Source organism: Nyctereutes procyonoides, unplaced genomic scaffold, assembly GCF_905146905.1.
Source record: "Nyctereutes procyonoides isolate TBG_1078 unplaced genomic scaffold, NYPRO_anot_genome, whole genome shotgun sequence".
In the NCBI taxonomy this organism is placed as follows: domain Eukaryota; kingdom Metazoa; phylum Chordata; class Mammalia; order Carnivora; family Canidae; genus Nyctereutes; species Nyctereutes procyonoides.
The window spans coordinates 864,619-1,152,976 of NW_026575142.1; the positions used below are offsets into that span (position 1 = coordinate 864,619).

Below are 288,358 nucleotides of genomic sequence, written 5' to 3' on the forward strand. Positions count from 1 at the left end.
AAACCACTGCAGAAAATATTCTGCTAAGTTTAATTTCTGGGGAAAAAAAATCTTTGCACATAGTAAGCTATGCTTTAACTTTTTTAAGTAATAAAAGGTATATATTATAAATAAATTAGAAATATATTAAATATATAAATAAAATATATTATAAATAAAAGGTAATAAAAGGTATATATTATAAATAAAAAATATATTAAATATATAAATTAAAAATATATTATTAATAAAAGGTATATATAATCTAGCTTTTCTTCTTACAGTTATTCAGAAACTTGAGACCTTTTTTTAAAGGCCATCATAGGTATCAATTCTGAAAGAAATAACAAATATAATTGAATCTTATTGCTTCCTTTCATTTCTATGGTTTTATATTCCTAAGACTCTTATTTTGCCTTACACTTAACCATGTAAGTGTCTCCAAATAGCTCAGGAGGTAATTGGGAAAATAAGAAACGAGAAAATAATAAAACAAAGAGGGAGAGGGGATTTGGAGGAAGGGAAGAGAAAAGAGAGAAGAAAGGAGGGGAGAGAGGAAGGAAGCAGTTAGTTTTTGACTTTAGAGAATGAGGGACAAGTTTTGTTCTCTTTTCTCTTCCCTTCCTTCCCTCTCTCCCTTCCTTCCTTCCTTCCTTCCTTCCTTCCTTCCTTCCTTCCTTCCTTCCTTCCTTCCTTCCTTCCTCTTCCTATGCACGTCTTATTGCTCCGGTGCCGTTGTGTGAAAAGGCTCTTATCTCCACTGGACGCTCTTGCATGTGTGCCCAGAACAGTTGTGCATGTGAATGTGGGTCTCCCGCTCGGCTCTCTCTTCTACTGCACGGTCTCTCCCTCTGCCGATACTGATGGTTTATTTATTTTATTTTTTAAAAATTATTTATTTATTTATTCATGATAGACATGGGGGGGGGCAGAGACACAGGCAGAGGGAGAAGCAGGTTCCCTGGGGGGACCCCCATGCGGGACTTGATCCCGGGACCCTGGGGCCACACCCTGAGCCCAAGGCAGACGCTCAACCGCTGAGGCCCTGGGTGTCCCTCTGTATTTTCAAACACATTTTAGAATAATCTTGTCTATACCTCTAGAAAAGAAGTTTTCCTGGAATTTTCCCCCATATTGAGTGAACACTGTATATATCTTTTTGGGAGAATTGGTATCTTTACTATGTCGAGTCTTCCAATCAATAAACAGAGTGTGTCTTTCCATTCATTTACATTTTCTTTGTTTGCCTTCTAGGTTTCAGTCTATATGGCATGTAAGTTTTGTTAGGTCTACACCTCAGCATTTCATTTTGGGGGGCAATTGCAAACGGTATTGGGATTTTAATTTGGATATCCACTTGTTCGTTGAAAGCACATCGAAATACCATTGATTTTTGCATGTTCACCTTGTGTCTTGTGAATATGCTACACTCACACGTTGTAGGTATATTTTTCTGCCTTCCTTCATGTTCTCTGCGTAGACAATCATGTCAGAGGCAAATACGGCCAGCTGTATTCTTTTCCGATATGTATATTTTTAAAATTTTATTTCTCTTATATTTATCATTTTCTTCTTTCTACCTACATTGGGTTCGTTTTGCTGTTTTTTGGGTTCTTGAGGCGGGGGCTGAGACTACTGATTTGAGACCTTTTCTTCCTTTCTAACATATGAGTTAGTGTTTTGCTGTGTCTCACAAGTTTTGATGTATGGTGTTTTCATTTCCATTCAACGTATTTTGTTATTTCTTGATGTTATTAGGTTGTGTCTGTAGTGAAAGGATTATCTAGAAGTGTGTTATTCAGTTTCCGAGTGTTTAGAGTTTTTCCTCTTATCCATGTATTACTGTTTTCTGGTTTTATCCCATTGTAGTTGTTGAGAAATTTGTGCAGTATTAATTCTTTTGAATTTTTCAAGGATTATTTTATGGCCGTGGATGCGGTCTACCTCGGAATATCTTTGCAGCACTAGAAAATATTTTCTGCTGTTGCTGGAGAGGGTGTTCTGTAAAAGTTCTATTTGTGTGCTGTAACTTTCTAAATTTTGTGTCTTTCAAGTGTGTTTGTTGTAGGCCACGGAAGCATCCTTATGATGGCTTTTTTAGAATGCCAGATAATCTTACTATCTCTGTCGTCCCAGTAGTCTTTTTCTTTAGGTTAGGATCTTCCTGGTTCTTAGTATGACAAGTGATTTTTGGTTGAAAGCTGGGAAGCTTGGGTATTATGTCCTGAGACTCTAGACCTTCTGTTCTAGCTGCTTCTGACATTGGTCCACAGGAGAAAGGATGGTGCTGTCTTGTTGCCGCATGTGGAAGTCCAGCTTCTCCACTCCAGCTCTGTTGACACATTTTGAAGATGTTCCTCACTATTGCTGACCAAGGGTGGGAGCTCTGGGTCCCAAGGAGGCCTCGACTGATACCTCCTAGGCTTAAGAGAAAGGGGTCCCTCATTATTGCTCTTCATGGGGCCTCCACTGACACCAGAGAGGAGTGTGGCCTCATTACCAGTGGGCAGTGGTGAAAGTCCTGCCTCTCCCCCTGGCCTCCTCTGACATCATCTTAGTGGGGAGAGCCAGGGCCCTCATCACGGCTAGTGGAGGTCAAATCCAGGTTCCCACGGTGGCTGGCCTCCACCGACACCGTGGTGACATCAGGGACTCTTTACATCCTGTGTCCCTCCTAGGCCTCTGATACCAACAGGGGGGTTGGGATGCTTCCGTGCAACAGGTGGCAGGTGGAAGGTTCAGGCTCACCTGGCAACGGTGAAGTTGAGGCGCCCCTTCCAACATTTGTTGTTTTGAGAAAGGCCAGACCACAGGTTCTTCTGTGATGTTTGCTTGGGGCAGAGTGGCTATTTGGCCAGGCTACACCTTCCCTGGCACGTTGGCTCGAGACAGCAGGCTTTCGCTGGAGCTTTTTGGGCCGTGTGCGTTTGGTTTCTGGGTTGCCAGCCTCTTCAGCTCGGAGTCTGGGAAGTATTCGTCAAAAGGAAAACCAAAGAATTCACCACCGTGTCCTTCCCTGGGTGGGGACCACCTTCTCCTTTCAACTTTTCAATCATATGTTGGTTTTATATATAATACCCAGTGTTTGGTTGTATTTAGAGAGACAGATTTGGTAAAATATGTCTATCCTAACTTCCCGGAAGCAGAAACTATTCTCTCAATGTAGTTTTAATTTGCCTTCCTCTTATGATGTTTAAGAGCCTTTATTTAATCTTTTTTGTGCATTTTTTTGCCCTCTTTGTTAATTATGTCTTATTGTCTTCTTGGCTCCTATCTCCTGCCCACTTTTATAACGGGGCGTTTGTATTGTCCGCAGCTTGTAAGAGTTCATTATGTATAAAGGATCTTGACCCCTTATGTCTGATGCGTATTAAAATATTTTCTTCTAGTTCTTTATGTGTTTATTGAATTTGGTGGTCACGTGAGGCAAACTTATTTTTTAAAGTTCTTATGCGGTCCAATGTGTCAATCTTTCATTTCATCAGGATTGTGAGCTGTATAGGTTTTGTGTTGCTGCCGTAACAGATTTGCCGTAACACAAATTTACTACTTACAGTTCTGCAAGTCAGGAGTCAAACGTAGATACTCCTGTCGCAGGAGTAAAAGCAAGGCGTCAGCGGACAGCCTCACTTTCCGGAGGCCCTGTTCCATTCCGGCTCCCGTAGGTTGCTCATATTCCTTGGCAATCGCCCCTTTCTCCATCTGCAAAGTGAGTGTCGGGTGAAAGTCCTGTCACACCTTCTTCCATCGTCATATCTCCTTCTGATCTAACTGGGAAAGGTTCTCTGCTTTTAAGACTCCTAACTCCGGGAAACGAACTAGGGGTGGTGGAAGGGGAGGAGGGCGGGGGGTGGGGGTGACTGGGTGACGGGCACTGAGGGGGGCACTGACGGGATGAGCACGGGGTGTTATTCTGTATGTTGGCAAATTGAACAACAATAAAAAATAAATTTATTTTTTTAAAAAGTGGAAAATCTCTCCACTTCAAAGTCTTTACCCTAATGACATCTGCAAATGCCCCCTTGCCATGTGAGGTAGCATATTCAAAACTTTCAGGAGTTAAAAGCAGACGTTCTCGGAAGCCATTCTTTGCCTCGCATGTGGTTCACAGGTAAAAAGCCCTTCTCTATAGTCTGGTTATAGAGCAATTCACCCTTTTTCTCTAATTCTTGTGTTAATTTCCTATTGCGATTATAACAAATTTAGTGACTTAAAACAATATACACTTTTCTCCTGCAGTTTTTGAGGGTGAATATTCAGAATGAGTGTTAGTGGGCTAACCAAGGTAATCACTAAGTTTACTCCTGAGGATTTTACATTTTTGCATTTTCATTCACCGCTTGCACGGTTATCTCCTAGAATGAAAAACGCTTACGTTACAGGAAATAAGTTCCAGTGACATGGATGTTTCAGGGAAGACAGTAATAAATCAAAATGCTTGATTTAAAACTGAACCTTTGTTTTTTAAAAATATTGGAAAGAATTTTTGTATCAATTTGCAAATTATCCCAAGCATGTTTTAGGCAAAATTAAGAAATAAATTAGCCAATGTAAACATTGTAAACATAAGAATGTTTTAAGTGTCCAGAAATTTCAATTTCATGTAAAATAACCTTTTTTGCTATGTAGATATAAGATACAAATGTACAGTGCTTACAGTAAAAATTCATTTCTACTTCTTAGTTACACTGCCCATGCAGTCTCTAAAGAAGTCATCTAAATGTGTGTAATTTCATTAAAAATAATCCTCCAAAATAATAGGCATTATGTTATCCCATTTTCTAAAGCATATTATATTTGGTTACTGAAAACCTTCTGTGAGAAACGTTGGCTGGGACTACAGCATTCATACGAGCTCTCGGAGGTGGAAGTGAAGGCAGGTAGGCCGAGAAGCACCGCCTGAGCCACAGCCGCCTGGCGGCCCCGCACCCACACGGTAGCTGGTAGGAGGGCACCCTGAGCTCGGGTCTGGAAAATGCAACTACCGACGCTGGGGACCCATCAGCTGGAGGTGACCTGTGACGTTCCCACCCACGGGTGCACTTGGAGATGCAGCTCATGCTCTGCGAACCTCACCCCCTCGTCCCGCAGTGAAACCACCACATCTCCAGCCTGATCCCAGAAATCCCAAAGGATGCTCACTATTTTTTTTTTTAAACCAAATCCTTAATAGGTCTTAAGAGCTGTGTTCTTGAGGAGCTTCGTGAAGGTTATGCACTCAAAGTCCCTCGAGGGTGAACCGTGACAAAGAACTCCAACCCCTGTGCTGAAGGCCCAGGTGGCTGGTGCACAGGGATGCGGGAGAACACGGGGGAGAGGCTGGCTTGGCTCTGCGCTCCCAGGGAGCTCAGACCGCAGGGCGGCCGGGAGGCTTCGAACGAGGGGATACATTCTGCGAAGGACAGAAGAGCAAACTTTCGGATTCAGAGACAAATTCAAAGGCAGCCTCAAAGTAAAATTTAGAATATAGAGGGGTGAAGCGTCAAAATGATTCGTTTTATTGAGTGAAAAGAGAAGGAACAGAACCCGAGAGACGTTGTATTTTATTTCAAAATAACACAGCCCACAGGGACAGTTTTGGAACAAAGAATGTAAAGATCAAAAAAAGAAATCGGGGTGCATGGCCTCTAGGTATTTTTAAAATTGGGGCTAACCTGAAGAATTACTGTATGGCTATAGACAAAGTATTTCTAATTTTTCTGAAGAAAATAAACACCTGGGGAAAAATACATTCATGACATTATGAATCCATTGTAATCCAAAATCCATTATAATTTTACCTAGGAGACCATAAGCCCTTGTTAATAAGAAGAAATATAATTTATAGGGACGCCTGGGTAGCTCAGTGGTTGAGCAACTGCCTTCAGCTCTGGGCTTGAACCCAGGTCTGGGGATCAAGTCCCACATCAGGCTCCCAATGGGGAGCCTGCTTCTCCCTCTCTCTGTGTCTCTCCTGAATAAGTAAATAAAATCTTTTTTTTTAAAAAAAAGAAATATAACTTATAAAATTGCAAAAGTTGTGCAGAGTAGCTAACTTTTTTCCTATAAATTCACGTACCACTTTACAGTTCTTAACTGTTGTGCAATTATAGGATTTTTTTTTTTTAAGTAGGCTCCCCACCCGGTGTCCTGAGCTCATATCAACAGTCTGACACTCAGCTGACCGAGCCACCCCAGTACCCACAGGAATTTTTTTTTTAATCAAAGAGAAAAATATTCACATTTCAAATACAAAGGAAAATTTTACGTGATTTTTGGTCAGTCTCTAAGTCTCAACCACTCAGCACTGGTTTTCCAAAACACACGAGACTTTTCAGTGGACAATTCAGTTAGCTTTAAGAGGATCCCCATCAAAGTAAACCCACCACAGGAAAGGCAAGCAGAACAGAGGCTTAGCAAGCAGCTAACCTTTTTACATGGAACGTTCGATTATTCTCTACACTTACTTTATAAAAAGAAAGAAACTTAATTTAACATTTGTGTTCTTAAACTTGCCTACTGAAAAAAATGTATATTTTATTATTTTCCTTCCAGGGAGGAAGATTCAAATAATGATCTATGAAGAGACAGAAATTCAAGTTATGGGGCTGTCACTTGAAGACTCTACTGCTTGGCTTCTTAGCCCGCGTATTGGTTTTTTAGCAGTACGTTTGGTTCTGTGCATCAGAAACTTGAATATGCTGCTTGGTTTTTTCTTCTCTAACAGGAAATTCGGAGGTAGGTAGCCCAGGATTGGTACGAGGGGAGCACCAGGTCACGGAGGAGGGTCTGAGCGGTGCTCCCTCTTCCCCTTATATCTTCTTTACTTTGTGAAGCAGCTCCTGCGTGTCTGGATCCCCGCCTGTGCTCCAAGGTGGAGATGGGGAAGGCAGGGAGGCTGCCCAGCTGCCTCCTCTTCACCTCAGGGTGTAGGTTTGACCCGAAATGCCCTCTCCAGTTGCAGGGAGCGTGAGTTGGGCGTGTTCCCCCAGCAAAGCTCAGAGCTTCTCAGTAAGGGAGAGTCGGGGAAATAAATAGGTCGCAAGACGTGTTTTCCACAACACTTAATATATTCCGTCTTAATACTCTCATTGCTTAGGACTTTTGTGGAGCTTTAGCTTTTGCTGAAAGCTTAAGGGGCTGTTACAGGCGCTGTTAACAAGGACCCTGCATGTCCGTGTTCATCCGTCGCTGAGCTGCAAGGACATAAGGTGGGCCTGTCCCAGCACCTGGCCCTGGACGCGTGGTGTGCACTAGGCTGGCGGCAGACAGGATGGACAAAGGGCAAACGTGTCATAGAAATGATCCATGAGAACCAGTTACCAGGTATCGCTAACCAGTCACGGGGTGTCATTAACCAGTTACGAGGTATTGCTAACCAGCTAGTAGGTATTACTAACCAGCTACTGGGTATTACTAACCAGCTACTGGTTATTGTTTACCAGTTAGTGGGTATTGCTAACTAGTTACTAGATATTGCTAACCAGCTACTGGGTACTGTTTACCAGTTATTGGGTATCGCTAACCAGTTACTGGGTATTTCTAACCAGTTAGTAGGTATTACTAACCAGCTACTAGGTATACTAACCAGTTATTGGGTATTACTCACCAGTTACTAGGTGTAGCTAACCAGCTACTGGGTATTGCTAACCAGTTACTAGGTGTTGCTAAGCAGCTACTGGGTATTGCTAACCTGTTACTGGGTATTGCTAACCAGTTATTAGGTCTTGCTAACCAGTTACTGGGTATTGCTAACCAGGTACTAGGTGTTGCTAAGCAGCTACTGGGTATTGCTAACCAGTTACTAGGTCTTGCTAACCAGTTACTGGGTATTGCTAACCAGTTGAACCAAGTCGAAGCATTTCTTTGGTTTTACTTTTTTTTTTTAAGATTTTATTTATTCATGAGACACACACAGAGAGAGAGAAGCAGAGGCACAGGCGGAGGGAAGAAGCAGGCTCCCTGCGGGGACTCGATCCCAAGACCCTGAGGTCACGCCCCAGGCCGAGGGCAGTGGCTCAACCGCTGGGCCCCCCAGGGATCCCCCATGGAGACATTTCTGCAAAGCTAGTCCAGCTGCAGAGTTCCCTGTGCGATTATCCAGGGTCTTGGCTGCAACTACACCCCCCCCCCCCGGCCTACCCCACCTGCTCCTTCCTTCGCCAAAGCGGGGTTGCCAGTCTCTCCCACACAGTCTGCTTCCTCACGAGCGGCCCATGGCGGTTCCTCCAAGGCCTGGGCCTGGGAGGCACACTCTTACACAATAGTCTGAGCAAGGCCGCCTCTGGCCAGGTGGCAGGCCCGACGGCCGCCGTGGGGAAGCTGAGGCGGCCTTGAGCGCAGCGGCCGAACCAAGGGGGAAGTGATGCAGTGGAAGGGGCGCACCCTTAGTGGGGAGGGCCCGGGGAGGGCATGCTCGTGAGGGCTGCGGCCCCTGGTCGGCCCTGGGTAGATGAGGAGGAAAGGAGGAAAAGTTGGCTGGCGGTGACTGGAGGGCCATTAGGGACAAAGTCTGAAGGCCACGATGTGTCAGCACTGGGTGGAGAGACTCGCCGCCCTCTGGAGGGAAGAAAAACACTGAGGATGAGATTCCGGATGGAGAGGAAAGGCTGCCTCCAGAAGAGGCTGGGTTCGGGGAGCCCAGTACCCCAAGTCAGGGTTCCGACCGGGAAGAAATGGGAATCTGACACATGGAGCGGGGCACGTGGACAAATGCATTCCCAAACCTGAGTGATCGGATCCCCCCGGGGCCCTCTGAGCCTCCAGGAAGGTCCCCAACTTCCCTATGGAAGGTCTGTCCTCTCCACTCGCTTTTAGAGGCCGGAGGAGTCCTGAACCGGCAAGACAGGACACAGCCCTCCTCGGGATCGACACCGTGTGTCCCCTGGGCCACCAGACCCAAGACTAGAGTAAAATCACAACATAATTTGATTATGTCGGCGCATCTCACTGCATGGCCCGCACAATGCATCGTCACTAAACCCCACCTAGAGCCTGGGTGTGGTCTTGGCTTCCTGCCCACGTAGGTCAGACCTTGGGGGGGGGGGGTTGCGCTGTTGACAAAGACTGCCTGCGTCACAGCAGGTCGCACCAAGGTCACACCTATTTCACGGTGCAGGAGCTAGAGCGGTGCGTGGCCCCTTGGAGCCCCGGTGCCACCTCGGGGCATCAGGGCAAAGCTTGGGTCCCGGATAGCACGACGTCTTCTTGGAAAGGCACCTCGGCATCCCCTTGGAGGTGACTCCCTGGGAGCACGGAGAGTCATCCTTCAGTCGATGGCCGCTGATGGGAAGACTGCATGGCCCTGTCACCCAGGGTGATCCTCTCAGCTACCCCCGAGACCCACAAGAGGAATTCATGCAATGGTTGGCTCCATGGCTTCGCACGTCTGGGCTCCTGAAGCAGAAATGCTTCTATGGGAACGTAGCAGGAGTCGCACTAAACTTTGCTGGGCCTGCCCCATGGGCCTCGCTCTTCCCCCCACGGGGGTCCATGTGGGAAGAGTCGCCAGACATGGCAGGAATCCGGAAGGGCTGCTAGCCCAGGACGCTGCAGAGCATCCTCTGCCTCCCCCGTAGCAGCTGTGCAGGACGAGCCCCGGCGTCTGCTTCCCTAATCTTCCTAGTGTCCGTTTCTTCACTAGCGAAGACCCGTCAAGACGAGGGAGGACTATTCCACACTGGAGGAGCTTCGCTGCCCGTTGTCGGGTAGGACTTCCCGGGCCCTGCTGTTCCGGCCGCCAGAACACTGCTTTCCAGGGGCCCGTGTGTCCCCACCGGGCACTGGCTCAGGCAGAAGGGGTGCCTCACCCAAAGGGGCCGCCGCTCCCTGCAGGACGGTGCATGTGGCCCCGTATCTGCAAGGGGTGCGGTGCCCTCTTCTCCATCCCAAGCTTCTCTGGAGGGTCCTGCAGCCCCAGGGCTCCCGCTGGCTGGGTGCGCCCAGCCGCCTCCCAGTTGGGCCCCGTCAGGCCTCCAGGGACAAGGGCCGGGGACTGCAGACTCCCGTCCCCCGTGAGCCTCCAGGGAGCTGAGGGCACTGTCGCCTCTCAGCCACTTTGATGCATGTGCAGGATGCACGGCAGCCCCATGGGGCCTCCTCATCAAGGCAGGTCTGGCCGCCTCCTCTGGGCCCAGGCCTCTGCGAGGTGACGGCTCCCCGCGGCCCAGTCTGGCAGGCTCCCCTCTATCCCACCTCTCAGTTCTCCGACCTGCAGCCCAGCTTAGGACTTTTTACCCCACATCTTTCATTCTGCTCATCCCCTCCAGTTTCCCCTTTTATCCAAGTTTCACATTTTTGCTTTCTGAGTGCTCTTCGACTTCGTGCAAGGACAGCAGCTGAGAATATCTCAGCCGCGCATCTTTAGCAACACATCGACCGACCTTAAAATGTTTTGCAGTGTGGCTTTACTTCCTCAATCACGATTGATCAACTCTTTCTGAGTCAACTCTCAGGCCATGATGTCCTTCGAGAACAAGTATGATTCTGGAGATATGAGCAGTACAAGCAAGGAAGATGACAAGCAGGCGGATGAGAGTTCGTAAGCGAGATGCCTACTTAGGATACGGTGTATTCACCATGGTCGGTCATCAAGCAGTGCATCACAGAGGCTGTCAGCAGGCAGACGGGGCGGCGGACGGGACCCCATAAGCTGATACTAAATTCATGGACTCAGCAACGTCCGAGTGGAGGTGAAACTGTAAAAATGTGAGATTTAGTAGTGAAGGAGCCAGGATCTGTACTTGTGAAGGAAGAGACGGAAGGGCGTAGACTGATGGGAGGGTCCCCGGGGAGGCACGGAGGGACGGAGCAGATAGGCAGGAGACGGTGGCTCTCAGTCCCCACGCACCTGCTGCAGGTGCGCCCACAGCCCCCACAGTGGGTCGTGTTTCCCGAGCGTTTCATCCAGTTTGGGTTTGGGTTTGAGTCCCTCCTTGGGATACATTTCAAGCGATAGAAAAAGCATGGAAGGACGCAAGCTGGTGGTACCTTGTGGGCCTCCCGGTCCTGCAGCCGCACTGGCACCAGAGCTCCCAGCAGGGGCCCCGCCGAGGGCCGCGGGCACCAGGTGAGGCCAGGTGAGGCCTCCGCAGCCCCAGCCCCTGCCCCCCGTTGCCTCAGCCCAGCTGCGCGGGGTGCAGCTCTGCACAGCCAGTCCCGGGAGGCCGCGCCTCACTTTCACTAAAGGTGTCGCATGGAGCACAAGGCAGCCCAGGCATGCGCCCCTTCGGGAGGCAGGCCCAGGGAGACTGTTCTGGAGCAACAGACCAAGCTTTGTTGTTGAGTCACTTGGTGATGTACAGGAGAGCGGCCGCAGTCTCCCCGCCTCACAGAGCCGGTTACTGACCCCAGGACTAAACCACCGCATCTTAGGCAGGAAGGCTGAGGCTCGGGGACCTTAATCCTTGTTTTCCGAGCTCACAGCGTCACGAGGTGCTGCAGGTACTGGCCATGCCCCCCACCCCAGCAGGTGCACCTGGCTCTGGCTGCCCCTGGGGCCAAGCGCTGTGTGCAGGCCCCGGACCCCTGCCCCGGCGGGCAACGACCTGGGCACCCGGCCCCGGGGTCACCGCTGACCCAGCAGGCCTCGGCCGGGGGTGGCCTTGCTCAGGACACCTGCACTCGGTCGCCGTGACCCGACTTGACACCTAACATGTCCAGCTCGACTAGAACCGTTGGAAAGGCTGGTAGGATGTGCTCTGTTTACACGTTCATATCCGTCTTCACCAGAAGCATCGCTCCACTCAAAGTATTTACGTGCTATGTGCTGTGAATGAGATTACCCTCATTTATTTTCATTGTTTTGTGGGGCTTCTATTTTTTCAATCATTTCAATCTATGACCGTACAACCCTGTACAGGGCTTTCCTTCTGCATGAACTTAAGCACGTTAAATCCTTTACTATGCCTTCGGGCCCCCGAGGCTCTTTATCTACCTTTGGTAGGTAAATGCTAACCCTTAAAATGAAGTAAACAGGGTCTCTGAAGTGCATTGGAAGATGTCATTTGTGACATTTCTACAATTTAAAAAAAAGTCTACAGGGCTCCTGGAGGCTCAGGGGTCGAGCGTCTGCCTTCAGCTCAGGGTGTGACCCTGGGGTCCTGGGATCGAGTCCCGCATCGGACTCCTGCAGGGAGCTTGCTTCTCCCTCTGCCCGTGTCTCTCACGAGTAAATAAAATCTTTTAAAAAAATCTACTGTTTTGTTTTTATTGAGTTCCTATAAAATTAATGCCCTCTTAGTGCTGGTTTGATTGTCACCACTTCTATATTTCTGATGCATTCTGGTCTTTTTTTTTTTTTAACAGGCCTTTCTTCTAGGGCCTAAGTCTAGAGAAAACTGGCACTTCTACAGTTCACTTCTTTTTATATCTATATTTTGCTTTTTTGACATTTTGAGTGTTACGTTGATAAAAATTTAGCCAGCAAACATGTAGGTTAGTTACCACATATCTCAAGGAGCTGTTAGTATTTTTTTTAAAATAAACTTTTGTATAAACCACATCTTCTTTATGTATACAATGGAATATTCCTCAGCCATTAGAAACGACAAATAACCACCATTTGCTTCAACGTGGATGGAACTGGAGGGTATTATGCTGAGTGAAGTAAGTCAATCGGAGAAGGACAAACAGTGTATGTTCTCATTCATTTGGGGAATATGAATAATAGTGAAAGGGAATATAAGGGAAGGGAGAAGAAATGTGTGGGAAATATCAGAAAGGGACACAGAACATGAAGACTCTTAACTCTGGGAAACGAACTAGGGGTGGTGGAAGGGGAGGAGGGTGGGGGGTGGGGGTGAATGGGTGATGGGCACTGAGGGGGGCACTTGACGGGATGAGCACTGGGTGTTATTCTGTATGTTGGTAAATTGAACACCAATAAAAAATAAATTTATTAAAAAAACAAATTTTTGAAAATAAATAAATAAACTTTTGAATTCAGAACACTTTTAGAATTACAGAAAAATCACAAAGATAGAACAGGGGATTCCCATGTATTGCACACCGACATCCCCATAATTGACATGTTTTGGATTTGTTACAGTTAAGGTATTAAAACTGATGTGTTATTATTAACTAAAGTCCACAAATTATTAATATTTTCCTAAATTTTAGCCAGTGTCCTTTTTTCTGTTTCAGGATCCCATTAAAGGATATCTTGGTTCCCTCCAGTTCTCAGCAATAGTGAATAAAGTCGCAATGAACGTAAACATACAGGATTTTGTGTAGACGTAAGTTTTCAAATCAGTTGGGTAGAGACCTACGGGAGTAGTTGCTGACTTCAATGGTAAGACTAGATTTAGTTTTGCAAACTACTGCCAGACTGTCTTCCAAAGTTGCTGCCCCGTTTTATGTTCTCACTGGCAGTGGATGAGAGTTCCTGCCGTGCATGCTACATCCTTGCCTGCAATTGGTAGTTTCAGTATTTTGGATTTTAGCTATTATTATTTAATATGGAAATTCTAGATAGGAAGAGGCAGCTATTATCAAGAATAGCCAAATCTCTAGCTTTTTTTTTTAATCTCTAGCTTTTTTACACTGATTTTTTCCCCCTGAGAATCATTAGCCCAAGTAAGATGTTTCGAAGTCGGTTTCACAATACTTCAACATCAGTTACTTCGCGAAACTCAACACACCATTAAGTCAGCTTTGTGCCTGAATGTAGCTTTTCCTATAAAAAGAAGCTAGAACCAAAATCACAACTAGCAACTAGAGGAACATTCTTTAAGACGTGGTACCAACAAGTAAAAAAAAAAAAAAAAAAAAAAATTAAAAATCTAACACTACACAATCCAAAGTGTATCATGTGCTTTGATGTTTGAACTGTTTTTTTTTTTTTCAATAGAGTATCTAGAACTTGTGGATTTTACAGTATTCATTACGGAAACCCACTTTCACAAGTTTCTGTCACATTGTCCGACTGTCTCACGTGCACTGTGAAAACCCAAAGCTAGAACAGTCGACGGTGAATGATCCTTTTCTTACAGAACCGATAGGTGGTCTCTGCTCTACAGAATTAACTCAGTGGAAGGCTGGATAAAGTTTTCCCTCAATAGTACCATACGTAGAGCAAAACCATAGAGGTCAAAAGAGCAGCGTTGACATGAGTAAGCAAGTTAAAAAAAATACTATGTAGAACAAATTGGCATTACGTAGCATTAAGAGACCCAGATTAAGAATTAGGAAATAGAAACTCATTTTGTGAATTTGTTTTACAAAATCTTGATATAAAAACAAACATGTTTTACGAATGCATACATCATCACTGTCTTATTTTGTTGTCTTTTTTTTTTCTTAATTGGAAATTTTTACAAAAGCTTAACCAGAGTGAGCCTGTCTACCTCTCATCCTGAGTCTGTCTGGAATATTGGAATATTAATGGAAATCACATTGCTTTGTAATTGCCTTGGCTCTAATTCATATTGATTCACAACTATTATGAGGTGTCAGGTAATAAAGTCAAGAAAAACATGAAAAAACATCTGAGTAGTTGGTTATGCACTTTAAACGAGAAGAAATGTTTACATGGTGCCCAATACTCATCAGGAAAAAGACATATCTTGTGCAGAATAGAGCTATGGAGAGGCAAGCGCCTGCTTAGCGGAAAGCACCACTGACAGGGGTAGCAGATGCTCCTTGTTTAAGACCCTTTGTCTAAGGAAAATAAAAGTCCGTATGAAATTGCTATTCCACAGTACTTTAGGACCACATTTCTGTAGTTTGCCAATAGCAGCTCTATATTATGCTGGTCTACAATTTTTGAAACCATATTTTTAACTCCAGTAGTTGGCACAAGGCCTAAAGCATCTGCCTTATTCTGGGAAATCTGGCTGCCACGATTAGTGGTCTGACTACAGTATTTCCCTACGAGTAAGTTCCCACTGATACACTTGTGGTTTCACATATACCAAAAAATATTCTATGATGAGTGTTGGATGGAAAAGATCGTGCATCTCGCAACGATCTTTCTGGCCACATGGACATACCACAGTTTGTATCAGTGATCTTGAAATGCTGGCAGTCCGAGGCATACATTACTCCTGCCAATATATATTCATTACTTATAATACCATTTTCTTTTGATGTGTCAGCCTTAAGGAAATGAAAGGAAAAGAAATGTCTGTAGAACATCTCCGAAATTTTCATCGAATATCCCAAACTGCCTTAATAACTGCCTTAAGCCAAATTCAGGATTACATTTCTAGAAACTTCAGTCCTGTATGTCTGCGTGGATGTCTCTCTCTCTCGCTGGAAAGGAAGCAGAGACTGAAGAAAAAAACCTGGGTGCAGAAAGTTCAATTGTCCCTTCAGAATATGTGCAGTTACGGCCATAAAAGGATCAGTGAAGGACAAGAACTTGTTGTTTTTTTCCTTCCAATCCGTATCCACTCAGGAGAATAGACTCCAGTCAGCACAACAGGACCTCATCAGAGAGGCCTTTTAACATAAGGCATCTGTCTTAAGTATTAAAAATGTGACTTCAGTTTTCCTCTTAAATACCATCACAGCTGACCTTTTGAAACAGAACTGAAGTTTCTCTCTGCTTGAAATTCCTCATTCTCCATAAGAACAATAATCAATTAATGCATTTATTTTAATCTTGCTTGGCCTTTCTCAAGAGCAAGCACATTCCAAAATAGTTCTCTGTGTCCTTTAAGCTCTAGTTACATTGTCACATTTTACATCCTAAAGATGCACTAACCATAGCAGATCTCCTCATAGTCGTTAAAGAGAAAGATAAGTCGTATCATATGCAAGTTAATATTAAATATTATGTGAGATGAAAACACTTGAACATGTAAAATTCAAAATGATGAAACGTGGGCTTCCTTTTATTTTTCCCTTATATTTTGCTTTGTTAGTTGTTAGGCAATTTTCAGGCGTCACTTTTGGGGACATTTTTGGTCTAATTTTGCTCTGACCTTCTAATTTTTAGTTGGCGAACAGTGCGGGAAACAATCTGGTTTTGATGGAATCCCAAAGTTGTGTAAGTGTGTGTGTGTTCTAAATAAGCTCAACTAGGTCATATGACTCATGCGCTTTCCATGGTCTCATTGACTTTATGTCTACAAGCTTTCTAATTAATTTTATTTTATCAGATAGACATTCTTGATTGCCTCTTTTTGAAAAAGAAAAATCGACTGCTAAGCAGGAGGTACTGCTGTAGAGTTTTCAGTAAAATATCTTCCAAAGGTTTGTACAGATTTGATCAATTTGCATAGCAGAAATAAATACTCGAGCCCCTTGTGGTTTTCCAGGACAGCTGTTTTCTCCGGTTTCAGCTCTATGATTAAGGCTTAAGGAAGGATACAGAGTGATGAGAAATACAATTGCTACCTTTGGAAGATTTAGCAGGCATGCTGGGGATTTTTGCATTTTCTTTTCTTTATACGTACAGAAAAACAACAACAAAAAACCCCACCAGACAACCTCCACGTAAAAGAGTATAGCTCATATGTCAGTGGCAAGGGTACTTCACTATAAAACCTAAGCACATACAAGCAGGTTCCTATACAATCCAGAAATATGGGGACACGGGGTGGCTCAGCGTTGAGTGCTCAGCCCAGGGTGTGACCCTGGGGTCCCGGGATTGAGTCCCACTCGGGCTCCCTGCATGGAGCCTGCTTCTCCCTCTGCCTGTGTCTCTGCCTCTCTCTCTTCTCTCTTTCTCATGAATAAACAAAATATTAAAAAAAACCAGAAATCTGAAAAATTCCCTGTGAATTTAAGTGTTTCTCTTCATGTCAACATCTTTAAGAATATGTGTGCTTTGATATTTCAACATAGTAGTATCTTATACATTTCAGCATTTCTTTGGTGGCATTTTCAAAGTTTAATGTTTATTTGGAAAGAGGAGAGTCCCTGAATTCCTTTGGGTCATGCATCATTGATCTTGAGGTTATCCTGAGAATTTGGCAAGACATTACTACTTTGAAGAGAACCATAGGCCCCACTTCTCCAGTGTAACTGAGCTCTGAGATCCTTCCTTCAGTGTGTCCCTAGGAGTAGGAAAGGTTGAGAAAGGAGAGAATCTTAGAATCATGCTTTTGCCCTGCATCCAACTTTATTAAAAGGACAGAATTCTGAGATTATACAAATTTTGAGATCATAAACAGATACAAAGGCTGGGACAGTTCTGTGGCTCTGCTGTCCCCTTTTATGAGACTGTTGACAGCCAGATGCACAATTTACCTAGGAGACATTGATTCAATATTTATTTAAACTAGTATATAAATAAAAGATGAAATATGGAGTTTCTGTGACATTTTTTGGTTAGTTTGGAGAACTTTGTTCCTTTTTTTATGCCAAGAATAGCTAATGTTCATGAACTTCATGAACCCCATTACATGACTTTCCCAAAGTCAAAGCTCCGATCAGAGCTATAGCTGTAAGATCCAAGTATGAAGTTTAAAATCCTAGTTCAGTGGTTCTCTATAGATCAGACTGAGATGTTCTAGAGCAAAGAGTTTAAGTAATCTTATTTAAATTACTCAGAAATTCAAATAAGCTATGGCTTAGAAATTTTCGAACTGAAGTGATTCTAGGTTTTTCTGATCGCCATAGATAGCAGGAGGTGGTGGAACACGTGGCCGGCTTATTTTCAGGTATTTTCCTGTTTAATTCCTTTTATTTTGAAAAGATGAAAACTGCAGGCATTACCAGAGAACTAAGGGAAATGAAAGAGGAATCACTATAGAAACAGCTTGTTGCATAATTGCAGCATACTTACTACTCTCTAGTCTACGAATGGTCCAAATTGCCTAAAAAATGAACAGGTCAAGCACATTCACTCGGCCAAGTGGGGGTTAGTTGATATCTCTGAATATTTATGACTGTCCCTTCATTACCTGTCTCCCCCGTTCCCTGTACTGTCTAGCACAACCTAACTTTTTTTTTTCAATTAAAGCAGATGCCAAGAATAAAATAAATGAAGAACTGAATTGAAAAATGACGCATGAGTGTGTGTATTTGGGCTTGTCTGTGAGAGAAATCAGTATATGCTGAATCCTTGCCAAACTTTTTCTGCACACACTTCTTACATATACTTAGCTACCTAATACCGATCATTTAATGATTTTGATACTAAACAACTGATTTTTAAAATTATGTAAAAAAGCAAAATGACACAAAGCATGGAAAAAAATAATTTTAAATTTGTCCCAGAGTTATATTAATTTTTTTCAGCCATTAGTAGACTTAGTCATAAAATTCTTTTATTTTTCCTTTCAAAATGTAGCCAAGAAACAAACATCTTTCTTTGCTTTCTTTGCAGGAAAGAACCAGTCTCTGGATTATTTCCAGGCCATCCAGACAGCTATTTCAACTGGAACAAGTGACCTTTGGAACAGACTAGAACTTAGCAGCCTGGCCAGACAGAGAGGAGGGAGTAGTCAACTGGGAAGGGCCCCAACATGTTCTTGTGAAATGCCATTTGAAGTAAGAGGACAATAAAAATTAAGGACAAGTAAATGAGCTTAAAAATATCTAAAACCAATGAAAACTGTGTGACCACAATATGGGATTCAAGGAAAGATACAGTAGGAGTCTTTAGCTATCATTCTTTAATACACATGCTCAACCAATATGGTTCTCCATTCCCTTCAGTACAAGGAATGTCTCTTAATTATATAATATTCACCTTTGAATCTTCATAGTCTTGGAAAACTCAGTAATCATGTTTTCCCTCCCTCATTGGCACCAAATTTCCTCAGTCTGTGATTCTACAGTGGTCGTTAGACGCTCTTAGAGAATGGTCAAGACCTTTATTTAGCAAGTTATTGCTGCAGGGAGATAAAAGTTAAAATAATAGTAAAGAGTTCATGTGAGAGAACAAAGTGATTATCTTCTAACATTGAGTTGGAAGGCATGCTCTTCTTTTCTTTCACAGAGAGCACAGGAAGTTTTAGCTCAGGTCATTAGCAAGAAGTATGCTAAAGAAGCACGCAGCCTTTACTGAATGCTCATGGACAGGATGTTGCGCTTGGCACCCCAGGATATAAAAATGTCAAAGTAATCCTCTCTTCAAAGTTTTTGGAGAATAAATAGAAAAGTCAAAAAAAGAACTTTATTAAAAAATTAAATTTTTTTCCAAGACAGCTTTTTATTTATTTTTGCAAAATATATCAATGATAATACAGTACAAATTACCAAGAAAATACTATGGGATATCAGAATGTCCTCTCATAACTTAACGAGGTCCATTGTGTACTGGAGAATCTATTTAAGAAGGTAATTCCTACAGCTTCTAGCCAGGTTTTCTTTAAAAGCCTTAATGCATATTACAAACTGCCCATAGACTCGCATGCAAACCAGAAAAGTCTGACTTGATGAATTTTGAGTATGCATCTGAATTAATGCCAAAAACGTGGCTAAGGGAAATAAATTTTTTCCAAATTTTTAGTTCTATAGTTATGATAGTACTATGAAGTGGCGCAAAACCCAATGTTAGTGATAGAGAAGTTCCATTATTTCAATTTACCATGTAATAACAGAAAAATTTGAGACTTTAAACTCAACTCCCTAAGCATTCCATATTTTGCATATTACTTATGATTTAGGAAATGCTGTATCTTAAATTCATGAACCTAAGTGGAAGGAAATGAATCCAGAGAAAATAAGTTTTATAGGAGGTGTTTCTAGAAGTGGGTTGTGTTTGGTTCTTCACAACAGAAGATCAAGACGTGGAACAAGTATATAAGAATTAAGGTTTTGTCCCATTTATAAGATGGACGTTGAAAGAGGACATTCTTGAGAAATGTGCCTGAGTTTATCTAGGAAGGAGAGGACACAAGTTAGGCCCTTCCTGCAGGAGACATGGGGATCCGAGGGCAACACCAGCCACACCCATCTCTGCAGTGGGCCAGCCACCTATAACGGGTGTAGTTTAGGTGGAGTCTGAGATTTAGCTGTCAAAATTGAGTCCAAGAGTCTCCAGCTAATTTAACAGAGGTTGAAATCCAAAATCATGAGTAAATATTGAATTTGGAACTACATATGGAAACACTGGAACTGAAAAATATTAGCAGCTAGTTTTTTTTCATAGTTATGTTAACTAACATCAAAAAAAGTAAAAAAGAAAAAGAATCAGAAAGGCAACAATGCAACATCTATCAGAAATTTTATCTGAAAATAAGTCTTCATAATGTGACCAAACGTTTTTGAAAAAGTTCAAATCCAAAAAAAGAGAAATAAGAGAAAATTATTGCTATTGGACTCTCTTGATGGTCTCACAGTGGATATCTAACACTAGACACTAGCCAGTGCTAGATATGCACATTTAAACAGAATTAAATAGAAATGTCTTCTGGGAGGTTTTTGGTTCACCTGGTACTTTCGTACATATTGGTTTTTACTTAGTAATTCATATATCACCTTACCTTTCCTTTATGTCAATAAACTAACTGAGGGCAGAAATCCGGTCATCTTCAATTTAACAACGTTAAGCAAGCAAACTTAAATTCAGTAAGCAAACTTACTAGATGTTTTCTTACCCACATAACATAGGTTATCACACAAAGTGAGTAATAAATGAGTTTTATTGAATGGGTTGATGGATTGTTCATTGGTGTGCAAACACTGGGCATGGGAGTCCTGTGAATCTTTAAAACACTTAATACTTTGTTTTCAGAAGGTTCAGAACTTCATGATATTCCAATAAGCCACAGCTCAAATCTTATTATCAAGTCTACCTTTTAAAGACTCTCCACCAAGAAACCCTTTATATACTATTACTAGTCTAAAAAGGCTCTCAATTTTTAAAGGAGATATTTACATAATACAGTTATTGCACCAGATGCTTCTAGTGAAAGGGACCCAGTTACGACCTCTCTCACCACCAGGATCGAGGCCACTGTTTTCACAACTGAATGATATTTGCTTACAAAGCTAAAATGTGTGTGGGCTGTAAGAAATGAAGTTAAAGTTCATTAATTCTTTTTCCTTTCTCTTCCTCTCTTCCTTCTACTCTTAGGCCTCATTTTATGACCTGGAAACACTGTCATATAATCACCTTCAGAATGTTTCTAACTTAACCAGGGATTATTTAATGAGTAAATATACAATTATTTATTTAAAATCATTTATTCTCAGCAAAATCAAACATATTGAGTTTACATAGAAATACAATTTTCAACTGGGATCTTCATAAAAATGCACTGGTGAAATAAATGTTCATAATTAATGACCAATTATGTACTATTTAGTCATGCCAGTAGCAGAATTGATTACCATTAAAAATTGGTAAAGTAACATATCTTAAGTGTGCAAATACCATCTTAGTACTCTATTGTGTTACCATTGATAATAAATGGCCACTAAATATATACCTATTACATAAAGCTTTTAAAGTACAATAAAAATACAAATTCTATCTGTTAAAAAAAAGCCATTCATATGGCCCCTAAACATCCTCATTATACAAATTCCAAAATACTATATGACAAACAAAATTATAAAGGTTCTTCTTTATGAAACATATACTAACTTCTAATTAAGGTACAACTTAGCAGAAAACAGAAAACAAGAAGGCTTATATATACCATAGAACATTACGAAGATACATACAAATATAAGATTGCATAAGCGTATTTGATTTCTTTTCCTAGTGAATATATGTACCTTTAGCACTTGACAGAAATTTCCATGAGTAAAAGAAAAATCTATTTTTGAGATCTACCTCTAATCTAAGCTCACATTTTCATTAATTTAATCTATTTTTCTTATGATGCAATGTACCAAATTATAAATTTTAACCATAAATTCTTGCACTGAGTACAAATTAAAGTCTTTTACATAATGGGCAAAGGTGTAGGAAATAAACACTTAAAGGTCGGAGTTCATCAGCACATTATCAATTAAGTAAAAGAAAATTCTATCATTCATGTTAGCTTAAACTGAGAAGTCGTTTGATTTTTGTAAAAAAAATGAGATTCTGACTTCAACAAAAACAATTACAAATTAAAATTGCTAAATGATACTGATGATTCATAAGGAATAATTGTTATAGATTTTAAAGTATCAAAACTAATGGGGCATCACAAAATAAATTGGGTGAGAAAATATCATTATCAAAGGAGAAAATATGAGAATAATATTATTCAGTTAGAAAAGATATATTTGGTAAAGTAAATGTGGATAATAGACATTGCAACCATAGACAGCATATATTCCAAATGTATTTTTAGAAAATATCAGATCACATTATGTTTAGATGTTTAGCATAACTTATCTCATTAGAAATTAAATTTTAAGTGTTTTGTAATGAGCAAATTTTAATTTTTTCCATTATCTTCACTTATGAAATAAATAAAAGATTTAGAGTATAAGTGATAATAATAGCTAACATTAATACTTTGCTTTTACTAATAAACTCTAATTATTTGGTTTAATTATTATTGGAAATTATATTTTTGCTACTTTACTTGCTAAAAATGACCTGGTGGGATTATATTCAAGGTTTACATTTTGCCAATGATATGAACAACATTTAATACATAAAATAACATCTGTCTAATGGATGGTAACATGCTTATTGGTTTGAATATGGAATATATTTAGTTTGGCATTGGTATATCTCCTCAAGACTTTGAAAGGTGTCATCAAGGTATGGCTTTTGGGAATCAAAAATAAACTAGCAGCCTGGAAAATGAACACATGTGTCAAGATACTAATTATTCAGAACTCTGACACAAGACAGATATTTGGGTAATTTGTTTTTTGATTATAAACTTATCTACAGGAGAAACGGAAAAGAACATAAAAGTATGATTTACTTTACAGTCAGTTGTTTTTAAAATAAACATTATAGATCAATAGCAAAGGACGTTTTACTAAAATAACTTGCAAAAAGTGAAGGTCTTCAAAAATATATTGGCACACGTATACCACCGGTCAGAAAGTAATAAGGAATGACGTATACGCATAACAAACAAACTGAACACAAATCTGGATCTCTTGTTCTTGACATCAGCACCTGCTGTCTAATGGGTCGAGACAAAATACTGTGCCTTCAAGAGTTAGTCCCATTTTGAACCCCTCCTGCAAAACAGAGCAAAATCATTAAGATAAGAAATGCTCATGGCAATACTAATACCGGTGATAATGATGATAGCCACAAAACAAAGAGACTGAACAAAAGTTGAAATCCTCATGCTTTGATCGGCTGAGGAGTAATGGCCCGTGCTGGCTTGTCAAGTGTTCCTATCGGTGTGTGTCACCCCTCAGCGTTTTAAAGGTTTAAGTACGTGTGACGTTGGCATGCGTGAAAGACCAAGGGAAACAGAAGCAAGTGGCATCCCGTAGGGGTTTCAAGACTTGAATGGTCACGGGTGGCCTCGTGTGCCAGTCTACTGGGGGCTTAGATCTCCTCTGTTGGCTTTGGAGGCCAACATGATTTAAACAGAAGTAAGAGAGCTGGAGCTGCTCCATGACCAGAGACAGCTGGAGAGTCTTCACGTCCTCCTCCCGGTTACCACTGTCCAGGGCTCAGGCTGGCAAACGCAACGCCAGGGCCTGCGTGGGACACGGAGCTGCAGACCACTTGGCCACGGAGAAAGCCTCCCTTGCCCATCCCGCCGTGGCTCACACTTGTAAGTCTTGCTTTGGGTCCCACTCTCCCTAGCATGTTTGGGATGTTTCTGGAAATGAAGGTGCCCTCCATCTACTGGGAGCAAGTACACATTTTTTTTTCCTCCGAAGATTTGTTTTTTTCCCCCAACTTTTTTACTCAAAGTCCAGTTAGTTAACAGAGAGTGGACTACTAGTCTCACACGTAGGATTCCGTGATTCGTCACTTCCATGCAACACCAGGGCTCATCACAACACGGGCCCTCGATTTTGAGTTAAAAGTCAGTGGCCGAAGAGTTTGTCCTCTACCCCCAGCTCTCTCCAGTTTACCACCTCGCCCCTCCCCACCGTGGCCTGTGATCCATGCGCTGGGGCCTGCAAGGAAGAGATGGAAAGCACAGCCTCCCATTAATCAGGGGCCCGGGGCCGTATTCTAGGTTTCCTTGTAGAAGCACTGGGGCAGCTTCTACACATATACCCCACGTCTCTCTCCTCCTGACAACTGAGATTTTGTTCAGGGAGGTAGTTCGCAGTAGGGGCTGGCAGGCGACACGGGCCGCCGAGCGGGGACAGGCCTCCTAGAGAAGGTTTGGCCTCCGTCCTCCCTGAGTTTATTTCGTGAGACTGAGACTGAGCCTATGGGCAGGTGAGCCACTCTGACCCCAGTCACCTCCATCCACAGCAGGGGTCTAATGTCCTCCTTCCAGATGCAGCGTGACCGTGACCCCGGGAAGGGAGAAAGCCAGCTCGAAACTGCGAGCCTCACCTCACCTGCTCTGAACGTTCAAGGCTCCTCATCCTCTACAGCGGACGGGCCCCAGGGCAGTGCCACCGCTGCCAGGCGCCCGGGGCTCTTTCCCGGCACTGGCCAGACAAGCCATGGGGCCGAGCGAGTCACGGCACTCACCGTTATTGTTTTAAAGCCTGTTCCTATCACAAGAAGAGCTATTTTGCTGTATCGGGGCGTGGTATCTTAAACAGCTGCCAAATGCTTAGAGAAGTCAAGACTTTAAGCTAAGAATAGTGTAAGTTAACTGTTCTGTACAAATATTTTATTTGGATATGGGAGGCTCTGTGTACTCTGTCCTCTTCTGGCACGACAGACATACAGACAGACAGATAGACAAACAGAAAGACAGACAGATAGAAATATACACAGACAGAGTGGATATATATTAACTTGAGAAGGTTTGATACTAGACAGTGTTTTAATCTTTTTCTCAGTTTATTCTGAAATGAAACCACTATCACTTCAAATACCCTGAAAATACTATTTATCATTGCGTTTGTGTTTGAACGGCAGAACAGCAATCAGTAAAATACGGATCGGTCACTATTTCAATAATAAGAAAAGTAGATCATTTATAAGAATATCTCCATAGTGATTTTATAAGGATCCCTTTGGAGTCACCTAAATTAATTAGGGATTAATTTAATCATCCCTATTAACAGACACATTATTGACTCTCTCCTTCATTTTCTTTACTTCTAAGATAAAATTTCTCATACAGCTTCTGACTTTTCCTCCTAGGTCTCATTTAGTAAGTCACGATTTAATGATTACTGAATCTTTCTCAGGTTTCCATATCCTCTTGAATTTGAAAACTCTGGATGAAAATGAGGATTTAATTTATGTTGTGATGGAGATTATTGTAAACAAGTATCATGCAAAAGATAACTTTATTATTAACATATTATTAATAATATGCCTTTTGTATGAAATATTTTGCTCAGTTCTACTTTATTTTGAAATAGGGAGAAAAGCATGTTAAGGAAGGAAAAACCACTCATACGAAAGAATTGTTAACACGTTGAGGTATGTCCTTTGAGGGTCTTTATCGATCTCTAGATTTTAAAAATAATTTCAATAATAATATAAAAACTATAATATATAAAAATATATATAACTTTATTTATTTTAATGTAGCACACATATATAATTTTCTATATTCTTTTTAGAATTTAGTGGAACAAATTTTCCCTATTGGGTCCCCATAAAACTAATTTAATGATTATATAATATTCTATTCATTCTTTTAAAAATCTGAGTGTAGTTGATATACAATATTATAATAATTTCAAGTGTGTAACATAGTGACTGAAAATTTATATACATTAGGAAATGTCACCATGATAAGTATAGTTTCCATCTGTCGCCATAAAAAGTTATTATAATATTATTGACTATATTCCCTATACTTTTCATCTCTGTGACTTATTTACTTTATAACTGAAAGTTTGTATTTTTTAATCCCCTCATTCCACCTGTCTCTTCACTCTTCTTCCTGCAGGCAACTACCAATCTATTATTTTTAATGTGATTTAATTATTTCCAGTATTTTGTAATTATGAATAAAGTTAACTAGAAGCATTTGCTCATAGAAATTTTCCATATTTATAGTCATTTTCTTCTCAGAATAGATTGCATTACAATTTTTGATATCGAATAGAAATATAAGTATTACCAACAAATTACTCTCCAAATGGATGCTTTGAACTGACCCTGTCCCACCAATGAGTTTGTCTCACCACACTCTCACTTGCATGGATTATAAGTAAGGAAATAAAATGTTTAATTTGCTTGATTAAAATAGCACTTTTAGTTCTTTCTTTAATTTGTATATTTTCTTTGGTTAGATTGAACATGTCTACATGCATGTTAGCCACTTGTGGTCTTTTGTGAACTGCTGTTTTTTTTTTTTTATTTATCTGATTTAGTTTTCTAAGTATTTGTCTACTTACCTTAATTATGTATATGTGATATATTTATATATTTTTAAAGAGAAAAGAAAAAATTACAAAAAACTATAGAAACTATAGAACTACATATTTTTCTTTTCCTTATAAAAATTTCTTTCCAATTCAAAAGTCTGATAAATATTCAATTGTATACCAAACATTTTAAGCTGACTAATCTTTCTGAAATTTACTTGGATATCTATTGTATGTTACAGCTGTTCATTGGTCTTCCACTAAATTATTGACCAGCTGACTTAACACCTCTTAATGCAAAGTTCATATTTCACTGACTTGCCATGATCCTTTTTTCATGTATTAAATTATTATAGCTTAGAATATACACTTCTGAGCTATCAATACTATTTTACTAATTTGTCTGTCAGTGACATGTACCAGGAAGCTTAAGTTATGTCAAATTAAATAACTACATTACTGGTTTCAAATAAATATTCTATTTTCTAACGATTTAAAATAAAATATGACCTCACATTTCTGCTTAAATTTGATACACACAAGATATTTTTGTGATTTCCTCTGTAAATGAAAGAGAAAACCTAAGTATCTCACTAGTTTTATTAACTCAATATTATTTATACAACCCACTGTACTATACTGTTTTTACATTATATGCAAATATAAAAATAATAGCCAAATGTGTACATTAGCTTAATTAGGCTAACAAGATTAATAGCAAAAGTTGTCATAGACTTTAGATGAAGAAAATATTATTTTACTTTAGTTGAAGTGACCTTGCAAGTAAATCTTGAACCAAAGCAAAACAAAACAAAACAAAACAAAAACACACAAGCAATGAGGTGGACAATGGAATAGTGAAGACATCATTGAAAAAATAACTTTAAAATATGGGTTATAAAACCTCTTTAAACACAACTAACAATCAGAGACATCCATGTGAAACTGCTGTTTGAAGATTTATTAAGTAAAGCATGCAAATATTAAGGTTTTAGCTTTAAGAAGTTGTAAGTTGTTTAAAATTATTATGAAAATAATATACCAACCATCTCTGGCGCTACCCACCATGAAAGCAGAAAAGAATAAAAAAGACAGTAAGAAAATATTAGAAATGGCAAAAACAGAAACAGAAGCAAAAATACCATAGCTTAACATTATTTAACTAACACATCACTAAATCATTTCAATACAGTGTCTTTTGGGGTTAGTTCCTACAAAAATCTGGGGCTATAGGTTTGTTTTTAAAAAGCTATAGAATTTTTTTCAGTCTTGTGAAAATTTAAAAACATTAACAGAAAAGTACTCTTTGTGATTTGCATAATGTTTAACAACAAACACCACCGCACCGTCGTGCCCATGTTTGTGTTTGTTCTTACAAAAGCATTAGTCCTAAGTAGCACAAACCTAGGTGGTAAAACTAATGAAAAAGGGAAAAGATTGATTACATATAAAATAAATGAAGTATTCCTGCTAAATAATCATGTACTATTTGAGTGAAAGTGTCATATTTGAACTCTAGAAAAGAGGGAGGGAAATTGCACCACAAAACAGGATATATCCTGAAATCAATGGAAGTTTGACATCGGTGGTTTTAGTTTCAGCCACATAATATCACCATCCTGTTGAAGTTCTTAATTTGAATTTTATTAGGTGTTGCAATTGTGCTTTTATTTAACTTGTAATTTTTAAATTAATAGTTGTATAGGAGCTATATAATTGTATAATTGTACAGTTGTATAATAATACAACTGTATAGTTGTATAATCTTGAATTAATAGTTGTATAGGAGCAAATAATTGTAAATATTTGAGAAATGTTACAATTTAAGTCAATAGAAAGGATTTAAAATAATTTTTCATGTAAAATAAGATTATGAATCACCCAACTTGAGAAATGCTGTTTTAACATATTCTTTGAAAATCTCAAGGCATATGTTACTATATCTAGAGCAATAAGGAAATTCACATAATGCCTAGAAAAGAAGATGACTGCTTCATAGCTGTAGTCCAAAATGAGTGGAAGGATATTTATATTATCTTTCTAGGAAGGAGTGTTTCATCAGTGTTAGAAGATCAGAACCCACCGTTAATAGTTTTGTCCAGGAAATGAAACATAGGGAATGAATCACCTAATAAGTAGGAGTGACTCCTTCACTACATCTTCTCAATCAGCTTCATATAATTGGTCTTTGCCTACGTTTTACCATATAAACAATCTTTTCAATAAAATATAGGCTATAATAACTTCACCAAAATGTAAAGGGCAAATATAAAGAGAAGATTTTTTTTCCCAGTGCTTTCAAGACTATTTATTAATCATGGCCCACTGTAAAAAGCTTTTAAAACCAGCATCTTCAAATTTCCAGTACAACTGAGAATTGAAAAATAAAAGAGGGAGAGAGAAATGAAAAACCCAACTGGACTATATTACTAAAGAAGTTGTCACTGGGTGCCTGCTTTCCCCAAAAGAGTCCAGAAGTTATGAACCATAGCGACGATGCTTCTTGTAAAAGAGATTGATTTCACTCTCACAAAGATTTTCCTTCATCTACCCATTTACAATTTGAACTGCATAATTGGTAAAACTGAGATGAAATCTTATAAACCTAGTACAATTACCTTGTAATTTTTGGATTTGAAAGTAATGAACCATTAGAATCCATGTAATTTCATATAAAAAAAGAACTATCTTATTGCCATTGTAAATTGCACTCTTAAAAAGAAAACAGAACAAAATAAAACTTAGCATGTGTAGGAATATTTTTAGGACTAAATGCATATGAGTATTTCCAAGTAATTGTTTCAAATAAGTTTCCATAGTAATACTAATTTAAGGAAAGGGTAGTTTTGGTATATAACATTCTCTGTGTCCCATAAACAAAAAGAAATAAACCATGTGTAGGTCAATCTGTTAAAATAGTCACCTGCATCTCATCTAATTTTGATTGAATATCTGGAGGAAAATCCCCTGCTCCACAGTTAAATGGGTCAAAAGGTTCTGCTCCAAACAGGTCTCGTTCTAAAAGGAGGAAAATAATTTAGTAAATTAAATGACAAGAAGAACTAACTAACTAACTAACTAACTAACTAACTAACTAACTAACTAACAAGAAGTGATTGGGGTGAGTTGGGTCTCAGAGGCAGGATTATATAAAGAACTGCTCACAAGGCCAATGGAGCTCCTATCCACACTCACTTTACGCTGGGCTTTTCTGAGCTTAGAGGTAAACACCAACAAAGAAGCAAAGATCCATTTTATGACAATATTAAAAACTGTTTGGTTACAAAGAATTATTATCCAGAGAGGCTTCTGTGTCTTTAATTAAGATTTCTCAATATCAAATTCATCAAATTTTTAAAGCAATTAAATTTATTACAACTAATGTATTACTTATTGAGACTTCCCTTTTCCATCTACTGATGCCTTTGTAACACAACAGTGAAGCAATCCGAGGGACCGGGGCTGGTTGGTAAGTCGTGTTACTCATAGCTCATTACACCTTAATCTCACATATATTTAGAAAAAATTTAAGGCACATTGTCTCATGTATGAAACTATATCACCTTCCCAAATAAACACAACGGGGCGGGTTCTTTAAAAATACCTCCTAGCCCCAACACAAATTTCTTTTAAATACAACAGAAATGGAATATCAAAAACCTCTCTGTAACATACACTCTAAAGTATTCATTTTTTAACCACTAAAGAAGTATCAAAGTTAAAATTGATATTTGTAATTGATAAAAACCAAGGCCTATTATTTAAAAATTATCAAATTTCTTTCTTGACACAATTTTTAAAAATTATATAGGTGCATGTGAATTTGTAATATATTAAGAAAAACTATATTATCAAAATTCAATGCTATGTAAGAAATAATAGTTATGTTCCTTGAGTTCTATTCTATCCTCTAAATTAATCTGTGACCCTCATTATGAAAGACTCTGGCTTTTATAGTTAGAACTTTTTTTTTTCAAATTCATGTATTAAATAAGTAAAAAATTTTTGTAAGTGCCTGGTGCTGCTAAGTATTATATACATAAGAGGGACATACACTTTTATCATCCAAATAAAGACACTTTTAAGAGTAAAAGGAATGCAACCAACAGTCACACCAAGACAGAAGATATAAACCAGAACTGTCCTAAACAAATGGGAATTTATGCCCATTTTATATATGAATATTATATATATTTTATATATATTACATAATATATGTAGACATTATACATGGGCATGGGTGTTATTATTATTGTTGTTATTTTCCTCAGTCTGATGTTGTTCAGTTAATAAACCAGAGCTTGGGGAACAAGAGAACTTCTCTTTGGAGGAGTGCCTTGGTTACCACCATACCACAAGCACGTCCAACACTGCTTTGCACAGGATAGATGTTTGTGAAAAGAAATGAATTAACAAGAAGGAAGAAGAGCTGATCAAGAGGAATAGAGATTTTCATTACAGGCTATCTCATTTTATCGCTTTGCTTTAGAGTGCTTCACAGATATATATATTTTTTGACAAATTAAAAATGTTTGTGGCAACTCAAGTATCAAGTAAGTACCATTTTTCCAACAGCATTTGCTATAAAGATAGATATGGTATGGGGTTATCTAGAATGCTATATTTATCTACTATCTATCTATCTACCTACCTACCTACCTACCTACCTACCTACCTATCATCTATCCTTTATTGTATTTACTAAACTTTGGCACTCAGGATCATTAGATATTTAAAAATGTAGCAGGGTGTTACTTCAGTTTCTCATTAAAAAATTCCTTAACACAATTTGAACATCTCTGCCTAGATATTCCAAAGGCATGTCAAATTTATTGATATGTAAAACTGAATGCATTTTTCACCTTACCTATCTCTAGTTTTCCCTGTTAACAACATTTGGTCTAATATCCTGAATCATAGTTGATTCTGAACTCTCAGCCACCATCCTGATAAATTATCCCTTCTAAATATTTTCAAGGCTATTCACTCTTCTCAGTTTATAATTTGACTTGGATTAAAATCCTCCTTTGCAGATACCACACTAATTTATATTTCAGATTTTAGCTTGTAATGCAAGTCTAGCATATATGCTAAACAAATGCTTATTGGGCTAAATAAGAGAATGAGTAAACCAGTCGTTAAGTTCAAGGAATTAAAAAACAGTAAAGGAAGAGATGTGAGACCCTCAGAAGGACAAAAAAATACCCCATTATGACATGAGGATACTGGCAACATTTGCTAAAAACATACTATGACATATATATTATGGATTATTTCCCGAAAAAATATTTTGCAAGCACAAAATATATTCAGAGGAATTAAAAAATATATATTTCAATTTATGTAAAAGTATTTTTGTACACTGATGTTCAAAGTTTCTGATGTTATTACTTTTCATTTACAACTAATTCTCTAAAATTTACTGAATATCTAACATGTGTAATATATTTTGGTAAGTTCCACAAGGGGAAAAAATAAATTAAGGGCCCTGACACAGTTTAAGCCCAAGCTAAAACTTCGGAGTTATATGGGAAAACCTCTTAATGTGAACCAGAGAGGATGCAGTAAAGCATAACATGTAAAAGTGTCTTTTCTTGAGTTTCCCTCTGGACATGATGACTGATCATGGCCATTGAGAACTAACTATTCTTTAAGTTCCTGTGATAGGGCACAGATCAAAATATAATCAAGACATTGAAAGTGAGCATCTGTTGGATGGTTCCTAATTCATCGGTAAGAGACTCTTACATTCCTTCCAAATGTATAGAAGATAAATCAGAAAAGTGATTCATGTATAGTATTTTAGATATCAAGAAAAAACACTTATGTAGGGTTAATAAACAAATCATGGAATTCAATATGTACATGTTTCTTTAAGAATATTCATATACTCTTTGATAAAAAATTTACACTGAGTTCTACTAAATGTCAAAATATTAAAATAGTTACCACCAAGTTGTTATTAATCATTAAAACATTAAAAGTATAACCCCAAACACAATAAAATATAAATAAATGCTTTGTATGATGATATAGATAACCCTATACCCTATATCATTTTTCATAAAATAGTTTCAAATGCAACAGTGACTCTGTATACTCTGAATTATAAAGTATTATAAAGTAAAATCTGATTAGCTGATTTGGCACATATAAACATAGTTCTTTGGTAATTAACACTTTTAGTGAGCTCAATATATATAATTTTCCCTAAAGTATTAATTCCATAAAATATTAAATATTTAAGATGTATACAAATATAGAAAAGAATATTGATTTGTTTAGAAAGCTTACTAATCTCAGTCGATCTACTAGGTATTGGAGGTGGCTGTGTGCCATTGCGAGTAGGTGTTGAAGTTGGGTGTGACACTGGAGAAAATGGTATCATATCAAAGATGTCTGTGGAGGGTGACTTTGGTGTCACACTGCCCGCCTGCAATGAAAATAATGTGAATTAAGCAGTATTTCAGGTAGACACATTTTAATGTTAAATATTTCATATGCATATAAAACACATATAAACAACAAATAATTCAGTTGAATTATATGCACTTGCCATTTTGTAGATCAAATGTTGGCAGTTCTATATGATTTAACTAGTCATGCCAAATGCTCATTAGTAAGAATGCAACAGAAAATTTCTGCAACAGTGGCCTTAAAGATGATGACAAAAATGCTGACAATACTACTCTAGATATATTTTATACTTTTTTTTTTGTATACCTAGAAATAATTGCCATGTGTTCAGAGAATTGAAAATATTAGAAACTATACAGGGAGCCTGTGTGGCTCAGTCTGTTAAGCCTCTGCTTTAGGCTCAGGTCATGATCCCAGGGTCCTGGGGTGGAGCCCCAGGTAAGGCTCCCTGCTCAGTGAGGAGTCTGCTTCTCCCTCTCCCTTTACCTCTCCTCCCCCTGCTCGTGCTCTCCCTCCAAAATAAATAAGTCTTTTTTTAAAATTTTTTTTTATTTTTATTTTTATTTTTTATTTTTTATTTTTTTTATTGGAGTTCAATTTGCCAACAAGGTCTTTTTTTTTTTTTTAAAGAAACTATATAAAAACATGATTTCAGTAATATATTTTGCTTAAGTTATAAATAGAAATAATTAAACATAAGTAATGCACCTTCTTAAATATGACCCATTCATTCAAACGCAATTGATAGCAACTTTAAAAAGTTATGAAGATTATATATTAATTTGTATTTATTACTACAATGACAGCCAACTATTATATTCACTGCAGCACCTTTTATTCCCAGGTAAGAGTTCTTAGGTTTTCTTTTTTTGTTGTTTTTTAAGAAATAAATGTTTTATTTATTTTAAGATTTTATTTATTTATTCATGACATACAGAGAGAGAGAAAGAGAAAGAGGCAGAGACACAGGCAGAGAAAGAAGCAGGCCCCGTCCAGGGAGCCTGATGTGGGACTCGATCCCGGGTCTCCAGGATCTGAAGGGCTGAAGGCAGCACTAAACTGCTGAGCCACCTGGGCCCAGGTTTTCTATGGTAAATAGCTACCTTGCAAAATAAATTATCACTAAATGTACCACCAAAAGTGTTATCTGGGTCGGTCTGGGTCAGGCATGACCCAGGAATGAGGCAACCAGCACTTTGATTGCCATTCTGGGGGGCAAAATACACTCACACGTACATACACACAATCTAGAGAAGAAAGAGAACTCTTATTTTGGAGAAGAATAGAAGGAAAAACTTGCTTTTCCTCAAATAACATGAACAGAGATTACTTGGCATGTTTCACAGTAAAATTAGACTTTTTGGAATATATTTATTTTTCTCATTCATAGATAATGAAGGTAATGGAAGAAAAATAAGGCTGATTGTGTGTAAAGAGTCACACATTTGCTATAATGATATTCAAATCTTGACTGTTCTTGAAAACAAAATAAACCAACCAAAACATCTTTAGCCTGTCCATCTTTACTCTTCTAGCCTCATATTTTTTGCTTTTTCCCTTAAGACTAACTTCCTTGGGAGAGGTACTAACTCCTATCAATCTAGACTTTGCTCTTTTTGTACCAAACACCACTGAAACTGCTTTTACCAATATCAGCAATGACCTACTTTCCCAGTCGCCATATCTGAGGGTTCTTTGAAGTTACTTGTCCTAACTTGCCTTTCTGTGGACATACCTGAAATTTTTTCACTTTGATATCAATAGCACATTTTAGCAGAGTTTAAAAAAATATGTGGGATAATAAGAATTTTCTGCTTAGCAAATTACATGAGGTCTTGGGATGCTGCTCTCACTGATTGGCTTGGGAAGGCCACATTTAGAAGGTGGTGGTATTAACAGTCCCAGTGACAGTCTGGAATCAGGCGAGTTGACAGGAGTGACAGTAACGGAAGAAATATTTAGACAGGAAGATGAATCATCACTACTACGCCAGAAAGAGGATGAGCATCTCTGAAACCCATGTTGCTCATGATCAGACATTTTGTGCAGCAGCTGTAAAGGAATGACAGAAAAATACACTAAGGACAAGAAAGAAGACATGGAGGAAAAAGGAAAAAGTATATATGAAAATCTATTTGTAAAATGATATATTGTGAAAAGAATAGTTTCAACATAACTACTGTTTAAAAAATTATTTGAATATATTTTCCTATTGCAACGTTCCTTAGATTCCAGAATGTTTAATTTGACCATTTTTCACTGAAATCTTAAATTTTTAGATAAATAAAATGTTGCATCAGTAGGACTTGAGAGGACAACAATTAAGAGTAAAGCTTACTGATTCATTTCAGTAAGAGCTTCTGTGTAATGACACAGGAAAAGGAATCAAAATAATAAAAAAAACACTCATTGATGTAGGAGTAAAGTCTAGTAAAAAGTAATGACTTTGTAGAATTTTCAAAAAGGTTTACAACAATCATTTTAAATTTAATCCTCAAAACGTTCTTTTGAGATATTTGTATGAGTAATGTTATGTCCTTATTATAATAAAGATATGGGAAGTAAGGCCCATAGATTCTTTGTGATTTATTCCTTTATGAGGTAAGAAGCAGAGCCTAAATCTAAAACAATCTAACTCCAATCATCACGACCTTTCTGTAAATTGTGAGTTCCAAATGGTCTAAAACTTTCCAGGGACAGGCAAAGGGGGCCATCCAGCATTTCGAATAAGTGAGATAATAAATAATCAGATGGTCAGTAAGTGGTACACTGCGCTGGGTCTGCACAGCAGTTTTCGAATGACTTTTATAAGGTATTTGCATTACAGTCTGGAAAGTTACTGTCAAAAGCTGAGCTGGTAAGAACTGAGCTGTCAGAGTGGTCAATGAAAACAACAAGCCAAAATGAAAGTAATAATCCAGTCTTTATTCACGTCCTGCTCTAGTATAAGCAAGAGGCCAGAGAGAAGGTGCTGGCTTCATCAGTGTCCCCGTTTACCCCAGGAAATGGCACTGGGCTAGGATCAGAAGTATCCGTGCAGAAGCATGGCTTCGTCTCTCTGCTGAAGGAGCCCTGAACCAAGGTCCTGCTGGGTTGTGTGGTGTGGTGTCTGGAGGGAGGGAGCAAGCCATGGGGAGAGAAAGGAGAAAGAGCGAGGAGCAGCAATGTCCTGAATACTGACTCACAGTGGAGAAAGGAGTCTTCGAGGCCCTCAGAAGATGGTCTTGACAGAAGCATTTTAAAAAGGCCATGGCCAAGGGGCTCCAAAAAGGAAGCCTCTGAACATGGGCACCAGGCTGGGAACGTAGATGTGCCACGTGGAAAAGCGCAGTGGGCCTAGGGGTCCTAGGGGTGGAGGAGCTGAGTCCGACTGCCTCGCCTGCACTCTGGGCCCTCTACCTGGGGAGGGGACTGCAGCCTATCCCAAGGCCAGCCAGCGGAAGCTTTGGTAATGGTCTAGGACAGAGCCCAATGGGCTTGGCCCTGAGGTGGGACTTCCCAACTACAGGGCATACCTCAGAGATTTCTTAACACTAATAGGAACACGAATACGCCTTTTGACAACTTCACAGTGAAAAGTTATAACAAAAAGGATGGTTTGGAGAACTCACAAATCTGAAGGAAGTGTTTAGGCTAAGAGTCACCTCTCCACACATTTCTCAAATTTGAGGGGAAAATAAGGCAGTGGAACCTGAGAGGTTTAAGTTGAGGGAAGGGTTTAGTGTGGAAGCACAATTTCTGATGGTCTGGGTTATATAACTTATCACTCTATCAATATGGATATAGTTATATGATTACCATTTTCCCTATTGCTTTCCATAATGAGCTCTCTGTAGAGATGTGTGCACGCATATACACAATTTTAAAGTCTATTTTACAGTCTATGCAGCTTACTCTATAATTTTGTGATTGGTGGTCATTTTTTTAATGATTTACTTAATTTTAAGTGACAACTGTAAATTCCCTGTGGACAAAACTTTTCTAAATTTCATCTAAAAGAAATACTTTCTAAAAGCTATATAACACATCAAAGTAAAAGACATAGTATAAACTGTTTATGTATATTTACTGTCTAATTTATACTAGAGCAACTTTTAAACTCAAACTATGAATTGATAAGAATGTTTATATGGAGTGAAACATATTATGATATTAAGTGGAAGTTGTCCTTCGTATCATCTGGTTTATAACATAAATGATAGTACGCAAACGATTATATGACTTATATTAGTCAAAATATCTTACCAGATGCCTCAAAACAAACTGAAGGCCAAAATAACCTAACTTATAAATGCTCTAGTATTTTATGATAGTGTTAATATTATGCCTTCTACTTGCTTACGTAGGTGAAGAAGGTTTGTAACATGAAAATGATCAAGGTTTTAAATAACCCACTTAGGTATTTTCATTTTCAAATTGGTAAAACTTGGATATCTATAAATAGTTGTGCTATCCAAAGTTTAAGATTCCATCACAGGTTTCCTTTTGGGTCATCAGTAAAGTAGACTTGGTCAACTGGCATTTGTTGCTCTGGTCACACAGATCTCTCAATATGTTGAATCAGTTCCTTGCAGGTAATATTAAGAGACCACACATTAATAGCTGGAGCTTTTCCTGAGAAGTTACAAAATGTAGAAAGCAGGCCCACAGACTCGCATGAAAATAATTGATTGGTTATTAAAAGGCTGTGCCTTTTCAGTTGGGTATAAGCTCTCCACTTCACCACAACCACCACATGCTCATTATTAATGTCACAGCCCGGGCTCTGTGGACGTCGAGTTTGTGATTCCTAACTTAGAAATAATTCAAGTCAAGGAATTAAATATTATATCTATTAAATATTTTGAGTGGTGTTTCTAAATTTAGGGGGTCAGGAGCTAGTCATTTTTTTTTTAACTGCCATTTTTAACTGGTTGAGGATATTTTTTAAAGAAATAAATGCAGGGGGATTCCTGGGTGGCTCAGCAGTTTGGTGCCTGCCTTCAACCTGGGGCGTGATTCTGGAGTCCCGGGATCGAGTCCCACATCGGGCTCCCTGCATGGAGCCTGCTTCTCCCTCTGCCTGTGTCTCTGCCTCTCTCTCTGTGTGTCTCTCATGAATAAATAAATAAAATCTTTTTAAAAAAAGAAATTAAATGCATAGTTTAGATGGATACAGCCTGATATTTTTATTTCATGTCTCATCAGTATATTGACAGATGGCTAGAAACCAAGATTTTTGGACTCTCCTACAGAAATTCATGGTACCACTGTTTAGTATTTATGTTCATAATTCCAGCTGCTTTGGTCTTTGAAGGTGCACAGGATCTGATCCCATTCTAAGAGAAGGAGGAGCTCTATGCTCAACCATTCCATGTTAATTATGCAGACATTGTTAAGTTCTTAAGGCCTATTAGTAATGAGTGCCCAGGGGTACCTGGGTTGCTGAGTCATTAAGCATCCAACTCTTAATTTCAACTCAGGTCATGACCAAAGGGATGTGAGATTGAGCCCCACATCGGGCTCCACGCTGGACATGGAGCCTTCTTGGAATTTTCTCTCTTCCTTTGCCCCTTCTCTCTCTTTCAAAAAAAAAAAAAAAAAAAGGGAGTGCCCATAGTTGAGATTCGTTGTAGTTTTCTAGTTTGCTCTTTCAAGAAGCAGTGGCTTCATATATTTAGGCCCAGGTGAATATTTCAACCCTCTTAGCCTCGTCTAAATATGACAGCAATGATGAAGAATCATAAAAGGGTTTGAACTCTCAGTAAATGTTGAATACATTTAAACAACAAAGAAATTGCATCAAATAGTTCTTTGGTAACATCCACAGAAATATTAGAATGATATCAAAATTTTATCTTATGGTGTTAATTGTTTTGGTGATATAAATATTCAAACGCCTTTTTGAAAGGTAAAACACAACTCAGATTAAAATACGATTTATCATAATGATTAAAATAATTCTATTTAGAATCAGATTTAAGCAAATTACTTGAATTTTTAAAATTAATTTAATATTTATAAATATTTATTAATTTAATGTTTAATTATTTGTGTTTGAAATACGATGTCTAAATTTTTCTAGTTGAAAAACTGGTAGGTCATAAATAAAACTAAAGACGATGAAATACAACAGTGATGCAAAATGTTCTAGCCAACCCATGGATGCTCCCATGCTGATTCACACTCTCAAAGTTCACTATCATGTCACATTTGCAACAACCCTTTTTAAGTAGTTTTTAAAAGGAATAACTTCTAGAGTTTAGAATTTATAGCATCATGAATGGATTTTTTTTTTCCAGATTTCTAGATTCACAGTTTGGTTATTCTGGTCTCTTACTTGGAAGACCTGTTATCTTTTTTTTTTTTTCTTATTTATTTTTTTTGGAAGACCTGTTATTTGTTCTTACAAGAGTGTCACGGGTCAAGTGGATAGGATTGTCTGCAATTCCCAAAGAGAAAAACTGCAGCGAGAAACTAAATTCATTGATCAGATAGATGTTCATGGTTGGAACTGGAACGGAATATATTTTTCTCCCCGTTAGATAGAGCTTACTTCTTTAGAAGTGTCTTTTTTGCAAGTAACAATTGGGGAAGTGAAGCCGTGAACCGTGATCATTTTTGTGTGGGCAGCAAATGTTCTTGAATCAATGTCATGTTTAGAATTTATGCCTTTGTTTAAAGATTCACATTTGGCTTGTTGTGCAACGGAGTTTTCACAATCTGCTCTTGCCCATCTTGACTTCAGTAACAGTTGAGAGAACACTAGAGGAAGATAAATAGGCACTTTTGTTTACCCACAATGAAATACACATTTTAGGTTATAATTGTCCTATCAAGTCTAATCAGTGGCCACATGGTTGATTATGTAAAGGTAGAACTTTATCCAGTAACAAACACTTGGTTTAATTGAAAGGGAGACATTTATTTTACTCAGCAACAGAAAGTCCAGAACTTGTAAGGACTACAATTTTATTCATTTAACTTCTTGGCAATAGTCTGATTTGGTTAAAAGCATCTATAGCCAGAAAAGTTAAATGTAAGCATCCAGACACAGAATCAAGAGGAACGGTCTGATTTAACTTGCTGTGCCCACATCTTATAACGGAACAATCTTCTGGGGGCATTCATGGGGCCAGGAGGGCAGAATGAACCCTTTTTTCTGATATAAATACAGGCAGCGCTGCCATGTGAATGTAATAAATGGAAATCAGATTGTTCCTAGATAATTAGTACCAAATGGTGGAAACCCAACCTCTAATCTATTGCCAAACCACCAGAACACAGCAAAAAAGCAAACAGCCTAGTCAAGTAACGGAAATTTCTCAGTGTATCTAAATGTATAAAACAAGGACCCAATTTCTGAAACCAATGAAAAGATTTGCACAATGTCAGTGCGACACAGTGACATGCAGTACGGGCGCTATTGGAGGCTATTTCATCTGCCTTAGAAAAGGACCCTAGGACTGAACAGCAGGGTGATCAGGGGACGTGTCGGCATTCTGTTTGTTACGAGCAAGTTAAAAAATGGTTCGTCGATTATACATGAGAAAATTAAAAATAGGTGTGGTCCTTCATTCGTTGTGCATATGAGGAACTTGCTTCAGTGAAAACAAGTTTGGATAAATGGAACACATACACTGGCTTGTAGTTAGAAATGTCTTTTAATTTGGATAATGAGCAAAAAAAAAAAATAAGGCCCTCGTTCTGTTCTCCTTAGCTAGAACCTCACGCTGGGCACACTTATGCGGGGGGCATTGACTGAAACAATGAACAGTAGCCCAAATGGTGACAGAAAAAGCAAACTTCTCTCATTCGAGTACTATAATCACGAGCCCGACCTCCTCCTTCCATTCCAGATTTCTGGATCCGACCCCCTAGTGAGCACCCGGCGTCCAGTCGGCAGAGCTCACATGGGCAAAAGTGAAATCGTGACTCTCCGTCATGCCCCTTCCCCAAGTCATGGCTACCCTGCAAAATGGCACCACCACCCAGAGGCTAAAGACAAAACCCTAAGGGCCAATCCCGACTCCTCTTTTATCCTCCAGCCCCCAACCATCAGTAAATCATGCAAGCTCAAGTTAGGGGTGCCTGGGTGGCCCCATCGGTTAAGCATCTGACTTCGGCTCGGGGCGTGAGCTTAGGGTCCCGGGTGGGAGCCCGGTGTCTGGCTCTGTGCTCACCTGGGGGCGTCTCTCCTCCCACTCATGCTCGCATGCGTGCTCTCTCTTGAAGATACATAAATAAAATCTTAAAAAAAAATCTATCGGGTTATATGTGCCATCTGAAATGATGGAATTCTAGGCCAATTTACTCTTCTGCTTCTCCTACACAGTTTTTGGGATCTCATTTGGGCCTCTTTACAGACCAGGTGCATGTGTCAGCCAGATGATCCCCAAGTCCCCTACTTAATACTGTGAACAACTTCTCAGTGCAATTAAAAAAAGAAAAAAGTAACAAAAAAACCTCTACAGGGCCCTATAATATCTAGCCTCTGACCATCTCTCCAATGTCATCTCCAACTTTTTTGGGTCTTGGTCACTATGCTGTGGGCACAAAGATCTCATCACTGTTTCCAGCCCTTTGCACAGACAGCCTCCAGGTCTCAATTCAAATGCTACCTCCACAGAAAGGGCTTCCCTGATCACTGCTTCTAAGAGTCCCCACCCGGGCTCTCCTCTTCTGCTATATTTTGTTTTACTCATAGCATATATCAGATCTGGATTTTTACATTTATTTATTCATTTATCTATGGGTTGATTACCCATCTCCCTCCGTGTCCCATAACCACTGAAATCCATAGACGGCTAAAACCCAACAGCCTAGCATATCCTACGACTGCGTTAGACAGTCGACAGGTATCTCACAAGCTGCCGTAACAGACCACAACTGTATCTAATGTGTGCCGTTGACAAATGTGAGAAAATAAAGATCCAAAAGTGATGTGCATTGTACTACAACATAAGACACGTCACTAAGATACTACTTCAGAAAAGGAGTGATGACCTTGTACGACTAGGAAAAATGGAAACAAAACGAGTTTACACTGTGAAACCTTGAAAGGACTTTTTAGAATTGCCGAAGAATTTCGTTAGAAGTTTGAACCAAAATTACTAAGTTTGTATCCGCAAGACAAATCAGAATGACCAATTCTGTGGATGGCAGCCCCCATCCAAGAAATAGCAGCCTTTCCTCAGGTGCCTTGGGCAGTGCGGAGACGCGTACCTATCAGCTCACCCGCACAGGGACTCCTTGAAGGACAAAGGTTCTCAGTCTGAAACATCCCACTCAACACGGCCTCACTTTTTTTTTCATTTATGACTTTATATAGAATAAAATCAAATTTTCTAAAACTGAAATTTCTTATGAGAAGATCTGACTCCTCTGAACCATTGTTCTGTGTTACAGAAACTCAGCTATCACTTTGGACCTCTTGCTAGGAAAAATAGCTTGCGATCTTTTTGTTATCTAACCAAAAAATGTTTCTTAGTTTTCCGATGCTTCCCATAACTGACCTTATCTGCTATGTCATCACACACTGATAAGAACAGCATCCAAACCAGTGATTTGAATTATTTTCATTTTCTACATTACTTTTAATTTCACAATCCCTCCGTAATTCCATTCCTACTTTTGTTCTCCTCTCTCTCTCTCTTCCCAAAGAGACTATCTTAAAACTAAGATGAGAGATAAATCTTTTATTTTACTTTAATACTCACGTGATATGGACTTTATTGTTTGGGCAGCAAACCCGGATTCAGGAAATTATTGTTTTATATACTTATATTTTGGAACCGAATTACAGTGTTAAATCATTTGCAGAGAACCATTCCTGAATTATAAGAACCATTTCTTACATGGCAAAAGAGTCACTTCAGCGTGACTTCAGAAAATCTGGCTCCCAATAGGATCAAGAGCCATGTTGGGCTGGTCATTTGAGGAGAGTCTTTTGTCATTTGGGGCTTCTTCTCACAATATCGTACTGAAAGCTGAGAACCTGATGCCAAATTAATTTTTTATACCAAACCCACCTATATTGTAATTTTGATGTGTGTAATGGGATTCATAATTCACTCCAGAGCTTCTTCAATTCATGCATCAATTGCTGCCTCTAATCTTTTAAACAAACCGCTGAGAACTTCAGCAATTTTGAACCATTCTATCCTTTAGTCCTCCAAGAGCAAAGGAAACAAGGAAGGAAAAGCTACAGAGTCTCATTTTCAGAGTTACAAGCCCAACAAGCATGAACTGTGCATTAACCTTGCTACACGCGGTGGCCCGCTATGAGGTGCTGGTGTCCTGGCAGTCTCCTATAAAACTGATGGTCAAATTTCATAAGAAAGCTCTAACTTAACAGAAATTTGCTTTACTATAGGCCCACTGCAAGCTATTAAACAAGTTTATATATACTTACTTATATATACTTACTATACTTTAAAATTATTTTAATTTTTCATAATTTTCATTGTTTTCCTAGTTCAATTTTAATAGTTTGAATCATTAACAAACCTTCAACAGAGTGGATATTTGTAAGCACGACAATATTTCATCCTAAATAATGTAGATAGTTTAATTTAGTTCATTTTTAATATCAGAAAATTGGGACATAATTTTTGGAAATGTGAAATATAGTACTTAATGTTGTATTAATTAATTCCACATTACATAACCAAATTTCAAAATGAAAGGCAAAAACATTTGTTCATAATCTCTTCAAAAACTTTTAAAACATCAGATATCTTTAGCAACATAAAAACGTTGAGTCTCCTTCCTTTAAAAATCAAATAATTTCTATTTTTTATCTTAAAGATGTACATCCCCCAGTATGTCAGCAATTTAAAAAATCACATAAGCCTTTAGAAACTGAAAAATTGTGACAGTAATTTTTGAAGTTAAAATAAAGAAAAATACAAAGATCTTACTATGACAAAAGAATATAATTGCAAAGTTATAAGCTGAGTTCTTATAATAAATAATATAACACTTACTTATAATACTTATTATTACTTATAATAATAAAGCAATAAATTTTCTACACACATGGATTAGGTGCAAAAAAGTGATTTAGAGAAAATAGTTTCTCTTTTTTAAATTCAGCCTTTTAGTTAAAGTCTCTGAAGCATTCTATTGAGACACATTCAATACTGAGCTGAACGCAATGCTCATAACCATTAAATGACAACTTCCAGAGAGCTCATCATTCCTAAAAACTATTTGAGTAATTTTGTTGTTTTTCACATAACTAGCTCGACCAATGAGAACTGCTGAGTAAACTGACACACAGACTCTTTCGTTTCCATGCCGACGGTCAGGCGCATTGCTGGGGGGTGGGGGGCCCTCAGCCAGAGGCCCATGGGACTCAGGGAAGTGTCATCCCTACACTCCTCCCGATCTCCTGGCCCTCAACACTTCTAAAGTCGACCTGGTGACCAGTTAGGTCCCCAATGCGCATGCTCACCCCCAGCCTGGCCCACCTCTTCTTGGTGACCCCAGTGCTACTCCAGGGCAGCACCTGCTTTCAGGAGAGAAAGAGGGGAGGGCTGCTTCATCATTCATCAACATGCCCCCAACCCGTCGGCGCCTCCCCAATCTGCCTTGTCCCTCAACGTGATACTTAGTTCTCCATCCAGGGACAGAGTGTGCTCAGTGAATGAGCTTTGGGTTTGCATCCAAACCAAATGGATGGATCTTACTTTGTTCCGCTGCAAATATGAAGACTAAAGTAAAGCTACTATTCATATGCAATGAGTGTCAGGAAGGGCATTTTACTAAGGCTGCCTGACAAAGTAACTTCCCTTCGTCACGTTCATACTTCTAGTTTGTTTCCAGGACGGCTTATAGGAAGGGTTTCAACAAGACCCAGAAGGACGTTACTCCATTTTGGGACCACAGTTTAAAGGAATTTGAGCTGATGCTCTCTGCTCCCTGGGATGAGGGAGGAAAGAAAAAAATATCACAATCTTTTTTTTTTTAATCTTTTTTTAAAATTTATATTTATTTATGATAGTCACAGAGAGAGAGAGAGAGAGAGAGAGAGAGAGAGAGAGAGAGGGGCAGAGACACAGGCAGAGGGAGAAGCAGGCTCCATGCACCGGGAGCCCGATGTGGGATTCGATCCCGGGTCTCCAGGATCGCGCATGGGCCAAAGGCAGGCGCCAAACCGCTGTGCCACCCAGGGATCCCAAAATATCACAATCTTGATGAGAAGCCAACAGTGATGGTAGAGAAGAGGGAAAACAGGAAGGCTATAATAATAAAGCAAGTCTCACTGTCCATAACAAAGGTACGTGGGAACATATGAACCTACTCCCCACCTCTCTTATCTTGGCCACGGCAGCCCCACTGTCATACGCTATATGCCAAGCAATGGAAATGCCAACAGCATCCGCGAGAAAGATGGAAAAATGTTGAGTTTAAAAGAAAGTTTTTTGACCCATTTCCAGGGAGGGCAGACCAAATTTGAAACCCTAAATGCAATTTTCTATAGGAGCATTCTTTCTAGTGATGAACTGGTGAAATATTCTAGAACTAGATAGTCATACACACACACACACACACACACACACACACACACACACACACACGTATTTATGTATTCTATAGAGTTTTCATTGAGTCAGCCTAGAGGTTGAACCAAGATGGACTTACAAATAAAAATCAGTATATGGTTGAGCACACGGACTCCCATGTCATAGGCTGCCTTCTTGCCCTGCTAATATTTGCTCTACAAGCTTTGATGTAGCCCCACTCATCTGCTTCTTTTTTTTTTGCCTCTGATATTCCTTTTATATCAAATAAATCACAGCCAAGCAAATGTCATAATGTTTTCCCCTAAGTTTTCATCTACGAGATCTAGGGTTGAAACTTCTGTTTGTTTCTTTTATCCATTTTGGGATTTTATGTGTCCACGTATCTGCATAATGTAAGATAAGGATCAAGTGTCATTATTTTGCATGTGGCTATACAACACCATTTTTTATAGACACTGTCCTTTCCCCATTGTGTATGAAACAAAATCTTAGAAACAAAAATTCTTTTTCTATAAGTCTGCAAGTGCCATAATTGTGTTCCAGTTTATAGCATCGTGCTATAAGTTATACAGTAAACATTTTTAATGCAAAATAAAATATATACTTTATTGGAAATATCAGTAGCACAGATGATTCAAGAAGAAAAAAAGTCTTCTAAATATATTTTGTCAGAAAAAATATTGTCTTAAATTCCATCTTCCTCTTCCAAAAGATTCCCTTAGCCAAAATCATGAAAGAATGGCATCATACATGGTATTGGGGGAAAGATTTCAAATCTATGATAAACCAAAAGTAAATAATTTAAATATTTGAGAGTTGTCTGCAGAGACAGCCATTCATTTTAGTGTCTGAAATTCAGCTGTGCCCCTCCCAGTGGAAACCCTTGCGATGCAACATAAAAAACCAAAGCCAGTCTCGTTAACAGTCCAGGATCTATAATGAAGTGGATTGGCTTAGGTCATGAAATCTAACCTCAGTAAATAGTGATCAATAAGGATGAAAGAAATATGATGTCACAACGAGAAAAAGAACAAACGGAGGGATGGCTTATTCTACAAAACACCAGGGAAAAGAGCAACATGGCAAAACAGCTCTTTTCTGAGCCACCTACATGATTTTGATTTTTTTTAATTAGCATCTTTTATCTGTATCATGTTTTAAAATATTGATGGAGGATATTACAAACATCCCAGAGCTGATGACCCGAGATGCTTTATTACCATGAAGTCTCGTTTCTAAGGAAAATATGCACATGATCTATATACTTACTGGAGACGTTGATACTTGGGTTACTCTTAGCTGGCTTTCCAAATCTTGTACTTTGTTTTTAAGTTCCATATTTTCGGCTTCTAAGTCTTGAATCTAAAAAGCAATGATTATTGAATAATCTTCAAATTTATTCTTGGGAAATATTGGCTATTATATCGGCTACATTAATGAATAGGACTTTATATTATTTGAAATTTTAATGTACTCTTATGCACAAGGGAGAACATTACTTGATAATGACTGGGACATATCAGGAGATTCTAGATCACGGGAATTTTATTAAATTTAAAATGTTCTTACATGTGTGTAAATCCCATGTTTCTAATACCTCATCTGTGTGTTTTCTCGTTGCACTGTGCAGTCTGTTACCCATAATCCTGGAGTATAACCGCAAGACAGTGAAACTTGCTTATGATGATTTTGAAGACAGTGGAGAAAGGGTGTAATTTAATTACAAAGGAATCTGATCTGCATGGGAAACCACTTACCCAGCATCTGCTGCTTCTGCTGCTCTGATCCCCATGAGAAGCATCAGGAAGTGAAGCAAAGTCACATGAGAACACTAAGTTCTTGTGGGAATTCAATATAAAATGGTTAAAAACTGTGCAGGGGATCAGGAATGAAAAATTATAGGAACACAGTAAAGCAGTTCCAATCGGTGTGGGGGGGGAATTTAATGGCAGGCCTTCTAAATGTGTTTGATGATATGCAAGTTTCCCTGTAGTTACATGACATAAACGTTAGAGTTTAGTTTACTCACTCTTTTCTGTAATCCCGCAATCTGTTTTCTGGTTTCAACATCTTTTCCTCCAGATTCTAGAAACTTCCTGTATGCCAGGTCAAATGCTTGGCCAATTGTTAAAGTTATTTCTTCAGCCTTTGTAAAAATCAAAGATTTCATATGTCAGACTGTTCTTTGAATCAAGGAAAACATTCACATGAGGTACTTCAAAGGGGCAACGGCTGTAGGTAGAGATGTGGTAAATGAATCAGGTCGTCTGTGTTAACGTAATTCAATGTTTATTCATGCACAAAACTAAAAAAAAAATTCTAATTAAATGAGTAGCTGTTGAAGTTGGAAGGGAGAGTTCTATCCACCTTCTCATCTTTTGTCTTAGTATTTTTTTCCTAGTTTGTTTTCCTTCTTTCCTGAATATTTTTTTGGTGCCTATTAAATGAAAGCACAGTGCCAACTGCAGTTTCTCTTGTTGCTTTGCTACTTATTTCCTCTTCCTAATGAAGAGGGCTGGCTAACCCTGGCAGGTAACTCGAATGAGGCTGACGGGGTGGTGTTGTGGAAAACCTGAGGTGTGCCCTCTCCAAGTGGAATACTCAGTTCCAGTTAGTTGTTGGCTTGTGGAAATGAACAATTCCAACCCACAGTTGTCAGATTGTAAATATGTGAGATGAGGTCAGAAACCTGAATTTTTATATGAAAGTTCTCCATTGTAAATGATAGTAAACCTTATAATGTAAAACACAGCACCTGCTGAACGAAATACAACTGTCCTCTGAATTTGGCCTCATAAACAACTGACGGTTTGGTCGGTTAATCAGAAACCGTTCTCAATGCCCCCAAGTCCACCAGTTCATTCCTTCCTCATTCATATCTTGACTGGAATATGTCTTGCATGATGTAAACACTAAATAAAAATCTATTTACCTTATTGATATTTAAAAAGATTAGTAAAGGCATCAATTGACTTCATGCATCATGAATATATATTTAATTATAAGATTTCCAGACGACATAAAAACTGGTGGTAATAATCAATCTTGAATAGACCATGCTTTAATTTACTGTGAATCCTAAAACTTTGTGATATGCTATGAATAATCTTTTTTTTTTTAATTTTATTTATTTATTTATTTATTTATTTATTTATTTATTTATTTATTTTAATTTATGATAGAGAGAGAGAGAAGCAGAGACATAGGCAGAGGGAGAAGCAGGCTCCATGCACCAGGAGCCCGACGTGGGATTCGATCCCGGGTCTCCAGGATCGCGCCCTGGGCCAAAGGCAGGCGCCAAACCGCTGCGCCACCCAGGGATCCCTGCTATGAATAATCTAAATTGAAAATAGACTTCATTTATTTGGGGAATATAAATAATAGTAAAAGGGAATAGAAGGGAAGGGAGAAGAAATGGGTAGGAAATATCAGAAAGGGAGACAGAACATGAGAGACTCCTAACTCCGGGAAACGAACTAGGGGTGGTGGAAGGGGAGGTGGGAGAGGGGTGGGGGTGACTGGGTGACGGGCACTGAAGGGGGCACTTGACAGGATGAGCACTGGGTGTTATTCTGTACATTGGCAAATTGAACACCAATAAAAAATAAATTATTAAAAAAACCCAAACAAATAAATAAATAAGAAAAATAAAAATAAAAATAAAAAATAAAAAAATGAAAATAGACTTCATTAATAACACCGATTTTTTTTCTTAATGTTTCAAGTTTTTATTTAAATTCTACTTAGTTCACATATAGTGAAATATTGGTTTTGGGAGTGGAACCTAGTGATTCACCACTATAACAGCCACTGCTCATCCCAACAAGTGTCCTTAATGCCCATCACTCATTTAGCGCACTCCCCCACCCACCTCCCCGCCAGTGACCGTCCATTTGTTTTCTATAGTTAAGAGTCTCTTTTATGAATAACATGGATTTAATTAAGACATTGTCATTTATGTAGTGCACTACTTGTTTAAGAAAGGCTTTTAGTCATAAAAAAATCATAGTCTAACCCAGTTAACTGAACGATACAAAATATATGCCTAAGATTATACATAAGAACTATCTGTCTTACAAACAAGTAGAAGGGGGAAAAAAAAAGAAGCTACATTAAGGAATATTAAAGAGATGAAAATGCCAGATACCAAACTATGTGTACTCAGTGGTTCAAACTAACAAAAAAGTGTACACATAAAAAAATTAGTTGCATTGAATGTTGGGATCACATATAATATCAGAACATGGTAAATGTGATTATAATAGGTTATGGGACTATCAGTTTTTTTTTAGTATCTCTAACTTCAAAACTTTAGGTAATGTATTGGTATTTGTTTTATGATAATAAGACATATGTGTAAACTATGTTTGTTTTGCTACCTTCTTAATTATGGGTTCAGTGTCTTCTTACTAAGATAGTAATATGTTACCCTCAACTACTCCAGGTGTACATTACAGAGAATCATTTCAGTGGTAGTAAGGCTGATCTATCATTAATAGATTTGACTTCATTATTTGTTCACAATAACTTTTAAAAATCACATTCTCTTTTTATAATAAGCCATATCTTTTGTAATAAGATATCTTTTTTATTAAAATGGCATTTAGCGGGCAGCCCGGGTGGCCCAGCGGTTTAGCGCCACCTTCAGCCCAGGGCGTGATCCTGGAGACCTGGGATCGAGTCCCGTGACAGGCTCCCTCTGCCTGTGTCTCTGCCTCCTTCTCTATCATGAAAAAATGAATAAAATCTTTTTAAAAAATGGCATTTAGCTCCCTAGAAAATATTTTGCATATATCACCTCACTTGATTCTCATAGTGAATCTATGAAGTGGGAATTATTATTATCCCCAAAATATATACGCAACCTCAGTTCTGTGAGGTCTCAGTTTGCGAGTGGAGAAACTGGATTCAAATCTAAAATATTTCACTCTACAAGCCCTGATTTTTTAATAAACAATAAAACATCAGAGATCATATCTGCACAATCAGTTGTGTTTTTGATAAACGTACGTACCTATGTAACCACTGTATCGTTAAAGGTATGGAGTATTTCTATCTACCACCCCCGAAAGCTCTCTCCTACGTACTTCTAGTCAATCACGGTTCTTATGCGTAACCATTGCTAGACTTCCCTCACCATAAATCAGTTTTCTCTGTCCTTGTATCCATAAAAATGAGCCATATAATACACATTCTTTTCTGTCTGGCTTCTTGCGGAGTTTCTCAGACGTTGTGTGTATCGTTTGCTTTATTGATGACTCGTGCTCCATCCAATGAATATACCACATTGATTTATCTACTTGGCCTGTAAGGAACACTTGCATTGTTTTCGACTCTTAGTTATAAATAAAACTGCTACAAACACTCTTCTAAAATCTTTTCATGGACATCTGTTTTCAAAAATCTGGATAAATATCTAAAATGGAAATGCTAAATCATGGAACGGCTCTGTTTTAACATTACAGGAAATTGCCAAACTGTTTTTGCAAAGTAACTGCACCATTTTATGTTCCCACCAGCAGAAAAAGAGCTCTAGTTGCTCCTCATTCTGACCAGTATCATATGTCGACAGTCTTCCTAGTTGGTCACCTTACTGGATGAAGTGGTGCTATCTCAATGTGCTTTTAACTTGAATTTCCCTGTTGAATAATTACATTAGCCCAGGTCCATGAATCACTAAGCTAAGAATATTAATTTTCCCTCCTTGATCATTTAATGAAATATAAAGAGCAAGAACATTTTTTTAAAAATTCTAAAACATTTAATTCAAAAAATTATTACAAGGTAAACATGAAATATAGCAAGAATATATAATAAGTACCTTACAAAAAAATAAAGCTTGTGAAAAGACTGGATGCAAAAATTCCTTCTAGGGATAAATGTATGATTTTTATGACACGTGAACCTTTTTTTTTTTTTTTACAATTTGTTAACAAGTAAGAGAGGTTTTAAGCTTTGCCTTATGTACATCTCACATAATTAAAAATATGCCCGTGGGGGGGAGGCTCATTAAGGCTACTAGTTAAAGTTTATCAAGTGTACGCGCACCTGAGGGTGCAGTCAGGTGAGCAGCTGACTCTTGACTCTTGGTTTTGGCTCAGATCATGATCTCAGGGTCGTGACCTCAACCCCTGCATCAGGCTCCATGCTTAGCACAGAGTCGGTTTCAGAATCTCTCTCCCCCTCCCTCTGCCCCTCTCCACGTGTGCTCACTCTCTCTTTTTCTCAAAAATAAATAAATAAATAAATAAATAAATAAATCTTTTAAAAAATTATCAAGTGTGATATCCAGTGAATAAAGTATAATATATTAATATCTGGAAACAAAACTTTGAAAAAAATGATGGCTAAGCAGTTGGTATTCGCCATACATGGAATCAATGAGGGCAATCACATCATAATGATTATCTACATTCTAATTTTAACTTTTAAATTTCATGGGATGAGTACGGCAGTTGTACAGATGTTCAGTCTTAATGACACGACGTGACCCTAGTAAGGTGAGCTGCGGTTTTGTTGCATTCGAGGACAGGCCTTCACGTCGAACAAGCTCTGAGAGCCTCACAGAAGTACTGAGGGCACAAGACGCCAGGAGTCAAGAGGGCGAAGACCCCGCTGGGCGCAGGGGATCCGGGGGTCACGGTCGCCGCAGCAAGAGGCCCTGCTGGCAGGACGGGGAGTGGGAATCCAGGGCCTCGGCCTGCAGCCCGATTCCCTCACTGCCCAGCTTTCCTGATGCTGACGGAGCCACTGACTCTCTGCCCAGATTTCCTTGAAGGGAGACGACAGGCTTGGATCAAAGAGGACACAGCTTATGGCCCAGGGGTTTCCCTCCAGACTGATAATGTGGTTGTAGGACAGGACGCCGAGGGGTGGTGAGTCCGTCACCTGCTCTCCCTGGTGCAAACGCACCATCTGCCTCTGGTACACATCTCACTGACCAACCCTGATGTGGACGCCATCCAGGCACAGAGTAGGCCCCGGCCATAGGCCTGTGGCACCCTGCTGCTCCACGGCCTCCCCTGAGGAACCCCGGTCTGCCCTCATGGCTTTCCCACTGTCACCTCAAGGCCATGGAGGGGAGTCACGCCGCACGTGGGCCTCTGACACGGACTCTCTTCACTCCACGGTCAGCAGGCTGGCCACCGGGTCATTGCAGGCACCACTGCCTCCTCCTGCCACCCGCTGCCCCACGGTCGGGCCAGGGCCCGCAGCTGACGGGTGTGTAGGTGGGGCTGCTGTGAAACAGCTGCCATGAACACCCCCGTGTGGGGTTCTGTGTGGACACGAGCTTCCATCGCCCCTGGAGATACGCCCCAACGGGTCACATCACAGCTGCCTGTTGGTGTTTCATGCAATGGCCCAGTGCTGGGCCCGGCCTCTGGGCCCCTTGATAGCCCGGCTACCCACACGGACCCCCGCCCCCAGACCCCCCAGCATCTGGCAGGGCCCCCTTTTAAATTTTGTTTTTTATTTATTTTTTAAAGAGGCTATTTATTTGAGAGAGAGCATGCACAAGTGCAGGGAGGTCAGAGGGAGACGCAGGACAGGTGTGAGCAAGGTGCCCCACGGGCCGCAGCCCAGGACCCTGGGGCCACGACCCGAGCCCACGGCAGGAGCTTCCCTGACCAGGCCCCCTTGCACTGATGTCCTCCTGGGCAGATGGGCTGTGCCTCATCTGATCTCACCTGCGTCCCCGAGTGGGCACCGCCGCCCTGCGTTTCACCCTCGCCCTCTGACCACCGTCCTCAGGAAGGCGAGCCTTCCTATCTTTTGCCCAACTTTCCAATTTGATGAATGATTTCTAGGCTATTGAGTCTTTTTTTTTTTTTTTGTCTTTCTCCCTTTTTTTTTTATGAATTTATATTTTATTGGTGTTCAACTTGCCAACATATAGAATAACACCCAGTGCTCATCCCATCAAGTAGGCTATTGAGTCTTGAAGGGATTTTTTTTGCCTGAAATAAGTTTGCAAAGACCTTCTCTCCATTCTGGATAGTCTTCTCGTCTCCTCCATAAGGGCCTTTCACAGAAAAAAAGTTCATTTTTGATGAAGAGTTCGCCCCTCTTCCTAGGTGCGGGTCCTGCCTTGGGGTCGAGCGTAGAAGGCCGCCCATCTTTCTGCCCTGGATGTTCGTCCTCTTTCTCTAAACGTTTCATACTTGTGCATTTCCCATTTAAGTCCACGATGCATTTTCACATAATTTTTTTGTATAAGGTGTGAGACGTAAGTCGACGCGCATTTTATTCGTGCTGAAGGTCCAATTTTACAAGCACCATCTATTGGAAAGGGCATCTTTTGCATTTGGCATGTGCTGCGTTGCTTTTGTGCAGTGGGCTAGATTTAGGATTGACTTCTCTGTCCTCCGCTCTGTTACAGTAATCTGTTTATCCATCCCGTCACCAAAAGGACAGTCTCAACTTGAAATAGGATAAACCAGTCTCTTTTACTTTATTGGTCTTTTTCAAAACTGTTGTAACGATTCCAGTTCCTGCGTCTTTTCATATGAATTTTAGAATCTTCTTGTTTGTTATCTGCAAAAACAAGACCTCTTGCTATGGTTTTGACAGGAATTGTGCTAAACCAGCACATTAATGTGGGAATTAATTAATTAATTAATGTGGGAGGGAATCGACATCTATACTAGACTGAATCTTCCGATCCATGAACATGGCATCTCCCTCCCTTTATCTACATCTGTTTTTCCTTCCTTCATCAGCAATTTGTAATTCTCAGCTTACCAGTCCTGTACATGTTTTACATCTTAGGTTACACTTACACCTATGTATTTTGGTTTTTTAAGTAATTGTGGATTTTTGTGCCCATGTGTTCATTGCTAGTATGTAGCAATATAATTGATATTTGCCTGTTTATCATGTCTTGCCAGCTTGCTGGGCTCTTTTATTAGATTTTTTGCGGAATCCTTTGAGTTTTCTGCATAGACAATCATGATATCTGCGAATAATATTTCTTCTTTTACAATCTGCATGCTTTTCATTCTCTTATTTTGCCTCATTGCAATGTCTAGAACTTCCAGGATTGTGTTTAATAAGAGCGATTAGAACAGAAACCCTTGGTACAAGTCATGGTCTGACCCAAAGGCAGATGCTGAACCGACTGAGTCATCCAGGTGCCCCATATTTGTGGTTTTATTTATTTTTATTTTTATTTTTTTTATCTGTGGTTTTAAATGTTCTTTATCTAATTGAACAAGTTTCTTTATATTCCTATTTTTCTGGGATTTTCTAGCCGTGAGTGGGTGTTGATTTTTTTCAAATAACTTTTAAGCATTGACTGATACGGTCATATGTCTTTTTTTCTTCTATAGCCTGTTAATATGGTTGATGACAGGGCTGGATTTTTGAATGTTGAACAAGATTCGTATCCTTGGAGCAAATTCCACTTGGTCTTGGTGTATGATTCCTCTGCAGATATTGCAGAATTATATCTGCTAATAATTTGTTAGAAATTTTTGAATCTATATTCCTGGGGGATATAATTTGGTCTGTACTTTGTTTTTCACTGACTTTGTCTGGTTTGGAATTAAGGAAACTCTGGTTTCATAAAATGAATTGAGGGGTGCTCTCACTTCTGTCTTTTGGAATAGGCTGTGCAGGATAATGTTAATTCTTCTTAAGCATTTTATAGATGAAACCATCTATGCATTAAGAGTTCTCTTTTAGTAAGTTTTAAATTATAAATTCAATTTCCTTTATACTTACAGTGCTATTCACATTATTTTTTAATATTGGGTTATTTATGTTTTCTAGGTACTTGACGTAGGAGCTTAGATCATGGATCGGGGACTTCCCGTTGCTCTAATGTGTGAATTTGGTGGTCATAAATTTCTCTCTCCGCACTGTTTTAGTTCTATCAGTTTGTTCTCTATTGTTAAGAGTCTGGTTTTTGGTTTGCTATTCTCTCTCTCTTTTTTTCCCTTTGCTCATTTAGTTTCTTAAATCCCACATATGACTGAAATCATATGGTATTTTTCTTTTTCTTTCTTTCTTTCTTTCTTTCTTTTTCTTTCTTTCTTTCTTTCTTTCTTTCTTTCTTTCTTTCTTTCTTTCTTTCTTTCTTTCTTTCTCTAACTGACTTATTTCACTTGGCATAATACTCTGTAGCTCCATCCATGTCATTGCAAATGGCAATATTTCACTCTTTTTGAGGCTAAGTAATATTCATATATATTCATATAACATACAGCACTTCCTCCTTATCATCAGTCAGTGGGCACTTGGGCTGTTCCCATAATTTGGCTACTGTAGGTAATGCTGCTATAAACATTAAGGCACGTGCACCCCTTTGAATTAGTAGTTTTGTATTCTTTGGGTAAATACCTGGTAGTGCAACTGCTGGATCATAGGGTAGCTCTATTTTCAATTTTTTGAGGAAACTCCACATTGTTTTTTTTCCACAGTGTCTGCACCAGTTTGCATTCCCACCGACAGTGCAAGAGGGTTCCCCTTGCTTTACAATCTCACCAGCACCTATTGTTTCCTGTTTTGTTGATTTTAACCATTCTGACAGGTGTGATGTGCTATCTCATTATGGTTTTGATCTGTATTTCCTTCATTCATCCCAGATGAAAAGATGCTGAGCATCTCTTCATGTGTCTATTGGCTGTCTCGATGTCTTCTTTGGAAAAATGTCTATTCGTGTTTTCTGCCCATGTTTTAATTGGATTATTCATTTTTGGGGTGTTTAGTTTTATAAATTCTTTATATATTTTGGATCCTAACCCTTTATTAGATACATCATTTGCACATGTCTTCTCCCATTCTGTAGGTTGCCTTTTAGTTTTGTTGACTGTTTCCTTTGTTATGCAGATCTTTTGTGTTTTAATGTAGTCCCAATAGTTTATTTTTGCTCATTTACCTTGCTTCTGGAGACATAGCTAGTAAGAAGTTGCTATGGCCAAGGTCAAAGAGGTTATGCCTGTGTTCTCCTCTAGGATTTTGATGTTTTGTTTTGTTTTGTTTTTTTGACCCACATTTAGGTCTTTAATCTATTTTGAATTGATTTTTGTGTATGGTGTGAGAAAGTGATCCAGTTTCATCTTCTATATTTTGCCATCCAGTTTTCCCAACACCATTTGTTGAAGAGTCAGTCTCTTTCCCATTGGATATCTTTCCTGCTTTGTCAAAGATGAACTGACCATATAATTGTCAGCTCGTTTCTAGGTTTTCTCTTCTGTTCCATTGATCTATGGTCTATTGTTGTGTCAGCTCCATACTGTTATGATCACTACAGCTCTGTAATATAACTTGAAAAGTCCAGAATTGTGATGCCTTCAGCTTTGCTTTCCTTCTTCAAGATTGCTTTGGCTATTCGGGGACTTTTGTGGTTCCATATAAATCTTAGGACTGTTGGAAAATTCTAGCTCTGTGAAAAATATGTTGGTATTTTCTACTTTCAATGATAATTTAGAAAAGCAAAGATTTACCCATGTTTGCTCATCCTGTTCTTTTTTCCTTCCTCCTGGTTCCAAGGTTCCTTCTTTTATGGTCTCCTTTCTGTTCAGAGAACTTCCTTTAGCCATTCATTTAGGGTAGGTCTGATAGAATCAAATTATCTTAGTCTTCCCTCATCTGATAATTTTTCAATTTCTCCTTAAATACTGAAGTATATATTTTTTCTGGATATAGAATTCTGGACAGTTCTTTTTTTTTTTTTTTTACCCCCGACACTCAAAACACATTGTGCTATCTCCTTCTTGCCTTCATGGTTTCTAATGAGACACTGTCTTTCAAATTGATTTTCTGCTACAGGACTCGTTTATGTCTTGCTATCCTCAAGATTTGTCTTTGTATTTAGTTTTCAGAAGTTTAACTATATGATGTATCTTGGTGTGGAACTGTTTGGGTTTATCCTATTTGGAGTTTACTCAATTTCTTGACTCTATGGGTTTGTCAAAATCGGGAAGTTTGCAACTATTATTTCTTCAAGTGTTTCTTCAAGGCTGTCTTCTTTTTCTTTTTTTTCTATATTTCCAGGGCTCTGATGACACATGAATGTTAAATATTTTGTTCTAGACTCAGGGATCCCTGAAGCCCTGTTTTGTGTTTATATTATTTTGTGTGTGTGTCTCCGTGGTCTGTGTTGTGCATGTGTTTACATGTACGTGCATGCATATGCCTATTATGTTTGTGTTGTTTAAATTGGCATTTTGTAGTCTCTCCTTTTTCCAGGTCACTGATTCTTTCCTCAGTCTTCTTCATTCTGCCACTGAGCCCAGGTACTGAGTTTTTCAGTTGGATATTGAAGTTTTTCAGTTCTAATATTCCCAGCAGGGTCTTCCTATATCTTCTATTTCTTTGTTTAGATTTTCTAGTTCTTTGATAAATTTCATACTTTTTGTCTCAAGAGTGCTAGTAATTGTTTACCATTTTTATGACGGTTGTTTAAAAATATTTGGTAATTCTAGTATCTCTCTCATCTCAGTGTCGGAATCTACTTTTTTCTTTTCTCATTGAGTTTGACATCTTCCTGTTTCTTGATATGAGAGATTTTCAACTGAATCTTGGATATCTTAGATATTATAAGACTCTAGAAAGTATTTAAACTCTGTGTTTGAGTGGCTTACTCAGACACCATTCCAGTAGGGAAATGGGAATGGAGAGCACTACCTCATTACTACCTGGTGGGGTAGAGGTTCAACTTCCTCATTTGGCCGCTCTTCATTACTGCTCAGCAGGGCTGGGTACTCTAGCTCCCCAGGTGATCTTCATTGTCACCATGTAGGGGGGGAGACTCATTAATACAACAGGAAACTCTTATAAAGTATTGAATTCCAATTCTATCTATGTGTCAGCAATTTCACAGAAGTACTAAAAAAACAATGAATAGAGGAGACAAAGACCCCAGTAAAAGTGGACCTCTGAAACAGATCACAATTATGGAAGTAATACAGCAGGATGGAACAAATGCTACAATGGTAATCTAAGGTCTTAATTTTAATCCCAATTCTATTACTACCTAGCTTTGTAAATTGGTAAAGCCACTCAACTTTGTAAAGTAAGAAGAAAGAGTTTGCCAATTGGGCCATGATTTATTCTCCTGTTTTAATCCTCCATGATTAGCTATTTAAAATGAGAATTAAATAGGATAGCATGTCAAAAGTTCTACATACATATCCAATCAATTTTATTAATATAGTCCTTATTATAACTAGAGCAAATAAAGCCTTGAGGTGAAAATGATATAATGAAATTTTAAGGAAACATAGCCTCTTTGAGCTCATGAGAAGTCATGCACACTTATAGATGAAGAAGTAACTTGGACCTCTTTTCAAAGTCCAGACTTCCCTCTACCTGCAGCAGAATCACTTGGTGAATTTGTTAGAAATAGACTTCCTGAGCTCAAGCCCCAACCATTATGAATTTATTTTTTGAAGTGAAAGCCAAAGAACCTAGGGTATTTTACACCCTAATAGTTGTGAACCACTGCTTTAGGCTTCAAAAAATTATTTTCAACACTCAAGAAAAAAAGCTAATATGCTATATCCAAAGAGAATAATGGGTCAAGGAATTTAAACTCTTGAAATCAATTACAAATAATTATGTTAGGGTGAATTAGAGTTTATACTTTTGAAATAATATTAACTATGCAGGGACTCTGGCAAGCTTGTTTTAAGTAATCCAATAAATTTGGATGGGGATCAAATAAAAACACATGACACAAAACTATAAGAAGGCTAATATTTATAATAAATCCTAATTATGAGTATTTCAAAGGACCCCAAGGCCATCTATGTCTATGTGTAAGCCAAAAAAGGACAACTGAGCTTACTGCCTGGCGCAAGTGGCAAAAGGTTATTATATCTTACAGATAGAATATATTCAACAAATATCAGCTTTCATCTTCTCAATCACAGAGAAAAACAGCTGCAAATGATTATGGTCAAGACACACTTGGAATATTAAAGATAATGCATTCACTCAAGAGGATAAGTTTCAAGAAATTTATACAAAGTGCCTTATGGGGCACCTGGGTGACTCAGTCAGTTAAGCATCTGCCTTTGGCTCAGGTCATAATCCCAGAGTCCTTGGATTGAGCCCCACATCCAAGCTTTCTGCTCTGTGTGGAGTCAGCTTCTCCATCTCCTTTTGCCTTACCCCAACTCCTACTCTCTCTCTCTTGCTCGCTCACTCATTCTTTCTCTCTCAAATAAATCAATAAAATCTTCTAAAAATAAATAAATAGAATGCCTAATTGTACATATAATATTGTCATCTGGGTGAGCATATTTTTCTGATGAGATGTTCCATAACATTCATCAAATCCTCAAAAAAGTACTATGATGCCAAGAAGCTTAGCATGTTAGTTTGCATTTTTAGAGCATTATAGTTCAAAAGATACATATAATAAATTACTCTCCTTTTTGTAAATTTTTCTGTATGATTATTTTTTCTATAAGAAAAAATTCATTGAGCATCTATTGTCTACCTAATTATAGGAGTTACATGGACAAATAAAAAAGGTATTTTCTTTCAAGAAGCTCACATACTGGGGCGCCGCCTTGGTGCCTCAGTCAGCTAACTGTCCAACTGTTGGTTTTGGCTCAGGTCATGAGCTTGGGGTCGTGAGATCAAGCCCTGCATCATACGGCATGCTTGGTGTGGAGTCTGCTTCTCTCCCTCTCTCTCTGCCCCTCCCCCTGCTCCTACACACATACTCTCTCTCTCTCTCTCTCTCTCTCTCTCTCTCTCTCTATATATATATATATATATATATATATATATATAATAAATCTTTATTTTAAAAAAGAAAAGCAGCTCACATACTGGAACCAAAGAAATAAATTACATAAGAGTGATAATAATATTAATCCTTTGCTATTTTTAACACAGAAAAAACAAGCAAATAAATGAATTAAGTTCTTTTTCTTGTCTAAGCCAATAATTTTGTTGAGGTTAGATGTTCTCCCTTCATTAAAGCCATTAATGGCTGCAATGTATGCTTGGAATTCATATCTCATGTTTTATAAGAGGACGTCAGACTAGATTATGATTAGCATTAGCTTATGTTTATAATCAAGACGTAGGTTTTTCTGAAGATTCCAGTTGGTTAGAAGAGCTATCACTGGTCTTAACTTTAGAATTCCCGGATTGGGATCCCTGGGTGGCGCAGCAGTTTGGCGCCTGCCTTTGGCCCAGGGCGCGATCCTGGAGACCCGGGATCGAATCCCACGTCGGGCTCCTGGTGCATGGAGCCTGCTTCTCCCTCTGCCTGTGTCTCTGCCCCTCTCTCTCTCTCTGTAACTATCATAAATAAATTAAAATTAAAAAAAAAAAAAGAATTCCCGGATTGATCTTACTTGCTGAGAACTTTAGATTGCCTCTGCGAGCTAACACACATGCATGCAGGCACATGCTCCTGCCTGTAGGATTCTATTACCTTTCATTATATTAAGTTTTCTGAATAATGAGAATCAAGAATGAGCTTTTCAAAATATTGGAGATTTTTTAAAGGAGCCATACAGATTTTATTTCCTGGAGTTTAAAATATGTCTTTTTATCATATCCATTGCATTCTAGAAAAAAAGAAATACTCTGCTCACCATTACTCTTTGCATTATGTGCCAATGGCTAAGTCATATTTGAGATTAAAATTGCAAATAGATGATTATAAAATAAATAAATGCATAACATAAGCAGGCATGACGTTCTAAGGAAAGAAATCTGCATGCAAGGATGTGCCCTTGAACATAAGAATTCAGTTAGGGATGAAGTCCTGAAGCACATCTCATGACAGGATGAATCTATTAGTGTACTTAAGTATTTGCAGACCTTATTCGTTTCCAAATACTTTGCTAATGCCGGAAACAAGACAACTCCTGGCTTGTAAAACAGAACAAACCACCCTAAAACATCTGGCATACTTACACACTTCTCGCTGTCAAATACATAGCACAAATGTTTATTTGACTCAGAATCTTTGCATATGAAAGTGAATATCCTCTTGTCAGTTTTATCATCTGCACAAAATGATATTCTATGAAGCTGGCAATTGTGTTGGACTTCCTGCGAACACAAATGGAAATAAATAGTTGAAGTGATTTTTGTCCATTTTCTGACATACCAGCCTGTGTCAGTAACATGCAACTTATGACTTTAAAGGTGACACGATCACCTGTCAAACTTGGGTTTATAATTACATGCACCCAAACTTAAACAAGTACGTAATGGAGATGGACCTCCTGACTCAGATTAAAACTAAGGTAGTCATCTCAACAGGACTTAGGAAAACACAAACAAAGCACAAGAGGATCAGAGGTGCCTGGACCTTGAGTTACAAGGGGTTTTAAAAGACAATAACTTTAAACCCTGAAATTTTACTGAGAAGAACAACGAGGCCCCAAGAATGAAGATACTCCCAGAAGGATATAGAACTAGCAGAACCGTTTTTAACCAGAACATTTTCATTTTCTCTTATTGCTACTCACTAGCATCACAGTTTTAGAGAGTAACTTCATCTGCACAAGATTTCCTATGAAACACGCTTCCATTTCAGCCTGAGGTTTCATATTCAATTGTATTTTATGAGTCTTCATGAGGAAGGTGTGCATTTCAAGCATCTAAATGACTGAATCAACCTAACTCATCAGAAAGATAACTACTGAACTATATATATATATATATGTATTTACACTGTTACAGTTCTATATTTTTCATATATGGACATATACACATATGCGTATATATCGCATGTCGATATGCAGATCACAGCATACATACTCTGTAGCTATACCAACTCTCACTACATCTTTCCAGGTTCAGGGTTTTGAGGCATCAGCTTGATGAGATGTGATCTATCGCTCTGATGCGCATTATTGCTCATCAGACTGAAAACATGTAAGTTACACTGATACACGTTAAGAGATTCTGTTTATAGCCTGGTCTCCTTTCCCTGCACACAAACCAAATGGTACATTGTCAACAGCAAGCACAGATGTTAGAACAAGGACGTATACTCCATGACTGCAGCGTCCGTGCCATTACCAGATACCTGGATGCGTCCGTTTCAGCAGGAAGGAACGATGCCATAGAGCGGCTCCACCTGCTGAGGCATCCGAGGGGGGCATTTCCCCTCCTTGCTTAGTGCTAAGATGCACCATCTCCACCTCCTATACTTCGTCCCACTGACCAGTCTCTTCTTGCTGACATATTTTTGGTTTTAATGTCCATACAGTCAAACAATATCCTTCAGCCACATGGTAGCTCCTAAACTCTAATGGCAGGTTCATTAATGGCACAATCGTGTTCATGATACAGGGAGAAAATATCATTACTCTATAACATAGAAAAATGATTCATTTTTTTTTACCCATTTGTAGGAAAGACTACAGGGAGTATGAAAACACATCATTTCCACAGGCCGGTGGAGAAGGAACACAGACCCTTGTTCACTCACCAACCGCCCGGGTCACAGCCTCTGGAAATGGCAGTGGGGAAGCTTCTTTATTTTTGTCTACATTAGCAGAGGTATCTCCCTACAAAACAAGACTAGGACACTAAAACCTACAAAACTTATAATCTTATTATTTTCATGAAATTTCTATTGTTGTGATAGATCTTTATGAATTTTAAATGTAGCACTGATTTTTGGCGAGACAGGACAGACGTGGAAACACAATTAAGCACAGTGAGAGCACAATTCTGCCTCAACTGACAATATTTTATTGGAGTTGGCACAAAAAATTAGTAAGTCCCTAAATCATCTATACCACCTCTCTCCAGCACTGCATAGTCTTCATTTGAAGGACAAGTGAGAAAAACAGAAAGGGAAAAAGGCACAGAAAGAAAGACACTGGAGCTGAGATTGCTTCTCCTGTTTTCATCCCTCTAAATGGCATAGAAAATAGTCCATCTTCTATGAAGTCCATGTTGGATTCATAATGAATATTTAAATCCTGCCTCATACACGTACACTTTAGTATAAGTGAATTTATTTTAGGAGTATAAAATTTTTTAAATTATGACTAAATAAAAGAAATAAACCAAAATAAAATGAGTGACAGATTTTGTCCGGCCTCACTTAGGTCTCCTCAAGCAGTGGTTCCTACACGTGTATCTGCCAACAGGCTGCATCGGAGTCGCGTGCGGAGGTGCTTTGGGGTGTATTTTTTACAATATAAATGCTTAGTCTTCTGCTGCAGATTCTGAATCTGAAAGTCCTGAGGGGACTCCAGCAACCAGCACTCCCAGGACTCTCTTAGGGGCACTGGTGCTACGCAGAGCTTGTGAAACGTTTATTAGGTTATTTCATTTTTTTAGTGGATTCAAAAAATGGTACATTCTATATATGGGTAAAGAGTTCAGACTCTCTGTGTTCATACTCAATACATGGGTCAAGAGTCAGTCACTCTCTATTTAAATGTAATATAATTGAATTTATAAGACATTTCAAAGATTTTAAAGCTCCAAGATTGCTCGTTGACTTGGTAGGGATGAAAAAAGAGATTTTTTTTCCTATTAAAAGTTAGGAAAACTTTTTTTTTTTTAAAGATTTTATTTATTTAGTCATGAGAGACACAAAGAGAGAGAGAGAGGCAGAGACACAGGCAGAGGGAGAAGCAGGTTCCATGCAGGGAGCCCGATGCGGGACTCGATCCAGGGGCTCCAGGATCAGGCCCTGGGCCGAAGGCAGCACCAAACTGCTGAGCCACCCGGGCTGCCCAAAACTTATGGTTAAGGGAAAAATTCAATTGGGCTTCTTGAAAATCTGCTATTAAGTATAGGAAATTGAGACCGTGGGACAGAGAAGAAAAGCTCCCGTGCTACTGATTGCGTAAAAGGTGAACTATAATGCCCAAAGTCAACCGGCTGATCAGACTGAGGTGGGTCTCACTTGTCCCCTCACTAAGGTCTTGTAAATGGGATTTAGGTCGGGAAGGAAGGTACCTCTGACAGGCAGGGTTTAGAGAACAGAGTGACACGACTGGCAGCTGCCAACGGGCAACTCCCCATCGTAGAGGGCTGGTCAAGGGCCTTCAGAGTCACGCACTGGTAACACTGGGCCGCGTGTTAGCATTCCCACGGTCCGTTTCCATCTCTCCTGCACATGCACACGCACGCACACACACACGTGGGCCATCCTGCAGAATTTCTGTCTATTTTGTGCTCTTCCAAGGCTCCGGCACTGTTAAACCATCAACTGCAAACACCAAAGACGTCCTCTCCAGGGGCCTTCGTCCCGTCTCCACGTGGGCTGCAGGTGGCTGCCTCTCCCCGCGGCCTCACGGGGCCCCCCTCTGCACCTGCACATCCCTGATGCCTCTTGTTTTACCGGGACACCAGTTCTGGTAGATGAAGGCCTCGTCAAGGCCTTGTGCAACTGGTTACCTTAAAAGCTCTTTCTCCGAGTTCAGTCTCTCTGAGGCTTAGGGTTCTGACACAGGAATTCTGGGTAAAAACAGGTCCCTAAATCCACATGCAGAAGAATGAAACTGGACCACTCTCTTGCACCATACACAAAGATAAACTCAAAATGGATGAAAGATCTAAATGTGAGACAAGATTCCATCAAAATCCCAGAGGAGAACTCAGGCAACACCCTTTTTGAACTTGGCCACAGTAACCGGAGAAGGACAAACAGTGTATGTTCTCATTCATTTGGGGAATATGAATAATAGTGAAAGGGAATATAAGGGAAGGGAGAAGAAATGTGTGAGAAATATCAGAAAGGGAGACAGAACATAAAGACTTCTAACTCTGGGAAATGAACTAGGGGTGGTGGAGGGGGAGGAGGGCGGGGGGTGGGGGTGAATGGGTGACGGGCACTGAGGGGGACACTTGACGGGATGAGCACTGGGTGTTATTCTGTATGTTGGTAAATTGAACACCAATAAAAATTAATTTATAAAATAAAAAAAAAAAAGGTTATCCAATGCTCAAAAAAAAAAAAAACAAAACAGGTCCCTAAGAAGCCATCGTAATGAATCTGAAACCCCAATGAGTTGTATTTAAGTTGTTTTCTTTGGATTTGCAGGGGAAAGGACTCTTAAATACAAGGACTTGAGGTGCTCACTATTTTGTGAGGCCCCAGAACGCAGATGCGGAAGCCCTGCCTCCCTGTACCTCTGGATGTGCAGCACATTGCCCACATGGTCCCACAGAGCAAGCCCGCTGGGATGGCCCCTCGCCCAGTCTGCCTGGGGTCCCCTTACGGGAAGGAACCCGGGCACACGCAGAGCCCCCGGGGTGTCCATGTGCGCAGAGGTGGCAAGAGGGCGGCCGTCTGCAGGCCGAGGAGAGGGGCTCAGAGGGGACCAACCCCACGGTCAGCACGGTCTGCCGTTTCCAGCCTCCAGGACCCTGAGGACAGACCTCCTGTGCCTTGAGCCACCACGTCGGGGGCGTTGTATCAGGGCAGCCCTGGGGAAGGAGCGCACGCTGATCACGTCTGCAGGCAGCAGGGGCAGTCGGGCACCTTCATAACAGGGCTTTGGCCTCCCCTGTCACGCTTGGGGATTGCACTTCACACATCTCTCGCATTGCACACACAGAAAAGGTCCTCAACGCAAGGCCAAAGCCCGAGGACTTCCATCCCGAGCACACACTGGAGAACAGGCCACGTTGGAAGCTCTCCCAAAAGTCGGTTTTCCTCCTAAAGATCCTACAGAATTTTACATTAATTGCCATTAACCGAGAACTAGCCAGTTCCAGTAGTTACCCCATCTCAGACACGCACTGAAATAGGAACACGCCCTCAGTTAACGAAAGGTCACAAGTGCCCCTGACGTTCCAAAAGAAGCCTTACCTTTGTCTTCGGTTCTAGAATTTTTACTCCATATATTGATATTTGCAGCTCGACTTTAGGGATTTTCTGGCCTTCAGATTTCTTGATATGTCTTGCGAACTACAAGTGAAGAATTATTCAGAAAACTGTAATTCCGCTTCTACGGAAAATGAACACAAACATACATGTAATATATGTGCTGGGCTTTCATTAAGTAGATTATTACCCATTTTAAAGTGTCTTATAAGCCTCACATAGCTTCAACATATGTAGTGATCACACTAATGCTCCATTACTGCCGCTAAATTGAGACGGATATTCAGTAACGGTTAAAAAGGCATTTAATACTCCTTTCATAAACATAAGTTTATGTTTTAAACATAAGTTTAAGGGATTCATACCAATTAGTTAAAGAAGATAAGTAAAGATCGATGTATTCTTCTGTGGATCTTTTGCTTTGAATCCCTTCGGAGAGCCGGAGTTCGTGGTCGTTGCCGCTCCTGGATCTTCCCTCCCTGGCGCGGCGCCCTGTCCCATCAAGTCCATGAAGGGCAGGACCCACCCACCCCATGTAAGCTGAAGCTAAGACTGAGCTAAGAGGCTGGGAACCAGGCCCACAACTACAGGGACCTCAAGAACCAAAGTTCCCCCACACTTTCCGAGCAGCCTTTGTCGCACCTTCTTACTGAACTGGAAAGTGCACGCAAATGCACGTTAGGTTTTGTCATAAAATCAAAAAGAAAATCCCGACACGCACGCACTTTGTAAATGGAGTTTCTCTCCCTTTCCCATCGCTGCCGGACCCCGTCGTGGAAGACCTCGCGGGAGCCCAGTTAAACTTCAAGACGCCTCTTCCATGCGGGTACACACCTACCCCCCACGTGTACACATGCACGTGAGCGATGCATGGAGCTGCTTGGGGCGTGCGTGCCCCACGTGACATTCGGGACACACTTACACTACACATCACTCCCTGTCTGGTGAGCATCCTGATTTGGGCAACGCTACCAGCGATGCTGCTCTGTCCCCACCTCACTTCCTTCTACCCACCCCCGCCACCTTTCTTTCTATAAAAATGGAAGGAAGGGGAGAAAAACTATGGGAAAAAATAGACTTTTTTACTCCTAGAGCCTCAAAATGTTATTCTCTACTATTATAACATGTTTTCTGCACATGGATCATATGCAAGGCAGGGTGGGTTCCAGGCGTCTTCTGTGTGTCCTATTTCTTTGCATTGTTCACCTCCTTGTACTCGCCGGCAGACGTGAGCACACAGGGTGCAGCTCGGTGCTGAGGCGCCGAGAGGTCCCGGCCTCTTCCCTCCCCGCGGCTTTGCAGCCATTGGGGCGTACGGGGTGCACGCGCGGATGCCTCCAAGTGTCGCCTTGATGCCGCGGGAAGGGTAGCACCTGTCTTGGGTCGCTGGGGAGGGATGATTATGAGCCGCGATCTGTCCTGTTCTGACGGCAGGCGGCAGGCGGCTCTTGTTCCGTATCTGTGCTCGAATCTGACACATCTGTGCCCGAGAATTCTGGTGTGTCTTTAAGAAACACAGTTTGTTTCAGATCTTCAAAAATTACTCCAGCTCTCTCCCAAAGAAAAGATTCACTTTGTTTATTTTCCCTTCATAATCTCCTTCCTGTATTGGCATAATGAAAACCATTTGGGGGTTTTCACTTATGAAGGCTTGCAAAATAAATCAGCTGCTTCTATCTAAGGGAGCGCCTCTGCACGAAGCCACTCCCATCCTGGGCTGCAGCACGGGCTGAGCCGGGCCCCGGGTGCCACTCTTTTCCAGAAGCAGGGGCTCTTGTGGCCTTTTCCACATCTGGGCACGACCATTCCTGGGATCTCTGTTAGCTCCCCAAAGTCGATCACAGAACAACCACTATGTTAAATCTTATCGAGTGACTCCTTTTCTTCCAGGAAAAGGAAAAGAAAAAATAATGGAAGAAATGAAGACAGGAAAAAAAAGAGGGGACTCTGGGGTGGAGAAAAAAAATAGAAGAGTTAGGAAGGAAAAGAAAACAATAGAATGAGATAAAGAAAAAGGAACAAAATATCCAGTCTAAGCCTTCCGAGACCTTTTTTTTCTTGCTTCCAATCAAGATGAAAAAAACTGTGCTCAAAAAAGGATTTATAGGTCATCCACTGCAATACGTCGGTCATAAAATGGGGCTTGTCGCAGTCAGACCGAGAATCTTACAGCAACCCACTAAATGACTTCTTTTGCACAACATATTTTCTACAAAAAAAAAAAAAAACAACAACTTCCCAGTTCTACTTTCATGTGTGTCAAGGCTAATAAGGGGTATTGGCTTTGACTGTTGCACAGATGTTTCAAACAATTATGCTTGAGGTTGTATTTGCTCAATCTGTATTTTAAACAGAATATAATATCCTCATTCCTGTCCATCCCCCCCCCCCCGAAATCTAAGATTACTGCGTCATAGTTTGGAGGCCCCTCTAACTCAAAGCCTGATAGGCCTCTTAACCAAGTTCCAAAATCCTTCTAATTACGTGCTGAAGACTGCTCCTCGTTCTTACTTCCATCGTGATCTCTCATCTCCCTATTTACTCCTTGAGTTGTTAAGGCTTGAAGGGCCTTTTTACGAATTGCTTTCCATTTTTGCTTCAGTGGATTCATTTCTTGGTCATCTAGATAGCTAGCAATCGACCATCAACATTTATATATAATAATCCAATAAAAAATACTCAAAGGGGAGTGGGGGTAAAGCCTCAGCATCCTGAAAGATATCTGGATACAACAAACAGACAGACAGAAACAAGCCTTGAGCACCATAAAAAGGTGTGTGTGTGGGGGGGGAATGAAGTATTACTTGAAATTCATAGTTAAGTATATGTCACCAGTGAGTAAAAGAGCGAATTTCAGCAAATTTCTTACAGGAAGCACTCCTGGGTTTCAATGGCATAATCACACAATTTCTATTTCTTTCTCGGAGGACTTTAAAAAAAAATGAAATCTAACTATACTGCCGAGGGAATATACGTGACTAGGAAAGAGAACCAACGGATTTATCACCGTGAGCCAAGCACTCAGAGCCACTCTTCTTCTCCGTGGCTCTTATTAATCGTTAATTTACTTAAGCATATCCCTAGTGGCCCTATAGGGAATCAGCTGCGTAGGTACATAATTAAAGTAAGCGCTAAACACTTGATTGATGAAATAACTGGTTACCAAGACCAAAGCAGTGTGGTGCTACGTCGGGCACCTGAGGTCGAGGGAAATGACCAAGAGGCACAAGGGCAGCAACAAGTCCCAGGGCCTCCTTGGCTGCGGGGCCTTCTCGTGACTGCAGTTTAGCTGGACGGGGCTGAGGGGTGTCCCCTCTGACAACGGGGTCCCGGAGGGCTGCCCTCTGCTGATCTCCCAAAACTAAGAGGACTGGGGTCCCTGTATCGACATTCATCCATGTGTAAACCCCACGAGCAGATCATTTATAAAATATATCGAATCCTCTGACATCCGTACTAGTTGTATGAATAAAAATAAGTAAAACACTATTAAAAATGAGATTTATTACTATAACAATACTGTTAAACATATAGACGTTTGAAAGGGCTTATAAATTATTACATTTTGGAAAATTTGGTATTTTCTTAGACCTTAGGATAAGACACATTAAGAAATAGAAATGTCCGGATATGACTGAGAAAATGTTATGGCGAATACGAAATCTGAAAATAAAACTTTTAACACCTATAAAAACTACTTTATTTAAGAAAAATTTATAAAGTATAAATTTTCTACAAAGTGACAGGAAAATTGTACGTAATAAAATCAAGATTCTAAGTTTTTTTCTTGAAAAATTAATCGGACATCATTAATTAGATGTCATTAATTAATGATAATTAATTAATCAGATGTCATTAATTAGACACGGGAGCATGAAAAAATACATCATTGAAAACATTCTAAGTATTCCATTATTTTATATTAATCCCGAATTTTAAATTCTTGTCAAAAAAACCAGTATATAAAATACTGAAAAGTTTTCAAAAATGAGGAAGTAAAATATTAACTCATGTGGCAAATAAAATCCAACACTGAACTAGAATAGATAGAAAGGCAGTCAGAATCCATATGTTTAAGAAAAATAAGCAGGAAATTGAAATGGGGGAGGTGCACACAAAATAGAGTGAAGGAGGAAAAAAAGTGGTTTTTTTTGGTGGAACCATGGCACCACCTTCTGGCCATTTCTACACCAGATTTAAAAAGGAAACCGGGTCTACTTTTCTTTAAATATTTTTTTTTTAATTTTTATTTATTTTATGATAGTCAGAGAGAGAGAGAGAGAGAGAGAGAGAGAGAGAGAGAGAGAGGAAGAGACACAGGCAGAGGGAGAAGCAGGCTCCATGCACCGGGAGCCCGACGTGGGATCCGATCCGGGGTCTCCAGAATCGCGCCCTGGGCCAAAGGCAGGCGCCAAACCGCTGCGCCACCCAGGGATCCCTGGGTCTACTTTTCTAACATAAATGTAGATACTCTTGAAGGCTTTGAAGTGTAGCCTCTGACCTCTGACACCAAGAAATGTGTATATATAAAATAAAATCAGGTTAAAGAAAACAGCATTGCTTTATTTATTTCAATTTGTTTACAGATCATTACCCTGAAATACACTTTCCAGATGTACAAAAATTTTGCAATCAGCAGCCTAAGGATTACTCATTAGAGAAACATTTATTCTGGAAGACACTCGGAAAGCAAAAATTATCAAGTGAACATGCATTTTTAGACTATGCTGCATTCTTACTGCAAATCACATTCCTTTATTAACGGAGTGCATTTCCAAATGGGAAATGACACAGGAACGGCAAAGACAGACTCACAAAAATGCCTGAAAACTAGCCACTGTTTAAAAGCATTTCATCTCGAATATTCTACGTTATATGTGGTCGCAATGTGACCTAATCCTTTTGGTTCAGGCTCTGAGGCGACTGAATAAAGAACCTCCTGGATACAAAGACGTATTTTAAGTATAAATACCATTATTCTTCTCTAAAAATTCTGATTGCAGTTAAGCTGGACTCAGGCCGAGTTTGCAGGATCTTAAACATCTAAAGGGGAACCTCAAGTGTCGTTCATAAGCTTCGAGGCCTTTCCAACCCTCCTCAGCGCGTTCAAGTCCTGACCCAACAAGGGCAGGTCGGGGCCACCACCTGATGAGGGCTGCAGAGAAACGGTGGCCTCGCCCGCTTTTTTCCCAAATGGGACAGGTAGCATCTTGGAGACTTTTGGCGTATTTACTTGAAAGCATTGTAAATCATGTAAATCGTGTAAAACGGGCAGGTGAACATATTATCCACTTCACTGTCTTCCCCTAGAGTACACGCCACCCCACTTCTACTTTTGTTCAATTTACACACTCCGTGGACTCCGTCTGATGCGACATTCTCAAAGCAAGAAGGTATTTTTTCATGTCTACAGTTCTGCCAGACACAAGCAACGGCCTGACCCTCTCGTAAAATAACTGGACGGTCTTTAAACCAAATACAGTTAGAGGAGGGTTGTTTCTGGAAAAAAAAAAAAGCTGTGGGAATAACTACAGAGAGTAACAATGAGTTGTGTAAAAAGAAAAAAAAAGTAGTGGTGTGTTGGGTTTTCTTAATGGGATAAAGAGGAGACTTCGGCTGCGGGAGTGTTTCGCATCCGAGTGCCTCGGAGAACAGCGTCTCGGGACGGGCCGCGGCTTCTAGGGAACTGTCTCGGGAAACGTGACTGTGAGCGCGCGGTCGGTCGCGTCTCTTGTGCTGTCTGGGTGTCCCGGTCCCCCCATCCGCGCGGGGACAAAGCCACGGCTCCTGGGCGCCCTAACCTAGGGTGCAGACCCCCGCCGGGCCCCACGGCCAAAGGCACACCTGCACAGGTGTGCTGCCCGGGAGCTGGCCGGATGCCACCGCCAGCTGGACGCCGGGGCCCAGCCGTCGGGTGCGGGCCAGCTCCTCAATGTCCCGCAGGCCCCCCGCGTCGCGGCCCATGGGCGTGGAGGTCACGGGCAGACATGAACTGAACGCTACCCCTCCGGAGCCATCCCTGTGGGTGCACACTCATCGCTGACTCTGGCCCCCTGGCCTGCGACGGTCCTGCACTCTTACGGGGACAAAGCCACTCCTGGCTGACGGGACGGGCCCAGGGGCCGCGTGGGCCGGGAGTGTCCTACCTTGAGCTTCCTCACGGCGTCCCGCACGACTTCTGTTCCTTTGGGCTGCTCCACCTCGGTGCTGCCGAGAAACTGAAAATGGCCAGACGTCAGATAAGGCGTCCCCGGGTCAGTGGGACCGTGAGACAGCCTAGCGGGGCCCACGGGCAGGTGGTGGCGCAGACCCGAAGCCCAGCCCGCGGAGGGCATGCAGCTGACATCATTTGATGTTACGTGAAAACGCAAGGACGCTACCAGACGACTCCTATCATTCAAAGACTTTTTTTAAGACATACTTTTCCTAAATATGCGATTGACTGATTTTGTTTGAGATTTTATTTACTCGTGAGAGAGAGAGAGAGAGACAGTGCTGAGCGGGTGGGAGGAGCAGAGGGAGCGGGAGAAGCGACTCTGAGCACAGAACCTGGTGCGGGACTCGATCCCAGGACCCCAGGGTCATGACCTGAGCTGAAGGCAGACGCTCAACCGCTGGCTCACCTAGGGGCCCCCTAAATAGTTTGCTTGAAGATTTTTATGGGAAAGAGAACTAAAGCTACTTTCACTACCTTCGGAGGAAAGGAGTAAAGTTGACCTCAAAATTTAAAATTTAAAACACGTTTACTAATTTGTAAATTATTTATTTATCTGTAAATTCAAAGCATATAAATGCTTTTTTTTGGTTACTTGGTTTAAATGTCATAGTATATTTTAAAATATCAATATTTTAAGATAATCTATGATTCAATACAGTTCACAATTCCAAATAAGCATTTTCCTTGTTTTTCCAACTATGACACTAACACAGTGTGAAAGCTTTTAAAACGCAAATTTCTTTTAGACAAATTATTCCATCCATCAGGGCTATAAGCTAAACTGCATTAAAAAAACAAACTTGATGATCTATGATTTCACTAAATCTTAGAATATCCCTGAAGGCTGTTGGCTCATATTTGAATCTTTTTTTTTTTTTTATTTATGATAGTCACACACAGAGAGAGAGAGAAAGAGAGGCAGGGACACAGGCAGAAAGAGAGCAGGCTCCATGCACCGGGAGCCCGACGTGGGATTCGATCCCGGGTCTCCAGGATGGCGCCCTGGGCCAAAGGCAGGCGCCAAACCGCTGCGCCACCCAGGGATCCCTGTTGGCTCATATTTGTTGGCTCATACCTGATCCATACCCCCGACCCCCACCCCGACCAGTCAGAGAACAAGGTCCCTAATAGTGACCACATGGTAACAGGATCTCTATCACGAAGAGATAAAAGACCTCCTAAACACAAGTCCAATCTCATGAAATATGTAAGAATCATCAGAAATGAAATTTGGTATTTTATCCTATAAAATATTTCTACATAAACAGCAAACACTTAAATGCAGTAAGCGCCACACAGTACCAGTTGCAACACCTGAGTGCGTTCTGCATTCGCTTCTTGTACGAATACGCGTGTGTGCGAGCGTGCACTTTATATCAGGTAAAGCTGTAGGATTTTTTTCTAAGGATATTACTCATCTATTCATTTATTCATGAGAGACACAGAGGTCCAGGCAAAGAGAGCAGTAGGCTCCACCCAGGGAGCCCGATGTGGGACTCGATCCCAGGACCCCGGGGTCACGGCCTGGGCTGAAGGCAGGTGCTCAAGCGATGGGCCCCCTGAGCTGCCCGCTGTAGGATCTTGTAATGTCCACCCCCAGCGTGAAAAGGAGCAAAATAGTAAAGCCGGGGTGTCCTCTTACATCACGCGGTGCTCCTTCCCTCATTCTTGGAAAAGTGATAGTGAGCACAGAAATCCGCGTCTGTTTTCCAGGGGCCTGCTGTGGTTCCCTGAGCGCATTCACACCGCACAGCGGACACTGCATCCTTGGGGCAGGTTAGGGGACCCACCTGGAAGAGCCGCGGATGACGCCTCGGCGGGGCCTTGGGAACCGGGACAGCAGTGACAGGCCAGGCCTGCAGGAGGCAGACACACTCAGGCCACAAAATACGGGGGCAGGTGCTCCGTGCGGCGGGCCCACCACCCGGGCAGGTGCAGGTCCCCATCCTTGGGGGGAGGCAGGTGCTCGGGTCCTTCCTCCCCTACAGCCCAGCCCCATGGCCCACTTGTGGTGCCACAGGCCCTGGGGACCCAGGTCGTGCCCCCGGGGGACCCGGGTCCCTGTGCCCGGCGGGGTTCACCAGGAAGGAGGGCCTGTGTCCTGATGTGGGCGGGCACCTGCCCCCCGGCCTCGTCGGGGTCCCTGGGCCACCGGCCGGGCTGCCCTGGGGCGGGGGGGGGTGACCTCCCTGGACCCCGGAATGGGAACGGCTGCCCTGGACCCTGCTCGGCGGGAGGCAGCATCGCGGGCCCAGGACGGTCCTTGCAGGAGGAGCGTGGGGCACCCAGGGGACCCAGGCAGGTGCGGTCCCCTAGCTCCGCTCATCCCAGCCCTGGCCCGGACCGCTGAGCACGGCAGTGCTCCCAGAAACAGGGAAGGAGCACCTGTGGGTGGCTCCTGCATGGGAGGAGGCCCTGGGTTGGGGAGGGTGGCAGGAGCACTGCGAGTACTTGGAGGAGGAGCACCCATCCCGGGAGGATGCCCCCGGGGTTGGCGAGGGGCGGGAGGAGCACTGTGAGTACCCGGGGGGAGCACCCACCCTGGGAGGACGGCCCCAGGTTGGCGAGGGGCAGCAGAAGCACTGCCAGTACTTGGAGGAGCACCCACCCTGGGAGGACGCCCCCGGGGTTGGCGAGGGCAGCAGGAGCACTGCGAGTACTGAGAGAGGAGCACCCATCCCAGGAGGAGCACCCAGCCCGGGAGGAGCACCCATCCCGCGGAGGAGCACCCATCCCGCGGAGGAGCACTCATTCCGCAGAGGAGCACCCAGGCCGGAGGAGCACCCAGCCCGCGGAGGAGCACCCATCCCGCGGAGGAGCACCATCCCGTGGAGGAGCGCCCATCCCGGGAGGAGTACCCAGCCCGCGGAGGAGCACCCATCCCAGGAGGAGCATCCAGCCCGGGAGGAGCATCCACGACGCCCCACACGGCCCGATCAGGGTGCCCGGAGCCACGCAGCCCCAGGGCCCTTCATGCCCCCGAGGATTGGCCGGGCCGGGCTCCCCTGCAGGACCGTGTCCACGTCGCAGGGCTGGTTTGCTGGAAGCGCAGGGACGAGGCCGGGCTGGGCGCGAGGCTCGTGTGGGTCGGGGGGGTGCAGGCCGGGGCCCCCGGGTGTCCCGGCGCACAGGTGTCAGGGTCACGGGTCCCGGGGCGGCCCCTGGCGCGGGGCTTGGATGCCTGGAGGCTCAGCAGCACCCGGGCACCTCCACCTGTGCGTGGGCGCCGGCCCCGAGGCCCCCACCGGGGGCACCCAGCGCACCCACCTTCCCGGCGGCTGGACCCAGACGCAGGCTCGTGCACGGGGTGGGGGGGGTGCTCACCCCGGAGGCCCCCTACCCGCAACCCTGACCCGGGCACCTGCACCACGCTGGGGGGGGATGCTCACCCCGGAGCCCCCCCACCCCCCCGGAGCGCACTCAGCGGCCCGCGGAGCATCACTGAGGCAGGTGCACCTTGAGGACCCGGGCTCCTTAGGTCACCCCACGAGGAAATCCATCCCAGCGCCCTCTGCTAGGCATGGACCTCAGTGAAAAACAAGAGTTTCCTTTTTCCTTTTTCATTTTTTTTAGCATTCTCTTAAAAGAAATGGGACATCGGCATGTTTAACATTTTAAACAGAGTAAAAAAGTCACGGCTTTTATGATTTAGCAACTTTATGTCTTAGCTCCTCCGTGTGGCAGAAAGACAACGGGAGGATGAGGAGAGAGAGCAAGATGCGGGGGGTCCTGCTCTGGGGCAGGGAGCGCAGGCCTCAGGCTCGGGGCCCAGGCAGGCCTCGCGGCCCCTGGCACTTCCTCCCACTGTAAAAGTCTCAAATTTTATCAATTATTTTACTTCAAAGTCATAAATAGGCAACACTCATCTCGGGACTTTTTTTTTTTTTTTTTTTAAATCAGGAATTAGGGACGCCTGGGGGGCCCAGTGGTTGAGCACCTGCCTGCAGCCCAGGTCGTGACCCCGGGGTCCCGGGATCGAGTCCCACGTCGGGCTCCCTGCGTGGAGCCTGCTTCTCCCTCTGCCTGGGTCTCTCATGAACAAATAAATAAAATCTTAAAAAAATAAGATGAGGAATTAGATCTTACAAAAGTACAAGTACCTGTGTTTCACAATCGGGCGCCCGTGTTTTGAGACGCTACAACAGAATGTTTCCACTTTATTACGAAAAAACCCTGATTATCTTCAAAGTGATGCACAGTCACTGCAGGGAATTTAGAACTAGAGAAAAACGTATCCGTGAAAATAAGCGTCAGCATTGACCTCTGAGCCAAGAGGGAACCACCGTGATCTTTTAAATTCATGTTACGATAAAAGTAATCAGCCAGTGACAATATTGGATAAACTTATGAAAACAAACAAGAACAACTTAAATTACCACATATAACTGATTTATTTATTTATTGAGCATTATCGTGTGTGCACATGTATTTAGACTTTCACTACCAGCTAAATAATTAAGAGTTGAGATTAAAGTATCAACGATGACTCCGAAGCAGAACGGACGGAGAAGGGAGACGGAAGGAACAAAAGGGGCTTTTAGAATGTATGAGACTGCAGACCGTCAGATGATCTAAAAACGTGCGGCGTGTCGCTCGTGTCTACGCTGGGATGCCCACACGGTGTGTATTTCCCACACACTGGATCTTTACAGAATCTTCTACAAATACTTTGGCAAATACCAAGAGCAGTTCTGAGAGGACACGGCTTGCTGCTGTGCCCCCTCACAACCCACGCGTCCCTCTGCTCAAGGCCCGAGGACCCGGCAGACGCGCCCTCGACAGGTATCTCAGAGGCTACGGTCTGTTGAAATGAGAAACGGAGCGTCATCAGGCTACGTAGACTTCCTAAGCTAAAATGCTATTGATATTTCTCACATTTGGCTTCATATTTTCCAAAACCTCCACAATTATGTTTTTATTTAATTAAGATGATACCAACTTCTCTTTTAAGCTCATGTCATGGGGCGGCCTGGGTGGCTCCGTGGTTGAGCGCCTGCCTTCAGCCCAGGGTGGGATCCTGGGGTCCTGGGGTCCCGGGATCGAGTCCCGCGTGGGCTCCCTGCATGGAGCCTGCTTCTCCCTCTGCCTGCGTGTCTGCCTCTCTTTCTCTCTGTATCTATGAATAAATAAATAAAATCTTTAAAAAAAAAAAAGTTCATCTCATGTAATGTCCATATTCGTTTCTTCCAGGTCAATCACTGTCTTCCATCGTACCACAATGAGCATTTTGCAAGGACGTGTTTTTGAGTTTGAGGATTCCATCTTCATTTTCAAATATCACTTGAGATTGACTTTTTTCATTGACATGAAAAGCCACATAGTTTAGGACTTGCTGCTTTGCCAGTAGAGAGCAGCATTGCACACCACATGGACTCATGTATGCTCTGCTTTACTTGCTTCCTCAAATGTTCTTAAGATCACTCTATGAAGAATGTGGGTTTTTAAAAAAAAAGTCAGATAAATAATTAGAATAATTAACTAAAGAGTCATTAAGTCTAATTGCTATGAAATTTGACACTATTTAACATATGAAAGGGCTAGTTGGTAACAAATATACGGAACACATGCTTGTATCAAATTTGAAATATGCCAATTTTATGTAGATATGCTCTTCTTATAATTATTTAAAAATATTAAAGGAAAGTAATTTCCACTTTTTACAAGATTAAAGATTCATCTAAAATTAAAGTTAATAAATAATTGGTAGATAATGACCAATAGATATTCTAAATATAGAATAAAATAAGTGAGCATGTCTCTATCCTTATAACCAAGGTTGCAGGGCCTCAAATAGGATTGGGCTAATTTTCTTGGCATTAACTTGACTGCATATGTGTTTTAAAAAAAAAGGTTTTAAACCTTCTAGCTACTCAACTGCACCCAGGAGATAAGCCATACAGGAGTAAGCCAATTTAATTTTATAGTCTTTATTTGGCTGACTTACCATGCCACTACGCCAAGCAATGCAGGAAAAAAATAGTTTTAAAAGGCACATCATAACATTCAATTGCTAACAAAGGGTCAGAATTCATCAGATTCCAACCCATTACTTAATCACCAAAACCATAATCTTGAAAAAAAAAATAAATTAAAATAGATCCACCAAAAAGAAAGGTCATACTTTAAATACTCTGAAGGTTATTCTTTAAAGGAGGGCCAGGAAATTTTGATGGAGAATTAAAAAAGAGATTGGGCTCAGCATTAAAAAAAAAAAATTTACCTTTCACATTTGATTTGATATGAGGTTCCTTATTCTATTACAGACACTTTCCACTAAGCTATTTCTGTTCTTTCACACGGATGTTGAATGTGTGGTTTTCATAGGCTCCTGCTTTTAAAATAAGAGTTGTGAGTTGAAGGCCAAGCAAACGTCCTGGCTACAACGGGGGAGCCCAGTGTTCAGGGGTCTCCTGGGAGCTGGGCCTCCCACGGGCAGACACGCAGCCTCGGGTGTCGTCCGGTCCCAGACACAACTCTGAGGCCGACCCACCTGAGAAGGGACCCAGGGAAGAGGAGGGCGGGCCTTCAGCGGCCTGTTGCTCCTCAGGAATAACCCAGTCTACACCGCGAACCAACAGTGGGGCTCTGAAGCCAGACAGGTGGCCCCCTGCGTGTTGTTGGGAGAGGACCAGTCCTGACCAGGGCCGTGCACCTGCACGGCTGTGCCTTGGGGGGGGGGGGCTGCATCTGCACAGCTGTGCCTGGGGGGGCCCTGCACCTGCACGGCTGTGCCGGGGGGGGGGCTGCACCTGCATGGCTGTGCCCATGGGGGGGCTGAACCTGCACAGCTGTGCCTGGGGGGGCCCTGCACCTGCACGGCTGTGCCGGGGGGGGGGGGCTGCACCTGCATGGCTGTGCCTGGGGGGAGGGGCTGCACCTGCACAGCTGTGCCTGGGGCGGGGGGCATCCAACTCCCATTAGTAAGAGGCCTGAAGCCCAGGCCAGGACGCTCAGGTCAGGCCGCGTTCCCAGCCCTCCAGGTGTCCCACCGTGGTCTTCCCTCGGCCCAGACAGAACAGGTCAGGACGGAGGGGAACAGAACACCTGTGTGTGTCACTCAACCACATCCTGCGGCTAATTAGCATCATGCCGCCGGTTCTTTCTACTGTGAACTACGCTTACACCCTGAAGGGGCCAAGAGGCTCCTTGGCTGGCTTCCCAGGGGTAACCTGAATGTCCAAATCCTGTTTACGGAGACTCTCAGACACTCCACTCCATCCCTCACGAGACAGGGATAAATTCCTAGCGCTTGTGTGAGAATTAAATGAGAAAATGCAACCAGTCCCGGGCGCGGAGTGAACGCTCACCAGATTTAGGCTCAGAGAGTAAAATAAAATAACAAAACGGCAACAGCAAGCAAATAAAAGGAGTCAACTCAACCAGGGCAGCTGTGAAGCAAGCAGGAAAAAACCCTATTTTTAAGCTGCTCGTGTCTGCAGTTGGGCTCTGGAGGCTGCTGCAATTCTCACCAGCACATACACGGGTGTAGTTTTGTTTTCTCAAAATTTCATTGGTTATTTTCAGACATTTATTCTTCTTAATTCTCGATGTAATTGTAATTTCACAGCAATTCCACTATATGAGACTTGAGACAAGTGAGGCTTCCAGGACACAAGATATGCCTGTTGGTGGGCGCTTTGTCTGTTTTCAGGAAGGCCGAGTATTTTTCTTCCTAAATATATGCCCTGTTGCTTTATAGTTTGGGGTTTAATTACGGCTTTTAAAATTCTATTTAGGGCAGCTGGGTGGCTCAGTGGTTTGGCGCCGCCTTTAGCCCAGGGCGTGACCCCAGGGTCCCGGGATCGAGTCCTGAGTCTCCCAGGCTTCCTGCATGGAGCCTGCTTCTCCCTCTGCCTGTGCCTCTGCCTCTCTCTCTGTGTCTCTCATGAATAAATAAATAAAATCTTTAAAATAAAATAAATAAAATAAAATAAAATAAAATAAAATTCTATTTATAGCAAGTTAATTGCAACTATAGGAAATGCCCTAGATCCAGGCAGCTTATCAAGGTATCTTCTCAAGCACAGCAGTTTTATTTATTGTCTAAAATTGGAGTCTCCTGGAATATAACTATCAATAAAGCGAAACACATTTCCTTTTCTTTCTCAATATTGTTACCGATGACATCGTTTTTCTTTGCTTATCAAACCCTAGGGAATAACCGAAGGTGGTTAAGTACTCATTTCGTGTTCTTCATCTTCACAGAACCTCCTGGAGCTTCGGGAAGTGATGGTCATTCCGCCCGCTGTTCTGGTGTCCACGCCGACGAAGCCAGGGTCCCACCTCTGCACACAGTGTCCCTGGACTCTTTCCGAAAAGAATATATTTGCGGGGAGAAGCCCCTGCTATTCCAAGAATCCTCACGTCTTTCCTGAGCTAAATGTCTCTCTCTCTCCCTTTTGGGAAAATCATTCTTTAAATGTTCTAGTCCTACTTCGGGTGAGGGTGTCTCCAGTGCCACAGGGCCGGGTGGCTCCAAGTGGCCCATCCCCGGCGACCCCATGCCCAGCCGCGGCGGCCTGGACGGTCACGGCGACGGCTGCCCGCACCAGGCCCACGGCCCACCGCTGTCCTCCCTGCTCCAAAATGGGACGGGAGCCCGGGCAGCCCCCAGCGGGCTCGGCCCCCTTGCACCCCAGGTCTCCCCGGCTCCCTGCCCGGCGTCGCCACACCTGCTGGGTGTCGGGCCGGAGCCCAGGCCGCAGGCCCACGCCGGGCCCCGGACACCCCCCGAAGGGCTCGGACCACGACCCGCCTGGCTTCGTGCTGAGCCTGCGGAGCCCGAAACCTGAGCCGCCCAGACCTGACGAGGGGCGTGAGCGAGGGGCCACGGCACCACACGGGTGCCAGGGATCGTGCCTCGCGCAGCAGGGCCCGGGCGGGGCGGGCGCCCTCGGCTAGACCCAGAACGGCCCGCGACAGCATGACGGGGGACCCTGCGTCCTTTCAACAAGATCAGGAGGGGGTTCCTTCTGGTCTTACAGACCCAACGTGATTCTACCAATAGGGCCTGGCCAGGGCGGCCGGGAGTGGGGTGCAGCTGAGGAGGGAGGCCAAAGAGTGCGGAGGCGCAAGCAGGTGCCACGGTGGGCAGCCCCGGCGGGTCCCACGCTGCCGCCCGCCCCCCGTTGGCTGCTGATGGGCACAGGCGCCTGGTCAGGTCGCGTGCTGAGGGCCAACTCCGTCCCGAGGATCCTAAGAGCAACAGCCACCTGCCTCCCCACCGCCACCCACGCGTCCTGCTGCTGTGACAAGCAGCCACCTCCCTGTACTTCTAACTTCAATTGGATAATTTCTTTTATTTTTTTAAGTCCATGTTTTTTTTTTCCTTTCTAAAAACAACTCTATTTATTTATTTTCTTGATACTTGAAATCAATGATCACTAATTAGCACCACTTAGTCTTCACCACTTAACGCTTAATTGGCTTTGTCTGAACTCTGCCCTATGTTGATTTTTTTTATTTTCTTGGCCTTTTAAAAAAAGTCAATCGTTGCATGTTCCTGGGGAGCTATACTTAAATTCGCTATTTTTAGACGACAGAACTGGCATTTCAGATGAACCTCTGCCCATATGCATTTCACTATTAATATGACTAAAGTTCAAAGTAACCTACTTATTTTTAACAGATTTTTAAGCATTTTGTGCCAAGCCGATTCACTTCCTTGCCCATCAGGCTCAATATAAAATACATATATGGACCCGGGCCTCTGCCTGTTTTCCTTTTAAAAGTGACACATGCTATTAAAATGCACAAATAAGTGAAGCATGAGCAAGGACACGATATCACTGGAGTCATGGCACTTACTCGCTTCTCCTTTCAGGGCCAATCAAGTATAAATTTGAATATTATACACGTCCACAGAATTCGTGGATGCTGCTACGAGCAAGAATCAGCACACACTCCTTTCTCCCTTTGCTCCAAAAATTTACATCCTGTTGCCGAACGTTCAAGCTGAAACAGCTGTACGAACCCAGGGGCCTCAGTCTATAAAGCCCCAGCAAAGTCCATGATGGGATTTTACTAAAGATTCTGAGAATTACTGCCATTTTAACATGGCTAATTCTTTTTTTTTTAAGATTTCATTTATTTATTCATGAGAGACACAGAGAGAGAGGCAGAGGGAGAAGCAGGCTCCATACAGGGAGCCCGATGCAGGACTCGATCCCGGGACCCCAGGGTCACATCGTGGGCCGAAGGCAGACGCTCAACCCCTGAGCCACCCAGGCGTCCCCCTAATGAAGTGTTAATGCAATGTTTCCTACAAATTTTAATCTCTAACATTTGATAAATAGTACCCTGTGTATCCATGCCTTTCCTTTTGTCTTTTTTGAAAACTATAGTGTTATGGGTATAATTGCTAATATGTGTATACATTTCATAATCCATTTTAAATTTCAGATTTCCACTTGTCAAATTCCCAGAATGGTAATGGAACCTTAAAATCATCGGAGGGACTGACATGATAAATACCATTTCCTTTTCACTTGTATTTACATAATTCCAAAGTAGGAGGAAAAGCCAAAAACTAATTAATTACTATTATTTTCTATGATTTTCTTGGATCATCTGGAACAATGTGATTTCAAGGAGACTCTTTGGCTTTTCTTATAAAACAGTTTTAGCTCTCCTACTTGGTAAATGAGACAAACCTACTGGATTCTAACCTATTAAGTAACAGGCACCAGGCCAGCCGGGACTGTCTCAGGGTCTTGAGCATCCTCAGCATGACTCTATATAAAGAGGGACAGACCAGGGATGGAGAGCCCGTGGGCTGCAAGCACTCAGTAATAAACTCATCATGTCCCCGAGTGCATGGACCCCTGTTGGGTGCGTCCCCCTATGCAGGCCGCGGCGGCCTCGTCTCATGAGGGAGCAGCGGGTCTCGAGGACAGTGTGACAGCGGAGGCAGGGCCTCAGGTCTGCGCGGGGACTTCCCGGGCGTGTCTGCTCAGGCGCCAAGGTTGCTCGCCTCATAACCAACTGGACGTCCCCTCCAAGGGGGGAACCATCCGGAGCCTGAACCTCTTGCTCCTTCCAGGAAGCGCTTTTATGGCAGCAAAGCCACAGGGGCTCCGGCGGAGGGGCGGACAGGCTGCTGCCCCTGCCCTGACGCTCCTCCTCCCATCCGCCCGCTGTGGCTGAGCAGTCCTCCTAGGCTGCGGGCAGGGTCCCCGGGGCACAGCTGACAGGTGTGGGGTCCTCCCAGGCTGCGGGCAGGGTCCCCGGGGCACAGTTGACAGGTGTGGGGTCCTCCCAGGCTGCGGGCAGGGTCCCCGGGGCACAGCTGACAGGTGGGGCTCTGGTGACTGAATCCCCCAGCTCCGGGACATGCCACCAAAGGCTTCAAAAAGGCCCTTCCCCAAGCTGTCTGTTGCATCAAACGCCACCTGCCTTCAAAGAAAGATTTAACCATGTTGGACGCCTGGGGGCACCTGGGTTGAGCATCTGCCTTCAGCCCAGGGCATGACCCCAAGGTCCCGGGATCGAGTCCCGCATTGGGCTCCCTGCATGGAGCCTGCTTCTCCCTCTGCCTGGTCTCTGCCTCTCTCTGTCACTCTCGCTCTCGCTCTCGCTCTCACTGTGTCTCATGAGTGAATGAATAAAATCTTTAAAAACAAGACAAAAAACTAAAAAAAAAAAAAAAAACCCACCTCATTAGGAGCTAAGTATATTGCATACGACCTTTTCCCAGAAACTTCTTTTCTAAATTTAATAAAGTAAAAAAAATCTTACAGGTTACTATAATTGTATTTGCTGTTAAATTAAGAACTCTGTGTGTACTACGTAGGTGTGTGCCGATCTCATTAACGAGGTCATGCAGCAGGACAACCATATGGTACAAAAAAAAGTTAGTCCGAGGTCACCACAGAAGCATTCTGGTTCAGAATTGGTTAGTCTGAATCCTAGGGATCCCTGGGTAGCTCAGTGGTTTGGCGCCTGCCTTTGGCCCAGGGCAGGATCCTGGAGTCCTGGGATCTAGTCCCATGTCAGGCTCCTGGCATGGAACCTGCTTCTGCCTTTCTCTCTCTCTCTCTCTCTCTCTCTCTCTCTCTCTCTCCGTCTATCATAAATAAATCTTTAAAAAAATAAAAAAAAGTCTAAATCCTACCCAGTTAAATGACCCAGTTTGTGAAGGTCAAGATCCAGCATTCAGGACATGCATCATAGAAATGATTCCAATGTCTATAATTTATCAGTTCTAAGTTCAATATATAAATAGATGTATTGATTTGGGGCCGAATACTTAGCCTACTGGTTATGATTTTCTGTATGAAGAGAATTACCCGCCGCTAATTCCACTGCCAGTCTAGACTAGCACACCTGCATGCCCTGGGTGAGTCAGGTAAGGGCCAGACCCAGTGATCGGCACGCTGTGTCCCTCTGTTTGAGAGTACTGACTGACAAGGACATCACTACCTCACCAGAGCATCTGCTCCTACAGTGACCACCCTCTAAATTATAACATGCTTCCTCTTAGGGAGTTATTTTGGGGACAATGACAAGGAAGCGGGAGCTAGAATCCTGAAGGAGTGGAGGAGCACCCCCGGGACTGTAGGTGACTTTGATCAGGAGAAGATAAGTGGCACAGTTTGATAATGGGACTCAAAGCTGGGAGATTATAGGGAGAAAGAAAAGAGAAGGCCAACCCATTCATCTGCCAGGCCAGGTGTCCTGGGGAGAGTTGTGTGGAGAAAACATCCACCATCTGCAGAAAGTGTTCAAGGATGGGAAGGGCAACTAGATTCAGTGTCTTCAGAAAAGAACGGGTTTTCCTCGGAGAAAGAAACAGCAAGGTTCAGAAGAAAGGTGGAAGACCAAGAGGATTATGGGAGATGATTGATCTTGGGTTCCTGGGGACCCAGGCGTAGTTCCTTCTTCAAAAACAAAATAAAACAACAACAATAAAAACCACCATTTTTTTTTCATCTCACCAATTTAAAAAATAATTCTATGTCCCCAGGTGTATTTAAAGTGGCTTGTGAAGAGTCATAAAACAGAGGAAGATAAAATAGAAAAATGAAGCAGGGATGCCTGGGTGGCTCAGCGGTTGAGCATCTGCCTTCAGCTCAGGGCATGACCCCGGGGTCCCGGGATTGAGTCCCCCATCGGGCTCCCTGTGTGGAGCCTGTTTCTCCCTCTGCCTGAGTCTCTGCCTCTCTCTGTGTCTCATGAATAAATAAATAAAATCTTAAAAAAAAAAAAAAGAAAAATGAAGCAAACAGAAAACAAAGAATATGGAGTAGAAGTTGGAAGTCAAAAGCCATATAACCCTGTGAGCTTGCTAGGGGTGGATCATAAACGAGGCTACGAGCTCTTCAGCAGCAGCACAGAGAAACACAACCCGTCAACCGTGTGACTCCGGGTTGACAAGGTAAGATGAACGTGCTTCGTGTATATGATGGGACTTTGATGTGCAACTGGATTAATATGGGATTTCACTGGCTGAAGTGCTGGATGGCTCATTCAATTTGAATTAGCCCACTGGACATTTGCTTTATTTTTACAGAAACCATAAATATAAAAAGCTTCACAGTTATTATTGACTTTATTTCAACCCATCGTATACTTACTCTTGTCAAGTACTTGGGGAAATACCCATCACTCTCCATCAACATGGGGTAAAACATGAACTATGTTTGCCTCTACGTTCTGTCCCACAGAGCCGCCCGTCCCAGCGACTTTCTTTATAATTGTTGCACTGACACTTAATTTGCTGAACCGTGAAACACCTGCTGGATGTGAAATATGCTTCAAGGCGCCAGGGGGTGAACAGGACATACAGGCAACTCCAACTGTGCTCTAAAAATGATCCTCCTTCGTACAGCTCCCATCTCCAGTAGATCCAACAACGCTTTTAAACGTCCCAATGAGTTTCTAGAGTCTAGTTTTCAAATTGAGAATGTACAAATCGTGACATCTTATCCATTTTCCTTTTCCGCGCATTCTTTTGAGAGTGTCCCTTATCGCCACGTTGTTAACGTTGGAAGTTAAACGTCGTGACACTCCTTTCTACGGTCACCGCGGGGGAGTGACAGCTGAATTATGTCTGCTACGTAACTCCGGATACAGGTAAATATGGATTTCTGAGAATCAATGTACATGCATATACGTATTTAGACTTTACACAGTATCGTCAAAATAAACATGCTGGTGACATTAATAATTCGGGGATACTCAGGCATAAGCTGCGGAACTGTGTTCCCAGTCGCACGTCGAAAGGATTCTGTGAGCGGTATTATATTCAAACCCCTGGCAGCTGTGTCCATGTCTAGTCGTAGTTATGTGAAAAGGAGACTTTCTAGGAAAACTCCATTAGACGCTTTAGAAGCTTCCTCAAGTCACGCTCTACCGGTATTCTGAAACACTCGGAGATTAAGTGACGGCTAGAAATCACAGAGGAAGGGACAGTTTCTATCACGTATCATCAGCCTCCTACCACGGGTCATGCGCTGTGGAAATTATTGTGAATAAATCTCATTTAAGAGTCACAGAAATGAGAGATGTTTGATAAATTTGCAGATTAAGGGCAGACAATTTTTAGCAGCTTTAGTGACATAATTAATATCCATTTCCATATAAATTAAAATCACAGACACTACCTTACAGACGTCATAATTTACCCTAACATATTCACACGCGCCGATAACAAATATGCAATAGTATCTTCATTAAAACTGAGCCCACGGGGGTCCCTGGGTGGCTCAGTGGTTTAGCACCTGCCTTTAAAGGCCCAGGGCGTGATCCTGGAGACCTGGGATTGAGTCCCACGTCGGGCTCCCAGCATGGAGCCTGCTTCTCCCTCTGCCTGTGTCTCTGCCTCTCTGTCTCTCTCTCTGTCTCTCATGAATAAATAAATAAAATTTTTTAAAAAAGAAAGAAAATAGAAACTGTGGCTCTGGGAAACCTGGCATACCAGGGGTGGAGACACAGAGCGAGTTCTAGATGGGAAATGGCAGCCTGGGCGAGGAGTAGAAGCAGCCTACTGGCACATACGTTCTGGAAGAAGGCAGTGACCATGGGACACTCGTCCTTTTCTGTTCTGGGAGTTTCCCAGAAAGAAATTGCTAGAAGCAACTTAGCAGAAGAGCAGGAGACTATTAAGTGAAAAGACACAGGACCATCCTTTTCTCTAACAACAAAACAAGACACATAAAGGCCTTTAACATCCATTTTGAGTTTATCTTTGTGTATGGTGCAAGAGAGTGGTCCAGTTTCATTCTTCTGCATGTGGATGTCCAATTTTCCCAGCACCACTTATTGAAGAGACTGTCTTTCTTCCAGTGGATCGTCTTTCCTCCTTTATCGAATATTAGTTGACCATAAAGTTCAGGGTCCACTTTAGGGTCCTCTATTCTGTTCCATTGATCTATGTGTCTGTTTTTGTGCCAGTACCACACTGTCTTGATGACCACAGCTTTGTAGTACAACCTGAAATCTGGCATTGTGAGGCCCCCAGATATGGTTTTCTTTTTTAATATTCCCCTGGCTATTTGGGGTATTTTCTGATTCCACACAAATCTTAAAATAATTTGTTCCAACTCTCTGAAGAAAGAAGCTGTGGTCTGTGTGTACAGTGGAATATTCCTCAACCATTAGAAATGACAAATACCCACCATTTGCTTCGACGTGGATGGACCTGGAGGGTATGATGCTGAGTGAAGTAAGTCAATCGGAGAAGGACAAACATTGTATGGTCTCATTCATTTGGGGAATATAAAAAATAGTGACAGGGAATAAAGGGGAAAGGAGAAAAAATGAGTGGGAAATATCAGAAAGGGAGACAGAACACAAGAGACTCCTAACTCTGGGGAACGAACTAGGGGTGGTGGAAGGGGAGGTGGGCAGGGGATGGGGGGACTGGGTGATGGGCACTGAGGGGGGCACTTGACGGGATGAGCACTGGGTGTTATGCTATATGTTGGCAAATTGAACATCAATAAAAAATAAATTTATATGTAAATATATATATATAAAAGAAAGGTCTTTGACAGGACACGTTCCCTACTTAGAAAGACAATGAGCTTACAGTCCTAATACCTGGTGGCGTGCTAGGGTGAGCAGAAGCTCGGGCTCTAATCATGCTGTCTGAACTCAAGAGCTCCACTGATGATTAACTGCGTAACACAGGCAAGGCATTAAATTGCTCTAAACCTTAATCTTCTTACGTGTAAAATAAGGGCCCTAGGGACGCCTGGGTGGTGCAGCAGTTTGGCGCCTGCCTTTGGCCCAGGGCATGATCTTGGAGTCCCAGGATCAAGTCCCATGTCGGGCTCCCTGCATGGAGCCTGCTTCTCCCTTTGCCTGTGTCTCTCATGAATAAATAAAAAATATATATAAAAAAATAAGGGCCATGATAATAACCAAAGTAGGGAGGTATACGAAAGGTCGCTCAACCACACTGCCTACCTCAGGGGAATGCTACGGGGTCGAGGACAGAGCACGTGCCCATCGAGCAGTGAGCAGCACTAGTAGGGTTACTCTGATGCTGGGTGTGATGACCTGAGGGTCAGCGTACAGCAATGACCAGTCACCAACACATACCCAATATGATGGAAAATAGCGGGTAAAGGAGGTGAATTTAAGAAAAGGGAAGTTGGGAAACACAGATGACCCCCCCCCCTTGAGGGAGTGTGGAAAAAAGGGAAGAAAACAAGCAATCACTAAGGCAAACTACTTATAATTTTGACTCCATCAAATCCTGCTAATCAGATGGTCGTTCGGAAAATCTTGCCGCTACTATGTCCACGCTATGCAAACACCCAAGGGCAGCTCAAGGGAACTATTTCCGTTGCACTGGAAAGTTACCCTTACGGCAGCACAGTCCATTTTATTTCAAGATCTTTCTCCCCCAAAGATTTATTTATTCAGGCATCCCCACTATAAGAGATTACTCAGATGCCGCAATTTTCTTTTTCCGTCTCCTAAATCATCACCTTTGGATAATTTTGATGCTTATTAACACTGTCACAGCTGGCGTCCAAGAGCAGAGAGACCTGAAGCTAAACCCACTTGATTCTGCTCCTTATTATTAGCTTCCTATAAAGACGAGTAGGGAGCATGGTGGACATTATTGATTAAAATAGACTTTCTCTGTGTATTTTGCTTGTTTTGCTACTTATCCCAAGACAAAGAAGATACCGCTATCTTTCCCACGCTTCTCAAGTGCAAATGCAGGTTTCTGGGCTCATTCTGGATTAGCTAAATCAGAATAAGTGGACAGGGAATCTGCATTTTTAACAAACACACCAGTTTTAAGAAAAGCTGACCCATTCCTTTTTTTTTTTTAAGATTTTATTTATTTATTATAGACATAGAGAGAGAGGTAGAGACACAGGCAGAGGGAGAAGCAGGCTCCATGCCAGGAGCCCAACGTGGGACTCGATCCCGGGACCCCAGGATCACGCCCTGGGCCAAAGGCAGGCGCTAAACCGCTGAGCCACCCAGGGATCCCCAAGCTGACCCATTCTAATTAAGCCCAAATAAGATTAATTCTCCATATTCATATTCAGTGAGGATGTTTCTTTGTGCCACAAATCATTGTGGTGGCTCTTAATCTGACCAAGGACCTGCAGATGCCCAATTTACTAAAATGTCTGTTTGCATTAGGATCATGCAGAAAGGAAGTGGACACGTTTAAGGGGGGGGAAAAAAAGAAAGGAGCAATACGGTCCCGAGGAGCAGCACTTGCGTGGATCAGCCCATCACCCTCGGAAGCAGCTTGATCTATTTTATTTACTTCTACGCAGAAGGCCGCTTTGATGGAAGATTCAAAATAAAAGTTATATGTGTAATAAAATATCTTTATCAGTGTAGACATAACATGAGTAACTGGAAAATATATTCCCCTACTCTTACTTTTCTGAAAATAGAGAAAGCAGCTCAGAGAAGAAAAGAAATACAACTCAAATAGGTTGGAGCCCAACTGGACACTGCACAGAAGACCGGGTTGCACCTTTTACAGAGTGGGACCTCAGACGAGTCAGTGAAGCAAGCACTCTGAGGCTGGGCTTATTCCTATTTCTAAAACACGACATGAAAAAATAATAAAATAATAAAATAATAAAATAAAATAAATAAAATAAATAAAATAAAATAAAAAAATAAAATAAGTAAAATAAATAAAATATTAATAAAATAAAAAATAAAATAAAATAATAAAATAAAATAATAAAAAAATAAAATAAAATAAAATAAAATAAAATAAAATAAAATAAAATAAAACAAAATAAAATAAATTAAAATAAAATAACGGCATGAGCTCTGGCTACGGCCCCGGAATGTTAGGGCAGAGCCACGGCGTCTGCGAAGACCCAGGAGCCCCTACTCCAAAGGACGCGTGGAACCGGCTCTGTCTGTGAGTCCTTCACGGGCGTCCTGGCACGAGACGGGGTGAGGTGCACACCCAGAAGGACGCTGATGGTCCTCGCTGCTTAGTGCTCCGAGGGACTGACTCATCACTCACTCAAACGCGAAAAAAACCACAGTGCTGTGCTTTCTCAGGTCTCAAGAAATCGTTTATTTTCAGGCCGCGATGCCGACCCGGAGACAGCCGGATTGCTGAGCCCGAGCCATGTGCCGTTTGACGCGGGGGACGAGACAAACTCCGTCTTCTATGTGTCTGCCTTTACGTGTGCTTCACAGACGCCTGTAAACCATGTACGCTTGCACGCACGCACGCACACGCACCGACTTAACCCCAGCTCACTGTTATTTCAGAAGTCAATTAATCCCTGGGTAAGAGAGAAAACGGAACAGAAAGAGAGGAATGTGTCGTTTCAGGCTGTATGGTGGGAAGAAGCCACAATGACTGCCGCGAGGCCACCTCCTCCGGGCACTGACCTTCACCTGGCCTCCTCCCAGTGCCCTGGGTGACTGAGAGACGCTTTCCTTTGAGGGTGTCACCACCTGAAGACAGCAGTTTGCCCTGACCTAAGTTCACAGCGTGAGACAAGTTCCAAAATGATTATTTTTGTTTGTTGGCCTATTTATAAGAGGTTTCTGAAAGGAATTACCAGGACTCTTAAAATGCAAGACCAAGCATTAGTCTTCTGGTTGTTTAGTGCTTACTGGGTGGTCGCAAACACTGTGCTCTGTATTCTGTTTTTTTTTTTTTAAGATTTTATTTATCTATTCATGAGAGACACAGAGAGAGAGGCAGAGACACAGGCAGAGGGAGAAGCAAGCTCCACGCAGGGAGCCCAATGTGGGACTTGATCCTGTGACTCCAGGGTCATACCCTGGGTTGAAGGCAGATGCTCAACCGCTGAGCCACCCAGGGATCCTCACGTATTCTGGGCTTTTAACGATTTCTTGGCTATCTCCAGACTTCATGTCCCCAACTTGGCACCTCATTATCCCCTACCTCAAATTCAGGCCCATCGCTACTCACCTGTCACCCAGGAATGCCAATGAGGAACCATCCTCATGACTCTATGTCTACTTTATTACATACACTCTACACTCCAGCCATATTGAACCCTTAGACTTTGTCAAACGTGCCATTTTCTGGGATGTCTCTGGTAGGTCGTGCATGCACGACTGCCACGGCCACCTCATCGTCATCACAAAATCATTTCCCCCGGTCCTTGATCTCCACCAGGAGATCTTTCTTCCCTGTCCCCATGGATGACCCTTGGGGAGTGTCAGCTTGAGCCAGCTCTATGCGTATCTCCGGAAGTGAGGACATCTGGTATTTATTTCTGGCCAAGATAAGAACGAGGTCTTTGGAAGTCCAAATTCCTTCCACGTATGTTGGTGATTCATAGTCTGGAGATGAGTTCTGGGTGGTTAACCAAGGGCCCCATAGAGCTGTGTTGGAAGCTTCTTGGGCTCCTGATGCTTTTGTGTATATTCTTTCTCGTGCTCTGGCATTTTCACTCCCTTTATTAAAGCCTTTTAGAGACGGGCATGAGATCATGGGGTCTCGCATGTCTTTCCAATCACCCAGTGTTGTGTCATCCTTGGAGACTCTTCCATACGACTGTGGGGGAGGCATTTTAAGCACCTGGAGTCTGGCACCTCATACATGCAAAAAAGAAGGAGGCTGAACCAGTCCATGAACAATTGTAAAGCAAACATTCATGTCTTTGGGCTGATCAGTTTTCTGAAATTACAGACTTGCTTCTTGGAACTAGGTTAAAAGATGGCTATTTTATGCCCTCAAATCAAAGTCACTATGTATACAGTTCTATCCGTCACCTCATCATCGGGTGATTCATGGTCAACTGATGATGAAATCATTTAAATTGGTAACAGCTCATTATTATTTTTTAAACTATGATGATTTCCATTTTAGGTTGGTGGCCATCGGAGGAGCTAGTGTACTCACTTGGTTAATTAATGCCCTGCTGTTTGGATCATTTACTATTACGTCATGTGTGTTTCCATTTTTTCCAAGTTTTACTGCTCTGGAAGACATATAGAAAGATATTACTGGGCAGCCCAGGTGGCTCAGTGGCTTAGCACCACCTTCGGCTCAGGTCATGATCCTGGAGACCCAGGATCGAGTCCCATGTTGGGCTCCCTGCATGGAGCCTGTTTCTTTTTATTTATTTTCATTTATTTCTATTTTTTATTTTTATTTATTTATTTATTTTGGAGCCTGCTTCTCCCTCTGCCTGTGTCTCTGCCTCTCTCTCTCTCTCTCTGTGTCTCTCATGAATAAATAAATATTAAAAAAGATATTACTTATGAAATTTTCTAAATAAATGTGAAAAGTAACATTCATTCATTCATTATTAAAGTCTGAGCTAAAGTTATGCAAGTATCACTCACACAATGTTCGTAGATCTGTGCTCTGTACATCTCTATTGTAAAATCTTTCTTATTTTTCCAAAAAGAACAAGTGCTTCATTGATTATAATACCTGACTTCCTACGTCAACCTGCTGTTGCCATGCTCACATGCAAGCATACAAAGCCATCTGTAGAATTCTAGTTTCTTAAATCACTTACTGCTGTTTACTCCCTCTTTCTAAATACGTCTCAAAAATTAAATTGACATGTTTCTCCTGACGATGCCTGAGCACATTCCGTCTGGCTCATTGTCCCCCAGCAGTCCCTGCAGCACACTATGGAGTCTGAATATTTACAAATGGAAGCAGCCCTCTGTCTGCAAGACTTGCTTTGTGTTCATTCCGTCATCTCGTCGCCCGGCAAATGCCTGCGCGAGCAAGTCTGTAGCAACACGTTCCAATGAGCAATAAGACCAGCCATGTGGCCAGGTACGTGGTGCGGTGTGGCTGGCAAGCCTCGGGAAGAAATGCAAAACCTGATGGAGCTGGAGACCCACCTCTGATTGTCCAGGATTACGTCTGGGGATCAGGTGAAGGCAGATCAAGGCCCCTCAGTGCTTGCTCGATGCCCGGTACCCCACAGAGCCTGCTGGAGTGGTTCGTGCTCCCGCCCCCAGACCTCCCGGGACATGATGAGCCAGGGCTGCCCTGTCTGGCCCCGTCCCTGAGTTATTCAATCACAGATAAAATCTGCCTGAGAGACAGGGCACCGGTCGAGGGGAAGGTCGTGCAACGCGGCGTCGGAGAGGCGTGTTACCCAGACGTGCAAGGGATCCGCGACAACCTGCTAATGCCCGGCTGCATTCTACAGACCCCAGTCCGTCAGCTGGTTGTGTGACACTGCGGCCGCTGTTTTCCGTAATGACGGTGTTATAGCGAATCTTCCTTAATCCCCGTGGGATGGAAAGGGAGACGCAGGAGTGGGGCCACTTCGCGAGCACCCTTGTTCAACGGGCGTGAAAGCGGTACAAGCAGCGTATCGTTGACATCTCACAGATGGGAAAGCCGGTAGGCACCGGGCTTGCCACGTAGCTGTGGGGTCTGCTCTGCACCCAGTTCTGAGACTCCAGTCCGTGCGCTTCTGGCGACAGCGCAGCCCCCGGCCCCGGACTGCTGGCCCTGCTGCGTGGGTGACAGCCCCAGGCCCGCGGTGTCTGTTTCTTCGGGGCAGCGAGTGTGTTGCACTGGGAGGAACAGAGGCTTCTCTTTCTGTTCTCTTCTCCTCCTGTGCGGCCTTTGCCAAGGCCGAGGACGTCACTCTCCGGTCACGAGGCGTTAGAGATGTTCGCCGAGACCTCAGCCCGGCCCACCTGCTGGTTATTACAATGTACTGATAAAGAACGAAGTCTCGGGCATCTATGCACAAGGGCAAAAAAAAAAAAAAAAAAAAAGGAAGACAACTTCAAGGGGGTAAGGGAGGTGGATTCGGATATTAACCCAACAGGAGGGTAAATGGAGACGGTGCGCCAGGGACCAGTGTTCAGGGAAGGGAGGACTCAAGGTGACAGGCGGGCGTCCTCAAATAGGACACCTCCCACAGAACCCCGACTGAGGCTTTTCTGAAAAGCTTTTAGAAGAGGAAACCCAAAATCCATTCCACATCAAGAGCTCAGGAATAGGAAAGAAATGGTAAAGGAGTGCTGGTGCCCTGAGCCCACTTCAATGCATAAATAGGACTAACCGACTAGGGCAGTTATAGGTTCAGAACAAGGCGTAGACGCTGCAAGTCCTGGCAGGCGGGCGGCGGCGGCGGCGGCGGCGGGCGGGCCCGAGGGGCAGTGCCGGGCCCGGGGCCACTGATGCAGGCCAACTGCCCGGCGACTCACCTGAACGCCTTCCCTTACCGCCCGGGCAACCCTACGGGAATTAATATCCCTTGCGGCGAAGGTACCCTTCTGGGAGATGCCCCAGCTCCTTTAATTCACTGCAATTTCGTCTTTTGTTGAATCCAAGTAAAGTTCAAGCCTTTTTATTGTAAAACAGCTCGCAGATTAGAGCCTCCTCCTTACAAAATTGACTCCTCCCAACGGTCTATTTGTTCCCAGCCTTGTTCTCCCTAACTATTCCACTATTTGGAGTTTAATGTCACAATTTCGCTGTGTAATGGGGGATATTAGTAGACCTAATCTCATCGGGCGTTTGTGAAGATTAAATGAGACGACAGACCGGAAACGCACAGAAAGTTACTGGCACAGGGTGGTTACATCCTGTGCAGACATTTTTCGAAATCTATGTGTCTATTCTTGAGTTTATTCAGAGAGAATCCGGCGTCCCTGGACTTCTGGTAACCACAAGTTACCCCCGGATTATTTCTGCCTGAGATGATCGGAGCGTTGTGTTGATTTATACACTTTAGTGGTTTTCTATACTGCTTAACTTTTAATGATTAGCACGTATCATGTTTACAAAGTAATAAAGTTATTTCTTAGCAAATAATAGAATAATAGCTAATAATATATAATAGCTTAGCTAATAATATATATTATATACTATAGCTATTATAAATTATAATATAATTATTATATTAATATATTATGTAATATATACATATATTAATTATATATGTAATATATTATGTAATACACATAATTAACATATATTACTGTGTAATATATTACATTAATATAAACATTAATATAATATATATTTATATATATGTAACATTACATTAATATAAACATTACTATAATATATTGATAATAGCTAATAACAGCTATTATTAATATATTATATGTTAATATTACCTATTATTAATATATTATGCATTATGATTATATATTATATGTTGATTATATTTAATTATATATTATATATTATAATTGTGTATTATATATTAATATTGTATATTATATATATTATATAATATATTAATTATATATGTAATATATTATGTAATGCACATAATATATATATTATATATTATTACATTAGCATAAACATTAATATAATATATAATGATAGCTATTATTAGCTAATAATAGCTATAATATATATAATGTATATTAGCTAAGCTATTATATATTATATCTAATAATATATATCATTATAATATATATTATATATGTTATATATAATAGCTTAGCTAATAATAGAGCACAGGCCTAAAATGTGAAGAAGCGCTTCTTCCATATTTTATCCGTGTTCCCTGTACTTTGAGATACACCTTCTCTCGGGCCATGGTCCCATAAACTGGGTCATGGGTCAGATCGTTGGCTCCCCGTGGCCCTTCTCTTTACCGCTTTGCCATCACAACCGGGCAGGTTACAGAGAAGGAGTGCTCCAATCCCGGCTGCGACTGAGACTGAGACCGGACTCATACTTTTTTTGAACACGATCTTTAAAGAAAAAGGAACTGCGCATTCCAGCAGGAAGGAAAAAGAGAAGATAATAAACACGTTCTTGGAAACTGAAGAAACAGGCACACAACAGGAGACCATTCTTAAGTGTAAAAATATGCATAATTGCTATGGAGATGAAGCTTCCCATAGTCCGTAAGATCAGAAAAAAGACAAAAATGACTTGTTGATTTAAATATATGTATGTACATATTTCTTTTTTTTAATTTTTAATTTTTATTTTTATTTATTTATTTATGATAGTCACAGAGAGAGAGAGAGAGAGAGAGAGAGAGAGAGAGGCAGAGACACAGGCAGAGGGAGAAGCAGGCTCCATGCACCGGGAGCCCGACGTGGGATTCGATCCCGGGTCGCCAGGATCGCGCCCTGGGCCAAAGGCAGGTGCCAAACCGCTGCGCCACCCAGGGATCCCCTGTATGTACATATTTCTTAAGAGATGAAAGATTCCTTCTTCCAAACCTCTCCTAAAATGTAAGCACGCAGTCGGCTGCAGCCCTGGTTTTGTTAGCAGAGGCTCCTCTCTGAAGCGAACCGCCTGCTTCTCCATCTTGCAGGCCCCGGATCAAAGGACAAAGAATTCTGGAGGCAACTTCCTTCTACCTAACATCTTTCCAGTCAATATTTGAAATGTAACCATATACCCACTCATAGGGCTGACTCGGTGTTTAAATCTGAATAATTTGAAAACCCTGGTATTTCCTGCTGTATTTCATCTCCCATAACAATCCCTCCTTCGTTCCCATTTCGCATTTCTCATAGGTCCTTTGTCCAAAAATGTTCACCTCTTTCCTAATTTACTTATATTCAGCTTATGTTTAGTTTAGTTACCAAAACTGCTGTTGAAATCAACTTGATAAAAACACTAATTTTCTTTTTTTTTTTTTTTTTACATTTTCAAACATTTTCTTTTCCCCCCAAACTACAATACTCCTCCCTAGCTGTGCTGTTGGCCCACATCCCTAATTTTCATATTCCAGGCTTCGGAATGCTACTACTTGACCCCTTTGAGACCAGATCAGCCTTTTCCTTTTTCACAAACATTCTTCAGCCATGAACAAACTCTCTTGTTATTGGACATCGGGCCGAACATCTCCATGTAGGAATGTGAAATGACAAATGTATCTAACTTGCAGAGAATTCCCCATTTCCAGCTCAGTGCTCTCCCGTTGAAGAAGCCTATGAGGATAAGCAACACCATAGGCATTTTTCATCCTGGGATTATATTAATACTAATATTATTAAGCAAAGCAGAATAAGAAAAGAGATTTTTTTTTTTTTTTTTTTTTTTTGGCCTCTCTGTTGGGGAGGTAAATACACAGTCTCCTTTACCTCCCTGTCTCTGCCAAGCTCCTGGCCGGTTGTCAATGAGGACATCCAAGAGATCAACAGACAGGGCTATGGGGACAAACCGGTTTCACAATTAACATATATAAAGGGAGGACGTGCATACATATTCTATTCTGTCTTTGGATTCATTCATCTGCTTGCTAAGTAGGTTTTCTCTTTAAATTTTCTCTAAAAAATAAAAAAATTAAAAAAAATTTTCTCTAAAAAATGGAAAGAAAATTGGCCATAGAATAAAAGACTTGATTTCTAGACTGAATTTTGCTACTGTCTTGTGTGTGATCCTCAATTTATTTTATCAAGAAAATGATGGAATTGGAAGATTCTCGAGGCCCTTTTTAACACTAAAAGTCTATGAATCCATAACAGATAGAATGTCTTTTTTTTTTTCAGAAAAAAAACACTGTAGTCCATACTGAAATGTTGTAAGGAATAATTAATAGGGAGTTTTTAGTGTCTATTCAGTAGTTTCTAACAGCTACATGACACTTTTTAAAAGAATTCTCATATGTAAAGTAAGTTTACAATGATGATCGCTTTCAAAATTATGTTAACTAGACTTATTGTGGTGACCATGTTACAATAAACACAAATGTCTAATCATTTTGTTGTGTACCTGAAACTAATATAATGCTGTATATGTCCTCATACCTCAATAAAAAAGTAGTAACAAATAAATAAAAATATTAAAAAATTACTATTTCAGTTACCTGGGGGGAAAAAAAACACAGCTAAGCATCTTTTCCAACAACCATACGCTTTTCAGAAATTAGTTTTATAAGTTCATCTCCAGAACTGAGAAACGAGGTGATGGTAGGTGCGTACTGTCCTTTCTGGTTTTCCATTTATTCTTGTATTTCATAAGCACATACCCAACTATAAAATCATAATTCAACAAATTTCCCAGTTACTATCTTCTTTGTTTTCACATTGTTTAGCATGAAAAATCTGTAGCTTCCCAATCCTAAAGAAAACAATGGAAAAATAACATACTACAGCGTCCTAATTTCCTTTTTAAACCACGTGCCGGTGTTGCTGTGATACACAAAGGGCCATTTCCAGACAGTACAGATGCAGAGTTCTTACCCATATATCTGATGTAGCATATACCACTTTTTTAATTGGAAAGACGTCTCGAAACTACTTATGGGTGGATCTTTTTGCCCAAGTTTCGATGATTCCCACCGGGTTCGAGGCGAAGGCCTTCTTGGCTAATTTCCTTTAATTTGGGCCCCGTGGCAGGTGCTTGTGCTTCTGTTGAGTCCTAAGCTGACGGGGACGGTTCACTGAGGGGCCACGCATCACGCAGGCACCAGAACCATTTGAGAAGTCATTAGCAAAATGGTTTAGTCGCATTAAACCCTTCCCTCACCACAACTCATTAGGCCTCATAATGTCGCAATTTTCTCTCTTCATTAACGTTTTGCTTAGAAGACAACATCGCAGTTTTGTAGGGTTGGGACGGGCTTCCTTATCGGCTCTATTCAACTTTAAGGCCAAGGTGATCTTTGGGTTAACATCCGGCTCCAGGACGCAGCCGCTGAAAACTCGAGGTAAAAGGAAAGTAGGGCAACAAGGGCACCTTCCTCTGACGACGGATCGCCTCCTATGTGCACACCTGGCGGCTGGCCCAATGGAAGGTGTCACCGGCCACGGGGGACACCGGCTCGCGTCCGGGGGCCGCTTGTGTGGCGACGGGACAAGACAGGCCCGACAGGTGTTCTAGGAGCGTTGTCCGTGGGCTGGACCCGGGGCGAAGGCCGGTACTCTCCAGGTCACGGGGGGCCAGCCCAGGGTCACCGGGGGAGCCCAAGGTGCGGCCTGCGAGGCCAGGACAGTTGCTCCCTGGGCCCCGGCTGCCGAGCAGGTGGCTCCAACCACTGGCCCCACTGCCCAGATGCCAAGCCCGGGGTGGAAGTCTCCCGGTGTGGGGGGGCGGGCAGAGCCTGGCCCCGAGGGCGGCCCCGGTGACCATGTCACGCAGGGGCCTTGTCGTGGCTCTCGGCTGCTTTCTGTGGTTCCTAGAAGCCAAGTACGAGCCTCCGGGCTATGGAGGAGCGCGGGAGGTTGGGGAGGCCTGGCACCTGCTGCTCGGTCACCTGCGAGACTGGGCGCCTTGAGACGTCACCGCAATGGCACAGCATCTGTCTCGACCTCTCCTCGACACACTTACTTTATCTCGTTGCTCATGACGTGCTTCCTGTCCTTCCAGAACCCTTTGCTCGTGGTTCTCCATCCCCAAGGGGAGTCCGGAGGCCTCAGGCCAAGCGGGGCCCGCGGTCCCATCTGCTCTTGACCCACTTGCCCCCCAGGTGTGGCCCGCGGGTCCCTCACTGCACAGGCGGCCTGAACGTGTGACGCCTCCTCAGGACCGTGTCCCCGATGCTGCAGCAAGCTGCGCAGTTCAGACAGGAAGTACGCTGGGATGATGGAGCGCTTGACAGCAGGACATTTACAAGTAAGTGGCTTTTTTTTTTTTTTTTTCATGAAACATCATGATTCTTCATTGTGAAAATGACCACTTCACACCGACGGAATGGTGAGTTTGCTAGAGGTTTTCCAACGTCTCACATTTATAGAAAAGATGGCTCAGCAGGCTCTTCAACAGTTGGAACGAACAGAAAATTCTATGTCCTTCCTTGAGGGTGATCAATTTTTGTTTTCGTTTCTGCTTAGTGTCCTAGATACAGCAGAGACAGGAAGCTGCCTACCGCCCGGCCCACCTCCAGGCCTGTCCACAGGCCTGTCCACACCAGCTCCCTTCGGGCCCCAGGCCCATCCCTGCCCCAGGCCCACCCTTGCCCCAGGCCTACCTTTGCAAATTCAGGCCACCCCCCTCCTGGCCTGGCGGGGTTTCTGCATCATAGAGCTGGAGCCTGTAAGGACCGCAAGGCCCCCCTGCAGTCCCACTTGTTCTGCTCTGTGCTCAGGACCCTCCCTGCATTGGGGTACTTTCCGCGTCACCCCAGCCACGGTCTCCCCCAGGCACCTGAAGCCCTCCATGCTCGTGCTCATGCAGCTGGACCCTCCTCCTGTTGTGCAGCCACAGGTGTCCCCTCCCCTCCTCCAGCATGGGCCTCCTGGGGATCGTAGCCCAGGGCCGCTCCTCCCAGCCCCGCACCCGCGTCCGTGCGGGCAACTCCTCTGGGCTCACACTTGCTCCTGGCTTGAGACCCACGTAGCCACATGACACACAAGCCAGATGGACGCTGCACCTCGGCCACATACAAATAAAAACCAGACTGTCATGCGTGTGTTAACAGATCAAAATACAATGTTCTTCTCAGGTATTTCTCAGAAAGGGTGATGCTACCTTGCTTCTCACAGGTCAAGGCCAGGAGGGCAGGGTTTGACCTGTGGGGTTCACTAACCGCGTCCTATTCTCCTGGGTCGGGGTCCTCCACGGACACGGCCCAGCGCCTGGGACAATGAATGAGAGCACGGGTGAACCTGTATTCATACTCCGCCCCAGCCTTCTCTTGTGCGCCCATCATGCTTACGTGCAAACTGCAGAAAGGATTTTAGGATGCCGTATTCAATGACGACGCGTGGCTACACTTACACGTGCATCACCTCTTCTATTAAAGGTTTGATGCCTCTTTTAAGCAGCCCCTCCCCCCATTATGATTTTACGATTTAAACTGGTTAAATTGGGCGAAGTCTTTGGTCCTGTTTCAAGGCAGGTTGCCGTTTAAAGGCAGCGGCTCTCATACTCATGACCAGGAACTACAATTTTATGGAACAAACGGGTGTTTACCATATGCCTTCTAGAAACATCTTTCCTTTTTTCTCTTCTGTTCTATTTCATTTTCAAATGCTCGCCTCCCGTGACCGGCTGCATTAATTTCATGACCCAGTTTTTCTCATGGAGCCTAACCTGCGGTTTGGAAACCTCAGTACAGGCCACACAGGATAACATGCAGAATGCCTGGTGAATCAGTACTAAAGCGGTCGCTGTTCATCTAGAAAAACCCAAAACTAATGAACCCTACACAGAATAATACTCTTGAAAACAACTTATTTTACATTCCCATAAGACGCTCTGAAATAAACATACTATACTAAATGTGAATTTTTTAAATGGAATTTTATATAAAATGAAAGAATGTGGAACTAACATATGTTCTTTAAAAATTAAAGAAATCTTAACACGAAAGCGGATAACTATTACTCTAAAACTAAGAACACCTAAGTGTAAATGTTATTACATATTTCCCTAGTGAGAATTATGATTCTTGAACTGATCTGGTAAATTTATCAGATGAATCTGTTACCAGTGGTCCCAAAAAGTGAACAAAGTGATGGAAGTCTTAATGGGATGCTCAGTCCTCCTTTTAGCCAGGATGGACGTAGATATATTTCTTTTTCCCCCACATATAAAATATTCCTCTGTTGCATCAGTTCCTTCCCTGCAAGAGTTAGCACATCTTTATTTCCTACGATGATAGGTTTATCTCTTATCCTATAAAAACTTAGGACCACAGTCTTGGCCCATTAAAGTAACTTCCTAAGAAGCTGGATATCATCTCCTCTCTCTCGATCCAGATCAACTCTCAGACATGTCGGATTTATCTTCATCATCCCACTTAATTGGGATTACTAACTGACCCCTCAAACTGCTTCTCCTGCCAGGCAACGCCTTCCCAATTTGTCCTGTTAGCCTCGCACATCACTAGCACCGCAATGGCCCGCACTTCGTGTCGGTGTGGCAACTTATGCCACCCGGTAACTCGACCAGATACTAAGCCAGGCGCTGCCATAAAGCCGATTTATGGGTATGACTGATGTCTATCACCAGCTGAGTGTGTGTGTAAGAGGATAGCCAGGATGGTATGAGTGGGCCTGATGCCATTGGGTAAGGGCCTTGGGAAGAGGACTGCGGCGGCCCTGAGGAAGAAGTGCCACGTGTGGCTAGTCCCTGCCAGGCCCCCGCCCACCCTCCCTGATGGCCCGTGCCATGCTCCCCGGTCTGGCTGCACCAGCCACAGCTGCGACCTGCTCCTCGAAAGACGGAGGATCCGTGTGTGTGGACGCCTCACATCCCTGGCGGCTCTGCTATCATGCGGCCCCTTTGCTCATGAAATACTGTAGCATTACGAGTGCTTTATGCCCCAGCCTGCCTCTTGTCATACCCAGTCCACACCTCGACCTTAGGGATCCTACTCACAGTCACTCACCCCTTGTTTGACCCTAGGAAATTCGACCTCGGTCCCATTTTCCATAAATCAGGAGTCACTCCATTCTCTGAATCTCCATAACTTTCATTTGAATGACACAGAACATGACCTGACTTTTATGTTGGTTATTTTTCCTAAATATTTCATTTATTTATTTGAGAGAGACAGAGAGAGGGGGGGAGAATGAGCAGGGGTAGGGGCAGGGGAAGAGGGAGAAGCAGACTCTGTGCTGGGCAGGGGGCCTGACATGGGGCTCCTTCCCAGCCCCCCAAGGTCATGATCCGAGCTGAGCCCCCAGGTGCCCCTACATTGGTTATTTTTGTGTATTTCCTTAAGACAATAAGGCCCGTGAGAATATAAGACGTGTCATAGGGCACTGAGGCTTCCCCAATATTCTGACATTTCCATAATGGCGCCTTCTACATCTCAGCAATGTAATAGATGAAGGAATAACTGAGTGTTACTATGTACATAAAAAACAGCAGATCTTTGAAATCATGTAGACTTCAGTTTATTACTCTGGCTCCGTCTCGCAAATTCTGTGACAATAGATGGACTACTTAAATTTTCAGCCTTAGTTTTCTCTCCCTTAAAGTATAATGTTTTCTCTCATGTAAAGATTAATAATCACCATACTGGATCACGGCAAATAATAAATGAGACCATGTACCCGGCACATATGAGGGCCCACTGAAATGTAAGTACTTTGTAATTATTTTGGAAATGTTATTATGCATTAATTTGTCAAATATATAGAGTCTGTATTTTTTTAAGCACTTATGTGATCATAAGTGGAGGATCTTTTCTGTATATTTATTAACCTTCCGTGTTTGTTTATTTTTTTTTACCCTTTTGTTCTGTTAATATTTTTATTGTGTTTTTTAAAATAAATGTTATACCTAACATGGGGCTTGAACTCATGACCCTGAGATCAATCACATGCTGTATGGGGAGCCAGCCAGGTGCCCCAAGACTCAATATCTTTGGTGGCTGTACTGAGGCACATCCTGTGGACATGGATTTGGTCTTCAAGTGTCATGTACTCTAAAGAGACAAACAAAATTTTCAAAAAAACTATGAAATTTTCAAAAATAACTACTAATAATGAGTTTATAACATCCCACACAAAAAGAAGGGATTCAGAAAAAAATAATGTTCCTCAGATAGTTTCAATGCCACTTAGCATACAGGACATGTGTTACCAGTCGGGAGGCCATATCAGAATGGACAAAACCAACCTGCTCTTCCATAATTTACTGACCCCTGTCTGGGAAGAGGTTTTGTGCACTCTACTTCACGTGGGATGTCTTATAGTTGTCTGCACTGTGGACTAGCCCAGGCAACTTTTCTTTTCTTTTTTTTTTTCTTCCAGGCAACTTTTCTATGTAGACAAGCAGATCCCCATTGTTCACATTAACCCACAGAGTTAAGGACAGTTCTACTCAGAATCTCCCAATCCTTTACAAACGAGTTTTTCAAAATAAGACACTTCAATCATATGTAAAAATAAATAATATGTGGTGGTTTCCCTTAAAAGATATGATTCTAGTACGACCAATATTATCAAAAACTGAACATGCCCTTTAAAATAACAGTCTTCAAGATGAAATTTTTTTCTAAATAGTTTTCATAAAGTTTCTCAATAGCTAATAGGAAGAATATCTGTGGAAGATATTGATAATATTAACTCAATTTTTCTCATTCAGCTAACCAAATTTTTCATGCTAAATCATGGCAATCAAACCTTATGTTAACATTATGGGAGAGTTCTAAGCATTGCCGTGATTTCGAGTATATGAGCTTTATACTGGAAATATTTTAGAGTATTTCTTTGCTAACGGAGCCAGCAAGAAAAATGGGACTTGCGATACTCTACAAAGTTCATGGCTGAGCCACAGCGCTGGATGAACCACTAGGTGGTCTTTTAAATGCTTCTTTCTACTGATTCAGACTCAGAACAGCCCTCAAGAGGTTCTTTATTAAACAGCACTGACTTTCTGTTCAAATTATGTTTTTTTTTTTTCCCCTTTTTCCGGACATCATTCCTTGCACCTCATCTCATTATATCCCAGTATAGAGTTTGCTAATTAAGTTCTCTCATAAAAATAATTTTATCGTTTTGTTTTCCCCCACGCTTTGTCCAAAGCTCAGTTAAACAGAAGGCCAGTTAAATCTGACCCACTCGCTTGTTCCCCAACACAACTTTCTCTTCTGTGTCTTCCAAGTTTAGACTCAAAATCTATTTCAGGTTTTGTGCTCCCTCATTATACAATAACACTTTTCTTTAAAAACTTGTTTGTGAAGTGCATTCGTTCATTCATCCACTTTTCCAATGTCAACAATGAATCAAATCTTTAAGGATATGGAGCACAGATTGTTTCTATTTCTTTATGAAAATGAATAAAACTGAACCAAAGAGTCAAAAACTGTGCTTTTTTCTATGTTTTCTTAATAGTTTAAGTTTTGTCTCTCTTTTTGAATGAAAATTGCATTAATTACAATTGCAGCTTATTTCTCTCATGATCAGGTTAGTTTTAACAGTTGTCTATGTAATGCAACATTAAAATGCTTTTAAAGGAAGTTAATTTGTTGATTGTTTTCTTTCCTACAGGCCATGATACTGCAAATAATTTCAAAGATAGCCAAAATCATTTGAAGAAAATACATGCACGACAGACAGAAATTATAAAGAATACTCTTTATAACTAAATAAAATAACTGCTTATTTGAAGTGATGGAGGAAGAAAAGACTTATTTGGAGAGGAAAACCACTTCCCACACTATAGATTACAAAATTACTTATGCAAACATTTTTATAGGGATCATTTACGAGGAAATGCCATCAATAGGACTGCATAAGGAATCTCTTAGATCAACCACAAATTTAATAATAATACTATAACAAAATAAATTAAATATCGTATAAACCATTTTACCTTTGCATTATAGGGAATGTAATGTTTTGATAAAGCTTCAGGCGTATGCATCCATGTTTTGTCTGCAATGAAGAATACACAAGGTTAAATTAAATTACACGTTCTCGGGGTGTCATACTCATTCATTAACATAAGGAGTCTGATATGGGTGGGAGCATTTCTAAATCACTATTCTTTTGCTAAATGGAGAAAGATTAACTATTCAGATAGCAGAACAGCATAGCTGGAAAGTGCTTCTAAGAGTCTTTCTTGGCATAAAAGTCTCTAGCTTTTCCTTTAAAAAGTATTCACATAATAAAATGATACTAAGGTTTTAAAGAATATAAAAAAACCCCAGTGGACTACAATTATATCAATTATGTAATTATGTAACACATTTCTTCTTTCCTTTTATACTCTCATGATTTACAGTTTTTTTAATTCCCTGATCAATATATAAATCCTAAATCTATAAAATATTCCTTAGATAGCATAAGAGAATATTAAAAATAAAAGTAACTAAAATAATAGAAGATACTGAAAGTAATTTATATTGCATATCATTAGAAAAAACATTTTTCATTCATATTTGAATTTTATTTATACATTCTACACATCTTCCAAAATATTTTGTGGAATGTATAAGTGGAGAAAAAGCAAAAAACATTAAACTAATCAAACTTGACCATTTTTTGGAAATTCTATTTGTAGTAAAATTTCACAGTCTTCAGAAACTGTTGTCTCCTTCAGCAGAGTTTTGTGAATATTTTATTCCTCATGCAATTTAAAAGTTTAGAATCAATATAACCATCAGAATAGAATCAAAGACACATTTTACCATGAAAAGTAGTAAATAAATACGTACTGAAAGGAAACAGATTACTAACAAAGTATTTTCAACATTCAATTCAGAACATTTGAAAATGATGTTAACAGGAACTGGTTTGATATCATTAACATGTTCCCAAACTGGAAGAATGTAAGACAGAGAAAAGGGCCTCTATTTCTGGAATGTCAATTATTTTACACCATTTGGAAAATAATGCACTATTTTTATATTAAATATCTTTATGGGGTACAATGCAATATTCATAAGAATTTTCAAGACAAAAATGAGGGATCAATAAACATCCCAAGCTTATGGTGCATTTCAGGGCTATTTCTGGCTGCTCGAGTGGATAAGTGCTAGTTGTACTTGGGGCCAGTGTTCTGAGAAGCAATACATTCTAAACTGCAAAAAGCAATACTGACATATTGCCATTGACGTTGATGTGCGAAATTTTTATTTCCTGTAAGGATTTTTATTTTAATTACAATTTTCTTCTTATGACTGCCACTGACAAGTGATATGATTAATTCAAGAATAATTTGTACTTAGATTTACGGTATAGTCTTGCCCTTCCATATTGAAAGAAACAAATTGCAATGCTATACACCAGAACAATAAAAACATCAAAACAATAAAGACAAAGATCTGCCTCTAAGAAACCTAAAAAGAAAAAAAAATCCAATTTCTTTTTTTTTAACCCCTGTAACTCATTTCTTCTCATGTCTCCTCTTCCAAGATACACAACACTTCTTGGAAGGATCTAACTGTGGGACCCAGGAAATTTAACAAAAATCCCCTACCCCTGGCCAAGCAGAGCAGGACTGACTCCATTTTGTGCTGCACCCGCCTTGTGCCAACCTGCTTAGGGCGCTGCCCCATCCTAGTCGCCAGGGCACACCCTAATCTGAAATCGGCTCAGTGACAGGCCAGTTCAAATGGATACTTTAGGGTAAAATGTAACTCAATTTGGCCACCTGCGAGTGTCCGGACCAGCATGGCTGTGCAACTTTCTGCGTATCCCATTGGCCACTGGCCCCTATAAAGTTGCTATGCCTCTTAGTCTCGGGGTCCAAGTCCCTGCTCCACTGTGTTGGGTGCACTTGGACCCAAGCTCGAGCCTGTAAATAAACCCTCGTGCGCTTGCATCGGTGTCGGCTCCTCGGTGGTTTCTTGGATTCCCAATCTTGGCACAACAGTAACGTCTACCTCTGAATATGACGGTCCATCCCAACCCTGGGGCAGAGGGACAATTCCTTTCTCCTGTAAGATACTCTGAGTTGAAAGCTGATGATACTTCGTCTGTTAGAGTCTCATACCGCAGTGACCCAGAAAGATGGCAGGTGTATCCAGGGGGCACCGATGACAGATTAAGGTAATCACAGTCCTAAGCGAGCAGTGGATAAGCCGCAGTTGCTACAATGACAAAATACCTACATCCACATCATGGAGCCAGGACAGCTTCACCACCCACCTCGAGGACGGCAGTTCGCTTACGAGACCTGAGGGATTTCCACAACTCCTCCCTACTGGCATCCTAATGTATACTTCGGCAGAAGAAAAGAATTGACAGAATTAAACTATCTTGGTCCTATAGCTGTGCCCGACCTTGAGGACAGAGTATGGACAACAGTCCCTGGTCGCTACCTGTGCCCACAAACGCAATCAGATAATGGAGCACGGATACTCTGGAATACGTCCTTTTCCTTGAAATTAAACTGCCATCACTAACTCAAGAGCAAACAGTCATGTGAAGAGGAATGCCAACATTTCAAAATACTGGGCAAGCGTTAAGCCATTCTGACGGCTGGGTCAACACATCCAAGTGCTCAAAATGCACTTAGATGAAGAGCTCATCAAGAACGACGCAGTCACGTCATCATTACTGTATTGCCAGAGCTTAAAGCATCTACTTTGAGTACATAAAGTTCAAAACGAGATACTGTTGGGTGAACAGATGCATATGAATGGGTTATAAAAAAGGGAAATAATATTGAAATACCGAATTGCACGTGCTACTCACTCTGGTTATGTCTACTCATCAGCGTGTCAACTGATAGGTTAAAAAAAAGGAAGTGTAATAAGTTGAATTATTTAATCACATTTACTCACATTCAATATTTTCTGCTTTTCTACTAAACTATTAAGTTTTATCCTCCAGTTCCATCCACGTCGAAGCAAATGGGTATTTGTTGTTTCTAACTGGAGGGTATGATGCTGAGTGAAATAAGTCAATCGGAGAAGGACAAACATTATATGGTCTCATTCATTTGGGGAATATAAAAAATAGTGAAAGGGAATAAAGGGGAAAGGAGAAAAAATAAGTGGGAAATATCAGAGAGGGAGACAGACCATGAGAAACTCCTAACTCTGGGAAATGAGCTAGGGGTGGTGGAAGGGGAGGAGGGTGGGGGGTGGGGGTGACGGGGTGACGGGCACTGAGGTGGGCACTTGACGGGATGAGCACTGGGTGTTATTCTGTATGTTGGCAAATTGAACACCAATAAAAAATAAATTTATAAAAAAAATTCCACATATAAATGAAATAAAAAAATAAAAAAAAAACTATTCAGTTTTGACGTAACGAATAGAAGATAGGATTTTCAAAATTCAAAGACAAAGCTAACATAAGAAAAGGAGCTACAGAACAAATACGTTCATTAAAATGTAACTGTGATTATGAGGTCAGGCTAACTTTTACAGATGTCTTCAAAATAGTTCAAATAAAGCAATTCTAATAGGTGCAGTCTTATTTTTTTAGAATTTGTAGCATTAAAGCATTTGCAAAGAAAATCAGTGGGGTCACCAGCCAATTCAATCAAAGACTACCAGACAAAACACTAATTGGAAGGGTTGATGAAAGGGGGAAAAAAAATACACACACACACACACACACACACACACACATATATATATATATATAAATATATATGTTTGAGTTTAAGATAAGTTTCAAGTTCTACCTTGAAATTAGAATAAAATATTGATCAATAATTTCCCCCTGAGGATATTTAATCATTAGATTTGGGGGGAAGAAAAGAAATCACAAGAAATTTTTTTAAAGAGAAGGAGGCAAAGCAGAACAAGTGCTTCTGTTTCCTGATTCTCTAAATCACCCCAACCTTCCCCATGGCCGCACTCCCGCCGTCATCTAATGAAACAAATGTACAATTGCTGGTTACTTGGGATTTCTACGTGAAAAACTCCAACATCCTCTTCAACTAAAGGAAAATTAGAAATTGGGAGTTTTAACTTTAAAACCATGGGGAAAGGAATTGTAAGCAAATGGAAAGAGACAGTCTAGACGTGTTTCTTAGGGGCACCTGGGGGCTCAAGGCTTGAGCATCTGCCTTCGGCCCAGGGCGTGACCCTGGGTCCCGGGATCGAGTCCCGCATTGGGCTCCCTGCATGGAGCCTGCTTCTCCCTCTGCCTGTGTCTCTGCCTCTCCCTGTGGGTCTCTCATGAATGAATAAATAAAATTAAAATGAGTGTTAAAAAATAAAAAATAAGACAGTGGAGTGTCTGGGTGGCTCAGCCAGCTGAGCGACCAACTCTTGTTTCGGCCCAGGTCCTGACCTCACGGTCACCAGACTGAGCCCTGCGTCGGGCTCCGCGCTCAGTGCGGGGTCGGCCTGTCCCTCTCCCTCTCCCTCTGCTCCTCTCTCAAATAAATCAATAACATCCTTAAAAAACATAAAAATAATATGATTAAAGTGATGAGTTGTTGATGTAAGATTTTTATCACTTTGTTAAAAAACTTCCACGTAAAAAAAAAAAAAAAGAAATACTTCCACGTATCAGAGAATCACTTCTGGATTCTTTTCCTACTAGTAAAGGAGATTTTTCAAAGAAACATTATGTCTACGTTCAGTAGGTGTTTTAAATCTGAACCAAGCTATAGATGGCAATAAATGTCATTTTTGCATTCTCCTTATTCAGAAAAAAAAAAAAACCTAAAATAATAGAGTGCTAGTTTCCAGGAGCTGCCAGGAGCCTGATAGTCCACATTAGGGCCACCCGTCGGGCCCCACAGCCGAGCACGTGTGGGTGTCTCACTCCGTAACAAGAACGTCTGAGCTTCGGGGAATCCTGCTGCGTGTCTGCTCGGCTTTGTGGGGATCGTGTCGCGCTTACGCGGATGCCCCTGTAGTTACCCCGACTGGACCTTTCCTGAAGTCAGCCCCGTGACGGCAGCTCGGCAGGTGCACAGTGGGGAGGCCCCAAGGCCCAAAGCCGCCCCCCACCCCCCAGCCTGTCTGCTGAGTCCTCAGGGTCCACACAGAGCGTCGGGCTTCGTGGAACCAACACAGCAGACGACCTTGTGGCTCTGGACTGTCCGTTATGCGGACATGAGGAGGCAACGGAGGCCTCTGATCATCACGCGTGGACCCACGTCCTCCCTGCCCATCACGGAGGGGCGTCCCCCAAATATCAGGGGTGTATGAACGAGAACGGACGTGCAGGTCTCAGACCCACGCCTGTCAGCCTCCAGCATGATCACGGTGTGGGATGCAGCCTGGCCTCTGCCCCGTGGTCCCTGCTGCTGCTCGCTATGAACCCGAAGAGCTTTGCTCACCCCCTTCGCTGATGGCACATCACACAGGACAAGCCCTGGCTCCCTCACCAAGTAACCACTCCCAAACACACACGCACTGAAGCACGTAAATCTACCAGAGGCCTCCATCTGTGCTGAGTGTACCCCGAAATACCTGCTGAATGCCACGTCTCATTGCTCCTTAAAAAAATAAATAAATAAATAAATAAATAAATAAATAAATAAATAAATAAATAATAAAAAAAAAAGACATTTAACCAGCGGTGTCTTCTATTCGTATGCGGGCCTACTTGGATGCCTTTCCCATCACTTACTTATTTATTTATTTATTTATTTATTTAGCCATTTCACGCCATAGAGTAAAATGATCCAGGAAATGTAGCATCATCAACGTATCCTGAAACACGCGCATCAAACGGCTGCCGTCCCGTTAGGGTGACAACCAAAGGTCAAGCAGCAGGTGTGCTTGCGTGTGTTGCTCTATCCGGACTTCATCCCTGAGCCACGAGGTTTCCCAAGAGGAAAGGCTGATTCCCCGGCTCCGCCTGATTTTCAGCGGCGCGGACTTCACCCTCGGGTCCTTAAACGGGCGCACTTACCTTTCTTCCTGCTGAAAGCCCGGTTCATGATGACCAGCCGCGCAGGCGTCCGGTTCAGTCACACTTTATGTCCTAAAAAGAATAACAACGTGCCAAAGCGTCAGTAAAGACATTTGGGCCCACCTCTTTCATGCACATGCATTTTAATTGCGAAGCCTTTTTAATTTTTTTTTCTTTTAATATTTATAAAGAATATTCTGAAATGCCCCAAGAGACTCTGGGTAAGAACACACTGGGGTACTCGAGACTCCAGCGGCACAGCGGGCAAGAACAAAGAAATTTTCCGCAAAGTTCATCCATCTTCTTGTCTCCCTCCTTCATACGTGTATCGTTCACTATATTTATCTGCAAATTTCAGGAGAAAGAGGAGGGCCCCCCTTAGCTGATGGCTAAGGGATATGGCACAGCTTGGGGTCACTGTCAGCAGAGGTCTGTGACCCCGACGGCAGCCGTGTGCGTCCCCGGGAGGTGCCGGGCCCCGGGGCTGGGGAGCCGCTGGTCCGCCCACTGGAGCCCACTGGAGCCCACGCGAGCCCGGAGCTCGGGGTTTGCCTCGGGGGCCGTTTGTCCCTCGTCCTGGCGAACAATGTGCGCTCCCAGCACAGCCACCAGGCTGCAGGCCTCCTGGTCTCCGTGCCGAAGCCTTGCCGCCTGCGTCCGCGGCCTCCCCCGGGGAAGCTGGCAAAGGGCCACCGGCCATGTGCTTGGTGTTCCCTGCCACATGCCAGGCTGACGCTTCGCCAGATCTTGAAGTACCATGTGTCTTTGGTCTAACGATTCCTTTTCCTTAAATTCATTTTTTTCTTCTCACATTTTACTAGAATCAGTAGGAAGGAACCGAGCCACTCTTCCGACACGCTGCTTCGAGATGTTCTCCACTGAGTATCCAACGTCCTTCGCTGCCGGTTCTGCCGTCCACGAACCGCTGGAACACAAGCACCACGCTGCCCGCAATCCGTGTCTCACCTGGGGCCTCCTCCGAGTGACCATGCCAGCCAGCCCGCCACCACGCTCCATTCTCCATCGTTTCTGTGTCCTCCAGAAGCCGCCCGCCTCTCCCTCCGAGCCGTTGCCTGAGTGGGCTGGAGCAGCCCTCATGGCCATCTGCGCCCTTGTGGCACGCACCCCAAGACGCTGCCAGCTTCCACCCACAGCCCACTGCCTGGGTCGCCTCCACATTTTTGGGTTCTGGCTGCTGCGGCCCCCGGCTTCTTGGTATCAGCCTCTGTGTTGCTCAGCGTGGCCTGCGTAGGGACGCCGTGACTGCACGACCAGGGTGTGAGGGGCTGCTGAGGGCCTTGCTCCGGGCCTCCAGGGCACAACTCTGGCCGTGTCCTCACATGGCAGAGAGAGGAGGCTCTTATTTTTCCTCTTTTTATAAAGACACGGCCTCCCCCTGATGACCTCATCTAAACCTCATTACCTTACAAAGGCCCAGCTCAAAACGCCACTTTGGGGGATTTCAACGCATGAACTTCGGGGCTCTATCAATCGTCAGACCGTAACACTCTCCATAAATCTACACAGCAATAAGACACAGCAGAGAGATCGATCTTTATCATAAAGTCATTTTTACAGTGAAATTACTGGGATCTCTGTTCCGGCATTTCTACTCCCAATGAAACGGAATTATGAAATATTATTACTAGGTATTGTTTTGTACACTTACATAAGGACACAGTAATATCAGGTTCTTACTGACCTCATACTTTACTTACCTGCTCATGATATGCCATTAATAACGGCAGGTAGAGAATGTATTTTAAAAATTAAAACACCAGGGTGGGGGTGACTGCGTGACAGGCACTGAGGGGGGCACTTGATGGGATGAGCACTGGGTGTTATCCTATATGTTGGCAAATTGAACACCAATAAAAAATAAATTTACAAAAAATAAAATAAAATAAAATAAAATAAAATAAAATAAAATAAAATAAAATAAAATAAAATAGGCTTTTAAATATAAAAAAAATTAAAACACCAAAGCGATCATGCCATTTATACTAATGATATAATATGGTTTCTTTTCTATGATATAGAAAATACTATTCTGGAAGTAATGATTGAAATGACTTTATTTATTACAAATAATTAACTTATTCATTCAGAAACCCCTTATCAATCACGAGGACCAGTCACTCTGCAAGGTAAGCAAGGGAGTACAATTCGGACGAAATATACACTGTCTTCTCCCAAAAGCTGCTTTTCACCTAGAACCTAACAGAGATGGTTATTGATTGGTTGTATCCTGGAAGAAGAAGTGAAGATAAAAAAAACTAGCAGAAAAGAAACAAAACCAAAAAAATAAAGAAATAAAAAATAAAAAAAATAATTAAAAAAAAGAAAAGAAAAAAATGCATCTGAACGTGAGGTACAATTTCTCTGGAAAAATAAACAAAATTACCATGAAGTCTATTAATCGGCAGCTCAAATGCAGTAGGTCTCAGGTGGACACTTCCAATGGTAGCAGGTTGTGAAATATAAGGATGCAGTTTAACACCCTGAAATCTTAAATTTCATAAAATTGGGTGTATTTTATTTTTTTAATTTATTTTTTAAATTAGGTGTATTTTAAATAAAGAATATAATATAAACTCTTTCAGGGCATATAAGACAGAAAGAAAAAAAAATAAAACAACCCTGACATGATCATATAAAGACCAGGAGGCCAGATAGGGAGAGTATGAAATGTGGCTACAATCCTATGGCTCTAAAACAGCAGGAGCAAAAAAAAAAATAATAATAATAAAAATAAAAATAAATAAACAAAACAAAATAAAACAGCAGGAGCATTTTCACCTGCTCACAATACATGTAGATACAAATGTCAGGAGATATCAGATAAGCCATTCTTATCATATAAATAAACACCAAATTTCCACCTTCCAAACAATTGTTTTTAGCATATGTATTTGACCCTATGACATTTTACTCTTTCTTTGCAAAACAGATCTTAACGCCCCCCCCCCCCACCTAGAAAATAAGCAGATGCCGGTTTTGCTCGCTATCCCCAGCTCAGACTGTAGCACTAAGGCTAAGTTGGCATCAATATACTGTTTAATGTATTAATAATGTATGTTTTAATGTACTTTAGAGCTGAGGTAGTAAGATCTATGTTGGTACCAACTTACTACGTGTGAAGTTTAAGAAATCTAAGTTCTGAATAAACTTTATTTCAATTTACGGTACTACATAAATCTTTCTTTTCAAATAAACTTTTGATAAACATTGTTTCGGTGGCCTCTTGTACGTGGATGCATAATTTCCTTATCGGTAAAAAATTATCTCTAAAAAAAAATTATCTCTAAATCCTAGCTACGTAATATACAGAGAGAATAATCCACATAAATGTCTTTTACTGATTTTTTTCCATAAAATTGCATTCCAGAGTAAAAATTATATGAGGTCTAAAGTATGACTACTTGGGTTTTCTATTTTTTTTTAATTAAACATAAAAGAGTATACCAAAGGCTGAAACAATTTGTAGGGCCATCAGTTCTGTGTGAGATTCCTCATTTAACTTTACTCTTCAAGGCTGACCCCTGAAGTGTGTGTCCCCGCGTGTGTCTGTCCGTGCTCTCCTGGTTTGACATGCCTGAGTGCTCCGGGGTTGATAGCGCTGTGTGGTGCGCTCTCAGCGCTCACACGGATTCCATCCCTATCACCGCTCGGCCAAACTTCAGAAGCCCTCCCATATTACACAGAGCCCTGAAGGTCTGTGCAGACAATTCCACTCCTTTTTTTTTCCCTTTTAGATGTTATGTATTTACTTGACAGGGAGCGAGCACAAGCAGGGGGAGCAGGTGCGGCAGGTGCGAGGCCTGGACCCCAGGGCCCCGGGGTCACGACCTGAGCCAAAGGCAGATGCTCAACCGTGGAGCCACCTGGGCATCCCAGGCTGAAGTCTTTTTTAAAAAAGTCTGGGGCCAACGATCATCTCTTTAAGTGAATACAGTACAGACCCAGGTTTGAAGGCCGGCCACCGAGGTAAATCCGTGGATATTCACACACCACTGGTTCAGGGGAAGTCGAGAGCGGCTTCTTAATGAACGACAGTTTCCTGCTTTGCAACCCGCTGCCCAGGCTCTTCTTAAATAAATAAATAACATTGTTATGACTAAAGAAACTATATGTGGTGTAATACCGAGGCCCATAAAATGGCTACTTCTGAATTTCATTTTACCCTTATGAGTATATTTAAAATTAAATTTTCCTGGGAATTCTTTTAAGGTTAAAATTTTAAAGAACTTGGAAATTGATTAAAACAGAGTTCACATTAAATGAATCCTAAATCAGTAATATCCTGTTGTTCATTATTTTAGATTATTTCTGATCTCACGATGGAGTCTAATCATGCGGCTTAGTTCTAGGAAGGGAAATCAGGTAAAGTCAAAAAAACAACAAACAACCACAGTTGCTTCTCCTGTAAATGTGTTTTTTTAATTCTCAAACATTTTGTGGACTTTTTAAAAACACATAATTCAAGGAGGTAATCATGAGGGACGCCTGGGGGGGCTCAGCGGTGGAGCGTTTGCCTTTGGCTCAGGTCGCGACCCCAGGGTCCCAGGATCGAGTCCCGCATCGGGCTCCCCGCATGGAGCCTGCTTCTCCCTCTGCCTGTGTCTCTGCCTCTGTCTCTGTATCTCTCATGAATAGATAAATAAAATATTTTTAAAAAAAGAAGAAGAAGGTAACCATAAGGGAACATCAGGCAATTTTAGTGCCACAGTAGCTGCTCCCAGTTGCTGAGTCCTCTAGAGTGGCTAAGTCCTGGAACTTCATTACTTCCAATAGTTCGTGTAGCTTCCAAAATCCTACTCAGAGCACTCAGCTCCATTTTTGGCTCTTCTTGATCTAATGAGTATCTATTATAAAGATTCTCTGTTTAAATCTCCAAATTAAAAAAAAATTAAAAAAATAAATAAATCTCCAAATTTTAAGGCACCTTACAATATTCTTCTTCATTGTATTTTGTGGCCGTCATCTGCAAAGACTCGGTGTCTGTGCGTCAATACTACCTAAGGGTAGGCAGGAAAACTGACGGGTACACTAACTGAGATCCACATCACTAGGAGGAGGGACCACACGATATGCTAAAGAGCACTTTAATATATTAATATTTATATATTAATAATTTACTAAGAAATAGCAACATGAATGTTCTCTGAAGTTTCTTGACGTGGGATATAAATGCTTATCATTATTTTTTCCTTATTTTATGAGACTGACCCACGTCTCATACTCTCATTAAACATCCTTTGTTCTTCCAATAGATACACGATGAGAGCGTGTATCACTTTGGTGACAAGCGTCAGAGAAGCGAATTAAAAGGGGAAATAAATAGGACTCAGTCACTGCCTTCAAGGTGCTTACGTCTTGGAGAGATGGGGATAACGGGCGCGGGCTCGGCAGGTAGGGAGTAGTCCGTCAAAGAGGCAGATGCACTGAGAGCTAGAGGGTGAAGCACAGATGACCGAGTCGTTCAGGTGAGGATCTCAGGGAGGCCATGGGTAGGCGTCTCCCAGATGATCAAAGGTCAAAGGTGAGACAGGAAAGGAGGTTTGGGCAGAACAGGTGCAGCGGAGCTCGGCTGGGCACAGGGCTCCCTGCCAGGCGCTGCAGGCCTCAGAGCGGCCACTGGCCCTCCTGCGCTTCTCGTGGAGACTTCGGCCAGGAGCCGGGAAGGCCAAGGGCACGTCCAGGCACCCTGCAACGTGGCCAGCCCTTCACGGCAGTCTACGTGCAAGAAAACCCTAATGTATAAGGTCCCGCATACGGGTCTGCGGAGCAGAACGAAGTCTGAGTTTCCTCTGATGCCAGGAGTGAAGTCAAAGGAAGGGCTACAATTGTCAAAGAGATGGGCACATACAACCTATGCTTTCTGGGCACGGAGGCTACCAAGTTCCAACCGCTGGATTCTGATAGTACTTTGTGCTGTAAGGGGACCAGCATATGCGACAGGCACCTGCCGGCACCGGGGCCTCTGACTGCCGTGCAGTGAGCATCGGGCAATAGTGACGGCCTCATTACATGTTGGCCCCGCTGCGCGGCTCCGCACACCATAGGGCCTGCAGAGACCTGCACGTGGGGTGGGGGTGGCGTCAGCACCCAGCCTCTGCAATCAGGGCCGCCCTGGGCACTCCCAAGGTCAAAGGACGGCCCCGCGGCCCCAGTGGCCCCATGGCCCCCACACAGTCAGGGCCTGCGCCCCGCGCCCCCAGCAGGCATCGAGCTCAGCTTTGAGAGTTAGAACCTGAGAGGGTCCCCTACACCTTCCTTCAGGGATCAAGTCTCTCTCTCTCCGGGTTTCTTCATCACCTTCTGTCCTTCAGAGGAGCTCGGCTGCTCTCTGCGGGGCGGGGTCATCCCCCGGGAGGAGACTGTGCCAGCAGAAGCATCTTTTCAGACCCCGAAAGTTCTGCATCGTGAAGCAGACGTGGGAACGACACACTTGCCATCCTGCATGGAGACGTGCCGCGCCCGGGGTCCGCTCCCCTTGGGAGATCAGAGTTTGAAGTGAATGCGGAAGTCCTGCTCAATTTTTCTCCAATTTTTTTTTTTTTTTAAGTCACGACAAGACTTTCTTTCTCCTTTTTATTTTGGTTCTACACGTAAGGACCACGTCCTTGCAGAGCCGCCGCTGTGGCCACCTGGCCGCGCGCCCTCGTGCCGCTGCCCCAACCGCCCGGGACTGTGAGCGGGGCCAGGTGCTGAGGTGACATTATCCTTGGCCAACCCATCCGAGGGCCTTTGAAAGATGAGAATAAAGCGGCTTGACTGCTCAACCAACGCTCTCAGAGGCTGAGACTCCAGGCTTCATGGACTTTAGGACTAGAACTTGCAAGTGCCTCTCTCTGTGTGACTCTCATATATAAATAAATAAAATCTTAAAAAAAAAAACTAACTAAAAGACTAGAATTTGCAAGATGGACACTGAAGAGTCAGCTGATCTCCAAAAACTAAGCAACAATGTAAAAACTTTTAGTTCTGGTTGAAACTGTCTACCTCTTATTAGGGTTTCACTTTGTTGAAAAGAAACAGGCTCCAAATGGAGTCACTTCTGCTAAAGCCCAAACAAGACTTAATACCTCAACTAATTTGCAATTTCAGCCTCTCCGAGGAGTGGAATTTTAAGGCGATCCGTCTGGAATTTCCTGATCAGCATTAGTGAGGTCGTCTGCCTGGTGGGACCCCTGGCCCTCCCGGGGTTGGTGACCTGCCAGAAACAATGCTTTCTTCTGCGTTGCTGCAGAGCCCCTGCCCGGCCTCCCCCTCGGGCCCACACGTCTCCCCTTCCTGCGGCTCTGCAGAGCTCCCTTCCCTGGCTGCGGGGAGGGCCCGGCTCGCCAGCCTGCTTCATCTTAACATCTACCCCATAAGAGTTCTTCTTTTGACCACCTGAAAGGATCTCTCTCTTTTTTTTTTTTTTTCATTTTAGTCTTTTGCTTTGACGTCAGAGGTTTTGGGGTCGGTGTTTTTACAGTGAGCACAGTCTCTGTCTTTACCTTCTCACAAACAGTAATTATAAATGTGCCCGGACTCCCAGTTTTCATCATTCTATAGGGTTTGGTTTGAAGGAAGTGTTGTAAGAAAGTCAGAGCCAGACACCATTTCTTTTGCTGGCTTTTCAAGCCGTCCTCACAAGAAGCCTGGAATGTTCTCCCTTGGTATGGGGAGCGTCTCGCGTGCCAGGGGGCTCCGGGACAGAGCTGGTGGACAGGAAATCTGGTCCTTGAAAACACAGCTTCCGAATATTTACCCTGGGAAACCAGCTTTCCTTATGGGGGAGCCTGGGCTGGATCCCGCCCCCAGCGCTGCTGGGCCACAGCTAAAAATAGCCCCAAGCCCATCACCTCACTGACACCACAACCACAACCACAACCACACAGGGCCTACTCTCAGATCCCTCCCCGTGGGTGTCCTTGAGCCTCGCTGGCCAAGCCCAAGCCGCCCTCCAGAGGCCGCTTTATCTTCACCACCATCCTGACCAGGTTGACCTTTGCTCCGGCCTGATCCCAGAAAACAACAAAGGGCAAGGAAATCCCCCACCCCTCAGTGTTTTGGAAAAGGGCTCAGGGCAGAGACCCACCCTTCCCCAGTTGATGTAGATAAGATCCAGGGCTCTCCCCACGTTTACTCATGACAAAGCCAGACAAACACCCTCCAAATTCCCATTCTTTGCTTCATGAAGGATTAGCTGAACTGTTTGTGCCACCGACCCGTCTGGACAAAATCTCTGCTACTCGATTAGGGCCGTGTCTTTAGCAAAACCTGTCTCTTTCCTCCAGGATCCTTAACTTTGACCTGCCCTGAGTTTAACCGATGCAGCCTTTCCTTCATAATCTTTCCTAAAACTCGGCTGACCCCAGGGTAAAGCGTTCTCTGGTCACCCGCCCCTAATCACAACCCCCCACTCATCTTTGTTTACTCTTCCCCATAAAAGAAAAGCCCTTTTGGGCCTCGCCTTTGAGATGCCTCCAAATGCAAGGTTGGCAAACTCTCCCCATTACAACCTCCCTCCCTCCCTCCCCTGATTGCAGTAATCTTTTCAAACAAGCGCTCCTTACATAAGCACAGATTTGCTTTTTATTTGACGCCCCATTTGATCAGATTAGAGAGATTTCTGGCAACTAACCTCAACCTGGTTCCCTGAACTAATTGAACTAATTTGAAAATTTTCCCTTTCAATATATCTACTCAGATGGAGCTAGAGCTCTCATTTTCTTGCATTAATGAATGCTCTCACGTCAGCATAAAATGAATGGCAAGAATATCCTAGAAAAGTAAATGAATCTGAGTTTTAAGAATTTTATCCTTGTATCCATACGTAGCATCTAGTTCCTACGTATAGTATCTGCTGACCTACAAAGCAAATTAACAAGCTCGGTCTTCTAAAACAATTTACATCTTATTCTAATACAAACATGTCTTAGCTCCCAATATCTTGTTCAACCGTACAACAATATAAAAAACCTTAAAGATATTTTCAGAATCAGGAAACTCTCTAAAGTTGCTCAGTAATCGATGAACAAAACCATACTCTTATCTTGCTACACATACTGTACACAATTACAATAAATCGTACAAATGAAGGCCATGCACCTTTTCATCAAAGAAAACATTACAAACAAGCCAATAATGATAAAGGCCGTGATGACTTTCCGAAATAGGAAATATTTCTTTTGTTGGACAGGAAAACGTCTATTGAAACAACGTTATGGGTTGAAACAATATAAATTAATGAACAATTTGATAAAGTCACGCATATTTTCAGACAAAAGTTCCGCCGAACTTAAGTAAACACAGTAACTGTACCAATGCCAAAAAGAAAAAATTTACTCCAATACAGAACAGGCAATATTCTTTGGGTTAAATTTGTCAAAGCAACAAAAGTCTAAGAATAGAAGGGAATGAAGATAGTATTTGGATGAGGACAGGGGAAGTAATATCTGTAAATGAGAAAAGAGTAAGAAATCAGTGCTTGGGGAACCGGAAGGAAAACATCAGTCTTGTCCTTGTGCTTCTTACTCAACTACAGGTCCCAACACTTAGAACGAGGAGTCACCAAGGCCACTCAACTCGGACTCTAAGATGCACTGCGCTGCTTTCTTGGTGCCCTTTCTGAAGGCCCTGAGGGAGATACTTTGCTGAGACCGGAACATTCCAACCAACAAACCAGAAAAGCCTCAATAGCAATGGGGGGTCCAGGGCACAACACCCCACGGCCTGTCCTGCCTCATGAAGGGCTGAGTGACACAGATGCCCGTGCTCCTTGCACATGCTCCTTGTGCGTGCTCACCTGCCAACCACTCCCTGTAAAACAGCAGGTGTCCACTGTTGGGGGGTCACCAGTTGAGGCTCCCCGCTGCTGCCTTCTGAAGTGGATTTCTCCCTTTCTCCTCTCCAAACCTTCATTTCCTGTGTTATTGGCCCCTCTTCCCACGAGTTTGTCCCCGTCTGTTCAGCCAGGAGCCCCATGTCTGATGGCCCAGGTGGCTGGGTGCCCTGGGCTGGAGCACTGGCCACAGCCGTGCACCGGGGGTTACGGACCCACTTTCCAAGTTAGCAGCTATGACAGATCAGTGGGCCGCAGTATAGGGTTAAGACTTTAAAAAACCCACAGTAAATGTGACTGAATGACAGAATGGTATGACCTGGAGATGAATTACTGAATTTGAAGATCAAATGGGGAAACTGTCCAAGGTGGCTACAAAATAAAGATACGTCAAAGAATTCCTAAGAGGATAAAGGGTAGAAATAAAAGTGCCAAAGTCTGGACACGGGCATAGAGACGAATAGAGAGGTCGGGGCAGACGTAAAGACAATTATGAAGAGAATGTTCACGGAATTAAAATAAATTATGAAAAGTGTTAAATTGAAAGTCTCAGATGCAGGCACATTATGCTAAATTTAAGAATATTAAATGCAAAATGAAAATATATGACACTTCCAGGCAGGAAAGGATGGCCTATATGGCAACAAGAACCAAATCGATAATAAAACTCAAAATAGTAACGCAGTATGCAAAAAACACATAAGCAATATTCTCAAGGTGCTCTAAAAGAAAAGAATTTTGAAACACGAACGTTGCATGGAGTAACCACAGTATAATGTGAGAGAGTAATAAAGACGCACAGTGCTGGGGGCCCTTGGCTGGCTTGGTCCATAAAGCACGCGACTCCATCTCAGGGTTGTGAGTTTGAGCCTCATGGTGGGTGTGGAGGTTACTTAAAAAAATAAAATGTCAAAGACATACAATGCCTCAACATTTTTACTACTGAAAAAGTACTTTTACTTTATTATACTGAAAAGAAAAAAAAATCCTGAAGGTAATCTGGGTAGGATTAAAATAAGAGAGACAAATCCAGTTTCTTTTGTAAAAGAGAGAAGCTCTATAGCATTACCATAAATTTTACTACGGTATTTTATCGTAAAAACAATAATAGCTAATGTAGGACTAAAAAAGAAAAAAAGAAAAAATAGATGTATAGAAAGATTCATGGATATATAAGCATAAAGAAAGAGTCAGACACACACATGTACAGCCATAACAAATGGGAACTGAAAATCTCAATAAGCGTTTGCCACATAATGGAGCACAGAGCAAACAGCCGTGACATGACATGTAGTTTAGTACTGACTTACTGTGAGAAATTACATGTGTTGAAACTTAAGAATTAATGTGGGAACATAAAAATGGGAATGTGTCTTTTTTTTTTGAAGATTTTATTTATTTATTCATGAGAGACACAGAGGGAGGCAGAGACACAGGCAGAGGGAGAAGCAGGCTCCATGCGGGGAGCCTGACGAGGGACTCGATTCCAGGACCCTGGGGTCACGGCCTGGACCAAAGGTAGGCGCTCAACCACTGAGCCACCCAGGCATCCCTGAAATGTGTCTTAAGAGCAATTACAATTAACTACAATATATACACTCTAAATTAGTCAAAAAAAATTTTTATCAATTGACAGTAGGAAATGAAAAAAATTAAAAACAAAGCATACTAAATAGAAAATATGCAATAAGACAGAAAAATACAAGTCTTCCCTATTTTACATTTAACGAGATCCAAATTAATTAATACCCTTATGAATAAGAAATAAAAGCTACATAATATAAGGAAAACACAGGAAATAATAAGGATATTATTTTCACTTAGAGCAAGGAAAGGATTTTTTGAAAAATATGCAAAAAAACAATTTGATTGTATCATAATGAAAGATTTCATTTCAGAAAAGGCTGCCACGGAAAGGTAATAGACAAAGATGAATTTGAGGAAAAAAAAGAGCTTATCTCTGTACATCTGATAAAGAAATAATATATATGAGAAGTAAAGAAGTAACAAAGATTTTCCCCAGGAACAGTAAGAAAAAGTGGGTAACCCTGGAGGAAAAGGGACAAACGATAACTGCCAATGCACAGAAGAGGCAGCCCGAGAGGCAATAAGTGTATGGACAAATGCTCAAACTTATTAGTGATTACCAAGACACAAATTTAAGCCGTTATTACTTTAATTTGACTGGAAAAGTTAGAAAATTGTGAAGTGCCCAATACTGGTGAGGACAGGAGGTTGTAACAAGGGTTCTCACCTTTACAAACTCATTGAAATCACCAGGGAGAAACCAAGAACTATCAAGTGTCAAAGATTCACTCGGTCCATTTAAACCAGAATATGGGGTCCCGCCTTTAATATTTTTTAAGAACTCAGGTGATTCTAATGCGTAAATAGAGTTGAGGAAAACTCAGCTGCTTTTCGTGAACCGCTGGTGATGGCGTACAAATAGCACGACTCAGTTGAAAAAAATACTGCTTATTAACACACTGGATGTTCAGAGAGCCCACAACTCGGAACACCCCACTGGCGAGTACTCGTCCCGAAGGAATTCTCACAGGCCCACAAAGAGCTGGTGTGAGAAACCCCACCTTGTTTGCGGGGGCAAGAAACAATCTCCTCGTCAATCGCCAGCAGGAAGCCAGGCAAAAAACATGGTAGGTGGACATCACGAGGCGCCATGCGGAATGGTCGACTGGAAATACTCCATCCCCACGTCGCAGCGTAAGTGGATCTGAGAGACAGCGCTGACGCAACAAATACGGTGAGCCAGAGAGCCCCCGAATCAAACAACGCTCATATACAAAACAACACCCATCTGAAAAAAAATAAAAATAAAAATAAAAATAAATAAAAATAAAAATAAAAATAAAAATAAAAATAAAAATGTAGGGGCGGTGGGTGGGGGCATGGGTGAGAGGTGAAGGGGGTCAAGAGGACGTGCCTAGAACTGCTCACTGGACCATCCACCAGACACGGTGTGTTAGCCATGCTGGAATTAAAATTCAGAAAATACAAACAAAAAGTGACTACATGAAACACCTGGCTGTGGTGAAAAGCGGAAAAGGGGAAACGGGTGGTGTAAGGGGAACAGCAGGGGCTCTGACAGAACCAAGGAGTACAACTCTGTTCATACTTGGTGCCCACGATCAATACGGACATGTCGGCTCGAAGCCAGCCACCTGCCATTGTGCGCTCAGCACACGGAGTCTTGTGGAGCCTTTACGGGGTCATGTCAGGGCCCCATCCCGAGTCCCAGAGGAAGCAGAAGCTCCCGACACTGGAAACCTGCACTCCCACACCCGGGAGGCATCGGCACGGGCCTCCCGCCTATGGTTTCCCGCGATTGCTTGTTCGCGCCTGTGCAAATGTTCTCTCCTCCTGTCAGGTCCAATGCTAAGGAGAAAATCTTGCCCCTGATGTTCTTGATGTGACCTAGGTCACCCTTTCTCCTAGCTTCGTTTCTCCCCGTCTCACCGGTGGGCTGGCAAACGGCGATGGCCCACTCGCCCACCGTGTCTGTCCTCGGGCTCTGCGGTGTTACCGGACTTCTATCTCAAAGGGAGAGCCAACCAGTCTAGTCGATGGATGGATTTTGAGAGTAAGAGAGCGACCTCAAGGACAACAGATACCTTCCCCCGCCCCCCGCCCCGCGCCGGCCCCTTTCACTGAGTAAATCCCCATGACACTTATGGAGCAGAGGACCCTTGGGGAAAGCCCAAAGATTTCCTGTGGTGCCGTGCTAGTTCTGGAATCTCCATCAGACCTCTAAGGAGAGGGGCTGAGTGGACGCTTGGTACAGGAACCTGCTCCTAACAGGTAGCGTCGGAACAGATACAACTTGTGAAGTAGCAAGTGTAGACCATGGGGTCCCGAGGAAGCGGGTGTGAACAGAGAAGTGACTACGGAGCCCGAAGGCACACCCAACTTTAGGAATCACTCAGAGTAAGACGATCAACTCTGAGCTAGTTAAGGGACAGCCACTGGGGTCAAAGAGAAAAGCGTGCAGTTTGGGCATCCAGACGAGGACATCCTCAAGAGGAGATCGGTGTCGCGGAGGTGCGCACAGGGAGCGCGAGCAAGCTGCCAGACGACAGCACGGAGATGCCGGGCTTCTGCAAGGTCGTTCCGGGGGGTGAAGGGGCGGAGGCGGCCTGGCTGGTGCAGGTCCAGGACAAGGTGAGAAGGCGGTGGACGCGGGAACTGGGGACACTCAGGAGTTCATGCATAAGCGGCCGCAAGCGATAGGGCAGGGCAGGGAGGTGACACCAGCTCAGGAGGGAGGTTCCGGGGGGGCCATGCACCTGCTTTCCCATGGACGGGAAGGACAACAGGACGGGGCGGTGGCAGGGACACACGGCGGCCCCCCACGATGCCCTCAGTGCACTGGCTCCCGAGGCCCAGCCCCACCCTGCTCGCTCGTCCTGGTGGATCCACATGGAAGGGTGTGACTGAGGTGGAGCCCGGGGACCCACCTGTGCCCCACATGGGAAGGCGGTGGCTGGGGGTGGGGTTGGGGAGCAGGGCTGCCGGGCTCGCCAGGCCGAGGAGCACGATGCCCCTGTAGTCACTGAACCTGTACACGTCTGCCCAGTGGTCACATAAAAACATCTCTGAAATAGTCGACTGTCGTGAATGTTCACATGGATTATAGGAACAGGGGATGGTGGAAAGAGGAAACAGCTGTTTGATGTGGGTACTAACACATGGACCGATCTCAAAGATAAACCTTGTTTCAACAATTGACCAAGACGCCCTCCTCCAGCTGACCCCGCGGCCCTCACCTCCACAACCTCCCCTCCTGGGGTCTGGGTGTGACCTCCCCCAGCTGACCCTGCGGCCCTCACCCATATGACGTCCCCTCCTGGGGTCTGGGGTGTGATCTCCCCCAGCTGACCCCACAGCCCTCACCCATACGACCTCCCCTCCTGGGGTCTGTGGACGTAACAGGGACGAGGAGCCTCAGGTAAACTAAGCGCTTTTTTAAACTATGAGAATATTGGCCAAGTGTAGACACATTTTAAGTGCTGGGAACTGTTCGCTTCGCTTATTTAACAGGCTCGCAAGTGGATAATCGTTATTCTGTGATAAATAAGCAGCACACCCACCTTTGCCAAGAAATCCTGTCTTGGTGGAGGTGAAATCAGAACTTTCTTTTCAAGAGAAGCCAATTCAGAGTTTTCTTATGTTTCCTGATCCCTCCCTCCCTCCCTCCCTCCCTCCCTCCCTCCCTCCCTCCCTCCCTTCCTTCCTTCCTTCCCTCCTGTCCTCATCCTGTTGTCATCCCACCGAGCCTGTGTGACAGGGACTGCTGGCCAGGTGAGGGGAAGGGCACCGAGTCCTCTGTGCGACAGGTGTCGCGGGGCTTAGACCAGAAGGGGCTGGGATGTCCGCAGGGAAGCAGCCCTTCAGGAAAGGCCGGGGGCACCGCTGGCGGAGGCACATGCAGAGGAGCACAGGTGCGCGTCCTCCAAGCAGGTAAGGGGACACCTGTCACTCTGGGGGCGGGGGGGCACAGAGCCGAGAGGGGCGAGCGCTGGGGCTTTGGAGGCTAGTGACGTGGGGCCCCGGGCTGGACCCCACCCGACCCAGGCAGGGCCACTGCCCTGCTTCAGCGGGCCCCTCGCGGGCTACAGAGGAGCAGGTCCTGGCCAAACGTGCCCAGCAAGACAGAAAGCCTCTCTGGCTCTCAGAACAGGGCCATGTCCCCCCCCCCCGTCGTCTATTTCTCCTGTATTAGGTAAAACATGCTGAATCCTAGAGAGTTAGAGATGGCGGCAGGGCTCCCCTCGGCCTGTGGGATGCCCTCATTTGAACACTCGAGGGAGATCTGCACAGGGACACACACATACACGGGCTCCACACTTACCCAGTGACTAGAAAAATACTAGTGTAACGCCAGCGGAGTCACTCCTCCACAGCCACCTGGTTTCCTCCATCTAGTTAGCCCAGGTTACTGCTATTCCGCTAATTCAAAATTTTGGCTAGAACCGGTTCAAAAATACAACCATATGCGTATAAATTAACCGTATCATCAACATTTAATTTTATGAATTCAATTTTATTATTCATCACAAGCCAATAAATAATTCAATATTTTAAATCTTAAGATAAATAGTAATTAGACAAGAAATAAATGTGAATCTGAAAGTAGGGACTTTCCAATTTCTTTTTGTCCTATTCTATAAATCCTAAATCACTTCGTATAATATACTGCAGGGATATGGTGCGAGATTGCTAAAATGTCATTCTAAAAGGGGTGGATGATTATAACGCAATAGACATTTTTGGCTTTTTTTGTATCATTATCTTATTATTTATATGTTTCTAAGTTATAATATTATTTTGGATAATCATCAATTAGCTGAAATCTAAAGATATACTATGAGAAAAGGGGAAGAAAAAGAAAGACAATCGGGATGAATAAAATCTGAATGAGTAAAAAAATATATATATATGAATAAATTCTATAGAGGCCGTTTAAGCTATTCCATCCTCTACTCTCCTTAAAGTTCAAGCGAAACCAATTTCTCATTGAATTTGCCAATAATGTGGCAATAATTCATTTTCGGGCACAGTCTCCTCGAACCCTTCCAATGCATTATTTCCAGGCACGATTCCAAGACTCCAAGTCCTAGAGGAGCCATGGGAATTGCTTTCCACTACTCTGCATGAGCAGAAACGTATTCTCCTTTGGAAAATCTACACAAGATATAACTATTTGAATTTCCCAGCTTGATCGCGGTGCTGAACGCCCGATGCTGCGCTCATCAACTCACAGAAGCGACGCTACCCCACGAGGCTCGTGAGGGTAGCGCCATCTGTTCTCTGATCCTATTATATGTTGGCTTCCATAATATTGTTATTAGAAGTATATTGACCATCCAATTAGTGACTCATTTTATATGATTCCTCCAGGAAGAAAGATACAGGGACATACGGGGAGGCCAGCCAAGGCTGAGAATCGCGGAGAGACATTTAATTGGGGGAGGAGAGGGATACAAAGAAGGTATGGATGAAGGAAGAGGGGAAAGCAGTGAGACAAATTCCCTGCCTCGACGTGAGATTTACTACGCAACAAGAGCTCCTATGGGACTGACATATTTTTGCCAGTCGAATGCTCTGACTCTGCAAGGCCAGGAAAACCAGGTGGGGGGGAGACCAGCACTCAATTTAAGGACAATATGTGATTCCACAAACATCTACCGTGTGCCTGCTCTGTGCTTTGTCTCTCCATCCAGGCACCTTCACCCTTGCTCTCAGCTCCACGGCGATTCTCTGACGCAGGTAATGGTTCCTTCAATTTATGGACGCGCACACAGTGGTCCAGTCATAGCGTGGGTGATAAACATTCCCAAGGGTGCACGGCTGGTAAGAGATATGGTGACTCTCTAACCCTAGGTCTTCTTTTTTTTTTTCTTCTTAAAGATTTTATTTATTTATTCATGACAGATGCACAGAGAGAGAGAGGGAGGCAGAGGGAGAAGCAGGCCCCATGCAGGGAGCCCAATGTGGGACTCGATCCCAGGTCTCCAGGATCAGGCCCTTGGCTGAATGCAGGTGCTAAACCGCTGAGCCACCCGGGGATCCCAAACCGTAGGTCTTCAAATGACAGGTTCGAGGGACTTTTACACTATTCTGCAAATATCAAACGCATCTCGTGATACGCTTCCAAAGGAAGACGAATTTGTCAAGTGACATGTTTTAGTTTTATGTGTACGTGTGTATGACGTGGGAAATAGTTTTCTGGGGACTGTAGTGGAACTAAAGTTGAGATCACAGAACATGAAAAGAATATGGGTCCTGACTGATCGTAAGGGTTAAAGAGTCATTTAAATATCGGGGCGCCTGGGTGGCACGGTCTGCTGAGTGCCCGAGTCTTGGCTTCAGCTCAGGTTGTGATCTCAGGGTCATGGGATTCATGCTCAGCACAGAGTCTCCTTAAGACTCTCCTTTCACTCTGTAGTAAGTAAATCCCTCTATAGTTAAGTAAATCCCTTTTCTAAAAAAAAATATTTAAATATTTCTTAAAATCAGGTAATGCTACTTTTACCCCTGCTGTCTTTTATCTATCTAAACTTTTTATCACAAATCTCCTGGGATGCTTATAATGTTTTTCTTTGACCACTGTTAAGAGGCCAATACCCACTATCTCAGAATCCAAAACATATCATTCTGACTTTATTAATTATTTCTTGACCCGACACAAACTACGCGCTCTAATATTTCAAATTACGTGTTCAATCTAGGCATGGTTTTTGTTTTGACCAGCATGAACTCTATATTCCTAGGGTAGTACCGATTACTGATACTTTGTCTTACCCTGAAAAAAATGAATTTAAAATTCTTTCTCCCAAATGAATTCTTAAGATTAATGGTAAAGGAGCAAGAAACATTTAAAGGGTTATACGGGGGAATCCCTGGGTGGCTCGGCAGTTTGGCGCCTGCCTTTGGCCCAGGTCGCAATCCGGTATCAAGTCTCGTATCGGGCTCTGGGCATGGAGCCCGCATCTCCCTCCTCCTGTGTCTCTGCCCCCCCCTTTCTCTCTCATAAATAAATAAATAAACAAATAAATAAATAAATCTTTTTTAAAAAGGGTCATATGGTCTATAGGAATGGAATAAATAAAGACAGCAGGTTAACATAACTAGAATTCCTTGCCTCCATCTGATTTTCAGGGAGCTCTGAAGAGTTGATGTACCATATACGTGGCATCCAGCATGTGCGTAGCAATGAATAATGCTTTAAATGGAGCATCTCATTCATTTCGCCAAATAATACTCTCAGGGTGGTAGAAATTCAATATGGCCACATCCGGGCTAAGGTAGTCGAATGACACACCCAAATTTATGTGTCAATCAAGTGGTCGAGTCAAAATTTTACTATAAGTTGGTGTGACCCTAACGGACGTGTGAACTTGCTACTAGATTGGGCTGGCTCATCTCAGATTCATTATTACAAGGTAAATCCCTTCTAAAACACCACTGGGTACGGGGAAAGTTCCATAACAACTCTTACTCTCAAATCTGTTAAGCATCTAGCAAGAAATACCAACACATCATTTGGTAAAACCATGTTTCGTGCATAGAAGTTAAAAAAAGAAAAAAGACTTCTTTGTTCTATACTTTGAAATATAATGTTTTAAAGTCCTGTCTGGTTGTCGGGCAGTAGGCCGAGAGGCTCCTAGAGGACATAACATGTACCTTCGACCCACAAGCCGCTTGCAGCAGAGGACAGACACGTAGCCTACAGCGGTCAGAAGAGCGGAATCCAAACCCCAAATCCGGTAAGCAGGGCTGCTGACCTCACACCTAGGAAGTCAGAAGTGCCATGTCCTATGCACATGGATGCGCCATCTTAGCAGCCAAACTTGGACTCAGCTCGTCCTCCTCAGGACGCTTTGGGGTTGCCACAGGCTGACTGAACTGGCTTGCATCCTAGGGACTCATCATCCCCCAGGAAAAAATCTGGGGCAAAGGGTTTCCGGGCTGGAAAATCCAACACATAGCTGTCATCAGGGATGGCGGTGCTTCGATTTCTTCCGCTTTCCTGTCCTCAGTATGTTGGCTTTTGCCTTTAAGTTGTTCCTCACTGAACATGGATGGAACTGGAGGGTATGATGCTGAGTGAAATAAGTCAATCAAAGAAGGACAAACATTATATGTTCTCCATCATTTGGGGAATATAAATAATAGTGAAAGGGAATATAAGGGAAGGGAGAAGGAATGTGTGGGAAATATCAGAAAGGGAGACAGAACATAAAGACTCCTAACTCTGGGAAACGAACTAGGGGTGGTGGAGGGGGAGGAGGGTGGGGGGTGGGGGTGACTGGGTGACGGGCACTGAGGGGGGCACTTGACGGGATGAGCACTGGGTGTTATTCTGTATGTTGGCAAATTGAACACCAATAAAAAATAAATTTATTATTAAAAAAAATAAGTTGTTCCTCACCATCACGGATGGCTATCCACATCTACCTCGACACATGCACATGCAGCTAAAAGAGTGTTTCACTTTATCACAGGGGGAAAAATCCCCACAAAACTTTTCTAGCCGCTCTCAAGGAGAGACGGGTCTCAACACCTAGGCCGTGATTGAAGATGAGCACAGGACTGTGAATATGAGACGTCCGAACTTCATCAAAGGGCTCGTTGCTAAGGACAGCCGGGGGAATGGCTGACGATATGCAGATTTACTATGTGAAAACTTGTCATCAAAAACAAATGTAAAGATCTTAAATGACCGTTCCTTGCAATAGAGGTTGGAGTTAAACCTTAACATGACCAGACAGGTTCAGTTTTGTCTTCCTGCCTTTCTCCACCCACCAATAAAATTCATCATAGGACTCATGTCAACTTCTAGGGTTAGCAATGATATAGAATAAGGAGAGAAAAGAGTAGAAGAATAGAACATAAATAAAATGAAAACAAATATCCTTGGTGATGCCAAGCCATACCCGCCTAAATGTCTTAAAACTGCGAGACTTCTATTTAAAATGGTAGTTGTGCTAATAATACACAGACCTGGAAAGAAGTCTATGGTAGGAAAAGAATTACACAGAAGCCTAAAAGATGTCTTTTCAAATTGCTAATCCTCTGTCTTTCAAAAATATAGTATTTATTTATTTATTTTTATCAAAGTTAATGATTGCTACAGCATTTGGTACACGGTCACATGTCTAGTAGAGGCAGAGACCCAGCCCTTGCTTTGGCCACCCATTCTTAGCTCTCAAGTCCCCTCGCAGTCATCACCGCCGATTCACTCTCCCAATTCTTCACAATGAAACAAACACATGCTCTATGCCTGTGTCTTCCTTGTCTGCATTTAATGTCTTTTTAAAACAATTTTTTTTAAGATTTTATTTATTTATTCATGAGAGACAGAGAGAGAGGCAGAGATACAGGCAGAGGGAGAAGCAGGCTCCATGCAGGGAGCCCGACGTGGGACTTGATCCCGGGACCCCAGCATCACACCCTGGGCCGAAGGCGGCACTAAACTGCTGTGAGCCACCCAAGGATCCCCTAAAACAAATCTTAATTCATTTTTTTTTGTTATTGTTGTTTTCCTTTTTAAATTTTTATCCATTGAAGGACCTACATAGATTGCACGAGAGAGGAGCCTGAGGAAGGAATGGAAAATTGAAGGCACAGTGGAATAAACCTCAAGGTTTGTGCACCAGCCAAAGCAGGAGACAAGATAGGGGCTGGGATCCCTAAACTAGGAATGTTAGGAGACTCGGAGTTCGCGCTCTGCATGAAGTGGAAACCCTACCGTCTTTGACTACTAGAGAGTTATATTTTATCACAAATCTGACAAAACCATGAGACTCTTAACATCAGAAAAGTAGCAGGTGACTTAATCAGTTGGAGTCTGCTTTGAAATTCTTTCGTATCCTGCAATTCTGGAATTCAAAATCCACTATTCATTAGACAAGATTCTTAAATATTTTGTAGGATAATGTCAGCTGTAGGTAGAAAGGTACGGGATATTTTTGTAGCCTCTGTTCACATCCCAGCAGCCAACACAGGGAGTATTTGCCAACCGGGAACGCACAACCTTGCAGTTTCAATAAAAACATATTGGCTGTTTCTGATGAAGCAAGCACCGAGGGCAGCCTTTGCCAGACGCCGGCCCGCTAGCTCAGCTACGTGCGGATTGTGCTGACGCTGGAGGGGAGCAGGCATATTCATAAATTACCGTCACGCGGTGCGATTCCGGGTAGCCGCCTGGGCCTAGGAGGTCGCAGTGATCCAGAAGTTCAAGAAAGGCAGGAATCACTCTTGGTTAGCCTTATGGGGCAGCCAGCTCTCCCAATTAAATTTAGGATGGAAAAAGTACTTTGATAAATACTGGTATTGGGTATCGATCAAGGGAAGTGTGTTTTATCGATAGTATTTTTTTGTTTGTTTTATCGATATTAATCTGGTGGCAGAGAACAGGATCATTTGAATAAACAGAGTTTACAAGGCATGGCGATCAAGGATGGACTGCACTAGCCTGGGCCACAGGTGGTCAGGGCCTACACAGAATAGAGAATAGGGGAAGACATCGGGGCTGCCTGGGGACGCGAGGAGAGACAATGAAACGCCACAACTGATTTTTAAATGTCTTTCTAGAAGTATCTTTCAGAAAAGAAGAAAACATTTATTTGACTTTTCCTTTCTGAGAATAAGTAAATATGATTAGAATGACTTCCTAGTATACTTTGAATTTCGTTCTCAGCTACAATTAGGACTAAAAACTCTCGCTGTTCTTAGTTTCAGCTAATATTACTATTTTTCATTCAAGTTTGAATTTTATTTATACATTCTACACATCTTCCGAAATATTTCATGGAACGTATAAATGGGGAAAAAAACATTAAATTAATCAATCTTTGTTTTTTTTTTAAACAAAAGAGAACTTTCAAAGAACCGTATCCAGATTAGTAATCTAAATTTTTAAAGCTATAAATGGATAAAATACCATTCTCAGTGAGAAATACTCCATTTTAATTCTATATTTGCTTTACACCTTAGGTTCTAGAGTCATAACCATCACAAACCTTTTTTTTTTTCTTATGGCAAAATGGTAGCCACTGTGTTTAACATTGATCCTTCACTCTTCGTTTTATAAAATGTCCAGAATGTGACTAATAATTAAAGTTAATGCCTTTCTCTATGACCTAAGGACCCAATGCCTTACCTCCGTTTACCAAATGTGACTAAAAATTAGAAGCAAAGACCAAAATAACAATGAAAAGTAGCCACATTACTTTATGGACAGAAAATGGTATTTATGTATGAAATCTCTGTATTTTATTCACAAACATCAACGGTAAGAAAATTAATTTGGACATTTACTTCTAAATTTTAAATGCTACCAACCATTGTTTTAATTCCAAATGTGTCCATTATTTTACTTTGCACCCAAAGAATTTAACCTCTGTAATTATTAACAGAATAATTTTACTGGCATTCTAAAATTAAAAGAACATTTTTATTAGTTGACATTTGACATTTTCACCTAGTTTTTAAAAAGGCTATTTTTCATGTTTTTGAAAACCAGCGATCTTAAACTGTCAACCCAGCGCTGTAAAGTCTAATTCAAAATGTTTGCTTCTTCAGTAAACAGAAGCCGTATTAGGTCAGTTGCGTTATTTTAAACTTACAAAGCTCTATTGGTCAGGGCTCTTCAAAATCCAAAAAAAGAAAAATCAATTCTAGCTTAAAGAAGCAAAGGAGGAACTTTATTGACTTATTTAACCAAACCACAGCTGATGGAAAGACAGCAGTGGCCAGCACTGGGCTCAAGGTCCCAGAGAGCTTCAGGCTTCTCTCTTCTCCATCATTTGGCTTAACCTTGATAGAGATAATGGGGCCTAATCTAACAGGTTTTCCCTTTTAGCTACATTTCTAGTAGATTCATGTGGGTGGACCATTGGGCCTGAATGCAAACACCCATTGCAGAGGTTCCCAGATGCCAGGTAGGGGGCCCAAGTCTGAGCAAGAGCTTGGAGGGTTCCCAGCGCCACGGAAAACCGTCAGGAGCACTCCCTGCATTTGGAGGAAAGCAAACCTTGGTTTCATTCCCAGCAACAGAATTCAGAGTGATTTAAGCTAAATATCAACCCTCCTCGGGCTCAGCGTCCCAAACTTTAAAGGTCATAATGACCACTTACTTTACAATTAGGATGCGATGAAAGAGCACATAAGAGGCTTACACAGGACATGACACTTAGCTACCGTTTATCCTACGTGTAGAAAACTGAATCAGAGAAATCTTGTGGTTTCTCCTAAATACAGGGATCTGGGAGGGTCAAACATTGGGGCAAGTATTTGCAAACATTAAAGTACGACATACATGTCAGTGGTACTACGTTCCTCTCCAAGCTTTGGTTGCGGGGTGCTAACACGGTGCCCCCCTTGTCCCAGTAGGGCTCTCAATGCTACCTGGACGCGTCCGCTGTCTGGTAAGCAAACCAGGATGCAGGCCACTTCTTATACCTCCCGGCCCCAATCCCTCCTCCTGCAGTTCCTAACACATGCCAAGCACATGGTAAAGTTCCAATATACATCTGGGGACTGATTCATAGGAATTTTTCTATCATCTTGCCATTACTAGAAATGAAGATTCCCAATGATGGTGCAAATGGAATCCCTAAAAGCGACACACTGACGTCTCCCGTGAAAGATAAATTCCGAGACTAGAAATGAATTGAGATAGACGGGAATAACGGCGACTAAATAAAGAAGTCCGGAAAAATTTAGGGGAGAGGACAGAGCCAGGATAAACCTGAAAGGATGAAGCTATTCTTTGTCTCTTCAGGAAAACCACAGAATAAAAACTGTCAAGGCTGTGAAGCTAGAAGAGATACTGTTAAGTCACTGCTTTTGTTCAAAATTTCAGCAAGCCTAACCTCAGACAAAAATTCAAAATGGGAGAGGAGTCTCATGTAAACTTATAATAAGAAAATAAAAAGAAGATGAGGAAAGAATTAGCACCCATAGAAGCGAAGTATGCCAAAAAGCCTTGCCAACACATTAGATGAAAACTCTAGCCTAATTTTTCAAAATGAGCCAAGAGAACTTGAGAAAATAACTGAAGCTATGAAAAGACAACATCAACAAGAATTAGAAAAACCCAAGAGATTAGGAGACGGAACTCAGGAAATTTAGAAATAAACGAAAAAGTAATTTCAGAAAGGAAAAGTAAGCCAGAAAAAATGCAAACACGATTGTCATGCTATGAAAAAAAAAAGAAAAAGAAAAATAGGAAGCATTTTGAAGTTAAAAAAATAAAGGGGATGGTCTCTTCCTGGGGGAAGAAAAAAAAACACAAAAAAGAAAAGAAAAAGGAAAGAGAAGGGGCGCCTGGGTGGCTCAGTCCCTTAAGCATCAACCTTGATTTAGGCTCAGGTGAGGATCTCAGGGTCATGAGGTCAAGCCCAGACGCATGGAGCCTGCTTAAGAGTCTCTCTCCTTCTCCCTCCGCCCCTTCCCTTCCCCAAATACATAAAAGAGGACACAAAGGGTCCGAGAGGAAGTCTCAAATGTAGAATGCAAAACAATAATCCAACAGAGGAGTCCTCAAAGAAGAAAGCCAGCACAATGGAACACAATGAATACGAAAATAAAAAAAATAGAAAAAAAAGATTTAAAAATATGTATATATGAATAAAACATGTATACTTGGGTAAAGTCTCCAAGCTGATCAACAAAAACACATATTCTAGTCACATTCCAGTGAAATGTAAAATGAAAAGAAGAAAAAAAAATAACCACTTTGGGAACCTAAGCGAAAACTCCAAGGTGCTCGTGAGAAACAAAAAATTGAAATGAAAGTCTAGACAACAACCTTTTTTTTGAGAGAGAGAGAAGATGGGGAAGGGCAGAGAGAGAGACAGACAATCCTAAGCCACCCGGCGCCCAGGGGTGAGCCCCACACAGGGCTGGAACTCACAAGTCCAAGCTCACAACCCCGACACTTAAACATCTAGGCCCGAGGCATCCCCGATGACTGCTCTTCGGCAGAGGCCCGCCGAAGAAAATAAGTGGAAACAAAGGATTTTATTTTTTTTATTCTATTTTTTTTAAGATTTATTTATTTATTGATGATAGACATAGAGAGAGAGAGAGAGGCAGAGACACAGGCAGAGGGAGAAGCAGGCTCCATGCCGGGACCCCGACGTGGGACTCGATCCTGGGTCTCCAGGATCACGCCCTGGGCCAAAGGCAGGGTCTAAACCGCTGAGCCACCCAGGGATCCCCCGAAACAAAGGATTTTAAATGGAGTCCATAGTTGTGAAATATGAATGTGCCCCCAACAGCTGGTTGTACGCCAAGAACCCCGGGAGCATTCTAGTCGGCCCTCCCTCACTACACTCGGGGAGACCAACTCACTGGAGAGACGATGACAGAGCTGGCAGCGGGCCTTCAATGGCACCACAGAAGGGCTCAGCAACAAAAAGACAAACCACCCAAATAAATAAGAGTCGATGGGGCACCCAGGGGACTCAGGCTGTTAGGGTCCCACTCTGGATGGCGGCTCAGGTCGTCATCTCAGGGTTGCGGGATCAAGCCCCCCAACCGGTCCCCGTGCTGGGCGTGGAGCCTGCTTCAGATTCTCCCTCTCTCTCTGCCTCCTTCTCTTAAAAAAAAAAAAAAAAAAAAAAAAAAAAAAAAAAGGTCAAATGACCTGAATAGACATTTCTTCAAAGATCTACAAATAGCCAACAAGCACCCAAAGAGATGCTCAGCATCATCAATCACCAGGAAATGCAAACCAAAGACATCGTGAGACACCCACTCCTCACACACACTCGAATCACCAATGTAATAATTAAAACAAACAAACAAACAAACAAAAAACAACAACAAAAAACGAATAACAAGGGTTGGTGAGCGTAGAGAAACTGTGACCCTTGTCCACTGCTGGTGACAATGTAAAATGGTACAACCACTGAGAAAACATGTCCTCAAAAGTTAAACATACAATAACCCCAGAACACTGCAGCTGGGCCAAAAGGATTGAAAGCAGGTACTCAAGTACCTGGGACACGAAATGCTTCGCGTAGCCTTATATACAACAGCCAAATGCCCGTCACTGGGTGAACGATCCAGCAAAATATGGTATAAATACACGATGCAAGATTAGCCATTAAAAAGAATGAAGTATTGATATAGGCCAGCTACAGCAGGGAGGAACTTTTTTTCTTTTTTAAAGATTTTATTTATTTATTCATGAGAGAGAGGCAGAGATTCAGGCAGAGGGAGAAGCAGGCTCCATGCAGGGAGCCCGACGTGGGTCTCGATCCCAGGACTCCAGGGTCACGCCCTGGGCCCAAGGCAGACGCTCAACTGCTGAGCCACCCGGGCGTCCCCAGGATATGATATTCTTAAAATGCAATCAGGTCATAATCATGGAATCTTTGGAAGAATCTACTGTTTTATTTAAAAATGCTGAAGAAGAAAAAAAAATAACGCTGAAGAAGGGAGCCTGGGGGCTCAGTCAGCCACAGTCTCAGGCCCCTTGTTGGACCCCCTGCTCAGTGGGGAGCCTGCTTCTCCCGCTCCCCCTGACCCTCCCCTGCTCATGCATGTGCATGCTCTCTCTCTCAAATCAATAAAATCTTTTAAAGGGATCCCTGGGTGGTGCAGCGGTTTGGCGCCTGCCTTTGGCCCAGGGCGTGATCCCGGAGATCCGGGATCGAATCCCACGTCGGGCTCCAGGTGCATGGAGCCTGCTTCTCCCTCTGCCTGTGTCTCTGCCTCTCTCTCTCTCTCTCTGTGACTATCATAACTAAATAAAAAAATTTAAAAAAAAATTTAAAAAAATAAAATTAAATCTTTTAAAAATAAAATAAAATAATTAAAAAAAAGTGATGAAGACGGTATATTTGTGTAGCAGGTATAAATACTACCTTAGGAATAGATAAAAACAGGTCCTGATTCTCAATATTATTATCTACGAGGCCTAAAATCATATATTGTCTAGAATATAATTTAGTTCCCTTAAAAAAAAATTTAGTTCACTAGTACCACAAATTGGGAATGGGCTGTTTCTACAAATAGTTTTAATTATTTCAAATGAATAAAGACATTTGCTCACCTTTAAAACGGGATAAATAATATCATCCTGGGCTCTAGCGCTGCAGAAAAGTTGAGTACATCATGAGCACAGTTTCTCAAAAAGCCCGTGTCCGCTGCTGGAACGGGACCCTGCTTTACCCTCGGGCACCGCGAAGGAACTGGAAGGGCCCAGGGAAAGCCGCACTCCTCAGCGGCCTTCTGAAAAGCAGACGATTTAGGTCTAAAGATGAACCCGTGCATCCTGCTGATTTGTGGACAACCCATCGTCTGGGGGACGTTTCTCAGAAAGGAGGTCAAAGAGATATTTGAGAAGCCCGGGAATCTGGAAACTGAAGCTGCTGAGAAACACAGCGTGTCACACAGGGTCACGCTCACACACGCCGCGAGGTAGGAGAGCCGCACTGTGTCCCGCGGGCTGTGCATCCTAGAAAAAGAAAAAGGTGCCTTCCGTAATAGTGGAGACCGTTTCTTTTTAATGCGCTACATGAATTCTTTTTGAATCAAAATTCGTACTTGAAGTTGATTATCAATCAATAATAGTTCGTTGAAATTATTTAATTTGAATGTTATTTATTTGCATTTCCTTTTCCTTTTGATCCACTTGTCCCATTTCCCCCACACCCCACACCTGCCTTCGGCAGCTACCAGTCTGATCTCTTCATCTATGAGCTTGGCTTTCTAAGAGATTTATTTGACATTCCACATACATAAGAGAGGTCAGTCATAGGGCATTTTTCTCTCTGACGTGTTTCACGCAGCACGACGTTCTCAAGGTCCACTCATGTTGTCACCTACGGCAAATTCCATTCCTTTTTGTGGCTGAATAATATTCTATTGTGTGGGTCTATACACCACGTCTTCTCCATCCATCCATCCATCCATCCATCCATCCATCCATCCATCAATGGACACCTAGGTCGTTCCTGTATCTTCACCGTTGTAAATGGTGCAGCTGTGGATGTGGGAGGGTGCATATATTTTCAGATTAGTATTTTTAGTTTCTTTGCATAAATACCCAGATCGTAGGGCAGCTCTATTTTTAATTTCTTGAGGTACCTCCACGCTGCTTTCCACCGTGGCTGCACCCACTTACGTTCCCATCACCAAGCGGACCTGTTCCTCCCATCCTCGCCAACATGTGTTATTTCCTATCTTTTTTATGGTAGCTATTTTAACAGGTAATGGGGTGATTATTTCACTGAGGGTCTGCCTTGCACTTCCCTAAGGATCAAGGATGTAGACTATCTGGTCATGCACCTGTTGGCCATTTTTACATCTTCTTTGGAAAAATGTCTATTCAGAACCGCTGTCCAATTCTTACTCAGATTGTGTTTTTGGTACTCAGTTGTACCAGTTCTTTATACATTTAGGATGTTAACAGATATATCATTTGAAAATTTTTCTCTCATTCAGTAGTCTAGCTTTTCATTTTGTTGGTTTCCTTTGTTGTGTAGAAGCTTTTTAGTTTGCTATAGTCCCACTGCTTATTTTTGCTTGTGCTCCCTTTGGATTTCGTGTCTGATTCAAGCATCATCCCCAAAATCTATGTCAAGGAGCTTACTTGCCTATGTTTTCTTATACGAGTTTTATGGTTTCAGGTCTAATGTTCAAGTTGTTAATCCATTTTGAGTCAATTCTTGTGCATCGTTCAGTTTCATTCTCTTGCACGTGGCTGTCCTGTTTTCCCATCCCATTTGCTGATGGGAAAACGGTCTTTTCCCCATTGCATGATCTTGGCTTCTTTGTCATAAATTGATTGACCCTATTTATGTGGGTTTATTTCTGGGCTCTCTACTGTTTCATTGATTTATAGGTCTCTTTTAGGCCAATATCATATTATTTTAATTACTATAGGTTGGTAATAGAGTTTGAAATCAGGGAGCATAATGCTTCCGGCTTTGTTTTCTTTCTCAAAACTGCTTTGGGCTATTCAGGGTCTTTTGCGGTTACAGACTTTAGAATTGTTTGTTTTACCTCTGTGAAGAACACCACTGGAATTTTGATAGGGATTGCATTGAATCCATATTGCTTTGGGTAGTACGGGCATTTTGAGAATATTAATTCTTCCAATTCATGAACATGGATTTATTTCTCCATTTATTTCTGTCTTCAATTTCTTTTACTCATGTCTTGTAGTTTTCAGTATATAAGTCTTTCACCTCCTCCATTAAATGTTTATTCCTAAGTATTTTATTTTTTTTGATGCAATTGTAAACGAGATGGTTTCCTTAATTTCTCTGATGATTCATTATTGCTATATAGAAATGCAACAGATTTTTGCATATGATTTTATATCCCGCAACTTTACTGAGTTTATCTCCAACAGTTTTTTGATGAAGCCTTTAAGGTTCTATATCTACAATATTGTGTCATCCGCAAATAGTTTTACTTCTTCCTTTCCAATATGGATGCTTATTCTACTCTCTAATTGCTCTGACTGGGAATTCCAATACTATATTGAATAAAAGTGGCAACAGGTGGGCATCTTTGTCTTGTTCCTGATCTTAGAGGAAAAGCTTTCAGCTTTCACCACGGGGTTCTTAGCTGTAGACTTGTCATACTTGGCCTTCATCATACTGACGTATGTTCCCCGTACACCTGCTTTGTTGAGTTGTTAATCATAAGTGGATGTTGCATTTTGTCAAATGCTTTTTCTGCATCTATTGAAATGATCATATGATGTGCATCCTCCGTTGTGTTAACAGGGTGTGTCACTTGGGTGAACTTATGAATACTGAACCATCCTTGCATTCCTGGGGTAAGTCCCACTTGATCATGGCACATGATCCTTTTAATCTATTATCGAATTTGGTTTACTCCTATTTCGTTGAAGATTTTTTTGCATCTATGTTCATCAGGGATATTGGCCTATAAATTTCTTTTCTTGTGATATCCCTTTCTAGTCTGCGTATCAGGGTAATGTTGGCCTCATAAATTTAGTTTGGAAGAGTTCCCTCCTTTTCTGTTTTTGGTAGAGTTTACAAGAACCGGTATTAGCTCTTCTTTGAATGTTTGTTAGAACTCACCAGTGAGATCATCCGGTCCTGGACTTTTACTTGTTGATAGGCTTTTGATTACTGATCCAATGTTCTTATGAGAAACCAGTCTGTTCAAGATTTCCTATTTCTTCATGATTCAGCCTTGGCTGGTCATATGCTTCTAGGAATATAACCAACCATTTCCTCTAGGCTGTCCAATTTGTTGCATGACGTTGTCCATAGTAGCCTCTTATAATCCTTTGTGTTTCTATCACATCTATTATAACATTTCTCAAGTTTTATTTTATTTTATTTTTTTGAGTTCTGTTTCCTCTTGGTAAGTCTAGCTAAAGGTCTGTCAATTTTGCCTATCTTTTTAAGGAACCAACTTAGTTTCAGTGAATTTTTTAGTAGATGTGCACATATTTCAATTAAATTAATAAATATTTCACTTTCATAATATAAAGTGGAAAGCAATTTGCAAATAAATTTCTATTACTAAATTTCATGCTTGCCAGTTAATAAATAAAACACCTTGACTAAGACAATTTTAGTATAGGAGGAGATTGAAGGGTAGGGCTATCTTTTAGTTCCAAGAATTAAATGAGTTTATGAATTTATACATGTAAATTATAATTGTGTGTGTGTGTGTGTGTGGTGTGGTATGGATGTGTATTATTTACATGCATATGAAAACATATACTGACATATGAACTTATACAAGTGTTGAATTTGTCTTTAGAAATTAGCCAATCACTATACTTGAGTTAAGTTTTAAAAGATAATCATCACTAATTAGCACATTAAATAAAACCTAATAAATTCTGTACTGAAGTATAAAAGGAATTTCAAGAATTCTGAGAGGAAGAAATATATTTAGAGGATATAGCACACAACAGATAAAAAAGTAAACTTAAAAAGAAATGAAAAGTTCAAGAAAATAACAGTGCAACCTGAGGTTATTCACTGTTTATCTACATTGTGAACAAATTATCTAAAATTTTGAATTTCTTGACATAGAAACACAAAAGCTATAAAGGAAGATCAACACTTTTCAATAAAAATAAATTAGAGTTACTTAGCTCTACTTAAGGTGTTTTTTCCATATGAAAGCAAGAAGTACCTAGGATTTTATTTCTAAAATTTGATGTTCCATTCTTTTATGTTGAGTTCTCCGTTCTTTGGAACTGTTTGTCCCTCTACCTTGAAAGCTTTCTCTCATATTAAGCATGGATTTGAGTGCTCCACTCTCACAAAAATGGTCATTGCTTTAGGTATAAGTCTCTATATATTTTCCATCACACTATTTGAAATTATTCATTTATACATGCTTCCATCTACTAAACCAAAATATTCTCAAATGCCAAAAACTGTGCCTAATATATGATTTTAACCCAAAATATAACATACTGGATACTCAAAGAACACTTAATTGAATGATGAATGGTAGAATGGGTAGGTGGAAGTGCCAACAACAAAGGGTTGGCAGTGATTACCCTTCACCTTTTTAATCTGAAATTCTAGTAAAAAAAAATGTACTAAAGAAAAGAAATCTAGTTTGGCATGTTGACATTTTATCATTGTATTAATTCCTAAAACCTTCTTCCAACACACACACATCACAGTCATGCATGTACACGCACGTGCACACACACACACAAACTCCATGTTAAAATACAGACTCCATTAGGTTGGACTCCACATACTTAAAATTTCATAATTTTTACAGGAGTAAGGTTGATTTAAATTTATTACTAATTCAAAATCTACATATTGGGGAAATATAAGCTCCTCTTTCAAGGAACAACTCGTTGTCAAAAAGGAGGTGAAATTAGAAATTAAAATTATTTTAAGCAGTTGTTTCCATAAAGTCAAACTTCCATTAAACCACACCTTCATTAAGATTAGATTCACTGATCTTTTACGAGAATAGGGATTTTAAGTGGAGCATAAATAATTTTTTAAATGATACCAAAATTAAACAAATATGAACCAATTCACTGGACATTGTAATAGTGATTATTTTTTGCTATTTCTAACTACTGTAGTTACCAGTGGAAAAAAAACTGTTAAAATGTATCATCTTTCCTGCTAATAAAGGTCACCTGAGCTATCCCAATAATCTAGAGTGTGCAGAAAACGTCTGGCATACAAATAAGGGACAAAGAAACTACTGAGTAATTCTAGCTAATAGCACTAGTTTGAACAAAAATGCAACATTACCATTTTTCATATTCTACAAATCCATGCTTTAAAATTTCCAGTGTTCCTAGTGAAACATTTCACAGTCAATTAAAAAGCAATGCTTCCTGCCATAAGAGATACGGGGAAAAAGAATTTCCTGTTGTCATGAGAAAGATGAGGTGGCAAAAACAAATTGACCCCGCTTTGACAAAACAATAAAAACAGAGCAACACTGCAAGGGGCTGGAGGGGGGAGATGAAAGGCAGAGGGAGGGGCAAACCAAGGAACAGACTCTTAACTATGGAGAATAAGCTGATGGTTATAGACGGAGTGGGTGGGGGGTGAAATAAGTGATAGGGCTTACGGGGGCGCCTGCGCGGAGCACTGGGTGTTGTACAGAGTTGCTGGGTCACTACACTGTACACCTGAAACTAATATTGCACCAAACTAATAATTAGTGTGTTAACTAACTGGAATTTAAATGAAAACTTAAAAAAAAAACACACAAAACAACCTTGCATTTGGGTAACACCACCTGCAATCTGATTGTGTGGATTCTCACCGCCCTGGTTTTACAACAGAGTTTGACCGTTAAGGATCTTGACGTTTCCTGATGTAGACAAGGACTATTTTACAAGCACTCAAAACTTTCTCAGAAACAGAAATTATAATTTTTTTTCAAAACCCCAATTTTCACCATTGTGATCTGGCATTTACTTAAGAAAGAATAAAGCCTACCAGACTTTAAAAACAAATGTTCAAATATATTTACCCAACTATATCTGATTAAATGCAGTAAGCATTCTGTGTGCTTTTTGTTCACTTTTCAATCGAATACTGTATATTCGAGCGCTTGCTATCCTGTGGCTTGTCTTCATAAAGGGCAAACCCTGTCTGAATCATCACTGTCAGTCTCACTCCTTCAGGATGTAGGACACAAAGCCCACAAATTGATGTAGGTGAATTAAAGTGGTGAGTGATGCCAATTTTCTGATTGTCAGGCCATCTCCTCCATCACGAGACTAAAAAGCGCCAGATTGTTAAGAACTGAAAGGACACACCAATTGGGTCCTGAGAGTGTCGAGCCTTGTGATTTGTTGTAATCAATCTGAGATAAGCTTAGGCTCTTGTCCTTGTGCTTCATTTATTCCAGTCACCTTAGCTAACCTCCGGTTGGCATTTCATTTTTTTTTAAAAAAAGCCTCCTGGGTCTATGATTTAAATACCACAGAGTTCACTCATATTAGAATACACAATTCAATGTTTGTTTTTTAGAATACTTACAAAATTGTGGAACCATTATCATAATCTAATTATAGAACATTTCCATCACCTCAAAAGGGGCCTCTTACCGCCAACCAAAGGAAAAATAGAAGAAAAAGGGGAAAGAGAGGGAAAGGGGAAGGGGAAGAAGAAGGGAAGAATAAAGGGAGGAAAGATGCACAGAAAGAGTTTCGTCTTTTTTTTCTTTTTTTTTAAGATTTTATTTATTTATTCATGAGACACACAGAGAGAGGCAGAGACACAGGCAGAGGGAGAAGCAGGTTCCATGAAGGGAACCGGATGCGGGACTCGATCCTGGGACCCTGGGGTTATGACCTGGGCTGATGGCAGATGCTCAACCATTGAGCCACCTGGGTGTCCCAAATGAATTTCATCTTTCTTTCTTTTTTTTTGTTAAAGATTTTATTTATTCATGAGAGACACACAGAGAGAAAGATAGGCAGAGGCAGAGGGAGGAGCAGGCTCCATGCAGGGAGCCCGACATGGGACTCGGTCCCAAGACTCCAGGATCAGGCCCTGGGCTGAAGGCAGCGCTAAACCGCTGAGCCACCTGGTCTTCCCAATGAGTTTAATCTTAAAGAGGAAAGCAATGCTTGCAAAACAAAACAGAAAATTCTGGAAAGATACATGTAATACAAATATTCACTCATTCATTCATGCATTCATTCATTCAAGAGACAGTGAGGAGGAGGAGGAGGAGGAGGGAGAGAGTCCCACGCAGCCTCCACGCTAAGCAAGAAGCCTGATGGAGGCTCCACGTCCCAACACCAAGAGCACAACCTGAGCTGAAGTCGAGAGTCCATTGCCTAACCTACTGAGCTACCCGGGCGCCCCTGCAATACAAATTCTAAAGTATTATTTCCCACGTTACTCTAAATGATTTACTTTCCTGTCTTTTCCATTATCAATTATTATTCATTATTAAGTAGTCAGAGAATAGATAAAAGATTCCTACAAAAATTTTTTTTACAAAAAAGGACTCTGTGAATCAACAATGTTCCTGTAACGGCCCCGGGGCATCTTGTTTAGTGTCAACGTTCTGCAAAACCATGGAAATGCCTCTGAACCGGAGGGGATGGGCTCTTGTGAAAGAAGACACGGACTGGCCTCCAGCAAACGGGCATCACTTGAGCTCTTGTGCACCCCAGGCATCTACACCTTTCCCAAGGGCATGTCCCACACCCGTCTGTGCCTTCCTTCTGCAAATGCACACACCTCGTCCTCTGGTTTGCTCCACACTCACACCCGACGGGGACGCGTGTTAAAAACATTTCATCCAGAACTCATGTTTCTTTGATATTTGCTAGGACAGCAGAGTAAGGGTCACACTCTACAAATTACCATGGGACCCTTGAGAGCGGTCAATGTCCAGGAATTTCCATAAAGCTTTCCAGCATCTGGGCGACAATTCACAGACACGTATATACAGCCCTATAGTCCTCGGGGATAGAGTCGCCTTATTACGTAGATGAAACAGATTTTATCGAGCATCATTCTAGCAAGCCTGGAGACACAGAAACTGTTGTAGCCTCCACGCTATAATCTGGAGAAGAAAAAAAAAAGTCCCCCAAATGTGCCCTCTATGCTTATTAATTTCCTTAGATTCATCGTTTATCAGAGGCCCCAAAGGACCACATGGAGAAAATTCCCAGGACCACAGAAATCTATTGCAAGGAATTTCAGTTATTTGTAAAGTAATTCTGGGGCTGCAAAATGAAACGAGTGAACTTTGCCTAAGTTCTTAAATACTGTTAAAAGTCATCCTTAAACACTGCAATCCAAGACTTATCCCACATGCTGATACATTTGCTCTTGGCGCAATATTATTCCGTAAAACTAAAAATCATAGTTTGTTACAAAGGACCTGAAAGAGGCCCTTGAACATCACCCATTCACTATTCCGGTCCTGTTCCTAATTATAAGACAGCCATGCAAATTAATTCCACTTAAGAAATCGTGAATTACTCTAATCATATGCGGTTTGTTTTTCCGAAAAGACCGGAACTATTTCTGTCATTTGTGCGATTAAAAAATCTACGTGGACTCAAAAACACAGAAATTGAAATCACCTTCCCATCACAAATATGATTTTAGAATAGCACAAAATTAGAAGCCCCTGACATATCATAAAAAGCCTTTTAATGATTAATAGCGTTGAGTTCTCGGAGGAATTGCCAAGCTACCGACATATTTAGCCTTTCAAGCCTCAGCATTCTTTTGAACGCTCCAAGAGGGCAAGCATCTTCTCTTTGAAATTCTTCATGCAGCTCTTGCTAAACGGAGCTCTAAAAAATGCACAAATTATTAGTTTTCCCATGAAGATTGCTGGAGTGCCATGATTTAGAATAAGGGCCTCCTGGCTAGAGTCATACTCATGAGTCCTAAAAATGATTTGTCTAATGCTACCATGGCTGCAGCCAATATTTCAATTTAAAAATGTATATTCATGCAGCTTCTTGGCAAAGAAAATGACAGATTTCAGTAGACATAACAAAAGCTGGTCACCAAGTAAAACCTCAGATACCTGGGTGGCTCAGCGGTTAGCACCCGCCTTCAGCCCAGGGCGTGACCCCGGGGTCCTGGGATCAAGTCCCGCATAGGGCTCCCTGCATGGAGCCTGCTTCTCCCTCTGCCTGTGTCTCTGTCTCTATGTCTATCATAAATAAATAAATAAATAAATAAATAAATAAATAAATAAATAAATAAATAAATACCAATCATTTCAATTAGACAACATGAACACAGTATTTACTTACTGTATTTAATGCATTAAAATAAATTTCACTTACATAATAAATGAAAATCATATCAATGACCCATTTATGTAATACCACTTACCCCCACAGGGTTATTTTGACACTTGGTCCTAATTAGCGCCTACGGTGACCACATAGATTTTTAAACTACACGTTTCTCTCACTTTCAAAGTCAACATTTCAAAGTCGGAAGCATACCCAAAAGGGATGAACATGCGTCTCTCAAAAAATAACCCATCTTTGAAAGTAGCGACAAGGTTTCTTTCCTTCCCTGTAAAGTAGGCTCTGTGCCCAGGATGGAGCCCGACACGGGGCCTGAACTCATGACCCTGGGATCAAGGCCTGAGCTGAGATCCAGAGTCGGACGCCCGACGGACGCAGCCCCACCGTGTGCTCCGAGGTATCGTCCTGGGGCGCTCAGGAGGCTCGGGCCATGGGGCTCCAGCTCTTGATTTCAGCCCAGGTCACGATCTCAGGATCGTCCGTGATCTCGGGGCTGCGAGCCCAAGTCCGGACAGAGCAGGGCTCCACGCTCAGCAGGGAGTTCGCTTCTCTCCGTCTCCCCCTCCCTCTGCCCCTCTGCCCCCTTTAAAGTAAGGAAATCTTTAGAAAGGATACATTTACTGCTAACTCCTGCTGCTGATGACACCGTATCACATGTGTGAACAAGACGGGATTAAGGTGCGCGGCCTGGTGTTGCACACACGCTCCCAGGACAGACGGACATCGGGGAAAACGCGACTGCACAGAGAATGAGAAATCCTCGAAGGGGAGCGCTCTGGGGGCTTGTTATAGGGGAGCTCCAGTGCGTAGGGGCCGTTCCTAAGGGAGCAATGTTCGAGCTACAGCTTGAGAGACAGAGGGGGGGTCTACGGAGAGGAAGGGACGCGGTGTCCGGGTGGGAAGGGGGACCTGAACGCGGGCCAGCAGGGGTCAAACGCAGACCAGACAGACGGAGGCGCAGTAGATGCAACGGATGGAGGTGAGGCCCTGAGGAAGCCCGTCGGGCCGGGCGAGCCCGCCTCGGCCAGCGACCCAACGGGCCGGACGCGCTGGGTGTGCACGTGGATGGGCCTGTCGCCATCGCGGGCTCATCGCAGACATGCAGGCAGGAGCCGGAAGGCTGGGGCTCCAGCTCGGGCAACACACGGTGACATTGGAACCTGGGGACAGGGTTCAGCATCCTCCGAAAGCAAGGGCAGGAGACGGGCAAGCGCGGGGCAGGATCACGGTGCCAGCGGCAGGGGGGCGTCCACGTGGAGCCGGAGGACCGGTCGGGCTCCAGGAAGCCAGCGCCGCCCTTCCAGCAAGGAACAGATCCCCTACCCGACGTGCTGCAGTCTCAGATGCCTTCTTAAATCCCAGTCACTGTGGGGGGCTCAAGCCTCCCCTGAACACCACCGGTGCTGGGATCCTGCCCAACAGCTCACAGCGACTAGTGAACAATGTCGGGTGCTCCCGATTAAATTGGAATGGGAGCAGCGCGGGCGGCCCCCCGGTTTAGCACCTGCCTTGGCCCAGGTCGTGACCCCAGGTCCCGGGATCGAGTCCCACGTCGGGCTCCCTGCCTGGAGCCTGCTTCTCCCTCTGCCTGTGTCTCTGCCCCTCTCTCTCTCTCTCTCTGTCTCTCATGAATAAATAAAATCTTTTAAAAAATTAATAAAATAAACGTGGAATGGGGCTGATCGCCAGTAAAAGTGGGGAACTATTATAAAATATCTGTTAAAGATGAAAAGGAATCCTATTTAATTAGGTTTTGCCAAATCGTTAAAAAATCTGGTACGCCCAGGTGGCTCCGTCGGTGAGCGTCTGCCTTCAGCCCAGGGCGTGACCCCAGGGTCCCGGGATCGAGTCCCCCGTCGGGCTCCCCACAGGGAGCCTGCTTCTCCGTCTGCCTGTGTCTCTGCCTCCCTATCTCTGTGTCTCATGAATAAATAAATAAAATCTAAACAAACAAACAAACAAACCGTGGGTCATTACACCATTTGAAATTCCAATCTTCCCTACAATTTTAGCACTGAAACACTTGGCCACCTTATCATATAAAAATCAAATACTATGATTTTTAAAAGGATTACACCAAATAGAATTTTAAAAAAAGAGCCTTTTCAAAAAGTGACTTGTTTTAAAACTGTGATAATAACCTTTGTCCTCCACCTCCATTCCCAATGGTTAAGAGTCTCTCGCGTGTCAACTGTACAGCGGACTCTCAGGCACTGCTCATTACGCTGTGACATGGCTACAGTGTCACCGAGGCCCGGGCCAGGCTCCCGCACAGCTGACGTCACTGGCCCGTGGGTCCAGGCGAGCCCCCCGACCCACACAGTTGACACCAGCAGGTCCTCAGCCCCGGTGCTCGGAGGGGCAGTGGGAGCCAGGGTCCCCTCGCTGTCCTTGGGTCACCTCATAGGCCTGTCCGTGCCCCGATGCCACGTGCTCGGGCTCCGCGTGCCCACGGCACCCCCAGCCCCGTGCCACCCCAGCCAGGCAGCTCGCTCATCCCAACACCCGACTCGTGCGGGCCTGGAACCTGCCATTGGTGACGAGGGAGCCCCCTGGGGTCACCCGCCCCGAATTGCCCTCCACCGTGCAAGGTTTTAGCTGCAGTTTCAAATTCGATAGACTGAATCTGACTCTGAGTCCTTTCCCCAAAATTTCTCATATTTTTTGGCTTCCTGGGGGTTCTCTATTTTCCAGCACAGTTCTGGGCTGAATTATAGTCATTATTTGTTCTATCCAGGAATTTGAGGTTGTTGTACGTAGGCTATTACTACGTGTGCAAGGCTTATCATAAGGAACACAAAATCTATAATTTTCTCCCCAAAATATAATCTAATGTCAAGTATAAGTGTACATGACAAAACAGGGTATCAAATGCTCTTTTAATAATCTCATTACTGGGGATCGCTGGATGACTCAGCGGTTTAGTGCCTCCCTTTGGCCCAGGTCGTGACCCCGGGGTCCCAGGATCGAGTCCCACGTCGGGCTCCCTGAATGGAGCCTGTTTCTCCCTCTGCCTGTGTCTCTGCCGCTCTCTCGTGTCTCTCATGAATAAATAAACAAAATCTTTAAAAAAAATAATCTCATTACTCTGAAAACTCACCGTGCTGCCCGCGCTGGTGCTGACGCAGGGCACAGAAGTGTCTCGGGACGCTGTTTTCATACTCTCTACTAAAGGGGGTCTCCTCGGAATCTCTTTATAATGACACATGCTAGAAAACATGCAAGTAAAACTATAAAACTGAATATTAGGTAGAATAACAGGGTTAAGGGATTTGAAATGGAGGAAAGATGAGGAGGGTGGGAGGTAGAAAAGTGTGGGGGACAAGGAGATCGGCCCCGGCCCGGCGTGGAGCTGAAGGCCGGGCCGTCTCACAAGGCGACAGGGGAACGCTGACGAGGCGGTTTGATAGTTTTGGGTTAAAATACGTCCTCTTACGTTAACCCATGTCTTCTTCTTGCAGTAGAGTGGGTAAAATAAGGAGTCCACCTGGGCTCCAACCCCATCTCTGCCCGGTGACCTTGGCGAATTCCCGTTACCTCTTTGGGCCTAAGGCTTCCCATCTGTACACTGAGTTCTTTACCTAAAAATTTCCACGTGAGGATTAGACATGCTCAGTAGTATAGACAGCCGGGCACACACCGGCACACGCCGTAAGACGGCGAAGTACTGGCCATTATTATTAAAATGATCAACGCTGCTAAGGATCCTGTGGCAGATTTTTGATGACTCAGGAGTTTAGAAAACTCCACTTAAGAATGGGGGAGAAAAAAAAAGGCCCATAAATTTCAAGCAGACATATTGCCCGTTGGAATCCCCAGTCTACAGTATTAACCGGGTCAAATTTCTCATAGGACAAATCATCTAAAATATTCTTGGGTAAATTAATTAATTAATTAATTAAAATAAAATAAAATAAAATAAAATAAAATAAAATAAAATAAAATAAAATAAAATAAAATAAAATAAAATAAAATAAAATATTCTTGGGAGAATCTAACTAAATAATATAAAAAATCAAAACTTGCTTTGAAGAAGTCAAAATCCTACTGAAATAAATGAAATATAAGCTTATATTCCTTTTCTATCATAATTATTGGTATCTGTATCTTCTTATAAAATAACCAAGAAACTTATCTCTAGTATATCTATTACTAAGCATATTCAAAACTATTTTTAAAAATAGTTAAAAAAAGAGGACCTGCTTAAATTATAGCCATTAACAAGTCAAAGTATAACTGAATTTTGAAATGTCCTTCAACAGCAAAATTTTTATATTTCATCCCAGGTTAGAATTAGCAAACAAGTTTATTGATGAGTCAAGGCAAACAGTGCTATTTAAGCAATTGTCGAAATTTGAAAGGGAAGAATACTTCCCACACAAATGTCAGATAATTTTCCTTTCTGCGGGTACCAGCCAGCATTCAGCCTTTTATTAAAATTATTATGTGGCATTAATTACCCTGTGTTATCTCTCGGTAACTCCAAAAAAAAGTAAATAGCCTGAAGATGGCTTTGAGAGTTTTAATTGCATCTTCCTATCATCCGGGATGTGTTAATGGAGTAGTTGTTTAATATTCCGAAACTGGGTGGGGAAAAAATAGAACTTGCAAAAACGTTCTGTTCTCGCAGCACGACCTTTGGGGATAATAAAGTAGATTTAATATTAAAGCTCTAACTTTGCATTCCAGAAATCTAAATACCACTCCAGTCTTAAAGAATTAGTAAAATCTGCACAGAAATGTTGTCTAATCATCTTACATAAGGTAACCTGGGATTACTGGCGACAACTTACATAAAAGAATCTATTTCTACGTTTTGTTAAAATTGCTCTTCATTCGTATGGTTTTCAAAATTAAGTGAAAAATGCTTTCCTTGTGCATTTTTTTCCTACTTTTTGTTCAAAAGTAGGAATTTTTCCCCTGATTTATCCAATGGCTACTCAACCAACCTGAGGATATATAACAATCCACATCCCCATATATATTTTAAGGTATTTTATGAAATACCTGGCTCGGGGGCTGGAATTCTTTACTCACTCACAACTCTTCTTCCTCCTAAAGTCAAAAGATACCCAATCCTTGAAATCACCTACTTATGTTTAGAAATACTGCCTTACAAGAATTCTATTTCAGGTGCTAAAATATACCTAAAGAACATATTTTTTCCTGATTATAAAAGCCGTGTATGTTCATTAGATGCACTATACTTTAAAAATAAGTTAAAAGTAAAAAAACAAAAAAAATTAAAATTCACCCAGAAGGAGCCAGTGAAACCCACTGGAGTATTTCATATTAATACCCACCATTTGCTTTGATGTGGATGGACCCGGAGGGTATTATGCTGAGTGACAGAAGTCAATCGGAGAAGGACAAACATTATATGGTCTCGTTCATTTGGGGAATATAAGAATTAGTGAAAGGGAACAAAGGGAAAGGAGAGAAAATGAGTGAAAATCTCAGAGAGGGTGATAAAACATGGGAGACACCTAATTGGGAAATGAACAAGGGGTAGTGGAAAGGGCGGGGGGTGGGGGTGACTGGGTGACGGGCACTGACGGGGGGCACTTGGCGGGATAGCACTGTTATGCTATATGTTGGCAAATTGAACTCCAATAAAAAAATTTAAAAAAAAGAATAAAAAATAATAAAGGTCGCCAGGCCGTGTTGAGATCTTGCTGTAGAGACAGCTGTGTGTCCCAGTCTTGTTCTTTTCACTTTGGTTCTGTTCGCATTTTATAACGGGTTTTTCCTACGCCGCTGGATATCCCTTTATAACTGGAGTGTAACTGAGTATTATATTAGTTGTGGGGGTGCAACCTAGCGATTGGATGTATGTTATGGGAAGCTCACCGCGGCGGTGAGCGCAGCCACCATCTGTCACCATACAGTTATTTCAATATATTGCCTATATGCCCTGCCCCGTCTTTATATCCTTGTGACTTCTTTCTTTATAACTGAAAGCCTGGATTTCTTAATCCCCTTCACTTATTCTGCCCCGGACCCACATCCCCCTCCCCTCCAGCAACCACCAGTTAATTCTGTCTATCCCTCCATTCCTGTTTTGTTTTGTTTGTTCATTTAACACCTTCTTAGATTCCACCTACAAATGAAAGCATAGGGTAATTTGTCTTTCTCTATCTTACTTCACTTAACACCCTCCAGGTCCATCCATGTTGCAACAAGTGGCACATAAATATTATTTCTAAATGTCACTATTTCACTGTGCCTAACATCCCTTTGTTGGATATAGGAATGATATTTTTTTTCAGATAACTCAACAAAGTCAGGTACCATTTATGTGCTTGTATTTCCTTACTCCACGGCACCTGTCCCGTGTAGAAAATCGCTTCTTGAACGTACTCGTTTAGAAGCGCTACGGCATCAAAACTGAAAATATACAGACTGAATCCATCATTTGTTCCCAAGTCTCTGTCTACCTTCCTGTCCCTCTCCGTCTGTCTCTCTCTCCATCACATTTCCAATCTCAGCACCTACAGCCATCACCCATAGTCTTCAGACGCGAGCACCCTGGGCCATCATATTTGGTTCCTATTACCATCTTTTGTCTACAATCCACACGAAAGCAATTCCACGTTTCGAGACACCAGGAGTACATTTACTTTCCTTCATCCCTACCAGCTTCTCCTTCACCAAGCCTATTATTTCAGACCCAGATGACCACACAGTCGCCCAGCTAGCTCTCCTTCCCCCGGCATCGCTAGAACATTCCGCGTCTCTCCACCACACCCCCAAAGTGGTGTCCGTAAAACAAACATGTGATGCGGTGGCTCACCTGCTTCACACCCTCGGACGGTGCCCAACTGCAGCAGGAGAACATCAGATTCCTCACGTGCTCCCTCTTCGTGTGTCCCATTAACTCCCTCGCCATCATCTCTCCTGTCCACACCTTATCCGGCCCTGGGTAATTTTCACTCCAGCTGTCCTGAACTGCTTTGAGTTCTAACGAACGATGCTTTTTCATAAATGCTTGCAGGGTCCCCCGTACGTCCCATTCCTCCAGACTGAACAGTCACCCTTAGGTTAGGCATTGTGTCCTTTCAGTGACCCTCTCTAGCGCACCCCAAGTACAGGCTCAGGGACCTGTACCCTCCTATGGTAGGTGAGGCAGCAGGTCTACAAAATTCATGTTCACTCGGAACTTCAGCATTGACCTTATTTGGAAATAGGATCTTTACAGATGTAATCAGAAATGAAATCATTCTGGATTTAAGATGGACCCTGAATCCAATGACTGGAACATTTGTGAGAAGCAGAGAGAAGAGGACACAGACAGGGACACCTCGTGAAAGCCATGCGGAGAAGATGGAGCCAGAATGTAGTCATGCGGCAACGAGTCGAGGAAGCATCTAGAAGGAACAAAGAAGCATCTTCCTCCAGACTCTTTGGAGGGCATGGGACCCTGCCGGCACCTTGATCTCCGACTTCTGGGCTCTAGGGTTTCTGTTGGTTTAAGCTGCCCAGGTTGTGGCTCTTTGTCATGGGAGCCCTAGGAAACCCACCTCTTATCTTACAATTATTACAATATATGAATTGCTGTATTTCGGTTCTCGCTGGACCAACTCCTTCAAAGTTTCAGGTCCACTGCTAAGTACAGCAATCGACATAAGACAGGCAATTAATAAACATGCGTAAAAGAGAATGACTTTTTCATAATCGTAGGTTTCTACTGAAACCTGAGCAACTCTATTATTTAATCTATGTTCATTTTCCCTGCAAAATCTTTATTATTTGAGATACTGTTGTTGTTGGAGTTTGCTGGCTTTCAAACGACGGTTCTGAAGAAGGGCTTTACCAAACATCCACTGCTTTTACTGACCCATACTCAGTCCCCATCCTGGTCTCAAAACTTGGAAGTGCCTTTTGGGAACTTATCCTCTCGGCAAGTACAGTCTGCAGAGAACTGCCCATCAAGGGCCCGGGGTGCCGGCAGAGGGCAAACAATTCCGAGCCAGCCACGCAGGCCCTTTGTGCAGGCGGGTGAAGAGCACCACGCAGGACGGGCCGCGGGCGCTCCACGGGGACCCTCTGGCCGCGGCCCGGGCAGTTCTGGCTCCGCTGTGAGCTGACAACTGTCTGGCTCAGTACCCTCTGACTCGGCTAACAGACTCCCAGCCCTTCAGCGGGCTGCCCTTTATGGCTCAAGGAATCCAGAACCAGTTTCCATTCCTTGCAATCTGGGAACAGTAAGGAACAGTAATCCCCAGGAGAGACCCCTCCCCCCCTCAGGGATGCGGTCACCGCAGAGTGCTGGCTGCGGGCATGGGTCGACGTCCCATCAGAAAGTCCGGGTGAGGCCGTCGAGCCACCTACCTGGTGGCCCGTACCACCTGAGCTTCGTGACTTGCCAACTTCGGTCCCTCAGGCATTTCCATTTCTTCACACATGGCACGTATTAGAGGGTCCTAGTCTCCCTCACTTATTATCATCTTTACGTATAAAAATTATCCTTCTAAAAAATGCTTATTTTTCACTGAACTAGATTTTCTCAAAGCAAATCATGCTCTAAAAAGCAAATTAAAACATTTTATAAAGAATGTTACCTCTAAATAAGGACAGGCTTTGGTATAATACGTGACACCCTTAAAACAGGAATCATTAGTTTGCATTAAAAGGCCCATAGTGTACCACTTTGCAGCATACAGACCAACATCTTTGATAAAGAATCGCTTTGCTAGCTTTCGCTATTTCATTCAAATAGCAATTAATTTATAAGGAAGTCATTCATTCCGATTATGATTACATAAATGTATAGAGCATTTTTCCCCTTAAACCTCATCATTAAGTGAAAACTAATGTCATTAAAGATTAATTTGAAAATCTTTAATTGTTGGAGCAGGAGTGTCACGTACATATATTGATACATTGAACATAAATTTTAAATGTGCAGCCAAAGGTCAGTGGCAGCAAAAGGGTTTTCCTCAATTTCTTCAATGGCTTAAAGGTTATTTTCTTTTGTATTCAAGTTCTGATAAAGCATAATGCATTTCCTAAAAAGGATCTGAAATAGCTCTCCACTGAAGGACTTCCCCAGAGACTCTCTTCAGACAAAGTGCTCTCCTCTTATTACAACAGAAAAGGGCAAAAGAAATTATACTTCTTGCTCCTTTCTGCTACTTTCTTCACGTTGCGTTACATTTCTGTCATCTTCATTCTGCTCCTCTCTCTTGAATGGCTACCCGTCGCTCCTCACACTCTCCACCTGGTAGACCGTAATGTCCATGACGAGGCGGCTCTTTATACTCCGAAAACCTAGAAACTACGTTATGCTCACCGTGGAATCTTAGCCTCATTTGTGATCCCAAACACTAACCTTTCCCTTTCTGTCCCACATGCTTGACTTTCTACTTCCGCACATTTACAGGGAAGAGGCGTGAGCCTTCACCTACCCCTATGTTTCCCAGTCTTCCCGCATGATTAGTCCACCGTTTCTCTTTCTCTTTCATTTGTTCCCATCTTAGGCTAATCTGTAAATTTAGCCATTTTACTGATGTCAGGCCTCTTCTGTCTTCAACTGTCTTCAACAACATTAGTTGACAACAGATGAAAACCTGTTCTGGCCTAGTCATGATATTAGACACTCTGCTAGTTGCAAAAACAACCAAACACCTATTTCATTAGGGGAGAAAGAGAACATGAGACAAAGGCAAGCAAAAATACAAGAACACAATATATTTGGAGAATTTTATGAAATTTTATTGATCTATATTAAGGAATGATTAAAGATGAAGCTTGAATTTTATAAAGTCAAGATTCAGATCACAAGGGTCTTCTATTTCCTGAGAATGTTACATAAAGGGAGCAGCATAATCCTATTTGAGTTTTCAAAAGCCTCTTTGCAGGGAAAGGTTTGAAGGGGGAAAGCTCAGAAACAGTCTGACAGCTTCGCAGCTATTCAGCTAGTTTAGAAAAAATAATAGAAGCCAGTAATCAGTGGAAGAGAGATTGCAGAGAAGGAGATAAATGAGAAAAATTTAAGGAATGGGATGAAAAAGACTGGCTAACCAACTCCAGGTAATGCATATTAATGCAAAAAGGATTCAGATTGACTCTAAGTTTTCCAATTTGACTATTGAAATGGATAAAAAAAAAAAGAAAGAAATGAATAACAAACGATCAGAGGGGTAGAATTCTAATCAGACAGGATTTCAAAGAATGTGGGATGACCTGTTGAAGTGGGTCCATCTCCACAGATACACCAAACAAATGGAAGGATCTAGAAGTCTGATGGGACAGGGGCCTCCGAGCTGCCTCCTGACACTGATGCCCTTCCCCGATCCCCCGCCCTGAATGTGGGCTGGACCTACGACTCACTTCTAAAGTACCGAAGACTCCGGAAGTAGTACTTTAGTAGTTTCCTGTGGCTGTTACAACGAATAACCACAACCTGGGTGACGTAAAACAACAGAAATTTATTGTGCCATAGTTTCGGAGGCCAGAACTGGAATCAAGGTGGGTCAGGAAATCTACACTGCCCGTAGGAGTTCACAGGGAGAGTCTGTGCCTTGCCTCTTCCAGTCTCTGGTGGCTCCCGGTGGTACTGCTTGACTTGTGGCGGCATCACGCCAGCCCTGCCTCTGTCTTCACGGGGTTTTCTCCTCTCCTAAGGCCACACGTCAGTAGATTATTACGGCTCATCTAGCTAATCCTTGTTTGCACTCAAGATCCTTAGTTTAAGTGCATCTTCGAAGACCCTTACAAATGTCACATTCACAGGTACCACAGGTTAGGACTTGACATATGTTTCTGGGGGGCCATCACTCAACTCACTACACATGGAATGACGCTTCCTACATTCAGTTGTGAAGGAATGTTGTTTCCATGGTCATGCTCACTTGTGCTCTCTCTTGGATTGCTTGTCTAGTTTTTACATCACGAGGCAGCCCTATACAGAGCCCCCCCGCCCCCCATGGCGGAGTCTGGAAGTGGACTCTTCAGCCCCAGCTGAGCTCTGCAATGACCAGCTCCAGCTGACAGCATGACAGCAGCATCATGACAGACCTGGGGCCTGAAGCACCACCGCACCCGGGAACTATGAGCTAATGCGTAAGGATTGTTTTAAGCTGCTAGGTCTTAAAATAAATAAATAAATAAATAAACAAACAAACAAACAAACAAACAAGCAAGCAAGCAAGCTGCTAGGTCTTGAAGAGATTTATCATCCAGCAGTAGAAAACTAACACGGAGTTCACAAAAATATCAAGGCTAGCTAAGTCAACAATAATTAACACAAACCACAGAAATGATTCAATTTATCATTTAAGAAATATTTATGGAGTATCCTCCATAAAACTAACATTGTGGTGGGTTTTATTTAGATCTAAGTCTATATCTGTAATGATAAGTGAGGAGCCCATCCTCAAGAATCGTAGAGTCTCCGGGAACGAAAGGCAAGACCACAATGCATGGTATGACGCAGGAATGTAAACTGGGTGAAGGAATACAACATGCAGAGTAAGGATCTGATCCAGGTCCCAGAAGTCAGGAAAGACTTCCTAGAGAAGCTGAATTCTTAAATTCCACAAACTGACCGACCTAGCACTAGATACCATCAGTGTTCCCTTCCTTTCAACAATGCAAAATTTAAGACACCTCTACGTAGTAAGGACACTTTTCCTGTCCGTTCCACTAAGAACCCTATAATAAATTTAGCTAACCTTTTAGGGCAAGAACATATATCCATTCCCACCGCTGGAAAGGCTGGAGCTAAATTATATATACAGTGGTTATTAAACTTTACTTCATATTTCATGTTTTATTTGGTGTAACTTGTTTTTTTCCCTTATTGTACATTTACTTTCATTTTAAGGAAATTCAAATCACTTTAAGTAATAAATAAATGAATCTTCAATTGTATATAAGGAATTGCAATGGAAGTATAAACAAAAAAACAAAACAAAACAAAACGAAGTGAGAGAGGACAGAAAAATCCCCAGTGTCCGAAACCAAACCTATAATTTTACCAACAAAAACATCTCACTTTTCCCATATTTCCCCCATTTTTGTTAATTCCATCAACATGCCATTCTTGCCTCACATAAAAGACCCTCCCCTTAACCTCCCAGTACTTAAGCACTGCCTTGGTTTTTATGGACATTACTCTCAGGCTAGATAAAATTTCTACTGCTTCTTGTTTGAATTCTTCCAACGTCTAGAAACATTGCTTCCTGGGTAACCTTCATCAGATTTGATGTCTTTGGGAAAATCCCATCAGTTGATAATCTAGCAGCTGCATCTCTGCATAATTACCAATTAGTCTTTTGAAAAATGTGATTCAATTAGGGGCACCTGGGTGGCTCGGTTAAGGGCCTGCCTTTGGCTCAGGTCATGGTCTCAAGGTCCTGAGATCCGGCTCTGTGATGGGCTCTCTGCTTTGCAGGGAGTCTGCTTCTCCCTCTCCCTCTGCCCCCCACCCCCATGTCCTGTGCTCTGTCTCTCTTTCTTTCTCTCTCCAATAAATAAATGAAACCATTTTACAAACTATGAGCCAAGCGTCACACTATCATGGTGTACTGTATTCATTGGCTGGTCCTGCATGTTTCATCCCCTGCACTACGAGCTCCTCAGGAATGGAGATTATGTCTTCATCTTTTTTCTACAGCTGCTCAAGTTCCTCAAGTACCTGGCAAATAGCAGATATTTAACAAATGCTGATGAAAAGGGAAGGAAAAGCCTAGGAATCATTCTCCTTCCTTTGGGTTTGCTCTCCCTACACCAGTCTAATGCACACGTCACTTCTGTATCAAGCTCCTTAAAAGACTGCATGGACCACCTCATTCCCCTGCAATTGTTCCTTCATCACACATGGCGAAACATAAACGCCGAAGGACAGAAATCCATATACGCAAAGTACGGCCCATCACCCTGCGGTACCCACCTAATCTTCCCTATTTCCTGACCACCTGCCTCTCTTTCTCAACTGTGTATCTGCTCCACCTCGGCCTCCAGTAAGACGAGCGCCCGCCACACTTGTACCTACTCTAAAAAGTGCAACTCAACCGGTCTCTCATCCGTGAGCTGTTCTTGGCACCCAGCACGTTCTACTTTTACCTAAGGAACTGAAATACGTTTCTCGTCTTGCCCCATTTTATTGAAAATTAAAAGGGGTAAGAAAATACTTCTAGACCTTCCTGCTCTTAATGTCCTCCACCACCACCAATAATAATCAAACCATCATAGTGCTTAGGCTTATTTCAATAATAAACTTTCAATAAATACTAATTGAATACAATATATTTGCTATCATTTATAAGGAATGTATTTTTAAACAGTGTAGAAAGACCACGCATATACATGTGCTTTTGTGCTTAGTTATGTAAGGGATATACTGGCTGAATATATGGGAGCAGAGGATGCTATTACTTACAAGTAAAATTTAAAATATTAATTTTGAATTTTTTCTTCAACATAAACCAGGTTTTGTTTTGGAATTTCTTTGAATGAAAACGTGTTAAGTCATAGATCAACAAACACTTTCAAAAACGGTTAATGAAAACTGTAACTCATTACTACTTTCTAGAGATAAGTTCATAAATAATAAAAAGCCTTTGGAATAGTATAGCCATTGAGCCAGTGATGCTAATTTTACTAACTCTACCAATGCGAAATAAGTGATGTACATACCAACTTATCTATAAAGATATTACCTGAATAATAAACACAATCTAAGCAATATTTTAAAATCATTTGTCTATATAAACAGATACAAAGAAAAATATAAAACATTAATTCGTATTCTCAAAATAAAATAGATTTGTTAGGAAAATAAAGAAATTCAACAAAGAATGCATTTCCCAGCTTTGTTTAAAGAGGAAAACCAACAAAACGTTAAATGATATAGAACAAAATGAACAAAATGATAACGACCCTGACAGGGTCAAGCAAGAGTCGGGCACTTAACTGACTGAGCCACTCAGGCCACCCCCAAGAAGTTATTTTTAGAAAAACAGGCTCATTTGTGATTTTAATTTTATTTTGCTTTTATGTATTTTATCATATTCTGCAATAAAACTAACTTTTTAAATATTTGGTACAAAATAAAAGCATTGTTTAGTCTCCAATGTTTTTTCAAAACGGTGGGAAATATGTAGGCGGTCACTTACCCTTACCTGGGAGCGCTCAGACACCGCTGAAAGAACACGCGGGTGCTTGACCTCAGATGGCTTCAATCATACAGTTGCCATCTGAGTCCTTCGATCACTTTCTCTCCCATGTGTAGCAGAGGAAATCACGTATGACTGAAAATAAAATTAAAATTGGCTTCAGTAGAGTCAACCAATAATTACAGGTTAAGTCTATTTCAATTCAGGGCTTGTGACACATATTCTAAAATTCTAATTATGTTTCTTGTGAAAGTCCAAGAAAGTCACCTGACAGAAAAGCCAATGGCAAAGCATGTAATTTTTTTGAAAAGACAGAGTCACAGGTGGCCAGACAAGGTCAGCTACCAACATCGCTAGTAATCAGTTAAGTGCTCGGGTCCTGGCATTCCGGGGAAGGCCCGCGGCTGGTGGACGGGCCCCTCCTCGCTTATTGGCTAATTAAACCAACCAACTGCACAGTCTGCCCCGATTAAGGAGATGAAACAGGATCTTAGAAAGCGCTGATCTATTTAGACTCTCGTTCCACTTCCACTGCCATGGAGAAGCATTTAGGGAACTCATCCTTCTATTCATTCTCACGCTCTCTGAGAACAAACGCAGCAGCTGATCAAGATTTTCACATCTTTTATTCCGACGGGGGAAAGGAAAGAGTCTTTCCAGACGCAACACAAATTATGCCTTCCTTCAATTTGGTCATTTCCAATGTAGCTCTGATATAAATTTCAAATATTAGCAAAAATATTCACAGGGTAGTATCTCCTCTTGCTAAACCTGCTGTTCTGTTTTGCTTTGGCAAAAATACGAAAGCATAGCTCACTCTTTTGTTCGACTTCCCTCCAGAGCTTTGATACAGGCCGTTGGTAAAGCAAGATCTCTATTTTTTGACTTTCTCAAAGACGAGACTTAAAGACAGATGTCAAATATTTTATTTCTGCCCCTTTGTATCTAAGCCATCTAAATATTCTCAACACTATGTTTTTCCCCCTTAGCCACCATTTTCTTTTGAAGTCCACCTATTTGTTCACGCCATTTCCATTCATTTTTTTTAAGATTTTATTTATTTATTCATGAGAGACGAGAGAGAGAGAGAGAGAGAGAGAGAGAGAGAGAAGGAGGCAGAGACACAGGCCGAGGGAGAAGCAGGCTCCATGCAGGGAGCCCAACGTGGAACTCGATCCCAGGACCCCAGGGTCACGATCTGAGCAGAAGACAGGCACCAAACTGCTGAGCCACCCAGGGATCCCTCCCATTCATTTTCTAACATTAGAAAGACAAGAAAGGGTCTTAGTTTGAGTGGCCCCAGGGGAAAACTCTACAGTAATAATTCAAGTAAATAGGTCTGCTTGGGAGATGCTGAAGGAAAGGGTTTTTAGATCATCAACAACATCTACCATAACAGACAAGGACTGTAAAATTAGAATTAAAATATGAGCATGGAAAATAAAATAAAATAAAATAATAAAATAAAATAAAATAAATAAATAAAATAAAATAAATAAATAAAATAAAAATAAAATATAAAAAATAAATAAAATAAAATAAAATAAAATAAATAAAATAAGATAAAATAAAATAAAATAAAATATGAGCATGGTATATCTTAAGTCCAAGAATGGATATTTTATGATTATAGTGAAAACAAGTCTATCAGCCCAGTGATGCTATGATCTAGTAAAATCACATGGTTCTCCCTTCGCGGTTACTGAGTCTTCGCTCTACACATGATAGGATTCATTCTCTCTTCCCCCAAAACGTAAAGGCCCCATCACCACGTATCTGCAGCTTCAGAACTCAAACAGGACACGGTAAAAGGTAACCAGGAAACTACGCCATGGTTTCCAAAGTGACTTAACTGGATCATTTTTCTTTTTTTGTCTTGGGGAGAAGGGAGAAAAGGGGGAGAGAAAATTAGTTCTTTTTTAGCATGATGATAATTTCTCTATTTATTTTGTGCAAATGTTGGTCTTAGGGAAATACATAGGAAAGAAATCATCCAAGATAACATAAGTAACCAGGCTGTTCACAAAAACCCCATTCCAAAATATTATAGGAAACTGAATATTTTCCGTAAAGCAGTTAATTCAACTTAACAGGCCCACAGTTTGTGTTTCTGTCTCAGATTGACTGAAATCCAGGCTTGCTGTGGGAATGTTTTCAGCCTGGAATACTTTATGTAATGTCACAGAATAAAGAAGAGCGCTAAAATACCCACATCGAAAAACCAGAATGCACTTGTGCCTACTTCTGTCTTCCTCCTTGCAAGAAAATGACACGTCTCTGAAGTGGATCTATGTTCTGTGCCTGAGACCATTAGATTTGTGCACATACAGAGCATTTTCAAATATTCTTGCAAAAAAATGAGAGTCGTTCTTTTGAGTATATGTATATTGTAAAGTATAAAATCTTGCTTCCAATGTGAATGTCTCTTAAAATTTCAATATGAATGCAATACACTCGATTTCATATTATTTTGCCACCCCGATTACATATTGACGTGAAATCTGAAGATGTATACGAAATTACGTGAAGCCAATTGCTTCTTTACCAGAACCACCATTTTACCCCCCAAACCAGTATTAGTTTAAGAGACTAAATTTATTGACACTGAAATATGACCAGATGCTTCCATTTGTTAATGCAGATGGTATCTTTAAATATTTCATACATAGTAAAACCAACGAAAACCAACAAGTCAGGCAAAGATGTATTTCCACTTGTCATCAAATGAAATAGAAACCAGTATTACCAGGATCTTAAAACTGTTTCCAAGTCATTTTGCTCCCTATGCTTCCTTTTTATATCTAGCCCCAAGAATTCAGTGATATCTCGAACTAAGTTACAAAATGTCGCAAAAAAAACAGTTTTCCTAGATCTTCATCTTTTTTTTATTCCGTCTGGGCATCTAAATTCAAAATATACAAGATCAGATCCTCGGGCCTGTGATTTTCCTTTTTTTTCCTTTTTTTCCCCTTTGTCCTGTGATTTTAATTAAGTAAATGCTACAAGGTTTGTTCTAATTAGTCAAGCCGAAACCTGGCATTATGAGTCCCTCATTCCGCTTACCCATCGTCATGGAGTTAAATCAGAGTAACTTTAATTCTACTTGGTGCCCACGCCGCCTCCTGGTTTCTTCCCTGGCTCTGCGCTCCCCAGCCCAGGACCCCGTGGCATAGACAGGACCAGTCCACGGGCAGCCGGATGACCCCTGGACAAGACCCAGGTGGGCCAGCGGGCATCGGCCCCCGAGTCCACGGCCTGGGGACCTTTCCTGGCTGCTGTCTAGTCGGTCGCTGTGGCCTGGTGCCCGGGGCCGGATGTGCTGCCGGGAGGCCACATGGGGACACGGGGCCACCCTTTCCCTCCCCATCCGTTCACCGGGCCCGCACTGCAGGGGTGCAGAGCCGGAGGGTGATCCTGAAGCAGCAGCACCCCGAGCACACCTGGCACCCCGGGTGGGGCATGGGGGGGAAGGTCCACACCCTCCTCCACGAGGGCCAGCAGGGGGGTGGGGGGGGCTGTGCAGGCGGCAGGGGCACGAGCCGAGGACCAGGGCCCAGGGACGAACGTCCTGCTGCAAAGGCTGCAGTCTGCAAGCCGTCACCTTAGAAGGTGTCATATCAGGGACCTGGGAAAGGCCACCATGGGCCCAGGGCCATCGTGAGCCAACAGGAGATGGGACGCCACCTGCCAGGATGGGCAGATGCCGGGTACCCGGTGGAAGAGTCGTATCAGGGACCTGGGAAAGGCCACTGTGGGCCCAGGGCCACCATGAGCCACGGGGAGACGGCAGGCCACCCGCAGGCCGGGAGCGGGCAGGCCCGCAGGAAGGCCGCGGGAGACCTTGGCCGCGAGCAGGGCCATATGGCGAGGCCGCTGGACACCAGGCGGCGAAGTCCAGGTTTCGCCCGAGGACGGCGGGGGTCGGGGCGTCGGGAGCGGCTCAGTCAGGTGGGCGCTGTGGGCGTTGGGAGCCAGCCTGGCTCGGAGGCCGTGGGGACCGTGGGGGACGGGGACACGCGAACTGCGCCTCGGGCGCCCAGGACCAGCGCGGCTCTGTGTGTGCAAACGCCCAGGCTCTGCGCACCTGCCACGGAGAAGCGGGCTCTAGGGCCCCCCCACCCCGGGACGTCCCCCGGAGCTGTCATCCTGCAGCGGGGCTCGGACCAGGGCTCCCTCCACAGGCACGAGGTCGCTCCGTGGGCATCGCACGGTCCCCGTGCCCGGCTCTATCCGGAGGGAAGACAGCGACAGAAGACACGTGCCCAACTATCCCAGAATCGATAACAACCTTAAATTCGCCAATTTCAAGACAAATTTGACCTAGTTCTTTCCCCCGCCTTTGACGTGAAACTCTCAGGGACGTTCTGAAGCTGTCACCAGCAGGAAAATGTCCTGATAGAAGAAGCAGGAGAACAATTACCAAGTCAGTCACCCTTTCTGGTGAAATCAGCAGAAAACGCATCACTCAGTTCCTTCATGACGTAAGGAAAGGCTGATTTTCAGTTCCTTAATGTCAGTGACACATTTACCTACCAAATACCGTAAGTTGCTGTCATCTTGCATTAAGACCATGGCCACGAGCAGATAAAATGCATTAAAGCAGCTAAATCATTATCAAAGGTGCCAAGGAATTTTATTAATGGTTATCTTGGTCTGGTATATTTTATACATTTAATTCATTTTTTAATTAATCATCTTTACTTAGTTCTAATACTAGGATTATTTCTAAAATACTGCAAATATGGATTTCAACACCAAGTTCTTCAAAAATGGATTTTTTTCCAAATATTCTCCATATTTTAGGTTCCTTCTGTACTTTGTTCCTTCTTCCCTGTTTTCTTCCTTATTTTCTCTGCACTCTTCTTTCCTTCCTTCCTTTGTCTCAAAAAAACAGAATCACAACTTACTGTTCTTCACTGTAGTATTTTAATATATCACAACATATTCAGGAGACTGAAGAAAATATTTATATAACACTATGCTAAAATCCACCCTTAATTCTTGAAAAACCTTACTACTGAAAACGTTGTAAAACCATATAAAGGTATTTCAATGTTTGTGTAAATAGAGCACCTACTGAATAAAGGCTCTTATTAATTTTTTTTAACTTTTACTTATTTATGATAGTCACAGAGAGAGAGAGAGAGAGGCAGAGACACAGGCAGAGGGAGAAGCAGGCTCCATGCACCGGGAGCCCGAGGTGGGATTCGATCCCGGGTCTCCAGGATCGCGCCCTGGGCCAAAGACAGGCGCCAAACCGCTGCGCCACCCAGGGATCCCCTAAAGGCTCTTATTATTAAACATTTTGGTCAATAGCCACACAATAGAGGCTGCTCAAATTAAGGTAATCAAGAAACTATGGCTGATTCCTTAATAATAATAATAAAAAATTAGGGCAGCAAACATTCATTAACTTGGGTTACATAAAAAGTCATTAGTTTAATTTTTCCAGTCCTATGGAGTTTAATTTTATTCATGCTAATATCTATGAAGTATGTAATGTATTTAAAGGCAAATTTCAGCGAGCTGTAATCCAGCGTTCCAACTTCCCACAGTTAAGGGCGGGGGGGGCGGGGGAAGGAGAGTTATATTCATCCTTATCTCTAAACTAACTGCAATATCACCAAAATTGGATATAATTAACTTAAATTATACAAGCACTGCCCAATAAAATCTAGAAAACCTTCCGTATCAACATAATTCAGCACACACACACAAAAAGTATATAAATGCATCTACTCTTAACCAAACAATTACTATCTTACGGAAGAGGAAATTGAGATGCTCTCCTCACAAGTATTTTATGTCAATTGGTTCCGTTTAAAGGTCTTTCTTCGGCCAGTCCAACATTTTCAGTATCAAGATTTTGCACTCATCCTTTATGCTGATCAATGAAATATCCGCGTCCCATCGAAACTGGTGTTCTTTTTGCTCCATGGTGTTTTCACATAACAGCACACATTTCACTCTTCGTTTAATTCAGTGTATACACATATATAAACACGTTGTGCTTTCCTGCCATCACTTCCCCAGGGGAAAAGAAACCAAAAAACAAACCAAAAAACTGCATTCTCATGACTGTGTTAGGAGATCCTGGGTTCCCGACACTTCTTCCCCTCTTCCTGGCAGTTGTGTTTGACTGACGGTGGCCCCAGAGCTAGTTCCAAGACTCAATGAGAGCACGGTCCCCCGAGTCATAATTAGTTATTCGGGAATGGAAATGTGCACTAGGCTAAAATAAGGAGAATCAAGTCAATACCTTTTTCTAAAACTGCTGAGAAAGTTTCCAACCTTCAAATGAATTCAACTCAGTGAAAAACAGAGCTGTGAGAGAGAAACAAATATCTGAGAGCCTGGGTTCAGCCTTGCCTGAAGCATCACTCTAGAACTTTAAATTACAACAACCATATTGGTTGTTATATATATTATATATTATGTATATATTATTATTATATATTATTATATATAATATAACCATATTGTAATTTATTATATTTCGTTTTGCTTAACCAAATTCTAATTGGTTTTCTGTCAAGTTCAAGCAAAGGATCACTTGAATATATGCCATTTACTAACGTATAATATATGTTCATTGCATTTTCATTGGACTTTCTCTAAATTGAGCTAACAGTGTAAAATAATAATGAGCCAAAGAATGGAAAGATACATTGAAAAAATTTCCTATAGAATCGTGATTCAGCTACTCTTTTGGTGTTTTAAAGGTATCTGCTGTTGTTAGAAGCTAAAAAGGACATGGAAGGTCAGATGACTCTTCAGTAGGTTTTTAAGAATTAAGAGGACAGAGGGGCACCGGGGGGGCCCAACTCTTGATTTTAGCTTGGGGTGCAATGTCAGGGTTGTGGGCCCAGGGCTCTGCGCTCAGTGGGGAATCTCTGGGAGATTCTCCCTCCCTCTCCCTCTGACCCTTCCCCCCACCCTCTCTCTCAAGTAAATAACTTTTTATTTTATTTTATTTATTTGAGAGAGAGAGAATGAGTGGGGGGCTGGATCCCAGGACCCTGGGATCACCACCTGAGCCCAAAGCAGATGCTTAAACAACTGGGCCACCCAAGCACCCCACAAATATCAAAATAAACATTATATGGTCTCATTCATTTGGGGAATATAAAAAATAGTGACAGGGAATAAAGGAGAAAGGAGAAAAAATGAGTGGGAAATATCAGAAAGGGAGACAGAACATGAGAGACTCCTAACTCTGGGAAACGAACTAGGGGTGGGGGAAGGGGAGGTGGGTGGGGGTGGGGGTGACTGGGTGATGGGCACTGAGGGGGGCCCTTGATGGGATGAGCACTGGGTGTTATTCTATATGTTGGCAAATTGAACACCAATAAAAAATAAATTTATAAATAAAAAAAGAATTAAAAGGGGCAGAAATTACATAGTTTAAAATGTTTGTTTTCCTTTTATTTGCTTTGTTTTTGTTTTTGAGGATGTTTTCTTAAGGAATGATATAAGGGTACCTGGGGGGCACCTGGGGGGCTCAGTCAGTTCAGCGTCTGTCTTTGGCTCAAGTCATGGTCCCGGGTCCTGGGGTCCAGCCCCACGTCGGGCTCCCTGCTCAGCGGGGTGCTTGCTCAATCGCTCTCTCAAATAAATAAACTCTTTAAAAAAATGATATAATATAGCCTTCAATTACATTTAGACTGGAGCATTATATTAAATCACATCTTAATTTCTATTGAAGACAGCATAAATGTGATTGATTTATGAAACCGGTGAATAAATGGATTCAGGCTGGATATGAACAACTTCACTAATGTGATATGCATTAGGTGACGTGGAGCATTGATTAATTAAAAAATTACACAAGATGAATAACATCTCTTCATTCCCAATGAATCAATGTTACGTCCTACATAAAAGCAAATACAGACCTGATTGGCAGCTGAATAGGATTATTTGTACCTGATTCTCCTCTAATAAGAAACTTTAGTTTTTTTTTTTGGTTTTTTTTTTTTTTTTTTGAGCTTCTCATAAAGACATCACCTAAGCAAACACGGGGCCTTACTAACTCACAGAAGTTTCCAGGGCAATTATTTATGTTGACACTGGAACCTTTCATAGCGTTTCCCTATCTGATAAGGATGTGGTATCTCCTGTGCGGTATCGGAATGGCCTATCAGAAATAAAGACTTGAACTATCAGCATTTACAAAGCTGGAAAAATTAAAAATAATAATAATAATAATAAATTTTAAAAAATTAAAAAAAAAAGCTGGAAAACTAAACCCAACTTTATTTTATAGGACACTCAACAAGGCTACGTCAGATACCCGGATCCACAATTCCACAATTTAGTTTTGAAGACTCAGTGCACAAAATATCACACAGCACCGAGAAGTTCTCTCTAAATAAACGTCGGCTACAAAGAAAAGTTTAGCGTACCCCAGCTCACTTTTCTTCCCGTTTCCTTCATTAAAACAAAACAAAGCAAAAAATTTCCTTTTTTCATAAGTGGGTTCCAATGTAATACACTATCTAAATAAGCATCGTTCTCCAAAGGTTCCGGATCCTTCCCTAGAATTTCCTCCTCCGTGTCCCGCTCTCTTTAGACTTTTTAGCTCCATCTCAAATGGAATTCAATAAACCATAATCACTGAAGAAAGAGGCCGTACATTAAATTATATGTTTGAATCGCTCCTTCCCCAAACCCCACAGGATAGACTCTACGCTATCAAATGAAAACATAAAATACTGAGCAATGGGCAGCCCGGGTGGCTCAGCGGTTTAGCACCTGCCTTCAGCCCAGGGCGTGATCCTGGAGACCCGGGATCGAGTCCCACGTCGGGCTCCCTGCACGGAGCCTGCTTCTCCCTCTGCTGTGTCTCTGCCTCTCTCTCTGTCACTCATGAATAAATAAATAAAATCTTTAAAAAAATAATAAAATACTGAGCAAGCGTTATATTGACCCAAGCTACGCACTTCCTTCTCTTCAGTCTCCAGTACACGTTCTCCTCATCCGTAGGGAGTTATTTCTCTCTACTAATAGAACAAAACATCCTCATAAAAAAAAAAAAAAGAAAGAAAAAAAGAAAAGAACAAAACATCCAGGAGATCTCTAGTTTTTCCTTTATTCTTCGGTTACTTTGTGATAAATGAAGATAGTTCCCTATCTGTGAGCAAAGAGGACTACGATCCTTTGATTTGAACCTCATCTCCCCACGTTCCAGAACCCAACGACACGGTTCAGCATAAATAGACCAGGCCTTCCCTTTGCCCACAGATTTATCAAAAGAGTACAAAGTGTGGAAATGTCATCAAAATTAGGTCGAGTCTAATTTCGTTGGACAAATATTTTATATGGAAGTTAGGTCACAGCGACCTGCAGAGCACCTGCCACGTGGTGCTAATGACACCTACGCGTCCCCCCTTGAGGGGATTATCAGAGGAGTCATCCGCCTATGGAAGCACTTTCGGAGCCTGAAGTACCCTGCGGGCAGGGGGCCAGGCGACTGGGCAAGGGATGCGCTGCAGGAGAAGTTATAACTTGTGCTAAAAAAGTAAAAATCACAACCAAAGTCCCCTTTTCCAATACGAGACGTCAGAGTCCACGGCTGCAAGTGATGTTTCTGCAAAGATGGCTCGTAAGGACTCACTCCTGAGCCGCCGAGCAGTGAGAAGAGGTGGCTGGCCCGAGGGCATCCTCCCGGCGACGTGGCAAGGCTCAGTCAGCCACAGCGGGCCTCCCCTCTGCAAAGTGCTCCCCTGGGGAGTACGAGGCCTCAGCGGGCCTCCCCCCTGCAAAGTCCTCCCCAGGGGAGCATGAGGCCACAGTGGGCCTCCTCTCTGCAAAGTCCTCCCCTGGGGAGCACAAGGCCACAGCGGGCCTCCCCTCTGCAAAGTCCTCCCCTGGGGAGCACAAGGCCACAGCGGGCCTCCCCTCTGCAAAGTCCTCCCCTGGGAGCACAAGGCCATTGCGGGCCTCCCCTGCAAAGTCCTCCCCTGGGGAGCATGAGGCAAGCCAGGCTCGATGCCTCTCTGCTGGGCATAGAAATGCTGTCAGACCAGCGCAGGACGCTCTGCAGACCACGGAGACTTCGTTTCACCCAGGTGCGCAAGCTCACATTACCCACAGCACATCCCCCCCGTGTTCTAGAACCATTTTAGGGAAAAACAGTGAAATGAAGGGAATCAAGGACTTCCAGCCTCACAGACTGAATGAAGCCAAGGGAAACAGTGACCTGGGGCCCAGGGGACGGACGTTCCTCTGTCTCTGGAGCATCCAGCACGCTGGTGTGTGACAACCATCCGCGATACTCTGACCACGCTCCCGCCCAGTCTCTGCCTAGTTCTACTCCTCAGAGGAACACTACCAACCCGCTCGGGGCGGTGCTGGGGACACAGGTGACGCGACCACACCTCCCACCCGGCAGGAGGAGGCATGCCTGTGGACCTCAGCTGTCCCTTGTAGACGCGAGGTCAGGTGCATACTGCTAAGCACCTGCACCTAACTTGGTTCTTTTTTTTTTTTTTATGGCAAACTTGTTTATTTATTATTTTTAAGATTTACTGATTTATTCATGAGAGACACAGAGAGAAAGAGAGAGAGAGAGGCAGAGACACAGGCAGAGGGAGATGCAGGCTCCATGCAGGGAGCCCGACGTGGGACTCGATCCCAGGACCCTGGGGTCACGACCTGGGCCCAAGGCAGATGCTCAACCACTGAGCCACCCAGGCGTCCGTGACTTAATTCTTAACGTCTAAAGAATCTATTCAAACTAGTTCAATGCTGATGGTGATGAATGTGCGATTTCCTCTTAACTTCTCAAAATGTTTCCACCAAGATAATGACATCGGATTTCCAAACAACGCTGTCCCAGATGCAGGGACCTTCGTTTACCAAAAAGAAAATCGATACTGAGAGACGAGTTATGAGCATCACAGCTAAGACCACAACTCAGGAATTCTAACTCTTTTTATTTCCTGTTCACGACTGGAGGAGAGCCCGCTAGTCTGCACGTGAAAATCCTGTGTATTATTTATCATTTTTTTCGGGTTTTTTTTCGTTTTTTTGTTTTGTTTTGTTTTTTGTTTTGTTGTTTTGTTTGTTTTGTTTAGTTTTTTGTTTTGTTCTTTTTTTTGTTTTGTTTTGTTTGTTTTGTTTTTTTGTTCTGTTTCTTTGTTTTATTGGTTTTTTTTTTGTTTTGTTGTTTTTTTGTTTTGTTTTTGCCAACTATGCCAACTGGCAATACTGTTAAAGAAAAATCCCCACCTATTATGGCTAAAGCAAGCTCATGTGAGAAAACGATTCTACTTACGAATTCCTTATTCCCAAATGAAATAATGTTTATTTTTTTTCTATTAGTAAACTGCCAAGAAGACCTACTAGAGAAGAAAACAGACACAGTGTGAAGTCTGAAAAATATATCAGATGCTCGTACACCAATGAAAATTGCTGCCTAATCAAGGAAACCGTTCTGTCCGACCTACTTTGGTCTTGCCAGCTGAATTCTAAGTACAGCAATCACGGGCTTACTGTACAGCTGAATTACATAAAGATTGCTTCACCGTTGTTGTGCCTGATACACAGTAAATGCTCAGGAGATACTTGGGCAGGAAAGGAGACGGAATCCTAGAAGACAGAAAAAATCTAAGTAGGTCACCCAGCGCCACTTTGCCAAACTCCAGCAAACAACGACAGTAATAAAATACACACTCAGTTAATAGAAGTGCACGTGCCCTGAAGGACTCCGGGGCTCACGTTTTAAGGCCCCCGATTCTGCTTGTTGGCCAGTGTGGCCTGTGCAGCCCGGGAGCAGCTCCTCAGGGACCTTGTGGAGAAGGGACGCACCCAGGACCAAAGCGATGCTCGTTCTTAACCCTGAAGGAGCCTCCCTACTCTGACACGTCACCATCGCCAGGGGAGCCTAACTCCCGGCCCAAGTTGCTTCTGCGTTTTCAAGTCCCACCTGCGGAATAAAATAACCCATAAAGTAGTAAATGACAATTAAGTTGAAAGGAAAATCTGCGAAGTAAATGAGGGGGGTGATGAAATACGCAAGGAGGTGGAGGGGACTGAGGGAGGAGCGCCGTCCCTCATTCATTCGCTGCTCTATCAAGGCGGCAGCCTGCGCCAGGCCAGGCCGGCTACTGCTGCACGCCTTGGGCCAACGTGACTTCTCAGCAAACCCAAACCAGCCACTCCGCTCAGCCTGTGCCCCCCCTCCCCTCACTCACCTCCGTCCACTGGGCCCCCCAGTGGGGCGCCCCCGGGAGAGCCCTGCACCTGCTCCGTCCACCCCATCCCCCAGGGGGGTGCCCATGGGAGAGCCTTGCACCTGCTCCGTCCACTGGGCCCCCCAGTGGGGCACCCCCAGGAGAGCCCTGCACCTGCTCCGCCCACCATGCCCCCGTGGGGCACCCCCAGAGAGCCCTGCACCTGCTCCCCTGCACCTGCTCCGTCCACCCCATCCCCCAGGGGGGTGCCCCTGGGAGAGCCCTGCACCTGCTCCGTCCACTGGGCCCCCCAGTGGGGCACCTCCGGGAGAGCCCTGCACCTGCTCCCCTGCACCTGCTCCATCCACCCCATCCCCCAGGGGGGTGCCCCTGGGAGAGCCCTGCACCTGCTCCATCCACTGGGCCCCCCAGTGTGGCACCCCCGGGAGAGCCCTGCACCTACTCTGTCCACCGCACCCCCCAGTGGGGCACCCCTAGAGAGCCCTGCACCTGATCCCCTGCACCTGCTCCATCCACCGCACCCCCCAGTGGGGCACCCCCAGAGAGCCCTGCACCTGCTCCCCTGCACCTGCTCCGTCCACCCCATCCCCCAGGAGGGTGCCCCCAGGAGAGCCCTGCACCTGCTCCGTCCACTGCACCCCCAGTGGGGAGCCTACACAGCTAGGCCACCAGGGTCTTGTCCCCATCCCGCTGCTGGAGGATAACCCGCCTCAGGCTTTCCACCTATTCCTTTCCCTCTGGGGAGACCAGACTGAGCACCCGAGCTAAGGCTGGATCATCAGGGGACCCCTAAACCCAGCCACCGCGGGACACCAGGCCACCAACACGCTCTCCGTCCTGAGCTCTGCAGCGGAAGGCCCTCGGCTACGGGGCATGGAGCGGATACCTGACTCCTAGGGGCAAGCAGGACAAGACCCAGCCAGCCGCCCTGGATGGCTGCGATTACCCACGGCCTCACCAGCCTGGCTGCCCGCACTCACAGGAGCCTCGGCCCTGCAGCCAAAGAACAACACGCCACCATCTCTTCTCTCTGGCCTTAACGGCCACCTGCAGGGCCTGTGCTGCTGAAACTGCAGAGGAACGAAACTTCAAATACGACACACTGAGAATAGTATCTTCTTACTCCACTGAATTAATATACCCTCAAAAAATCATACGGACCCAATGAGACGAAAAGAACAAGCCGGCCCCACAAATTTGTTAGGCATTGCAAGCAACTGAAAACCGTATATTCTCCTAAAAAGAAGAGATGCTCTCCATGTAGGTACCCATTCCCCTAAAGCTGATCCAAAACCAAACAGCAAACAAGCGCATCTGTGCTGTGATCTTTCCCTTTTTCATAAGAACAGTAAAGCACACATGATTCATTTAGAGCTTCGGTCTTTTCTTTATTGAGCTTGGAACAGTGTGTACGTGTTTTTTTTTCTATAGCTTGAGGCGAAGTTAAATGTATTCATAGACTATCGGTAGAGCAGAAAAAATACTTTCTTTTCAATTTTATGGGTCCCCCAGCACCACGAAAGCCCGGCCATCTCCCCTAGATTACTGTGTTATATGTTAAGAGTTCTTTTTCCTATATTATAAAACATTAAGTACAGAATTTTTGCTGTACTTACAAAGTCAGACCATGTCGCCGGGAAGCAGGAGACAGAGAAAAAGGAGAAGGAAGGTTGGAGGGATGAGGAAGGGCAGGGGAGGGGGCGGGGAGAGGACGGAGGCAGGGCAGCAAGGCCTCCGTGGGGGGTGAGGGGGGTAGCAGCAGGTGCACAGAGCAGATGGTGCGGTGGGCAGCCAGGAGCACCCTCCAAGGCCAGGCAGCAGCGCTCCTGAGCGACCCGGGGCAGGGCCACGCCCAAACGCAGCAGATGCTGGAGGGCCAACGCCGGACAGGGAGCCCCCTGCTGCCAGGTCAAGATTTCACTGCAGCTCTTGGAAAACTGCAATATCCGACCCGCTGTGCAGAAGAGGACATGTCTGCAACCTTCCACGCAGCACAAGCGTGGGACACATGACCCGCAGGACCCATAGTGTCACCCTGTCCTCACGCCTGCCATTCCCAGGGCCGCAGCCAGGGAAACGCCGACATCGCTCAGCTCAGCCTGCGCCCCGCCTCCCCTCACTCACCTCCATCCACCGCGCCCCCCAATGGGGCGCCCCCAGGAGAGCCCTGCACCTGCTCCCCTGCACCTGCTCTGTCCACCCTGCCCCCCCAGCAGGGCACCCCTGGGAGAGCCCTGCACCTGCTCCCCTGCACCTGCTCCGTCCACCACACCCCCCAGCGGGGCACCCCCGGGAGAGCCCTGTATCTGCTCCCCTGCACCTGCTCCATCCACCATGCCCCCCAGCGGGGCGCCCCCCCCAGGGAGAGCCCTGCACCTGCTCCCCTGCACCTGCTCTGTCCACCCTGCCCCCCAGCGGGGCGCCCCCCCCCCAGGGAGAGCCCTGCACCTGCTCCCCTGCACCTGCTCTGTCCACCCTGCCCCCCCAGCAGGGCACCCCCGGGAGAGCCCTGCACCTGCTCCTCTGCACCTGCTCCGTCCACCCCACCCCCCAAGCGGGGTGCCCCGGCGAGAGCCCTGCACCTGCTCCCCTGCACCTGCTGCGTCTTCTCCGTCCCACCGCTGGAGGCGCCAAGAGCCCTGGCCTTGATCAGCCCACTACCTCCCTGACCTGCGCCGTCCTGGGACCTTGGCCTGGCCTGGGGCACCGACGACCCCCAACGTCCATCGTCACTGAGTCACCCACCTGCACACCCTCTTCCACCACCTCTTTGAGGCTCTGCAGGGGATTTCCTATCCCTCCAGGGGTTCAGGCCTGCAGACACCTCACTGTGTGTCGGGGTCAGCCCCTCCCCGCCAGGGCTGTTGCTCCCCACAACTCCTGCCCAGGGCCCGCTCCCCAGTGCCCGACGTCCCTGCACTGCACACCCAAGCCCACGGGGCCCTCGGTATCTTTCTAGACCAGAAGCCCACATGGCGACCCAGGCACAGCCAAGAGCGCCTCAATGTACCCAAGCCAAGTACATCTCATGATTACGGATCCTCACAAACAAAATGGACAAAAACAGTGTTTCCTAGAAGAAAAAAGGCAGGCAATGATATCGATAGAAAAGATACTGAGCAATGGGAAGAGGGTTCAAAATATAATGTTGCCATAGCTTCTTGGAAATTAAGAGAGGGGAGAGGACTCAATAACTTCGACAGCAGATTGAGTCACCTGTCTTTACAATCCATGATGATGATGATGATAATGATGATGATTGGACAGAAACCTCTTCCTATTGGGCACTGGTTTCCTTTTCTATATTCTATTTCCTTTAACTGGATAGAAGTAACCGGTGATAATCTCTACAGGCTTCAAGTTTCATATATTTGGGGGGGAAAGCCACTGTGCAAAGAATGTTCATACTCTCCTGGCCCATATTACCTAGAAGCCTTCTAAGTAAGAAAATAGAAAAAGAAATGAGTGAAAAGATCCACGTTCCCTAATGTCCGGGGGCTTATGAAGGAAACACAACCATTTAATATCTCCACACATGGCGAGAAGGGCTGAAGCTGCTCTTTTCGTGATGAGCCTGAAGTCAGCTACGCATCAAATTTAAGACTTTAGAAGAACGAGCAACAAACGATGAGCAGGTTTATTTCTAAGTCCCACAGGCAACGACAAGGGAGTAAGCTTCACATCTGTTCAGTGTTGGAAAGGATCGTAAATCTTCTACTGTTTTGTTTATAAACATGCTCAGGTGAGTAAACCAACAGCAATTAATAACACTTGCAAAAATAAAAGTCAGCTACATATGTGGGACCACGTTTCTCAAAATGAATTCTGAGAAACACTAATTCTATAAAATACGAAGTTTCACACACACACACACACACACAGAGAGAGAGAGAGAGAGAGAGAGAGAGAGAGAGAGAGAGAGAGAGAAGGGCGCTATAGTTAAATATGCTTGGAAAACTGGGTAAATAGGTCCAAACAATGTTTCTACTATGGTATTTCTCACGTTTTTACTATATACTATGCATTGTGAAGCTCCCAGAGTATATCATGACATGATTCTTTATTTCATTTCATCAAGGAAACACTTTCTCATGAGGTATCTCCAGAGTTTTAGTCATGATACTCTCAGAAAAATGAGATGGAGATGGTTTCATGATTAACGATTTTATTTCCAGAAAATGAGTCAATAATGACAACTAAGTAGTTGACAGAAATGCAGGAGGATCTGACAACTAGACAGGAACTCACAAAATTAGGTTCATAAAGAAGCCATGAAATCATTTTTATTTTTTTAAAGTTGAGCTGATGGTATATAGCAGTATTCATATAGAACGTGCTGTCATTAGGAAGGAAACAGAATTAAATCTGGAAAGGCAGGCAGTCATGATGGAAACTAGGTTTTGTTCTAAGTCCCTCTGAATTAAGAAAAAAAATTTTATTGAACATAAATGACATGTACATTTTCCTAAAAGAAATGTCTCCTCCCCCATTAGAACAGGGTAATTATCAGGCAGCCTGGGTGGCTCAGCCTGCCTGCAGCCCGGAGCATGATCCTGGGGTCCCGGGATCAAGTCCCACATCAGGCTCCCTACATGGAGCCTGTGTCTCCCTCTGCCTGAGTCTCTGCCTCTCTCTCTCTCTCTCTCTCTCTCTCTCTCTCTCTGTGTGTGTCTCTCATGAATAAATAAATAAAATCTTAAAAAAAAACAGGGTAATTATCACCACATACATACATACATCAAAGGCATGATAAGCACCAACCTGCTTTCTAAACCAAGTCATTAAAAGCTGCGCGGATTAGCGTCAATTGCCCCAATATGTTTTTCTTCTCAATCAATTAATCTGCAAAAAAGAATTACGTCGATTTGCTTTAGGTGTGAACATCTGACAAATCACAACAGACACCAAATGTGTGATGTCTTCTGTAGTGATATTAATGATAAAGTCAGAATGACCCTCACCAAATGCAAATAAGATCAAGTCACCCGATGGCTGCTGCTCACGCAGACCGAGCGGCCCTACGGGAGCTAGCCCATGCTGGCTCTCCCCCTCTCTCTGTCTCCATCATCTGTCTTCCCCTCCCACCTTCCTTCCTCCTACATTCCATCCACAGAGGACTTCTTGCTCTGCCTCAAGCCATAAACATTTCCATCTCAGGCTCTTCGCCGGAGCCCCTTTCCTACACCTGCACGGAGCTCACCTTCCCATCATTCAACCTTCTGCTCAAATGTCACCGCATCTAAGAGACGTTCATCCCTGACCCCTACTGTAATACTTCCGCGTTGCCACGCCCTCTTCTCTTACCCTGTTTTATTTTCCTTTTGAGCATTTATCAGTAGTTTAAATTTTCAGTTTTTTTCACTGCTTGTTTTCTTCACTAACATAAGAAACGAAGTCTCCCCTTCCCCTTCCCTTCCCTTCCTTCCTTCCTACCAAAAAGCATGGTTTTCAAATCTTGTTGTATGTCAGAAACACCCGAAGAGCTTTGAAAATGCACAAGTGCCTGGATGCTACGCGTTTCTAATTTAAGGGGCCTAAGGTCAGGCACAGGCATCAGTGTCTCTTGAAAGTAACTAGATAGAAAGTCGTCTGGGATGTCATAGGCGAAGAGATGAGGGAATGACTCACACAGATGAAGACATGGGCGTCCGGGCATATATATTTACAGACCAGAACGCACTTGGAGTGGAGCACATAGTAATTAACCATTGATATCTAATGGTCACAACATTCTCACGAATGTTTACATACACTTTACAACACTTTACATACACTTTACATACTCTTTACAACACTTTCAATTGCGAATTTGGGGGGGGGGGAGTAATCAGGTTTTCAGGTCTATGCCACCATGGAAGAGGAGCTATATTCTACGATTGTGTTGAATGATCACAGCCTTCGGCGGCATGGTAACTACACTACTCATGATATATTAAATCCAAAACCGTTATTTGAGCTACTTAGCTCTCAATTTTTATAATCAGATAATAAAGTGAAATATCAACTTCCACAATAAAATTTCTAGAAGGCAGTTTGTGTTTTATTGCCCTGCATTACAGCATGTCATGCTTTCGTGTCCTTCCAAAACAGCAGCCAAACGGTTTCTATTTAATCTCTTCCTCCAGCATCTCATCGGATAAGAGCACCGTCAAGGGTATGGGGATCAAGCGCTGTGCACGCCCTGACCTCAGCAAAAAGCAAAAGGCTCACTGCTGACTTGGTCAACATTAGTAATGAAATTAATCTTCCTCTTAAGACATCAGAATAAAGGCTTCACAGGTGGAAGCAGCTCTTCCTGCCGAAGGGCTTTCCACTACTTGAGACGTATGAGCTTTGGTGCCAGAAAAAAAGTGATTAAAACCCTTGGGATTCTTCTAGTAGTTTTTAGCTAGCTGTGGAAATTGTCATTGCTCAAAAATCAGTATGAAAGGAGCCGTGATGCTCAATCAAGACTCTGTAAAGGCTCTGCTAAGTAGACACAGACTTTTCAGGCAGTGATTGAAGATCTTTCTGCTTGAAAATTATTCACCGCTCAGAGTATTTTAGCCAGAATACATTCTTTTTAGACCTGAGTCACACTGTTTATAAGATCATAACCAGAGAACCTGGGAGTGAGCGGGGTAGCGTCATCAAAGCGCCCGGGGAAGGTCCTCGCTACAAGACGGCGGTCAAAGAGAATTGGAGATCAAGAGGCAGAGAGCCCGGGGAAACAGCATTCCCAACACCCAGGACTTCACGTTCTCATTACAAAATGTCAACAAGCCTTGATAATCACAATGTTTTGAAGCCAACTATGGTCATAAAATATGGAACAATCACAAAATCAACAGTGAAAGCCTCTCTGGTTAGCTAGCCTCCAACTTTTCTCCTATTTACTAGTTCACGTTTTCCTCTCTGGGATAATGCCTCCAGCACATCGCCTTGCACAATTCCTGAAGTTTACCAGCGAAGGAACAGCTCCAGTTGAGCTAACTTTTCCAAGTCCCCTGCTATTAACATTAAGGTCATGTATAAAAGCAAAATCATTTCCTTTTAAAATTATAAAGATGGGCAGCCCGGTTGGCTCAGGTTTAGCGCCGCCTTCAGCCCAGGGTGTGATCCTGGAGACCCGGGATCGAGTCCCACATCAGGCTCCCTGCAGGGAGCCTGCTTCTCCCTCTGCTTGTGTCTCTCTGCCTCTCTCTCACTCTCTGTGTCTCTCATGAATAAATAATCTTTTAAAAATAAAAAAATAAAATCATAAAGAAAAAGAACAGTTGACTCTTTTAGATCTGTCACCTTTTTTTTCCTCAGGAAAGTTAAAGTAAATGGTAAATGAACATCATGTTTTAATGCATCCTGCTCTTATACCTGATGACGATCGAGGGACCATTTTTTACTCCAAAAAAAAAAAAAAAACAATAATACAGCTTCTTCCATGAGATGATGAATTTGATCACATCCCAATTACAGACTTTGGCTTTGTGGGCTGTAGAAGCAAGAAGCAAACACGGCAAAAGGAAATGCATTTATTAACCCACCAGAGGAAAAAAGCATTCCAAAAGATTGGCTTAGTTGTACAGATACTGTGACTTAGTGGATAATAGCTTATTTCAGGGTTCTTACCCTCATTTTAAGGCCTGTTAAACACAATCATAGCCCAATTCATTTCTCTTTCATAGCATGGGTCACTCGAGAGCTTAATTAGCGATCATGACTGCATCTGTTTGGGTCACCGCTATGTCTCCAACATTTGGTACAGAGCCTGACATAAAAGTGGAACTCACTACTGTCTGTTCCAGGAATAAATTAATGTTAAAACTAGATAAGGCAGTGGGAGCAGGGTAGGAGAGTACACTCTGATACTCTGATGCACGTATCTGACAGTTGTATGTATTTCTGTGTCATCCAAATTCAATTTAAAATACTAAACTTCTCTATGGAGAAACTTATAATTGATAAACCTTCTAATATCTATGTAATCGTCTTATAATTATCTCGGCATTGTTTAAATCAAAAGGAACTTTGGGTTTTCTTCTCAAAATAAAAAGAATCTAGAAGCTAAAAGAATGGAATTGACTCCATTACTCACTACATAATCAAGATGCTAGACCGATTACAAATTTTTAATGTGCCAATTACTACATTTTTTCTGACTTGAAATGGATGGCCAATATTTGTGCTTTTAAACTAATCAGTATCCACAAAGGACAGTCTCAAACATAATCAGCATTTGAAATAAGCTTAATTTTCTTTAATTTTCTTCATATGTAAGACATCATGCAAGAATTAGGCAGTCTTAAATTTCATAATGTACAAATTCTGACATCATTAAATATGTCTCCTTAAAATTAGTCTTTTATTTTTTACAATGATTTTTAAGGAAATAAAAAGTTATTGAAAAAACAGCTATGGAACACATAAACACATTATTTTTTTATTTATTTGCGACTTTATAGCTTTTCTCCCCTATTTTTTCTAAGTATCCTATGATTATTGTTGAAGATGAACATGGTATTTCTATCCTTTTTTCAATCAGCTCAAAAAAATACTAATATTCATTCACTCTAAATTTAGTTTTCAGTGGAAAATTACTTATTAGGCAATCAGGCACATTTGAGGATATTTTAGTTTTCAAACTTCATGTTTTTTGGTATCTGAGTGGTTCACAGGCCACACAGATGCATTCTAAGAAGTCCCCTGGTCGCCTAAAAATATGAGCAATGTTAGACGTGTACACGTATCTCTGATGATCCCCTCAAAAGGGCCTATGACCCCAGTATGTTGAGAATTGCCAGTTAGCATTTATCGCTTCTTCAGTGCACAAGCTGATGTGAATCCGTGAGTCGCCTAAATACACACACGCACCTTTTTTTATTTTCCTTACTCAGTATAAAGCTATTGCTCAAACGCATGGACGTGCATCCAGATGATCTTCCCAAGAGCCAGTTCCACCCAAAGTTCATCTAACACACCTTGGTTTCAGTCCCCAACGCTGCAGGCTGTGTTTCTCATGGAACTATGAGCCCAACAGTGTATGACTCTTTCTGGGGTGAAAAATTAAAAGCACACATGCAGAAAACCAGCAACATGGTTGTTAAAAGGCCTTAAAAACATGTCCTTTAGTTTCTAACTTAAGACCGATAAATAAACATATGCAAAGCAACTGTTAAGTACAGTAATAAAAGTGGCAGAATAAAGTGGAAAAAAAAAAAAAAAAGAACCCTACAGACAAACATTCCGTAGGGAAAACCCTCATTTGCCATCTTGACCTCCCAGAGGAAGGAGCCATGTAACTGCTCCACTACTACACTGCCCGAGGTCTGGGACATCTCCCTTTGTGGGACAACAAAATCTCATCCGTTGATTAACAATCCTGAGAGAACCAAGCCAAAACCAAAGCATAGCACATCTTTTGCAGAATCGAGATTAACCGGGTGTTTTGACAAAGAAGGAAGAAAGGAAGAGAGGGAAGGAGGAAGGAAAAGGAAAGGAAAAGGAAAAAAAAAGGAAAGGAAACACTATTTTCTATCCATGTAAATAACAATATAAAAATAAGGCCCATTTTATGATGATTTTTTTAGAGGGAATACGCGTGTCCATGCAAGCGGCGGGCCAGGGGCAGAGGGCGAGGGCCAGGGAATCCCAAGCAGCTCCACGGCCAGTGCAAACCCTCCTTGGGGCTTGATCGGAGGACCCTGAGATCGTGATCTGTGCCAAAATCAAGAGTCGTCGCTTGACCCACGGAGCCACCCAGGTACCCCAGAGGAAGATTTCTTAAGATTAAAATAATGTGTCTTTTCCTTTTTTAAGGCTTTTTATCGTAGTAAAATATATGTAACAAAATTTACCACCTTAAGAAAGATTTACCATCTTGAACCATTTCTAAGCACACAGTTCCATAGTAAGTGCACTTATACGCACTGCTGTGCAAGCAACCACCCGGCCCTTTTCATCTCGCAAAATTGGAACTCTATAGTATAGTAGATATCAACTCCCCATTGCCAGCCCCCCTCACAAAAATGGTGTATTTTCAATAGATGGGAGAGTATAAACTCACTGAGGAAATGGGTTTTCTAAAATACATTTTGTATTTGTTCAAAGTACTCACGACATAGAGGTCTTTCCTATGATATGTGTTGGCCGTCAATAACACCTCCTCATACGTAGCACAGAGACATCACCTAATTCAAAAGTGTGGCACCAGGGCCCGCCCGGGGGCTCAGTCAGTTAGCATCTCACTCTTGATTTCAGCTCAGGTCGTGATCTCAGGGTCGTGAGATCGAGGCCCTCACTGGGCTCCACACTCAGTGAGGAGTCTGCTGGAGATGCTCTCTCCCTCACCCTCTGCTCATCCCCCTGCCTCTCTCTCTCTCTAAAAGACAGGAATCTTAAAAAAAAAAAAAATTGCAGCATTAGGTACCTACAGGGTCTGGTTTAAATGTCAGTGAGTGGCCTTGCAAGCTAACGAATCTCCACATCTCATCTTCTTCACCTGTAACGTTGGAACACCACCACCATGGCCGTCACTACAAGTAAAGCATCTCAGGAGAGTACCTGGCGTTATTCACCACTACGGACTGCAGTTTTCCTGACCCCCACCAAGTCCTTTCCTAAAACAATTCACGTAAGAGACCTAGTAAGGTACTTCCACCTGGTAAACGGGGAACGTTTGATGCTGTGGCCCTACTCACATCACCCCACGCATCTTGCCAGGTTAAATAGCTTCCTCTAAGTCTTCGCACTCGAAAGTAACTTGTCTCGTGTTTCTGCTAAAACCTTAGCAATCAGTCGAAAGGGGGATAAAAGGTTTTATTTAACTGGTTTTATTTAAAGTAGAAATGCATGCCGTAAGTACTACATCAGTGTTCTATTTTGTAGCTTACCAAATTCCTTCACCTCTATTTTAGATTGTTTTCTTGGAAATTCAATCTGTAATTACTGTAGAATGCTGGCACTCATAGGCTTCACATTTTCCTATTTCAGTTCCTCAACAGTGAAGCTGGAGATGGAAGATATGCACTCAAATTGAAATTTTACTGAAACATGAATTTGAACGTATTACATGTACTGTGACCACGTAGTTTCCTACTGAAACTGGGACACTTCTGAGAGCGAAGGGAGGGCTGCAGAGACAGAGTAGCAAGACGGCGGCACAAACCAGCCAGTAGGGATGCCGTGTGGGTAGTCGAGGGGGATTTTGCTAGTAGAAAAGGCAAGCTGCCTTCTTCTCCCAAAGCTTTCATTTCTCCTCATGCAGCTCGGAATGTCATCAACACAAAGTAAGCATTTGCTGAATAAATACAGGAATGAAGACCTGAACGATGTACAGGAGCCTCGCGTGAGACCGGGAAGGCGTGGAACGTCCTTACCGGGTACACCTGGCTCCTGCAGCAGGACTGCGCTTGGGCGTGGAAATCGGTGTGATGCGGTCACACAAGGCCAACGGGAACCATGGTTGCTTATTATGAATTAGAACACAGTCCTGCAAATTTTTAATACAAGTGTTTGATCTTCTCCTTTCTCTGACTAATCAAGAGCGCCTCTGGAATTAGTTCATGTTCCTCTACTGTAAGGGACACGTCACTATAAGACGCAAAACCTTCTATTTCTTAACGGGTTGGATCACGCTATTGGAGATTTGGTGAAGGTAATAAAGACTGCAACCCTCCAAGGTTACTCGTAAGACGTGGTGGCATGGTACGAAGAACAAAGGGTTGGGGTCAGAAGGTGTGTGTTTCAAATCTAGCTCTGTCCTCGTGGCTTTGGGACCTTGAGCAGTTCACAGGCCCTCACCTCATATTTTTAGCTGGAAATAGTAATTTTTACCCTCCCCTCCCCTTCATCCTGCCATAATCAATCTTTTACCGAATCTTATCTTCGGTCCCCCAGAAGTTCTCTCCTCATTTTGTTTCTTTCCTATTTTTATTAAAATCACTTTTTTCACTTTATATCTATCTTACTGCAAAATACATCTTATTAGTCTTTACTTTTATAGTCTTCCTCGAACTGTATGGTCCATCATCCTCATTATTTGTTTTTTAAGAGTTAAATATGACTTCTCCAAAAATTGTCCCTTCACTCTGACTTTACCCACAGGAGTCGCCATGTAAAATAACTTCCCCTTGACCCAGACTTTGTGAAATCCCGTCCATTCTTCAAAAGAAAGAGACCGTGTCCTGTCGTTTGCACAGTCTTGTCATTTACCTCCGTGTGCAGTACCAGCTTCATTTTACTACTATCCACAGAAGTTGTGGTGAGTATTACATTTTCTTTGGAGGTATTTCAAGCATATTGAAACTTGGCTTCTCTATGAAATTAAGTTTGTACACGGAGCTCATTTCGTTATGACCTCCACAATGCCTAGCACATTCCTGGGAATGATATTACAGTCAATGAATGTTCGCTGACAACCGTATCGATGAAATGAGGACAGTTTGCTTTCCTGGTTCACCCGCTGTTGCACTGAAAATACAGACTGAAGCAGAGGTCCAGTTGTAGATTCTTGTGATTTTTAAAAGCTTGTTACAACTAAATAGTATTAAACGTATTATACGTTAAAGAGAACATTTTCAAAAGGAAAGGAAAAGAGGGGAAAGGCATCCAGATCGAAAGGTGTTATGGACTGAATGTTTGTGTCACCCCAAAGTGCATATGCTGAAGCCCTTGCCCCCACTGTGATGGCTTTAGGAGGTAGGGCCTTTGGGAAGCAATGGGGTTTAGAAAAGATCATAGGGTGGGCCCCATAATGATGATGATGATGTTCTTACAAAGACAACTTAACTAATGTCTTTATAAGAAGAAGAGATCAGATCTTGCTCCTCCAAGTGAAGACACGACAAGAAGGCAGCCCAATACACGCCAGGAAGAGGCCTCTCTCCAGAGACCTCATCTGCCAATACCTTGGATCTTCCAGCTTCTAGAACAGTGAAAAATAAATGTTTAAGCCACCCAGTGTGTGGTACTTTGATATCATGGCCTGAGCAGACCAATATGGAAAGGAAGACGTGTAACTGTCTCTGTTTACAGATGACAAGATCTTATATATAGAAAATCCAATGGAAACAACCAAAAACCTTTGAAAACTAATACGCAGTTTCATTAAGGTAAATATACAAAGATTAATTAATCAGAAGATCTGACTAATGGAAAGATGCTCCATGCTTATACGTTGGAATCTCCCAAAATGATCTACAAATTTAATAAAATTCCTATCAAAATTCCAGCTGCCTTTTCTGTAGAAATTGAGAAGCTGTCACCAAAATTCATACAGAAATATAAGAGACCCAGGTTGTTTTGCAAAACAATCTTGCAAAAGAAGAAAAAAGCTAAGGAGACTCAGATTTTTTAATTTCAAAATGTACTACAAAGCTACAATAGTGAAGACAGTGTGGTGCTGACATGAGGCTAGACACGTAGATCAATGGAGTAAAACAGAAAATCCAGAAATAAATCCTGATATTTACAGTCAATTGATTTTCTATAAGGGTGAAAAGACAAAGAAATGGGGAAAGAAGAGTCTTTCCAACAAATAGCGCTGGTAAAATTGGCTATCTCTGTGTAAAAGAATAGATCATAGATCTTAATGTAACATCTAAAACTATAAAACCACTAGAAGAAAACACAAGAGTAAATTTAACTCAGACAATGGTTTCTTAGATACGACACTAAAAGTGAAACCAATAAAAATATACCTATACCCTGGCTTTTTTTTTTTCCTGGCTTTCATTAAAATTAAAAACTCTTAGACTTCAAAGGACAACATCAAGAAAGTGAAAGGACAACCTACAAAACGGCAGAAAGTACTTGCAAAAAATACATTTGCTAAGAGGATAACTCAACGATAAAAAGCAATCTGTTAAAACCTGGGCAAAGCATCTGAATAGACACTTCTCCAGAGAAAATGTACAAGTGATCAGTAAACACCCAAAAAGATGCTCAACATCATTAGCCTCCAGAGAAATGCAAATCCAGGCCACAAAGAGATACCTCCGCATGCCCCTTAGGACGGCTAAATAAGGCAGACATTGGGAAATGTCGAAAAACGTGAAGAGAAACCAGGACCCCGTGAGGGCTGTGAACGGGCGCAGGCCCCTTGGGAAACAGTTTGTCAAGTCTTCAAAATATTAGACGCACAGTTACCATACAACCCAGTAATTCCACGCTGAGGTGCGTGCCCCCTGAAACTTAAAACACGGGCTCACAGTGGGATTATTAAAAATAGACAAAAAAATGGAAACAACCTAAAACCTAATTGACAGACAAACACGTTGTATCACATTATAACGGTGCATATGTAGAGCCTTCCCTCTTCTCAAATGTGGAGGTCTCAAAAAACAATTTGGAATGCATTCTGCATTAATTTATTTTTTAAGATGAAATATGAACAAATTTTCTCTTCTTTTTTTTTAAGATTTTATTTATTTATTCATGAGAGACACAGAGAGAGGCAGAGACACAGGCAGAGGGAGAAGCAGGCTCCATGCAGGGAGCCCGATGTGGGACTTGATCCTGGCACTCCAGGATCGTGACCTGGGCCAAAGGCGGTGCTAAACCGCTGAGCCACCCAGGGATCCCCTAAGTTTTCTTTTTTAGATAGATTTTAAGACTTGTCTTTTTGGTTTATCAGAAAGCTTTAGTTACTTTCATCTACTATTGAGAAAAAGGTGTTAATTTTCAGTATTTGCAAAACTGGTTCATATGTAGGCAACTTGCATTAGATTATTTCCGGTTATGTTATCACTGAGGAAGCAGAGTGATGGGTACCTGGGACGTCTATTTTTTTTTTAAGATTTTGTTTATTTATTTGAGAGAGTGCAAGAGCCGGGGCACAGGCTGGGGGGCAGGTGGCAGGCAGGGGCAGAGGGAGAAGCAGACTCCGAGCTGAGCAGGGAGCCCGACGCAGGGCTCCATCCCAGGACCTGGGGTTGTGACCTGAGGCCACAGCAGATACTTAACCAACGGAGCACCCCAGGTGCTCCCTTCTATTTTTGCAACTCCCATGACTCTATGTTTTCAAAATAAAATTTTGATTTTGTATTGTGATGTTCTGCTTGCTTGCTTCAGATGTGGCTGGAAAACGAGTTCAAGGCCATGCTTTTATCTAAGACTTCCTCCTTTTACCCAGCTCAGTGGGACAAGAGTGATGCTTACGCAAGTGCGTGTTTGACCTACACGGACCGTGGAATGATCCAAGCACCACAGGACACTGAAACCGTGAAGCACTGGCAGTCACTGAGTGGATCACGTGTGTCGCTGTGGGCTGTTTGTTGACAGAAGCGGCCCGGGCCTAGCGCCTGCCACAGTGCACACTCACATGTCCAGGCGCCGACTGGCTCAGTCGGTGGAGCACTCAATTCTACATCTCAGGGTAATAAGTTTGAGCCCCATGTTGGGTGTACAGAGTCCTTAAAAATAAAATCTTAAAAAAAAAAAAAGGAATCCCATGTTTAACCAGATAACTTCGTGGCATTATGGGTAGAGTACAGCAGTAGAAGCCGATTACTGCCTCATACTGTGGTTAGCATTTTTCTTCGAGGACCTTCAAATAACGGAAAAACAGTTATATAACACTGATGTGTCTCCGTACCAGTGAATAGTCTCATTAAAATAAATGTCCTAGGGGACCCCTGGATGGCTCAGTGGTTCAGCGCCTGCCTTCGGCCCAGGGTGTAATCCTGGAGTCCCGGGATTGAGTACCGCGTCAGGCTCCGGACATGGAGCCTGCTTCTCCCTCTGCCTGTGTCTCTGCCTCTCTCTCTCTATTATGAATAAGTAAATAAAATATTTAAAAAATAATAAAATAAAATAAGTATCCTAAAGAACGCATTTGTCAACTATTGTATACATTCATCAAACACCGGTCCAATGTTTCATGGTAAATCACTTCGACATTGAATTTTACCTCCTTTGATACCTATTGCATCTAGAATATTTCCAAAGAAAAAACAGATACTGGCTGCTGTTGATAACAAGTCCCCCAATCCCCTGCAATAGATAATGCCTGATAGGTAGTAGATAATTCATGTTCTCATGGTCTAATTGAACAAATAAACATAAACCCTGTGAGAAGAACCAATCACTGACCAAACACTGAAATCACACATGTCAATTTTTAAGACGATTACATCACATTAGGCCACTAACTTTTTCGAAGATACCCCGACAACCATATAATGTAACGCACTGATTCTGACTGAAATCAACTTAAAAAGGAGGTGATTAGACTCAAGTATCTCTAATGCGATGACAGCCTACGTACGATGACAGCTTGCGTACGATGACAGCCTGCGTATGATGATAGCCTGCGTACGCACACCCAAACCCAGGCCTGTGGGTGCCTCAGCATCAGGAAATCAAAAGGTTAAGGACAACCAATCAGGAGTAGCCAAGGAGGTGTTAAGCAATAGACAATCAGTAATTTTCTTCCTTTGTTTCTACCTTTTTTCTATAATAAAGTAGCTCCCAGGTCCTCATGGAGGGCTCTTAATCACATTGTTTTAAAGACTGATTGATTGATTGATTGGTGGGAGAGGAGAGGAGAGGAGAGGAGAGGAGAGGAGAGGAGAGGAGAGGAGAGGAGAGGAGAGGAGAGGGGAGGGGAGGGGAGGGGAGGGGAGGGGAGGGGAGGGGAGGGGAGGGGAGGGGAGGGGAGAGGGGAGGGGAGGGGAGAGGGGAGGGGAGAGGAGAGGGGAGAGGGGAGAGGGGAGAGGGGAGAGGGGAGGGGAGAGGAGGGGAGGGGAGGGGAGGGGAGGGGAGGGGAGGAGGAGGAGAGGAGAGGCAGAGCAGGGAATCTTCAAGCTCCAACCCGGAGCCTAGAGCCTTCCCGGGACTAGATCTCACCACCCGTGAGATGGTGACCTGAGCCGAAACCAAGAGATGGTGACCTGGGCCGAAACCAAGAGTCAGATGCTCCACCAATTGGGCCCCCCAAGTGCCCCTGAACCACTTTGGCCTTGGTGCTGCTTGACTACAATCAATTTTTACTCAAAGCCTAAATATTTAAACGTGCCTCAGTTTACCTCTTCACGGGACAACTGGTTGAGTTGGAGGTTAAAGGATGTTAGAGCCACAGAGGGAAAAAGGAAAGAAAAAATGAGTGTAAAGAGCCTAACAAAGCTGCACGGCATTACATGGGAGTCACCTGTCCTGGTGTCCGTCCACCTGGGCTTGGGCTTGACTCCTGCCACTCACCCGTCCTGTGCCCTTGGAGAAGTCACTTAACCTCTTCTCGACGGATCAACCACAAACTCTGGGTAAAAGCAACCCTTACAGTGTAGGATGGGTGTGGACGTAAAATCTAAGAACTCTAAACGTGAGTTTTCCTAATTCCACGTCTGGCTCGTTATGAGCTCTCGATACGCCAGCTATTATTACGAACTTGTCTGGGCCTCAGTTGCCTTATTTATATCCCAATATCCCAACAGCCACACCTCCTCTGCTACTGAATCAGCTACGTTGTGCATCGAGAGCAATAGGGCCCTACCGAGTTTGTAAACTGTAAAGAACACGCTCTCCACAAATGGGAAGTCTTAAATATCATGATTTACCAAACACCGACTATGGAACATGAAGCTTATTGTTGAAAAAAGAAAAGAAAGAAAAGAAAAGAAAAGAAAAGAAAAGAAAAGAAAGAAAGAAAGAAAAAGAAAAGAAAGAAAAGAAAAGAAAAGAAAAGAAAAGAAAGAAAGAAAAGAAAGAAAAGAAAAGAAAGAAAGAAAAACCAACTCTATAAACCTGTTCTTGATTGGTTGTTTTTTTTTGTTTTTGTTTTTGTTTTGTTTTGTTTTTACTCTATGTATGAATTGCCCTCATTAGAATTTTGTATATATTGAGTCTGGGGGCCAGTCCATGATGACCCCGATGAGCATTTGGTGGAGGCTGTGCCGGACTCATCAGGAAGTCCCTTTAACCTGGAGATTTCTGCGATGCCTCAGAAAGCTCTTTTTGGGGCTCAAGCCAACCATCCCATTTGAACACAACCAAGGGTTACACAGCTTTGATGCCCAACCGCAGAAGCCCAATGGGGCATGACTGGCTCCGGGGCCAAGAGCACGGGGCTCGCTCTCTGTTCGGTGCCAATGCCCACGCGGTTCACGCAGGGAGGTGGGTTAAATCATGACTCTCCAAAACACAGGCCCCATGAAGGCTGTGCCGAGGAACAAGCTCAAGGTGAGGATGACCCCTATTCCTGGAATGCACCATATGGCTTTCGGCCAGAAGTTTCAAAGAGCAAGAATGAGAGGCGACAGTCCTGTTGGCGTCACCTCGCTTGGTGAGCCACGGGGTGACCAGCTCAGGTGGTGTCGGGGGCCACCCCGCTCGCGCTAAGAGCCAGGGGACAGGCAGGGGCACTGCTCCAGGGACACAGGCTAGGACCCGGACGGTCCATCTTCTGTCCCCTCCCAAGACTCTCCACTCCTTTGCTGGCTGCTTTGTCTTTGGCTGCAAATGAGACCCTTGGTCCAGGCCTCCCTCCCCACATGCAGCCTTCCCACCCGAGGCCACGGCAGCTGCCCGCCTGCGCCTCCCTGCCCGCTTCTTTCCTCTCCAGATAGTCCCCCCACGGCTGCTGCAGGACCAGACGCCTCAGCCAAGGGGGCCAGGTTCCCTGCAGGTTGGGGACACTGCGAAACGCAGGGGCTCTCGGGGGCCGTCGGCCAGTGTCCTGCTGGGACAGGGGGCGACTGGCCACCCTGCGAGGTGCCCAGGAGGTGACGGGACGCCGACCTCGGGGCAGCACCGACCCACACGGCGGATGCAACGGGGCCGGGACGTGTGCCCCCCACCAGTGCCCCGCCAGCGGGAGGGTCAGGACGACAGCAGGGACACTTGGCCAGCAGTCCTCAAACCCAGGCCCTGCGCAGGGCCCTGCATGCAGCTGCTCCTCGCGAAAGGAGGCCCTAATCACTCTTACAGCGACCAATCCGTCCTTTTTAAAAAAGTATCCAACCTCCTTCTGCAAGATGTTCCTTCAGAGAAGCGGCCCTTGAGTGCACCGTGTGCCATGTCCAGACGCAACACCGTGCCCCATGCGCAGCCTTAAAGTGTCCCAGAGCCACCCGTCGCCGCCGGGCCTGCCTCACCCCGCGATGGCCACCCAGGAACAGGCCACCCCGGCCACACTGTATGTGACCAGCCCCAGGGGTGGCCCCGCGGCCTGACACCAAGGCACACGCCAGGGCTCAGCAGCCTCCCCAGCCCACGGACCAACAGCAGCACCCGCCCGCCCCGTCCCCCCCACAGGTGGCCCAGCCCCAGGGGCCTTTGTGAAGCCCCTGCCCTCGAGGTGACAGGAGGCCTTGCAGCACTTTTAAGGTTCAATGAGACCAACCGGGTTTGAAGACAGGGTTCTACTTCACCAGCTCACCACTCACCGATGGACAGATGGGCACACACGAGCCTAGGCCACAGCAGATGCCACAGAGCCGGCTGCCCACCTGGGCCCCAGAGCCCACCCCCGTCCAGCGGTGGCTCCCTCCCACGGGGTCCCTGGCTGCTCCTCGGCAGGAAAACTGTCAGCTACCCAACGAGCCCCCACTCCTCCTCCTCCCTTCCCAGGGAGCCACAGTTAGATCAAGCATTTGCTGTCCGCGTCCCACGGTGTGTCGGCCAAGCGCCGTAGGAGCCCAAGATGGAACAACCACGGTTTAGTGAAAGTCTGGCCCTCAGGGGCCCACAGGTAGCCCTGCGCCCTCCCTCCCTCCTGGTGAAGTCATCGCTGGGAGGATCCAGCAGGAAGAAAAGCCTCTCGGAGCTCCCGTTAGCAGCCTCACCCTCAAGGAAAGGCCTCATGTGGAAAGTCTGGCAAATAAGCACATTTGTAGGAGCTTTTAGGTAAAATAGTTTAGGTGCACAGGCACCTTTGTTTGACTGTGACTTTAACCATCTCTTGCTAAAACCTTACCAACGATGCTTCCAGTCACTGTTCAGGTGGCCCCTCCTCCTGACACGGCCCTAAACTGCTTCTGAGCGAACCTGGCGTTTCTAAGTTCCCGTCGAAAGTACCTACTAATGGCCTTAAAGTGTACAAATCACCTCTCATCCTCGGTTCCCTCTTTTTCTCATCTCTGAACGTTTGCCCCAAATTTGATGCCCACTTATCCTCAGGGGTTCCCAGACACCCCCCGCCCCACCCCGCCCATCCCCACCCCCACCCCAATTATTATACCAATCTGCATGCAGCGGTCGTCTCCATATCCATTTCTCTACAATTTCTTTTCTTCCCCTTTCTGCTCTGCAGAGGTGCAGAACTTATAAAATGCTTCACAGAATGGAATCCAAGTTTCTTAATGGCCAGTTTAGTGTATCTTTGGCTTTTCTTGCTTGGATGCCCCCAATTTTGGTAAATCATCAAATATCATTATTACCGTCTTTGCTATGTCAACCTTTTGAATTTGTCATCTCCTCATTAGATCTGGTGCTAATATTCTGGTCATGATGTCGTAAGTGCTTCAGGATGGGAATCAGGAGATCTTATTTATTTATTATTTATTTATTTTTATTTTTATTTTTTATTTTTTTAAGGAGATTAGGAGATCTCATTGAAATATTAAATACCTTTTTACCATGAAGAATCTCTTAAAAGTAATTTCAAATATCAACGTTTCAAGTAATGAGTGACTAAGTGTGCATATTCAATAGCATGTCCCAGGAATAACTGAAAGATGATGATCAGCGTGTATTTTTACTAGTGAATCGGCAAAAAGAACATGAAATCTGACTCTAAAATCTTTGTGAGATAGCTTTGATTTTAGACAATATGTGTAAAATAGCATTCTTACGTAAAATATACTTAAAACTAAGTACTCTGTGGGCCAAAATGGACGGAAGCTAAAGGTTGTACTGTCCTTGTACTATTTTACCTGTTTCTTTAACACAAGTGTTCAAAATAGATTGTAGGTCGGACAGTGGCCCCCCAAAAAGATGTGTCCTAACATCTAATAGTGTAAATGTGATTACTATGAACCGGGCCTTTGTAGACGTAATCAACTAAGTCAAAAATCTCAGAGGAGGTCATCCCGGATTTAGGGTAGGCCCTGAAGCCACGGCCAGCATTGTGATTAAGGAAAGGAGAGGAAATCTGATGCCAGAGGGATGCAGGGAGAAAGCCAGGTGAAGGTGCAGACGCACAGATGCAAACGACAGACTGCCAGCCGCCACCAGAAGCTGGGGTAGAGACAGGCCATCACTCTGCTCAGAGCTTCTAGAAAGAACCCACCTGCCAACACATGGATTTTGGACTTCTGGCCACCAGAACTATGAGAAAATACATTTCTGTTGTTTTAAGCCATCAAGTATATGGCAGTCCTGGGACCCACAATGTACAGTGATTTGTAGGCATTTATAGATTTTCATTTAAATCCTTTCCACTTCCAAAAGTGGACTTTTTGGACTATTAAATTAAAACCCCATGTATATCTGCTTACATAGCTGGATAAAACTGCAAAAGAAAGAAGTACGAAAACAAAAAAAAATTTTTTTTTAAAGCCTGACTTGGGGGGATCCCTGGGTGGCTCAGAGGTTTTGCGTCTGCCTTCGGCCCAGGGTGTGATCCTGGAGTCCCAGGATTGAGTCCCACATTGGGCTCCCTGCATGGAGCCTGCTTCTCCCTCTGCCTCTGTCTCTGCTCTCTCTCTCTGTGTGTCTATCATAAATAAATAAATAAATGAATAACTGAATGAATGAATGAATGAATGAATAAATGAATAAATAAATAAACCTTTAAAAAAAGCCTGACGTGGAATAATTGCTGTACAAAATCAATACTGTTTAGCAAAGACTGTAGGTCCTAGAGTTAGAATGGCAATTTCTATTCTTGGTTCTATTATTTTTTTTTTTTTTAGTCATATGAACTTGGCCAAGATATTTAACCTCTGAGCCAAATGACCTACTTTATCTGTATGACAAAAGATAATAGTACTCTGTTACTATGTTAGTTGTGAGAAAGAAATATGATAATTTATGATAAAAATTTGGCACGGTTCTTTTTTTTTTTTTAAAGACCTTATTTAGTTATTCATGAGAGACACACAGAGAGAGGCAGAGACACAAGCAGAGGGAGAAGGAGGCTCCATGCAGGGAGCCCAATGCGGGACTCGATCCCAGGACCCTGGGGTCACACCCTGGGCCCAAGGTAGATGCTCAACCACTGAGCCCCCCAGGCGTCCCAAAATGTTGCACATTTCTAGGCAAACGGTGAGCTCTGATTTTGTTCCACCACTTCCCACGGGACTAACTTCTAAAGGAAACCCATCTTCTCTCTTGGCCTCCATGACCCTACCTGGTTCTGAGACAAAAAGCAATTATGCAAATCTGTCCAGGTCTTTCTAGGTTAACAAACATCGAGTGACACTTGAAAAAAAAATCCTTCTATAATTAATACTCAACATGTGAACAGTATTTCAGAGTCGAGTCCACCAGGAATACTGGTGCATTCATTTCCGGATCAAATCCTAATCCTACCAAAAAAATATTTGTCCTTTTATCTACGTAATCATTTTACAAATAAGGACACATGAGGTCAGAGAAGTCTAGTGAATGCCTAAGTCAGAGGGTCATATTAATCCTGTATACAAGGGGGTTTTGTCAGCTTTTCATTAGGAAAAAAATCAAACCTGTATGAAGTAAACAGAATAATGCAATAAGTCATCAGGTCCCCATTACCAAGCTAACACGCTTCTTTAGAAGATTTACTTTCAATTCCTCATAATGTCCTTCAGGAGACAACACACGACATCTCCGGGCGTACTATGTAACTTAAAATGTGCATTATGTCTTAAGAAAGGAGAGGGAAAAGGGACAATCAGAAAAGACAATCCATGATGAGAACTTTCCACCCAAAACACTCTGTCTGTAAACCAAAACGACACCGAGACCATCCCCAGGTGGTAACACTCAAGTTACCAGAAATATGTCACCGTAAGTTTATCGACAAGGCGTGGATGAAATAGGAAGTCTCTGAAAATTCAACAGCAAAGGTGAAGCCTAGATATGCATAAGCCTAATGGTTCTGACAGAAAGACACTCTTGAGTCAAAAAAATCTACTTTTCAATGGACAGCCAAAGCAAACTACTCTTTAAAGTGTATATTGGTTATCACTGGAGATAAAAATCTTTAAATTCAACAAAAAAAAAGACGGGTGCCTCCTTCCCTCCTCTGCATCACAACGAACGAGTACCAGTCAGCGAGTGAACTATTTCTAAGGACCAATCACCCTTTCTACCTAGAAGCAAGCTGCGGGAGGGATTCCTTGCTCGGCATCGCCGCGAAGAGCAGTGCCTCCGACGGACACGGCAGTAAGAAAGAGAAAACAAATTGTTACAAACACAAGAACTTCCAACAAATGAAACCGGCAGCAGTCGGCCGAGATTCAGAACCCCCGATCCAGGGTGGAGAGACGGCCGGAGACGCAGAAGATGGAAGGCCATGGAGCGGCAGCTGCGTTTTGAACGACTCTCCCCAGACCTTCTGGGCGCGTATGGAACAGATGGGGGTGATCACCGCAAGCATCTTTCCACCTTACTTTTGTGCAGCAATTAAGAACCACTTAAAATTTAGGAGCCCGTTCTCAAATGCGGCACAGTAGACCTCATCAACGGCTGCCTACATGCTTTATTGAAAGAATAACTACTAAAGAGACACTACAGATGCGTGTCGAGGACGGTGCTTAATAATTAAACACTTGTTTAGCTTTCACACAACAGAGGGGCTCTTGGGGGAGAGAAGGGGTGATCCTTACCCACCCCGTGTCTGAGAGCAGGGAGGGATCGGAAGTCCAGTCGAGAAGGTATCTTTGTACTGGATCCTGCTCTTTAAGGTAGAAAGGGGCCAATAAGACGCTTCCAGAAGGGTATAATTGAATAATTAGCCTGACTTCCCATAAGTGCTTAGAATAAAATACTCGGCTTCTATAACAGCGACAAGTTTACAAATATTAATTTTACAAATAAAACTATGGAAAACAGGGTTTTGACCTAACTAGTGTTTCTATCTCCGGGTCATTTTTTTTAAAGATTTATTTACTTATTTATTATTTATGATAGACACAGAATGAAAGAGAGAGAGAGAGAGAGGCAGAGACACAGGAGGAGAGAGAAGCAGGCTCCATGCAGGGAGCCCAATGAGGGACTCGATCCCGGGTCTCCAGAATGGCGCCCTGGGCCAAAGTCAGGCGCCAAACCGCTGAGCCACCCAGGGATCCCCCTATCTCCAGGTCATTTTTGGGGCCACTAATTAGCCCAGGAATTTAGAGTTGGCAGTGAATTGACATAATGCTTCTGAGACGCAGGGAGTAAATCTCTGTGACCCTCACATTCAAGTTCAGGGCATTGCAACCACCCTCCCACCACCCCCCACCCACCCCCCGACTTGCAAGCAAGCAAAATGTGCTCTCGTTAGTTGAAGTACAAAGAAACATCCAGAAGGGTGTTAGAGATCCAGGGAAACTGCGTGAGGGCCAGGGAATGGGGCCACGAGTGTGTGAGGGAGAGGGAGGGATGGAGAGGGACATGCAGACTCTGAGCGGAGGCCAAAGCTCCACACAGGGCTCGACGCCCAGACCCTGAGATCCTGACCTGAGCTGAAATGAAGGGCGGGATGTTTAAGTGGGCGCCCCAGGACCGTGGGTCTTGTCAGTTCTTTGTGCTTCTGCACCATCAGCACTTAGAGCCCCTCAAGCGTCAGCCTCCCAAATGCTGGCTGCATAACAAACGAATCCCAGATACAGTTAACAGGTCCACTTGATGCATGTGGACCCAGAGAAGATCGGGGATCTACAGATGAGCACGCAGCCTCAGGTGTCTGATCCGCAGCCTCACCCTTCCACCGGGAGCAGCAGGGGCTGCTCGCTCCTCAAGCCGGGGGGGGGGGGGGGGGGGCAGCAGATGGGGAAGGAGCAGGAGCTGATGACACATCTGAGTCCTGGCCTGGCCTGCAAATCTACTACAGGGAGGCTTTTGGAGGATGACGTGGGAGCACCCGTCACACAGGGTCCATTTCCCTACCACCCAGCACGCAGAGGCATCTCCCTGTCGGAAGCTGGAACAACTGCCGCCCCCCCCACCCCGCCTCCATGCACGTGATCATCCCAACGTGCAAAGAGACAGGAGCCTCCATGTGATCTAGTCAGAGCCTCGTGGACCACGAGGCTCTGGAGGCAGCTTGCTGCTGGGGTGGTGTGCCCGGCGGGGCCGCAGCCCCACGCAGGCCCGGCCTGCCCCTCCAGCACTGCCCTGGCGCTGCACCCAAGGGAAACCCCGCTCCTGCTTCCACGTCTCTCACGTGCTTCAGAGCGTTCGCTGAATCCAGGTTTGGGGAACGTGGCCCTTGCCCCCGAGGCACCACTGCCCACAAGGACAGGCCCCCTGGATGCCCTGGGGCCCGGGCAAGGCCACCGACCCCTCTGCGGGGCGGGCAGCTTTGGAGGTGGCATGAGGGAGCAGTGGCCCAGCCCAGGGGCAAAAGAAGGGCGCCCAGCACAGCCAAGGGCCCCCTCGGGTCCCCATGAGCTGAGGAGCCCGGCCGGGGCCATGAGCGTCAACAGTCCCGGGAACAGAGCATTTCAGAGATGCGGCTGCGCCCAGCCCCACCGCAGTTGATGCGGTGCATGACCCGTGTTCCCTCGCCCCTTTGCTGTCCTCCCCGGTCCGGCACGACCCTCAGTTTCCCATTAGGGTTCATAGGGTCTTGAGCATGACCCTCAGTTTCCCATTAGGGTTCGTAGGGTCTTGAGCATGACCCTCAGTTTCCCATTAGGGTTCATAGGGTCATAGGGTTCATAGAGAGATTCATACGTGCGTAGTCCCAATTAGCTCACATCAAAGCTCAGTTCCGTGTTTCTGTTTCTCGCGGGTTTTTCTTTTTTTTTAATTCCCTTTATTAGTGATTTTTCTCAAAGGTATTGTCCTGCGGCCTGGAATGCCTCCAAGTCACCTTCCTTCAGCAATTGTCACCTAATTCCTCTAAGCAGCGTTTTTCATTTCCTCCCAAGAGGCGACAGCACTCCCTACGTTACTTCATTACAGCTCTTAGCAAATTGCCTTTTTTTTTTTTTTTTTTTTTTTAGCAAATTGCCTTTTAATCCGTTTCTCTCTTGCAAGACTGAGCTTCTGGACGGAAGGGTTTGATCTTTGTATCCCAAACATGATCTTTTTTTTTCCCCCTAATGAACGTTTTTAACTGTAGAAGAGCCGTGGCGCTATGGAAGAGTTGCAAAGGCGGTACAAATAGTTCCCTGGGGATCTTTTCAAAAATCAGACCCTATATAGCAGGTTTGGGGAAATCCTGGTATTGTGGATTTTCTGACAAGCGTCTACCCTGTGAAAACGCAGCTGGTCCGGGGACCCGGCGGTGACAAGCTACGACACACGGACAGACACGCGGGGAAAAAGATGCTGAGCCCTGGCTTCAGGCGACAGTCACTCGGGAACGGTCTGTTTTAAGGTGCCAGCAGCAGGGCCCGGCCCCGGAGAGGCTGACCTAGGCCACTGGCCTGACCCCCGGGAGGCTGCACTTGCAAAGCTTTGGCATGGCCAGTGTGGAAAGCCCCCGGCCCTCCCAGCTGTCGCACGTTCCGTCCTCGCAGGCCCGTTTCCTCCTCTGCAAAACCGACTGGCGGGTGCGGCAGGAGGCCCCTGGGGCCAGGGGGCTGGGGGAGCGGCCACCTCAAGCTCAGCGCCTCCTCGGCTTGGTGCCCGGGGACCCGGCCAACCCTGGACTTGTCCCTCAGCCCCAGGGGTCAAGGGAACACGGGAGGGCAGGGGGCCGGGTGGCGGGGCCCAGTCTGGAGGGACCCAGTCTGGAGGGGCCCAGTCTGGAGGGGACAGGGACGCTCTGTGCGGGGCCAGGCCGGTGGCCCGAGCTGCGCACTACAGGCCAGGAGGGGCCGATCCTGGGTGTGGGGCCCGCGGACAGCATGTGGCCTCCAACGGCTGCTTGCAGGACAGAGGGCCCGGCTCCTACCAAGACTCAAGGGACCGTGGGGTCACAGCACCCCGAGCACAGGGACCTCGTGGCCGTCGGGCCGCCCCACCGCGTCTAACGCGGCCCCTCCCCGCTCTTCAGGACTGGAAGTAAGCACTTCCCACGGGTGCCAGGGGCAGGGCTCCCGCGCAGCCACTGTGCTGCACGGGGGGAGGGGGGGGGGCAGCAGGTGCCAGCACCCTAGACGGAGCTGCACAGCTCACGGCCGCGCAGCCGCCCGATGACTATCCCTTTGGGGTCAGAAAAAAAATTGCAAACAGAATGAACCTGGCTTAACCTGAACCGGTTGCTAATGATTCAGGAACAGATACGCACCTCTGCCCCAAATGTTGTCACTTGCTGAAGAGCTGGATTAGGACCGACGCTCAAGACCCAAATTACACGGGCCGCCGGGGACCCAGCGGGTGAGTGTCTGCCTTGGGCCCAGGCCGTGACCCCGGGGTCCCGGGATCGAGTCGTGCGTCAGGCTCCCTGCAGGGAGCCTGCTTCTCCCTCGGCCTGGGTCCCTGCCTCTCTCTCTGAGTCTCTCATGAATAAATAAAATATTTTTTTAAAAAAAGGAAATATTTGAATTACATGAAATTCTCCATGGCTGTTATCTCTGTTTTCTTATCTCAAAACCTTTGAATTCAATGCTTTAAGAACTACTGAGCAGGCGTATCTGCAGACACACATAAATATGGAAAAATACTCACCGACTTGTAGTAAAGGAGGGTAGACTTTTACATTTTGCTTCCATTTCCATACCTTAATTTTTTTTTTTTTTTAGAAAAGCATATGTTACTTTTAGAAATACACAATAAGCCTGCCTTAAAGATACAGGGCGTCTGTCAGCAATCTGTTCCTTAGACTAGGTACAAGAAAATCACGTCTGCATATCGACAGGCTAGATCCACTGCATTAGCAGCCTCCCCTCACGCTGGAAAAATCATTTAAGCTCAATTGGAGTCGATTCCTTTATGTGAAATTATGTAAAATCATTTAAGCTCGTTTGGAGTCGATCCCTTTATGTAAAATCAAACTCTGAATTGCAGGATGTACCTTAGAGATCATCTGCAGACCCTGTTCTTGTTTGGGAAATATGCACGGATCCCGGCCGTTCCAACCCAGCAGCCGACAGCTCATCGCCACTTACGCTGCGACCCGTCTGCCGTCCCGAGGACCCAGCATTTCAGGAAACTTCTCCGCGCTCTCTAACAGCCCTCCCCTTCCCATGTGGCTCGTTCTTGGCACGACCTTCTGGATTTCCTAAAGGCATGATCTCCCTCACAGTCATCTCCAGGCTCACAAAGACAAAGGGTGAAACAGCCTCCAAACGAAAAATTATGAAACCACATACACTGAAGAATTTCCAGGCCACAGCAATCTCCCAAGACCCAGAAAGGCTGGGATTAAATATAGAGATGGGCACATGGAACACAAGTGTCCAGATGGTGAATTCAGATATTTTACGGTCTTTTATACATGCCATGGACTTTTTTGCTCCTTCCAAACCATGAGAGAGCAGGAATATTCTAAGTTGAAAACAACCTTTAGGGGCCTCTCCTCTGCTGTCCTGCCCACCGCTCCTTTGCAGTGTATTCAATAAACCCTACCTCCTTTAAAAACATAAATAAAAAATAATAATAAATGAATGAATAAATAAATAAATAAAATAAAATAAAATAAAGTAAATGAATGAATAAATAAATAAAATAAATGAATGAATGAAAATAAATAAATAAATAAATAAATAAATAAATAAATAAATAAATAAATCTAAAAAGGAAGAAAGGAAGAAAAGAACCTCTAGGACTGGTATCTTTCCATCTTCTGCAAAAATGGTGCTAGACACCAAACCACCCAGCCACCTTCTGGGACATACACAGTCATGCCAGGCTCCTCCCTTCTCATTATCCCACACACAAGGCCAGTCAGGATGGCCCGGTTATTCCAACCCCTTAACAATTTTCGCCTCTAACATACTTTGCTCGTCCCAGAATAGCCTTCCGACGGCCTCAGCAGCTCCAGCCACCCCCTCCAATCTCCCTACCACACCTGCTGTCCCCAGTATAAAGCAGATCACGTTACTTGACTCGATTCCCCGATTCTTCGAAAATGGCATACCAGACGGCGCACGACGGGACTCCCGCTTACCTGTGCAAATCACCGCTTGCAATTCTCTCTCACGGGCAGCCAGTCCTCTAGCCGTATCAAGTCACCTAGAGTTCCTCGTTTATAAAGCGCTAGATCACGTGTCTGTGGCTTTGCATGTGCTTCCCAAGGAAAAATCTCCACCCTCCCAGCCCATCTGCTTAGATAAGACTGTTCCTCACTTTTCAAGACTCCCTTCATTCAACAACTCTCAAGCGAAGCCAGCTCTCTCCACTTCCCGAGGAGAGGAGGCCTTGGCTTCCTCCGCTGGAGTAGGAATTTGTGCAGAAGTTTTGTTTTTCAGCCTTAGTGAGTGGCAAGGCCCTAGAACACAAATGTTGGTTGAAAGAACACACGAGTGGCTTAGGAAATGTGGGCTGGACAATGAGAGGACTCCGATGTGGACAGCATCCTCCCGTTAGAGATAAGGCCAGTCAGTATGTTTTGCAAAGGACCTTTATCCTAAAGCGCTCTGAAAGAACCAGGAGCAATAAAAATGTTGCCAGACTAGAAAGGTCTCTTTTCATCCTTGCAAGTCTCCATTTCTACAAAAACCACCTTTATGATAAGGAGTGGGGGTGATAACTACTCATTAAAATCTACTGTTTTGGGAGGTGCCTGGGCGGCTCAGTCAGTGAAGGGTCTGCCTTGAGCTCAGGCCGTGATCCCGGGGTCATGGGATGGAGCCCCACATCGGGGCGGGCTCCCTGCTTGTCCCACTGCCCTGCCCCCTGCACTGGAACACAGGGCTCGATCTCAAGACCATGAGACCACAATCTGAGCTGAAACCAAGAGTCAGATGTTTAACTGACTGCGCCACCCGGGCACCCCTAAAATTTACTATCTTTAATGATAAAAGTACTACACAGTTATTGTGAAAATATGAAATGTAAAGAGAAGTAACAGTATGAACTGGCTACAATCCCAGGGAGCAGAAATAATTGACCATTGATAACATTTTCGGGAGATCCTCCTAAATGGATTTTTTTTAAAAGATTATATTTATTTATTCACAAGACACACAGAGAGGCAGAGATACTGGCAGAGGGAGAAGCAGGCTCCATGCAGGGAGCCTGACGAGGACTCCATCCTGGGTTTCCAGGATCACGCCCTGGGCTGAAGGTGGTGCTAAACTGCTGGGCCATCCAGGGATCCCCCTAAATTGATTTTTTTTTTAAAGATTTATTCATTTGCCCTAGAGAGAGAGGGAGAGGGGGATAAAGGGAGGCACAGAGGGGGAGAGAGGGAATGCTGAAGCAGACTGTGCTGAGCGTGGAGCCCGAGGGCTTGATTCCAGGGCCCTGAGATCATGACTTGAGCTGAAATCAAGACTTGATAGCTTAACCAACTGAGCCACCCAAGTGCCCCTGAATTGTTTTTTTTTTTTACACCAAGATTATACTGCATGCAAAAACAGAATCGTATTATACCAACTATGTTATAACTGAATTTACCATCTCACAATATTCTGTGTTGAATTACAGTAATAATCTATAATTACAATCCCATGAAATGATCGTTAAAAATGTATATTGGGCGGCCCGGGTGGCTCAGCGGTTTAGTGTCTGCCTTCAGCCCAGGGCATGATCCTTGAGACCCGGGATCGAGTCCCGCTTCGGGCTCCCTGCATGGAGCCTGCTTCTCCCTCTGCCTGTGTCTCTGCACGCCCCCCCAACCCCCGTCTCTCATGAATAAATAAATAAATTTTTTTAAAAATTTAAAAAATTAAAAATGTAGATTGTTGGGCTTCATCTCGATCTGTTGAAACAGCCTTTGTATAAAGAATCCTGGAATAGTCATCTTAACCCTCTCAGTGACTCCTGTGTGCAGTACACTTTGAGAGCCACTAACCACCGCGTTTTCAGATCACTATGGTAAAATGACAGAAAAGTGAAGGTTTCAGGGGTATTTATTTTGGCAGCACATATGAAAGCATGGGGGCTGCTGCAGACCGGGATGGGTGACCGCCCCAGCTGATGAGCCCATGGCTCTCTGCAAATAGATTCTGAATAACTGGTCTCAGGGACGTGGTGGTCATTGTGTATCAGAAAAGAGGTTGAAGGAGATCGTTTCTAAGGTTTGTCTCAACCGTAAGATCCTAAGACTGTAATTAAGACTGTTAGGGCTAAATTATACTTCAGAGACAAAAACGAACAGTTACCTGGGAAGACAGTTACGGAACTGGCTGGGCCTGTTTGGGGGCAGTGGTTTAGAGGGAAGACAGCTCTCCACGCTGACAAAAACTGTGCATCTCATGAATAGAATTTTTTTTTTCCCAGAAAAGATTAACAACTATTTTCCTAAGACTTTTCAACTGCTGCTCCCGTGGCTCAAAACATCTTCCTCGGTAATGAGCAAGGGACGGAGGGAGGCCAGGCGGGGAGAGCCAGACAGGGGGCTGCAGGGCCAGGCCCAATGAAACCCCGAAAATGCTGAGACGTAGGGAGACCAGAGACCACCCTGCCCGAGGGGTCTGTTCATGGCCGTCACCTTGTGACCAACGAAGAATGGCCAGACCCCAAGGAGAAGCAAGCCGTTGAAGATGTTATCACCGTCCTCACTCAAACCAGGACGTCACAAGAACGACAAGGCCACAGGCTGCAAAGAAAAGCCTGTGGGTGGAGGCGCACGTTGGCCACCCCGTCGGGACCGCTCACTGCTGAGAGCCCCGTCTGTGACCTCGCCGAGTTGACTTCCATCCCTCTGCTCGCTGTCCTGTGTCCCCGAGATCCAGTCTCCGGCTCCGTGAGACGAGAGCCCTGCTCTGGCACTGCAGCCCCGCTACCACAGAAGAGGTTAACATGAAAGGCCTCGGCTGAGAGCAAAGGCCGGGGCACCTGGCTGGCTCAGGCGTAAGGCACGGGACAATTGATCCTGGGGTCGTGAATTCAAGTCCCATACTGGAGATGACATTAAAATAGTACTGATAAAATCTTAAAAAAAAAGAAAAGAAAAGAAAAAGAGAAAGAGAAGAACCCCGTGGTTCTCTAGAACTACGGTAATGCCAGTAATCTGATTTAACCTTTTCATTTTTAAGCAAAAAACCTACACAGGCCAAGTGTACAGAAGTTAAACCCAGAGAGTTTTAAGGGCTGTAAATCGGCGTGGCTAGCTGGTGACAAAATAACTACCCTGGGAGACCACACTTCTCACTCCCGCTCCAGTGTTTTGGATATCCAAGATTTCTTTATGACTACAAACTGCCTTGTATACAAAATCCTAAAATGTTAGAGAGAAATCACGGAGGACCAAATGTTTGAAATCTTTACGTATGAAAATGCCATATTGTAAACAAATGGCTTAAAATCATTGCATCTTAAAAGTAGATTGACATTTCAAGGATAGCTGCAATAATGCTCCTTATGTTCTCTTCCCAGAGTTATAATTTAATTCCCTGCTTGGCAGGAAATTCAGTGATTACTCTCACTTTCTGACATTTAAAAAAAAAATGCCTTCCAAAAAGACAAATAATATTTTCAAACATAGTCTTTGTGTTATACACACTTTATATGTCTACCTAGGAGCTGACACACACACACACCGGTATTTTAGCGGTTATGCACGTTTATAGGTGCTATGTTATACATACACTCATTATAGAATGTATAAGCTCTTTATTTGTTATAAAATATCATTTCTAATCTTAATAATATTGTTTTTACAGATGAACATGTGGGGGGGAGAGAAAAAAGAGAGAAGGAAACAAACCATAAGAGATTCTTAAAGACCAAAGGCAGGGGTGATGGCGTCAAGTGGGTGAGGGATGGGCTAGATGGGCGTGGGGGTTACGGAGGGCACTTACTATGTTGAGCACTGGGTGCTGCATGTCAGTGATTAATCACTGAACTCTACTCCTGAAACCAATATCACACTGTATGTTAACAGAATTTAAATTTTGAATTTAAATAAACTGAATTTAAATAAATATAGAAACACTGAATTTAAATAAAAATAGAAAGGAAAAAAATTATATAATGTTGTTTTTAAAAGTTAACTAGACTGATCCAAGCACTCTATATTTATGATGAAAACTGTATTTACAAATACCCAACTAAGGAATTTGAGGATCGACAACCCAGGTAATTTCAGTAGGTCTCAATTTTAAATGTCATCCATATGTCAATGGCTCCTAAGCTTGCACCCCTCGCCTAGACGATTCCCATAAACTGCCCATTCAATGCATCTACTTTGATGCTTCTCAAACTTAACAGGTCCAAAATCAAATTCTTAATCCTCCTCCCTAAACTCTAGGGAGCACCTAATGGGCATCTTCATACCAGAAATGATAGGTCCATAAAAATATATTAAAAAAAAAAAGGGTGGGGGGACACCTGGCTGGCTCAGTCAGTAGAGCATGCAACTCTCGATCTTGGGATTGTGAGTTCAGGCCCCATGTTGGTTGTAGAGATGACTTAAAAATAAATAAAAATTTAGAAAAAAAATGTAAAAATGATAGGTCTATCCATCCAGTTTGTTGAACTTTGGCATGATTACGATCTCCTCTTTTAATATAGCATACATCCATCACCACATCCTGTCCTTGTATTCCAAAACACACCCAGAATCCCAGCGTCTTTCACTACCCTCGCCACCACCATTACCGTTGCCTTTCTCAGTAGTGCCCCATCTGTCCTTCGTGCGTCTACATTTGCTTCCGCACAGTCTATTCTCCAAACAGTAGCTGGAGCGACACACTCTAAGCCCGTCATCACCTCCAATGACTTCAAATCTCACACTGAAAATAGGCCCATATACACACTCTGTGGTCTCCCACCTCACTCTACTATCCCTCTGACTTAATTTTCCCACATTCTCCCACCTGCTTACTTCACCCAATCCCACCACCCAGTCCACTTTGCTGTCCATTCAACATTCCGAGAAAGGAGTTTTTTCTACGCAAACGGTTCTTTCCCTACACGTCTCTGTGGCATTTTCCTCGTGTCCGTCATACGTCACTGACGAGGTCAAAGCATCACAGAGGTATTTCTTGACTAGTATCTGTATCAGCCAGGATCCTCAAAGGAAATGTGTACCACGCCAAAGGGGCTACAAGAATAAACAAGCGGAACTGACATGTATCTCTCCCTCAGCATTCTTCCCAGGCGGCCCATTAATATGGTCCAGGTTGATCTGCCTCCCAGGGCAGAGAGCAGGACAGAGACAGGTAGGCAACGGACCTGGAGGAGACAGCAAACTGCCACTTCATTCCATCTCTCCCCAGCACTCAAATATTTGTTGAATGAATTAATATGGCACAATGGTGACTGATCACTGAATGAGGCTTTAAACACACCCTAGGAACTACATTTTCTTAAAAACAAAACAAAACACTCCTCTGATTGTAAGTCACACAAGGAGTCAGGAGACACTAAGGTCATCCAAAGCAGAGACAAAAGAGACTTTCATGAGCTTGATATGGTGGGTAAACTGTGAGGCCTCTTGCATGCCTCAGACTCCGCCTTGGAGAACTTGAGGTTATCTATCACTCTCACCAAAATAGGGAAATGTCAAAGAAAAGAGGTAAGACCATCCGTGGGCATCGCCCTGAGGGTCCCTCCCGACACCCTACAGCCTTACAGCTGACTCATGACATCTGGTGTATATCACAGATGTTTCTAGTAACAGAAACAATGGAACCAGAAGTCATACATATGCTGTATTCTGAAAGGTAAGAGGGTATTAAATGTTTAAATATCCGTCCTACATACTGGTATCCGCCATGAATAAATCAAGCAAGGCTTCTCGTGAGACATTCCGTCCCTCTGGCAGGGGTTCACGAAAGGAAAGCTCTTTGAGGAACAAACATTAGTAGAACCTCGGACTCCCTGGTTTTCTGAATTATTTGTGACATCTGCGCATTTGTGTGCAACGATAAGAAAAGCGTTACTTCTTTCGTTAGAGTTTCCAAGATTCCCCAAAGATGGGGCAGTCAGAGGATAAGATGAGGATTTTACATCTAAAAACCGAAGAATTCATGTTGGTGGAGAATTTATTAACAAGTAATATATTTGGGGATTGTAGTAGCCCCTCCCAGGCCATCGCCAAAGAAAAGGGGGGAAAAATCAGAATACCATATCATCAGGAGAAACAGAGTGAAAAATATGAGAAGATACCCTTAAAAGAGATCTTTCGTACCGGCTCTCAGGTTCATTAAGAGAAGAATCTCATTCACTGATGAATCCTATCTGTCTTCATTTTCCTGAAAGGGAAGATGGTACTAAACAAGGTCAATAGAAGATAGAAATAGACTGGGTTGCTATGGTTTCTGAAATGTACTCTAATCCTAACCCTAGAAATCTAATCTTATATACTCGAGTACCACTCTCACAATCTATTTTCATCCCATGATACACCTTTTTCCCCTGAAAGGAAATCAGTTATGTTACTATACTCGATCTCTACTTTAAGAAGTTACAAAAATAATCTCCGAAAAGGGTCTTTCGGTTTCTGGGGAAAACCTGTTTGCTATTGGGCCCCCATTCCACATGCTTTCCGTTCAGGGGAAGATCCAAGTATCACAAACTTTGAAGCTCATACAATGGGGGGCAGAGGAGCCCTTTCAGGAATTACATTTCAAAGGCACCTGGGTGGCTCAGTGGGTTAAGCATGTGGCTCTTGATTTCAGCTCAAGTCACGATCTCAAGGTCGTGGGATCAAGCCCCACATGGGGCTCTGAGCCCGGCATCGATCCTGCTTGGGGTTCTCTCTCTCTCTCTCTCCCTCTGTCCTCCCCCCGCCCCCACCCCTGCTCACACTGCTCTTTCTCTAAGTAAATAGATAGATAAATATATAAATTTCAAAATACTGAAAGCAAATAATTTGTCAGTTATCACAAAAATCACAAAATCCAGAAAACTTGCCTCTGTTTTCAAATAATCACAAGATATGCTTTGGCACCATTTCTTCGGTGTACTTTTTATACTTCTTTTGTTTTGCTTTGACATACGTTTTGTTTGCCTCTTCCTAGTTCAGATATCTTATATAATCTTTTCTGTGGAGAGACCAGAAAAATAACTCAACCTTTCCCCTACGAGGGTCAAAGTTCCGCCGTTGTTTCTCCCCTGCCCACGTGTCTACCGCAGGTGCTGGGGGAACGTGCACATCACGAGATGACCTGTGGCCACGTGCTTCTACCCCGCGCACTGCGCAGAGGCTCGGCAGCAGCAGGTTCTCGAGGTCACCCCTTCACACATCGAGGAAGCACGCGTGAGCCTGTGACACGGCCAGTGTCCAGCATCGGCCACTGGACAGCACGACTTCCGATGGCTCACGCCGACAGCCCCACCGCTCCCCAGCTCAGCAGGCCGGCGGCCAGATGCCAGAGCTGCTGGTGGCCGTGGTCACCTCCTCGTATGACGGTCGCTGTGTCAGAGAGGCCTATGAGTGCACACAGACAGCCTCGGGGCGTATTAGTGCAGAACGACTGCCGGCCTCACATGTGAGCCTGTGTGCATGGCTGGGTGAGGGCAGGGCCCGAAGCTCGGTGGCCCAAAGCTGGTGGCCCAAAGCCCCTTGGCCCAAAGCCGGTGGCCCAAAGCTGGTGGCCTGAAGCCTCACAGCCAAAGATGATGGCCCGAAGCTGTCAGCCCAAACCTGGCGGCCCAAAGCCCCGCAGCCCGAAGCTGGTGGCCCGAAGCTGGCGTCCCAAAGTGGCAGCAGGCAGCCAATGTGGCCCCAGCTCTGGCACTGAAGGCGTGGTGCTTGCACAGTCCCAGGAAAGCCACAGGCCATGGGATGCCAAGCAGCGGTCGGCTCCCGGCAAAGCTCCTGCAGGTCACGGGAAGATCCCCGGGCTCAAGCCGTGGGCCCGGTCCACTCGGACCGGCTGCGACAGTCCTTCCTGCGAGAGGACAGCACCCGAGGGATGGAGTCCTCTGGATGGAGTCCACGCCCTTCCACACCCAGGCTCCTGGCTGTTCTTCACGCACCTCCTGCACACATGCACACATGCGACAGAACCGGCCTTGCACAAGAGCTCATCTTCCCTGCTCACCTGCCCTGCTCACTTGCCCTGCTCACCTGCTGGGGTGCACCTGCCCCGCTCACCTGCCCAGGCACACCTGGGCGCACCTAGCCGATGCTGCAGGTTCGAGCAGTAGGCCACCGGCGGCCAGTGGAGCCCCGAGAGGGGCCTGCCTCAGTTTCCAGCGGTCAGCACGCCTTCACTGCCACCGGAGCCGGGGGAGCAGCTGCACCCTGAGCGCGGACAGCGTTGCACGTCGTGCTGCTCCCTGCAGCGGCGGGGACACGGACAGTAGCGGGGGAGCCGCCAGGCCCAGCCTGCTCTAGCCACTGGGCAGTCCAGGATGTGTGCAGGGCCAGAGCCGAGGCAGGTTTGTGCTCTGACTACAGTCTACCTTTAAAAATGAAGCAGTGACTCCGCTAAGCAGCGAGGCCAGCGGGTGCCGGCGCAGAGGCGTCCCATCCTCCCCGTGCCACGCTGCCTCACATCCCCTGGGCGGGAACTATCAGCCAAAACACCTCTGGGTACACCGGGAAACAAGCTCATACCGGCCCCACTGTCCTCAGACTTCCCCAGGGGCCCGAGAAATCGAGCACAAAAAATTTTCACAAGAATAAAAATTACTAGGGCGCCTGGGGGGCTCAATGGGTGAGCGCCTGCCTGCGGCTCAGGGGTGACCCCGGGGCCCCGGAATCGAGTCCCACATCGGGCTCCCTGCGTGGAGCCTGTTTCTCCCTCTGCCTGTGACTCTCATGAATAAATTAATAAAATCTTTAAAATGAATAAATACATAAATAAAAAGGAGGAGAAGAGAAGCCGAGCCACGGCGGCCGAGTGCAGAGCGGACCCGGCAGAGCCGAATGAGCGCCGGGGGCTGGTGGGCACCGCCCCTCGGGACGCAGGAGCTCCGCACAGGGGCCGGGGTGGGGGTGGGCGGGGCGAGGGGACGGAGGGAGGGGGGAGGGAAGGGGTCAGGGGATGGGCTGGAAGGGGGAAGGAGGGTGGAAGGGGGAAGGAGGGGGGAGGAAGGGGGGAGAGTGGAGGGCGGGAGGGAGGGAGGGAGGCCCTGCCTCCTGCAGCACTATGCCCCCCTGCCCACCTGCCAAGCACCCCCCCCCTTTGGGGCTCCTCCCGTCCCTGCTTCACCCCTACGCAAGTACATGCACAAGCCGCACCCAAGGTGGAGCCCCTCCCTTCAGGTGTCACTACCGGGGCATGGTGACTGGCACAGCCTGAGGGGCCCCCCTCCCGCCGGGCCCCACTAATGCCCCCCCCACGCCCCCCTGCCCCCACCCCACGGCCCAGTCACACGCACACCTGCCCGACTCGGTTCCATTCTGGGACGACCCGGGGTCTGAGGGCACCACTATGTAAATAAATAAGTGAATGAAAATGATGGAGCAGAAGCATTTTCGGTCACATTGCGGGAAATTCCTCTTTATGATCTGAAGACTCTGCAAATCAAAGGGTGAATTTAATGATTCACATATTATGTCCCTCAAATCAGTGTCTCCTGAAATGTGGAAGGTGATGCAACAGATGACCTTAGGGACTCCTGCGTGACCTCCTCTGTTAACCCACTTTGTATTGCTATTTATTTTAATATGCATCGAAAAAACACAACAGGATGCTTCCATTTTAAATACGTTTAAGTTTTTAAAAAGCTCTATTTGGTTAAAAATATTAAAAGCTGTACAAATGGTTCTCAAATATTTCCAGTGATACTATAAAGACATCATTAAAAAAAAAAAAAACCTGTTCTAGCAGGACACTGCACAATGAGATTTTAATATCCAAGAACTTTAGTGGCATATTATTGTCAGAATATTACTTTTTGATAATTTTTACTTGATCTCAAGTTCACAGAGACACAAGTCTACTACTTAAGTCAGAATTAGTGGTAAATGATAATATTGGTATCTAGAATGTGATTTATATTCATTTGAAAGCAAAGAAAATACTTCATCTTCTATTGGATCTGCCATTTTCAAGTCTTTAAAACTGGATTAGGAAACAAATTATAAAAGCAGAATCAGAAATTAAGAGATTTCTGTCATGGAGGTATTGAAAATAACAAAATAACACAGTAAAATTAATACAAATTAATACAAATTTGGATCTCACCTCCAAATCTTATCTTCAAAAAAAGTATTGTTTCTATAAATGAACAATAAGGAAGTGAGTTAAACACATGTTAGGAGAAGCTGGAAATAATTCTCTTAAAATAGCCAATAGTACAAATTTGTTTTAAAATCAACAGGAAATTAATTAAACAAGAATATATACCAAGCGTGGAAATAAGACTATTGAGTCTAAAAATACAAGAAACCCTGTTTAAAGGACCTTAAATTTCATTGTGAAGGACAGCTTTGTTGTTTTTTTTTCTTGGCCCTTTTTTGGGAGAGGCATCAAAATGTTAAGTTTCAAAGATAAATGTGCCTGAAAACAATTCCCAGATATTACATAGGAGAGGATTTTTACTATTAAAACACTTTCACTTACTTTAGCAAATTTTAGGTAGAATGTCAAAATCTTAGTTTGTTATTTCCACTTAAATTGAATATTATGTTCACATATTTGAAGATGGTTTTATATGAGAAAAATCCATTCATATTTAGACTAATGAGGCAGCATCTATTCTGTAGCCTGTTTTGTTTAGTTTAACACTTTCCAGAAACATGTTCACATGTGGCACTGCAGTAGCCTGAATGCATTTCTTTTTTAAAATACAAAGAAGTGGTATATGAACTTTTCTCAAGACGTAAGAAAGGTAAGGTCTGATTTCAGGTTTCTGATGTCATAGATATGTGAGGGCATTTCAGGTTGGAGAGGCCTTTTCATCAGCAAGTATTTTCACATTTTTTCTACCTAATATGTAGCGTACATATACATCTGCCATTAATGAATTAAAGTCAATGACACAGATACGGAGTGAAGGCTTGACTGTGTCATACTTATTGCAATTTTAGTGACCTCAAAACATGTTCTGGACTGGTTTAGGGTTAGCTACCTATCCCTGCAAGATATATGCCAGAAAAATATGTTTGTTTGTTTAAGATTTATTTATTCATGAGAGACACAGAGAGAGGCAGAGACACAGGCAGAGGGAGAAGCAGGCTCCCTGCAGGGAGCCCGATGCTGGACTGGATCCCAGGACTCTGGGGTCATGACCTGGGCTGAAGGTAGACACCCAACTGCTGAGCCACCCACGTCCCTCAACAGGGTGATTTTACACTCCCAGGGGACACCTGGGGATGGTTTTGCTTCCCTAGGGGACATCTTATCAACCAGAGATGCTTTTGCCCACCCTCCTCTCCACCCCCAACGACCACCAGAGGACATTTAGCAACATCTGGAGATATTTTGAATCATCACCACGGGGGGGGGGGGGGCATGGTGCTGGCATCTAGTAGACAGAGACCAGGGATGCTGCTAAACATCCCACACTGCAGAGAAGGGCCTCGTCCCCCACTGGACAACAAAGAATCATCAGGCCCTACGTGTCTTAACTGCCAAGGCTGAGAAATTGGGTCGTAAACACATCACCATGAAATATGCTCTAAAATACTAGGGTCAAAGACAGGAGAAGGTAGGAAAAGCCCAGAAGGTCACATAAGAGAGAGGGAAGATAAGATATAAGAGAAAGATCAGAATCAATGAAAAATACAAAGTATTTTTGATATTTCCCTACAGCTAATATGAGAAATGCAAATATGGAGTCAAACCAGTAATGATCTCAAACCCACAATGAGAATGTGAGCAAACCTGACAAGCATTTTATAGAAGAAAAAACAACGCTTTTTTCTTAAGCTACACTTCTGGCTTGTTGATGAATGAACTGCCTTCCATACGATTGTTTTACCCTCTAATGAACATGTTTCCCGTTCCTCCTGGATGCCAGGCGCCGAAAATGCTAGAGTGACTGAGCGAGACTCATGCTGGGCAGCAGTGCTACTTGGATAGATTGCCCAAATAAGAGTGACCTTGAACTCAGAAATCAAATCTCTTTAACTCCAAATATGTTCATCTCTTCCAACACAAGGTAAAAGAATACATATTATGACCCCATTTTTTAGTGTTTAACAGCAAGGCATGTATGTTTGTAATAGATAATGTGTTTGTGTTGTAATGGTGCATACTAAACTACTAACAGGTTTTATCTCATGGGGGGCATGGAGGTAAGGGGGGCAGGAATGTAAACAGTCCTATTTTGTTCTCTAGATCTTGGGACTATGTGCTTCTTTCATAATGCGAAATGTATTCAGTTATAATTACTTTTTTTTTTAAAGAACGAATTTCCCCAAAAGCAAAATGCAAAAATTCTATAAGCTGCAAATATTTAATACAATATCTTGCTTTATACGAGATACAAATTGTTTATAAGTTGCAGCAATGGCTTTAATCATATCCCTAAAAAAGGAATTTGCTAAAGAAATCATAGAGTTTATTTTACAGGTTTAACAACTTTTTAGAAAACAAATATCACTCATCAATCAAGTGATGAATTTCCATGTATGGAGTTTATTGAAAGAAAAGAACACCTGAATGCCATGAGCACACCATCTTTACTAGTGGGAATTTCAAGGGACACTTTTATGTTGATGCCATCTGGAAATTAACCAACAGATACCATGAGAGCATTTTTAGGAATGTATAAATTCTCCTAAGAGTTGATTTTTAAAAAAATTTACTGGGGCACTACGGTGGCTTAGTGGGTTAAGTGTCCTCCTCTTGACCTCAGCTCAGGTCATGATCTCAGTGTCCTGGGATCGAGCCCTGCATTAGTGCTCCACAGGGAGTCTGCTTGGGATTCTCTCTCTCCCTCTCCTTCTACCCCCCCCCAATAAATAAATCTTCAAAAAAAATGTTTACTACCTCTAAAATGGACTCAATACACATTTTACAACTTTTATGAGGGTTACTCTAATTTATTATAATAGTATATATAGGAATAGTCAATGAACAATTAAATGCTTTGAATTTTCTCTAAGCTGTTTTATTTAATCATGAGCAGGAATAACTGCACTTTCTATTTTATGATCGATTTTTCTCATTTATGAACATCATTTTATGTACAAAATAATGAATTAGAAGGAAATGAGGTATTTCACCCCCTAAAATTTGGCAGATATCATAAATTTTTTTCTCACTCTTCAATTAGGGTAATTTACAATAAATAGACAAGTAACATTTTGGCTGATGCTGAAGACTAGCTTGCCAAGGTGTAAAAAATGAACAATAAAAAATGGAAATGAAAACACTGTGATCATAAAATCAATCTCCTTATGGAGCTATAATTTCATTTATAGAAAAATATTTCTTATTCCATCTAATGTCATTTTCTATGTGATATCACACCATAATATAAAAATAATAACATTTCTGCTAATGGCTTATGGCAAATTTTTAAATACATTATAAGTGTGTCTTTATAAAAACATACTGTTTGCTTTAGTCATATATGTATACGATTAGGCACGTTATTATAAATTATAAATAAAATCAGCATCTTCAACTTTTCAAGTAGAGTTATCTGTTAACACGGCATCAACTAATAAATCAAAAATGTATTCCTGGGGGCACCTGGGTGGCTCAGTCAGTTAAGCATCTGCCTTTGACTCAGGTCATGACCCCGGGGTCCTGGATCCAGCCCCACATAGGGCTCCCTCCTCAGTGGGAAGCCTGCTCCACACACACCCCCCCCCCCGGGCCTGCCTTCCCTTTCCTGTGCTCATGTACTCTCTATCAAATGAATAAATAAAAATCTTATTTTATTTATTGATTAAAATGAATCATTTATTATATATTATTATATATTATATATATTGTATATTAATTATATTATAATTATATATTATATTAATATATATTAATATTATATATTAAAATGAATAAATAAAATCTACATAAAAATGTATTCCTATTTATTATACTTTATTAGTAAGGGGCACTTTCCAATACATAAACATCTTGATAGGTTATACCCAAATGTGCAGAAACTTGAAATAATGTGAAAGAGATAAAAACAAACCCGTGTAATTATTTCAACTAATCCACGCAAACCAAGTTACTATTAAATTATGCCAGTTATATTTCTCTTCAGTTATGGCTTCCTAGAATTTGTTTCCCACATCACCGCCTGACATACCCGTTGACTACATCACGTCAACTATATTTTGCTTCCAGAGTAGTCTTTAAAAGTACAAATCCTATTTAATTCAATCTCAAAATATTCCAGTCCAACTCAAGAAGAAATGTTTTCTTAAGGACTGAAGTCCTCCTGTGGGTATAATCATGTTTAGAATCTAAATAATCAGGAAAAGGAGGTCATGAAAATCCCATTGTTGGTTCACCCGTTGGCTCTTTTTCTTAATTCTTTATTTTTCTGGCAGAATTGTGGGCGGCCACGGACTAGCTGGAGTAACTGAACCAAACCAGGCCCGGTCTCATGTCCCTCATTCACTCAAAAGGCTCAGGGGAGCCTAAAGGGTGAATAGTTGGTTGACGCTTGAGAAAGTGCTTGAGCAATGGTTTTCAGAGCTCGCTTATACGTGATTGCCCACACAGAATTAGTTTATAGAAATCCAGTTTGATTTGGGAAAATAAAAACGTTTCAGGATACAACTACATTCAACAGAGAGATGCAGGCCCATAATGTTTGTCACGGATGCTTTTCTAATAATATTGCTATGACTGCCTACTGACCAGTTTTCATTAATGTCGCAAAATTCATTTTGTCAAAATTGGTTCCATCTACTGATATTTACTTCTAGGTACTCTTACTTTAATGATTGGTCAATTCTGATGGTGCGAGCATCAGAAAGGTTCGAAGTGAAGTCACAGGCAACAGGTACGTCCAGAGCACGGTCACGGTACATTTAACACCTTTGTGGAAACCAACGGCAGAGATACACTTGGAGAATTGGGGACAACCTAGGGAGACCGGTAATACCTTGCCTTTGGGCCAAGGATCGAGGTTCACGTTGCCAAAGCTATGAAATCCTTACTCGGTTTCTGGGACGGAGCCCATCCGTCCGAACGTGGAAGCTGTAACTCCAACATGACACGGAAGCCCTGCTCAGCTAAACCGGCCGATTCTAGAAACACCGGTCTCAGATTCGGTGCAATTTGGTCTTTTTGGACTTTTACAACGAAGCGCTTGGCAAGCCAGTCCTTTCCCTTCCATCCCCTGTACAATGCTTTAGGTCTCTCACCTATTCAGTTTAGACCTCTGTTGTCTACCTCCTGGGCAGGGAAGATTCAACTTTGGAAAGGAGACTTTGGGTTCATCACATTTAGGTTCTCCTCAGTCTCTTTTGCTGCCTTTTCTTATTCTGATTCCCCTTAACGATCAAGCGCTCTCAAAGCTGACCTCATGGCGCCAACGATTACCCATGTGGGCAGCTTTCAAATATGTATCTACATCCCAGGATGGATCCTTATTTCCAAATAACATACCCAATTTACTATAGCACATGTCCCCCATAATGGTCTCCAGGCACTTCACCCTCAAAAATTCCAAAGTGGAAACCTTAGTCTTTCCCTCGATTCACATTCTCTGTCCCATATGTCCTTATCTTGGTGAAAAGTAGTGCCAGCTAGTCAATCAGTCAAAGACTGCACATGATTCTCTTTATTCCTTCTTCCTGGAACGTTTAGACCCAATCAGTCAACATTCTATCAACAAACACTCTATCAACAACATTCTTCACTCCAGCTCTTTCTTCTCCAACTCCACCATTATCTCCTACATCCACATGATCTCTCATCCAGACAATTTTAAACACTGCCTAAGTCAGTTCCATGTGGCTATTTCCTACTTCTGCATTCCATCTTGCCCCAAAGCTGTGAGGTTTCATAAATGCAAAGTTTATCTTGTTCCTTAACGCCTTTCCTTTACTCCATTCTCTTTGAGAACCTTGAAGGACTCCACATAGTTCACAGTGATGATGGTACTTTACACAGGCACTTATATACTTAGAAAAATGTAAAAAAAAAAAAAAAAAAAAAAAAAGAAAGAAAGAAAAAAAAGAAAAAGAAAAATGTAATATCAAGCCAAGGAATAAACCAAGTCACGGGATTACTACCTCATAATCCTGGAGGATCGGTATTGCCTCATTGTAATTAAAATACATTAGTTTAAAACAAAGTTTACAGAGTAGAAGGTCAGATTCAAATGAATCTGAGACTTCCAAGAAATTCCACTTGCAACAGGCAAATTAAGCTTCGCCAGCACTTGTCTGACACTGGAAGGCTTTGGAGGAATCTAGCACAGTAGCTGGCCCAGAAGAATCGTCTGAAAAGTGTTTTGAATGAAGGCCTGCAGGATTAAATGTAGAAACACCTAGCTTTAAACCACTCAGCACACTATTTTTGGCTCTCCCTCATTTCACAAACATCATTCCAGCAGGCAGATCATCCCACTGAAATTCCAATTGGACCTCAGAAATCCTGTGATGCGGCGTCTCAAGCTACAAACAAGCTACGGCATGTCCTTCGATAGTAGCCCTGACTCACAGCTCTTCAGCCTTTCTCTCAATAGGTTCAGTAGCAAAACATCACCACTGAAAGATCAAGTTAGATCCACTTTCAGAAGCTTCTTTCCGGCCCTGAGTTGGAATCTGAAGACAATGTAATTCCTCCCCAACTTAGAGACCATACGTGACGTTCCATCTCCCAGAATACAAGACGAGACTGAAAAAGAAAAGCAGTGCCCCTGGATTCAAACCATGGAAAGGAACGGTGTCAAAACTAACAATGTAGTGATAGGAACTTTGACTATTTGTTGCTTTTCTCAGAATCCTTCTGGTGATCTGTTAAGAGGAGACTAAGGAGATCCAAAGTTGCCTGCTCTCCAAACCCTACAACACACACCTGGGCGAATTCAAGATGGTGGGCCCGGGCAGAGGCGCGCAAGACAAAGCTGCGTGAAAATCTGCCGGGATCACTAAAGATTTTTGCTTTTACACTTCTCGGTGATGCATGTGGGGTTCGCATTACTATCTTCATTTTGCATTCAAGAAAGTAATCTCCGCAGGATCCCTAAACCAGGAAATGATGGACCCACAGGCAAGACAACACAGAATAGGAAAACACGCGGTAAGGGGCCAGGTTTACCTGTATCTCGGGAAGTCTTTGATATCTCCTCTGGGGTCTTCCTCCACAACTTCCTACAAACTTCACCCTTTGCTTCATCTTTTCTTCAAAAGTTCACTATTTTAGATGTACTGAAGTACAAAGCAAAACAAAGCCCTGGTACATTTTTGCTTTGTGAGTTTGTCATTTTTTTTTCCTTACATAGTTCTTTGTTTTCAAATTTTTAACCAGGAGGCATTTCTTTAAAAAGTATTAGGGGGCAAAAATGGTCAAGAGCTGAGTTTTGTAAGGTTTGAATCTTAATACCCTAGAGAAGGGAATTCATATCTAAAAGACTACTCTGTGATAATTGTTTTCACGTGCAAAGTCACAAAACAAAACGTGCTCTTAGCCCTTGATGGGAGTGATGCATTTTAAGTACCGGACCTGAAAAATGGATTGCAACCTTGAGATCCAAGTGACTTTAATGCCTGTGGAGACACCAAGAAAAGCATTAGAGACACAGCCTCTTCTCAGACCCAAAATAAGTGGAGTCCAGGCACATGTGGGTGCTAACATGTATCCAGAAAATAAAGCAGAAAATAATGACCTAAGTGATCCAACTCATAGGCCTCTCATCATCACTGACACAGCTATTTGGTCAAAATGGACTAAATCTGGAGAGTGCTCAGAAAGACAAAGCAGAGGAGCACAGATGGGTGCCAATCAGTGTATAATGCACTCATCCTTCCTCAGGCATCTGTCTCCTGGAGAAAAGTTGTGACTCTGCCAGAAACCACTGCCAAATGATTTATGTTTCTCTGATTACTTATTTTCCCTTCAGATGTCAACAATCCACAGCATTGCACACTCGTCTTTAATAGTAACATGATTTGAAATGATGAAATTAGATCTCCAGGATTCTCCTCCTCAAGTTCTTCCTGCCTCCACCTTAGTGCATGATCTAAATCAGTTACTGCACATCTGCATATTATGTGAAAAAAGTCCAATTACATACCAGTGTGTTGGACGCGATCCCAGGTGTATTTTAAAAACTAAGAAACGTGTCATTAAAATGGCCAGGTCATTTTTGTTCCTTTCTACGCTTCAGCATTCTTCAACTTGTTTTGACAGCATGCACTAATTGTGCCAGTCTTGACCTATATATGCTAAAAATGTAAAGAGTTTTCTCCTATGAAATTTCAAGATTAAAGATTTATTTGGTTCACATTAATATTTTATATTACAAATTTTCCACGATGGTATTTCATTTGTGTATAAAAAAATTAATAACCAAAAAATAAATAAAATAATAAAATAAAATAAAATAATAATAACCAAAATATTCCAGTATTCACTGGAATATTATGCTAACTAGTATGATCGTATAAAAAAGAATGGAATGTTGCCATTGTGACAACATCGATGGGCTTCGATGGCACTTCGCTAAGTGAAATAAGTCAGACGGAGCAGGACAGCCACGGTCCGATCTCCTTCACATGCAGAATCTAGAACTAAACAAATAACCAAGCTCATAGATCCAGAGAAAGAACCGGTCATTGCCATTGGGGGGGGGGGGGACGACAGGGGTATGGCAGAGAAACAAGCAAACTGTTCATTTTGCTTGCTTTTTAAAATTTAAATAAATTGAATCTTTAAAATTCAATTGCTTTTTAAAATTTAAATAAATTGAATGTTTTTTTTTAAAAAAGTATAAGGAAGTCCCCCCCCCACCCCATCTTAAAGAAACCCTTTGTATAGTGGAACCCAAGTCTCTTTCTGGTGTCTATACTAGCTCTCCTATTCCACGGAGAGGGCACAAAATACATGACCCCCAGATGTGCCACTTTGGCATGTGGATTATGTGGAGCTGAAGGCAATGAAGACCCAGCAGACTCAAGACAAACTTTTACTTCTCCCTCAACTACCCAAAAAAAGTGTAGAAGGGGGCCTGGCCCCAAAACAGAGCTACTATCAGAGATGACTCTTTATCTGAAAGACCTTTCTGTATGTGGAGTGAGCATCTAATTGCCAAACCTCTGTTCCTCTTACTGTCCTGTGAATGACCCTCCTCCCCTATGGAGACCCGGGTTCCCATCCCATTCTCCATTCTTCAGCTCAGTATGGCATATAAACCTCAATTGACCGACGTGTCCTGAGGTCTCATATTACGGGACTCTCGTAATTACGTTATTAAATGTTTTTTTTTTATCCTGTTAATTTGTTTTATGTCAATTTAATTAACAGACTAGCCAAGACAACCCAAAGGGTAGACAATGTTCCTCCCCTACCTCACTGACGGGATCATGCCACGAAAGAACTGCCTTCAGGTGCTGTTTTATTTTATTTTTTTCAGGTGCTGTTTTAAACACTCTACTTCCCAACTAACTCACCACACACACAATCACATCAAAATGGTTCTCACCACAATTGCCAACGACTTGATGCCAAGTACATTAGACACACAACAGACACTTTCATCCGTGTCTCTTTTTTTATTATTGATTTTCTAGACTATTTAACACTGTTGATCATCCCCTCCTGAAATCTTGTTTTTAATCTTTGCTTTTATAACATCATAGTCTCTTGGGTTTTTTCCTCCTCCTTGGTAAATCCTTAGGGTTGTTTGTAGGCTGTTTTCTTTTCTTTTCTTTCTTTCTTTTTTTTTTTAAGCTGTGTTTTCTACCCTGGTTAAAATATTAGCGTCTCTTTGAGCCATGTCATAAAGTTTCTTCCCACTATATAAACTATAAACATTTGGAAGATCCTTTCTAAGCTAAAAACTCCTATTTGTAACCTGAAATCTGAATGTGTATACATCTATATGTATATATATTGTCAAGGAACAAGAATTCCTGTACCCTCAAAGGTCCTTCTAGCTGGACTAAAAATCAAATTGGCAGGAGACAGATTAACAGGAGAAATTTAAATTTAATAGCCTATGTAGGGGGAATCCACACAGCCGTGTAAATTCCAAAGACAGTCCAGTAGGATGAGGGACTAAGGCCATCCCAGACTAAGGAGGAGTGGGTAGGGATCTGGAACTTAAAGGAAGGGTGGTAAGAGGAGCAGATGTCTGATAATTAGATGTCTGTCCTTCTATACATGTGGGCCATTTAGACAAAATTTATCTCTGTTAACAACCCATATTCTAGGAAAGATCTTCAATTTAGATTCCTCTTTGTAGCTAAGAGAGGGGAAAAATGTCTCTTGAGCCCATAGAGTCTCCACCGCCTTCAACTCAGAATAATCTTCATGCCAAAGTGGTCATTTTGGGGTGGCCCCAATAATTCAGACACACTTATACCATATATACACACACATCACAAGCCCACAGCAAACTTCTTTGCTACAAATGTGTGTGTGTGTGTGTGTGTGTGGCTGTACAACTACCGGATATCCGTAAGGAGAGGACTCAGACACTTCAGAATGTGTCCAAAGTGGAAACCATTATTTTCCTTCAACAATTCTATTCCCACCTATATTTATTCTGTTGAAGAAGTGAAACACCCAGGTTGCCAAAACTAGAATTGAAGGGGAGCAGAATTTGCCACCCCAAAATACGCCTCTGGCATAAGGATCGTCTTGAGCTGACTATTTTTAAGAAACAGCAGATGTGAGAGAGCTCTGAAAACCAAATAGAAGTTACTCTTTTGTAAGGGACATTTGCATTTATAAGGAAAGTCTCGTTGGTAAAAAGGTGTCTCCCTCTCATAGGAGGAAGAGAAGGATGATCAACTCTCTACAAACTCTTCCAATGGAGAAGACGTTGACTTAAATCTGTGTTTAATAGCCATACCCTGTTTACTGTGCTTTTCCTGGAAACTTCCTGTCACTGGATCCCTACCCTCCCTATATCTTCAGATGGAGATGGCATTTAAGGTGATGGCTTCGGCCACTTTGGGGAGTTACTCAGTTTTTCTGGGTATCTCCCATGTACTGGAGGTGTACATGTCATTAAACTTTTGGGTTTTTTTCCTATTAATCTGTGTTTTTTTTTTCTCTTGTTAATTGGTCTCACCCAAAAACCTAGAAAGGTAGAAATAACATTATTTTACTCGCCATCAGGACCAACATTTATACCATCCTGTTGCCTACCTCACACAATCATTGACAAATCATCAAAATGTACAGATTTTTTTTTCTTTTAAACATTATCTTATAAACTCGTGTCTCATTACCATCACTCTAGACTAGACTACCATCTTCCCTTGCCTTGGCTTATTGGCAGAGCATTTATTGAAATATAAAATGCAGAGGACATCTTGTCACCACACTGCTCCAATATTTCAGGATTTTTAATTGTTCTTTGAAGTGCAAAGTTTGGGTTAGAAAGCCCCACAAAATCTCTGCCCCCCGGCTTCATCTACAACAACTCTAGTCCTTCTTTCCCTTCCACTCTGTCCTCTAGCTCTACTTCAAGGCTTCTAGATCTATGGCTGGACTCTATAATCACTCCTTGTGTAAGATTTACCACAAGCGTGAAACTCTCTCCCCTCCCACTGCTGCCTACAGAGGTGTCTCCCCCTTAACATGTATGTCAAAGCTCCTATGAGTGGCTCCAAGCATTCAAGAGAACCTTAGAATACCCAAGCTCTAAAATACCACGAGCATCCAAAGGTCTAACAGTATTTCACCAAAAAAATAAAAAAAAACCCTCCAAAAAAGTCAAATATTAAAATTAGGAGAACTTTGAATGTGATATTTTGATTAAGAAATTTTTGGGTTCTTTTTTTTCCCAACTATTTAAAAATAAAACTTGGACTACCTTAAGGGACGAAATGTTCTTTGAGGTTCTCTAGTCCCTCCTCTCAGTGAAGGAAAATGTTGTCAAATACCTAAGTGAAAAGTATTTGTCGTGTTATTAGAAACTATTAATATTAATGATTTTACATCTTAGGCTGTATTTACCCAAACCTTATCATTTTGACAAAACCAGGGGAAAATGGGATTAACAAAAGGTCAGATATTCTCACTCAACACGTTAACCCTCCAGTCACATCAAATCGAGCAAAAGCTGAAGCAAGAGGCAGACACAATTTAGTCAATGGGTTAATCTTTATGCCACGTAGGATACAATGAACCAGTGCCCTGTCGCAGTAGAGTTGGAAGTTGCCAGGTCAGCTCATGGAGCTGAGCCGGGGGGGAAACGGGGGGGGGAGGGTAATTGGGCCATCAGCCAGGTGTCTAGCTGGTCACGTCCCGTAAAGGCACCACACACACACCAGTGAGACCTGCCAGGGCTGGCGAGTCCTCCAGGACCACGGGTGCTCCTCAACTGCACCCTCCCTCCAGGGGTCTGGCAATTAAGATGCCCTACTTCCCATCCAACTACTTCCTGGTCCACTGTGTGCGAGGAACCGTAGACATGTTTTGTGATCATTTAAAAATCATAAAAAACACAGCACAAATGCTTAGGACATAGCACGCCCCAAATGCTGTTGGTAGGGAAGGAGAAATATTTCTTTACCTTTCTAGGCTCTTGACTGAGACTCTGTAACGCAGAAGAGATTTTATTTATAAACATATAAACCTATTTAATGTAAGTTTTGCATGACACGGGGCCTGCTTAAGAAAATGAAGACCTGAAGAAATGGCTAACCCTGTTTTTATGCTAAGTTTAAAGAAGAGTTACAGTCTTGGAAAGATACGGTAGGAGAAAGATTATGAGCTAAGTATAGTAAACTGGGGGAACTCAGCAAGATGACCCAGGTTCCTCCCAGCACCCCTTTGCCTTCAGAGATAAGGATGTTCTTTCCTTCTGGAATACGGAGGATGATATCCTGAGGATTTCACGACCTGCTTCAGAGGAAGGTCAGAAAGTCCTCCCTTCACATGCCGCTTCTCAAATTTTTTCAGCTTGAAACATTCAACACATCAAGGTGCCATATTTTGAGGTAGCACACCCTGAGCCCTGTCATATTCTCGTTATCATTTCTCTCTTATTCAAAAAATATGACTTTCGGTGTAGACTCACTGACAGGTATAAGAAAGTAAGTTTAGAGAAGAGTGCGTGTGGGGGTTCCACAAAGATCCCACTAGACCATTTAAGGGAAGGAAAACCGTTTCCACTTCATAGAAGCTGGAATGCGAGTTATCTCGATACTTTTCCTCATTTTATATCTGCTGTGAACCAAGTTATATTTTCTATCAAAACTCTCAAAGTAAATAAGAAGAGTCCTTTTTACACTCATTGCCATACCAGGAATGATTTATTCACATTCAAAAAGACACAAGAATGTGGTTCCCTTTTAAGCCAAGAAAAGGTCAGAGGGCACTCCCATTCCCCGAGGGCAAAGGGATGTCCCCCCAGGACAATCCCCGAACAAGGGCTCAAAAGAACAATAATCCTCTGAGAATGGCAGCACTTTGTAGGATCCGGTCCCTGGGGCCCAGCTTTGAATGAAGGTCATGATCTCACCCAGGAAGCATCTCAAGCATGTTTACTGCATTTTTATGCAAAAGCTACTGCCCTCTCCATCACAGTAGGCCTCCTTACTCCGGATATCTCCCTCAGTAACTGTTCTTCTGAGGTCTCTTTTATCCATGCTACTGCCACCCGTGTTTCCTTCCAACCCAACGCGGTGTCCAGCCCTCAACCTGCACCAGGAGGGGGCTCTAAGACCACGGCCTGTTCTTCCTTGAGGCCCTGACCCCACTGCCGCTCTGCTTTACCGCAGGCTCCCAACAAATGAAGATTTCCACCTGCGGTTTCACCAACTGCTCTTCTCCATCCGCACCGTCCATACAACCTTTCCCCATTTCTCACACCCCTCATCCCAGCTAAACTGCTCCTTGGGAACTCGCTTACCCCGTGACACGGTTAGATCATTCCTGGTTTTGCTTGCCTGCCCCTCCTGCTGAAGCCGACGGGTTAACCACCACTCCCGCGGGGCGGCGCTAGTACCCCTAAGTGTATTTCACAACTGCTTTGGTCAATTCTCAGCTCTGGGCAATTCCTATCAGCTTGAAAGCAAAAAGGCAAAGATTCAGATATAATCGCCATACTTTGATAGAGCACATTACAAAAGCCAATATGCAAAATGTTAAATCATAAAAAAAACTAACTCAAGAACATGGTGGCGCAAAATAAATTGCTAATGTGTCAGTGAACTAGACTTTCATAAAACTAGTTCCTACTTAAAAGTGTATCGTAGGTCTGCATTTTTTTAAACCTCTGTGAATGGATCTGTACTTCAAATTTTTCTTTAATTTTACTATCAGCTTTATTTTGTAATATTTAAATAGTTACGTTAGCTTTAACATGGCTCCAAGCTTTAACTTATTCAGATGAGGCACTGAGTTTCCTTCAATGATTCTTTTATTTAAGATTTTTTAATTTATTCATGAGAGACAGAAAAAGGGAGGCAGAGACACAGGCAGAGGGGGAAGCAGGCCCCATGCAGGGACCCGACACAGGACTCGATCCCGGGACCCCAGGATCAAGCCCTGGGCTGAAGGCGGCACTAAACCGCTGAGCCACACAGGCACCCCATCCTTCAGTGACTCTTCCTGTACATTTAATGTTTCCGATATACTAAAGCCACCAAACAAAGTGGTGTAATGTTATGAAACGACTAGATTGCAAGTTCCTATTTCAAATTTATTTTTTTTTGAGTAATGTATTTCTGAGATATATGTAGAATTTACTCATCTCAGAATAAATTTATTTAAGATAACTATTTACTATATTAAAGACATAATAATATTGCAGGATTGAATAAAACATTTTTAATAAAACATTTTTTATAGAGTAATAGCAATAACCCTATCCAGAGTTCACAAAATTCAAGTAGTCTATCCATTTTCTTTAATAGCCTAAATTATTACTTCTAAAATGTTTATTTCAAATTAAGATACCACTTAATAACTGTTCTAATTAAGACACTTTCTAAGTAACTAAAAATTCTAGTTCAAATTCATTCGAAACATTGAGAATTTCATTATCTCACGTAACAGTAAATTCAGAAATATGGCAGGTTGACTTATGGACCCAACAATGCCATTAAGCACTTACGTTCCTTATGGGGTTTTTTCTGCTATCAATAATGCATTTGTTTTGCCCTCAAGCCAGATTGCCTAGTGGACAAAAGATGACAATTTAAACATCTACTCCAGAAAGAACCAGTATCAAGAGCTGGCACATGCCTTCTCACCCAATGTCTCCTCGCTAAGCATAAAGACATTTTTTCTACCCTACTTCTCTCCGGTTCTGTTAGTTCCCATAATTGACGACGACTGGGATAAGGAAAAGGGGTCCCTCAATCGCCAATCACAAAAGGAACAATGCCCCATGATTATTAGCTTAGGTCAACTGAAATTTCACTTTTTTAGGGATGAACTGCCTTCCCTGGAGTCATGTGGGGCAGAGTGGATGACTGAATAGTTAATTATTTGAATGACCAACCAATAGCGTCTGCCACAAGGAAGGAGATAGGACTCTCGGAAGTGAAAATATGCTCATGTATCAATGTGCAGGAAATGGAAAGCAGAATTAACTCAAGGTAAAGGGTCACACGTGGCTTAAACTAATCCGCGTCATTCCAAGGAACCTGACAATCCAACACAGAAATGACATAAAGAAGTGGCCATGATAACTCGATGTTTACCAGTAGAATGGACACAACGTGGAGCCAAAAACAAGAAATAGGCTGAAAGACCATCATCTCTGATTGTGATCTTGAAGTTACTGTCAGATTTCAAATACAAAACAATTACATTGCACCCACCCCTTGGGATTTTAAGGTGATTTATGAATGTGAGGCTCTATGTAGTAATTATCTCAAATTAATAAGTTTAAAGAGACTGCTTTTGTCATTTATTTCAAAGAAATTGAATCATCAGGTTCAAATATCAATACAAAAGACTAAGTTTATAAATGGAAGTATCTACAGAGAAATGTCAAGCCAAGCAAAACGAAGAAAGGGAATACAGTGCAATAAATTACCCGATATATGCTTCAATTGTAGGTCCCCTTCATAACACAGGGATTTACTATACTTTTATGAATTCTACGTTCTTATTTTCCAAAACATAATGGCGCACATTTAGATTTTTCACCAATAGTGGTCATGAATAATACACATCTTATAAGCAAATATATAATGTTAAGTAACTCAGTGACACATAGAAGAAACCACTTCCATATATTCATAAGTTATTAATTTTGCCCTTAGTATTCCCAGGAAATGGTTAATGTCGGCGTAATTACTTATTACCAACTAGAACATACTGAGAACTGTTTAACATACCTCTTCTCCCTTGTAAAACATACCTATTCTCTCCTGGAACTTAAAGTGTAGTGGAGGAGACAAAACATTTATATATGAAAAATAAACCAGCACCACAAGGCAAAATTCCCAGCTAAATCACAACTGTTCCAAATATAGTTAATGCTATAAAGTGAAAAAGATAAATCTGTTTTTTAAATTTACATGTTCTGAAATGAAATATAAATCCTTCTTTGTTGAACTGTCACTAAGCAAGATAACCAAAAACTGCACACATGCTTCTTGAATAAAGCAACTAATCTAGAAAGTAAGCATCATTTATTAGAAATATACTTTCAGAAATATTTAGGATATCTCTGTATAACTAACACATAAAACTGAGTTAAATAATTTATTTTAACCTCAGTAAATGGCAGCAAAACCAACTGGCACCTCTGAAAAAAATCAGTATAGGTGTCCAGGGATTCTTAACCTGTTTTGTGCCATAAATCCATTTGGCAGACTAGATAGGTCTATGAACCCCTTCTCAAAAGGTGTTTCTAGATGCTAAAGTAAAATAGAAATTATGTAAAAGAGACTTAAAATAGTCATAATAAAGAATATTTTAAAAACTTAGATATAATAAAGATCTATTAAAACAACTTAAAACATAGCTACACATCTATAGATATACCCATATATGAGAAAATAATCCCAAGAAGCAGATGCAATTATTATCTCAATTTTGAACTAGTTATAAACATAAAAATATTTCAAAATATGTGCAGCCAAAGCAATTAGACATGACAATAAATAGCTGCAACTTCTGGAAAGCTACAGGTACTATTAAGGTGTGTGTGTATGTGTGGTGTTCACGAGAGAAATGATGTTGTTGTTCCTATTCAAGTTTAGGGACACCCTAGAGTATGAAACGGAGAGCATGCTCAGCTCCCTGTGACTCCAATTGCACATTAGTTAGATCTGGAGAGATGGGGAAAGAAAGGAAAATAAGATAGTAATTCTTCAAGATCATTTATCCAGTTAAAGTTCTTGAACTTCCACAGGTAATCACGAATTACTAAGGTCATCATGAAGACAGAAAGGAAAAACATCTCTACGGTTCCAAAATCCCTAAGTCGCTCTGTTAAACCACTTCCACGGTTCCCGATTTCCTGCCTGTGCCACTCCATCCCTCTTGAAGGGCCTGCCCCACCTTTGCCTGAAAACTTATCTGCGTCCTTTGCCCAACAATCATCTCCACACTTTGTTTTCAGATACTGCTGCCCCTAATGCTGATGAAGAACCCCACCCTACTCCGTCAACATCCTAGTCCTTACTAGGGAGTTCCACAAAAACAAACAAAAATTAGATTACAGAGAACGCCACACACCTTGACCTTTTTAAAATACATTACAAAGCACTCTTCTTAAAACTTTTTTCAGTATTTAACCATGTTTTAACTCACTCCGGTGGAAATCTGGGTAAATTAACCTATTTGCTGTTAAAATTTCACTCTAAAATATAGCACTCTCTTGATGGCTGTAAACAGCTATGAGAGAAAGAGAGAGGCTAAAATCAAGTTTCTTCTCTTATATCAAATTTTAATTACTTTAGATTTGGAGATTTGCTACCACGGCACAGATGGTTCTGTTTGCTTTTTAGCTAAAGCGCTGTCTGAGATCAATATTACCTCATTTACAAACTAAGTGAGAAAGAGAGCTCAGCTATCATGTCATGAAATATTATATAACCATTTGACAATGTTACGTAGCCAAATCCTTAATGATTCAGTTAGTAGGTTATTTATGCTCCGTAGTTCCTTCTACCCAACCTCCGGACAAGCTGGTTTCAGTCACTTCAATAGTTACCACCATTTCTGCAATCATTCAATATGCTTTTTGTTGGCCGCTCAGGCACAGTTTATTAAGTTCCTTGGAATTCTTAGAGGACTTGCGGTTGAAATCTTGGGAAACAAGCCAACTGTAACACCTGATAATCCTAAGAGAAAGCTATACGATACCAGGAAAACACCACATTTATACCCAATGCTCACTTCACCATACCTTCTAACTATTCCAAGCAGGGAATTTGCCTTCTTCCAGGAGTTAACTAACTGCACACATGCCCGTGTTCTACTTAAAAAAAGTAGAAAAGGTCTCCACGATTATGTCACCGTCAGAGCCATTAACCAAGAATGTGGGTAAAAGATCTTTCCCACTACTTTTCTTTTCTTTTTTTTTTTTCTTTTTATTTACGATAGTCACACAGAGAGAGAGAGGCAGAGACACAGGCAGAGGGAGAAGCAGGCTCCATGCACCAGGAGCCCGACGTGGGATTCGATCCCAGGTCTCCAGGATCACGCCCTGAGCCAAAGGCAGGCGCTAAACCGCTGCACCACCCAGGGATCCCTCCCACTACTTTTCTCTATCTTTATAGATATAAATAAAAGCCTGAAAACTCCTTCAAAATTTGGGGGGGGGTGGATTCAAGCATCGCTAGCCACAGTTATCTAAAAAAAGGTCTTAAACTAATGGTTAAAATTGGCCTAGAAACATCAATTAATTGAAGTTACTTTTCCCTATAAAAATATACCTAGCATAGAGAAATCTCAAAGCATATATACAATTATGTCATAAATACTTCATAGAGATATAAATACATGTATAGAGATTAAGTCTATATATATATACACAGATACAAAGAGGCATTAGTCACCTAAGTCTTGGACATTTCTAGGATATATTCTGAGCTTCCTCTTCAGAAAGTATATGATAAAAACAATATGTAGATATATTTATATAATGTTAATATCAAAAAAAATAAACGTAAGATTACAGCCTCTAGTACTACCTAGATTGTTCTCTTAGGTGTACTCTAGAAAACATATAGTGTCATCCAAAACTTTTTTAAAAATTTATAATCACAATTGTTACATAACTCCTTTACTCATACTATGCGACCTGCCTTTCCAACACTATCCTTAAGTGCACCATATGGAAAGATGATACAAATTCCAAATTTACCATAGGACATCATTTCAATGAGGGCAGGAAATGGGCATTTATTTCTTCGTACAATATTTGTGTCAGTTAACTGTCTTCTCATAAAAAATAATCATGAGTTGTATCATTAGAGCAGCTGAAAACTTTTAGTCTAAAAGAAATACAAAACTAGCAACTAACAGAGCCTAAAAACAGTATTAAGCACCTTCTAAGCCTGAAACCATGACTTTCCATCATGATCCTTAAAATAAAGGCCTGATTTGAATTTCGTATCTCCATTGCTTGAAAGCAGAGAGATTTCTCAGCTCAAAATTTACACCAATTTTCCTCTTCCAATACGAATATATTTAAGTCCCATAGGAACGAGTTTAAGTTTCTTGATCTGTAAATGTGTTAAGGCAAAGCACTATTAGATCCACTAACCTCTGATACGTTTAGGGACCAGGACTCAGGTAACCTGACGGTTGACTCCTGTAGTAACTACTTTTGTAGTTATTATTATATTCAAATAAAATAACTTTTTTGTCCTTTTGAAGTTTTAGAAAACTAACTTTACAAGAACGAATCACAAACAAAATGCTCTCCTAAGTGAACTCTAAATAAAAATTAACTAATATTCAGCAGTGAAGATTAAAGAATTTCAAGATTTTTAATGTAAAATCAAATGCAAAATTGGATATTTTCCACTAAAATTATTACTCTAATTTATCCTCGAGCATTCACTTGTCCTTTGATTATTCCAAAAAAAAGTACCTATTTAATACATTGACCCTTTCACCTGAAAAAATAAACATCCATGCATACGATATAGCACACTAAGCTATAAAAATAGGTAGTTTATGTTGCTAATTGACATGTCAAACTAAAAATGAAATATTTCACAATTATCATGTGTGGAACAAGGACATACGTTATAGGTAGCAAACGGACAATAAATTATATGTTGGTAAAATGCTGGTAGAAAGTAAAATAACAAAAATCACAGTGCTAAGAATTTCAGAGCTAAGATCTGAAACCAAGCCTGCGGTTTCCTCGGACATAAAAAATTTGCAACGGATATTAATTGAATTAATTAATGAAAGGCTCCTAAATCTACCTTCTCACCTCTTAAAAGGAAACCGTTGTGGCCTTTGGGAAAAGAAGTTTGCTTGCACACCATAAATGTAATTTTAGTCCTCAAGTGTTATTTCCGAGAAAGGAGCCAGATCCTGCAAATATATCTGGTAACTTCTCATAAAGGCAAAATTGAGCTGGACTTAAAAAAAATAATAACTGGTCCTGACTATAAATATAAACCAAGAGAAAAATAATTCGCTGATTGTATTTTTCTGTCTGAAAGAATGACTCAGCTGTAACCATCACAAAATCTCACCCAATATTCTCAAAGATTAAAATCTGATTAAACTAAAGCTAGGATCCAAATGCAAAAGTAGTAACTTTTCTAGGAAATGCAGCCCAGTCGCTGTAACGTGTGTACTAGATATAATTACCGTTTTACCCCCATCCTTTCCACTGAATCCACTAAGAAACTTTGTGACCTTTATATTTCTAAAACTATTAACATAATTTCATCTCTTTAATGCTCACAGTAAACTCGTAATCATGTAAAAAAAAAAAAAGTTTCTTTGCTTCGCAAGTTTAGAAACTGAAGTCCCAGCGGAGGCCCTGCCGAGGGGATTCACAGGGGTCCCAGGGCAGGCGCGTGGGCCGCATCTCAGACTCGCCGCTCCCGTGGAGACAGAACCAAACCAGCGCTTTGTGCAAATCAACCCCCAAACCCAGGAGGGTAAAAACCAAAGTCCCGGAAAAGGAAGGAAGGAAAGAAGGGAGGGAGGGAGGGAGGGTGGGGACGCAAACTCAACGCAGAGTAGTGCCCGCGGAGCAGGCCTGATGCGGAGCTCAGGCAGGAGGGCCCAGGCCCGGGGTCCACGCGGGACACGCGCGCTCACCCGACTTGCTCGCCTTCAGAAGGGGGCGCTTCCCACACGGCCTGCGCCTCGCAGCACCACCCAAATCGGTGCCACCTGAGAAAACCTAATTGACGGATTCCGTTCAGGTGGAAACCGGCTGCTCAGAGCGCAGAGCGCAGGTCCTGGCTTCCTGCCCGCGGGGGCGCAAGGAGCTGCGGGGTGCAGGGAGGAGTTTCGGGGTGCAAGGAGCTGCGGGGTGCAAGGAGGAGCTGCGGGGCGCAAGGAGCTGCAGGGTACAAGGAGGAGCGGGACACAAGGAGCTGCGGGGTGCAAGGAGTTTCGGGGTGCAAGGAGGAGCTGCGGGGTGCAAGGAGGAGCTGCGGGGCGCAAGGAGCCGCGGGGTGCAAGGAGGAGCAGGATGCAAGGAAGAGCTTCGGGGCGCAAGGAGCTGCGTGCGGGGCGCAAGGAGCTGCAGGGGCGCAGGTCCGGGCAGCGCGCAGCCCCCGCGCCCCGGGCCGCCCCAGGAGGGCTCCCCCAGCATTCGTCTCCCCTCCTAGGTCACGCCCCCTGCTTGCTTCCTCTGGCTTTTTTTTTCTTTCTTTTACTTTTTGGCCAAGAGGCCTGAGCTCAGTCACCCCAAAATTTCTCCCGGCAAAGCAGCCCCTTTAAGCCCCAGGGCCCGACGGTCCGTCCCCCACCAGCCCGCCAGCTCCGCAGGCCCTTCCAGGGGGGCCTGGAGCCCGGGGCGCGCCCCCCTCTCCGCCGGCGGGGCTAGCGGCTGCCCGAGGGGGCGCACGGGGGTCAGGCCCCCCCCCAGAACCAGCGGGCGGACCCAGACCCAGAACACCCCGGAAGCTGTCGTTCCCGTGTCCCTGCGACGTCCCTCTTCTTAGGAGCAGGTCCTTCAAGGACCCTAACAGGCGCTTCCCAGGGGGTGGCCCCAGCCCCGCAGCCCCGCAGCCCGCAGCCCGTTGCTCAGCCCGGCCGTCGGCACCTGGGAAGGGGGTGCGCACCCTGCCCCGCCCCGAGGCGCCCCCGGCACCTGCGCCTCCCCCCGCGCCCGCACCCCGTAGGGCGTCCTCGAAGGGCAGCCCTGCCCGGGGCCTCCCGCGGGACCTGAGAGAGAGGCCGGGGTGTGCATCCTCCGCCCCCCCCCACGGGACCTGGGAGCTCGGGGTGTGCATCCTCCGCCCCCCCCACGGGGACCTAGGAGCTCGGGGTGTGCATCCTCCACCCCCCCCACGGGACCTGGGAGCTCGGGGTGTGCATCCTCCACCCCCCCCACGGTACCTGGGAGCTCGGGGTGTGCATCCTCCACCCCCCCCCCCACGGTACCTGGGAGCTCGGGGTGTGCATCCTCCGCCCCCCCACGGGGACCTAGGAGCTCGGGGTGTGCATCCTCCGCCCCCCCACGGGGATCTAGGAGCTCGGGGTGTGCATCCTCCACCCCCCCCCACGGTACCTGGGAGCTCGGGGTGTGCATCCTCCGCCCCTCCACGGGGACCTAGGAGCTCGGGGTGTGCATCCTCCGCCCCCCCCCACGGGGATCTAGGAGCTCGGGGTGTGCATCCTCCACCCCCCCCACGGGACCTGGGAGCTCGGGGTGTGCATCCTCCGCCCCCCCCCCCACGGGACCTGGGAACTCAGGGTGCCCGCCCCGCCTCCCGACAGAACCTGGGAGCCTGGGGTGTCCGCACCCCCGCGGACCTGGAGCCCGGGTGTCCGCCCCCTGAGTGTGGGCCCCCCCACCCCTGCCTAGGGGACCCCGAGCCCGGCCCAGGCAGCTCCCGCCGGCCCGCCCCGGGGCGCACACTCCCTCCGGGGGCAACAAAAGGGACGCTCGGCTGCGCGAAGTTTCGCTCCGGGGTCTCCTCGCTCGGACCCCGCGGAGACGCCCCGGCCGCGCCCCGGGGGTCCGCGCCCCCGACCCGCGCCGCTCCCCGCGCGGCCGCAACAGGTCCTCGCCGCGGTTCAGGCCACGCGCCTCCCGCCGCCTCCCCCCGCTGGGCGCCCTCCTCCGGGACCCTGCCCTCCCCCCGGACCCCTGCCCAACTCCCGGGGGCGCTGCCCTCCTCCCCGGACCCCTGCGCCCTCTCCCCAGACCCCTGCCCTCCCCCCGGACCCCTGCCCAATTCCCGGGGGCGCTGCCTTCCTCTCCGGACCCCTGCGCTCTCCTCCCGGGGACCCTGCCCTCCTCCCCAGGGCCCCGCGCCCTCTCCCCGGACCCCTGCCCTCCCCCGGGGCCCCCCGCGCCCTCCTCCCCGGGACCCGCGCCCTCCTTCCCGGGCCCCTGCCCTCCTCCCCAGGGCCCCGCGCCCCCCTCGCCGGACCCCTGCCCTCCCCTCCCCCGGGGCCCGCGCCCTACCTGCCGGAGGCCGGGCTTGCGCGGGGAGGACGGCCGGGGCGCGCGGTCCCCGCAGACCTGCGGGATCCGCGCAGTGGGGTCGGCTCCGGGCGGGCCGAGCCGCGCGACCTCCTCCTCCTCCGCCGCCGCCGCCGCCGCCGCCGCCGTGCCCGCGGCCCACTCGGAAACTTTCCCGGCGAAGAGTCGCCGCGGCCGCGGGAGCTGGGCCGGGCCGTGCGCCCCGGGACCCGCCGAGGCGGCCGTGGCGGCGCCGGGTGGAGGCCGGGCCTGCGGGCGGTTCGGCTGGGGCCGCGGGGCTCCCCCTCTCGGCCGAGGGGCCCCAGCGTCGCGGGCCGGCGCCCCCTCCCTTCGCCCTCCCGCCCCGCCCTTCCCCCCGCCCCGCCCCGCCCCGCCCCCTCCGCCCGCCGCTCCCGGGCTGCGCTGGCGGCGGGACGGGGTGCGGCGCGGAGAGCCCGCGGGGGACAGCGAGGCCGCCCCGCCGGGACCGACGGACCGAAGCCCCCCCGCCCCCCCCGCCCCCCGCGCCCCTCCCGGCCCGGCGCACCTCGGCGGGGGCGGCACGCGCGGGCCGGAGAACCCGCGCCTTCCCTTTCTTTTCGGTGTTTTGTTTTTATTTAAATCCGGTTTGCAAACCCACAGGGGAAGCCCCAGCGCTCGCCCGGCAAGTGCCTCGCGGCCACCCGCACCCCTGCACCCCGCACCCGCGCACCCTCCGCACCCTGTCCAGCGCACCCCGTCCCCCCGAACCCTGCACCCCCCGCACCCACAACCACATCCTGCACCCCGCACACCCCATCACTCCGCACCCCGTTCCCTGCGCACCCCGTCACCCCGAACCCCGTCCCCCTGCACCCCGCACCCCCACAACCCTGCACCCCCTGCACCCTGTCCCGCTGCACTCCGCATCCCGCCCCCCCGCACCCCACAACCTCATCTCCGCACACCCCGCACCCTGCACCCCACCCTCCCGCACCCCCTTCACCACCTTCCTCAGCGCAGCCTCCCCGCGGTGCTTCCCCACCCCGGGTACCTGCGTAGACTTTGCTCGCCCCCCCAAGTTCCCAGGCCCGAGCAGCCCACCAAGGGGGGGGGAGAGGGGGCGCCGCTGCTCCTCACCCGCCTTGGCCGGGCTCCTCGGCGCCTCGGAATCGAACTCCTCCTGGTGAAGGGGCGCACAGCACCCCCGACCCCGGAGGCCCCGTGAGGTCGTGGGTGCAAGGGGGGGGGCATCCTACAGTCCTGTAGGGGCTCCTCTGGGTGCAGGGGCGCACAGCACCTCCGACCCCGGAGGCCCCGTGAGGTCGTGGGTGCAAGGGGGGGGCATCCTACAGTCCTGTAGGGGCTCCTCTGGGTGCAGGGGCGCACAGCACCTCCGACCCCAGGAGACCCCATGAGGCCATGGTGCGAGGGGGGGCGAGGGGGGCATCCCACAAGCCGTCCTGCACGGATGAGGGCCTGGACCCCTAGCACTGGCTTCCCAGACCCCACTCCACTAATTGTCATTTCGAATATGAAAGCATGGTGGGGGGGGTCCCCGTGTAGGGCGAACCAACAGGTGCTGCAGTGGGCGGCTGACAATCAGCGGGGCCGGACCCCCGCGTCCCCCCCTCCAGGGTCCTGCAGTGACACGGGGTCACCGCACACGAACCGGGCCCAGGGCGGAGCCGAGCCGGGGCGCAGAGGGCACCCGGGAAGCACGGTTCTTCCCTCCCACGGTATCTAACTACACTTAGGATAAGGTGGTCCTGGAACTTTCCCCCAAAGACCTTGTTCACCGAATCAATTTCCTTCTCCCCGATGCTTTCTCCATTAAAAAAAAAAGAAAAAAAAAGAAAGAGTTTGCAGTTTTTTGAAATGGAAACTAAATTTAGGAATCACCTAGCTCTTGTCGGACTCGCTTATTTTAAATACAAGGTCACTGAAGTCCTAGAACCTTAACTGACTTACCCCATATCCCGTGATTAGGAAGTGCTGGAATCAGGCCTCCTCCTACTTGCTCAGGGTCCTCCTCTAACTAGGTTTTCCCTTCAACCACAGCAGTCAAGCACACGGTGCAATCATTTTATTAAGACCTTTGGTCTGAGGACACTGCTACTTTTTCTGTAAATAGCCTTAATTGAAATCATCTGTGAATAATCGCAAGTAAACAATTAATTTACAACCGCTAAAAAAATATAAGGATCGTGAACACGAGTGCTAGCCCAGTACTTGGGAGCAGAGAGGCTGACCGCCCATCCAGATCCATGCTGATCTCGCGTCGTTATGAATATACAAATATATTTTTTAAAAGATTTTATTGATTCATTAGACAGAGAGGCAGAGAGAGAAGTAGGCTCCAAGCAGGGAGCCCGATGTGGGACTCGATCTTGGGTGTCCGGGATCACATCCTTAAGGCAGGTGCTTAACCCCTGAGCCACCGGGGCTGCCCACAAATCTTTCTCTTAACACAGCATAGGAACAGAGTGAGAGCGAGCCCCAGACTCCCTGGAACACGGCAGCTGAGCGCGAGCGCCTGCGGCCCTATTGGGGGGAAAACCCCATCAGCCTTCAGTATGTTCCAGCTTCACTTGAACAAGCGCAGGGCCTGCGAACGGACTGCAGAGGCCACACATGGCAAGTGCCATCCATCCTATGACTTAATGGAACATCTCAGAATATGCACTTTCTTATTCATTCGCTTCCGATGCCTTAAAGACAAGTTTTTCCAGACCCTTTCTCACCTTATTCAATGTCCAAAGTCCTGTGGACTTTCATGCGACCCCGGGTTCTCAGAGATAAGACTCTCTCCTCCTGAGTACACATCCTCTACTCCAGCTTCACCCACCTTCGCCACTGAAATAATCCCGGGAAGACACCACCTTTTAGCCTTCTCTGTGCTCCCTTTCCATGAGGCTTGCAAGTTGCCAAAAAATCTATATATAATAACATAAAGTGCATCCACCACGGACGGATGAATGGGGATGCGTGGATCCCCGTCAGGGCCTCTTCCCAATCATTGCAGGCCGCGCCAGCCGAGACGCTGTGTCTATCCTCTCCCGATGTTTAAATTCTCCAAACTTGCTATTGCTTTGTAGTTTTCGTAACCTGGCTTTTGATAGGAACCATCTTTCAAAATGGCTTAGAGGTATAAACACCTCAAGGACATCAGAACCAAGTTCTCAAGTCCTCGAGCCTGACCCCGAGCCTGACCCCCAGCCGGGGAAGGCATCGATGGTCCGATTCCACCCAGACGCTCACATTTCCATTTAAAGATTCTTCGCGCTGGGATCCCTGGGTGGCGCAGCGGTTTGGCGCCTGCCTTTGGCCCAGGGCGCGATCCTGGAGACCCGGGATCGAATCCCACGTCGGGCTCCCGGTGCATGGAGCCTGCTTCTCTCTCTGCCTCTCTCTCTCATTCTATGTGACTATCATAAATAAATAAAAATTAAAAAAAAAATAATAAAGATTCTTCGCGTTTGTCACTGTGCACAGAGACTCAGCCCCTTCCCGGTATTTTTCGAATTAATTTTCTGGCTCAAGCCAATTGGAAGTTTCTCTTAGTTGAACTGAAAGAATCTTGACTAGGACCAAAAAAAAAAAAAAATTAAAAAAAAAAACCTACCTGTTTTCCTGATTTTTTTTTTATTTGGAGAATAACGATTTTATTTTTGATTATTACAAAACTGCACCTAACCAGGATGCCTGGGTGGCGCTGGCAGTCAAGCATCCAAGTCCGGGTGATCTCGGGGGGCTGAGCTGGAGCTCTGAGCACCCCGCACTCTGCCTGGAGAGCCCTTCGCAGTCCCGGCCCCCGCCCCACTTGCATGTATGTGGGTTCTCGCTCTTTCTCTCTCTCTCTCTCTAACCCTAACCCTAACCCTAACTCTCTCTCTCAAGTAAATAAATCTTTTTAAGACATACACAAAAACATGCTGGTTGTTTAGCTGTACATTACTGCAAACCCATCATTTAGAGTATTTGACAAAAAAAATTTTTTTAAGAAAATAAAAGCCAAGACATAATTCAAAATTTCAGTTGTGTGAATTGAAAAGGGAGCATATTTCTTTTTTGTTATGCAAAGCAGCCAAACTGTATTCATCGAGTTCCTGGGGGATCTGGGTTCCGGAATTAACGCGTTACATTTACTTTCTCCCTTCCATCATTTTATCTCTTACTGTGTTCTTGTCATCCCGATTAAGAATATGAAACTCATTGCAAAAAAAAAAAAAAATAGAAAAGAATAGGGCCGGCACAAAAAAAGAAAGAAGGAAATGTCACCTGTATCTTCACCACCAGGGGTGCCCATCACTGACGTTCGCAGGTGCCCTCCTGGTTAGGGCCCTGGGCGACGCTCCTCTCCGAAGCCTGGGCCCGGAATGAATTGAGAGCTAGAGCCGGCGTCCAGGACGGTGCCACAGTCCTCCCTGTCCGACCGCCAGACCCGTGGTTTGAGTTGGCAGCTTTAAGAATGCACAATCGAAACAGTGGCTCCTAGTTCATTTCCCAGAGTTAGAAGTCTTTATGTTCTGTGTCCCTTTCTGATATCTCCCACACATTAGGGGTGGTGGAAGGGGAGGAGGGCAGGGGGTGGGGGTGAATGGGTGACGGGCACGGAGGGGGACACTTGACGGGATGAGCACTGGGTGTTATTCTGTATGTTGGTAAATTGAACACCAATAAAAATTAAATTATAATAAAAAAAAAAAAAGAAAAAAAGAAACAGTGGCTCCTGGTTGTCCCCTTGGCAAGGGGGGTGTTGTTGCCTGAGGGGTGTGCATGTGCATGTGTGTGCATGTGTGTGTGTGTGTGTGAGAGAGAGAGAGAGAGAGAGAGAGAGAGAGCTAGAAGCAGGCCAAGACAGGGAGAGAGGAAGGGTAGCTGCAGCCTGCGTGAACCCCGAGGGCCTTCCAAGGTCACCCCTGAGCTACCGCCCATGACCCCTTCCCCGGGCACAGCTGAGGGCGACACAGGGGGACTGTCTCAGCAAGGAACGGGGGATCCGGGGAGGCCTGTGGCTCCCTGGTCTCCTTGTCCCCCACGGGGCGGCGTAGGCCTGGCCCTGCCTATGCGTGTCACTAACTAGGTTTTCCCATTATGAGCACATGACGGCCATCCGCTCGCTTCCTGGGTGAGGCTCAGGTCATGACCGCTGAGTGAGATGTGGAAGTGTAAGGCCACATCGGGGTTTTTTAAAAATTCTGTCGTGTTGAGCCCACTTTGTTCGATGTGTCGGACAGTGGATGGCCTTCGGCCCCCAGGCATCCCCTCTGCAGCAGCCATCCCTCCCCTGCGAGGGCTAGCTGTCTTCTCAGGAGTCACCCCCAAACTATGGGCACATCTCATTCCCCAAGGAACTCCCAAGTCACCCGCAGACCATGGCTGGCACCCCTGTTGGGGTGATGGGCGTCTCTTATCTTCATGATTCCCTCTGAGGCTCGAGCTGTGGGGGGCAGGCCCAAGCATCCCTCCGGCCGGGCCCTGTGTCCCTGCCGTCCAGGAGCACCCCTTGCTTCCCTCTCTGGGGTACATAGGGTGCTCAGGCCTCGTCTCGGTGGGCCCAGCCTCAGCCCTACCAGGGCCATGCCCGCAGGAGGCGGGTCCTCACCACCTGGGCTGCAGCCTGGGCCGTGCAGGTAGACGGGGCCTGTACCCACCCCACCTAGAGTCGCTCTTCATGCTTTGTAATGCGTGCCAATGCTCCGGTGTAATCACTCCACGTGGGCTGCTCTGGTCTCCAAACAGCTTAAAGCTTCCAAACTATCGAAGTGAAAATTTTGCTCAATAACTGAATTCTTACCATTTCGTTGACTTTCACTGTTAATAAAGCTGCGTATGTTTTCATACGGTGAGTAAGCCATCTGTATTTTCTTTCCTGAACTGGCTTTCTGTATATTGTATTCATCTTCCTCTTTTCCCAACAGACTTGTATATGTTTCTTTTTCTTACTGATTTTTAAGCATTCTTTAATATTATGTATTAATTAATACAGAGATTAATATGTATTAATCTCTAGCAAAAAAAAAAGGTGTTTCCTTAAACTTAATTTCAATAATTAAATAATTTTGTTGATTCTTTTGGACTATGTAGAATTTTTTTAAATGTAGTCTTGGGGATCCCTGGGTGGCTCAGCAGTTGAGCACCCGCCTTCACCCCAGGGCGTGATCCTGGGGTGCCAGGATCGAGTCCCACGTCGGGCTCCCTGCATGGGCCTGCTTCTCGCTCTGCCTGTGTCTCTGACTCTGTGTGTGTGTGTGTGTCTCTCATGAATAAATAAATAAAAATAAAAAAAATAAATAAATGTAGTCTTGTATGATTTCGGGGGTGGGGGTTGATAATGCTTGTAGAGGCCTTCTACCCAAACTACTCACCTATATTTTCTTCTAGTGTTTCGCAATCTTATGTTTTGCTTTTTCCACACCCCATTGGTTTGGTTTGGTGTGAAACCTAAGATAAGGCTTTTATTCTCCGCAGCCCCCACCCCAGGATAATGACCTAGCTGTCTAACACTTTTTAATGAATGATTCATTCTTTCTCCAGTGATTTTAGAAGTGATCCTTATCATACACTAATTGAAACATGAAACGGTGTTTGCTCACAGCTAACTCCCGGGCGCGGTCAGTGTGCACAAGGCGGTGAGAGCCCCGGAAGGCCCAGGTGGACCGAAAGCCAGCCAGGGCCCTATGCCTGCCGCGCCGGTGAGCCCACGAGCCTAGACAGGGGCATCTTTTCTACCTATGACACATCCTCAGCTTCTAACCAAGCACCTGCCGAGCGTCCTTGGAAGGGGGCCCGAGCTTCTCTAATGGGCGCAAAGGCAGCGTACAGGAGAGCATCACCCTTTCCCTTTTATCTCTTGGTATATTCCTGCAATAAATGAGGATGAATTATCCCGGCCTATAATTGTCTAAAATATCTGGGAGGCAAGTTCTTCTTCATTATTTTCCCTTTAAAAATTCTATCAATAAATAAATAAATAAATAAATAAATAAATAAATAAATAAATAAATAAAATTAAAAAAATAAGAATTCTATCAGTGTTCTCTCAAGTGTGGTTTTCCACATCCCCTTGGGAATCAGCCTGTTAAACTTCCCCATCTTTGTCTTCCCTACTTTTGACCCCGACCCTCTTCTGTCAGAATTAGTGTAAATGTATAGGTAGACAGGTGCATAGCAATTTACTTGACTCGGTTCTTTATTGTTGTGTTTTGCTTCTGATCTGAAGCAGAAGGCGCCCTGCCTCCCTGAGCCGGCTCCTGCCCCCCGCGTGGACCATCCCTACCCTCCGGCCGGCCGCGCATTGGTTCCCCACTTATTCCCCACTGAAGAGCGAAGCGATCTGTATTCCACGAGAACCACGGGATACAAATAACACTTAGGATGTAGCAGCCCAACTGTACAGCAGAAATGAGGGAAAACACAGACCTCAATCCGGGTCCGGTTTCCACTTCTAGTTCCAGTTCACGAGCACTGGCGACTGTAACGAGTCTTAGACGAAAGCCAGTTGTGACCAAGAGAGAAAACCTTGGACGTGCTTCATGGAAAGGCCCAGCCTAATGACCAGGAGTCGCCTCCTGATGATACGCTCCCCTGCCCCGGTGTCTGCAGGCCTGGAAAGTTTGCTCAAAGCAGTTTTATTTGCATGAAAAACTGCCGAGTCCAGAAAATATTTTGCCTGCTTGAAGACTCACATCCCCTAAAATGCAAAAATAGAACAGAATTTTATTGCAAATACAAGTATGCTACTTTTTTTTCCCCAATGAGATTGGAAACAAATGATACATTCTACATGGTCTAAAAAAAAATATCTTCTGGCAAAGAAGACTTTCTTTGAAAATTATGATTTGCTGTCTTTCACTAGAATATTTTAAGTTCCCTTCAAAATACTATATCAGAATTGACCCAGACCTGATGACAGAGCCTGACAGAAAAGCAAAGCCAACAAGCCACCTATGTGCTTGGGCCTGACATAATGCGATTTGGGGAAATGTCATCAGGTTTTCAGATGCAAAGGGGATGCTGGCTCCTATCACAGTCCCACAACGACAGACTTTCTCTCACCGAGCCCCTTTGTCATTACACGGGTAGAATCGTTCTCACTTCTGCCTCTTCTGCCAGAGGCGATCAATGGACAGCAGGGATTGCTAGAACAGAACCGCAGCGTGTTGGTTTCTGTGTCAACAGTCGCCAACCCGCCAACCTGAGAGCACACACAGATGAGGTGCTATCAGTTCAAGGGAAACTGGCTGGTTTTCAAAGGGTAGGACTGCACCGGCCCACTGTCCAATTTCAAAAATGAAACCCTCAAGGAGCAATTTCAAAATTACGCAACTCCTTCAAGTCCCCTGACGGTGTGGGTAAGGCTCATCCATTGGCCACATAGAAATAAATTGCCGAAGACTTTTAGATGAACGCCACGATCTATACAATGCCTGCTTGCAAGTCCATACGTTGTACAAGTGAAGAACGTAATAAACTAATTAAGAAAATTAAATAGTTTTCATTAAAAATTGTTTGTTCGGTGCTATGAGTTGTGAGGAGAACTAATGAAGCATAAGGGAATGACTGTATAGATAGTTATTGAAGTTTAGACAAAGCTGTCATGGCTCAGATTTTTATTTACTCAATTCCGTTTTAGATATATATATATATAGGGATCCCTGGGTGGCGCAGCGGTTTGGCGCCTGCCTTTGGCCCAGGGCGCGATCCTGGAGTCCCGGGATCGAATCCCACATCGGGCTCCCGGTGCATGGAGCCTGCTTCTCCCTCTGCCTGTGTCTCTGCCTCTCTCTCTTTCTCTCTCTGTGACTATCATAAATAAATAAAAATTAAAAAAAAAAACACTTCCCTTTAAAAAAAAGATATATATATATATTTTTTTTATAAAGGTGAGCTTTGGGCTGTTGATTTTTGAAGGAAGAGGCACAGCATGGAGTTTTAAAACATGGGCTGGGCGTCCTAAAATCCTGGGTTCAAATCGGTTGGGGCCCGGGTCATGACCTGGGCCCAAGGCAGCCCCCGACCCGGCAAGCCCGCCAGGCGCCCCTCTCACTGGAAGCTTAAGCCAGGGTCGAATGCTACCAACTTCCAGGCGGGTACTTATTTTTATCTCTTAACTCACCTACAGCATTTACCCAGATATGGCCCGTTTTTTCTCTCGGTGTATCTTTTCCGTCCCAGAATTCCACAGAATGGCTGCGTCTCCCTCATGTCCCCTTACCTGTGACGGGCCCTTGGTCTCTCCTTAACCTTCATAACCTTGACTATGTTGAAGGCTTGACTATGTTGAATGTTTCGTAGGACGTCCCTCCAATAGGCCTGTCCGCGTCTTCTCACGGTGATACTGGGCTCAGGAACTACTGGGAAGAGGCCACAGAGGTGGCGTTTCCTCCCTGCAGCACATTGCAGGTGCATGAGGTCCACGCGAGCTCCCACTGGGGCTGCTCATGGGGCGAAGGTGACGTCTGCCCATTTTTCCCGCGGTGAGCCCACCCTTTTTCTCCTTCTGGTTAATAAACATCTGGACAGTAGTACTGGGAGCTGGTACAGACATCCTGTTTCCCCCTAGACTCCTGCCGGAGAGCTCCCCATGCTTTGGCAGATCTTGTCCACAGCCCTTACTCCTGTAGACTTGCAGAGGTGACTTTTCTCTTGCCCTCACAATTTTTATGACTATTAATTGGGGCTCTTTTGTAAGGCTCTCGCTGGGGAGCAGGGATGATGCAGACAGGACGGCTGCGGGATGCCGTCGGGGCTCATGCAGCGCCGGCCTCTAATGCCAGTCGCTGAGCTGGTGCAGAAGTGACAGTGAGTAAGCACGGTCTTTGGCCTAGGAGCTCATCCATGTCCAGCAGACGGGAATGAGTGAATGCAGGTTGGGCACTAAAATAAACATAAAGTCCTTAGTGTTGGGGGCAGGGTGTGCTGATCATTCAGAAAGCAGGCCTGTTGTCATACTTGGAGCTGGGTTTCGGAGGGCGATTGGTTGTGCAGCAGGCGAGCAAGAGGAGGAAGGCATTCCTGGCAGAGGGAGGGTCATGTTCAAAGGCTGAGAAGCTCGAAATAGATAAACACAGAGAAGTTTAAAGAGCTTACGCGTTGGAGAGTATTCAGGGGCCGTCCTGAACTTATAATCTTCACGACGGGAGCTCTCGAAGTCTTAGAATAAGATGATTTTGTTTTAGAAAATGTACTCTGGTGACTATTGAGAGAAAATATTGAAGCTGTGTGAAAGTGGAAGGAGGGAGACCTAAATGCAAGAGGGCACAGAAATGACAAATTGTAGAGTGATGTAATTCTTTAATGCATCAGGAAAAGGCACCAGTCATAGAGTCTGGTAAGTAAATCTTTGATAATACGCAGGAAATTAAAATGATGTGGGTATCTCCAGGGACCTACTTATTTTTATGTATTTATTTCTCTCAAAGGAAGGCAGAGGCCACATGCAGCACCTCATTCGGTTGCGTCTGGAGTCGTGGAAGCTTGACGAAACTACAGTCTCTTACAGATGGACCTTGAGATCTTGTTTAGAATTTCTAGCAAGGAAGCATGGCTGCTCCTATATTCTTGACAGAAGCGTGGGTCTCCTCTATCCCAGGTCATCCTCTTGGACACAGCACCCACTTTTGGAAAGGACACAACGTAGAGCAGTGAGGGGGGAAGGGAAAACCTGCTTGGCAGCCAAATCAGCAGACTCAGCCCCAGTGACCAATGAGGTGACAAATGTCACAGCCAGATCACCCTCACATCCTTTTATTATTTTAGTAATTATTTTATTTTATTATTTTTTATTTTTATAAATTTATTTATTTTTGGTGTTCAATTTGCCAACATATAGAATATCACCCAGCGCTCATCCGTCAAGTGCCCCCCTCAGTGCCCGTCACCCATTCACCCCCACCCCCCGCCCTCCTCCCCTTCCACCACCCCTAGTTCGTTTCCCAGAGTTAGGAGTCTTTATGTTCTGTCTCCCTTTCTGATATTTCCCACTCATTTTTTCTCCTTTCCCCTTTGTTCCCTTTCACTATTTTTTATATTCCCCAAATGAGTGAGACCATATAATGTTTGTCCTTCTCCAATTGACTTATTTCACTCAGCATAATACCCTCCATATTTTAGTAATTATATTAATTATTTTAAGCTCATGTTTGAGCTCAGCTATTGAAAAAAAAATTAAAGTCACGGAAAATAAGCCAAGTGAAAGAATTTCAGGAAAGTTAGATAAGAGTAAGAAGCTCATGAGAGAAGGTAAACAGTAAAGGAACATTCTGATTATTACTGAACAACTTGGACTCTAGATAACACAATAGAGGCTGATGAGATATTGAAGAGAAGTGGATAGTTAAGGGCAGCCTAGACTACATGCTTCTGACAAACTGGCAACGGGTTGACTTTCGAGTTTACATGGAGATTCCATGAGTACCAAAAATATCAGCCTATATATTTTAGAAAGTTCTATGAGAAACTGTATGTATTAGTCAGAGTCCTGGAAGGAAACAATTAGCTCATTCAAACCAGATAATTTGAAAAAAGTTGAACAAAGAGGCTCATTATAAAGGTGTGGGCAGGGCTTAAGGGGACCTGGTGGGCTCAGTCAGTGGTGCTGCAGCTCTTGATCTTGGAGTTGTGAGTTCCAGCCCCACACTGGGTGTAGAGATTACTTAGAAATTAAATTTTCAGGAAGAATAGGAGGGAGGGAGGAGGGAGGGAGGGAGGGAGGGAGGAGGAAGGAAGGAAGGAAGGAAGGAAGGAAGGAAGGAAAGAAAGAAGGGAGAGAGGGTTACCCTCATATACTTTGAGAATACTCTGGGAAGCCATTCCTACCCCTAGACCTAAAGAGGTAAGATGAAGGAAAGGGAATGGTTACTAGGACTTAGAGAGGATAATTATATGGAGAAGTTGTGACCTTCAGTAAAGGGCCAGAGCCAAATGGACACAGGGCGGGTGGGAAGAGAACGGGGAAAAAACGTGCGGTATCCCTTTCCTCCCACATTCCCATCCCTGGTGATTCCTATTGGCCAACTGAAGGCGACGGAGCAACCGAATGCAGCCCCGAAAGGTCAGTCTTCTAAGGAGCAGAGCAAGATGAAAACAAGGTGGAGGGTAAATCTGGAGGGTTCAGATGAAGATATCAAGACATTTAAATCAATATTTTATAAGATGCAAAAGAGAGTTATCTTTATTTACATGGGGCTTGACCTGAATGTAACTCTCTTTAATGATAGAGAAGTTTTAATCAATATGAATAGTTTTGGTTTATTAAATTTGGGGCAGCATAGGACTTAGCATGTGGAATATTCTTTATATTTTACAGTCCTGGGAAACAGAAGGAACATGAAAAATTACAGAAAATCACACATATACTTGAGGAAGCGTTTGTATATGTCAAATTTATGTGATGGAAGAATGAAATAAAATACAAAATGGGTATGGTCTATAAGCTTAAAAACTTCAGCTGTTTGGTGGGCATCATGAAATCCAATTTGACATTAAAATAAATATGAAAATCTACAAAAGATTTAGAAAGATCATTTGCATAATGCGCAAACATCAGAAACTACTTAAATGCCTTTAGGAAAAACATAATGTGTTTTTATGACACTAGCACTTAAAATTTCTTCAAGTGAAGTATATCATGAGGAAATCTGGCTTTTTTTGTGTGTGTCTCTGTTAGCACAATACTTGTATTTTCACATGAATCATTGAAACAATATTGTCTCATCATCGACTTCACATAATGTTTAAAAGTGCAAGTTGGTTACAATTTCAGTAAGTCAAGAGTATTATAATTTATTATTTCAACTACTAAGGAAAAAAGTTCCCTTTTTGCAGATCTTTAAAACAAGAAAATATTTAAATACACCCTTAAAAATAAAGCCTTAATTTAGTTTTACAAATTTGGTGGAGTTTTTTTTTTCAAAATACCTTGTTTTGTATCATTTAAAAGAAATATTAGTTTCTGTTAGCTAGGTGCTGGTCAAAAAGTTCCTTACAAATTTGGGGGCACCTGGGTGGTTCAGGTGGTTAAGCATCTGACTCTTGATTTAGGCTCAGGTCATGATCTGGGGTTGTGCGGTTGAGCCCTGCGCTGGGCTCCATGTTCAGCAGGGAGGCTGCTTGAAATTCTCTTTTCTCTCTCTCTTTGCCCCTCCTGTCTCTCTCTCTCTCTCTCTCTCTCTCTCTCTAACTAAATAAATAAAACTGAAAGAAAGAAAGAAAGAAAGAAAGAAAGAAAGAAAGAAGAAGGAAGAAGAAGGAAGGAAGGAAGGAAGGAAGGAAGGTAGCATAGCATAGAAACTTAGAAGGTGACCATGAAGAATATTTCTTAGAGAAATGGGAGGGAGAAAAAACAAAGATGGAGATATTTATATGAAGATTTAAACGTATGCTTAAAGAATATATTCAGAGGATGTCTTGCTTTAGAATGTTAGGTGCTTAAAGGAGTGGAGGGATTTTTACAACCAAAGATATTAACCAATGAATTATTTAACATAGATTTTTTTTCTTGGAAGATTTTATAACTGTAACCAATATATGTCCCCTACCCTTAAATATTAAATACTGAATAATGGATGAAATGCCACTCAATGGTTAATTTAAAGCGGGACAATTTTAGGATGCATATAATTAATACAGAACTAGCTCACAGGAAAAAAAAAATACGTAGGGTCGCCTGGCTGGCTCAGTGCTTCAGCTCAGGTCATGACCTTGTGGTTGTGGGATGGAGCCCCGCATCGAGCTCTGCACTCAGTGTGGAGTCTGCTTCAGATTTCCCCTCTCGCTCACATAATACGTACATGCATACATACGTACGTGAATAAAATCTTAAAAAAACAAAACAAAAGCAAGCATGAAAAAAAATATATATTTCAATGGAAAAATATATATTTCAATATATTTTTCAATGGAAAAAATATATTCCCCCTCTTGCTCACATAATACGTACATGCATACATACGTACGTGAATAAAATCTTAAAAAAACAAAACAAAACAAAAGCAAGCATGCAAAAAATATATATTTCAGTGGTTAAAGTTTTTATAATAGATTAAAATGATGCTATAGAGCAAAAGTTTTTAATGCTGTATTTTTTAGCAATTAAAATACATCAAGTGCTTAGTTTGAAATGACCTAAAATCCTATGCTTTGGCTCACCAGGGCTGAATTTTTGTGTATGACCTGAAACGATGTAATTTTATGTTTATTATGCGAGGAGCCAATTGCCCCCAGGACCACCAAGTCGCCTCTTCCCTGGTTTATTATTTCACGTCGCTCAGATTCTACAGCGTCATAGTTAAGGACCCACTTCCATGTACTTCATTCTGTTCCACTGTTTAAACATTTGAGCATCCGGACCACACTATTTTTTTTATTTTATTTATTTATTTATTCATGAGAGACACAGAGAGAGGCAGAGACACAGGCAGAGGGAGAAGCAGGCTCCATGCAGGGAGCCCGATGTGGGACTCGATCCTGGGACCCTGGGGTCATGCGCTGAGAAGGCAGACGCTCAACCACTGAGCCACCCAGGCATCCCAAGGACGACACTATTTTTAAGTAGCCTCCATGCCCAGGTGGGGCTTGAGCTCACAACCCTGAGACCAGGAGTAGCACGCTCCCCCCCACGCCAGCACGGACTCCACAGATCCACAGTGAGTCTTTGTATCTCTAAGGGAAACTCACCTCTTCTCATTCTTTTACTCCTTTTTTCCTTGTTTATTCTTCTCTTTTTTCTCCTTCTATACCTCTTATTTTATCTTTCCCACTTATTTACTTAAAAAACATTTGTCTTGTCTGGATTAGAATAAGTTTGTCAGTAACACGGAAAACAGTTTTATCCTCCTGTTGTCCTTTATCTCTTTTCTCTTTTCCCAGGACTCTTTTCTTTTTGCTTGTACATTAGACTTTTTCTACGTAAACACTTTCTCATACATTCAGCATTCTCTTTTAATTAACTAATTAGCTCTTGTCTCTCCATGTCTAAACTTGCTGTTGAACAAAACATCTACTTTTAAATAGCAATTTCTATATTTTTCACTTCAGAATTTTTCTTTTATTCTTCAAATCAGCTCTTTTCTGTTCATAGTTCCTGTTCTTTCATTCTGTCTTATATTTGTCCTTTTATTTTTTTTACACTTTCACTTAATGGAATTAAATGTACCTTTCTTAGGGATCCTAACTGTATTTTGCCAGCTTCCTCTGACCTAAGATATTTCTTATTCTTATCAGTGATAAAACTGAAACTCATGGTGGTTGAGGTTGATATCCAGGTTCCATATTTTTCTGACCCTTCTGACACCTGTCACTTTCCATACTGTATCTGAGTCTCTATTTCCAGTACCTGGACTAATAGGTTATTAAGTAAAGGTATTTATATATTTGTTAATTGTCTAATGATTCTTTGAATATAATAATTTGGATTTCTGACTTTACCCACAGTGCCCAAGAAAACATCCTGTTTAACTTCTCCAGTCTCAGGCTTGGTTAAGCTCTTCTCCTGATGGAACCACTGTAGGGACTGCAGTATGCCCAGGAGCCAAGGTCAAAGTCTCTAGTATGATGATACACCTCAGTGTCTTCAAAATAATAATACAGGTTTGATTCATTGCACTCGCAGCTGAAATAGATAATTTATTTCAATTATGCAACATAATGCTTAGAGTCAGTGTAAAATGCATTAACTTTAGAAAAATATCACTTAAGACACACTTTCAATTGATACAAGCCACAAACTGTTTTCATAAATAATTTGCCAAGGATTTTACTACTTCAATTGTCCTCTATACTTTAAATACCAAACATCGTGGTATATATAATAATTCTGTATGTATGATACAATAGGTAAGTAAACATTGGAGACAGCTTATGGGAATTCAAAGAATTACAATAATTCTGTAAGGTAATTTACTATTTTCCAAATGAAAATAAACATTACAATTTTGTTTTTGATAAGAAAAGACATATTTGCAATTGTGAAAATTTTTATTTTATTTATTTATTTATTTATTTATTTATTTATTTATTTATTTATTTTAAGGTTTAATTTATTTATCCATGAGACACACAGAGAGAGAGAGAGAGAGAGGGAGGCAGAGACACAGGCAGAGGGAGAAGCAGGCTCCATGCAGGGAGCCAGATGTGGGACTCGATCCCGGGTCTCCAGGATCAGGCTCTGGGCTGAAGGCAGGTGCTAAACCGCTGAGCCACCTGGGCTGCCTGTCAAAATTTTTAAACTCATGTTTCCATTCCTTGTACTATATGTTTCCCTGTAGCTTCATTTTAACACATTTTTAAAAATTTTGACAATAAATTCTCCTGTTAGATTAATTAATACCAAATCAAGAAATATGAGACTAAACACATGGAAAATATGTAACATCCTTGAGAAAAAATGGTATTATTACTTAAAGGATATATGAAAATTTGGAAACATTTTGGATATTAATTTTTTTGTAGAAAGATACCTGGGTGGCTCAGTGATTGAGAATCTACCTTTGGCCCAGGGCATGACTCCGGTTCCTGGGATCGAGTTCCACATTCGGTTCCTTCTCCCTCTGCCTATGTCTCTGCCTCTCTCTGTGTCTCTCATGAATAAATAAATAAAATCTTAAAAAAAAATTTTTTTGTAGATATATTAGTGTAAGGTATGTAGATATTATTAGTGAATTCTTCATTAATTCAAATACTACTCTAACAGCACTTGTTTATTTTCCTCTTGGTCTTAATATTTCTTGGAACAAATAGTTCTTCTCTATTAATAGTATTATATAATGTTTCCTAAATTGTGGTATAAATAAAAATCTGTTCCCTATGCTATATATTTAAAATCATTTTTATAAACTGTATATGACAGAAATTCTGAGCCTACTAAAAGCTTGAATCAAACCATGAGAACTAACAGTGTTAGAAATGCCATCTCACAAAACAGAAAATTGTTTACAAAAGTTCTCAGAAATAATGTAAAAACAACTTCAAAAACAATATGTAGAATCTCCATATGTAAATGAAAAGTCAGGAGACTCTTGAGACACCTGAGTGGCTCAGTCAGTTAAGCATGATTTCTGCTCAGGTCATGATCTCAAGGTTGTGAGATCCAGCATGTGTTGGGCTCCTCACTGGGCATGAAGCCTTCTTAAGATTCTCTCTGCCTCTCCCTTTGACCCTGCCCCCAGGCTCTCTTAAAAAAAAAAAAAGTCAGCACACTGTTTGAATAGGAAACTCCATTTCTAAGAAATCTCTAGCAGTGGAGAAATTGAGAGCACACACACATTTAGCAGCTGTTTTATGGTAGGTTAAATTTTGTTTCCAGAAAAAAGCTAAATCTCATTTTAAACATAATAAAATGGCAAGTCAACAAATAAGATTGTCTTTGAAGTCCTTGGTTTGTTTGAAAAGACATAAAAAAAATGCATAGGGATGCCTGGGGGGCTCTGTGGTTGAGCATCTGCCTTCAGCACAGACCCTGGGGACCTGGGATCAAGTCCTACATCAGGCTCCTTGCAGGGAGCCTACTTCTCCCTCTGCCTGTGTCTCTGCCTTTCTCTCTGAGTCTCTCATGAATAAATAAATAAAATCTTAAAAAAAATAAATGTATAGAAAATGCTATTTGAGAAAAGTCTTGCAAAATTGATTCTTTTGAACAAAGTTGGAAATAGAAAAGGTCATCTTGTATTTTTAGCTACAATACATGTATATAGGTTAAAAATAAAGTTAACAAAAATCATCTTTTCTTGGTAGTGAGCAAATGCTACCTCTACTATTACTAGCACTGGGACTTTGGGAGAGGAGAGAGAAGGCAACGTTTGAAGCAATAATGGCTGATACTTTTCTAAAACTGATTTGAAAAGCTTGCTGAACTAATTCAGAATACATGCAAATAAAGCACATTTAGACAGTTATATTAACATTAATGAAAAACAAATATCAAGATACATCTTAAAACTAGTTAGAAAAGGTGCATAACCTTTAAAAGAGCAAGGGAAAGACTTACAGATGACTTTGTAATGAAATTATGAAAACCACCATGGAATGGAATGAGGTTTTAATAGCTCTGGGGAGGGGAAAAAAAGCCCAACCGAGAATCCTATACTAGTAAAAATATTCTGCCAAAATTTAAGGAAAAATAATTTTTTCCTAGAAAAAGAGAATCCCAAAAAAAAAAAGAAAAACTTTCATAAGCAGACCCATAATCCATATGTATACATATAATATATATATATAATAATTGTTTTTCCTCTTTTCTTAAGTAAACCCTGTTTATGATACATGAGTTAGTCTAATAAACTTTGAACCTGTGAGTTTAGTTGGAGCAATCTTCTCATTGGTGAGGTTACCCTGAGAATTTCTTCATCTACCATAGGATGACATTTATTTCATTCTCTGTGATCTTGTTTTTCATATGCTAATGAGTATTTATTTGTTTGCAGTGTATTAATTTGCTATAACCTGACTCTTCCTTTAGGATGAACTTGTGGTAAGCAATAGTGTAAAAGAGTTAATTTGAAATCTGTGGTAATGGGTATCATCGTATTCATCTTCGGATCTCTAAAAGCACATTGTCCAGTAATGCACAGTATTATTCTCTATTTGATAAATATATGAATGATTAAATGAATTGATGACTTTGTAATAGAGGGTTGAGGTGGAAAAGAATAGAAAACATAGCTCATTTCCTGAGTGGTTATAACCTAATAAGGATGGCAAGGCTTTTGCACAAAATATGCTAAATTGTTTAGCATACTTTTAGGCCCTAAAGGTCAGTAAAAAAAATGTGTAAAATAAAACCTAAGTCCTTTGGGATTTGGGGAAAAATACTGTAGGAAAAGAAGAAACAAGCAAGTTGGTCTTAAATAAAATCTTACTGTTATGCAGCCTAATTCAGCTTTCTTCTGAGTGATATAGAAAATAAAGAAGTTTTTGGGCATTTTCTCTGTCCTTAAGGCATTTACTATTTCCTATACACATCAAGTGGTTACCCTTTGGGTGGGTTTGTGTTTTTGCCTACTTAGCATGCTGTCCTTCTGGGACATGCCAAATTTTCTTAAGAAATAAATTAATCCCATAGAGCACCGGCTTTGACACACTGTGAAGACGAGCACTTCAGTTAATACTCCAGCTTTTTCAGAAGTCAGAATTTATACCTATAGGCTCAAAGAGTATAAACAGAGCAAAGGATAATGTAAGAAATCCAGCTAGTAGCTCTTCAGAGAGCACGGCTTCCCGAGGCCCCTGGGGTCCTTGCTGGTGACTGTGCTCCAGCCAGCAGTTGCATCCTCATTGTCTCTACGGCCTGCGTGGTCCCAGGAAGCCAGAGGGAGCAGCCGTCCACTCTTCTTAAATGTCTCAACGTGTCTCCCTGACTCCAGCAATTTCATGATTGTTAAACGCTGCTTTTAATAAATCTCACTTGGATCTTGCATCCAGATTCTTTTTCCAATGCTAGCTCTAGATATGTCTGAGGCATAGAAAACAAAATAAACTTCCTTTTCATACTGAACTTACACATTCGGAGTGTCTGTTGCTTGAAAACAAGAGAATCCTGATGCAAAAAAGACAGTCGTGGTGGTAGAGGAGCTCAAGGACCTTCCTTCCGGAGCTTCTCCTGCCTCATCGCCCTTCCCTCTCTGTCTGGCGATAGAAAACCACTTGCATCGCCCAGACACATGCTGTTTGGGTGCTTCACAGATTTCGATCCTTGCTGCTAAGAGTTTAGGCCAAGACCAGCACAAAGCTCATAGTTACGTTTTCTCTGGAGGTTTCGGGGATGATCCCCGTTTCCATCTCCTGATCTCCTGCACGCAGACTTCATCATTTCTTTCGGTACCAACGCTTTGCCTTTCACCTGCCATTTGTGTCCCCGTGATACTACATTCCGGTTACTCCCTAATATCCGGTCCTTCCCCTGACTGAGGCCGTCCTGAGGCTGTAAGTCTGTCTGGTTCACTTAGGTATCTATGGGTTCCTAATATGGCGAAAGGAAAGTGAAAATGAAATATTGAATATAAATATGAAAATATCAGAGAGGAAGAAAAAATAAACTGAACACAGCAATGCACTGGGCATAACTACTCCAAAAGTATTTTCTCAAGTAAATATCTATGTCTTGAGGAACTGCATTTTTTTTTTATTGTTTTGGGTTTTCCCTCATCAGATTGTATATAATGAAATCTGAAAATTCAGAGGCAGTCTGAAGCATTCTCACATCAAAAATTTTCTTTATTCCATTAGGGTATTAAAACGAAACACGTGCTTTGTGAAATATCTATTCTAAGCTATACCAATATTTCTCTTTTGAAATTTACACAAGAGGATCAAAAAATAAAGTGAATATACAATGGAGAAAAATACACAATAACCATATCATAAACAATCAAATAGACTGCATTCAGAGTTGAAAACTATGAACTGTTTTTAAAATCCAAACTGAGGGAAGTCGTCAGCATGCCTGGCCCTAGGACTCACCCCGCCACAGGAGAGAGCAACAGCAACAGGACCCAATAACGAGCAAACAAACGAAAACAGTGCATTAAGAAAAATCCACTTTTTTTTGGATAAATATATGTAATTATCTTTGGTTTACTCTGACGGCTTCGGTCTACTCCGGCTCTGAGGTCTTAGGCTACCTACTGGACAAGTGGCCTATGGGGTCCTTCTAATGAAGGAACAGACATGGGTCATGATGTTAAAAGGTGGGAATCCTAATGCGTAATCTGGAACACTCTCCTAAGCCAACAAGTGTGCGAATTTAAACCGTACCAAAAAAGACAACTTTTTGGGTCATCTACTGAAATATACAATATTAGATGCGAATTTCTTAAAGGAAAATGAAAAATTCTAGCTATTTGGCTCCAAATAAGAAAGGGTATGCTGAATGGGAAGTCCTCATAAAATATACACAGTCTTGCTCCGGCGCGGTGGGCTGGTGCGGTGAGTCGGTGTGGGCCCTGTGACAAAGTGCCAAGGACTGTGCTGTTAATCAGCAGAAATACATTTATTTTCGTTCTGATGTCTGGGAAGTCCTGGATCAGGACACCATCCCACTCCGCTCCCTCTAGGAGCTCTCCTCCTTGTTTGCAGAACACTTTCGTGCTATTTACACATGGGCGGTGTCCTGGTGCTTGCACGCAAATACAGAGGAGAGGTTGGGGGAGGGAGAGAGCGAGGGAAGGAGAGGCAGAGAGAGAGCGAGAGAGACAGAGAAAAAAAAATCATTTTTCTCCCTCTTCTTAGAAAGCTACTAATCCCATCATGAGCCTGCCATCCTGGTGGCCTAATCTAACCCTAATTATCTCACAAAGGCCAAATCTCCAAATCCTATCCTATGGGGAGGGCAGGGCTTCACCATTAGAATTTGGAAGGGACACAGCCATTCGTTCTATAAGGGATGACTACGGAAAATTTTATTTCATTGATTTTACAACCCAATAAAAATCATATTTATTTTTTATAGCCCTTCAGAAGACGTACACTGTAAATTCCTGAAAGTGGCAACTTTCGTTTTGTTCGCTGCTATGTCCTTAGCACCTACCACGATTCATGGACAAGGTAGATGCACATCAAATATCTTGCTAAATGGGGATTCCTGGGGGGCTCAGTGATTGAGCATCTGCCTTCGGCCCAGGTCGTGACCCTGGGGTCCCGGGATCAAGTCCCTTGTCGGGCTCCTGCATGGAGCCTGCTTCTCCCTCTGCCTGGGTCCTGCCCCCCCCCCTCTGTTTCTCATGAAGAAATAAATAAAATCTTAAAAAAAAAAATAAAGGCAAAGTTATAAGCCCAGTGCTTGAAGGACCAAAAACGGTGTCAGGTACTACTTTTTTTTTTTTTTTTTTAATGATAATCCATTTGTGCTTGCTGCTTAGGGGGACTCAAAGCAACATAAACAGTACTTCTTGGCACAAAAGCCGTAGGATTTCACCCAGTGAAAGTGTCCTACTTAGCCTGGAGTACCCATCTCCTAGACTTTAAGCACGTCAATTTTTTTGTCACATTTGTTTCAGGTTTGTCATCAAAAGGGGAGAAAGAGAGAAAGAACAGGCGAGCGGGCCCATCACCCAGGCCAATCCCTGCATCTCCCCTTCTGGGGGCACAAATCCCAATTACATATATTTATACTACTATTTATTCTGATTTGAAAATTTACATAAAAAATTCATAACAACTGTGAATAAACCGTTAGAAGTTTCTTTTTTTCCTTTAATATGCTTAGATATATATATCCATCATGACATGTTTAAAACTTGCTCATTTTTTCATTTAAACTGTGCATAATATGCTTTATAGAAGCTTATATATCTAGATTCTAATCTTTGGTTGGTCGTTTTGCAAATATCTTCCTCCAGAATGTGTTACAGTTTTGGCTAAAAAGTTTTAATGGAAAAAGAAAACCTTCTTCTTACATATTATTTTGTCTGTATTTAGGAGGAAAGGAGAAAAATCTAGAACAGTAGATAATACCTCTGAAACATTTTTTTATAAGCTAAGTCGGCGATTCTGCATGTTATACATCGTCCCATTCACAGACATTTCACAATGAGAAACCTTGGAAAAATGCTTTAATTTGCATATATTACACGTTTTCTTTTTTTAGTGCTTGATTAATGACTGCAAAAAAGCCTGAACTCATTTTAGGCAGAGAACATTGGTAAAGAGAAAAGACAAAAGGAAGTCTGAGAAATAAGTACCTTAGAATGGAGATTCCAAGAGTAAAGGAATTCTTTCAAGAAAAACTGTTATTTCTTTTCCGTGGTATTTACAAGTGCGGGTTCAGTATGTGCATTTTATTATTCATCCGCTCATTCATTCAGCCTTTTTATTTGCTTAATTAATTAGTGAAAGTCATCAGTGAGAATCGAGATTCAAGGTGAAAACTTTTTTGACTTGAGTGGAGAGGAATGTTGTGTAGCTGAATGGGAAAAAAATTGTAGCTGTTTGTATCCTTTGTTTTTTTTTTTTTTTTTTTTTTTTAAAGTCTGTTAGACTTTTCCCCGCCCTAGATTCCAGGGTCAGGTCCAATGTCTTTCTTATGGAATTGCGGGTATTATAAAGTATTGGCAAGTCATTTATATTCATTTATATTCTGGCAAACTGTGAACAGTATTAATCCTACTTTTTCTAACAAGTATAGATTTCCAGGAATCACCTGTGAAGCCTCTTGTGCCTGGACTATCTTTACGGCCAGAGAACTTCCCTTTACATCACCCCGGACTAGTTTTCTTCAGTTTATCACGCTGTGATGATTTCCCGTCCGTTAATTCATTCACTTATACGCATTTACCTCTTTATTATCTTGTCCCTTCGTAAATCCTGAGCTATGTGAGGAAGAAGCTTTGTGTGTCCTGCTCGGCGCAGATACACCCATGGCCTCCAGTGGTGGGGACATGAACAGGAATGTTAATAACCTTGGTGGCTTTAGTGGATTCAAACATGAAACCTGTCTTTAAAAAAATAGAGTTGTGTATTTATGCTCAAATTTTTGAGTAATTGGCATTAACGAGAAACCATATAAAATTCAATGATTTTTTTTTTTTTTAAGAGAGTGAACATGGGCAAGCAGGGGGGCAGAGGGACAGGGAAAGAGAATAGTAAGCAGGCTCCTCAGGGCCTGAGACCATGATCTGGGCCAAAATCCAGAGTTGGACACTTAGCTAAGCCACCCCAGTCCCCCTAAAGTTCAATAATTAAGATTTTTACATTTATTTTTATTTTTTATTTTTTGGCAGTTTGACAAAAATGAGATGTTTCTCTTTCTTAATGGTAATGTTTATCACTGTAGAGTAGCACGCTACTAAGTCATGATGGGTCCTTTCTGGAAAATATGACACAGTGAGGGCAGCCCGGGTGGCTCAGCGGTTTAGTGTCACCTTCTCCCTCTGCCTGTGTCTCTGCCTCTCTCTCTGTGTCTCTCATGAATAAATAAATAAAAATCTTAAAAAAAAAAGAAAGAAAGAAAATATGACACTATGCATGTATCTGTGAAGTTTAAATCAACTATTTTTTTTTAAATTTATGATAGTCACAGAGAGAGAGAGAGAGAGGCAGAGACACAGGCAGAGGGAGAAGCAGGCTCCATGCACCGGGAGCCCGACGTGGGATTCGATCCCGGATCTCCAGGATCGCGCCCTGGGCCAAAGGCAGGCGCCAAACCGCTGCGCCACCCAGGGATCCCTAAATCAACTAATTTTTTAAGAAAACCATTTATGATATATTTCCACTTATAAAATTATCACGAATGTTTACCACTTAGCAAAATATACCTCCATATGTCACCTCTCCATATGTCTGCGCGGTGATATATTGTATCGCACATAGTATGTGATCTCGCACCTCAGATTCCAGCTGGAACATCAGTCAGTGGGAGTACATGGATCCACACATGCAGGTGCAGGTGCAGGTGTGCTCCGGCGGGGCGAGTACAGGTGTGTGGCCCGGGAGCGAGTACAAGTGTGTGGACTGGGGAGCAAGTACAGGTGTGCAGGGCTGGCAGGGTGAGTATAGGTGTGCAGGGCCAATGGGGCGAGTACAGGTGTGCAGGGCCAGGGGGCGAGTATAGGTGTGCAGCCTGGGGAGTGAGTACAGGTGTGCGGCCTGGGGAATGAGTACAGGTGTGCAGGACCAGCGGGGCGAGTACTGGTGTGCAGCCTGGGGAGCAAGTACAGGTGCGCAGGGCAGGCCTCCAGGGAGGACCCTGCCGCCCGGGCTGAAGCTCCTGTTCGTGGGCAGGGAGTCCTTTGTCGTCGGGGGGAGGGTGTCTCAGCCTGGCCCGTGGCCTCGCCCCGACTGCGACATCCTCCCTGGGATGCCGCTCACCCACATGAGCCACTACCAGCTGTGGCCCGCACATTCCTTCCCCACAACATCCACCTGAGAGTTGGACGGACTGCTGGGGCTGGAGCCCAACCACACTGGCAGATCCTAAAGCTCTTAAACTACGTGATGCTGTCACACACATGATGTCGATGGAGCAGAGATCCTGGCAACCTGTCCCCAAGCCCTCCAGCTGCTGCTCTGCTGCCCCCAGGACCACTATTCCTACCATGAGCTCCGCCGATGGCTTGGATGGCTTCTAGGTGAGACACGACATTTCCCTTCCGTGTGTTTGCGCATCTTTCTCCTTCTCTGTGCCTTTATACCCACATATAAAGTGTAGGCTTGTTGTTTGATTTTTAAGATTTCATTCCTTCTAATGTAATTTCATTTATTATTTATTTGTCCCTGCCACCTCGCTATTTTGGATTTTCGTTTTCTTACTGATGGAAATTCCTTGACTGGTTCTCATAGATAAGCAGCAATCTCCATACTGAGAACAAGGGGAAAAAAACAAAAAATAAAAAACAAAAAACAAAACAAAACAAAACAACAAAAAAAAAAAACAGATGCAAACGTATTTCTTCCATGACCACGTACTTGGCCAACCTCCCCTGGACCCTCCGGTCCGATACCATCGTGCTGGACTCTCTCCTGCCCCTTTCCCCTATTCTGTTCGGACATTCGGAACCACTTTGCCTTTTCCTTCTCTGCTTCTAATTCTACTCCTGGGGTTTACTAAGGAAGTCAAATATTTTGGTTTTCACAGGTTGTATAGTTTCTCTTGGAACATATGCTTTCTGCTTTAAGATGTTTCTGTTGGTTTTGTTTTTAACGGAGATTGAGAAGCATCTGTGCACAGATGGGGGGTGAGGCGGGAGGTACAGAGGGAGGGAAAGAATCTTTTTTTTTAATTTTAAGATTTATTTTTATTTAGGGGCACCTGGGTGGCTCAGGTCAGCAGAATGTGGGCCTTTGGCTCTGTGCACGTGGGATCAGCCCTGTGCAGCCTCCCTGGTCGGGGGGAGCCTGCCTCTCTCATCCCTGAGCCCCTGTCCTCACCCCCCCACCCAGTGCGCTCCCTCTCTTTCTCTTTCAAATTCATTTATCAAAGGTTGGGGGGCAGAGGGGGAGAGAGAGAGTGTCAAGCAGACTCCATGCCGAGCGCGGAGCTTGACCCAGCACTCCATCCCATAACCCTGAGATCATGACCTGAGCGAAACCAAGACTCAGATGCTTGACCGCCTGAGCCACCCGACCGCCAGGGAGAGAGAGAACCTTCAGCAGGTTCCATGGCCAGGGCAGAGCCGGAGCTGGGCCTCGATCTCACGACCCTGGGATTGTGATCAGAGTCGAAATCAAGAGTTGGATGCTTAACTGATTGGGCCCTGCTGTTTTAAGATTCTTTTATTTATTTATTTATTTTAATTTTTTAAATTTATTTTTCATTTTTTTAAATTTTTAAATTTCTTTTTAATTTTTTTAAAAAATTTTTAATTTTTTTTAAGATTCTTTTAAATTAAAAACTTCTATTCCATATTCCTAGACAGGCTAGCATCATCCATATGTAGGGTTATTGCTAATCCTTGCTTCCTTGGTATTTTTCTTATCTTGAATTCTGTGCCTTAATTATATTTTTAAGGTATTTTTCTCAGATGATGAATGTGCAAAGACGTCCACAGGTATCTTCCTCTCTACCAGGAGGACGACGCCCGCTCTTCTCAGGCCATCGCCCTCTTCTCTCAGTCGTCTGAGTATTAATCCAATGCTCTCTAGCAGGTAAGAAGCTGGATACATAGGATTCTTTGTAAGTGATTTGTTCTTTTTATCAAGAAGTCTGTAAAATTTTCTCATGATTTTTTTTTGAGTCCAACAACTTCTCCTAGGATCTGCCTTGATATAAATCTTTCGTTATCAATTCTACTTGCAACTTGATGAGGTATTTTTTAATCAACAGCTTAAATGTTGCTTTAAGGTAGGAGAAAAATGCTTTTACTATCTGTTTAATCACTGCCTCTTCTCTATGCGATTTCTTTCTCTTCTGCAACTGTTACTCTTTACGTGTTATATAAGCTACTCTCTCCGTCCTTTACGTCCCTTTCGCTCATAATTTCCATTTGTTAGTGCTTTTGTGTTGCTAGCTGTCTCTCCCCCCAGATCTACTATGTGAGGTTTCCACGGTGCCCACACCCTAATTTATCTGCAGATCTTTTGAGTGCAAGGTTCTATGGTATTTCCAGCAATTCTTTTGCATATACATGTGTCCTTAGAATTTCTTCCTCCAAGGTGGTGTTGCCCCTTGTTCTGCGGCCTTGCCCCGTACTACACCTCGCTCTACCCAGCTCCAGCTGTGGAGTACAGTCACCGGGGGGCCTTCCCGGCGATGGGAACCCATGTGAGGCCCTTTCCTGTGAGTGCTCTTTGGATCCACCCCCAGCCAAAAAAGGGAAAGGGAGCAGAACTGCCTAGAGCAAAGAGTTGAGCTACCATTACAGACCCAACAGAGTCTTTGGTTTCCAGGCAAAAACTCTGGAGCTGAGGTGGCCCATTCTAGGTGGGGGTCATGGAGCCAGATCTCTTGTACTTTTGCCTTGATTAGTAACTGGAGGAGAGCTGCTCCCCAGCCAAGGCACGACTTTGTGTTTGGTGAATGCTGATGCCTCGGCCGGGGAACCGCTGATCTTCTCTAGCGTACTTTATTATTTTACAATGATTATTTTAATTGTGGGCCTCCCATGCTGTAATTTCACAAGGTTAGCAAGATTTATTTATTTATTTTTTCCAGTGGAGCCACTCATGCATTAGGACTGTCTGACATCCGATCTCCAGTTTAGGTTAAAATAAATAGTGGCCCCTATGAATGAATGTATCATGAATCAATACATGAATATTGAGAAGCTCAGATAATTTCAGGCTGCTCTCTTCCTAGAGCCTCTGATCTTTCATGCTTTATAAGAATTTTCCTTAATCTTCACTGTGGTCCTGGTACAGATTAAAATATCCAATGGCGAGCTTTGACTTATCCCAGAAGTCTCAGAGAAAAGTCAGGTGTGACCTCACAGGGGGAGGAGTCCCACCATCCTGTGCTCCCCAGACCTGCTTCTGGGTCCTGATCAAAAAAAGCTTTTTGATAAAAATAAATAAATAAATAAATAAATAAATAAATAAATAAATAAATAAATAAATAATCAATCCAAGGGCTCAGCGAATGAGTGGAACCTCCACGATTCTAATCCAAGTATGTAGGCCCCAAGCTTATATGTCGTTTGTTTGTCAATTTTTATTTTCCCACGAACATCCCTTCCAAATGGAAAAGATCACCGTCTGGAAAATCCTGGACCTGGACAAGATAGTCTGTCCTGCGCGCAGCTGAGCTCCTGTCCTGTGAAGATTAATCCCGCAACTGCAGTAAGGAAGACAGGGACTTTCCTTTTATTTATAATATTTTAAAGTCCTTAATTCCTGCCTTTCCTCCTCAGCGGGGAGACATTCATTATCTTGCCCTTTAAAAATGTGTGTGCGGAAGAATTATTGGAAGAAACCTTCCGAGTCCTTTGCCCTTTGAGAGTTTCTCTCCATCATTCTCTTTACAGAGTCACGAGGATCACTGTGGAACATAATCCCGATCCTGTGGCAAAATTCATCATTCATGGTGCTAATTCATCTCACGGAAGGCTTCACCAGCAGCCAGCAAGGACAGCCGAGTACTTCACAAAGTACTTTTCATAAGTGAGAAATATTAATATGTAGTAATTTTTTTAAAATGTGCGGACATTTGTTACTTGTGAAGAGACTGTCCTTAAATCTGAAAGAAATCCTGTCTTTGATTCTTCCAGAAGAGAAATTTTTCACCGTAAATCACATTTTATATTATATATTATCACTAATGCAATGTATTACATATTAATAGCATACATTCCATATTTATGTTATGTTTTATATTGCAGGAAATTATGTGGGATTTTGCTTTGGTAATTTTTAAAAGAAAACAGCTTTTTGAGGCATAATTGACATAAACTGCATGAAGTGTACAGGTTAATGAGTTTATGACATGTACACCACCGGCAAAGTTGTCACCGTCATCAGTATAATACGCACATGCATCGTCTGCGGGGGGCTATTATAAGCCTTTTCAATCTCCCCTTCCATTTCTCACCCTCTTCCCCCATCTTCAAGGATCCACTGAGCTGTTTTCTGTCACTGTACGTTAGTTTCATTTCTTAGAATGTAAAATAAATGAAGTCCCTTCATAGGTTCCCTTTTTTTCTGGCTTCTCTCACTAAGAACGCTGGTCGTGGTTTTGTGAATACCAGTGGGCCGTTCCTTTTAAGAGCCAACCAGCATCCCTTAGCGGAGATAACACCGCAATTTGATTGTTCATTCAATTATTGGGGGAATATTTATTTTTCAGCCTTTGGCTACTAAACCAAGCTGCTATGAACATCTATGCACTAGTTTTTGTATGGGTAGGAGGGTAAATAGCTAGGTGTGGGATGGCTGGGTCAGAGGTAGGTGAGTATGTACCTTCTTTTTTTTTTTTTTTTTTTGAGTATGTACCTTCTTAAGAACCTGCCAAACATTTTCTAGAGTGGTCGCAGCATTTTACCTTCTTGCCAGAAGCATATGAGGGTCCTGGTTGTTCCACCTTCTTGTCAACACTTGCTGTGCTCAGTCTCTAATTTTAGCTTCTAACTGGTTTGTAGTTACATATACCTGAGGCTTTAATTTGCACTTTCCTGATGACTAAGGACTTTGAGCCTTTCCATGGTCTTCATTTCCATCCATGCACTTCCTTTGGCAAAATGTTCAGATATTTTGCTCGTTATTTTTACGAGGTGGTGTGTTTTCTCATTATTAAACTTTGGAAGTCCTTTACATGTTCCTATTTTTGTCTTTTTGGTGTTCCTAGCTCTACTTAGCACGTTTACTCTATCCCTTAGCTTCTCATACAGATGGAATACAGTCACGGTAATTATCTTTAGGTACTTGGCTGCTAACTCCATCATCCATCATTCGGGATCGGTCTGTGTTGATTGGTTTGTTCTTTCCATTATGAGTTAGATTTTCATGTCCCTCTGCATGCCAGATTGGACGCCCAACAGACATTTTGCCTTATTGGATGGTAGATATTTATTTGTTCCTTATAACTATTCTTGAACATGGTTCTGGGAAATGATTACATCATTTAGAAACCGTGTGATCACTAGAGTCTTGTGTTTAAGCAGTGCTAGCCTTTACCAAAGCAACATTTGGTCGGTTAATTTTGTGCTGCCAATGAGATAGAACCCTTCTGAGTGCGATAAAGCCATCTTACTATGGATTTTAAGGTTTTTCCACTGTGGCTGTTGGGAAAAGGAACTATTGCTGGCTTTGTGTGAGCTCCCAGGGATTAGTCCTTCTAATCTTTTTAGACTATTGTTTCACTGGCCTTAGATAGTTTCCCACATGCACATGCTGATCAATACTCCTCTGATACTGCAATGGGTCATACTGCAAGGCTCTGAAGCTCCCTCCCTGGGAAGATTGCTCCTCCCGTTCCCGGCCCTAAGGTGCCTAGCCACCTTCACCTCCCTGGACTTCTAATTCAGTTCTGCTCACACCAGGGAGATCATTAAATCCGTCCAGAGTCTCCACACCTGGCATCAAGGCCCAGCAAGTCCTTCCAAGAAGTAAGGTAGGGCAATTATAAGCCTCATCTTGTTGGTATCCTGTCTGCCCGGGATCACTGTTTTTAGCTGCTGGATTTCCAATGCTTTAAAACTCATTTGTCTATGATCTTTGAATTTTTTTTTCTATAAAGAGGGTACATTTTGTTCATGTCGCTCCATCTTAGCTAAAATCTGAAGTGTGGTTACTGCGTCTGACTTGTATTGAATGCTTCCCATTCCAAAGGTAAATTTCAAACAACGCTACTACAGTGTTCAAGGAAACACAAAACAAAGCATACATTCCCCTAAGAAGTTGAAAATTCATGCTTCTGTTATGAACCTGTCCTTCCTTTTTAAGAGGTCATTGTAGTTGACTGTGGTGACACAAAGTCTAAGAGTTCCGGTTTATCCTCCATAGTTGGTCACGATTCATTTGCAAACGGCAGGATTTGGGGGATTTTGCTGCTTTTCCTTTGATGCTTCTGTTAGAGATGTAAAGCGGGGGGGAAAAAAAAAAAAAAAACAAGCAGAGAGCCTCTGTGCCACAACACGCCTCACTTTCAGCCCCGTAAGACCAGCAACAATTTAAACCATTCAGTGTGTCTCAGGTCACATTTGCAATCAATGAAACTTGCAGGGTGTTTTAGTTATAGTTAGAAACTGTCATTCTATTGTGTTTTTTAAGACTTTAAGTAATCTCGGGCAGCCCAGGTGGCTCAGCGGTTTAGCGCCACCTTCAGCCCAGGGTGTGATCCTGGGGTCCTGGGATCGAGTCCTGCATCGGGCTCCCTGCATGGAGCCTGCTTCTCCCCCTGCCTGTGTCTCTGCCTTTCTCTGTGTCTCTCATGAATAAATAAATAAAATCTTAAAAAAAGAAAAAAAAAAGACTTTAATCTCTACACCCAACGTGGGGCTAGAACTCACAACTGGGGGAATGAGAGTGGGATGCTCCCCCGACTGAGCCAGCCAGGCGCCCCTGGGAACCACTGTTCTCCATCCTCCATGTTTCTGCTCACACTCCTCTAAGATTTCATTTACTTTTTGACTTTTGATGATAAGTAGTTTGCTAAGCCGTAGGCGTGGTTTTAAATGTCTCACATAGTCTTCAAAACAATCCTTGGAGGTAGATTTTCACTTTTCCCCTTTTTATTAAATGAGAAACTAAAGCAAAACAGAGTCTCCCTCAGACAGGAAGAAGCAGAGCTGTCATCCAACGCTGCTGTCCTACTACTGTCTCCCGTTGAGAGATCAAAATTCTCTATTACTTCGCTTTTGATAATTTAGGATTTGACATGAAAGTTTCATTAGACCCACTGACCCATATTTGTTTTATGCTAATGCTGGGCAAAGGTATAAAAATTCTTATATAATTTCAGAATTTTGAGTCGTTACAACTAATTTTATCCAGTGCATTCATTTTACAGATGAAGACATGAAAATTTCATCCTATTGTTCCAAGCAACTAGCCAGTTGGGACAACATTGACTATTATTACATGAATTATTCTAGACATTTTAAATGAAATTGTTTTGTGGCCTAATAAGGAACAAACTATCATTTGGATAAAGGGGTGCCCATACTCTTTGTCTCTGCTTGCCTAATTTTCTCAAGTGGTTATTTGAGAGAATATCTTTTTCCACTCCATTTCGTTTTCTAGCTTTCACTCCATTTAACTGAAACGGTAGATTAAGGAACATAAATAAGGAGATTCATATTAGGGGATCCCTGGGTGGCGCAGCGGTTTGGCACCTGCCTTTGGCCCAGGGCGCGATCCTGGAGACCTGGGATCAAATCCCACATTGGGCTCCCGGTGCATGGAGCCTGCTTCTCCCTCTGCCTGTGTCTCTGCCTCTCTCTCTCTCTGTGACTATCATAAATAAATAAAAATTAAAAAAAATAAAAGAAAAATTTTAAAAAAAGATTGTTTAAAAAAAAAAGGAGATTCATATTATTTTGTTGTTTTATCACCTATGAAGAAATGCCGCTAGTGGGGGACAGAGCCTGGTGAGTAGCCGGTTAGCGGGGCTAACGAGTGAGTCACAGGCCAAACAGCACCACTAGAGCCACCACGCTTCCAGTGTGTGCGCGAGGGTGGGCCACGCAGGTGTCAGGTGGGGGCCTCCACAGAGCCAGAGCAGAGCCCCAAGCCCAGCCCGAACCCGTGGCCTGGCTCCCGGCCACCTGGGCACAGCCAGGGAGCGCTGCCCACCCTGGCCTTGCAGCGGGGCCCCCTTCCCTTCATCAGCTCCCCAGGAAAGAATAATCTGCTAATTATCCTTGGTCAGCAGACCTCAGGAGGGGTGGGGTCAGGAAGGTGAAGCTTGACTCCAAATCACCAACTTGCAGTGAGGAATACCACCTGCCACTCCCTGCCACCTTCCCGCTGTCTGCCCTGCTCCCTCGGGGCGCCCGAGACCACCGGCCCCATCCTGGCAGGTGGTCCGCACCTGCAGGTCAGCTGTGGGTCGGCTCACCTCTGTGGTTTCCTGCCCCCCCACCGGCCTCCCCCGGTGTGAACACAGCCCGAGCGGCTCTAGGGACTGAGTCGGTGTGGACAGGGTGGTCAACACTGCTGTCACCAGCAACTCCGCATCTCGCTGGCCCCTCACCACGGTCACTGCTGTCACATCCCCTGGCCCTCGGGGTCAGCATCCCCCCCATCCCAAGGGCTCCTCACTGGGACCCACGATACCGCCCCTCTGGGACACAAGTCAAATGTCCAAGTGGCAGAAAGATGAAGCACCGAGAAACTCCCCCAGCCTTCACACCAGCCGCCTGCCCTCCAGGCACCTGCCCGAGTCCACCGGCCACGCGCACTCCACCTGCTCAGGGAGGCCTGGTCCCGAGCCCCGCAAGGCCGCCGGGCCTCTGCGCACCTGAAGCTTCCAGGGAGGAGTCACGGCCAAGGGACTTCCATCCGCTTCCTTAAACGATTCCCTGCAGGGCTTTATGTTTTATTCTTGTGTGCGTACATCTGTTCCTTCACAGAGGCAGATCCCTTTAGTCGAAGTTCATCAGGCCGGCCCGTCAACACCTACTTGGTGCCCACCTGGCGCGGGCATTGGACGACCGTCCGCTCACGGACTCCGAGGGACATCGGTGAACCATGGTTGTGCCCGGAGCTCGGCAAATCCCATGTCCCTGTAATAGAACCACGTGTCCCGCGGTGCACGCCCTCCAGGGAATAGCTACGCGCTCAGGTGCCGTCCTGCTGTCACCTGCCGGACACACCGCAGCACGCGGGCGCGCAGCGGCCCCGCCAGGAGCATCAGGAAAGCTCTCAGGGTCGGTCTGGGCAACCATACGGTCCTGACTGCTGCCCCAACGTCTGCGTAGGGCTCTCCGGATGGAGGAGAGACGGCCGGAGGGAGCTTGTCTGCCTTACGCCTCTCATCGCTGAAATAAAAGGTGTCATGGTCACAATGAAGTTGTGGAAAGACCCGGAACTGCATAGGGTGTGTCATGGACAGCCGTCCTCCGAGGACGAGGATCCCTTGTGCCTTCCCAAAAACAAATGTGTGCACTGTATTTTCTTGTAGGATTAATTATTGTAGATTCGATCACACAGACTTACGACCGAGTCTACATCATTTAAGAAAGATACACGTCTGAAGTGGAACTTGCTTTAAAAATGTTCGGTTCAATTATATTTTATGATTAACAGGATCATAATAGTAAACACTACGATCTTACGTCTTGACAGCCTATCGAAATACAGAAAGACAGGGAGAAAAATAATAGTTTTCTGTGAAGTTGTAGAAGTTCATATTAAACCATTACGATTCTGCATTCTAAACGGTATTGTAAAAAGACATGAATAGAGGGGATCCCTGGGGGGCTCAGCGGTTGAATACCTGCCTTCGGCCCAGGGCGTGACCCCGGGGTCCCGGGATGGAGTCCTGCATCGGGCTCCCTGCATGGAGCCTGCTTCTCCCTCTGCCTGTGTCTCTGCCTCTCTCTGTGTCTCTCGTGAATAAATAAATAAAATCTTATAAAAAGAGATGAATAGATTTTTTTTTTATTTTTTAGATGAATAGATTTTTAAAGATTATTACAATAGGCACACATCGGATACTTATTTCCTATATAAAAATAAATATTACTTAGGTAGAAATGATATATGTTGAGGTGAAGAAATTCGAATTAATTACGTGAAAGGAACTACTTTAGTAAAGGAGTGTCTTTAGATTTAGACATAAGCAGAGTCAAAGCCTTGACGAGAGGAAGGGGGCAAATCTCCCACCTGCTCACTGATGCCTGAAATTGAGCTGCAGAAAGAGAATTCATTTCACTTAGGGTCTTAAATGCCTGCTAAAATGTGTGTGTGTGTGTGTGTGTGTGTGTGTGTGTGTGTGTGTGTGTGTTTTACCACAATAAGAATCCGCTCTTTTAAATTGCAGATGACCTGAAAGGTAGGGGCAGACTATCACCATAACCACACTCAGATTTTCTTAAAGAGAAATTTAAATACAGGCGAGGCGCATCAGTGGGAGCCGGGGAGCCGGCTGCCGAGCTGTGATGGTGCCACTGGAAGTCCTCGGCAGCTCCTGGGCGTCAGGGTGACGCGGGTCCTCCTGCAGTGGTCGCCTTTTCCAGCCATTTCAGTGACTCGTCTTAATGAGAGGAGTTTAGGGTTCATGAGGATTTCCTCGTGGCCACGTTGCCCTTGTCTCCCTAGAGACCATTCCCTTCCTGCTTCTGGCAGGAGGAGTTCAAAGTCCCCTGAGAGGATAAGGACACATTTGCATAAAACCTGCCAGGGCTTAGGGACATAGGGGATAGGGACCCTTTTCTTTCACAGGAGGGTGGCAGGATGCCCGCTCCCTGCGCGGCTCTCGGAGGCCAAGGGACCAGGAGCTCCCTAAGGAGCCAGGCCAGGCCGGGGGAGAGGAATCCGGCCCCAGAACCAAGGGCGGGGCGCGTGCCCAGGGTCGGCCCCTTCCCACCCGGCTGCAGGGAGAGCTCCCCAGGTGGTGCCTCTGCAGATGTCCTGGGCCCTGAGCACCCTAAGTGGGGGGGGGGGTGAATGGGTTCACCTTCCCGTCAACGTGTTCACACATCAGAGCGACAACAAAAATAAAAGTTGCACAGACTGTGACAAGAGGAGTTTAAGGTCTGTATCAGTAGTAGCGTCGTCATGTCGTCATGAAAAATTCACACACGAAGTTTTACAAAATAATACAGGAAACAGCTGACTACCCAGTTCATGATTTTGACAATTGTTAACGTGATGCCAGACTTGCTTTGGATTTTCTTCTTTTTGACCTTAAGGTGAATTAGAACTCGCCTGCGTAGTCCGGCCGGAACTGTTATCTAGAACTTGATGTTTATTATCCTGGTGTAGGTATTGCCTCTATTACACATCCGTTCCCATAAAAATATGTTTTTTTTATATATTGTAAGATGGCATATAAGCGATACTGAACTGCTATATTCATGCATGACTTTTGAGTTCATGGTTGTGATTCAACTTACATCCGTGTTAGTAGATGAAGCTACTGCAAAGTTGTCTATTTTATTTGTTTATTTTAATTGATGCTCTTGTTGATGGACGTTAGGTGGTTTCTGAATATCTCCCTTTAGGCTTTTGAGAGAATATTAACAAGGGGCCAGGATGATGGGCTCTGGGGCCAGCCGAGCTCCTTGGAAACCCTGCTCCACCGCTCCTCAGCTTGATGAACCTGGCAAATTCCTTGCTCCGTGTGTCTCGAGCTCATCGACTATAAGAGGGAATACAACCAGCCTCCACCTCAGAAGGTTTCTGGGAAACCTAAAAAGAGTGAAAATAGATCCAATAATTAGTAGATGCCACATAATAATGTTACCTATTGTTATTATGCAATGATTAAAAAAATCTTTCTGGCACACGTGTCTTGTGTGTGTCTCTAGGACACATCCCGGGGAGTGGAAATGCTGGATCTTGCAATATCCTCCCGGTTTACAATATCCTGCAAGTGTTACGAGATCCCTCCTGCAAAGTTGCTTTCTGGAAGAGACTGTACAAGTTCATACTTTCCTCAGCAGTGCACGAGGATTCCTTCACCTCCACTTCCTCCCCAACACCAGGCATTTGAAAAGCGCTTCCCGACTGGTGAGTGTGAAATGGCACCTTCTTGCAGTCTTGTTTTTCAAGTCCTTAATTACTGGAGAGATGAACAGCTTTCCATCTGTTTATCGCCTATCTGGGTTTCTCCTTTTGTGGCTTCCCTGTTCCTAGTCATTATTGTTGTCACTTTAGTTTTAATTAGAGTGCTTTTCTTTATCTTATTGATTTGTGAGTAACCTTAATATTTCTGAATATTAATAATGGGTAAACTTTTCCCATTTTATGAAATTATTTATCGTACTAACATTTTAAATTTCAGTGTAGTTAAACTTATCAATTTTTTTGGCCATTATTTGTTTCATGCCTGTTTTAATAAATTCATTTTTACGTGGGTCACAAATACAGACTATTATCCTTACTTTTAGACATGATACAAGCTGTTCTTTATCTTAAGGGGTTTACTCACCTGAAGTCTGAGGTTTGATATGTGAGACGATAGAGATAATAGCATTATTTTGTTCCATACAGATTACCACTTTTTCCAGCACTATTTACAAAATTATCCATCATTTTACTTTTACTGAAATTCTACTTATCAGATACCTGTACTCTGTTTCATTATTTGTCTAACTCTGCAATAATACCCACACAATCTCAAACGCTAAGGTTTAAAATAACCTTATTTTCTGGTTGGGTTAATTCTTTCACTTTTTGTTCTTCTTAATTTTTTTTTCTTTTCATGGCTTTTTGCCCTTCAACATATGTTTTAAATCACTCCTTATTGAAAGACCTGTTGAGAGTGTGGCTAGAAATACACTAAATTTATGGATTAATTTGATTTGAAAGGATACCTGTCTGACATTGATTAGTCTTGTTAAAAAAAAAATCAAACTAAGTAAATTTGAAAATCTAACTGGCTTTATTAAATGATTTATAAATCACAAAGCTCCACCAAATTTCTGTTCTAAACAACAACAAAAAAAGGCTTTTAAAGGCAGAGAGAAGGCATTAATAAAAAGACAAAAAGGATTTATTAGTAAGAAATGCATTGTTTGGCAAGGTTGCCCTCCTTGGGGAGCGAGGAGGGCAACCAGCAAATTTCCTACTATTGATCAGAAATTCCATGTTGATCGGTTAAAGGTTTCATTCCTGTGGGATTGAAACTACAGTTACAGTAAGTATTAACAGTCCCTAATTAACAAGTAAATAAAAAGACAGTTATTTCGGTATTATTTTTTGTTTAACATACTCCTAGGTATCTCACCATGTTTCTTGCTAGTATAAATAATATATATACATTTATTTTTTTTATTTATTTATGATAGTCACAGAGAGAGAGAGAGAGAGAGAGGCAGAGACACAGGCAGAGGGAGAAGCAGGCTCCATGCACCGGGAGCCTGATGTGGGATTCGATCCCGGGTCTCCAGGATCGCGCCCTGGGCCAAAGGCAGGCGCCAAACCGCTGCGCCACGCAGGGATCCCATAATATATATATACATTTAAATTGCACTCTTAAGTGTAATGTTAGTGGCACATGGGACACAATTCATTTTTATAGTAACCTTATTGAACCACCGTATGAGTTCTTTTGCTTTTTTATCCATTCACTCAACAAATCCATGTGGAATACCAACTCTGTGCCAGGCAGTGTTACAGATACTGGGAGTACAACACGGGGAAAATCAGAGAAAAACTATTGCCTTTATGGAGCTTAACATTCTAGTGGTTGTAAAAAAGCAAAATAAATGAATAAAACATACAGAACATTAAGTAGTGAAACGTGCTAAAGAGAAACAAAATAGAGCAAGACAAAAAAATGATGATGTGGAGTGTGTCTATTGGGGCGGGGGTGGGGGCTGGGATTGCTCAAGGAAGGCTTCCTTATTAAGGTTGCCAGACGGTCATTTTTAATACTTTTCACTTTGTCTTGAATTTTCTTTGTCATGAATCTCTCCGGGTCTGTAGGTAGGGAGCTTGGAAATTACCGCTCCGTCCGAACCACAAGCGAAAAGCCGAACAGACTGAAAAATTAACCACTCTTCCCGGATCTGTGATAGCTGGAGGATCCAGGACAGATCCCAGGACTGGAGAGGCAGACAGGCCATTCCAGCTTAGGCGGACTGGAGACTCACCCGCTGAGGCTCCTCAGAAACCAGCGATGGGGGAGGAAATCCTGACCTAGAATTCACGAATTCCCAGTAGCTCGGTGGGGACAGCTTTGAGACACGAAAGCTCCAGGCTGACCCAGGCATGGAGACGGGGGTCAGGATATTGTGAGATTTGCCACAGGGATCTCAGCCAGGGGTCCACATAAGTACCAGACAAAAATCCCCCTCTGGGTACTGCAAGGGAAGGGGAAGGAACCATTTTGAAATAACCTGGAGTATCTGTTCTCCCTAACAGTCGGCCCCAAGGAAAACTACTTAATGAGAGCCTAAGAGCCCTAATGGGCTCTTAATCAGAGCCTAGCTGACCTACAGGGAAAGAAATGCCCAGTCCAGCCCAATCTGCCACCTAAGGAATGGGGGTGAGGGGAAACTGAGAGACTCTTGTGAAGCTCGCAGTCCAGAGGCCTAGGCTCCTTGAAAGGCCAAGACCTAAGCACAGCCCCGAGAAGGCCTCTCCTCCCCACTTTACCATATTACTACAGGCCTATTCACAGCAGTTCCCTTTATCTAGTGCACCATGACCTGCCATCAAGACAAAATGACAAGGTAAGCCAAGAGAGAAAAAAACAAAATCTGAAGGGACAGAGCAAGCAAGCATCACATCCAGACATGGGAGGGATTTTGGAATTATCAGTCCAGAAATTTAAAACATGAAGGAAGAAATAATGCCAGTTCTCTGTAATTTCTAATGGAAATCAGAAGCAGAGAAGTATACTTCTTAACTCATTTCTGAGGTCGGCATTACCCTAATACCAAAACTATGCAGGGATTACAAGAAGAGAAAACTACAGAGTATATCTCTCATGAATATAGATGCAGAAATCCTCAAGAAAATATTAACAAAGGAAATCCAACAATATTCACAAGAATTATACATCATGACCAAGTGAAATTTATACCATTTGTGCAAGGCTGGTTTAATATTCAAAGGTCAATTAATGTACTGCATCACATCAATAGGCTGAAAACAAAGAATAATATTAATAGATGCAGAAAAAGCATTTGACAAAACCCAACATGTATTCACGATAAAAACTCTCTGTAAGTCAAAGATAGGTGGGAACTTTCTCAACTTGATAAAGAATATCAACAAAAAACCTACAGCTAACATGATACTTAACACTTAGCCAACATCAAACCGCACATTTGTAGGCAACACAGTATTGAAGGAGAAGAACAAAGATGAAAGACTGACATTGTCCAACTTTAAGACTTACTGTAAAGTTCTAGTAATGAAGATAGTGTGGTTTTGGAAAATAGATCAATGGTACAAAATAGAGAGGCCAGACGTGAACTCCTATAAATAGAGTTAACTGTTCTTTGACAAAGGAGCAAAGGTAATACAATGTAACAAAGATGGTCTTTTCAGCAAATGCTGCTGGACCACCTAACTAGACATCTACCTGCAAAAAAAAAAAAAAAAAAAAAAAAAGAATAAATAACAGACCTCAATGTTTTCACAAAAATTAATCCCAAAATGGATCACAGACCTAAGTGATCTAAGGTTTACCTTAAGTAAAATGCAAAACTATAAAACTAGAAGGTAACATAGGAGGAAATCTTATATGGCCTTAAGTATGGCAGGGACTTTTTAGAAAGGCATGGTCTATGAAAAAAAAAAAACCATTGATAAGCTAGACTTCATCACAGTGGAGTCTTCTGCTTTGTGAAGAGAATGCGATGACACAGAGTGGGAAAACATATCTGCCAAAGACGCACCTGATAAAAAGGATTGTTATCCAAAAATATGCAAAGAACTCTTAAAACTCTATAACAAGAAAATAACCCGATTAAAACGTGGGCCAAAGACCTGAACAGACGCATCAGCAAAGAAGATACACAGATGGTGAAGAGGCATATGAAAAGATGCTACACATCACGTGACATTGGGAAATGCAAACTGAACAATGCCAAGACCCCATTACATATCCTGGAAGAGCCTAAATCGGGAACAGCGAGGATGGGGAGCAACACCAGCTCTCACACACTGTTGTGAGTCTGCAGAGGCCACCTGGTTGTTCCTTACAGAGCTAATGCATCTTACTACGCGATGCAGTGGGAGGGCTTCTTGGTATTGACCTAAAAGAATCAAAAACAGGTCCACACCAAGCCCTGCACATGGATGTTTCCAGCAGCTTCATTCATAGTTGCTAAAACTGGGAAGCAACTGAGAAGTCCTTTAACAAGTGAACAGATAAAGGGATGGCGGTATATCCAGACAACGGAATATTTTTTAGCGCTAAAGAAAAATTGAGCCACCAAAGCAAGACATCACGTGGAGCAGACTTCAATGCATATGATTACGTGGAAGGAGCTAATCTTAAGAGGCTACATGCTGTGGAGTCCCAACTACGTGGCATTCTGGAAAAGGCAAAACTATAGAAAAACATAAAGAGATCACTGGTTGCCATGGGTCAAAGTGAGAGGAAGGATGGATAGGGGGAGCACGAGCATTTTTAGGGCAATGGAATTGCTCTGTATGACACCGCAACGATGGGTACATGTCATTATATGTTTGTCCAAACCTCTAGAATGTACAGAACCAAAAGTGACTCAAACTATGGACTTTGGGTGATTGTGATGTGTCGATGTGGGTGCATCGATCTTAACTGTGGGGGCAGGGGGTCTATAAGAAATCTCTCTAAGCTCCTTTCCCTTGTGCTGTGGACCTTAAAGTCCTCTAAAAGAAATAAGGTCTTACTAAAAGAAAGATCTCTGCACCTAATCCTAATACTTGTTTCCCCTTGTCCCTCATGGCATTTCAAAAAGTAGTTGCTATAGTGGACACTGCTTTCTTATTCTTATTTAAAGAGAATAAAAAATAAATGTCCATTAAGTTTCCCATTGGCGACAGCCTTCTGTGAAGTCCCTTTACAGTGCTAAAGAAGTCCTATTCCCTTTTCACTAGGAAATTTTTTACTTGTCTCTATTAAAAGAGAAACATGCTTCTCGAGTTTATTAAAATTTTAATCTAACTCATTTATTCTGACTCATAATATGATCTTTCTCTAATTTCTAATTAAAAAAAAGTATGTTAATGTTTTTCTCTGAAATTCATATCTTCTTGCATCTTGGAGATTACACAAAAACGACCATTTAATCTTTTTTTTTTCCATTGCTTGGTTTTGATTGCTAATATTTTATTCTAAAAAAAATCAAGCTATATTCGCAAATAAAATTGGCCTTTTATGATGTCTTAGTCAAATTCTGGTATTGAGGTCATTGCCATCTCATAAAATGAGTTTGGAGCTGTTCCTTCTTTCTTTTTTTTTTTTGTACCATTTAGCATTTAGTTGCTGAGTGGGATCTGATTTGCCTACAACACTCACTGTGCCTGATATTTTTGTTTATTTGGGTATTAGGTAGAGTTTTACCAACCTCTTAGGATCCATTAATGGATGCATCTCGATTCAGCTCTCCTGTTTCTTACTTAGTTTGTACCTTCTTTCCACCGTGTTGGCAGTAATGGGAACAGGGCGACTCCCAGGAAGGCCTTCCCTCCCCTGATGGAACTTTCTGATCCTTTCCCTCTAGAACCTTGGGGGAAAGAAAATCCCCTTAAAATGAGAGCCTCAAAGTTCTTGACACAATTCCGGGCAGACAGGGAGGTAAGGGGAAAAAGGGTTTTGGCACCCTGGGGAGGGAAGTACCTGGTGGGAGCCTGCCCAGCCGGGCCCCAGGGAGTTGGTGGGACCCGTTGCCCCCAATTCCCCTCGCTCCTCCCTCTCCCTGCCCGTGGCCCTTCAACCCCTCGGGGCTGCAGGTGTCACGGCGGCATCACCTGCTGCGGGGCCGAGGGGAGGGGGAGGCCTTGGGAGGAGGGGGAGGGAGGGAGGGAGCCTGGAGGAGGGGGTGGGGAGGGAGGAGGGGAGGCCTTGGAGGGGCGTGGGAAGGGTGGAAGGGGGCCGGGGGAAGGGGAGGCGGGAGGGGAGGCCTTGGGAGGAGGGGGGGGAAGGGATGGAGGGGAGGCTGGGGGAGGGGAGGGCGGGAGGGAAGGGGAGGCCTTGGGAGGAGGGGGAGGTCTCGGGAGGAGGGGGGAGGGGCGGGGAGGGAAGGGGGAGGGGGAGGCCTCGGGAGGAGGGGGGCGGGGAGGGGACGTTGGGGGGAGGGGCCAGGGGGCCTAGGAGGGGTGTGGGGGCGGGGGGGTCAGGATGGGGCGTGACCCTGGGGTCCCGGGATCGAGTCCCGCATGGGGCTCCCTGCATGGAGCCTGCTCCTCCCTCTGCCTGTGTCTCTGCCTCTATGTCTCTCATGAAAAAACAAAATCTTAAAAAAAAATGTTGGTTTTTTTTTTTAATAGAACAACCTCCAAAGTCTAGTCACACCTTAGATTCCTTGATTTCAGTTTAACTGGATTATGCAAAAAAAAAAAAAACAACAACACTTCATCTTTTGCTCTTAGAAGATTGTACACAATACAAGGAACCACCACCCAAGCTCTGGGCCTAAAGAAACAAAATCACAGGAAAACCATGCTTGGACTGCTGTAAATTATTTCTGCAACAAAGAAATGTAACATTTTCTTGAAAAAGTTCTTAACACTTTTTAAGACTAATCCTATAGATTCAGAAAGGCTTAATACAAATACGTAAAGTGTGGATGTTGATACATTAGAATATTTTTTATGTATGAGAATAATTTTTACGTATTAGAATATTTTTCCTTTAGATGCTTATATTTTATCACATAAAAAGTGAATCATTTTCTCCCTGTATTATACACATGCACACATTTACATGCATTTACATTAAATCTGTAACACCAAGATTTGAGACTTGGAATAATAAGGTTTACTTGATGGGATGAGCACTGGGTGTTATTCTATATGTTGACAAATTGAACAGCAATGAAAAATAAATTTATTAAATTAAAAAAAAAGGAATAATAAGGTTTACACGAATGACCATTTGACCTGAAAAGTCATCACTAGATGCTTCCAACTGAGGGGAGGGGAAAAAAAAATCTGAAATGACAAGAAGCCAAATTAGTTCATAACAAGTAAGCGATGAACGTGAGGTTTCCCAAGTGGAGGGGACAGGCTTCTGAGAATGGGGAAGGCCGAGTCCTCGTCCCAGAGGGTCCCTGTCACTCTGAGGCTTATTGGAAGAACTGGCGGGTTAGGGAAGCTCATTGCCCTGCGAGATGGCGCTACTCTTCCTTTGGAGGCAGGACTGCTCGTGGCCCTCCCACTTCCACCTCCACACCGCATTTCTCACGCATACCACTTAGCATAGTGTCTGGATCCACGTGTCTTCAACTCCAACTGTTCCCGCACAGGAAATAGTCTTCCAATGTATCTGAACAAAAACTGCGAACCCAAAGATCATTTTTGTGGTGCTGACGGTGCATTTGTCCTGGCAATCTAGGATAATTCCTACCAGATGGCCTCAGTGGTGGCAACACTGTGTCCCTTGAAGATCAATATGACTTAAACAAAAATCTATGTCATTAATGCCCATGTCTGTTGAACAAGGTTAATGGTTAAGTCGCAACATTAAAAAAAAAGTTGGTTGTAATGAAGGAAAAAGCGCTTGTTTTGGGGTCATTGGTGCGGCAACTCTTGTCTGGCTGTTAGGACAGGCGAAGCATTAGGGGCCACGTCCCACCGCCCAGCACCAAGTGAGGCCTGCTCCCATGAGGCTGGAGAGCAGGAACATTCTGCGAAACCGTGACACATTTTCTTCAGAGACATTGTCCTTCCAAGTGGCATTTGGAGGGTGGCCTGGGTGGGCCTGGTGGCCTCCTGTCCCACCTGGGCTGAGCCTCAAGGCCTGGGCACCAGGCAGGCCGCGGCCTAGTGGCCCTGGGTCCACGATACACAGCTGGCGGCGAGGCTCAGTGACCCAGGCGCTGCCCCCACGACCCCAGTGGACCCGTCTCACGTCCCGGGGCGTAGGGTGACCGGCGGGGCCTGGAGGTCAAGTGGCCCGGGGCCTCCTTCTGCGGAGCGGGGCACCCATGCATTCAGTCTGGAGGAATGCCCAGCGGACCGGTAGGAAATGGGCCACTTTGAAGTTTTCTTTGGAGTGACTGAGAATTTACGCATTTCCATACAGCAAATGAACATATGTATTGACCTGGAGAATAAAATAATTTACTCGATTGCTTTTGTATTGCATCATCAATCTATTCGGTGAACACATGCAACTCACTGTTTTTTTTTATTTTTTTGTTAAATATTTTATTTATTTATTCATGAAAGAACAGAAAGAGAAGCAGAGACACAGGCAGAGGGAGAAGCAGGCTCCATGCAGGGAGCCCGATTGGGGACTCGATCCCAGGTCTCCAGGATCACGTCTTGGGCCAAAGGCAAGTGCCAAACCACTGAGCCACCTGGAGGTCCCTCACTGTTTCTTAACACGCTTCGCTGTATTGCTTTTGCAAAGAGCTGCTGATGGGCGAGGCAAAGGGCCTGACTGGAGAATCGGGAAGGGTCTCTTGCTAGGCATCACTGAAATTCGGGACCCTAAGCGGAATTTACATTAAATCTGTCATTTCCGATATTTGCTTTCCCTTTATAATTACTGTGGATAAGTGTGAAGACGATCCTTCTGTATATGGTCTTGGTGACTAACAAATTAGCTGGAAGTCCAACATAATGGGAATCTTAGGACGGTGAAGAGCTCGATGTTGGAATCAGGTTCACCTATGATCATTATATTCACTGTGTGAATAAAGTAATGAATTGACCTTCATAAGCCCCAGTTTCTCATCCACATCCACAGTATCAACGTGTGCTTCACAGCTTGTGTTGAGGATTAGATGAGATGTTAGTGCAGGGGTTGGCACGGCATCTGACACCTAGGTTTCCATAAACGAATGTGATTATTCTCTACATGACTCTCTAGCCAGCCAGTTACTGCCGACTTGTTATTTTTATACCATTACACATTTCAAAAAAGATTTTATTTATTTATTCATGAGAGAGACACAGGCAGAGGGAGAAGCAGGCTCCCTACAGGAAGCCCGACGTGGGACTCGATACCAGGACCTGGGGTCATGCCCTGAGCAGAAGGCAGATGCTCAACCACTGAGCCACCCGGGCGTCCCTATACATTTTTTTGAGTTATTTCTTTTCCTTCCTAAGTACTCTACTAAATAGGTCCTTATCTTATTTTTCTGAAATTTAGGAAATGCGATGTCAGATAAATGTAATTTAGTTTTATATATTTAACTATAATATAGTTCAGTTATGTATTATATAAAAACACATATGATATTATCTTCTTTGTTCATGTATTAATAATATACCGTCAATACCAATTAAGTTTGGTTGACTTAGAAATTTATTTATTTATTTATTTATTTTATTTATTTATTTATTTTTTAAAAGATGTTATTTATTTATTCATGAGACACACACACACACAGGGAGGCAAAGAAACAGGCAGAGGGAGAAGCAGGCTCCACGCAGGGAGCCCATCATGGGACTCCATCCTGGGACCCTGAGTCACGCCCTGGGTCAAAGGCAGTGCTAAACCGCTGAGCCACCCGGGCTGCCCTGACTTAGAGATTTATTAAAATACTATTGGGTTGCTAACAGAATGAAGAACGACTGTAGAGCTTCCTGGGAAAAAAAAGGAGTGATACGGGACTCATACAAACAGGGTCACAGTTACAATCATGACAGAACAAGGCAAGGAGGACTCTGATGACAATACCATTGAATTTCTCTTCATAGCTTTTATTTTTGGTGCTTTTTTAAAAAAAGATTTTATTTATTTGAGAGAGAGAGAGAGTGAGTGAGCACAAGCAGGGAGAGCAGCGGAGGGAGAGGGAGAAGCAGACTCCCCGCTGAGCAGGGAGCCCGATGCGGGACTCAATCCCAGGACCCGGGGGTCAGGCCCTGAGCCGAAGGCAGACGCTCAACCGCTGAGCCCCCGGGCGCCCCTTTGGTGCTGCTGATACAGAACAGTGACACCACATGCCATGGGTGCCGTGTACCTGAGGGAATTACATTTTGGGGCATCCGTCTCTAAGGCAATCTCCTCGAGTCATGTGTGAGTCTCTAGCTTCTGTTTTCCATGCGTCGGAGTATCTGAGCTTCAGAGAAGCCAGAAAAGCAGGTCTCTAGTGTCCCAGGTCCAGTAGCTGGGGGTCGGCTCTACTTTCCATCAAGATCTAAAAGGTGGAGAATTTTCTAAATATAGCAGAAGCAGTCAAAATGCTGGGCAGCCGAAAATACTAGAAACAGTACATTTTAAAGCAAACCTGAAAAGAAGTTGAACAAAATTGACAACTACTATGGACAGAGCAATATTTCACCTTGAATCGTAGTATATCCCTAGACTGATTTTGTTTTTAGGAGAAATCATTCAGAGTCAGGACCCACTTACCACAGTGGTTACAGGGAAGTACAGTTGATCATTGAACAAGGACTTGGGGGCACTGACTCCCTTTACAGTAAAAAATTCCTGCATGACTTGACTCCCCCACAGCAATGCTAGTAGCCAACGGTTGACTGGAAGCCTGATGGTTGCAGTCAGTTAGTATCTCGGGGCGTGGGGGGGCTCAGCGGTTGAGCATCTGCCTTGGGCTAAGGCGGTGACCCCTGATCGCGTCCCCCGTCAGGCTCCCTGCATGGAGCTTGCTTCTCCCTCGGCCTGTGTCTCTGCCTCTCTCTGGGTCTCATGAATAAATAAAGAAAAAATCAACACGTATTTCGTGTATACCACATATCACATATAATGTTCTTACAATAAAGTAAGCTAGAGAGAAGAAAATATCATGAAGAAAACCATAAGGAAGTATATTGTACCGTATTTATTTTTAAAAAGCCAGGTGTATGTGGACCCTCCAAGTTCAAACCTGTGTTATTCAAGGGCCAGTGGCGTATGCGTCAGCTGTGGTGATATCATGAATACTGTAGCTCTGAAGTCGAAATCTTATCGAAATGATTAAAACCATCACTTCTGTGGAGAAGTGTTCATAGAACAGGAAGCGCTGGGTGAAATGTTCATGTAGATAAAAATTACAGCAGATTTTGTATCCTGTGATCTTACGTGTTGCTGAGCGTGGGATGATGTCCATAAGCAGAAGCAAAATGCTCGCCCTCGGCCTTTGTGCAGTTTTTTACGCTTGTGAAGATTTCCACATTCATTCTTTCTTTGTGCATCTCCATCAAAGTGCATTTTTTTTAAAATTTTTTTTAGGATTTTATTTTTTTATTATTTATTTATTAATTATTTTTTTTAAACAGGCTTCATGCAGGGAGCCCGATGTGGGACTAGATCCCCAGACCCGGGATCACGCCCTGAGCTGAAGGCAGATGCTCAACCGCTGAGCCACCCAGGCGTCCCAGGATTTTATTTTTAAGTAGTTTCTACACCCAATATGAGGCTCAAATTCACAGCCTCTGAGATCAGGAGTCACGTGCTCTAACCACTGGGCCAGCAGGTGCCCTTGAGCTGAGCCCTATGGCACAAGGTTTCCATTCCACAGATGGAGACAGGAAGCCCACAACTTGTTCTTTTTGCCTTATTAAAGTAAATTAGCTTTCCTTTTGCTACATTTACCTTTGGGTGAGCCCAGACAGGAGTTTAATTAATCTGAAATTTTTTCTTAATATCATTCAGTCCAGGGTGCTTAGAGAAAGCTGTAGGCCATGAAGCTTATTTAAGTTAATTTGCATTTGCTGACATCTCAGTTAAGAAGATGCATGAATGGGAAGAAAAATGAAGCTATTTCTAAAATGAGTTTGGGTTTCCTGCACGTAAGCTGACCCTGACATTCAGCATTCTCTTGGGTCGTTGGCTGTGTGTCGGGATATTTCTCTAACCGGTAGGGCTGGATGGGCGGGACAGTCCAGTGGGCCAGGTCCGGTGGGCTCGGGAGTCATGCCAGTGTGATTCCCGTTCCCTCAGTGACGTGTCCTGTGGTTACTCCGACAGTCGAGCGTGGCTTGTTTTTTTTGGCTAAAAGACATTTTCAGACGCTCTGCTGCCCTGTGAGTTTATCTAATACACTGTTCAATATTTGGAAAAGCCAAACAAATCTACAAAGTCTGCAATAGAAAAGCTGGTGCAGACAAGTAGCAAATTCCTCAAGTGAAGACGTTGCTCTGAAGGTCAAATGACTGAATTGTCCCATGTTTCCTCTTCTCTACGCCTCTCAAGGTTAAACCCGGATTAGAGAATAAGAAAGAGCATTTCTTCTTCAAACTCAGTTAACATCTACTTTGGTTTAGAATTCTTTGTTGCACCTCCGCACTTCAACGGTCCGTCTATGGGACATTGTGGTGGGGCCAATGTAGACGATCCTTCGTGGGAGCGGGAGGGAGTGGGTGTGTGTCCCAGCAAACTCGAGTACATGCTCTGCCCATCACGTAGGGCGTCCCCAAGCCATGAGTCGTCGCGCATTTGTTCCATCTGGCCATTCACTGCTGCCTTCTCTGAAGCCTTGGGCTCTTTCCAACTACGACGTGTAGATACTGATCACTTGGAACAATTACAACTTCCATTGTGAGAGCCGTGAAGGTTCTCTTCCTAGATCTTTCTCCATTTAAAAGGAAATTTTCCTGGGGTATTTTAGATTCTGATGTGATTCTTAATGACTTTTGGAATCGTTGCTCATTTAATTAAGTCAAATATCTTCCAATACACACACATAAGAACTTAATTGTTGGGAACCATGGCGGTGAAGTTTTCTGTTTGAAGGATTCTTAACAAATATTTAAACAGATATTCCTTTAGGACAAAAAGGTGAAAAGGATCATTGTCAAATAAGAACGTGTCCTAACTGTTCATCACCAAGCAGCTGGGTAAGGAGTTGCTGGAGCTCAACAAGAATGCAACGGGCCTTTGGGGGCGTTGGTTAGATGATGCAGATGCACTAAGAACTGTGGGGTGGAGAATGCGGAATAGTAAAGTCACCTAACAGCCCTTTTAACTTCTGAGTTTGGCATTGAACCTGGATATTCAGTTGTTTACAGCAGATGAGATGAACAACAACAACAGCAACAACAAACAAGTATTAGTCGTATTTGCAAAGGCTAAACCGGGGAAATCTGTGAGAAAAAAACCACCATGTGTGCCCTTGCCTTGACCAAGGGATTGCAGCAAGGATAGGAGTTCCCAGAAGAGCAATTGCTGGCCTTAGATCTCTCTTCAGAGATCTCTCTCTCTAAAGATCTCTTTAGAGATCAAAGGTGATGCCGCTGACATGTGCCGAGATCTCTAAAGATATCTGAATCTAAAGATCTCTCTTTAGAGAGACCGTGTTCTTTCTCCTCCAGTGCTTTTTATTCCTACTGACTCATCACTCATTCACTGCCCCTTTTTTTCATTCAGTGATTCATCACTTCCACTATAGCACCCAGTGCTCACCATACCAAGTGCCCCTCACTACCGTCCTCCATCTAGCCCATCCCCCCAACTCTCCATAGCCCTGGTTGTTCTCCACCGTTGAGTTTCTTATGGTTTGTTTCCCCCCTTTGGTTCCCCTTCCCCTACAATACCCTGTTCACCTTCCCACCAGTGGGGTAAGAGGCTCGCCTTTGCCGCATCCTCACCAGCACCTGCTGTTTCCTGTGTTCATTTTGGTCCTTCTGACCAGTATCACATGTATCTCATGGGAGTTTTGATTTGCATTTTCCCTGATGATGAGTGATGAGTGTCTTTCCATGCATTCACTGCCTTTTTGATGACCAAGTTCCCATTAGCTATTTTACTAGAAGAGAAATTTAAAAATAGTTTGCCATGTCATATTCTCAAATGGGTAAATCCTGATGGCTCAATTTACTAAATAAGGTGAGGCATGAGTTCAATGCTTAACAGTAACTCTTTAAGCCCTAGTTAAACATACCTGCGTAAGAAAAAAAAATTTTTAGTAATAAAAAATATTCTGTGAAAATGAGAAAAAAAATTTTTTCGACTTTGCCGTCTACTGTTCATCGTTTTCAAAATTAGAAGTCAAATGTTTTCACTGAGTTGGTACAGGAGCTAACTATACCCAATCCCAAGTGCTGCCTTAGAGGAAATAAAACAGACATGTTCCTGCCGCTCCAGGTATGAAAATGGACAAGCAATTGCTTCAAGTAAATACAAAAAAAAGTAGACGATTATAACTGTGTTACTTAAAACCAGACTTCTTGGGGCCTGGGAGCTTGCAGTGCTGCCCCAGGAGGTTCTGCAGGTGCTGAAGGAAGCAGCCCCACACCCTCAGGCACAGGGGAAGGCCCAGGAGGTGCAGGCGAGGCCTGAAGCTACGGGCAGTCCTCCATGGGGTGAGAAGATGGGGCCCAGGGCTGCCAGGAGGGAACAGGGACTGAGGCCTGGGCGGTAGCAGGCTGTTGGGGGAGGCCCGGCCTGCCTGCTGCACGAGAGGTTCCTGTGCTCTGCTGCGGGTGCCTGGTGCCCACACAGGAGGGAAGCAGGGCCTGCTGACACCTGGGGAGGCACAGTGCACAGGAGGGAAGAGATTCGGACCAGAGGGGGACCCTGAGGAG

The 288,358-nt window shown here is 43.4% G+C and overlaps 1 protein-coding gene across 2 annotated transcripts; it reads right to left on the bottom strand.

Moving 5' to 3' along the window:
- Positions 1 to 21,004: 21,004 nt before the first annotated feature.
- Positions 21,005 to 237,545, bottom strand: GULP1 (GULP PTB domain containing engulfment adaptor 1). Of its 2 annotated transcripts, none has more exons than XM_055308305.1 (12): positions 237,275 to 237,545; positions 162,465 to 162,593; positions 111,731 to 111,802; positions 105,771 to 105,832; positions 72,090 to 72,161; positions 65,929 to 66,027; positions 61,053 to 61,190; positions 47,194 to 47,310; positions 46,434 to 46,526; positions 32,533 to 32,671; positions 29,162 to 29,256; positions 21,005 to 22,998 (listed from the first exon to the last, which is right to left on the bottom strand). In XM_055308305.1, exons 3-12 carry the CDS (start codon positions 111,756 to 111,758, stop codon positions 22,927 to 22,929), a joined length of 915 nt encoding a protein of 304 aa, XP_055164280.1. In that variant the 5' UTR covers positions 111,759 to 111,802; positions 162,465 to 162,593; positions 237,275 to 237,545; the 3' UTR covers positions 21,005 to 22,926. The 2 variants fall into 2 exon arrangements, with proteins under 2 accessions (XP_055164280.1, XP_055164279.1); XM_055308304.1 differs by having other exon boundaries at positions 162,459 to 162,593.
- Positions 237,546 to 288,358: the final 50,813 nt, after the last annotated feature.

Coding starts and splice junctions, on each gene's coding strand:
- GULP1 (XM_055308305.1), bottom strand. CDS start 111,758: ATGAACCGGGCTTTCAGCAGGAAGAAAG. Junction 61,191..65,928: donor TTCTAGAACCGAAGACAAAG/GTAAGGCTTCTT, acceptor TTGTGTTCGCAG/GAAGTCCAACACAATTGCCA. Junction 32,672..46,433: donor CCCAAGTATCAACGTCTCCA/GTAAGTATATAG, acceptor TTTTCATTGCAG/GCGGGCAGTGTGACACCAAA.